Source organism: Talpa europaea (assembly GCF_964194135.1).
Source record: "Talpa europaea genome assembly, chromosome: 10".
NCBI classification, from domain to species: domain Eukaryota; kingdom Metazoa; phylum Chordata; class Mammalia; order Eulipotyphla; family Talpidae; genus Talpa; species Talpa europaea.
The window spans coordinates 45,055,895-45,294,413 of record NC_140077.1 but is presented as its reverse complement, the minus strand read 5'-3'; the positions used below and the strand labels follow the sequence as shown (position 1 = coordinate 45,294,413).

Sequence of the window (238,519 nt, the reverse complement as noted above, 5' to 3'; positions counted from 1 at the left end):
TCTGCAAATGAAATTACTGGTTTATAAGAGCAGAGTTATTAGTTTGCAAGTACAGAAGGTCACTGTTGCAAGAATGAAAACAACTAGGAGTTTTGTGATGGAAATTGAGAGAAAAATTGGTCAATTCTTACAGCCACTGGCAGTCTTATAGCCATTGTAGGAAGGAGTCTTATCGTTATCCTGAAAGCCGGCCCTGTAGATTTTAAATAATAGAATTTTGGAGTTGGCAAAGTCTTAGAAATATTCAAGGCAATGACAGTTATTTTTGAAATGCTTCTTATATCTAAGGGGAGGGAGGGAAAAGAGACTCACAGAGCCCTTGCTTTGTGAGGGCCTATAGAAGTTTCTATACTTTCAATGGAATGTGTGAGGTATTGTGACGCTGTGAGTTTGCCAAGAGATTAGCTTCATTTGTCCAAGCATATAGAATTACATAATTACAGTCTTGAGAGGTGTTTAACGAATTTTTATTTAAATATTGACTCTTTATTAGGTGCCAAGCCCTCTAGATAAAGGGGATATAAAAATGAAATAAAATGAATATAAAAATGAAAGTTAAGGAAAAAAAAAAGAAAGTTAAGGGCCTCCTTGGTGGCGCAAGGGTTAAAGTCTCAGTGCTATTGTTATAGGACAGGGAGAGCTCTGGCCAGCCACTGTGGCATGAGTTTGATCCCCAGCCAGGGAGCTAACCCACGTATGGCTCAGCATACCCCTCCTGTCTCCCCAGCTGCTTCCCCTTAGCAGTGTATTTCAGTACACGCACCTGTTCTGCTCTCCACTCTGTCTCTGGTGAACCCTCTCACCCCTCAGCCCCTGCACCTCTGGCCTACACCCCAGTTCTTATATGCATAAATAAATAAAATAAATCGTTAAAAAAAAAAAGAAAGTTAAGCCCTGGAGGGGCATACATTTTTGAGGTGCTGGTGGTGCTGCAGAGGCACTGTTGAGAGATATACAACTTCTAAAATCTGCTTGGACGGTGAAAAGGAAGTCTCTGAACTGGATTTTGAGGGATGAGGATGAGTCCTCCAAGTTGACCAGAATGAGGGTAGTATAGGGGAAAGAGAGCACAGAACAGGAGAGGGACATTCCCGGTATACCTATATCTGTCTCAAACTTTTCATTCCCCCTATTTACAAAGCTGGAGAGAATGCATTTGTTAGGAGAGACTTACCAGGCAATTAAGATGGCTTTAAATGAATTTGGGAGTTGAGGGGAAGGGAATATGGACATCTGGACATCACATCAGGCCGCTTCAGCTGGTAGGAGTCAGGTTCGATGTGCAGAGACAGCCTATCAAATATTTCCTTTGTGGGAAGCTACTGTGAATGCAGCCTGTGGCTGCACGTTTAGTGAAGCCCCACTTGCCCTGTGTCTCATCATCACACAGAAGTTGATCATCCTGGTACAGATGCTGCTCATCAGGTGACCGCTGGAGGGTGCCCATTACCTTGGGCTTCAGCTGGAACACTGTGCCTGACTCGCAGTCCTCTGAAGAAGATGGTCTTGTGGTGGCTTATCCATTGTGAGAGCAGCTCCTCCCCTCAGTGGGACTGTTGTAGGGAAAGGATGTCCTGAAGGAACTCCACAAACACAGGTTTCATGGACTCCACCCCCACCCTAGACCCTGATTCTGATTAGAAAGGAGTGAGGAAATGATTTTAGGTCTTCATCTGCTCATAAGTGCTACTTCCTGAAATTCTGCTCAGTGCAAATTCTGTGGTAATTCCCTGGGGTTTTCTTCTTCTTTTTGGACTTCTCATACAATGGACTGCATTAGATCTTTTCTAATGCTAAGCTATGACTGGTTTTATCTTGCCTAGCCACCCCTGCTGACTCCCAGGACTGGGCGGATTGTGCTGTTCCCAGGTCACAAAAGGATAATTAACTCTTTCCTACTTACTGTTATATTATCTTTCAATCAATCTATCTATCTATCATCTGTCCATGATATCTTTTTTTAAAAAGATTTATTTATTTATGATGCAAGAACTGGAGTATAGGCCAGAGGTGTGTGGGGTGAGAGTGTTGTAGAGCAACCCCGATACAAAACGGGGTGCCTGACTGTGGGTCCTCACCCGCGCGCTTAAAAGGACTTATCAATGTTCTACTGCAGGCACACGTGAAAGGTTAATAAAAGGTTTATTTACAAGGGAAGGGGAAATGAGGAAATGTACAGCTCTGGTTGAAAAGTGGGAGACAAAGTTTTAAATGAGTCCTACCCGATCCAACGATCAGGAATCCCAAAATGGCGCTCTCAGAGTTGGCCACCAGCCAGGAGCTGCCAAGCCAGGAGGCGAGCGATCGCGAGCCAGAGAGAGAGACCAAGGCCCATGTGTTTGGTTTTTTATATCCAACCTGGCTGCCCAACTCCACCCTCAGGTCCCAGCCACCCTCCCTTGGTGGTGATGGGATTTGTCTTTCCCAGAGTCTTGATGGCTTTAGTCTGGAGTGGGGGTGGAGTCCACAAAGCCTGTATGGGATTATCTCAGGACATCATTTCCCCCTAACAAGAGGATTCACCAGAGACAGAGTGGGAAACATTAACAGGCAGATTAACTGACATACACTGCTGAGGGGAGCAGCGGGGGAATCGAACTTGTGCTGCAGTGGCTGCTGATAGCTTCATAGGTTGTGTCTTAGCCTCTTGTGCCACCAGAGAGGCCCCACAGTGCTGTCTTAAACCGTTGCTCCACCAGAGAGGCCCCTGTCCGTGATAGCTTCTGGAGAATAATCAATCTGTGTTTTTAAGCTATTGTACCAGTAATGTATATTACCAGGAATGTATGAGTTCCTTATCAATACTTACTATTGCCAAAATTTAAATTTTTTGCAAATAGAGATTATGTTCTTTAGGAAAGAAATTCTCTCTCTCTCTCTCTCTCTCTCTCTCTCTCTCTCTCTCTCTCTCTCTCTCTGAAGTATATATGTAATATTTTCCTAGGGCACTATTTTAAATAGCATCTAGTGCATGTTGATGACTCCCAATTTTGTTTTTTCAAGTTAGACATTTTTTTAAAATTTAATTTATTTATGTATAAAAGAACTGAGATTTAGGCCAAAGGTGGGAATGGTGGGTGAGAGGATTCACCAGAGACAGAATGGGGAGAAGAACAGGCAGATTTTACTGAAATATACTGCTGAAGGGAGGCAGCAGGTGAGACAGGAGAAGTCTGCTGCACCATGTGGGTCAGTTCCCTGGCCAGGGTTCCAACTCCTGCTGCAGTGGCTGGTGATAGCTTGATAGTGCTGAGACTTAACCCCTGCACCACCAGGGAAGTTAGACCTCTTTTCCAAACTCAAAATTGTCCCAGATTTGGCTAGTAAGAATAATCCATCTTTTTAAAGGGTGTTTAGACAGTTTCCAATTTTTCATTGTTAAATAGTTGTTTTGCTGCAAACATGATCTCACATTCAAGGCTTTTGCTGTTGCTCTTTTCATAGGCATAAAACTTTCTCCAACTTCCTACCTCATCTCTTTCAGATCAAATCAGTAAGTTCTTTTTAGATTGTTCTATTTAAATTTTCAGCTCTCTCATGGCACTATATATAGTCTGCTTACTTGTCTTACTTGCTTATCTTTTTTTTTTTCACTCTCCTCCCATCCTTGATCAAATCCAAGTTCCACAGGGCAGAGGTTTTTTGTATTGCCCATGGCCACTCCACAGCTTAGACCTGTGCCTGGCACTTAGTACAGACTCAACTAACATTTATAAGAGAATATTTACCATGGATGTTCTAGGTCTGTGATTTTCCTATTTCAATGCTTTAAAAAATTAATCATTGTGATTAATTAACAAAAACCAGGATATTGCAGTTTTATGACAGTCTTTTTCTTTTTGCTCTTTATGAAAATCAAGACAAAATCCCCAATCTTTTCATAGAGGTCCTAGAAGATTGTTTCTGAAGGCTTTAATAGTTTGACTTTTGAAAATATTGACTAAGAAGAGTAAGATTTATTTGCAGTGCCACATTTCTGACTTCCTCCTACCACAGTACTTATCTAACTGTAGCACTGAAAAAACTGCAGTGCAGTCATTAAATGTTTGTGCTTACCAACCTAGACTCTGTGTTCCTGCAGGGAAAAAGGCAAAATTTATTCATCTCTGTATGCCTGAACTCTACCTCAAGAACAAATTTGTTTTTGTTGAAGAATAAATTTGAATGAATCAATCTGTGAGAAAGGCTGAAAGTTTAGACATCTTTCTCAAAGGAACAATCTGATTATGCTCATTAAAGCAAGTATATGACAAAGAATAAAAAAATATGTTCGAATGGGGGTAGAATGGCATGGAAGGCAACGATAGAATGAATCTTTCCCTTCAGTTGAAGTTTGACCTGGGAGGAACTATAGTTCCATGAACAGCATTTTCCTGAATACCTGTGACCTCATTAAAAAATCTCTATTCCCTGTATGTGTAATCACTGACTGCTGCAACAACTACCACATGTTTAAGGGAGAAATTCAGATGCCCAGTCACTCTTAATTTTTGGCTAAATGCCACTAGTTATTTCTCCTACAGTGAAAACTGACTTTTTCCTGAGCTTTTAGTTCTTCATCCATAAAATGAAAACCATCATTGGTGAGATCCAGGGTCAAGTTTTAACTAAAAAAACCCCAGAAAACAAAACGTTGTGATGACCTTTGCAGACATGGAGGGCTGAGTCAAGGAAATCCCACCTTCATCTGGCTCTGTCTTTGGGGTTGAGGGCGATTTTCCATCGCTCCAGACCCAGATACTACTCATGGAATCACCTCTGACCTGGCACCCCATTTATGTATCTATGAACATTCAATTTAGAGACCCCCCCAAACTATCTTGGTCTGAAAACCCGTTGGAAAAAATAGATCATGGCCAGAAAATATTGACACCTCTCTCCCTCTTTGACACCCTTTGACCTCAAAAAAAAAAAAAAAAAAGTTGGGAGTGAGGAGGGTGAAGTGGTGGGGAGGGGGGTCGAGAGGGGGAGTCCAGCTCCAGTTTGGGGAAATCCAGCTCGCGTTTTGCCTGTCGCTCAGCGGTGCAGGGTCCAGAAAAGGCAAAACCCCAGCTTCTCTCCCTGAGGTCTGTCCCAGGGACACTGCTGCTCCGGGGGGCTGACCTGGCGGGGAGTGGCAGCGCAGTTCATTCCGGCGCCGCTTTGTGCGCGCAGCCTCGCGTCCTCCTGCTCTTGGGTCTGCCCCCCGGGACGCGCCCCTGCCGGCCCCAGTCATGCAACTCTACCTGCCTCTCCTCTGCGGACCTTTGGGAAGCAGCCGCCCACCCCGGGGGCTCGGGCCCTGACCGTGCCGGGAGCCGGTAGGTGTCCTCCCCGGGCCAGCCCTCTCCCCGCGTGCCTGCCTTGGCCCCGGGCTCAGAAGTTGTGGGGACTCGCGCGAGTTGCAAAGTTTGCTCGAGGGCTGGTGCAGGCTTGGAGCGGGAGGCGGAGGGAGAAGGGGTTGGGGGACGGGAGCTGCCCTCGCAGCCTGAACCGGCCAGAGGTGAGTTGGGGCGCTGGCAAGGGGCAGGGGTGAGGGATTCCGCCCGCCGAGGCCGCGCTGGGGTGCGAGGGGCGGCGCTGCGCTCCGGCTGGACTTGGGCCGGGGCTCGCAGTCCGCGGGTCCTCCCGGGGCCGCAGGGGTGCGCCCGCTTGCAGCGGCGACCCTCCACCCTGGGTCGCCCCCGGCGCTTTTGTTTTGTGATAAACAATGACCCGGCCCCCGGCTGGAAGAACCGGCCGTCTCCCCCTCGGGCTCCGGCTGCTACATTAGGTTGGGGGAGCCAGGTCGCCTCAGGCTCGGACCCCGGATTTCGTTGCAACCCGACTGGGGGAGGGCCAGTGCGGCCTGGGGACAAGCCCGGCGTCGGCGTTCCACGCGCCTCGTAGGTGAGTCCGAGGTCGGGAGCCCTCTGGGCGAGGGGAGCGAAGAGTTAGGGCGAGCTGCTGGTGGGGAGCCTGGCTAGCCCGTGGCCAAGCGTTCCCACAAACTTTTTTTCTCCCCTCTCCCAGGTTTAGATAGACGACACGTTGGGAAAACATTTTGGCGCCTGTCTCCTTTAGCGTTTTGGGGAACGGATTTCGGGGACCATAACTTTAGGAGTGGAGGTCGTGGGGGAGGCTTGCCAGGGCCTGACCTGGAGCTGCACGGATCCGGGAAGAAGGGTCTGGAGCACAAAATTAGTGTTGTGTCAAATGGCTTTTATTTATTTTTTTTTAAGGTTTATTTATTTATGCATACAAGAACTGGGGTACAGGCCAGAGGTGTGGGGGGTGGTGAGAGGATTCACCAGAGACAGAGTGGGGAACAGAACAGGCAGATTGTGAAATACACTGCCGAGGGGAGCTGCGGGCGAGGCAGGAGAGGTCTGCTGCGCCATGTGGGTAGCTCCCTGGCCGGGGGATCGAACTGGTGCTGCAGTGGCTGCGGATGACTTCATAGATTGTGTCTTAACCCCTTGCGCCATCAGGGAGGCTCTCAGATGGCTTTTAAAACAAGTCTTTTGTGAGGGCCATCCGCCCTCCGAACAGGCGTTGCGGCCACATCAGTCCCGCTCGGGCGGGATCCCGGAGCCGGCGGGCGGAGGCGGGGCGCGGAGCTGGGTGCCGGGGACCCGCCGAGCCGCGCGTGAGGGACCGCTCCCGGCCAGAGCCGGTGGCAGGGTCGCCGCCCCTTCACGTGTCGGGGGAGACACAGGGCTCGATCGCTCTGCCTGCCTTTCCCTCTTCCTCTTTCCGCCTGTCTTCCTCTCTCCCTCTCCTCTCCCGCCCCCCCCCCCGCCCTCCCTTGCACTCCCAGACCCAGCTTCTCCCAGGGCTGCGCGCAGTCCGTCTACAAAAAGTGGCCAGGAACTTACTGGCCGGTCCCAGCAACCTTCCACATAACGGGGAGCCCAAATCGGGCATTTCCGAACCAATAAAAAAATCAATGTGTCATCAAGAGGACAGATAATGCTTTAACTGGGAGCCTTTCCCTGCCCCCAACTCGCCCTCCTCCCCATTAACCATCTTGCCTCTTCCTCGCCCCCCCACCCCCAAATGTTCCATCGTCCGGCACAATATGAGCTGCATAATACATTATAGTAATGATCAGTTTATGAGGAAGGGTTTGAAAAGTGCTTCAAGACCTCAAGCAAGAAGATTAAGTGCCAAACCCAGCGTCGGCGGGTGCGCTGCGCGGGGTGCCGGGGGTTGGGTTGCAGGGCGGCGCTAAAGGGCAGCAGCCTCCAGCGGGACCTGAACCAAAATGTGCTTAGCCAGCCTCTCCCCCTCCCAAGAGATAAAGTACAATAAAATGAAAACCTTGCCTTCCTTCTACCTGAGAATGCCTATATATATATTTCCACTATATGGAAAAGTCGCTTGTTAACCATTTAGGGCAAGAGTTATTTAGGGCATTTTAGGAATTTATAACTACAATTCAACACGGAGGGTCACGTAGATAGGTAGGTAAATAGGCATTGTTTGGAGATTAGTCCCTGTTATTTCTAAAAGGCTTAGGTAAGGTTTTGGGTGGTTTTCCAGATTTTATCTGTAAAAACCAGATTTTATCGGTATTGATTACACAGGTTAAAAACAAGTCCCTGCCCTCCCCAGTTAAGGGATCTCCATTAGGTCCGTTGTCAGCCCCCAACAGTCTTGAAAGTCTTGTGAAGATTTCAATGAAATTTCACAATCATGATAGACGGGAGTTAGTGGTGTTCCATTTTTCGCAAAGATCAGTAGTTTATCACTGGGATCACCACTTACCATTTTAATTAGAGTGACTATAGCTCTCAACGCGGGTCTTCCAGAATTGGTAGCAGAGGTTCGGATCACCTCTGTGCCTGCCCTTTGTCTCTCCTCCCCTCCAATCTTCTTTATCTGGTTTGTCTCTCCCCTCCCCCATTCTTTTCTTAGTGTTTGTATCTTCTTTTTTCCCTGCACAATCAAGTTCCCCCCTCCCCCCCTTCTCTCTACCTTTAGTCTTCAGAGTTTTGATCCCAGTTGCCTTTTTATATTCTACCTTTACTACTGTAAATTTCTTTCCCTTCATCTGTCTTTTGGCTTTTTTTTTTTTCTTTTTAGATTTTTTTTTTTTCCCCTTCTTGTGCTTCTTCCTCTTCCCAGGGCGTTTTATGCTTTTCTCGTTCTGGAAGGGTCTATCTCCATTTTAACTTCTCCCTTCCCTTTTCTGTGGTCGCTTTGGGCTGTTTTTTCTTACTCTCTGCAGGGCAGCAGGAGTGTTTTACATATGGAAGGAGGCTTTGATTAAGTCTGCTGGCATTCTACAGAGTTTCCCTGAACAGCCTTTCCATGTGCCGAAGGCTCTTAAACTTCCTGTGGTAGAAAACTATCTAGGAACAGCAAGCAAACCGCCCACCTCCTCTTCCTCTTAGATGTAGAACTTAGCTGCTGGTGGAAACGGAGACTGGTGGTGCCTTTTAAAAAGAAATGTTTTAAGTCTTATATTTCTCAGTCAAGGGCAATTGCCTTTAAATTCTAAGGAGCTGAATGGAATGACTGAAATTGCAGTTAGTTTTGCAGTTAGCTCTAGTATGCAGATACCACTTTTTGGACATTGCTGGTAGTGGGAAGGATTGCAATATAATTTTAAATTGATATGCGGGCTGGATGGTTGCTTCAATTCAGCCACTTCCTGCCCATGGGACTTTGAGAGACACTGGAGGAGGGAACTAGGTGGGAAAAGTTTTCCTGACTTGGTTCTGTCACTATTGTCCTTTACAGACAACTGATAGACTTTAGGGAGTTGGCTTTTCGTTTTCTAAAAAGGTGGTTCGATAATGTAAAAAAATGAACACCCCCAAAAGTTCTCTTTAGGAAAGACTCAGTAAGCTCACACAATATTGAGGCAACAATTCTGATTTTGTTGACCAATTTTGTTCGTTTAAATTATATGTGAATAATTAGCTGATTTTTACGCAAGCCCTACCTAGTTATCACATTCACCCTGGGGCCTTTTCTTTGCCACTTTTCTACTCTGTCCTTAACCTCATGTTCTCTACTTCTGGGGTGGTGTTGTGTCTTTTTGTGTTTCAGATTATGAGTTGGTCTCTTAGCTCCTGTGTTTGAATCTCACACACTCCAGTCCCCTATGTCACAAGAACATTTTCGGGGTGGGGTATATTAATGGTTCAGAACATTTTCGGGGTATATTAATGGTTAAGACTCTTGATGCCCATTGGTGAAAAACTTATTACCAAAGAAGTGTTTCATATCCCATCGTTGTTGGTTTTATGTTTTTTTTTGGTTTTTTTTTTCATTTTGTTTTCTAGGGAAAGGAGAACTTATGGCATAGTGTCAATTAATTGCATAATGTTTTCCTCCTGGGACTGTTTAATAATAGGGACACTAGTCTCTTCATTTCTGATCATATAATCCCATTTCTGTGGCATTAGACTCTTGAAAAAATTCTAAAGTGGAATAAAACCAATTTTGAGAAATGTTGAAATGTCAGTTTAATCAGAAAGGAAAAATGGAAGTGGAATTGGTGTTAGTTATAAATATGCCTTTTTGTATGACTTAGATAATCAATAATAACTGAAAGATGAAAAAAGGAAATTGAGCATTTAAAATTAATATGGCAAATAAAAGTTCTATAGGTCTTTGAGGATAATTACATATTAAATTAGACCTATTTAACAGAATGCATTACATTATCTTTCTTCCCCCCCCCCCCATTGAAAAAAAAAAAAAAGCTTGCTGCTTGTCTCCCAACAATTCAGCCCTGGGGACAACTTAGTTTATAACAAAAGATTACATTTCATCAGTGGAGCCCAGGGTGATAAAATTAGAATCTTGTGAGAGCCCCTATTTTGTTTCTGATTATCTCTCCTTCTTTGGCTGGGTGGTACCCAGCGGTTTCTCCCCTGCAGTTGGGTTCTTCAGGGGTCATTTGCCTTTTTCACAATCTCATAAAAAAGCTGTTACCATTTAAAGAGGCCACATCTTCCCAATCCATGTTGCTCATACCTTTTCCATTTCCTTGGCAGTCTCTTTCCTAGGAGATAAGGTTTGAATAGTAAACATTATCTTAATTACAAGTCTTGAATTTCTAAAGCACTTCAATTTAAAAATATAAAAGAATATAGAAGAGACAGAGATCAATTTAAAAATTACTTTCAAAAGCAGATCCCATGACACTGTCTGGTATATCCAGATTACTTGCCTACATACATGAATTTTAATTTTTATAGTCGATTGCAATACCCAGATTGCATATACTTAATAATTTTTTAAAGCAACATAAGCTTGATACAATAGATAAAGCATATTTATATTGATATTGCTGAATTTCTAGAGAAAGGAATGGATTGTTTTTTGACATCTGGAAAAAAAATTCTTATAAAGATTGCTGATTTTCTGGAGATTAGAATTAGAATTTTTTTTGTTTTCTAAAAAACGCCGGTACAAAAAGTGGTGGTCTTTGGAGAAAACATTCTACAGTTTTTAATAGCCAAAGAGTTACTAAACCAAAACATTTTTTTAAGAAAAGGAAGAGAGCAGTATACTTGTATGCCAAGAACTGGAAGTATTCTCTGACTTAGTGTTTGTATTTAGCACAGATTTATCAAAATGTTATTTTTCTTGTGGTTAATGTTATCACTAATGTCTATTTTAAAAGCCTTAGAGGGACAGTGTTCTGACCCTAAATGTGCTCTGCAATCTTTTATTACAATGTGTTATGAACAGTATGTTAGGTGTGAACAGATATTAACTAGATATTGCTTTTGCAGGATGTGGCAGACTATGGGTTAAGCTGGTTATATAGTAATAATAAATACCATTTAGATATTCTCTTCTTTTTGAAGTTATAAAAAGTTTTTTTTAAGCTCCCAGTTTTCCTTTTATATTATTTTTTAAAGGGAACTGGAGTGATTTTTTTTTTGTTTTGTTATGATTTTATCTAATTTATCTATTTATTTATTTAAAATTTTATTAATTTATTTTAAGATTTATTTATTTATGCATACAAGAATTGGGGTACAGACCAGAGATGCCGGGGGTGAGAGGATTCCCCAGAGACAGAGTGGGGAACAGAACAGGCAGACTGACTGAAACACACTGCTGAGGGGAGCAACGGGCGAGACAGGAGAGGTCTGCCAAGCCATGTGGGTTGCTCCCTGGCTGGCCTGGGGTAAACCTCATACTGCAGAGGCTTGGAATATCTTCATAGTGCGGTGCTTAACCCCTTGTGCCACCAGGGAGACCCAGCCTGTTGATAACATTTTGTATGGTGACCATCATTCTTGCTCAGAGCTTAGTCTTTTTTTTTTTTTTAATAAAGATTTATTTATTTATGCATACAAGAACCGGGGTATAGGCCAGAGGTGCGGGGTGTGTGTGTGTGTGTGTGAGAGAGAGAGAGAGAGAGAGAGAGAGAGAGAGAGAGAGAGAGAGAGAGAATTCACCAGAGACAGAGTGGGGAACATAACAGGCAGATTGACTGAAAAACACTACTGAGGGGAGCAGTGGGCGAGACAGGAGAGGTCTGCTGCGCCATGTGCGTAGCAAACTGGCCAGGGATCCAACTGGTGCTGCAGTGGCTGCGGATAACTTCATAGGTTGTATCTTACCCCCTTGTGCCACCAGGGAGGTCCAGAGCTTGGTCTTATTTTTGGTTCAGGACAAGCAGTCTAAGGAGATAAAAAGGCAAAACTGATGGTGGTTCTTGGTCGGTCCTTTTCATTTTCTCCTCTTCTCTGCTTTCAAACAGTAGTTGCTTATTTAGTATGCTTTACTGTTCTAATTATCTTTTCTCTTTATTCCCACTTTCCTTGCCTAGGAATTCATCATGAGACTTTTGGGACCCTTGGTAGGAGGGATTTTAGAACCAGCAGTCTTTGGATTAAGTCGGGTGAAAGAAAAGAGGGACATCATTTCTGGGTGTGGGCAAGGCCCACCACAATGCCTTCCTTACACATAGTAGGTACTCAGCAAATACTTGTCGGACCCCTGAATCTTATTTGCACTTTAATCTGTCAATACTAACTCAAGATTTTATGCTATTTTTTGTGTGCATGTGAAAAGCTCAAATTTTGTGGATTGTTATTTGGAATGTGATATTAATATTATTGGATCACTAAGAAATAGAGCTTCTTGGATTCCATAAACTCTTCTTCCTCTGACTTGCTCAGCTTTACTCTCAGAGAGATGATAACTCTGCCTGCTCATTGATATGCTGAGGAAAGAGTTTAGGAGATAATATTTTAATTATTCAAATTTGTAAAGTTTGGGACTTGAGTTTTAAACTACAAGTAACTACAATAATTTTGTAAAAGAAATCATACTTATTCAAAGAATTTCATCAGCTTAATCAGTTGTCACAATAATTAAAAGAACTTTATTGTGAATGTAGGCTTTAAACTATACTTGAGCAGTGTTTGTTGTCTGTTATATCTTTCTTTGCTAGTAAACATTCTCAGTTCCCTGATTTTAATTAATAATTGCTCTATCTTAAATGGTACAATGCATAGGAAAAAAAGGCTCACTCACAGTTTTTTTTGTTATTGTTATTTCAGAACAAAACCTTGTGTGACTAAGTGCAACCATGGTACATCCAGATTCTCCTCAACAGTGAGACCTTCCAAAGGACCAATGACTCTGTTCCCTGTGCCCTTTCATTTTTTCCTACTCTGTAGCTATGTCTCGATCCCGCCATGCAAGGCCTTCCAGATTAGTCAGGAGGGAAGATCTAAGCAAAAAGAAAACCAGCCAACTGAAGAAGACATCCAAACCAGCCAACAAAAATGTTGCATCAGTAAAGACTGTGAACCCTGGAAAATTAAAACAAGTAATTCAAGAAAGAGATGTTAAGAAAAAAACAGAACCCAAACCACCTATGCCAGTGAGAAGCCTTCTGACACGTGCTGGAGCAGCACGGATGAATTTGGATAGGACTGAGGTTCTTTTTCAGAACCCAGAGTCCTTAACTTGCAATGGGTTTACAATGGCTCTCCGAAGTACCTCCCTTAGCAGGCGACTCTCCCAACCCCCAGTGGTCATAGCCAAACCTAAAAAAGTTCCACCTCCTAAGAATTTAGAAAAGCAACATGAATGTAAACATAAGGTACTTAGTGACATGGGAGTAAAGCATTCAGAAAATGATTCGGTGTCAGTGCAAGACCCTCTAAACCCTCCTAACATAGATAATCTAATCAGTGTACAAAATGCATCTTCAATTAAAGGTGAGAGCCAAGAAACAATCCAATCTTGGTCCCAAAGGGTCGAGGATTCCAAAGCAAATACCCCCAATCACTGTGGCCCTGAGACAGAGATTCTTTCTGGGTCTTTGGAAGGGACACATGGTGGTGAAGAATCATTATCTAAGGAGACATTGAATAACAGCGATTCCCCTCAAATATTTGCTCAGGACACCCTATGTGCTCCTTTGCTCCAAAGAGCAGCCCTCAATGTTACCTCTGAAGGAAATCCCAACATTCAATTAGAAGATTTAGGTTCACGAGTAGAATCTCTTAAGCTATCTGATTCTTACCTGGATCCTATCAAAAATGAACAAAGATGCTGTCCCACTTCCAGCTTTAATAAGGTTATTTCTGAATTGGACCTTAGAAACTGTTTGTCTATTGGTGGGTCAATATATCCTACCTCATTAATAAAACTCCTCTTGGCAGGCTCAGAACAAGAAACCCTGGGTGCTAAACCAGATCATCAAGAGGTACTTAAAGCTACCCCAGATCAACAGGAAGTTACTGATGCCGCCCCTGTCCTAGGACAGGCCTTTAGTGCTATCCCACATCAATGGGAAGTTCCTGGTGCTAATATAGTTCATAAAGAGGCTCTCGGTGAGACAACAGACCCACCAGAGGTTCCTGGTGCTATTTCAATCCAAGGAGAAGTCTTTGGTGCTATCCTAAATCAACAAATCCTTGGTGTGGCCAGTGGTACTGCCTCAGACTCACCTCTTTTTCTTCCTGCCCCTCTAAACCCAATTGCTACCTTTAATGCTCTCCCAGAGTGGCCTGAATCCCAGAGCACTTTTTCGTATGGGCTTGATGTCCAGGGTGCTATGCAGATGTTGCCTTTGGGCTCAGGCCACACCCCTCAGCCATCATCAGACTCAGAGATAAGCTCGGTACCTCCAATGATGGCTCTGAGCAATAAAGAAAATGAAGTTCATAAAAGCTTTCTGCCGCTGAATACTCAGGGGTTCACATTAGCCTCTGAGAGAGGACACTATCAGGCTTCACAGGGCATTGCCCAACTCTGCCAGGCTGGTCCAAGCAAATCGGAAGGGGTGAGCTTCCAGCCCAGCATGACCAGCACGATCAACACCACTGTTGTGTCTATCCCAGTGTCAGTTGCCAGCACCTCCTCTTCTTCCTATAAAACTTTGCAACCTACTTTGGAAAAGAAGAAAAGAAAGCGATGCGGGGTCTGTGCACCCTGCCAGCAGAAGACCAACTGTGGTGAATGTACTTACTGCAAGAACAGAAAAAATAGCCATCAGATTTGTAAGAAGAGGAAATGTGAGGAACTGAAAAAGAAACCACCTGCCACTGTGCCTTTGGAGGTAAGGACTGGGAGACCCCTGTGAGATTTGGGAGAGTGATCCGGGTGGCTGCATAAGTTACTTCTAAGAATTTGTGGACCTACCTCAAGTATGACTTGTGCAGCGATGCATTAGTTTATTTTTATTTGTATTTATTTATTTATTTTTAAAGATTTATTTATGCATACAAGAACTGGGGTACAAGCCAGAGGTGGGAGTGGTGGTGAGAGGATTCACCAGAGACAGAGTGGGGAACAGAACAGGCAGATTGACTGAAGTACACTGCTGAGGGGAGCGGCGGGTGAGCCAGAAGAGGTCCACTGCGCCATGTGGGTTGCTCCCTGGCCGGCCAGGGATCAAACTTGTGCTGCAGAGGCTGTGAACAGCTTCATAGATTGTGTCTTAACCCCTTGTGCCACCAGGGAGGCCCTCAGTTAACCTTTTCTATTTCTTTTTTTTTTTTTTTAAGGTTTATTTATATATGTGTACAAGAACTGGGGTACAGGCCAGAGGTATGAGGGTTGAGAGGATTCACCAGAGACAGAGTGGGGAACAGAACAGGCAGACTGACTGAAATACACTGCTGAGGGGAGCAGTGGGCTAGACAGAAGAGGTCTGCTGCACCATGTGGGTTGCTCCCCCCGGGATCAAAGGGAATCAAACTCTTGCTGCAGAGTCTGTGGATAGCTTCACAGTGCTGTGCTTAAACCCTTGTGCCACCAGGGAGGCCCCCTTTTCTATTTCTTGACTTCAATTATCTTTCAAAAAATGCTGACCTCCTATTTGATTGAGCCATTACAAACAAGAAATCAGACATTTGACCAATCATATATTGATATGCATTTTAGGGGTTTCTAAAAAATTTTGTTATTATAAACCTTATTGCTATGAATAATCTCCCTTCATCAAATAATTTCACACATGTAGGAGGAGGTCAAAATCCAATGGCTAGTAATTTAGTGGTTTACAAATATATATCCAAAAACACCTAGCCATATTTTTAGTGAAGAGTCTTCCTTGCAAGTTTCTGATTTGTAACTGCCAAGAGATATCACTGGTACATTTCTCTGTCTCTAAAGGGTATTAGTAAATATGTTCTTTCTTAATCCTGCTCCTCCTCTGCGTTACATATTTTGTTCAATCGCTTACATGTGTCTTGATGGTTACCCAAATTGGAAAATTCAGTCATCTTTTTATTTCAAATTTTTTTTAAAGATTTATTTGTGCATACAAGAGCTGGGGAACAGGTCAAAGGTGTGCGGGGTGAGAGGATTCACCAGAGACAGAGTGGGGAACAGAACAGGCAGATTGACCGAAGTACACTGCTGAGGGGAGCAGCGGGCAAGTCAGGAGAGGTCTGCTGCGCCATTTGGGTTGCTCCCTGGCTGGCCGGGAGAGGCTGTGGACAGCTTCATAGGTTGTGTCTTAACCCTTGTGCCACCAGGGAGGCCCAATTCAGTCATCTTTGATGCTTTCCTCTCACTCTTGTGAGTCTCTCTTTTTCTAAAAGATCTAACCTCTCCCACCTCTCCATTTTCTTAGTTACTTCTATAGTTGAGACCTTTATCTCTTGATGGGACAATTTCAGTGTTTTTATTATCAGTAAGTATTTATTTTACTTCTACTGGGCTGTGTACTGCGGACATAGTCACAAGCGTCCCAGCCAGCAGAGAAGTCAGGATGTTGACTTAGGGCAGTTCAAGTTTTCTTTCCAAAGTCCCGATTGTCCTACTTAAACATATTTAGTGCTCTTCTGTGTGATCTATCTCAAAACAATCAACAACAAAAATTAGAGCAAAACTTCCAGTGACTTCTAATTACAAATGAAACCTAGATTCATTAATGTGGAATAGCAGACCTTTAAGATCCTCATACAAGTGAACTCTTCTGTCTTGTTTCCCATCATTTCTCACATTATGCCGGCAGTCTCAGCAGTGTTTGGATACTTATACTTCCCCAAACTCTCCAAACATGCTACTGACTGCCTGTGTCCTTGTCTCAGTCGCTGGTCTGCCACCCACACCCAGATCCACACCCACCACACTTCCCCCTCAATGTGGTTATGTTGTTCATTTGGAATAGTTTAACTTGTTTATGTTTGTATTCTATTACAGTATTCCCCTATACTTGATGATAATCATTTTTTTCTTGATCTCGTTTTCTCCATTCCCCAAAAGATCACCTCATTGACAAAGCTGATTCTGAAGAGTGTGTTCGTTTGTTCTTTTACTGAACTGCAGCGATAGATAGCTTTATCCACCCAACAGTGCAAGGAGGAGGCAGAGGGGAGCGCAGGCTGTCTGTGGGGACTTCGTCTGAGAGAGCAAGGAGAGTTTTCTACTCTTGCTTCCTGTTTCTCTTGTTTATATCATGTTTTTGAGTTTATACATAATCACAATATATCCATTCTGTTTTTAAGGAACAGTGATGTTGCATGACCATTATCATATATGTCTTTTGGCAAATAGCATGTGCATTCTATTGACTACATTCCTAGGAGGTGAATTGCTGGCTCATACAATTTGCTTACGTTTAGCTTTCATGTAGATTACCAAACAGCTAGTGTTTGAGTTCTACTAGCTCTACATCCTTGCCAACACTTGAAATTTTCTTTCCTGTTTTATTTTTATTATTTTGTTAGGTACATAGTGCTAGCCATGCCTTGCATCTTTGATGACTAATAAAATTGAGCTAAGGATATGCTTGTTAGCCATGAAGTGCCAGTTAAGTCTTTTGTCCATACTTAAATTGTTTTATTCTGCCTTTTCATTATTGATTTATCTGCCATTATGTTTTATTCATATCAATCCTTTTTTTTTTTTTTAAGATTTATTTATGCATATAAGAGCTGGGGTACAGGCCAGAGGTGTGTGGGGTAGGGGGTTGGTGGTGAGAGGATTCACTAGAGACAGAGTAGGGAACAGAACAGGCAGATTGACTGAAATACACTGCTGAAGGGAACAGTAGGCGAGACAGGAGAGGAGAGGTCTGCTGCACCGTGTAGTTTAGCTCCCTTGCTGGGGATTGAACTTGTGCTGCAGTGGCTGCTGATAGCTTCAAAGTGCTGATGCTTAACCCCTTGTGCCACCAGGGAGGTTCCCATATCAATCCTTTGTTTAATTATATGATTGCAGATATCTGCCAATGCTATGCCTCAACTTTTCATGCTTTTGTTTTATTTTGTTTTAAAGATTTATTTATTTATGCATACAAGAACCGGGGTATAGGTCAGAGGTATGGGGGAGGTGAGAGGATTCACCAGAGACAGATTGGGGAACAGAACAGGCAGACTGACTGAAATTATTGCTGAGGAGAGCAGCGGGGAGAGTCAGGAGAGGTCTGCTGCTCGATTGGGTAGTTCCCTGGCTGAGAGGTGAATTCGTGCTGCAGTAGCTGTGGACAGCCCCATAGGCAGCATCCCAACTCCCTGCTCCACCAGGGAGGCCCTTCATGCTTTTCTTTTAAAATAATTATTCCTTGGGCCTCCCCAGGTGGCGCAGCCTTTGAGTGCTGGGCTGCAAGGCTGCCTGCGGCCTCTGCAGCATCGGTTCATACCCCGGCCGCCGGCGAGGGTCCCACGAAAAAAAAAAAATTCCTTTATTGTAAGATTTTTATTTTATTTTATTTATTTTTGCATAGTAAAACTGGGGCATAGGCCAGAGGTATGGGGGGGGGGTGAGAGGATTTACCAGAGGCAGAGTGGGGAGCAGAATAGGCAGACTGAATGAAATACACTTCTGAGGGGAGCAGCGGGCAAGACAGGAGAGGTCTGCTGTGCCATGGGGGTTAGCTCCCTGGAACTCAGGCTGCTCAGCCACAAAGGGCCATGGAGGTGAGAGTGCTGAGACTTACCGCCAGGGAGGCCCTAATCATGCTTTTTAATGAATAGTTTTTTTTATATATTTATTTTATTTATTGATGCATATAAGAACTGGGATATAGGCCAGAGGTGTTGGCGGGAGGAGGGGTGGGGCTAGAGGATTCACCAGAGACAAAGTGGGGAGCAGAGCAGGTGATCTACTGAAATACACTGCTGAGGGGAGCAGCGGGTGAGACAGGAGAGGTCTGCTGCGACATGTGGGTCAGCTCCTTGACCAGGGATAGAGCTCACTGCAGTGACTGGCAATAGCTTGATAGTGCTGAGACTTTAACCCCTGAACCACCAGGGAGGCCCAAGAATAGAAATTCTTGATACTAGTGTAGTCTAGCCTACCAATCCTCTCCTTTATGATAGCTCTTTATGTTCTGTTCAAGAAAATCTTGTCTTTTTTTTCTTTTCTTTTTTTCCCAATTGACAGGGTTCTCTTTTGCTTTCCTCTTAAAAATATCCTTTTTAAAACTGCTCACGTTTATATGTACAGTATATCTGGAATTTTGTGTATAGAGTCAAGATTCATTCCTTTTCATATGGATGTCTACTTGACCAGCAGAATTACCAAAATAACCACCCTTTCCCCTTATCATTTTGTCATAAATTCAGGTTATTGATTAGTTCTGGATCTGTTCTAGACATTTTTTGGCCTTGTGGTCTATTCTTTTGCCTAAATTGTCATAATGACCAAGCTCCATCACTACTTGATAACTGATAGTATAAGTCCTTCAGTTTTACTCTCCAGTATTAATTTGGGCTATTTATTGTTGTTCATGGATGCTTTATTTATAATAACCTCGAGCAGGAAACAATACCCTAAAACAGGTGAACATTTAACACATGGGTACATATTGCTGCTCTGTAATAAAAATGAGGAGTTTATATAGGCTGTATTTTATTTTTTTTTTACTACTTTTTTATTTGGGCTATTTTTGGTTATTTGCATCTTCAATCAGTCTTTAAATTTTCACCAAAAATTTTTACTGGAATTTCTATTTTGTTTATGTTGGATCTGTACTTCAATTTGGAGAGAATAACATTTTTACAGTACTGAATGTGCCCTTTCATGACCATGGTGTATCTTTATGTAAGTCTTATTTAATTTCTTTCACTAGTGTTTTATAGTTGTCAACAGAGTTGTTTCATTACTTTCATTGTCAGGTATATGATTTTTTTGACTTTTTAAATATTTATTTGATATATCAAAGATTGAAGAACATTTATTAACTTTGACATCTAAATATTGGTAAGCAAATCTATTTTATGCATTTATTAGCTGCTTTTTAAAAAAAAATTTATTTATTTATTTTACACAAGAACACAAGTACAGGCCAGACTTGCAGGAGGGTGAGAGGATTCACCAGAGACAGAGTGGGGAACAGAACAGGCAGACTGACAAAATACACTGCTGAGGGGATCAGCGGGCGCAACAGGAGAGGCCTGCTGCGCCATGTGGGATCCTCACCTGTGGGCCAGGATCAAACCGGTGCTGTGGAGGCTGCGGACAGCTTCACAGCACGGCACTCAACCACCTGTGCCACCAGGGGAAGCCCTATTAGCTGCTTTTACTTATTATTCTTGTTTTACTTTTTGAGAGTTGCAGTGAGAAACAGAAAATACATTTCCACTTTACAATGTCAATATTTGGTAGTTTTTGTTCATGCTTATATAAAACCAAATTACATTTTAAAAACAGAATTCTTAGAATTTTTTTCTCTAAGATATACTTAGCCCGCCAAAGCATATGCCATTTCTCAAAATGCTAACTACTATCTGGGTGAAGTAAAAACAATTATTGACTTACCATTTTTGGTCATAGATTACATTTTTGTCTCCACAATATGATAGAATTTCTTTAATTGTATAGCAAAGTAGTCTTCCCAGAGATATCTTTTAGATCAAATGTTTTTATGCCAAGCTTAGTTCAGCATATTGTTCTACATATTCAGAGGTACATATAATTAAAAACACTAATTTTATAACTCATCGCTATCTAAGAATTTTCTCCTTTTTTAAAAAAGATCTATTTATGCATACAAGACCTGGGGTACAGGACAGAGGTGGGGGGTGTGTGTGTGAGAGGATTCACCAGAGGCAGAGTGGGGAGCAGAGCAGGCAGATTTACTGAAATACATTGCTGAGGGGAGCAGCAGGCAAGTCAGGAGAGGATTAGCTTGCTGGCTGGGCATCAGACTCAGGACTTTGAGGTGATAGAGCTGAGCTTAACCCAAGGCCACCAGGCAGACCCCCTTTATATGTTTTAGATTAAATAGCAGTGTACTAGTTAATACTTTAAAAAGTGGTTTTTATTTTTGTGCTCTCTTCTAAGCAATGCAAATTCTACCTGAAAAAATAGTAATACCTACATAGTTCTTTAAAAACAAAAAGTGAGGTAGTAGTATATGAACCATGGACTCTTGTATAAATAGTATAATAATAGTCTAATACCACAGATGTCATTTCTGCATTCATTAACATACTTGCTTTGTTTTATCCATTTTAGTAGGATTGGGGATAGAACAACCTCTTCTGGTCACTGATTTTCGTTGTGTTTTTAAAACAACTAGATCTCATTTGGGCATATATTGTGTATGGCATATGGAACAAATTTTTTCTTGCCAATTCCTTCAATTGAGGGCAGATGTTATATGTCCTTAAATATGCCTCGAAGGAATCTTGAGTCATTACCAAGATTCTAGTAGTATACCTCACCATAGAGCTGTTCATAGAAAAATAAAAGGACTTGCATGTGTTAACCCCACGTGTGTCAAGAAAATCTTACCACTATTAATTGATTCTGACGTGTGGGTGTTAATTTCTGGATCTTGTCACTGTAGTTGAAACCTTATCTTACCATTTTGTCTATGTTATCATATCCAGGAAAAACTGGCTAACACCTTCATCGAGTTATACTTTTATCCAAGCTATACTATTACGGAATAATAGTATATTAGACCATAATATGACACTTACTTGTTACAGAGCTTAACTCCCCATCTCTGTTTGGTCAGAAAAACCTCTTGGTTTTTTATTCCAGAGTAGGATTTAAAGAGCCCACGGTTTAAAAGAACAAAGTTGATGGTTTGAAAGCTGCAAAATGTCATTTACTTATAAGATAGGCTGTTCTTGTGGCACTTTGGTGGGTGTGGCTCATGTTATCAGGAAGAAAAGGCCAGATCTTATCTCTTATTTGCATACTTGTACAATAAAATGCAACTAAATAAATGAATTGAATGAATCTAAGCAATTCAGGTCATTACCCAGATAATGAGACTCAGTGCTTTAGTCAAGAGTATCCACAAAATTTTAGTTAATTTTCATCAATTCTTAGTGTCTGCTAGAGGAACTACAAAAAAGAAATCTTGCTCTTTTTCAATTTAATTATGTTCCATTAATACTGAGTCACTGTTTTTAAATGAAGAGCATGATGTTCTCTTGCCAACAGAGCGGTGGTTAAAAGTAAGATGTTTAAATTCTAAAGCCACACGTCTTTAAGATTGAGGGTGCTAGCACATAATAGGTGATCAACAAATGATACAATAAATGAATGAATGAAATCTTGTCAAAGAATAAAAGATACAGATTATTTCTCATGCCAATGTCTCTTGAAAATAAGTGTGCTGAAAACCATTTATTATATTCCATATCTTAGCAGCTAGTTTCCTTAAACATCTTGGAGTTTATTTCTATACATACTATCTTCAAGTACAAAGATATTAGGATCCTAGGAGGTCTATAATACAAAGTCGAGGAGATTTGAGAAAAACATTTCTATGAAAGTAGAGTGCTTTAAAATATTTGATGGCAAAGTTGCTGCCTACATTGGTTAAAATTACTGCCATATGCATTTCTGATTGTGGGTTATACCAAGATGCAACTCAAAGTTTTAAATGGAAAAGGAGCATGAAAACTCAAAATGTATTTTTCTAATTATAAATGGAATTTAGAGAAACAATTCTAGAAGGATACCTACCAAACCAAACTGTTGGAAGTGTTTTTACCTCTGAGGACAGGAGTTTTTTGGATGCAGAAGAGTGAATTAGAAAATATATGACTTTACATTTTTGCTTAAGTGTTTCTACATGACTTGAATTTTTACATAATGAGCTGTGTGTGACTTTAAAAAACAATAAAACATGATAAATGGAAGTAATGTAATTTACATTTAGAAAATTTAGAAGCAGGAGAAAAATAAACCATAGTCTTAACTAAAGGAAACCACAAAAAATATATTGGCATGTTTGCTCCCAATATTTCTTCTGTATTTATAAAATAACATAGTTGAGGTCAGATGGGATAAATTTTCTCTTTTTTTTCCCTCTCAGTGTATCATCAGCATTTTCTCTTATAATTAAAATTTATAAGGGTTTTTAAAATGTGTGTTCAGTATTCCTTTAGGTAAGTGGACATAACCTAGTAAATTATATTTCATTGCTGGGCACTTACAGTTTCTTAAAAATTTTCATATAATAGTAAACTTTTTTCATATAAATCTGGGTTCTCATTTCAAATAATTTCCTTGACATTGGAATCATTAGTCCTTTATTTCAAGCTAAAAGTGGTAGCACACACAAAAAGATAAAACTAAAAAAGAAACACTAGAAAAAGAAAACAAAATACAATTAAAAAACAAAAAAAATGAAAATGAAACCAAAGATGGAGGGGAAAAAAACAAAGAAAAGCAGCAACTAAATTAATAATTTGCTAATGAATTTATGCTAATGATTTCTAAATCTTTACCACTTTTGGAATCCTGAAGTTTGTGGTATAAGTATTTATTTGAAAGTCAGGTTCATTTCCTTCTCCTAAAATGAGAAACTGAAGTTTCTACTACACTCTTTTTTAGTAACACATCTTAATGCTCCCTCAGAGATAGTGATTGCACCAGGATTTCATCATCTATTTCTCTGTTTTTCATAATACAGAGGTCTTTTATTGTTTTTCACACCTATCATGCCATGAATTCATAGGGAATGGGTTCCAGCAGCTCAGTCTTCTTTCCACGGGTTCTCAAAAAGCATGCTTCCCTGGGTGGAACAGGCTGGCACTTCAGCTGAACCCAAGTACCTTTCTCTTTGGCTTCCTTTTTTTTCTTATTTTTTTTTCACTTGCTTCAGGAAGCTCTCTCTGCTCTTAGAGTGCTTAATATGCTTAATATGAACATGGTTTTCTTGGCAAGAATCTTGTCCTTGACTTGTTTATTGACAATGCCAGCTGCATGCTGGGTAGCATTATAGACGCTTCCAGTTTTGCCATGGCAACGTTTGTGGGGCATTCCTGTTTGAACAGTGCCCACTGATGTCTGCAGCAGCACCTTTCTTGTAGATTCTCATATTCATGGCCAAAGGAACATGAATGAACATGTAAATCTCTTCAAGGTTAAGCTCCCTCTATATAGCAGGTACTTTCCCTGACCCTTTACAGCTATCACTTCTGCCCTTCAAAAGTGATAAAAGGCTTAGAGAACATAGTGGGTGCCTCTCCTCTTTTCCCTTTGTGGTAGTCATTTTCTTTTCATAATATCTCTTACCGTATGATTGGATACTAGCAGGATCAGGATTAGGTACTTGGTATATTTTTAGCTACCATGGCAAAAGCAGAATTTAAAAATAATTATTATATTAGAGCTTTAGTTCTACTAAACTATCCATATGTTTTTTTGGTTGCTACAGAAGAATTCCTAAGACCAATTTCATCCTAGTTTATATAATCCCAACACTCATCTTTCATATGTTGTTTCAGAAATCTTAAAAATAGAGCTTCCACATCAGAGATGTTTTAACTGGATGGACTTCAGTGTTCTGTGGTTCCATCCTCACAAAATCATTTGAAATATAATATGCATTTTTCTGAAGAGATAATCCATAGCTTTAATTAGATTTCACAGAAATGAAAATCATATCTACTACTCCCCAAAAGAAAAATAAGAGAATCATACTGCTCTTATAAGACTTTGAAGAATGAAATTGACAACTGTTCCTATGGTTCAGAGAAAATTACTTATACTAATAGTTTTGATATTCTCCCATGTGTGAGAATGGATCTATGTGTAACGAGATAATCAGTGTGAAGTAGGGATGAAATGAAGGGCAGAAGTGATGGCTGCAAAGGGTCCTGCAGAGTACCTTTATATAGAGGGTGAATTACATGTTCACCTTGAGCAGAATTACATGTTCATTCATTACTTTTACCCCGTTCCATGTTGCCACTTGATTCATGTTATTCAAATGAAAGTAACTGAAGTCCTCAGAAGTACCCAGTACACACCATTTCACAGTATCTGCAAGGGCATTTTTCCTGTTGGAGGGTTAAGATGTGTTATGAATGAATTATTTTCACTGTGCCCATGTGATACCAAACTATAGTTGTGGTTCTCAGTGAGACAACAATGCCACAGTTAAATTTTCTTGTCTTTCTATGAAAGGGTTTTGGTGTTTCTGTTGTAGTCTAGGTATTTATGCTATATGGTATCTTTTCATAATTCATGTGCACCACCATTTTGTGGTGAGTTTTCTGTTAAAGAGCAAAAGTAGAATCAAGGCAGGAAGAGGTGGAAAGATAGGAAATGGGAACCCACAGTTGATCCAAATCATACACTTTCGAATGGAATTGATAAAGTCTGGGTGTGGATAGAAAGTGTATGTGTGTTTGTGTATTCATCTACACTTGAAGGAGTGAGTAACTTATTTAGGATTTGATATAGAATTATATCATAGATACATATGGGCACCTTAAAAATTCAACTGCCTTCCTTGTTCACCTAATTATATATTTTAGGTATCTTTCTAGCGCACTCTGAGATATTACACAAAAATCAACAAAACAAGAAAAACAAAATAAAATAATAGTGTTTAAGTTTTCTCTTTTGTCTTAAAAAAACAACAATCAGAAACTATGTCTTCATTGCTATTTAGGAATACAAAATTTTAACAGAATTTAAATTTCTTTGATTTAAAACACAGAAAGCTGACAAAGGAAAAGAAGGAAAAAAGAAACATTTATTGAGAGTCTACTAAGAGCCAGATACTTTAGTAAAAGATACAATGTTATCATATTTGAACCTGACTGTGACCCATACTTATCAAGGCTTTCATTTTTGCATACTAAAAAATAGAAGCAGGGCCTCTCTGGTGGTGCAAGGGGTTAAGACAGCAACCTGTGAAGCTATCTGCAGCCACTGTAGCATGAGTTCGATCCCCAGACAGGGAGCTACCCACAGGGCACAGCAGACCTCTCCTCTATCACCCACTGCTCCCCCCAACAGTGTACTTCAGTCAGTCTGCCTGTTCTATTCTCTGGTGAATCCTCTTACACTTCTGGCCTATACCCCAGTTCTTGTATGCATGAATAAATCTTTTAAAAAAATAAAAAATAGAAACACACTTAAAAAAATGTATTTAATTCCCCATGGCTAACAAGTAGTAGAGGTCCCCTTTCTACTATGATAAAGGAGTTTTAACAGTCCTTTTGTTTTTTGAGATACAGCTTACACATCAGGAAAGTGTACAATTCACTGGTTGTGCAACCGTGCCTGCTAATCTAATTCTAGATAATTTTTATTATCCCCAAAGAAACCCAGTGCCATTAAGCAGTCACTCTCCATACTCCCCTCCCCCAGCCCCTGGCAACCACTAATCTGCTTTTTGTCTCTGGATTAGTCTTTTTTGGACATTTCACATAAATGGAATCATACAATATTGGGGTTTTGTGTCTGACTTCTTTCATTCAAAATAGTGTTTTCAAGTTTCATCATGTTTTAGCGTGTGTCAGCACTTCATTTCCTTTTATGACTGAATAATATTTCATGGCATGAATAAACCACATTTTGTATAATAAGTATTCATCACTTGATAGATAATTTCCACTTTTTTGGTTATTATGAATAATGCTGTTATGGCCATTTGTGTACAGGATTTTCTGTAGGCACTTGTTTTCAATTATTTTGGGTATGCTCTTAGGAGTGGAATTGCTGGTATGTGGTAGGTCTTGGTCCAATTTTAAGGAATTGCCAAGCTGTTTCCAAAGCATCTTTTCCAATTTGATACCAACTAGGGTTCTAATTTCTCTATATCCTCCCCAATACTTGCTATTATCTGACTTTTTGTTGTTTTCTAAGATTTATTTATGCATATAATAACTGAGGTACAGGCCGGGGGGGGGTGAGAGGATTCACCATAAACAGAGTGGGGAACAGAACAGGTGGATTGACTGAAATACACTGCTGAGGGGAGCAGCAGGAGAGTCAGGAGAGGTCTGCTGCACCATGTGGGTTGCTCCCTGGCCTGCCGGGGATCGAACTCGTGCTGCAGAGGCTGTGGACAGCCTCACAGGCTGTGTCTTAACCCCTTGTGCTACCAGGGAGGCCCCTCGTGGTGGTTTTGACTTGTATTACCTTAATGATTAATAATGTCAAGCATCTTTTTAGGTAATTAGTGACCATTTGTACATCTTTTTTGGGAAAAGTTTCTATTCTATTCAAGTCGGTCAGTCTGTTTGGTCTGCTGTAACAATATACTACAGACTAGGGCTCTTAAATAACAGAAATTCATTGCTAACATTTCTGGAGATTGGGAAATGCATGGTCACACTCTGGTTAACGCCCTCTTCCACGTTCTTTGCTAGTGCATTTTCACTGAGTCCTCATGTATCTCCCATAACCCCACCCCAGGAACTTCCTGAAGGCCCCTATCATCACATTGGGCATTAGGATTTCAACATCAAATTTGGGGGGTGAGACACAAACATTCAGACAATAGCAAAGTCCTTTGTCCATTTTTAAATTGGATTTTCTTTTTGAGTTGTTAGTGTTATTTAATATGTTTTGGAAACTAGACCCTGGTCAGATACAAAATTTATAATTTTTTTCTCTCTGACATTATGTTTTCATTCTTTTAATAATGCCCTTTGAAACAAAAAAGCTTTCCATTTTTATAAATTCTATTTCATGCATTTTTTCCCTTTGATTCTTTTATTTTGTTACACTGTGTTACAAGTGAATTTTACTTTTTGCTTTATGGAAACTTCCTTGGCTTATTGAAATGGCTTGTAACCTTTTTTTTTTTTTTTTTTTTTTGCATTTCTTATCTTTCCCTTTTTAGTGCCTGGCATTTGGTACCCAACAAAGAAATGTTGGTTGAACTGAGTTATATTTACCTCAGATAGGGAATTGGTATGTAGTAAACGCTGATATCTGAAGGCGTTAATAACTACTATCATATATTGAGTATTTACTAAGTACCCAGTACTGCATTAAGCAGTGACACGCTCATTATCTCATTTAATTTTACACCAATCCTATGAAATATACATTCTTCCCCCAATGTACAAATAAAGCAAGACACTCCTGAGACTTAAGAGGCCAAATAATTTGCCTAAGACCACCGTGAGCTGTTTGGTATTTGCTCATTTTAGCACCATTTTCCTGAGCTAGAGCAACAAGCAAAATATGAAGAAACCTGGAGTGTGGAAAGGAGTAAGACTGAGAGGTAGACCGAAGATGGTTCATGCTAAGGTGCTACCATTCAGATTTGTCAAACTTGGAAAGAGATGTGTTAGACTCTTAAGTTGAGGGCCTCCCTGATGGCTCAAGGGGTTAAGAAGCAACCTCTGAAGTTATAGCCAGCCACTGCAGCATGAGTTTGATCCCCGGCCAGCCAGGGAGCAACCCACATGGCACAGCAGACCTCTCCTGACTTGCCCATTGCTCCCCTCAGCAGTGTATTTCAGTAGATCTGCCTGTTCTGCTTCTCACTCTGTCTCTAGTGAATCCTCTCACTCACCACACCTCTAACCTATACCCTCCAGTTCTTGTATGGATAAATAGATATTTAAAAAAAAAGAATCTTAAGTTTATTTTGTAAAAATAAACAGGCTCTTCTGTGTTTTAATTTCAAGGTTACATTTGTCTTTACCATCTATTTAACTTTTTCTTTTTTTCCCTATTTTTAATTTTCACCTGGACCTCATTCCCCAACTCCACTCCCCAATCCTGAGTACACTGTCATGTAATTTTTCATTTTCCTGTGCCTCCAATCATGCTTTAAATTTTTTTTTAAGATTTATTTATTTCTGCATACAAGAGCTGGGGTACAGGCCAGAGATGTGGAGGCTGAGAGGATTCACCAGAGAGAGTGGGGAACAGAACAGGCAGACTGACTGAAATACACTGCTGAAGGGAGCAGTGGGCAAGACAGGAGAGGTCTGCTGCTCCATATGATTTGCTCCCTGGCTGGCAGGGGATCGAACTTGTGCTGCTGAGGCTGTGGATTGCTTCATAGTGCATTACTAACCCCTTTGTGCCACCAGGGAGGCCCCCAGGCTTTGATATTTTGTGTTATCTTCTGGTTGTCTTCATCGAGGGTTGTTCCAAATTATCAATTCTATTATCACTGGAAGCAAAGGTTTCATATTTTTAAAACTTAATACACATGATATTATGTTGTGGCGGTATTGTGGAATTAGAATGCACAACTTGAGCAGTAATTGTGTTAATACCAGATTTATCTAGGAGCAGTTCCAATGCCTCAAAATATTATGTGCTTAAATATATCTAAATTTTTATTCATAGATTTCTTCAAAAAAAATTGATTTACTTATGCATATAAGAACTGGGGTGTAAGCCAGAGGTGTGGGGGGTGAGATGATTCACCAGAGAGAGTGGGGAGCAGAACAGGCAGGTCTACTGAAATACACTGCTGAGGGGAGCAGTGGGCAAGAGAAGAGAGGTCTTCCATGCCATGTGGGTTAGCTCCCTGGCCGGGCCAGCAATCGAACTCACGCTGCGGTGACTGGGTATCGCTTGACAATGCTATATGTCTTTAGCCCCTGTGCCAACAGGGAGGCCCTGTTCATAGATTTCTTAATGAGTCTGTCATGGTTCTCTTGTGGCAATGGAACCACTTGGAAGTCAGGTGTCATACCACATGCTGTTCCTTTTCTTTTTCTTTTTCTTTTTTTTACGTAGTCCCCCAACAAGCCCAATGAAGTAGACACAATGATTATATGTTACAAATGAGGATACTGAAATTGAAAGCAAAGAACTTTCCCAGGGTCATACTATTAAGGTACCCAGCCTGGTCACAGTGACAGGTGTTGTGTTTACAAGCTGTGCTTATAAAAATATAAAGAGGGCCTCCCCGGTGGCGCAGTGGTTGAGCGCTGGGCTGCGAAGCTGCCCCCAGCCTCTACAGTGTGGGTTGGATCCCCGGCCACCAGTGAGGGTCCCACATGGCGCGCAGACCTCTCCTGCCGCGCCCGCTGCTCCCCTCAGCAGTGTATTTCGTCAGTCTGTCTGTTCTGCTCCCTGCTCTGGCTCTGGTGAATTCTCTCACCCTCCCACGCTTCTGACTGTACCCAGTGCTCATATAAATAAATAAATAAATAAATAAATAAATAAATAAATAAATAAATCTTTAAAAAAAATAAAAGTATAAAGATCTGAACTATGCTATGTGTACAAGGGATTCAGAATAAAGATGTGCTCAGAGTTCGATGTAAATTGTGGAAAATTTTTTTTTAAAGATTTATTTATTTATGCAAACAAGAACTGGGGTATAGGCCAGAGGTGCAGGGGGTGAGAGGATTCACCAGAGAAAGAGTGGGGAGCAGGACAGGCAGACTGACTGAAACACACTGCTGAGGGGAGCACCGGGCGAGACAGGAGAGGTCTGCTGCGCCATGTGGGTTGCTTCTTGGCAGGCCGGGATCGAACCCTTGCTGCAGAGGCTGTAGATAGCTTCACAGTGCCAGTGCTGTGCTTAACCCCTTGTGCCACCAGGGAGGCCCTGTGGAAGATTTTTTAAATATAGTCATTAGAGTGTAAAAAATCATAAACAATGTTGTGGGGTTTTTTAAAAGATTTTATTTTATTTATTTTTTTCAAAACTCTTAATTTTATTATTTTAATTTTTATGCATACAGTAACTGAGATCCATTCCAGGGGGTGGTTGGAGGGCATAAGAGGGTTCACCAGAGACAGAGTGGGGAAGCAGTACAGGCAGATCCACTGAAATATACTGCTGAGAGGAGCAGGAGGGGGAGACAGGAAAGGTTGCTGTGCCTTTTGGGTCAGCTCCCTGGCCCAGGGTTGAACTCATGCTGTAGTGGCTGGCAATAGCTTGATAATGCTGAGACTTTAACCCTTGCACCACCAGGGAGGCCTGAAAACAAATGTTTTTGTCTGTTATGTTCATAACTGTATTCTTATTTTTGTTTTCTTGAAGATTTATTTATGTATACAAGAGCTGGGCCAGATGTGCAGGGGATGAGATGATTCACCAGAAACGGGGTGAGGTGGCGCCTCCCTGGTGGCACAGTGGTTGAACACTGCACTGTGAAGCTGTCTGCAGCCTCTGCAGTGCTGGGTCGATTCCCGGCTGGCTAGAGAGAAACCCACATGGCGCGGTGGACCTCTCCTACCTTACCCGCTGCTCCCCTCATCAGTGTCTTTGGTGCATCTGCCTGTTCTGCTCCCCGCTCTATCTCTGGTGAATTCTCTCACCCTCCTGTGTTTCTGACCTGTACCCCAGTTCTTGTATAAATAAAACAATTTTTAAAAAAAGGAAAGAAAGAAACAGAGTGGGGAACAGAACAGGCAGACTGACCGAAATACATTGCTGAGGAGAGCAGCAGGAGAGACAGGAGGAGGTCTGCTGCACCATGTGGGCTGCTCCCTGGCCAGCCAGGGATCGAATTTGTACTGCAGAGGCTGCGGATTGCTTCATAGTGCTGTGCTTAACCCCTTGCGCCACCAGGGAGGCCCACATTACTGTATTCTTGGTGCCTAAAACATAATAGGAACCCAATTAATACTTATGGATTGAATGAATGATGAAAAATATAAAGGTGGCAGCACATTATCTGTTACTTTGTAAATAAAATTTACTTTTATGATTTTTTTATACTTAAAAAAACAATAATAGGGTAGTGCTTTTGATTAAATTAAAAATAATCCAGAAGAATAGTAAATGTAGTGAACATTCTTTTTCTTCCTATATTTTTTATACCCTTCACCAAACCAACTGTGCCTATATCCTATTTGTCTCCTACTTCTATCTCTTCTCACTCTCCCTGGCCCCTCTGGTAATCATTACATTCTTTTTTTGCTGAGTTAAGGATTTATTCCTACTATTATTTGTGTATGAATATTTTTGTATTTATGTACCACGTATGAATGAAACCATCTAATAATCCATCTTTCACTTTTTTTTATATTCTTTTTTTTTTTTAATAGAGGCATGCTTTATTTGTTTGTTTGTTTGTTTGTTTGTTTGTTTTATACATGCACTGGGTACAGTCAGAAGCACGGGAGGGTGAGAGAATTCACCAGAGCCAGAGCGGGGAGCAGAGCAGGCAGAAGGACCTAAGTACACTGCTGAGGGGAGCAGCGGGCGGCAGGAGAGGTCTGCGCGCCATGTGGGACCCTCCTCCGGTGGCCGGGGAGCAGCCGGGGATCGAACCAGCTCCTCGGGCGCGGGCAGCTTCGCAACCCAGCGCTCAACCGCTGCGCCACCGGGGAGGCCCCATCTTTCACTTTTTGACTTTTCTTTTCATTATAGCATTCAACTTTAATGTCAACAGTGTCCTCTCTGAGTCTATGGCGGCTGATTTGCTCAGGGTTCCATAGTCAATAGCATCTTTTGTATTTGGATCCTATCAGGGACAAAATGATGTTGGATAAAATAATATTTTCATTTTATATAATACAATATTTTAAGATGGACAGGTCAGGAGGAAATACTCTCTTTTCAAAACAGCTAAAGGAAAGGAATTTTCTTTTATCACATGCATAATAAATGATGAGAATTGTTGGAAGGAGTGATCCTGCATCTCCCCAAAACCCACTTACCGTTTTTATGATCATGAGTAAATACAGCCTTAAAATTATGGATATGTGTTCATAAACTTAGAAACCAAATGTCTGGGTCAGTGAATGCAGGTTGACTTTTTCCAATGATGTGTTAAAAACAGCTGATGTTATAGGTAAAGAAAATTCGAAGTTACTATTTATAAATATCTAGTAAGACCATCAAGAACCATTTATTTAAACTACAGGAGCTAATTTACCCACTGAAGAAGTATTTGGAAGTCAGGTAAATAAAATAGATTGGGGGGGAGGGGTGATAATTGCATGTTCTTAGCTAATCATTAAGCTTGAGTATCTATGGAAACACCATTATAATTGCTTATGCTAAACCATTCCTAATGAAGATAGGCATTTTTTTTCCATTTAAATTTGTACAGTTAACACAATTATAAGCTTGAGTTCTTGTTTTTTCTAAGGTGAATTTAAGGTTCTCTTATTATACCAAGCATATCTATCTCTTCCCGACTCCAGAGGTATCCCCTAAAGCTTTCTAGTGCAAAAGCTCTGACACAGAAATGGCAAGCAAGTTAGATGAAATGTCTCTAGTTACAACATCAAGGACCATTGTTCTATTTCATTTTAAACAAGAGTTAATATGCTCATTGAATAGTATTTGTTTATAAGGAAAATCAGACAGACAGAATAAAAAGTTTAAGTATAGGGCTTCCCCGGTGGCGCTGCGGTTGAGCGCTGGGTTGCGAAGCTGCCCGCAGCCTCTGCGGCGGCGGTTCAATCCCCGGCTGCTCCCCGGGCCACAGAAGGAGGGTCCCACATGGCGCGCAGACCTCTCCTGCCGCCCGCTGCTCCCCTCAGCAGTGTACTTCGGTCTTCTGCCTGTTCTGCTCCCCGCTCTGGCTCTGGTGAATTGTCTCACCCTCCCGTGCTTCTGACTGTACCCAGTGCTTGTATAAATAAATAAATAAATCTTAAAAAAAAAAAAAAAAAAAAACATTGCATTAAAAGTTTAAGTATCTGTCCTACTATAAATTGTGGGTTCAATGGCAAGTTTTTGTTTTTTGGAGGTTTTTTTTTCTTTCCTCTGGAAAAAAACTATAATTTCTCTCTTTTCTCTACATAGGCTATGTTCCATGGAAAATAATTATTCATTAAATAATTGTACTTATATTCATTAAATAATAATAAATTTCCTAAAGATTAACTGTAGGAGTTAATCAGTGCCTTAAGATAGTTGGTGTTCTCTATTCTACTTCTAAAATGAATGAAGTATATTTCTTACTCCACACCTCAAAAAAAAAAATCCTGCACTTAACCAACTGAAAGAGTAACTTATTTCTAGGCAGGCAGACAAATTTACTTCTCCATGGATGGTGTGACACTCTAGTAAAGGATTTTTAAAACTAAGGGAGGCAATTAACCCATCTTGAATAATTTATCTCATCTCAACAAAGCATCTGACATGCATTTTCTTCCCAAATATCCAGCTTCTCTGATTAGGAATGTTAGCTATACGTATCATGGTGTTTTCTAGCTTAAAAACAAGAGTTTTCAGATATAGGACAGTCACCTCTCCTTAGTTCTTCCCTTGGAAAGGTATCTACTATGTGTGATGTCAACTTATCAGGATCATCATTATTGACTTTTGAAAAGACTAATCATATAAAATTAAAAGATGGGTGACAAAGTAACATTTTAAATTGGAATGGTAGAGAATTAAAGCCTGGTTACTTCTGTTCATATACATGCTCCATGACCCAGTCTTATCACCCAGGTGATAGAATATATGTATTTATATGCCTGTCTTCCTCATTACTGGAGTATTACTTTAGTAGCCATAATGCTCCCAATGTTCTTGCACTTGTTACCTCCATCTGGGACACAGACCTTTTCTCTCCCCCTTTATATCTCACCAAATTCTACTTACTTATCTAGGTGATAGAAATGTCACTTCCCCTAGAATACCTTCTCTGTCCTGCATAGCTTTCTGGACTTATTCCCGTTCTATACTGCCTCATGATTGTCTGTTTTATGTTTCATAAAATGGTAGTTTTGAGGGAAAGAAATTGTATCATCTTTTATTGTCAGTGCCATGTCTGCATATTGTATATTTATTAAGTTATTTTGAGTTTTTGTTATTAAATAGAGAAGATCACTGTGAAAAAAAATGAATTTTACAGAAAACATTTTTAGATATGAGGGCCCGTTAGGGTTTTTCAATAATTTTGCTTATTTTAAAATTAAGGAGATCCCTAGACTTTCCTCAGAAAGGAGTGTGTGTGTGTGTGTGTGTGTGTGTGTATGTGTTTAAAATGTTTCTTTTAACATTTTTGAGCTTAGTGAAACAAAAAAACTTTGTGATTTTTGCTATCGTATTTGAGGAGACAATTAGTTTATCCAAAACTGAAGGTACAGTGTTATCGAGAGTCAACTCTAGCATGAATAACATAGAGAAGGTGCCCATAGGTACAGAACTTCCTTTAAAAAATAATGCTGATTGATTGGCCTTCCTTGTGGCGCAAGGGGTTAAGATGAAACCTATGAATCTATCTGCAGCCACTGCAGCACAAGTTCGATCCCCAGCCAGGGAGCAACCCACATGGCACGGCAGACCTCTCCTGACTCGCCAGCTGCTCCCCTCAGCAGTGTGTTTCACTCAGTCTGCCTGTTCTGCTCCCCACTCTGCTTCTGGTGAATCCTCTCACCCCCCCACACCTCTGGCCTTTACCCCAGTTCTTGTATGAATAAATAAATCTTTTTAAAAAATAATGTTGATTGATTATAAAATACACACAACAGAAGAAACAAACTTCAGTATATTATTCATAAAAAGGGCATTTTTCTTCCTCAGTGATTTCTTTGCACTTGACAAAAATCCAAAGCTCCTGTTATTATGTCTACCTTAGGGATGTAGATACTAATAGAGGGAGTAGGCATGTGGATTTTAAATGCTATAATTCTTTTTTTTTTCTTTTGAGAAAAGTAAAGGCAGATTTAGTGAAATAATCTGTAAGGGAGCAGGGGTCGAGATGGAAGTCCATTGCCAGTGCTATAATTCTTGACAAATTGGGGAAGAGATAATATTTCAGCTCCATTAGTCTCTGAATTATCTATGGCTCACCTCATTGTCTACTAGTTCTCACTTGGCAACCTCTCTCTCACTTGGCAACTGTTGAAGATCATTGCTCACGTGTTCCCTAATTCTTGCGATTAAAAAGCAGTTATTTTCTACCAACAATAAGCAGGACAGAGAGAGGGGGGAATGGGTTGGATTCTGACTTAGAGGGGAAAAAAAGGACAACTGAAGATAAGCCTCAAGGCAGGAAGTGGGGGAGGGAAGCCAGGGAAAGATTGTGTGAGTGATTCAGCCAACCTAAATCCAGACCACATCAGCTAGGAAAGATTCAGTCTTTTGGGTTCCTATATCTGACTTTAAAATCTTCTTTAGAATTGTGAAAAGTATGAGCCTTTCTTTTCTCATTTTATTGATTAGAGATTTATAAAAGATTATTTGGAATGTCTTTATCAGGTATCACTACAAAAGCTATGACCTGCAACAGTATATAAAAGGAGAAAAATAGAAGGATATCATGGAAGAGAAGAGTGTGGCTAATATTGTAAGGATTTCATGCAGCTGAGTGTCAATTTGAGGAACAGTGAATTACTCCTGAGATTAATTTAGAAGACTTCGCTTCTTCTGTGTTTGCATGCCTAGTTTCTTGTGGGTGCAGAATTGCTTATGCATAGAGAGACGAGCAGAATTTTGAAATTATCAATTTATCTCTGAAGGTACAAAATGTTTTTTAAAAGGGCACACCTAATATAATGCTGACTTAAAATACCAATCTGAGTTGCTACTTCTTTATCCTAAAAACTGTTGTTTTGAAAATGTTCCTTTTAAGGTTATTTTGGTATATTTGCAAATGTCTCTTGTTGAATATTGAAAATGAAGAGTTGCAGAGAGAGCAGTGTAGATGGTGAGATCTAGGTTCAAGTCAAGTTCTAACTGTGTAGTCTGAGTTTTAGTAGCTTTACCTCTTAGGGTCTTAGTTTGTCAATGAAATTAAGGAGCTTAGTCTAAATTTTCTCTTTGGTTCTACGATCCTATGATTTATAAGAGAAAAGAGATATTTTGCAATATATGAAAAAACCTATAGTACACTTGAGTTATCACAAAACACCAACTCTTGCAAATTATTTTTTTAAGATTTATTTATTTATGCATACAAGAGCTGGGGTTTAGGCCAGAGGTGAGGGGAAGGGGGTATGTGTGAGAGGATTCACTGGAGACAGAGTGGGGAACAGAACAGGCAGACTGACTGAAATACACTGTTGAGGGAAGCAGCGGGTGAAGCAGGAGAGGTCTGCTATGCCATGTGGGTTAGCTCTCTGGCTGGGTATCGAACTCGTTCTACAGTGGCTGCCAATAGCTTCATAGTACTGAGACCTAACCCCTGTGCTACCAAGGAGACCCAACTCTTGCAATTTAATAATCATGATTTTTTTATTGAAAAAGTAATAGATTTAAGTGATAAGATAAGTTATGAGTAAGTAGGACTATTACTACAATATTTCTTAGTTTCTGATCTTTCACTCAACAGAATCTAGTTATATGCACTTTGCCCTAAATGATAAAAGAGAATCGACTGGCTCTCTTGACTTCCTATTTCTCTCCTAGTAGTTTCTGATTATTTTCTCTATCAAAATTCACCATCATCTAAGCTTTGAACTGAGCCCATGAAATGGCTGAGGTATAGGATTTAGAACAGATGGTGTCCACCAATAGTGGTTACCAATCTATTCTGTGTTCAAACAAGGACAGATCTTCATGGTGCGGTATCAGTTGGATATTTGGAGTTATGTTAGCTCTGGTCTCTTTCATTAACCCTCATATCTAGCTGAGATGAGCTTTGGCTTTATTTATTAACTCATTTTACAGAACACTGCACACAGACCTTCAGTGTTTGCTTAGGTTGCCAAGTGCAATGTTGTGTGGCTTCATGAGTATTACATGCAGTGAAAATGCTTGTCCACAGAGTTTTAAAAGGTATATTTCTCACTGATGTGCATATTCAGTGTACCTAATACTCTGAGCTTTATTTTATTGAGGCAAACATATGTATCATACAAGCATTAGATTAGTTTTAAAATATATAATTATTTACTAATATATCATGGCCATTTTACTAAATATTGAGTAATCAGCCTGGGAAATTTTTTTTTTTTAAGATTTATTTATTCATTTATACAAGCACTGGGTACAGTCAGAAGCGCGGGAGGGTGAGAGAACTCACCAGAGTCAGAGCAGGATGCAGAGCAGGCAGAAGGACCGAAGTACACTGCTGAGGGGAACAGCGGAGGGCAGGAGAGGTCTAGGGCCATGTGGGACCCTCCTCTGGTGGCCGGGGAGCAGCCCGGGATCGAACCGGCACCGCAAAGGCTGCGGGCAGCTTCGCAACCCAGCGCTCAACCGCTGTGCCACCGGGGAGGCCCAGCCTGGGAAAATTTGGATGCTTTTTAAGTTATATTCAAGTGTACTCAAGGTAAGGTGGGGGTGGAGGTGTAGGTGTTTAATACTGAAATGCAGTTTAATTGAAATGCAAGGCATTTTAAGAAATGTAGGACTGCCCAGTGTACATTGCTGATGGGACTGTAAAATGATGGAACTGCTATAAAAGAAAATGCATTGGTGAGTCCTCAGAAAATTAAACACAATAGTCGAACAATTCTACTCCTGGGTATATGAATTGAAAGCTCAAAATTAATTGAATGAATTGAAAGCTCAAATGAATTGAAAGCAGGGACTCAGCTATGTACTTATATGCCCATGTTCATTGCAGAGTTATTCACAGTAGCCAAAAGGTGGAAATAATTCAAATGTCCATCAACAAAAGGATAAATAAATGTAGTATATACATGCAGTGGAATATTACTTAGCCTTAAAAAGGAATGAAATTCTGCTACGTCCTCTAATGTGGAAGAACCTTGAAAATACGCTGAGTGAAGTAAGCCAGACACAGAAGGAAAAATATGCCATACCACTTACCTGAGATACTTAGAGTAGGCATATTTACAGAGACAGAAAATAGAAGTAAGCAAGGGCTGGATGAATTCAAATGGGGAGTTATTGTTTCATGGACCCAGAATTTGTGTTTGGGATGAAGAAAGGTTCTGGAGTCTGCCATAATAAGACAATTCTACAAAGGAAAAAAAAATGTAGGGTTAAGAAGTCTTTACACCCATTTTCAAATTTTGTCTTTTCGTCCTATTTTTTTTTCTTTTTTTTAACCATTGCTTAATTCCCTACAGAAAACGTCTTAGTGGGCTCAGTGTACTTGAAATGTTGCTGGTGGAAGCAGTTAGAACAGAATCTACTGGTTTTGCCATAAGTAGCCTTGCTTCTTATATTTGTTAGGCATTTTGAGGATGGGTGGAGAGGGAGAGATAGTTTTAAGTGAGAAAACAATGAGTGTTAGACCTCCGGTTCCAACAAGGAAAGCATGATTTTGTGGCAAACCCAAAGGCTAGGAATCAAGGGTGATGAAATCCAGGCCTTCCAGTCCTCACTCTGTTCTTGATTTCTGGTTGTGGGAATCTGTTCTGAATCCAACTGCAAGTGGAAAACCCATTTTTGGCTGAGCAGTCAGGAAGGCTCTGCTGCCAATCCCCCAAATGTGCTGCCGAAACGTTGGCCCTGTGAGGATGGAGCTGGGGCTGTCTTCCCAAGATCTGTGCAGCTGTCAAGGTGGCTGTTCATGGGGCTGTGACTGGCCCGTGCACTGCATTTTGTCTGTGACCTTGAGACCTGCCAGCTTGGAGCAGCTGCTATGGTCCTCACTGCTGCTGCGGCTGTTGTATTGCCAGGGGGTTAAAGGGAGGGAACTTTTCAGCTTCTGGCTTTCTCAGGGTCTGGCAAATTCCAGTGATGGTGTCTGGCTCTCCCAAAGTACACACACTGGGAATGGGGGCAGTACAGGTTTGTGAGTGTGGGTGGCTGCTTGTTCCACCCATGGCTCAAGTCCCAGTCCCTGGGTAGTAGGTGACAGGCTCTGCTTTGGGACCTGATTGGAAGCTCAGCGGAGAGATGCTCAGTGACAGCTGATGATCTTGGGAGATAGAAACCAATGGTGTACCTTTTGTCTCAAAGGTGTGAGTCTACTTTCTGGAGAGAAGGGATTTCTTTGGGAAATAAAGGTCATCATAAATGTCCAGAGCAAGAGAGAGAAATCTTTTCAGCTGTTCAGAATGGCAAGTGTATTTTGACCCCTCCCTTCCCCCACATTGTCCTCCTCCTGTCCTTTTCCTTGTAAGTGGCTTTATTATTTTTTTTAATCCGCCTTTGTCATTGGACATTTATTGACAGAAATCAAATTGCTGTGTTTCTGGGCAAACCGCCTGCTGCAAAGAGGTGTGGTTCCCAGGAATGAGACACGCAGCCCAACAGCTGAGCCTACACTGTCCTCACATAACCTCCCTGCCTTAAATATCGCCAATATTTAGCCTTGCCTTATAAAGTAAAAATGCACAATACCTTCCAGAGTTTCAGCAAGCCCAAATGCCCCCCTCGGCTCAGTTATATCTCCTGTACGTTGGAGGCAGGGACGCGCACCCCTCCCCCGCGCAAACCTGCCCTCGGAACAACCAAGAGGTTACTAATCAGGGAGACACCGCCATCGATCCGATGGTGGAGACCTGGGGGATTTGTGTGCATTGTTTTTGCTGAAGCCTCCTGTGATTTCGGCGCGACCAGATCCTCTACAGCGAACTCCATGTCGCAGCTTGTGGCTGCCTGTGTCCTGTGGTGAGAGCTGAGCCGCACAGGAGATCCTTTGTCTAGGAAGGCTAGGCAGAGAAGATCACTTTGGAGTTGCTAAGCTCTGCATTGCCATTGGCTGCACTCTTTGTGGGGCTGTTTTTGCAAAAGGCATGCCCAGCACGTCTACAGTGCTGGCAGGCCAGGGCTGCCTTTAAACACCATGATAATAATACCAAAAAGCAGTTTGCAGAACTGTTCCACTGTAGAGGCTTCCTCTGCAGAAGCAAGCAAGATGGCTACCTCGTGGGTTTCGCTGTGAAGAATGCAGAGGCTAATTAAGACAGACTTTAAGGGGAAAAAAGGGTATTTCCCTACTTCATCTCTTTGCAAGACTTTTTTTTTTTCAGTGACTTTTAAAGTATACATTTTACATAAGCTCTTCAGGTTCTGCCTGGCAAACATGTTGATAATTTTAAATGGCATAAGTAGTTTTACAGAGAAATAACCAAAAAATTGGGGGGGGGGGTAAGAGCTATTTTTTTTTCCTTAAACGAAGGCTCATTTTGCAATTTGATTTTTTTTTTTAGGTTATAAAAGAAAACAAGAGGCCCCAGAGGGAAAAGAAGCCCAAAGTTTTAAAGGTAATCAGCTATTGATTAAATAATATTTAATTTTTTCCATTTCATATAGTATTTTTCTGTCACTTAGAGGTAAATTTGGAGTACAGTGGATGTGGGTTCTCCCGGATTTTTAGTAGATAAATGAATTTTCACTCAACTAAAGTGTTTTCTCTCTCTTTTTTTTTCGATGTGCTGCATAATATTCATATTAGCATCCTTTATTTTCAACTCCACACAAGTCTGCAGAAGGAAAAGTTTATATGCAAAGTGTTGTGAATAAAATTTGTTTTTCTTTGTAGCTCCCTTTGTAGCATCTGCATTTATGGTGTTGCACCAGTGTGTAAACTTAAGCTCTTAAGGAGAAAGGCACTATTTGAAGTTGACAGCTATGATCCATTGTGATTTTAATAGACCTTCCATTAGATACTATTTTCAAATGTGTGATTTTTCTTTCCAAAGAAATAGGTCCTTAGAGGTTTAACTCCACTTAAAATGTTTAAACCATTGAGATTTCACAGACAAATTATAATTGTTTAATCTCAAATTTGCATTATATCATCTTTAATTTTGACATTTCTAGAACTGTAGGAATATGCCTGTTTCCTTTATTTTTTAATAGTTTGCTGAATGAGTATTTAGTAGTCCCCAATTTGGTTATAAATAAACAATCTGTGTAATGAGCTTTGTACAGTATTTAGAAGGGTTAATTTAAAAGCATATGGCATTACTAAAAGTTCAAGGCTAGCTTTAGTCCAGCAAATAGGTGTTTATGTGTTAAAGGTTTCTAGTTATAGATTGCTATTACAAATATAAGTAAGCTAAACAGGTAATGTTTTAAATTCAAGAATACATATCAAGCAATAAATATATTGGTCTTTACAATTCTATTGTTTGTATTTAAAGTATTTTAATCATAGTTTTTCTTTTGCAAATAAAGTTTTAGCACTCAAAGAGGAACAACATGTTGAACTATGAATGTGGCAAATTTTAAATTTTATTTGTTTCTCCAGTTGTCAAGCTAAAAAATATTACTGACATGGAGATCCAAACTTTGCATTTTTTTCTAATTTGTCTAACCACCCCAAGTTTCTGTTTCCTGTGTGTACCCAACATTGCCGTGTACATTTTTCACCACCCAACAAGTATTTATTTAATATTTACAACATGGTCATCAGTATGCAAGACACTGTGAAATGAATGAAATTGCTTGGCACAAATTCTCACTGGGCCTGGACAAATAGAATACTGGTTATTTTCAAGGTAAATTAAACCCTCTTCTGTTTTTCTTCTGCACACTGATCCACCCACGCCCTTTACTCCCCTCCCCTCCCCCAATGATAGTATTATCATTAAAAACCCTGTTCATATTTTCTAATCTCCCTTTACATGATTTATATTTTCTGTGTTCCAAGTATGCATCTCAAGATATTTTGTCTTAAAATCTTTCAAGTGAGAAATAATTTTAGTCCTGCTGATAAATGACTCTCAAATTTGTAGATGTGAGGTCATCCCCTCCATCCTTTCACATAGAAGAAAGGGGTAGACTATTTGCACAAACTAATACAGATTAAGCTTGGGAGCTAAATCATCCACTTTTGCTAGGAAGTAGAATTGAGGTTTGGGGAATACTGTGTAATTCTGTGTTTATTTTGTTAGTCTGAGGGTTTCCGATCACCTGAAATAAATTTCAGAAGTAAATATGTGGTGTGGTGCTTTTTTGAATCATGGTAGTAGATGGATTTGTTTTTTAAGTAGGGGTGTGTGTGTGTGTGTGTGCGCACGCGCGCGCACGTGTGTGTGCATGCACACACACTCTTAAATTTCATGTGCCACAGCAAGCAGAACAAAATCATTGCTCATTTCACTCTTATCAGATTGTTGTGCAAGAATAGGGAAATGCTCTAAAAGGGAAAAAAATTTTCTGATGTTGGCATTTTAAAATGTTTTCTTTAATTTTTCTATTGGGTATAGTGTTTTTTGTTCTTATCCAAAGCAAGCTTTGTTTCTCTGTTCCACAGTATTAGTGTTAAAGTACTTTCAGATTTTAGCTTGACATGTATAAAATACAGCAAGAGCAAATGTTGAACATTATATAACCCTAAAGGAGACATTAAGGAAGCTAAATCCATACCTTGGGAGAGAAGGTGGAAAGAATACAACTTTCAGTTTAAGGTTTTCTGGTGGAGAACTTCACACTTCAGCTGGTGCTACAGGGATCAGTGATGGGGGTCCCTAGGTTACAACTTGATCTCCTTTCTTAATTCTCCATCTTTGCTTTTGACTTTGTGCCAGAGATGTGGTTAACTTCCTTTCATCTCTGGCTTCTTAGGTTTTCTGATTTCTTGGGTCCTTGCTCTTTGTCAGGGTAGATGCTCAGGACTCGATTGATTTTCATCATCATGAGAGGATGTAGTTGGATAGATAAGAAGGTTATTTAAGGAAAGTTGGTTGTAGAATGAAAACTTATCCCATTCTACTCTGTACCTGCTAACTAAATACTAAATTCCCTGTGGGACTGAAATTTCCTGGTGTGTCTCACACCTCTCGTCTTTAAACAATCTATTACCAATTTTGAGACCAATATTCATTCTCTTTGAATTCAAAACCTTAAATTATAAATTGATATCTCAAGTGTCTAATTACAGAAAACATCTTCTGGCTAAAATCACATTTTCTGTCCAAAGCACTTTCATGACCAGAATGGGTGTTAAGTGAAGAGGGTTGGGGATGGCTCACCACAAACTCCCACCACTGGTGCTAAAGACCAGGTCTCTGCACAGACTTGTGATGACCAGTAGCTATTTCGTATGGAGATAGTGGCTTATTCACCTTGCAATAATTGTTTCTTTGATTCTTGGGTAAGTAATGGTCCCGAAAAAACTTCAGACCCTTTGTCATGAATTTTGACTTGTGAGTGACATGGTTTGGAATTCCTCTTGGTAGAAACATTTACACAAATAATCTCTACTTTTTTGTGTTTAGGATGTAAGAATAGATTCCCTTAGATAGTTAATTTTAGAGGAATATCATTTTGGTTAGGTTGTCAGTTATTGTCCTCAGAGAAAATCATGTTAGAGGTATTGAGGGAAATTTTAGTGAAGATGTTATTTTAACATGAATATTTTTTTAATAGAGGCATGTTTATTTATTTGTTTGTTTGTTTGTTTTGTTTATACATGCACTGGGTACAGTCAGAAGCGCGGGAGGGTGAGATAATCCACCAGAGCCAGAGCGGGGAGCAGAGCAGGCAGAAGGACCGAAGTACACTGCTGAGGGGAGCAGCGGGTGGCAGGAGAGGTCTGCATGCCATGTGGGACCTCCTCTGGTGGCCGGGGAGCAGCCAGGGATTGAACCGGCGCCGCAGAGGCCACGGGCGGCTTCGCAGCCCAGTGCTCAACTGCTGCGCCACCGGGGAGGCCAGAAGAGGTTATTTTAAAGGGTGGGCAGAGTTAAGGAAAAAACTAGGGATGGTGAGGGTTATTATCTCTTTTGGGCCTAGAGGAACAAGGAACTGGGAACAGAAACCCAAGTAGAATAGTTGTAGTTGAAAAGGGAACAGGGACTTTGATTGTATCTTTTGGTAATGGGATGTTTTGTAAGAAGGAAGTCAATAGTCCTCTAAATAAATGCCCTGCTTTCCAGTCTCCTGCTGCTTTCATTGGTTGATCCCAATCAGAAGGAAAAGGTGCCCACAGATGAACTCCATCCTGGTCAGCCTCCTGGGGCATGTAAGAGGAGGTAGAAAATGAAATTGTGAACCTGAAGAGGCAAGCAGAACATAATTCAACATCATTAATGAACACAGGGGCAGTGTGGTAGGCTCAAAAATAGTACCAGATCCATCACTATGTAAGACAGAGGTAACAGGTGAGTCTTAGTGAAATGTATATAAAAACTCTATATATTAATTTCACAACTTATCTATAAATCTAAAATCATCTCAAATGATCCCCTGAAAGGAGACCATATTTATACATTCTGCAATTAGATAGTCTGTCTTTACTGGTAAAGGACACATTCAAATAATTTGGTTATAAAATATCATCAGAGTAGCATTTGAAAGTGCTGGGCGAGCAAATATAGAGAAATGTCACTGGATATTAAACCAGAAAACTGTCTACAGATGATTTAGGAAAAAGTAAAGGTTTTTAAAAGTAAAGTTTTTTACTTTTTCCTGCTAGTTTCTGATCTGGCAGCCCTGTTCTTCATTGTTTCCTTCCTTCCTTGATGCTGATAAAGGAGAACAAGTGGTGGTAAGGGGCTGGGGCTGATGGTGAAGGTGACAGGGATGGGGCCAGCAGAGAAGACACTGTAGCTATATTTACATACTTTTTGAAGAATTTTTTTTAAAGATTTATTTATGCCTACAAGAGCTAGGGTACAGGCCAGAGGTGTGCGGGGTGAGAGGATTCATCGGGGACAGAGTGGGGAACAGAACAGACAGAATGACTGAAATACACTGCTGAAGGAAGCAGTGGGTGAGACAGGAGAGGTCTGCTATGCCATGTGGGTAGCTCCCTGGCCAGGGATTGAACTCATGCTGCAGAGTCTACAGACAGCTTCACAGGTTGAGTCTTAACCCCTTGTGCCACCAGGGAGAGGCCCTCTCTTTGAAGGATATTTAAAAAAGAATCTAATCAGAAAAGAATCATCCATACATGTTCTTGATCATTCATAGATAGCATGACAGTGACATTCAAAATATTTAGTGCCATGATTGCTTGGCAAACAGTCAGTGCTCATCAAATGTTCTTTCCTGAAAAACATTATTATTAACATTCAATAAATATATTTTTAGCATGTACTCAATGCTGTGACTATTGCAGTACACCATGTCAAAAATGGTCTTTGCCCTCAAGAAAATATTTCTGAGGGAATACAGGCAGAAAAGAAAAGAAAGACAAATGAGTAAATTACAAATTGTGTCATAGAAGAAATAAAAAAAAATGCCAATGGGAAAAAACACCGTCTAGGGAGATTAACTTGCTGTTGTTTTTTTTAAAAGATTTATTTATTTATGCATACAAGAACTGGGATGTAAGCCAGAGGTGCAGTGGGTGAGAGGATTCACTAGAGAGTGGGGAGCAAAACAGGCAGATCTACTGAAAGATACTGCTGAGGGGAGCAGCAGGCAAGATAGGAGAGGTCTGCTGTGCCATGTGGGTTTCTCCTTGCCCTCTGGGGGTACTCCTGCTATAATAGCTGGTGATAGAGCTTTCTTTAACCCCTGGGCCAGCAGGGAGGCCCCTAACTTGCTATTTTTGAGAACTACTCCCTTCATTTGTAAATTGTTACATATACTAGTATGATTTTAAAGTACCAAATTAGATACAGTTGAGTTATCTTGTTTAAAACCTAAGCTATAAGAAATGGAAGATAACAAAGTTACTAAAGACTTTTGTCTGCATACTTTCCTACAACTTTGTTTCAGTTAGTAAAAAAAAATCATTGGTAAAAGGATAAACTTTTCTTCACTCTGATTATAATGTAACATTCCATGACTTATAGCAACATGTTGCAAATTTAAGTGAGGATCAAACACTGAACTTGGCCATTGTTCAGGAAAAATGTATGCCATTTTGATAGTCCTTCACAGCCCCAGGCAGTGAATCCCAGATTTCTGTGTGTAATGAATGCACCAGTGGGAAAAAATCGAAGTAATGGTGAGAATATCCACAAAAGGATATCAGATAACATATATATATATAAAATGGAAGAATACAATCTCAGAATTCAGACTTCATGTAAATTTAATAATTTAGTTTTACGATTCAACACATGGTCCTTATTTTCCGCATTATGTCATAAGCTGGCAAAAACTATCAAAAACGTGTGCTTATCCATCAGTGTTTATTCACACAAGCAAAGGCGCACATGGAGCTTCTGCTTTTGCATATCCAGCAATTAAAATATAACATTTTGCCGGGGATGATCAGAGTGATTTCAGGGCTGGGTTCTTATTAAGCCAGTTCACACACAGTCATCATTAATCATTGGAACACATACATTTCCAGTGATTCAAGACTCAGGTCCATTCTGTAATTTCTAGGAATGATCCCAGAAAATCAGTGAATAAAAAAGCCAAGTGGGGTGAATGAGCTTGAGGAAAATTTTATGCAGGCTACAAAAAAAGTCTGTTGAATTCTTCCTAGCTCAGAAAAGAGCATATGCCTTGTGTCTTGAATCCTTATGCTTGTCTGGTGCTGTGTGTGTGTTTTGATAGTGTTTCATTCATACTGTTATCTGAGGTGTACCTCCCTTTCTGCAAAAGCTCTCTATATACTATGTTCTCGAGCTCAGTGCATAGAGGCAAATAAGAACTGTTAATTAAAATTTTTGTTAAAACCTTATTAATGTCTGGGCCTCCCTGGTGGCGCAGCGGTTGAGCGCTGGCTTGCGAAGCTGCCCACAGCCTGTGCAGCAACAGTTCGATCCCCGGCTGCTCCCCTGCCACCAGAGGAGGGTCCCACATGGCGCGCAGACCTCTCCGGCCACCCGCTGCTCCCCTCAGCAGTGTATTTCGTCAGTCTGTCTGTTCTGCTCCCTGCTCTGGCTCTGGTGAATTCTCTCACCCTCCCGCGCTTCTGACTGTACCCAGTGCTTGTATGCATAAATAAATAACTAAATAAATAAATAATTAATTAAATAATTAAAAAAACCTTATTAATATCTTAGTTCATTTGCAAGTTATAATAATGAAATGCCTTTAAATGTCCCAAAATATGGCACAAAAATCGTGTTTTTGATGAGTTGACAGCAAGACTTACCACTGCAGTGACCTCTGTAAGAGAATGATTATGGTATTTTTTTAACCTGTTCTGATGTTTTGAGTTTTAAATACTAACTCTCTTAGTTCATTTTAAACTAAAATGGGACTTTTTTTTTGCATGTGGGAATTTTAAGAGAAGAAATGTTACAGTTTTATTATCTGTGTTTAAAATTAGTGATATCTTGGGGCCTCCTCGGGGGCGCAGCAGTTGAGCGCTGGGTTGCGAAGCTGCCCGCAGCCTCTGCAGTGCCGGTTCGATCCCCGGCTGCTCCCCGGCCACCGGAGGAGGGTCCCACATGGTGACCCTCCTGCCGCCCCACTGCTCCCCTCAGCAGTGTCCTTCGGTCCTTCTGCCTGCTCTGCTCCCCGCTCTGGCTCTGGTGAATTCTCTCACCCTCCCGCGCTTCTGACTGTACCCAGTGCATGTATAAACAAACAAACAAACAAATAAATAAATAATACATGCCTCTTTAAAAAAAAAATAAAATTAGTGATATCTTACAAATTTGATTAAAACATAGCTTCTTTGGGGCCTCCCCCGTGGCACAGCGGTTGAGCGCTGGGTTGTGAAGCTGCCCACAGCCTCTGTGGTGCTGGTTTGATCCCCGGCCTCTGGGCGAGGGTCCCACATGGCGTGCAGACCTCTCCTGCCGCCTGCTGCTCCCCTCAGCCGTGTATTTCATCGGTCTGCCTGTTCTGTTCCCCGCTCTGGCTCTGGTGAATTCTCTCACCTTCCCGCGCTTCTGACTGTACTTGTATAAATAAATAAATAAATCTTTAAAAAAAAAAACATAGCTTCTTTTCATGGTTCTAAGGAAACCAGCAATTTTTATCAATAAATTATTTAAACAATAAGCTTATTTTAGGAACTTAATTATTTGAAATAACTAATTTCTTAAAATATTATATTGTTTGTGTTTAACTTTGAATATAGTATATACATACCAATACCCACACAAGACCACAGGACGGTTGCAGAGTTAAATGAGTTATTTAATTCATGTTAAGTGCTTTGTACAACTTGCATATGGTAATTTCTCAATAATTACTCCTACTATTATTATATGTAAAAATATAATATATGCTGCTAAAATATTTGAATCTTCTAAAAAATGTTTCTTCATAGTTTATTCATTTAATTGCCTTATTTGATAAATACAATCCTATATTGAATTGAATATTTTAGATATTAATTTAATATTAAAATAAGTTAAAGACATTTACTTCCTTTTAAAGTTATTTCTGCATTTTACAATAAGGAATGTATGATACAAAAGCATTAGAACATACTCTTTTATAAAGTATATCTTTATATAGAATTAAAAACTAATAAATTTTTGAATGGATAATCATCAGCATGAAAAATAATCTCACAGTTGATGATCAGTTTGACTTACAGAACTCAGTTGCAAGATGAAGGTAGACAGGAATGAAAACTTTTTTGTTTTTTAAATTTATTTTTATTTATTTATATATGTTTTTTATACCATTGCTCATTTTTGTACAGTGGTTTGCTTTCTTTTTTTTTTAAAGATTTGTTTTTATTTATGCATACAAGAGCTGGGATACAGGCCAGAGGTGGGGGGGGTGGTGGTGAGAGGATTCACCAGAGACAGAGTGGGGAACAGAATAAGCAGATTGACCAAAGTACACTGCTGAGGGGCGCAGCGGGCGAGTCAGGAGAGGCCTGCTGTACCATGTGGGTTGCTCCCTGGCCAGGGATCGAACTCATGCTGCAGTGGCTGTGGACAGCTTCATAGGTGGCGTCTTAACCCCTTGTGCCACCAGGGAGGCCTGGTTTGCTTTCTTCTCTCAGGTGTAGCCCAACAGAATTCCCACCACCAATTCACCCATGCACCATCACCATAGTATCTTGTGCTCTTCCTGCCCTCATTTTGATCCCTCGTAGTCCCCTTTCCCTCCAGAATGTCTCTGATTTATAGTTGCCGGTTTATTTTTGTTTTGTTGTGTTGTGTTTTTTAATTATTTCCCCCCCTGATCCCTTATTTAGTTCCCCTATATTCCTTCTTTTAGTGAAACCACCTGATATTTTTCTTTTTCCTTCTGATTTATTTCACTGAGCATAATCCTTTCTATCTCCATCCATGTTGCTGTGAATGGCATTAGTTTATCTTTTTTATTGCTGAATAGTATTCCATGGTGTATATATACTACATCTTTTTCATCTAGTCATCTATTTTGGGGCATTTGGGTTGTTTCCAAGTCTTACCTATTATAAATAGTGCTGCAATAAGCAGAGGGATGCAGGTATCCTTTTGAATTAATGTTATTAACGTGTCCTTTGGGTAGATCCCTAGGAATGGAATTGCCAGGTAATATGGTAGCTCCATTTTTAGTAGACTGAGGAACCTCCACACAGCTTTCCATAGTGGTTGGACCAGTTTGCACTCCCACCAGTAATGTAGGAGAGTTCCTTTTTTCACCACATCCTTGTCAACATTTGTTATTGCTAGTTTTTTTTTATTATGTGCCATTGTCACTGGTGTAAGGTGGTATCTCATTGTTGTTTTGATTTGCATTTCCCTGATTATGAGTGATGTTGAACATTTTTTTCATATGCCTGTTGGCCATTTGCCTTTCCTCTTTGGAGAAGTATCATTTAAGTTCTTCTGCCTTTTTTTTTTTTTTAAGATAGATTTATTTATTTATTTATTTACTTATTTATTTATTTATTTATTTATTTATTTATTTATTTATTTATACAAGCACTGGGTACAGTCAGAAGCTCGGGAGGGTGAGAGAATTCACCAAGCCAGCGCGGGGAGCAGAGCAGGCAGAATGAAGTACACTGCTGAGGGGAGCAGTGGGTGGCAGAAGAGGTCTGCGCACCATGTGGGACCCTCGCACGTTGGCCGGGGAGCAGCCGGGGATCGAACCGGCGCTGCAGAGGCTGTGGGCAGCTTCGCAAGCCAGCGTTCAACCGCTGCGCCACCAGGGAGGCCCATTCTTCTGCCCATTTTTTGACTGGACTGTTTGCTTTGTTTTTGGTAAGTCATGTGAGTTCTTTGTATATTTTTGTGATCAATCCCTTATCATTTAATGGAGTGCAAAAATTTTCTCCCAATCAGTTTTGGTTAATGTCTCTTTTGCTGTACAAAGGTTTTTAATTGGCGTAATCCTGGCTGTTTATCTTTTCCTTCACTTTCCTTGCTTTGATGGAGGAGTCTTTAAAGATGATACTGAGATGTATGTCATGTAGTGTTTTACCTCTATTTTCTTTTATATATTTTATGATTTTGGCAGTTATATTCTTTTATCCATTTTCAGTTGATTTTGTGCATGGTGTGAGGTAGTGGTCTAGTTTCATTCTTTCGCTTATGGTGATCCAGTTTTCCCAGCACCATTTATTGAACAAAATTCTTTGTTCCATTGCATAGTCTTTGCTCCTTAGTCAAAGATTAGTTATCTGTATATGTGTGGCTTTATTTCTGGGCTTTCTATTTGGTTCCATTGATCTGTGTGTCTTTTTGTTTCAGTACCATAGAGATTTAATTATTGTGACTTTGTAGTATAGTTTGAAGTCTGGGAGTGTAATACCTTTGTTCTCCTTTATTTTAGTCAGGAGAGCTTTGGCTATTAGAGGTTTTTTGTGGTTCCATATGAATTTCATCAATATTCTATTTCTTTGAAGAATGTCATTGATATTTTTATTGGAATAGCATTGAATCTGTATATTGCTTTTGGGAAAATGGCCATTTTGATAATGTTAATTCTTCCAGTCCATGTGCAGGGGATGTTTTTCCATTTCTTTGTGTCTTCTTCTATTCCTTTTAACAATGTTTTATAATTTTCTTTGTATGGATTCTTCACCTCCTTTGTTAGGTTTATTCCCAAGTATTTTATTTTATTTTTGTTTCAGTTATAAAAGGGATGGTTTTCTTGATTTCTTCTTCTTCAGGTTGATTGTATATAGAAAGGCCACTGATTTTTGTGCGTTGATTTTGTATCCTCCTGCTACTTTACTTAACTGGTTTCTTATTTTGATTAGTTTTTCTGTGGCATTTTTATGATTCACAATGTATATTATATCATCTGCAAATAGCGATAGTTTTACTTCTTTCCCTATTTGGATTCCTTGTATATCTTTCTCTTGTCTTACTGCTCTGGCTAAGACTTCCAGTATTATATTGAAAAGCACTGGCAAGAGTAGACTTCCTTATCTTGTTCCTGATCTTAAAGGAAAGGCTTTCAGCTTTTCACCATTAAGAATAATATTGGGGGCCTCCCTGGTGGTGCAAAGGGTTAAGCAAAGCACTGCGAGGAGTTCAATTCCTGGCAGCCAAGGAGCTGCCCACATGGTGCAGCAGACCTTTCCTGTCTTGCCTACTGCTCCCTCAGCAGTGTATTTCAATCATCTGCCTGTTCTGTTCCCGACTCTGTCTCTGGTGAATGCTCTCAGCCCCCGCACCTCTGGCCTACACCCCAGTTCTTATATACATAAATAAATCTTAAAAAAAAAAAGAATCACATAGGAAATCTCTAGCTAAATTATCACAACACTGATCTAAAATACCTGAAGGTGTTTTTTTCTATCTTAGAGATTTTTCACTTAATATTTTATGTATTCTACTTCACAGCAGAAAAAAAAAACTTCACCTGATGTTTAATCCAATTGTTTAAGTTTATTTTAGGCATCACTTCCCTAAATAGATAGGAAAAGTAAATACCAGATTTTCTGAGCTTTTGATTTTGACATTGTAGGTTTTTAGTGCTTTTAATTCCTTTAATCTTTAAAAGAAATTTTTTTTAAGTTGACATAAGTGGAGTCATTTTAAGATTTATTCTTATCTATTCATGCACACAAGAACTGGGGTATAGGCCAGAGGTGCAGGGGGTGAGAAGATCCACCAGAGACATTGGGTAGCAAAGCAGAGAGATCCACCTAAACAAACCGCCGAGGGGAGCAGTGGGCGAGACAGAAGAGGTCTACTATGCCATGTGGGGTAGCTCCCTGGTCGTGGATCAAATTCATGCCGATAGCTTGCTAGCGCTGAGATTTTGACCCCTGTGCCACCAGGGAGCTCTTAATCTTTTAAAAAAAAAATTTTTTTTAAGAGGCATGTATATTTATTTATTTATTTGTTTGTTTGTTTGTACATGCACTGGGTACAGTCAGAAGCGCAGGAGGGTGAGAGAATTCACCAGAGCGGGGAGCAGAGCAGGCAGAAGGACCGAAGTACACTGCTGAGGGGAGCAGCGGGCGGCAGGAGAGGTCTGCGCGCCATGTGGGACCCTCTTCCGGTGGCCGGGGAGCAGCCGGGGATCCAACCAGCGCTGCAGAGCCTGCGGGCAGCTTCGCAACCCAGTGCTCAACCGCTGCGCCACTGGGGAGGCCCTCTTTTAAAATTTTTAACAGTGTATCTCTTTGTATCAGCAGTATGCAAAAGAATATACATGATCTTTTATGTCTCATAGTCCTGGGGTTAAGCTCTGCTTCTTCTCTTTATAACTGTGTGAACTTGGGAAATTCAGCTGACCTCCCTGAGAGCTAGTTTCATTATCAGTAAAATGGGAACAATAATTAGCTCTAATAATCAGTAAGCTAAAAGTTTCATTGGCGGATCCCAATTAGAAAGAAAGGGAGTTCACAGATTAAATGCATCCTGGTCATACGTAATAGATGTTTAATAAATGGTAGTTGTCAGCATGATTATTGATTTCACTATGAATATTAATATAAAATAAAATGCTTTGTAGAATATTAATGTGTTTGGACTTTGAATTACTTCCATTCTTCTTTAAACTAGATTATAAATCTCTTCAATTGTTTTCCTTTCCCAAAACACCTATTTTGGGGGAAGCCCATTTCTTTCTCCTAGCATCCAATCTTAAACCATGCCTTGCATTTGGTTGTCATGTCTCTTTGGTCCTCTCTTTTCTGATTTTCCCACAATTGTTTGTGTGTCTTTCTTGATTGTGATTTTAAAAACTTTTGAAATCTTTTATTATACATTTATAAATTTTTCTGATTTGAAGAGATGTAGCTAACTAACAACTTTCATGTTTCAGTTATGTTGTATATTTAGTTGTTGTGGTTTCTTTGTTGGAGACTGTCCAGTATTTCCTGGATAAATTCCTAATTGGGGAAGATTAAATGTAGTTGGGTAAATGCAGACTTAACAGATCTGCTCAATCTATATTGGGTAGTAGTAGGAAATAGAAGAGAAAGGCCTTAATTTATGGCTAGTTGGGCCTCCTTGATGGCATAAGGGTTAAAGTCTCAGCACTATCAAGCTATAGCCAGACACTGCAGCATGAGTTCGATGGACAGCCTAGGAGATAACCCACATGATGCAGAAGACTTGTCTCACCCACTGCTCCCCTCTGCAGTGTATTTCAGTAGATCCACCTGTTCTGCTCCCTATTCTGTCTCTGGTGAAACCTCTCACCCCTCCCCCGCCCACACCTCTGGCCTGTACCCTAGCTTTTCTACACAAAATAAAATAAACCTTTAAAAAGAATTATGGCTAATTGAAATAAAGAAATTTTTTTAATGAAGAAATGGTATTTATGGGACTGTGAGGCAGCATTTATAAAAGTATTAGAGAATCATGGTAAGGGTTTTGGTGAACCTTATAAAAATCTGAACTTTTTTTTGCTGATTACGATAAATGGAAGCTATTTCAAAATATTAATTTTGTCACTCCACCCATGAAATCTAGTTTATGCCTCACTTAATGGATGGTGTAAGAGAGCTGCACTACAGGTCAGAACATTTCATCAGAAATTTAATCCAGCTGTCCAGAGTTTATTTAAAGCCTCTGATATTTGATCAGTTCACTAAAACAAGTTAAGTCCATAGAAACCTGAGTTACCTTAGCCACTTTTGCTAAGATATTATGCATTGTGACACATGATATATTTGTATAAGGCCCAATAGGTTAATTTCTGCTCAATTTAATTTTAATGAAAAATTATCTGTGAAGATTAATTTATGTGCAGCCCATGGTGAAGAAAAAAAAAGACAATAGAGATGTGCTATTTTAAATTTTCAGTCAGAAAGCAGTTAAAATAATTGGACAAGAAGTATAATCTGCTCAACTCCAAAATAAAGCATCTTATCTTCCTTTCACTTCCTTCTTGTGGACTTCATTAAAAGAAAAAAAATTGGGGGCATAGTTTCAAACAACAGAAAATCTATGAGGATAGTGCAAGTATCTCTCATCCAGTTTATTCAAATGCTAATATTTTGTTTTGTTTGCTTTCTCTTTCTCCACATATATAAGTTTGAGGGTGAGGGAAGTGAAAGATGTTAAGTAGTTATTTTAATACAAAAGATAAAGGCAAAACCAATATGCTTACACTGATTTAGTGTACCCCTTCCTGGCTACGGGAAGCCAGCCTAAGGCTTACTCTCCTTATCATTGTGTCCCAGGGCGTGTTTGTCAAAGAGACTCTCTCACCAGATTTAGGGGCTCCTATCCACATATCTAGACATCCCCCCTATATTTTCACAGAATAAGTTTCAGACATACCTCTTTACCACCAAATGATATGGTGTGTATTTCTTCCAAACAAGGATCTCTTCCTATCTAACTATAGTATAATGATCAATATCAAGAAATTAACATTAATATAATACTATTACTATCTGATCCACTGGCCAGATTTCACCAGTTGTTCTTTTTTTTTAATAATAAATTTTATTTTTATATTCCCCATACAATTGCAACCCCCCCATTCTGACCACAATCTCTCCCCTCCCGCCCCCCACCCCCCAAAGAGTGTCTCTGGTTCATAGTTTTTTTGTTGATTTTGATTTTTACTTTCTTATAGTTATTCATTTTCTTGGTCCCTTATTTAAGTTTTCTAGATTCCTGCTATGAGTGAGACCATCCGGTATTTTTCTTTTTCTTTCTGGCTTATTTCGCTGAGCATGATCCCTTCCAGCGCCATCCATGTTGCTGCAAATTGTATGTGTTTATCTTTTTTGAATGCTGAGTAATATTCCATGGTGTATATGTACCACATCTTCTTGATCCAGTCATCTATTTTGGGGCATTTGGGCTGTTTCCAAAGCTTAGCTATTGTAAATAGTGCTGCTATAAACATAGGGGTGCAGGTGCTCTTTGGAATTGATGTTTCTGTGTCCTTTGGGTAAATACCTAGGAGTGGAATTGCTGGATCATATGGAAGCTCTATGTTTAGTAGGTCCAGAAATCTCCACACAGCTCTCCATAGTGGTTGGACCAGTTTGCACTCCCACCAATAGTGCAGAAGAGTTCCTTTTTCTCCACACCCTCGCCAACATTTGTTGTTGCTAGTTTTTTTAATATGTGCCATTCTCACTGGTGTAAGATGGTATCTCATGGTAGTTTTGATTTGCATTTCCCTGATTACAAGTGATGTTGAACATTTTTTCATATGCCTGTTGTCCATTTGCATTTCCTCTTCAGAGAAGTTTCTTTTTAGCGCCTCTGCCCATTTTTTTTTTAAATAGAGGCATGTTTATTTATTTGTTTTGTTTATACATGCACTGGGTACAGTCAGAAGCGCGGGAGGGTGAGAGAATTCACCAGAGCCAGAGCGGGGAGCAGAGCAGGCAGAAGGACTGAAGTACACTGCTGAGGGGAGCAGCGGGCGGCAGGAGAGGTCTGCGCGCCATGTGGGACCCTCCTCCAGTGGCCGGGGAGCAGCCGGGGATTGAACCGGCGCTGCAGAGGCCGCAGGCAGCTTTGCAACCCAGCGCTCAACCGCTGCGCCACCAGGGAGGCCCACTTCTGCCCATTTTTTGACTGGATTATTTTCTTTGTTGTTGTTGAGTCTCATCAGCTCTGCAGATTTTTGTGATCAGTCCTTTATCATTAGTATTGTGTGCAAAAATGTTCTCCCAGTTGGTGGGGTTTCTCTTTGTTTTTGTTATTGTCTCTTTTGCTGTGCAGAAGCTCTTTAATTTGATGTAGTCCCAGCTGTTTATCTTTGCCTTCACTATCCCTGCTTTGGGTGATGTGTCTGTAAAGATGTCTTTGATGTGACTTATCACGTAGTGTTTCACCTATATTTCCTTCTATGTATTTTATGGTTTCAGGTCTTATGTCTAGTTCTTTAATGCATTTTGAGTTGATTTTTGTGTATGGCGTGAGGTAGTGGTCAAACTTCATCTTTTGCATGTAGCCACCCAGTTTTCCCAGCACCATTTATTGAACAAACTTTCTTTGCTCCAATACATAGTCTTTGCTCCTTTGTCAAAGATTAGTTGACCATAAATCTGTGGGTTTATTTCTGGATTTTCTATTTGATTCCATTGGTCTGTATGTCTGTTCTTGTTCCAATACCATGCAGTTTTGATGATTATGGCTTTGTAGTATAGTTTGAAGTCTGGGAGTGTGATACCTCCATTCCCTTCTTTTTTTTTTCAGGAGAGCTTTGGCTATTCAGGGTTTTTGGTGATTCCATATGAATTTCATAATAATTGTTCTATTTCTTTGAAGAATGACATTGAAATTTTGATTGGAATAGCATTGAATCTGTATATTGCTTTTGGTAGGATGGCCATTTTAATAATGTTTATTCTTCCAATCCATGAGCAGGGGATGTCTTTCTGTTTCTTTGTGTCTTCTTCTATTTCTTTTAACAGTGTTTTATAGTTTTCTTTGTATAGGTCCTTTACCTCTTTTGTTAGATTTATTCCCAAATATTTGATTTTTTTTTGTTTCGATAATAAAAGGGATTCACCAGTTGTTCTTAATAGCATTTTGTATATCAAATAGCATTTTGTATATCAAAAAATAACCTCAGATTGTGCACTGCATCAGCTGTTCTGTCCCTTTAGTCTTACAATCTGATGTTTTCAAGAAGTACAGACCAGGTTTTTTGAGAAGAATATCGTTCAATTTGGATTTATTTAGTGTTCTTAATTATATTCATCTTATTAATTTTTAAGAAGAATGCTACATGATGAGTTTGTGTGTTCTTCTCAAAACTATATCTGAAGGCATGTGGTGTCAGTTTCTTCCATTGCCATGTCCTTGATCTCTTGGTGATATCTACCAGATTTCTGCAGTACAAGTTACCATTTTTCCTTTTGTAAATTAATAAACTATTTTTTGCAATACTTCAAGAATATTTAAGTATTGTTACTTTTCATTGTTTTTAACATTCATTCCTGATTCTTTTTTAATCTTTTAAAAATTTTTAAAGATTTATTTATTTATGCATATAAGAGCTGGGGTACAGGCCAGTGATGTGAGGTTTAAGAGGATTCACCTGAGACAGAGTAGGGAACAGAACAGGCAGACTGACTGAAACACACTGCTGAGGGGAGCAGCAGGCGAGACAGGAGAGGTCTGCTGTGCCATGTGGTTTGCACCCTGGCTGGCCGAGGATTGAAATTGTGCTGCAGAGGCTGTGGATTACTTCATAGTGCATTTCTTAACCCCTTTCGCCACCAGGGAGGCCCCCTGATTATTTTTTTGCTCCAAAGATTTATTTTATTTATTTAAGCATATAAGAACTGGGGTGTAGGTAGGAGGTGTTGGGGAAGGGGTGTGTGAGAGGATTCACCAGAGACAGAGTGGGGAGCAAAACAGACAGATCTACTGAAATACACTACTAAGGTGAGCATTGTGCGAGACAGGAGAGATCTGCTGTGCCATATGTGGGTTAGTTTCCCTGGCTGGGATCGAACTCATGTCACAGTGGCTGACGATAGCTTAATAGTGCTGAGACTTAACCCCTGAGCCATCAGGGAGGCCCATATTCCTGATTCTTTTCTGAATGAAATATGATGTACTCCTCTTTAATCTAACATTTTATTTTGTATTTTGTTATCTTTAAGGCACCATGACTTCTTTGAGACATAGAAATGGCACGTCTTAATTTTGGAAAGATAAATAAATAAAACTTTAAAGGAATGAAAAAAATACTGTGACTCTATTTAATGTCCTACTGAACAGTGTAGCCGAAGATTAATTTTGGTTGAGAAAGTGAAAGGATTCACCAGAGACACAGTGATTTCTATGAATTAGGATTCTTAGAAAAAGTAAAATGTAGGCACGATATCTGAGATATTGATGTAGAATGGGGAAGAAAGCAGGCATTAGAATGAAGCAAACAAGATATAGAATTCCATGGGAATGTACTTATAGATTTCATTTTTTATCTTGCCCTTTCTTTTTTTAAACAAGATTTATTTATTTATGCACACAAGAGTGAGGGGTGAGAGGATTCATCAGAGACAGTGGGGAACAGAACAGGCAGATTGACCAAAGTACACTGCTGAGGGGAGCAGCAGGCAAGACAGGAGAAGTCTGCTGTGCCATGTGGGCTGCTCCCTGGCCGGCTGGGGATCGAACTTGCGCTGCAGAGGCTACAGACTGCTTCATAGTGCAGTGCTTAACCCCTTGTGCCACCAGGAAGGCCCATCTTGCCCTTTCTTATCATCTACCTATCTTGCCAAAAACTTGAGACAAAATAAAGATCCCCAATTTAATGATCACTGTCAACCTACTTCTTTAATCTAGGATCACAAAGCTTTGAATAAAAAAAGAGAGATTTGGGGGCCTCCCTGGTGGCACTAGGGGTTAAGACACAACCTATGAAGCTAACCGCAGCCTCTGCAGCACAAGTTTGATCCCTACCCAGGGAGCTACCCACATGGTGCAGCTGACCTCTCCTGACTCACCCGTTGCTCCCCTCAGCAGTGTGTTTCAGTCAATCTGCCTGTTCTGTTCCTCACTCTGTCTCTAATGAATCATCTCTCTCTCTCTCTAACACACACAGACACCCCCCCCCCCCCCGCACCTCTGGCCGATACCCCAGCTCTTTTGTGCATAAAAATAAAATAAATCTTAAAAAAAGAGACTAGTTAATGAGTCAGACAGGGAACACATTACTGAGTAATATTCCATTGTATCTATATGCCACATTTTTATTTAGCCAATCATCAGGTGATGAACATTGGATTATTTCTCGTTTTGGCCATTATAAATAAAGCTATGAACATTCTTGCACAAGGATTTTCTTTGTGGACTTATGTCTTCATTTCTTTAGTCTAATAGTGGTTGACTTGCTGAGTCAGAGATTAGTTCTGTGTTTAATATTTAAAGATTCTGCCAAATTTCTAAAAGTATTGTACCATCCATTCATTTTTATACTTACACTGCTGTTACGGTAATTTCAGTTACTATACATATTTAACATTTTGTTTGGCAATTTTTTTCCCATTTAGTCATTGCAGTGTTCCTGTTAGTTGTTACTCATATGGCTTTATAATAACTGCTTTAATTTTTTTTGGTAATTTTCTATATATAGTAACTAAAAATAGTAGCATTAAGTTACAATAACATTATGTAAAAACACTATTACCCAGACTTAATTGATTTCAAGTTTTTCATCAATATAATCATTAAAGTAAACATAATTTACTGAACAGATTTTTAAAGGTACTATGCAATCTATGCAAGAAGCACATAATATTGAGCTTTTAATAACATTATGAAGAATAATGTTAAAAGTGATTTTTTTTTTAATTTTATGGATTGGTTAATTTTGGTAAATATATAAAAAAAACAAAACTTGTGTTGCAGTTTTGCTATTTGCCTTTACTATTTGCCTTAAAGATAAAGAACACATAAAGAAGAGGAATTGAAATTTGGGATGTTTAATGATAATGTATAAAAGCTTATGGTTGGCTTAAAAATAGTTCAAATTTCTAAATAAAATGGATGACATTCCATCATGTTGGCAGGATTTTGGAAATAAGAGCACCTAAATGCCATTGGTGATGTTTGTGATATCATGGAGAATGAAAAGAGATGCCTGAAAATTTAAAATAAAGAAAAAAACTTACTAAGTGTATTTTTTAAAAATTTATTTATTTATGCATACAAGATCTGGGGTACAGCCCAGAAGTGTAGGGGGGTGAGAGGATTCATCAGAGACAGAGTGGGGGACAAAACAGGCAGATTGACCAAAGTACACTGCTGAGGGGGGAGCAGCAGGTGAGTCAGGAGAGGTCTGCTGTGCCATGTGGGTAGCTCCCTGGCTGGCTGGGGATTGAACTCGTGCTGCATAGGCTGTGGTTAGCTTCATAGGTTGGATCTTAACCCCTTGTGCCACCAGGGAGGCCCCTCTAATAGGTTTTTTTTTTTGTTTGTTTGTTTGTTTTTTGGTGGGACCCTTGCCAGTGGCCAGGGATCGAACTGGTGCTGCAGAGGCTGCAGGCAACCTCGCAACCCAGCGCTCAACCACTGGGCCACCAGGGGAGGCCCTAATAGGTATATTTTTAAAGGCTTAATTTTAATATCACCTCTAATTTTTAAAAAAAACAATGCAAAAATAGTACAAAGAATTTCCCTAAACCCTTTGCCCAGTATCCTCCAGTGTTAACATCTTCCATAAACATGGTGCCATAATAAAAATTGGGAAATTAAATATTAACTAGTCAAAAGACCTAGGTCAAATTTGATCACTTTTCCCACTAATGCAATCTATAATACATAATCACCTTTTTTTTTTTTTAAGATTTATTTATTTATGCATACAAGAACTGGGGTACAGGCCAGAGGTGTGTGAGGTGAGAGGATTCACCAGGGACAGAATGGGGAACAGAATAGGTGGATTGACTGAAATACACTGCTGAGGGGATCAGTGGGTAAGTCAAGAGAGGTCTGCTGCATCATGTGGGTAGCTTCCTGGTTGGGGATTGAACTCATGCTGCCATGGCTGTGACTAGCTTCATAGGCTGCGTCTTAACCCCTTGCACCACCAGGGAGGCCATTAATCACCTTTTATTGTCATGTCTCCTTAGTCTCCAAACTACAATAGTTTCTTGGTGGTTTGAGGTCTTTTTTTTTTTTTTTAAGATTTATTTATTTATGCATACAAGAACTGGGGGGTAAGCCAGAGGTGTGGGGGTGGGAGGGATGAGAAGATTCACCTGGGAGAGTGGGGAGCAGAACAGGCAGATTGATTGAAATACATTGCTAAGGGGAGCAGTAGGCGAGTCAGGAGAGGTCTTTTGTGCCATGTGGGTAGCTCCCTGGCTGGGGATCGAATTCGTGCTGCAGTGGCTGCGATAGCTTCATAGGTTGTGTCTTAACCCCTTGTGCCACAGTACGTCCTCCAACAATCATTAATGGTGTATATACCAAATAGTCTTTTTTTATTTCTACCATTCCTCTCCATTTTTTAACATGAATTCCACTATAAAAAAGCGCTATCTTCCCACTGACTCATTTATTCAACGATGTGTTATACCAGATATATATTTTATTCTGTTGACTATATATAACCCATTATAAATAGATAATTGAAGAGCTCAGGGAAGTTTATCAGGTCAGGTTTCAAGGATAAAAGACAGATGGGGTAAAGGGCAGGAAGAAACAGCATATGGGCTGGTAAGAGGTAGTTAATTTCTTGTTGCTCTTGGTACTTAAGCCAAAGTTGTAAAAAGTAAGTAAGCATCACTTACTTTCTAGAGCTAATGTAGAGATAGTCTATGCCTGCTATCAGAATTTGTACTCCATGCCCTTGAAGATGTCTTCTAACCTTGAATCCTCTCAGCAGCTTAAGCAGAAAATACAGATGGCCACTTCATAACTTAACTACTAAGCTTGCATTAGGGTTTTGTATCTAAGAATGTTTAGTCTCAAGTGTGTCCATCACATAATTAACAAAACTCAGTCAGCCACGCTGGCAAAGGGTTAGGTGTATAAAACTAAAATGTAAGACCTGACAGAATCTGCTTCTTTCATGCAGCTGGATTTTCACTTCTTAAAACTATATACATAATGATGTATAAGTTTAGCTCAAGGTGACTTTTTCTTGTGATATATAAAGGAGATTACTGCATTTGCTGGTATAGTGTGTTGTTTTATAGCACCAGTACATTACTTTGTAATTTGTTGCCTGCTGTCACTTCAAATCCTGCCTCAGAATTTCAGCTTTGATCTCCCCCTCCAGATATTTCCATGTTTACATGAATTTTAACTTCTCTTAACTTCCCTGATTTCTGAAATAGTTCCATGAAGCAATGTATTAATTTTACCCAAGTTATTTTATGTCCTATTTATTTTTTTTTAAGATTGATTTATTTATGAATACAAGAACTGGGATATAGGCCAGAGTGTGAGGGATGGTGTGTGAGGGGATTCACCAGTGACAGAGTGGGGAGCAGAACAGGCAGATTGACTGAATTATACTGCTGAAGGGAGCAGCAGGTAAGACAGGAGAGGTCTGCTGCGCCATGTAGGTTAGCTCCCTGGCTGGGGATTGAACTCATGCCACAGTGACTGGTAATAGTTTGATAGCAATGTGTCTTTAACTCCTGGGCAACCAGGGAGGCCCTCTTCTATTTATTTTAATATACAAAAATATCAACTCTTTATTTGCAAACTTTTAAAAGATTCTTTTTCCTAGCTTGGCATATAACACTATGCCAATTTAAGGTGGACAATATGATTATTTGATAATCATAAATGTTGTGAAATGATTTCCAAATGTTTAGGGTTTCTTAGAGTATCACACATTTTCTTCTGTTTTAGTAGCTTGTAGCATTGGCCTCATTTATTACTCACCTAACATTTTGTCTGTGCTGTGTTTTACAATTGATTCTCAGAGTCAGATCTTAAATGTTATTTGAATCTGTTCACCCCTGGCAAGGGTCCTTTGTTTAACATATTTAATCCAGCTTTTAGTTCCTCTGATTGCTTTCTCCCAAGCTGATTTGTTTGACTCTGTTTTGCAAGTAAAATACCAAGAGGCCTTGTAGGAATTGCTTCATTATTAATGTCCAAATGTATAACATCTGCTAAAGCTTCTTGCCTGGAGCCTTGTGTTCTCAAAACTCCTGTTAGTTTCCACGGCTTCCATCTCATTGCTTAGTAAGCATCAGAAATGGTTTAAGAACAGGCCATAAAAGTCTACCTGGAAGCTTTCCAGAAAGTTGAAGAATAGAGATACTTTAGGGTCAGGCTGTCATTTTGTAATTCATAAAAGAGAGGTGAGAAAAATTTAGCCGTTACACAAAGCCCTCAGTGTTCACAGACTAGAACCATTTTCTGGTGTTATTTTTGTTAAAAGACTTACACTCAGCTAGTCTTACAACTGCCCTCAGTGGTGTCATATTAAAATTTGATAATTTACTAGTTTATTATGTAACACTAGTCCTTTGGAAACTGGAATTCAGTATCTTGCCCCTTCTTTCTGATTAATGCTTTTATTGTCTTTTTTTCTTCATTGTATTTATAGTCCATGATGCTTGAAATGGTTATGAGCAATTAAAAAGTAATACAATTTCAAGTTTGAATTTGTTTATTACTGTCAAAGAAATGGGGGGAAATGGAGTGCCCTCTTCTGTCTGGTTGTAGTGACTTATAACTTTAAGATATTTTTTGTAGTGCCTTCATTTTTATCTGTGGCACTTTGTACTATGAAGCATGAAACAATGATGACAGCACATGTGCTGTTCTTCCATCTGAAACAATATGAATCTAAGTAGATGCCATTCTAGACACGTATCTAGACAAGTGCCTTTTTTTCATTTGTTATAAATTTATTTGTTGCAGATAATTTTCCTCCTGTGAATCATCCAGTTGCACCTAGTATTAATGTTGTCTTTTACTTCAGAACTGTTTTGGTGCATATATAAGTACATACACAAGATGGAATAATACTACAACACTGTTTTTGCCATATGCTTTTAAATATATTTTTTTAAGTTCTGAAAAAACATACAATAATGTTTATGAGACATTTGTATGGTTAAGAAATATTATCTAGGGGGCCTCAGTGGTGCAGCAGGTTGAGTGCAGCACAGTGAAGCTGTCTGCAGCCTCTGCAGCACAGCTTCTATTCCCGGCCTGCCTGGGAGATACCCACATGGCACGGCAGACCTCTCCTGTCTAGCCTGCTGCTCCCCTCAGAAGTGTTTTTCAGTCAGTCTGCCTGTTCTTTTCCACTCTCTGTCTCTGGTGAATTCTCTCAACCTCCCACACATCTGGCCTTTACCCCAGCTCTTGTATAAATAAATAAAATCTTAAAAAAAAAAATAGTATCTAGGGCTTCCCTAGTGGCACAAGGGGTTAAGCACTGCACTATGAAGCATTCCACAGCCTCTGTAGCACAAGTTCGATCCCCTGTTCGGCCAGGGAGCAGCCCCCGTGGCACAGCGGACCTCCCTTGTCTCGCCCCCTGCTTTCCTCGGCAGTGTACTTGGGTAAATGTGCCTGTTCTGTTCCCCACTCTGTCTCTGGTGAATCCTCTCACCCCCCACACCTCTGGCCTGTACCCCAGCTCTTGTGTGCATAAATTAATAAATCTTTTTTAAAAAAGAAATATTACCTAAAAACCATTCTTAACCACAAGTCACATGATTAAGAAATAGAATGTGACTAAGACTATAAAAAAGTCTGTGTAGATTCCTCTATCATCTCATTTTCTTCTGAACTCCTGATAGTAAATTTCTTTCCTGATTTTAGGATGATGATTTCCTCTTCCTTTTATATTATGTATGCATTCTTGATAATGTCATTCTAAAGGATACATTTCTACAGGATAAGTCCCTAGAAGAGAGTTCCAGTGATGGTCATGTAGTTCAAATAATTTTTTAAATTAAAAACTTTTTTTCTGATTACCAAGATAATCTTGTTTATTATAAAATTAGACTATTGTACAAATTAATTAAATATTACATATGGGTAACTAACCCATACCAAATAACATTTGGTTTCTGTTTCTACTATAATACTACCACATATTATTTTGCAATAATTAGATCATGCTCTATTTGCATCTTGGTTCTTTTCATATTACTTTTTTTTTTTTTTTTTAATAGAGGCATGTTTATTTATTTATTTATTACATTTGTTTGTTTGTTTTGTTTATACATGCACTGGGTACAGTCAGAAGCGCGGGAGGGTGAGAGAATTCACCAGAGCCAGAGTGGGGAGCAGAGCAGGCAGAAGGACCGAAGTACACTGCTGAGGGCAGCAGCGGGCGGCAGGAGAGGTCTGCGCACCATGTGGGATCCTCCTCCGGTGGCCGGGGATCGAACTGGCGCCGCAGAGGCCGCGGGCAGCTTCGCAACCCAGCGCTCAACCGCTGCGCCACCGGGGAGGCCCTCTTTTCATATTACTTTAGCAGGCACTTCTTTGGGGTCAGATAAGTAGATCTTCATTGTGATTTTGATAAAATAAGAAATTGGTTTAAGATTAGTTTTTGAAGATATAAGGGGAAACTAATAAATTTAGAATGTGCACTTCAAATTTAGAGGAAAAGATAATGAAAAAGAAAAACAACACATTTAGCAAAAATACCTGCCAGTACCTGCCAGCATATGTCTGTGAAATACTCCTCATCTAAAAAAATGCCTCAGACTGTATAAATGACACAAAATCTAATGTCAATGACATATTGTCCAAAAGAGACACTCCCAAATCAAAGAGAGTTAAAATTCAAAGAATGGGCAAAAATATTCCAGAGAAATGTAAACAAAAACAGAATGTACTTTTAGGTGTTTCATTTAAAATTTTGAGGGTTATTGACTTCTGTAAATTTAAACTTGGCCCTAGAATGAGTTTATCACCTTTATAAATAATGATAACATTGTTTAATGGTAATTAATGACATCATTCATTCTCTGTAGAGCTGATAATTGAAAATGATTTTATTATTTTAATTTTAAATCATACTGAGCTTTTCGGTCCTATTGAAATACAACTGTTGAATAAAATGGTAAGTTATTTAAAGTGTATGACTTGATGATTTAATACATATATGCATTATGAAATGATTTCTCCCATCCAGTTGATTAACACATTCATCACTTCACATATTTACCTCTCCTTTTTTTAAGTGGGAACATTTAAGTTCTAGTCTCAGGCAAATATCAATTATACAGTAGTGTTGACAACTGTAGTCACCATTTTACTATGTTAAATCCTCAGACCTTATTCATCTTATAACTGAAAATTGCCTTACACATCTCTCCCTATTTCCCTTATCACCCAACCTCTGAAAATCATTTTTCTACTGTCTGTTTTGATGAATTTGATTTTTTTTAGATTCCACATGTAAGTGATAACATGTAGGATTTATCTTTCTATCTGATATATTTTATGTCATTTAATGTCTATCAGTATTATCCATGTTATTGCAAAAGACAGTTTCCTTTTTGAAGATTGGATAATACTTTGTTGGTGTGTGTGAGAGAGACATTTGTTTACCCATTCACCTGTTGATGGACACTTAGGTGGTTTCCATACCTTGGCTGTTGTGAATAATGCTGCTATGAACATGGTAGTACAAAAATCGCCTTGAGGCCTCCCTGGTGGTACACGGGGTTAAGGCGCAACCTATGAAGCTCACTTCGGCCACTGCAGCACAAGTTTGATCCCCGGCCAGGGAGGTGACCCACATGGTGCAGCAGACTTCTCCTGGCTCGCCCACTGCTCTTCTCAGCAGTGTGTTTCAGTTAATCTGCCTGTTTTGTTCCCTACTCTGTCTCTGGTGAATCCTCTCACCCCCCAAAACTCTGGCCTATACCCCAGTTCTTGTGTATATAAATAAACATATCTTTAAAAAAAAAAAATCCTCTTGAGATAGATTACACTCAATGAAATAAGCCAGAAGAAAAAAGAAAAATATCAATGGTTTCACTTATAGGAAGAATATAGGGGAACCAAATAAGAGACCAGGAAAAAAAGTAATAATAAATAAAAAACCAAAATTAACAGGCAGCTCTCGCTCCTTCCCGCCGCCATCGCGCTGTGTGCGCTTACCTCTTCCTCGCCATGTCTTCTCACAAGACTTTCAGGATCAAGCGATTCCTAGCCAAGAAACAAAAACAGAACCGTCCCATTCCCCAGTGGATTCGGATGAAAACTGGTAATAAAATCAGGTACAATTCCAAGAGGAGACACTGGAGAAGAACCAAGCTGGGTCTGTAAGGAATCGCACGGAGATGGCGCGCATATTTATGCTGTATTGAGATCAGTAGCATCTACCATGTCACTAAAAACATCACTGCTTTGTGGACTTGTGTTCTCTTGGTACACCTCTGTACCTGGCTCTGTAATAAATATGTGAGCTGTTAAAAAAAAAAAATTAACAGGCAGCTATAAATCAAAGACATTCTGCAGGGGAGGAGGAGAGGGATTAAAACAGGGGAGAGAAGAGCACAAGGGACTGTGGCGATGGTGCACGGGTGAATTGGTGGTGGGAATTTTATAGGGACTCCACCTGAGAGGGGAAAGCATTCATTGTACAAAAATGAACAATGATGTAAAATATTAAAAAAAAAAATCCCCAAGAGATAGTGATTTCATTTCTGTGGAATACCTGGATCAGATGGTAGTTTCTAGGTTTTTTTTGTTGTTGTTTTGTTTTTATTTTTTATTTTTTTTAACAAGACAGATTAGGAAAATGAGAAAGGGAAAGAGAGATACCTGCACAGATGCAGGCAAGCAGAGCACTCCATTGCTGATTTGTAAAGGGAAAGGTGAGAAGAAACACCTGCATAGTTATAGCCAGGCAGGAGAGTAGTTTCATTTAGCTGTTGGTAGTTTCATTTTTAATTTCTTGAAACATCCTTTTTTTTTTTTTTTTTTTTTTTTTTTTGGCATAGTGGCTGTAGCATCATTACACAGGGTTTACTTTTTCCATGTCTTCACCAATTCTTATTATCTCTCATTCCTTTTAACAATAAGCATTCTAACACATGTGAAGATAATGGCTTTGTTTTGCATTTTCTTGGTGAATAGTGATGTTGAACATCTTTCCATGTGCCTGTGACCATTTTGTATTTTCTTTGGAAAAATGTCTACTGGTTTCTTATTTTTTATTGCTTAGTATTAATGATATTAATGGGGTTAAACATCTTTATAGGTTTATTAATACTACAATTTGATGGATGCTGTTTTCAGAATTTAATTTCATTTGTTTTGCATTTAGAATTTAAAAATCTTTATTATAAAGGGGGTAAAGCAGATATGAGCTGAAAAAAATAGTAAGATACCAAAGTGTTGTAAGTTAAAAATCCATTTTTCTTTTCCCTCTCATCCTCATATCTTTCTTTGCAGTAGTCTCCTAGTGACCAGTTATTATGTATCTTCAGATTTTTTTTAAAGATGTATTTATTTATGCATACAAGAACTGGGGTACAGGCCAGAGACAGAGTGGGGAGCAGAACAGGTGGATTGACTGAAATACACTAGTGAGGGAAGCAGTAGGTGAGACAGGAGAGATCTGCTGTGCCATGTGGGTCACCTCCCTGGCCTGGTATCAAACTAGTGCTGCAGTGGCTGGGGGTAGCTCACAGTGCTGTATCTTAACCCCTTGCCCCACCTATCTTCAGATTTTTTTTTTTTTTTTTTAAGATTTATTTAATTATGCATACAAGAGCTGAGGTACAGGCGAGAGGTGGGGGGGGGTGGGGAGTGGTGAGAGGATTCACCAGAGGTAGAGTAGAGAGCAGAACAGGCAGACTGACGGAAATACACTGCTGAGGGGAGCAGTGGGCAAATCAGGAGAGGTCTGCTGTGCCATGTGGGTTGCTTCCTGGCTGGCTTGGGAATCGAACTCGTGCTGCAGAGGCTACAGAGAGCTTCATAGGTTTCGCCTTAACCCCTGCGCCACCAGGGAGGCCCTCTTCAGATGTTTTAAATCCACATTTAGATACATATTGTAACTTTTTTTAAATATTTATTTATGTATGTATGTATGTATGTATGTATGTATGTATGTATTTATTTATTTACACAAGCACTGGGTACAGTCAGAAGCACGGGAGGGTGAGAGAATTCACCAGAGCCAGAGCGGGGAGCAGAGCAGGCAGAAGGACCGAAGTACACTGCTGAGGGGAGCAGCGGGCGGCAGGAGAGGTCTGCGCTCCATGTGGGACCCTCCTTCGGTGGCCGGGGAGCAGACCGGGATTGAACCGGCGCTGCAGAGGCTGCAGAGGCTGCGGGCAGCTTCACAACCCGATGCTCAACCGCTGTGCCACGGGGGAGGCCCTACATATTGTAACTTTGAATAAAAATGGAAAGATAAGGAGAAATTTCCATCATTGTAGTCATCTGTGAAAATAAAAGGAGGAAAAGTGGACTGCAACTTAGCGCATGCTTTGAATTTGGATCAGTAAGTAGTACATCTTAACTTCATGACTCTGCCTGCAAGCAAGTGCTTATTTCAGTTTCTCTTCCAGCCTTGCAAAGATTGAGTCATGCCTTAGAGAGGAGTTAGAAAAAGACCAGAGCTTGGGTCAAGGGGAAGAGTGTTGTAATCAACTGAGTGGTTGTGGGTGACAAAGGAGTCAGTCTAAGAAGGCTAAATCCTGGAGGTTGTTTTGCAGGGGGCAAGAAAAGACTTCAACAATGAGTACTGACAAAATAACTTTTCCTAATAGTCCTGCCATTGAAAGTGTCCGGTTCTAGAAAAGCCACCTTTTGAAAATAAGTATTAGAAAAATTGACAGAAAGAAGACACTATAATACAGATATAATAAAGGTAGTCTAAAATAGTTTATACAAACAAATACAAGCAGAATTGGAAAAATCTCTCCAGATTAATCCACCATGGAAGAACTGTGCTTCATATTTGTTTTAAATTCACTTGTGACTTATTAATTTTTTTATCCTTATGTCCATCTTTGAAGGAAAAATATCAAGCATAAAATGAGTTGAGAAAATAATGGAATGAAAACCACTGTTACCTCAATTCAATCATTACCTTTTTGTGAACCAACGGAAAGTTTTAGATATCATTCTTAAGGTTAAGTTTCTTACTTAAGAAGAGCATTCTACACTGTAATTCCATTCTCGAAATTCCCTGATATTATGTAATATTGAGTCTATATTTAAATTTCCCCATTTGTCCTCAGAAAAAAACACATTTTTGTATTTGGAGAACAATCACCAAGACCTGCCCCTGATGACTAATATCCTGAATGAGGAGACAGCATTGCAAATAAATGAGCACACTCAATCAATATGGAAAATGTCTATGCAGAGATAGTAAAGGAAGGAGTGATCTGTTTTATCTGAGTATGGCTAGGGATGAGAAATCATTTGATTCTGTAGATCTCCTCTCTTCCATTTCAGGAGAGATGAACAGATGATTTGGGGGAATATTGGATTGGGTAGGAATTAATGACCAAAGGGTCAAGTTGAAGTTGCCAGTTGAGGAAAGACTTGAGGCTGCTTAAAATAGCCTACGGGATACATCTGGTTAGACTGGGGGTGGGGCTGGTATGAGGATGCAGTGGTTGCCAGAGACCATCTATAAATTTAGACTAAATCTAGGAGCTGGAGAGTTTGTTTGCTGTACTCTTGAAAGATATGAATTTTGCTTTGTGAATTAATGGTTCCCAGGCTCTCTTGCCAAGCTGCTCTTTGAATCTTTATAGGGTTTATACTTTCAGACCTAAGGGAACCATGTAGGGGCTAGTTTAGAATCTGTGGTTTTCTAAAACCCCCTGGGGTGATGTTGATGTTTAGCCAGGTGCACATGCAATACAGCCTAAAGAAATGAGATTTGCATTTAAAATTAACTCCTTAAATATCTGCATTGTCTAATACTTGAAACTTGTATAGTGCATCCAAGAAACTGTCTTTGTGATTTTATTTCATTTTAATTAAATTTTAAAATTAAAATAAAGCAAAATATTTTCCCATTAAATACAACTTTATCTTGGTACCACCATATTTTACTTCAACCATTAAAAATTTAGCATTGAATTAAGGTACACTGAGTATAAAATATAGCCTGAATTTTATATAAAAAATAAACATGCCTGATAATAATTTTTATATTAATTATATGTTGACGTAATGGAATATTTTTGATAGGTTGGTTTAAATAGAAATATATTGCTAAAATTTATTTCACCTGTTCCTTTTTAAAAAGTATACCTCCTATAAAACTTAAAATTGTATCTGTAGTTCACATTATATTTCCATTGGACAGGACATCTTTAGAGCTTTATGGAAGAGGAGAGTGCTACACAGTGAAAGTCAATCCGCATCTGAAATTAATCCAATAAGGCTATAAAGACAATTTATAAAAAAAGAAAATTTTTGTTGCCTACTATCCACTGGAATGTGAAATCCATAGGAATTGTTGTGCCTTTTCTCTACTGTTAACCATGACCAGAGCATGGTAATCTATAGATATTTGTTGAGAGAATGCACTGAGGCAGAAGCAGTAGGAATGGAGATCCCAGTGTGAATAGAGGGGGTTTTAAGTAGATAAATGCTTTTGAACTTCTGTTAACTGAATTTGGGTTTTGAATGGAGGGAACATCTGGAAGAGTCATGTGTTATGAGGTGGGACTGGAAGTTAAAGCAGGCTGGGGGTGGATAAGTAACTCTATTAACTTTTAGACCTGGTTCAGTTTTAGTTTCCTAACCATGATGTCCAGTTGGAAAATGACTGAAATTCTAGAGAGATCTTAACTTGATGTGTGGGAGTCATCGGCAAATAGTCTAAGCTGCTGGGGTCACATATATGGAAAAATAAGGAGATTGGAGAGAATTCAAAGTGGGACACCATGATTTAGAAGTGGGAAAAGAAGTTAGCAAAGATTACTGAAATGATGAGCAGAGAATTGAAGAAATGTTCTTAGAGAAGTGAGCAATAGTAGCAAATGATGTTCTGGAAGTTTATTACATTTGACAATTGGGACCAGGTTGGTGAATCTTGGGTAGTTTCAAGGAGGTGGTGGAAGCACAAGGCTCATAATAGACTGAAGAGTACATGATGGATGAAGTGATTGCAGGTAAATATTTAGAGTATGTCTGTGAAGTAATGCACTGGTATAAGATGGGAGCAAAGGAAATACTTCTGGAAGATTTTCTTAAGATAGAAAAGACTAGTTTGTTATAACCTGTGGGGAAGGAGCCAGAAGGGCAAGATTTACAGATCTTGCAACATTGGCTCCAGTATGTGCTCTGATTTTTCTGTTAGGAATGTGTAAATACCTCTGTGCATTTCATCACCAGTTGAGTGTTGAATAAATACTCAGTATTTTTGGTGCTTATGTTATTAAAAAGTTCACAGAAAAAATTTTTTTTCTTTAAGGGGAAATATTAAAGGGATAGATTAGAGACCCAAGGCCACATGGGCAACATGGAAAGAACTAAAAGTTGAAACCTGTTTGGGTATTTTGTAGGATAGTGAGTTAACTAGTTACCTGATGGCCTTCTGGTTAGAGTTACATGAGGCAAGAACACTGAATATTATCTCTGATCTGGAGAGAGCATTCCAGGCAGGATGACTTGATAGAGACAGAGGAGAAACCCTGGTAGAAAACATCATTTGTCATAGGAAAAATCTCTTTGAAATCTTGAGGAGCATTGAAGGGCTTTTGTTTTAATGAGGTCTTTCCAGCCTGCCTTCTATCCGTGAACCTTGACAGCATGAGTGCATATAAATTGCATTTGTAAAACTAGTGTGATTGAAGTTTAAGCTTGCCTGATTGAAATCAATAATCTGTTATTTGTATATTTTATGTATTTTAATTTAATATAAGCAATTCACATTGGAGCCTTATTTAATAAACATTTTCACTGACTCTAAGTCCCCCTAATTTTATGAAATTGAAAAACTTGAAGAAAAAGTAAAGCAAAATGGTGAAACTTATCAGGCTCATCTGAAAATAAGGAGGAATATGGTCAAGGAACACTTGGAGGGGAAAATAGACAGTATCTGACCACATCGTCAAGAACTGATTTTGAAATTTGCTTCTGATTTCACCTAAATTCCTTAATAACTTGGTATGAACCTGGTGTTACATACTGAATTTGGACTTAAATTGATAGTACTTTGAATAACTGATGTTGTTTTTGGAGTCAGTGGGTTTAAAGTGAAGTGTCCTTAGGCTCACTCTGGGAAAGGTTTCACCAGAGCTCCCCTTTCAGCGGCCATGGGGCTGAGTTTCCCAGGCAAGTTTCTCCACGAGACAGAGACATTAATTATATTTGAAAGAGAAGGTTATTAGAAAAGGGACAGAAGAGTAAAGTACACTTGCATAGACACAAGCAGGCAGAAAGAGCTGCCCTGAAAGGAACAGATTTGCTGAGAGGCCTGCAGGGTTGCAGGCGGGCAGCCTGGAGGAGAGGTGCCTCTGCAGAGGGAGGTCAGTGAAGAGAAGCCCCAGTATGGTGCTGGTCGCGGGCAGGCAGGGAGGCTGCTGCCCTGCAGAGGGAGAGAGTTGGTAAAAGGAAGCATCTGCTTAGGCACAGGTGGGCAGAAATAGTGCTACCCTGTTGTGGGGGCAGTTTTAGGATTTATCTTCGGGGAGGGGCTCATCTTTGTGGGGGGATGGTTTGTGCTCCTGACACTCCCTGTAGCAATCTGATAGTTTGGGTGCTGCGCCTCCTGGACGTTGATGCCTAAGGGCTTGGTTTCTGTAACTGAGTTAATGGCTTATACTTATCCCACTTCCCCTACCTCCTTGTGAGTTAGGTTTTTGACCTTGTATCTCCTTTCCAGTTTTTCTATTCTTATCCTCCATCAATAACAATGCCTATACTTCTACAATTCACCAATAAATGAATAGGCAGTGGATTTAGAAAGGTAACTCCCATAATCTAAGAAACCGCCATAGGAATCATATTTTTTTAAAATTCTGCACCTCTACTGTAATCTTCATTTAATAAACATTAGTAAATATTAGTTAACTAATAGAATTTGTTATAAATGTTAATATTTTATTTCTTTTTTTAAAGATTTATTTATTTATGCATACAAGAACTGGGGTATAGGCCAGAGGTGTGGGGGATGTGAGAGGATTAACCAGAGACAGTGGGAAACAGAACAGGCAGATTGACTGAAATACACTGCTGAGGGGAGCAGCGGGAGAGTCAGGAGAGCCATGTGGGTTGCTCCCTGGCCGGGAATCGAACTCGTGCTGCAGTTGCTGTGTATAGCTTCATAGGTTGTGTCTTAATCCCTTGCTCCACCAAGGAGGCCCCTATTTCTTTCTTTATTTAGTGTATTTTATTGATGGTACATGACAAGGCAGGATTTCCTAAGCCCCTCCCCTTCTCCAGGGTGTTTGGGATGGAACTGTGACAGTCAGGAGACACTGGATGAGTGGAGGAAGGACCCCCTGGAAGTATATCCAGGACATGCCCTCTGGGGGGCCCTGTGATACCTGCTTCACCTCCTTCTTGTGTCATCTCCAGGTGACATGTCAAGTTCACAAGTGATACCCTGGGGGAGGGGGCATAGGGGCATGTAAGGTTGTGCCTGTGACCCTCCTTTTCTTGCCTATGGCCTTGACAGCACTAGTAGAAGTGGAGATGATGTTCTGGGCAGCTCCTTGGCCGTCACTTTACTGCTTTCCAGAAGGGTTGCCCATGGTCTTCTGGGTGACAGTGATGGCATGAACCATGATCATGAATCCCTCTATGGTGCCAAAGTTGTCATGGGTGACTGGCCAGGGTGACCAAACAGTTGGTGCAGGGAGCATTGCTGACAATCTTGAGGGAGTTGTCGTAATTCTGATCATTCACAAGTACCGCAAACGTGGGTAAATCAACGGAAGAGGTGATGCCCTTTTAGTCCTCACCCTTCAAGTGAGCCCCAGCCTTGTCCAAGGTAGGGAAGATGCCAGTGGACTCTGCAACATATTAAGCACCCATATCACCCAATTTGATGTTGGTGGGATCTTGCTCCTGTATGATGGAGATGGACTTTCCATTGATAGTAGGTTTCCTGTTCTCAGACTTGACTGTGCCACTGAAATTGCCCTGGGTGGGGTCATACTGAACATGTAGGCCATGCAGTTGTGGTTAATGAAGGGATCTGTGGCAGCAGCAATGTACACTTTGCCAGAGTTAAAAGCAGCCCTGGTGACCAGTCCCCCAATATTGCCAAAACATTCACTCTGACTTTCCCTGGTGTCTCAGGGATGTGCTAACACTCTGTGAGAAGACAAGGCTGGCTGTCATATTGGGAGGAGCAGAGAGCCTTTAATTGCTACTTAAATTTTTTCTTGCAGAACATAGCCTTGGGAGCCTCCCTGGTGGCATAGGGGTTAAGTCATAGAGCTATCAAGGTATTGCCAAATGGGTTGGATCCCCAGCCAGGGAGCTAACCCACCTGGCGCAGCAGAGCTAACTCTCCTGTCTCACCCACTGCTCCCCTTAGCAGTGTATGTCAGTAGATCTGTCTGTTTTGCTCCCCACTCTGTCTCTGGTGAATCCTCTCACCCCCTCACCTCTGGCTTATACCCCAGTTCTTGTGTGCATAAATAAATAAATAATTTTAAAAAAAAACCCACCACAGACCACTGCCTTGGGTTTAAAAACAGGCTTTTTAAGGGAGACTTGGGGCATCTGAGTACTGGCTATACAATTATTGATCTGACTTTGGAAAGTTACTTGATCTTTCTAAACCTTGTCATCTTGGGGGAGAATCCGATGTAGGCAGGGCAGACCGGTCGGCTGCACTGACTGGTTAGGGTGACTAGTCTTGGGTGTGTCCTGAATGATAATCTGAATTAGCATAAAGGATCATCTGGCTCTTCAGTTCATCAGTTTAATGTCCAGGTTCCCATGGCACTTCCATCTACTCCCTTTATCCATTCAAGCCTCCCAAACTTTCCTGCTGGGGAAGGAATGGGGGATTTTTTTTTTTTTTTTTTAATTTAGCAATGATAACTCAACACTTATGGGAAACTTACCTATCACAAAAATGGAGATATTAATATAACTTACCTCAGTAGGAAAAGCAAATGAGGTAATTCCTATAAAATACTCATAATGATGTCTGGCAGATATTTATGTACTGGCTCAGTACATAAAAGAATTGCTATTAATATTCTCTCTTTTTAAAACATTCTTAATTGTGGTTTTGAGACTGGAACTAGTAGGTTTTTGTTATGTTGAAGAATACTTAGAAAATAAATATGTAATATACATTTGTCATTTAAATAATTTCCCCACATATTAAGGTTCAAAAATATATATAAATACATTGTTTCACTTACTCCTTAAAATAAACCTGTTGGGTCACTGCTTTTACTAGTCCTGATTTATCTTAAGGAACCTGTGTCTCAAAGAGCCTCTGGAGAGCAAGGACTTGGTCTAGATCACTTGGTTGATAAACGATGTCACTGGGAAAGTAGCCAAAGTTTGTCTGACTCCAGTAAAACATTTTTAAATATATGTGAAACAATTAAGATACACAAAATACGTAAATAAGAGTAAACTAGACATGTTAGAGTTGGTTATTTTATCTTTAAGCATGGATATTGTTCATGAAAAATGTGAAGAATGATAAGGCAGTGCGTTTTCATTTAGAATCCTCTAAGGATTAAATTTAGAGTGAAACTCCAGGAGAAGCAGATTTTAGAGTTTCAGTTAAAAATCTCCTTGAGGGCTTACGAAAGAGCTGGTAAAGTCTATGGTATTTTAGGTATGATTGGCTTTGCCAATTGAGGACTCATTTCTAACCTTGGGGATTGTCTTTTAAGATGTTAAATGAGCAGGGAATTTGATGAGATGATAGTTTGAAACTGATAGTGGGGCCTTGAAAGGTTTTTTGTCTTTTTGACCAGAAATAAGTTGTACTTGCTTATAGTTTGAGTGGAAAATGTTGGGGAAAAGGACCCTGTGATTAGAAAGGTTTAGCTCTTAGGTGTTTTGTGTACATTTGTGGAACCGGTCTTCAGCTTACTTATTCTTTTTTAATTAAATAGTAGTTGTCTCTCCTTGATTGTTTCTCCCTCCTTCCCCTCCTCCTTTGCCTCACCTCCATATTAAAGGATTTATTTGGGGTTCTAAAACCCTTTAGTCAATTGAGGGTGGGGTTTGAGGTGAGTATATGAGCTAAAAAGGTAAAAAAGATGTCTGGATCTGGTGAAGAGAATCGGGAAACTTCTGAGTTCTTTGTGATGGCTCCTATTCAGCCAAGGCATGGAAGCACCATAAGCCCTTATGGCCCCAAAATAGGTCACATGGCAGGGTAAGGTAGGGACAAGTGCAAATCCAGTCCTTTAGCATTGTTCCCCCCAACTCTCCTAGTCACCCTTCCCTGCCTTTCTGTGGCCTTTGGGACCCTCACCTGGTTGGTTGTAGGCAAACTGGAGAACTAGATCAGAGGCAAAGCTGAAAGAATATTGGTGTTGCGAAACTTGGTAGCACAGGAATCCTTTTTTTTAATGCCTTAAAAAAAGAAAAAGATAAATTCATGGCTGGAATTCTAAAACAGCCATTTTCATTGCTCTGGAAAATAATAGTTGCTTTGCAGTTCCCCTTAGAAGGAGGATTTTTTTTTTTTTTTAAGATTTATTTATTTATTTATTTATACAAGCATTGGGTACAGTCAGAAGCGCAGGAGGGTGAGATAATTCACCAGAGCCGGAGTGGGGAACAGAACAGGCAGACTGACGAAATACACTGCTGAGGGCATGGCAGGAGAGGTCTGCGCCGCCATGTGGGACCCTCGCCGGCTGCCGGGCATCAAACCGCTGCTGCAGAGGCTGCAGGCAGCCTCGCAGTCCAGCGCTCAATGGCTGCACCACCAGGGGAGGCCCTAGAAGGAAGATTTTTTAATTAAATGTGTGTTAAGTACTTATTTTAGAATCTCTTTAGGTGGATATTTGTTGAGTAGCTGCTCATCTTTTCATTTAAATTTAGTTTTTAAAATTTTTTAAAAATTTATTTATTTACATATATTTCACATCATTGTTCATTTTTGTACAATGTTTGCTTTCTCCTCTCAGGTGTAGTCCCCATGAAATTCCCAACACCAATTCACCTGTGAACCATCACCATAGTCCCTTGTGCTCTTCTCTCCCCTGTTTTGATCCCTCCCTCCCTCTCCCCTGCAGAGTGTCTCTAATTTATAGTTGCGTGTTAATTTTGCTTATTTATTTGTTTTCCTGACCCCTCATTTGGTGTTCCCTAAATTAGTTTTGTTATCAAGCTGTTGTGAGAATTATACTGCTGTTAGTTACAGAATCGATGCTGACCTCTGTTCTGTTTGGGAGTGAAATCCTCTATGAAGCATGGTTACATTATCTTAAAGTCAACATTAATGGAGGCACTGATGATAGTCCCTGAGCATTTCCTGGAAACATTCACTTTTCAGTTGAGAGCATAGATCCTAAAAGTGTCACTTCTGATCAGACAAACTATTTTGTTGACTATTTTTTTTATATCTATTTTTTACATCATTTTTCATTTTTGCACAATGTATGCTTTTTCATCTTGGTTATAGTCCTCATACAATTCCCACCCCCCTTATTTTGACCGTAATGCCTCCTCCACCCCCACCCCATTTGTTGACTATTCTTTGTGGTCTACATGTTAGTTTTTCAAATTGCTTTTTCTTGACAGGGAGTCAAAAATTTGGGGGTGGAGTGTTAAAAATCATAGACATTAAAATGAGACAATAGTGCATAAACACTGTCTTTGATTTTAAAATTTCTTGGGGAAGGCTATTGGGAAAATAAATGTTCTAAAAGACTTTTGGGGTGGACAGGTGGGGGGAAAAAAGAAAAGAAACAGGTTGAGAAACTTACCAGTAGCAAAGGTCATAGTCTTGTAGGACCATGTCTCTTAATCTGCACTTTGAAAGTCTTTAACACATAATCTTTGTGTTTTCTTGATACAGAAAACACAGCATGTATGGAATGTGAGTGTGTTAGGAGGGACTACTATCAGATCTGTCCAAAGGGCATTGTCAAATACCTCTTTGCTCAATGCTATTTGAGTTCCTTCAAGAGTGGCTGTAAGAGTATCACAATGGTAGGAATGTGGAGAAGTGAGAAAATGGTGGGATTTGGGAACTCTGGGGCCCACACCTGATGTAAGGAGTTCAGCATTTCTGTTGTGTCAGAGCAGAAAGGAGGAACCCAGAGGAAATGATATTTTTGGAATGGATATAGAGTGGAAGGCAGAGAATGCTGGGACTTAAAAACAATTACTGCTTTTTTTTTTTAAGATTTATTTATGCATACAAGAACGGGGGTACAGGCCAGAGGTGGGGGTGGTGGTGAGAGGATTCACTGGAGACAGAGTGGGGAGCAGGACAGGGAGACTGAGTGAAATACACTGCTGAGGGGAGCAGTGGGCGAGACCAGAGAAGTCTGCCGCACCATGTGTGTGGGTATGTCCTTGGCCAGCTGGGAATCGAACCTGCGTTGCAGAGGCTGCGGACAGCTTCACAGCGCGGCACCACTGGGGAGGCCCTAACCTTTTCCTTTTCACCACTTTTTTTTTTTTTTTTTTTTAGATTTATTTATTTATTTATACAAGCACTGGGTACAGTCAGAAGCGTAGGAGGGTGAGAGAATTCACCAGAGCCAGAGGGGAGAGCAGAACAGGCAGACTGACGAAATACACTGCTGAAAGGAGCAGAGGGCGGCAGGAGAGGTTTGCATGCCTTGTGGGACCCTTGCCCTGCGGCCAAGGATCTAACCGGCGCCACAGAGGCTGCGGGCAGCTTTGCAACCCAGTGCTCAACCGCTGCGCCACCGGGGAGGCCCTCCTTTTCACCACTTTTATTAGATTTTTTTGTATCCTACCAGGGTTTCTTTATGTAAGTATGAATATATATAATTTGCCCATACTTTTTCTCTTTTAGTCCATATTTTTAACACTTTTTCCATGCATATACAGACTATATAGATCCTCCTTTTATTTTTTCAAAGATTTATTTATTTATACATACAAGAACTGGGGTACAGGCCAGAGGTTCGGGGGTGAGAGGATTCACCAGAGACAGAGTAGGGAACAGAACAGGCAGATACACTGCTGAAGGGAGCAGCGGGCGAGTCAGGACAGGACTACTGCGCCATGTGGGTCAACTCTCCGTAGCTGGGTTTTGAACTCCTGCTACAGTGGCTGTGGATAGCTTCATAGTGCTGTCTTAATCCCTTGTGCCACCAGGGAGGCCCAGATCCTCTTTTTTTTTTTTTTAATAGAGGCATGTTTTATTTATTTATTTGTTTGTTTGTTTGTTTTGTTTATACAAGCACTGGGTAGAGTCAGAAGCGCGGGAGGGTGAGAGAATTCACCAGAGCCAGAGCGGGGAGCAGAGCAGGCAGAAGGACCCAAGCACACTGCTGAGGGGAGCAGCGGGCAGCAGGAGAGGTCTGCGCGCCATGTGGGACCCTCCTCCGGTGGCCGGGGAGCAGCCGGGGATCGAACCGGCGCTGCAGAGGCCGCGGGCAGCTTCGCAACCCAGCGCTCAACCGCTGCGCCACCGGGGAGGCCCCCAGATCCTCTTTTTAAATATATCCTCTTTTAAAATTTATTTATTTATTTATTAGATTTATTTATTTATATAAGAATCAGGGTACAGGCCAGATGCGTGGGAGAGTGAGAGGATTCACCAGAGCCAGAGCAGGGAACAGAACAGGCCAATGACGAAATACACTGCTGAGGAGACCAGCAGGGGAGACAGGAGAGGTCTGCCGTGTGGGATTCTTGCCGGTCGGCCTGGACCAAACCCGTACTGCAGAGGCTGTGGACAGCTTCACAATGTGATACTCAACCGCCTGGGCCAACAGGGAGGCCCCTAAATATATATTTTTTAATATATATACTGGACATCTCTACCTAATAGGGACAGAAAATTTTTCTTTCTTTCTTTTTTTTTTTTTTTTTTAAATTTATTTATTTATACATACACAGCTGGGATATATAGGCCAGAGATTCAGGGGGTAAGAAGATTCAACAGAGACAGAGTGGGGAACAAACAGGCAGACTGACTGAAATACACTGCTGAGGAGAGCAGCAGGTGAGACAGGAGAGGTCTGCTGCGCCATTTCGGTTGCTCCCTGGCCTGCCGGGGATCAAACTCGCGCTGCAAAGGCTGCGGATCCCTTCATAGTGCGGTGCTTAACCCCTTGTGCCACCAGGGAGGCCTGACAATTTTTCTTTTTTTACAGCTGTTTTCTATTATGTGGATATATAATTGAATTAGTCTCTTATAGATGAACATGTGGTATTTTTCAGTTAATTGTTAAATCATTCAGGGTCCAGGCCTCCCTGGTGGCGCAATGGGTTAAGACGCAGCACTATGAAGCAATCACAGCCACTGCGGCATGAGTTCAATCCCTGACCAGGGAGGTGACCCACATGGCACAGCAGACCTCTCCTGCCACCACTGTTCCCCTCACCAGTGTATTTCAGTATATCTACCTGTTTTGTTCCCCACTCTGTCTCTGGTGAATCCTTTCACCCCCACACCTCTGGCCTGTACCCCAGCTCTTGTATGCATAAATAAATCTTTTATAAAAAAAAAAAAGATTGAGGGTTCTCAAACCATGTAATTATGTACAAGTATCGTAGGATAAATTCCCAACAGTGAAATTGCCATATTAAAGGATAAATTGTATTTATGATTTTGATATTTGCTCCCAAAATTGCCCTTTGTACATGTTCCACTTTTGATGATTGCTATTCTGATCAGTGAAATATTTCAGTCAAAGTGCAATGACTTTATTTAAAGAGCAATTTGACAAGCTTTTAAACACACAATAATATTATTTATTTATTTTCTTATTATTGTTCATTTTTGTAATTGGTTTTTTCCCACAGGTGTAGTCCCTATTATTCTCCCACAACCACAACACCCATGACCCATCACTATAGGTCCTGTGCTCTTTCCCACCCTGTTTTGCCCCCCTCCTCCTACCCCTCCCCTACTGTAAGCCTCACTCATAGCTATGGTTAGCTTGCAAGTTTTGTCTTTTTCCTGACCCGTTGTTCAGTTTCTCTATATTCTGCATGTAAATGAAATCATCCAATATTTATCATTTTCCTTCTAACATACTTCACTTAGCATAATCCCTTCGAGCTCCATCTGTGTTGCTGCAAATGGCATGAGTTTGTCTTTTTTGATCACTGAGTAATATTCCATTGTGTGTATACACCAAAACTTTTTGATCCATTCCTCTGTTTTGAGGCATTTGGGTTGTTTCATTATTTTGGCTATTGTAAACAGTGCTGCAATAAACAGAAGAGTACAGGTTTCCAAAAGGGAAAGAAATTTTATAGGCTCACTTGTGGCCAGATGCCTTTGTCCTGCCCCAGACAGCATCTGCTGAGCAGAGCTATGCAGTCACTAGACTGGTACATAGAATAGTGACTGCGCATTATGAATGTATCACTTATTTTATACTTTACTATAAATGCTGTTTTGCATTTTAATTTGATTACATACACTTCTGCTTTCTTAAGTTTTTTCTATTTGCATGCTGTAAGTTGTGTATGTTTTTATTTTCTTGTTCTGTAGCAAAGCCAAATAATTTTTGATCCTTTGGAATTTCCACTTATATGAATTTCATATTCCTACCCTTTCTTCAGTATTCTGTTGAGTCACTTTCCTTTTCTTGATTTGTGGGAGCTCTTTCACACTAAAAATAGCAACTCAGGCCTCCCTGGTGGCGCAAGGGGTTAAGACGCAACCTATGAAGCTCTCCACAGCCACTGCAGCACAAGTTCAATCCCTGGCCAGGGAGCTACTCACATGGCACAGCAGACCTCTCCTGACTAGCCTGCTGCTCCCTTCAGCAGTGTATTTCAGTCATTCTGCCTGTTCTGCTTCCCACTCTGTCTCTGGTAAATCCTCTCACCCTCCACACCTCTGGCCTGTATCCCAGTTCTTATATGCATAAATAAATAAATCTTTAAAAAAATAGCAACTCTTTGCATGATTATGAATATTTTCCCAATCGATTTGATTTTCAAATTTACTTAAAATAATATTTCACTAATTTTGACAGTACTGTATATCAAGAAATAACTATATTTTGCATTATTATTCTTTACACAAAAATGCAAACAAAAGATTAATATGACAATACTTAGCTTTACTAAATGTAATACATTAGTATTTTTTCTTTACTATTTCATTAGAAAAACCACTTCTCATGAAACATTTCTTTGGTATTGGGACTTGTTGATTGCGGTCACAATTTAAAAGGAATTGTATTATGGGGTCTTTACTGTTTAAATTGTTAATGTTATATGTAGTAAAATAAGTGTCTTTTTTGTGGCTTCTCACATTTTACTGCTAGTTTGAATTGCTTCCCCCATTTTCTAAATTTTCTTATTCTTACATCTTTTTTATGTTTAAATTAATATATGTGGAATTTTTGTAGACATTAAATGATAAAGTATCAAACTTCTCTCTTGTGTCATTGTTAAGAAATTGATATTTCTCCACTATGACAGCATTTTAATAATAAATTACTAAATATTCTTGTGTTTAGTCTGTTAATTTGTGTATCTATTATGTCTGTTTAAAATGTTATTAAAAAATTATTTTAGGGCCTCCCTGGTGGCACAGCGGTTGAGCACTGGGTTGCAAAGCTGCCCGCTGGCTCTGCAGCATTGATTTGATTCCCTGCTGCTCCCCGGCCACCGGAGGAGGGTCCCACATGACGCGCAGACCTCTCCTGCCGCCCGCTGCTCCCCTCAGCAGTGTACTTCTGTCCTTCTGCCTGTTCTGCTCCCTGCTCTGGCTCTGATGAATTCTCTCACCCTCCCGCGCTTCTGACTGTGCCCAGTGCTTGTATAAGTAAATAAATAATCATTTTACACTACTGCTGACTTTTAAAAATATGCCACTTCGTATAACATTTTAAAATGTTATTGAAATGTAATGTACATAAAGTGAACTGTATGTGTGATGATTATGTGTGATTTTGGTGAATTTTGACAGATGAAAACAACCAGTGTACCTTGTACTCTGATCAAGAAATTAGGTATACTTTATTTCTGCTATTTTTTTAAATGTTTATATGATTGGATAATGCCTACATAACGTATTTTGAATGTAACTGTTGCTCTTCATTTTTGAAGTTTACACTCTGTTATGTCACCTTCATTCAACAAGTTTCCTAATTTTTAATGATTATATATTTTTTCTTCTTGAAGCATTGATAAAAACATTCAGTCATGGTAAACATTAGCAATCTAGAAGTTACCTTTCTCTTTGCTCCTGACGTCAGTGGAAATCCTTCTACTGTCTTAATTCTTGTGATATATTTTCAGATGAGCTGTTTAAAAAAATAAGTATTAGAAAAGGAGTTTTGGGCCTCCCCAGTGGCGCAGCGGTTGAGCGCTGGGTTGCGAAGCTGCCCGCGGCCTCTGCGGTGCCGGTTCGATCCCCTGCTGCTCCCCGGCCACCGGAGGAGAGTCCCACATGGTGCGCAGACCTCTCCTGCCGCCCGCTGCTCCCCTCAGCAGTGTACTTCGGTCCTTCTGCCTGCTCTGCTCCCCGCTCTGGCTCTGGTGAATTCTCTCACCCTCCCACGCTTCTGACTGTGCCCAGTGCATGTATAAACCAAACAAACAAACAAATAATAAATAAATAAATAAGACATGCCTCTAGAAAATTAAAAAAAAAGAAAAAAGAAAAGGAGTTTTAAAGAGTGATTTGTTCAGTGGGTAAAAGGTTTCTCTTAGGGTTTGGAAATACAATGGAATTAGATGGGGTTGACTAATGTGCAACATTGTATATACACAAAAACCTCCGAATTATAATTTTAAATGGTAAAATGAGAAATTTTATGTTAATTTCATTTCAAAAGGAATAGGGGATAAATATATCACTCACTATCCACTCCCCAGACTGGCTAATGTGAACAGACAGAAAATATTGTTAATGAGAATATGGAACAACTGTAACTCAGTCACTGGTGAAAATGTATATTAACTATTTTAGAAACTACTTTGGCTTATCTTCTAAGGGTGAAAATATATACACATATAAACACATTCTATGACCCAGTATTTCTCCTCCAAATGTCTTCGTTAAAGGATAGTAGTATGTTTTAGCAGTATTCTTGTCATAGCCAGAAATTAAAATTAACTCAAATGTCCATCTATTGTGAAATAGGTAAATATATTGTAGCATATTTAATAAGTGAATTGCTATACAGCAATCACAATCAGTGATTACAAGTATACTTAATAACATGGATGAATCAAGTATAATTTTAAGTGTAAGGAATCAGTTATATACAGTTTGAAAATGAGCAGAAGATTTTATATGATGATCTATATATGTAGGCAGTGGTTACTTTTTGCAGGTGAGTGACATCTCACAGGATAGTTTCTTGGTTGAGATCTGAGAACATGAGTGTTTGTTTTGTAAAAGTTCAACAAGCTATATGCATAATTTGTACATTTCGCTCTATGTATATTCTACCATAATACAGTTTGCATTTAAATAATAGGTATTGCCAATTAGATGGTACTGATGTAAAATTATTTTAAAAGTTGATTTGGAAAAACAAATTAATGTACCAAATTATTAATAAGATTATTAGAGCATTGTAATAGTTATTCCTCCTCTTTATTTACTTTCTCTTTACACACTCTTAATTGGGAAAGAGTGAAAAAAATTTTAGGGGATTCACATTTAGCTGCTATTAAATTATAAAGCTCATCTGTATGCTCTAGCTCATCTTCAAAATAATTCAAATTATTAATATGTGTAATTCCTATGTTTATTTTATAGGCACATTTTCACAACAAACCAGTAAATGGCCCCAAGTCAGAATCCATGGAATACAGTAGATGTGGTCATGGGGAAGAACAAAGATTGGAATTGAACCCACGCCCCCTTGAAAATGTAGCTAAAAATGAAGACAGTAAGACAGGTAATGAGGTGGAGAAGTGGCCACAAAACAAGAAATCACATTTAACCAATTATGTCAAAGGAGAGTTTAGGACAGCTGTGACAGAAACAGAAAGGTTGAAAAGCTCTGAAGATGAAAGCAAGAAAGTCCTACTTACTGACCTCCTTGAACCTGAGAAGTTAGTTGTACAAACTGTAAGAAATGGCATTAAAAATGTACACTCTTTACCAACTGAAACAAATGTGTCAATTAAAAAATGCAATTTTGAAGAATTTGATAAGGCAATTGAAAATAATTCCTGTAAGTTCCTGAAAGACACTGCAAATCATAACAATGCCATGAGCTCCATTGCTACTAGTGCGAGCTGTGATCATCTCAAGGGGAGAAATAATGTTTTGGTCTTCCAGAAGCCTGGCTTTAACTGTAAGTCTTTTCCAGATCCTGCAAACTTTAACATAAATAGTCATACCAGTACCCACAGTGAAAATGATCAAACTCCAGAGACTGTCCCAAGTAAAGACCCAAAAGATGGATCTCCAGTTCAACCAAGTCTTCTATCCCTCATGAAAGATAGGAGGTTAACACTGGAGCAAGTGGTGGCCATAGAGGCTCTGACACAGCTTTCAGAAGCTACATCTGAGAATTCCTCACCATCAAAGTCAGAGAAGGATGAAGAAACAGAGCACAGAACAGCTAGTTTGCTTAATAGCTGCAAAGCTATCCTCTATTCTGTAAGAAAAGACCTCCAAGACCCAAATTTACGAGGGAAGCCACAAAGCTTTCATCATTCTCCATCTCTCGCAAAGCAAAGTTCACGAAACATGGTGGTGTTCAATGGCCAAAATACCATATCCAAGTCACACAGTAACTCAGCTACTAACCAAGCCTCCTCAAAGACACAGGAATATTCAAAGGCCACAAATTCTTTTTTAACACCAAATTCATCTAAACTTGACAATAAAAATGTTGTTCAAAGCAGATTTACTCTAGACAGTTCTTCCAAGAATTCGATGCCTTTGCTACCTAGAATTAATAAATTGGAGCATTGCCACCAGTCACTGGACAGCAGTAAAAAATTGGACTCAAAGAATGATCCATCATGCCAAGATACAGCTCATAGTAAAGTAGAGGAAGACGTTGCAACACAGTTAACACAACTTGCATCAACAATTACATTCAACTCCATAAAATTAGAGGACAAAAATGTTGAAAGAACACCAACAAGCCATGTTGCATACACTGTACAGCAAAAATATAGTCAGGAGAAGGGCACAGTACAACTGAAACCACCAAGTATACTGAATAATCATGGCTCATTATTAACAAAGCAAAAGAACACAACTCAGAAAAAGACAAAATCTACCCCATCAAGAGATCGGCGGAAAAAGAAGCCCACAGTCATAAGTTGTCAAGAAAATGACCAGAAAAAGCAGGAACAGTTGTCATATGAGTATAGAATGTTGTATGATATTTGGATGGGATCTAAATTTCAAAAATTTGGTCAATTTGGTCCACATCATTTTCCTATCTTGTTAGGAAAAATTTCTCCAGCCAAAGAATGGGAACCAGTGACTCAAATGAGGTCAGCATCAGAACCCAAAAAATTATTTCACCCAGTTGCTCAGATAGAATTCAAGCGAAGTTATCCTGAAGTAGTGGCACAGGAGAAAATGATAAAGGTTGAACCATTGAATATTCTGTCCACATCCCATTTAAAAATAGAATCCAATGGGCAGGAGTTTACAGAAAAAATTTATAATTCTCAGGTACAGCCAATAGTGAATGTCAATCAGAAAATTCATCCTTTACCCCAGCTCTCCTCTCCAACTAACCAGTGTGCTAATGTGATGGCTGGCAATGACCAAACACAGTTCCAGCAGGATGTTAAAGACCAACTCACACATCAGAGAATACCAGCATTACCTGGCATCTCTCATGAGACTCCATTACTGGATCCAGCACAAATACTCAGGAATGTAAATGTAGTGTGTTCAGGTGGAATTACAGTGGTTTCTACCAAAAGTGATGAGGAAGTCTGTTCATCTAGTGTTGGAGTATCAGAATATTCCCTAGTAGACAGTGCACAGAAAAGTTTCAATGATTATGCCATGAACTACTTTACTAAACCTACAAAAAACCTGGTGTCTACAACAAAAGATTCTGAATTACCAACCTGCAACTGTCTTGGTAAGTGCAAGCATTTGTGGACTTGTATATATTGTGTGAGTTTCTTTGTTATGCTACATAAATTACCTCATTGTGACTGAGTCAAGTTTTGGCTTATCTTTTATGTATGGCATCATGTCCCATTTGTATTCTAGCTAAAATAAGTAATTCTATGCCCATTTTTCTGTGGGACCTTTATTGATTCTGCTCATGTGAATGGCAAATTCAACTCAAAATGGGAAAACTTTCAAGTGAAAAAATTTGCTGGTTTTTCTCAGGGCTAAATGTCTACCAAGTTATTTATTGTGTATTCATAAGAATGGATTCCCTTTAATACTTAATTATAATTTGTTCGTATATTCAATGGAAGCCTTTTGCTTAAAAATAGATTTTTATGGTAAGCTATACCATGTATACAGAGAACATAAAACATGTGTACAACAGAATGAATCACCATAAAAAGTAGCTGTGTAAGTGAACTGAAACTGGTTTAATTTTTTGCATTGCTTTTATGCTTTGCAATATACAAAGGATGCTCAATATATAAAAAATTCCATAATCTTGGCCAGTTGAAAAATTTCCACACTTCAGGGGTTTTAAAATATTCAATTGTCTAATACTCATTTCATATTTAAAAAAAAAAAGATAGGTTTGTGTTGACAGCTGAATCATGGGCCATTTTCTAACTAACGTATTTTTATATATTTTGTATCTTAAGACTCATTGAAAAAAAGCGTTCAGAAACTAACAGAACTTTTAGCAGTGTGTTAAAAGCCCTGAGAAAATCTTGTTAGAGTAGGATTCTCAGGCAGACTCTGTGAGAAATTCACTCAATATTTGAAACATGGAAGTTTAATTTGAATTCTGTGTTGATTTGTCACTGTCTAAGGTCATGTGCTGTGTAGGTGCTCAAATATAAAAAGGAATTTGTTTAGTATAATTATTTAAAAAATGGGGAGATTAAATAGATTGCGTTATTAAAGTTTGTTATCCTATTTAAAGCCCCATTATTATTTCAGCTTTTATACAAATTTATGATAGGACAGAATTTGTATAATAACTTGTTTTTATTATAACCTATTCAATTTTATTATAACCTATTTAATAACATGAATAGGTTTATTTATAACAGTCTTATTTGAGATATGGCCCCAAATCACAAAGGCTTCAAGGTTTGCCTTGAACAGAGGCAATTTTTTCTTAGATTAGAAGCAGGTGTTTTATTAGTATATTCCATACTGGGTAGTTCAGGGATTGCTTAGAATATGGTATACTGTGTTTTGTTTTGTTTTGTTTTGTTTTGTTTTGTTTTAAACCATAGTAGAGGGCCTCCTTGGTGGCAAAGGGGTTAAAGTCTCAGTGCTATCAAGTCATTACCAGCCACAGCGCCAGCCACTGCAACATGAGTTCGATCCCCCCGACCCCAATATTGCTAACCCACATGGCACAGCAGACTTCTCCTATCTTGCCCGATGCTCCACTCAGCAGTGCATTTCAGTACATCTGCCTGTTCTGCTCCTCACTCTATGGCGAATCCTCTCACCTCCCACATCTCTGGCCTACACCCCAAGTCTTATATACATAAAAATAAAAATAAATCTTTAAAAAAAAAAAAACATAGTAGAATAGAGTGAGATAAAACAATGACTCAGTTTTGATTATCCAAACTACATTTGATGTTCTGAAATAAATCCTTCCATTTTCTCACTTATCACATAACACAGTTTTGACAGCCTACCACATGCAAGCACCAAGGATAGGTTCTGCTGAGAAAGATCTCACCATGAAAAGGGTGACAGTGCTGCCTGAGTGGGATTGAATTGGGATAATGAGCTTTGTGGACTAAGGATAGAAGCGTGTAATAATAATCTGGCTCTTATTCTAAACTTTTTACTACAAGTCTGATACTTGGTCACGCCTTTGACTTACTATATTCATAAAAGCCATACAAAGGGAAGGCTTATTAATTAATTGATTGATTGATTAATTAATTAATTAATTTTTGTGGGACCCTCGCCGGTGGCCAGGGATCAAACCGGTGCTGCAGAGGCCACCAGGGGAGGCCCAGGGAAGGCTTATTAATCCCGTTTTACAAATGAGAAGACTGAAGCACAGACAAGTTCAGAGCTAGTAAATGACTGAACTGGGATTCAAAGACAGGCCGATTTCAATGCCAGTCTATGTTTGTATCCTCCATCCTGTTGTTTTGAAAATATGAACAAAAAAAGGGATAGCACTTTTCTGATTATCATTACAAATGGGAAAAAGATGTTTAATTTTTAAAATGCCATTAAGATGTATATATCTGAGTTAATCTAGATTTACTATGTACATAGTTTCAATGGGATGATTGTCCAGTTTCAGAATGCCTCTCCTTTTATATATGGAAATTGGGGTCAGAGGGAGCCAGTCATTCCAAGGTTATTGTGTATCTTCAGTAGACCTGTAACTGTGTACACATGTGTCTTCCTATAGTCATTACATGTGGAGTTGTTGTGCTCATTGTGTAGGAATGGGAACTTAAAAGGGAGAAACACAAAAACACACTCATCCAGAATCAATCCCAATGGGAACAGAATATGTAAGGGTAAAAAATTCCCATGGATATACTATATCCTAGCTAAATAGGAATAATTAACCTTTAGATCTGTGTGTCTCAAATTAGCACTATTGACAATTTAGGTGGGATAATTCTTTGTTGTAGTAGGGGGACTGTCTCTGCTTTGTAGGCTGTTAAGTAGCATCTCTGGCCTCTACACACTAGATAACAGTAAAACACACCACACATACATCTGCCCAGGTGTCAAAAGCAAAAATATTGCCAAATGTCTCCCCCAAGGGAAAAAACAGCTGTTGAAGAATAACTGCTCTAGATCAACAATAATAAGTTAAAATCTATTCATTATCTCTAGCTTTAGAAGCCATGGAAATAATCCTATATTGTATTTGATGTACTGTCAAAATGTTTAAATAGTGACCTCTGGTGTAGATACGCTATGGCCAGAAAGGTATCCTCCAGTGATTTTATATAGACTTGATTCTAAGAATTTAAGTTAAAAATAGTATTTTCTAAAAAATATATAATTCACACTCACAAAAATTGCAGCAGTATAGAAATAGGATGCAAATATCTTACGATCCCATTCTCTGAAGATAAAACATCTTAAGTTTTTCTATAAAAATTAACATTATTACTGATTTTGATTTTGTCTCCAATTTTACCAAATTTAGGTTTGCTTTTTAAATACTTAGTAAGTGTGACCCACATCCTGTATCTTTTTCCTCCTCTAACTCTCAGAGGAAGAATGAATTAGTTAGGAACAGAATGAAAGGATCAAGTTAAATTCCAGGACCTTTTGTCCTACACTTTACTTATTAAAGCTCACCAAAACCTTGTCAAAATTCATTGTTCTGAACTGTAAAAAAAAAAAAAAAAAAAGAGTATAAATAGCTCCTCCTTGCCCCTATGCAATGCTGTGAAGCTTTGGGTCTAATAATCTTATTCCTTCCACAGATCGAGTTATACAAAAAGACAAAGGCCCATATTATACACACCTTGGGGCAGGACCAAGTGTTGCTGCTGTCAGGGAAATCATGGAGAATAGGTGAGGAAATATGCTTCCCTGTTAAAATCATTCATTACTGTGGACCTAACTCAACGCAGAGAAATTATCGGTGGGAACAATTGTGAGGTGAACAGAAAACCTTCAGGAGTATGAGCTGACTGTTTCTTGGGACACAAGGATACTGTCTTGGTGTCTCTGCTGTCATTCATCACATGAGCTTTGAGCACTGAACAAGACTCTCACAAAGCAAGACTTTCTTCGTTAAATTCAGAAATACCTATTTTTATGTTATTGTGAAATGGTAGAATTAGTTCAAATTACTGCCATCAACACTGCATTCACATTCATGTTGCTTATCTTGGAGCCAGGTGCTTTTTAAAGACTGATCTTTAAGGATAAGTATATAGAGCTGGATAGCATAAAAAAATAGAGGCCACACAAAAGTAAATGTTTAACAAAAGTAACTACAGGAATGGGTTGTTTTTTTTTTTCATTTCTATGTATGTATGTCTTATGCACATTAAGATATTAAAAGGTGAGCGGTTCAAGTTCATATTGCAGTTATTTTTCCTTCACTGTGTTTTTTTACTCAGGTATGGTCAAAAAGGAAATGCAATAAGGATAGAAATAGTAGTTTATACTGGAAAAGAAGGGAAAAGCTCTCACGGATGTCCAATAGCTAAATGGGTAAGTATTTAGTATTTTTACATTTTTTAAAATGAATTTATTTTGCAGCATTCATAAAATAAATTGTTTTTCTATGAATTTGTGAGCAATAAAAATACCCCATATCCATTATTCCCAGGGAAATAACAAAGAAGCTGTCTTAACCTGGGCTTTGGATCAGGGTGGTGGGGATATACCTTTAGAATATTTAAACAAATGTAGTATTTATGTTAAATGGACAAAAGGGCATATTGCTTTTCCCAATTTTTACCTACTAAACTTTTTTTTCTGTTTGTCTCTGTTTTGTGTGACCCTCTCTTATGTCAGTTTCTTGTGTACTTTTAGAGATTATTCATTCATTTATTAGATAACATAGCCAAATGGCACCAGACTACACATATGTATCTTTTATTATTACTGTATTTGAAATTCTTTCCAATTCAATTCCACCTTAATAAGGATCATGCAATACTGAAGGCAAAACCAAATTTTTTGTAATATATTCTCAAAATTGTTTCCATGACTACATTTAGTTTTCCAAAAACACATAGCTGTTAGAATTAAGAACCCCAGTGTCTATTCTTTAGGACATTCTCGACTGAAAAACAGGCTGATAGCAAATGTATTTTTTTCAGTAGTACATTCACATCCATAAGATATTAACCAGTTTATTTGGAATTTTTGACCATACAATCATTTATGTTCCTGTGTAATCATTTGTTAATAATGATGATGATTATTTATATGATTAAAAAATAACTACTACCTTTATCAGACACTTTATTAGGTACTTGACATATATTGCCTTGTCAGTCCTCACAGCAAGACTCTTAGGAATACTTTGTATATTTGTATAGACCCCTTTATTTGTATATCCTTTTCAGGAAATTAAAAACATTAAATACAAAATGGAGATGCGGGCCTTCCCTGGTGGCGCAGGTGGTTGAGCACGGCGCTGTGAAGCTGTCCGCAGCCTCTGCAGCGCCAGTTCGATCCCGGCCAGCCTGCGAGGGTCCCACTTGGCGTGGTAGACCTCTCCTGTCTCGTCCGCTGCTCCCCTCAGCAGTGTATTTCATCGGTTTGCCTGTTCTGTTCCCCGCTCTGTCTCTGGTGAATCCTCTCACCCTCCCGCGCATCTGGTCTGTACCCCGGTTCTTGTATAAATAAATAAATAAATCTTTAAAAAAATTTGAAAAAAAAATGTAGATAGGTATTCTGAAAGCAGGCAATTGCCCACATCCTTACCTACACTATTACAGTGGATGTCTTTGTTACATTTCACCCTGTATGGTGACAGTGGTGATGAGTACAAGAATTAGACACTGAATACTAAATGCTTTAGAATATTTTAACTTTATCCAGTCTATTTGGAGCACATAGTCTTGTCAAAATACAGATAATCTCAAAGATCTGGGATGTACCTTGCTAACAAGTGATCTTACAGTAAAATGCACAGATCTTCTGTGTATGTGAGTACTTCTTATATATAACACTACTGAAATAATGTTATAGCCCTCCATAGGGCTCCCTGATGTCCCCTCCTAGTCAATATCTCTGCATAAAGATACCGACTATTTTCATCTTTATCACCATAAAGGTCTTTTTGAAGAACTTCGTGTTATTACAATCATATGGTATAGACTCTGAATCTCCTTCACTCAGTTTTTATAGAGCATGGGTTTAATGGCTAGAGCTCAACAACCATTTTGAACTATGGAGTGACTTGATAGTGGAAGACATGTACCAACAGGGTGCGAATAAATATAGGAACCCGAGTCCCTGATGAGATGGATGGAGATGCCATACCAACCCCAAGTCTTCTTAAATCTGGATTTCTTTAGTATGAGAAATACCTTTTTCATGCTTAAACCCTGTTATTTGAGAGGGGATGTTTATTATATGTAGTAGTAGCAAGTGCCAACTAAAGTAACTGCCTTCACTTTGTTAAATGTGGGTGAGTTTTGGAAGGGAAAAAAAAATTTCAAGATTAGAGAGATAGGTGAGTGACCTCTTTGTTACTGAGTACTTCTTACAGTCACACACTGGTCTGGGGACACAAACATGAATTAACATCTACTAGTCATATCATTTTATGGTCCTGAGTCACATCAGTCATCACAAATACATTTTGAGTCTAGGTTTGATAACTAAAGTTCACTTTATCATTTGCTAACACAAACATTACCTGGGATTACTTGGTCTCTTAAGAACAAAATAAAATTTCCCCAAATTCTCCACTAGAAGTCTAAAACTTTCCCTAAAATTTCTATGTAATGGTTGGAGTAAGGCCGGGGCTGGTGGTTGTGAAGAGTATCAGTTCTTAAATCAACTTCTTGTCCTGGTATGCACTATTCCCACATCTGGTCCACTTAGTTACAGAAATTTAGTAATTTCCAGTAAATACTCACTCATAGAATTTCCAGTAAATAGTAACTCATAGAATTCAGTCTCCATGATTGAGAGTTTTTTGGTTTAGATGTAATTAAACAGTTCCCAGAGAGGTCTTTTTATTTTTCTCTTTTATTCCTCTTTTAAAAAATAATACTGTTGATTCAGAGCATTTTAAATTAGGAAATAATGTATGGACTGCCTATTTTTCTATTGAATTGTTAGTCTATAATTTTATAGGAATTCCTTTATAAAGTTGACCGTTTGTGATAAAATTTGCAACTGTATTTTCTCAGTTCTCATTGTTTCCACCATTCTGATTTTTAAATGAAATTGAGTTTTTTTATTTTTTTTTTTAAGATTTATTATTATTTATTTATACAAGCACTGGGTACAGTCAGAAGTGTGGGAGGATGAGAGAAGTCACCAGAGCCAGAGGGGAGAGCAGAGCAGGCAGAATGACGAAGTTATCTGCTGAGGGGAGCAGCGGGCGTGGCAGGAGAGGTCTGTTGCGCCATGTGTGACCCTTGCCGGTAGCCGCGGATCGAGCCGGCACTGCAGAGGCTGCGGGCAGCTTCACAACCCAGTGCTCAACCGCTGAGCCACCGGGTAGGCCCGAAATTGAGTTTTTTAAACAACATAAAAGGTGAAAACTTTTCTTCCTTTCTTTTATAATTTCAGCATGTTATATCTTTTTTTAAAAGATTTATTTATTTATACATGCAAGAACTGGGGTACAAGCCAAAGGTACGGGGTGTGAGAGGATTCACCAGAGACAATGGGGAGCAGAACAGGCAGATCTACTGAAATACACTGCTGAGAGGGAGTAGCTGGTGAGACAGGTGAGGTCTGCTGTGCCATGTGGGTTGCTCCCTGGCCGGCAGGAATCCAACTTGTGCTGCAGAGGCTGCAAATAGCTTCACAATGCTGTGCTCAGCCCCTGTGCCACCAGGGAGGACCACATTCTTTAATTTATCTAACAGGAGTTCACTGAAGTTGAGGAGGTAGAGAATGGAATCAAGTAGGCAGGTAGGCAGAAGCCTCACTTTAAATAGTTTTAGAGGCCATAATGAGGAACTTGGGCTTTTAGTCCATGGGTAACAAGAAGGCTTTGAAATATTTTTAGTATGAATGTGTTATTTGGTTTGTTTTATAAAACCATTCTAAGAAATTAATTGGTAAAAATCATGTATATTATCTTTAGCTTTTTCGGTCTTAAACAACAGAAATTTGTTTTCTCACAGTTGTGGAGTTACAAAGTCCAAGATTAAGTGACTGTCAAGTTGGTTTTCTGCGAAGCCTCTCCTTGGCTTGCAGACTCCTGTATCTTCACATGACCTTTGGGCATACACACGCTGATGTTTACTTGTGTGGATACCAATCGTATTGGATTAGGGCTCCACCCTTAGAACATCATTTAAACTTAATTACCTACTTCAAGGTTCTTTTCCAAACATAATCACATTGAAGGTTAGAGTTACAATGTATGAATATGGGGGGTAAGGGGATATAATTCCATCCATAATACACCCCCATGCTGAAAGAAGTAGGAAAGAATGTGTGAATCAGTATAGCAGGTGTTTTAAGTCTTCCTGCCTGTCAGATTGACTGAGTTTTGGTTGTGGTCTGGCCCACCCTCCCACTAAATCAGTTCACTTATTTAAGAAATCTGGGTGTCTGGTGTATACCCCAAGCTACGCTAAATAGCAGACACATTTTACATTCCATTTACCCAAAAACTCCTCTTCAGTGCTCCCTGCACTTTCTGTAGAGGCTCTCATGTCCATGATGCCTCTTCCAGGCTATGTCATATTCTATCCTGTGAGTAGTATCCTCACTACTTTAAATTATAGTGATACATTTTTCTCATTCTGTGGTTCCTGCCAGATGATTTGTCTAACTTGAAAAATTATTAATGTAAGATATTTCTACCAAAAATAGATGACTGGATCAAGAAGATGTGGTATATATACACAATGGAATATTATTCAGCAATCAAAAAAGATAAACTAATGCCATTCGCAGCAACATGGATGGAGCTAGAAGGAATTATGCTCAGTAAATTAAGCCAGAAGGAAAAAGAAAAATATCGGATGGTTTCACTTATAACAGGAATATAGGGGAACCAAATAAGACATCTGTTAAAAAAAACAAAAACAGTACAAAACACAACAAAGCAAAAACAGACAATTATAAATCAGCGACATACTGCAGGGGAGAAGAAGGGAGAGGGATCAGAGGGAAGGAGAGAGGAGAACAGGAGACTGTGGTGATGGTGCACGGGTTCCTTGGGGAAGGAAATTCTATGGGGACTCAATCTAAGGAGGTGGTGGGGAAGCAAATATTGTTTAAAAATTTAAAAAAAATTAAAAATAAATTAAAGAAAGATATTTCTAGCTGATTTCTGGAAAAGCTCAGCATTGCATTATATACAATACAAAGGAGTTTTCTAATGCTAGGAGTAGAACGTTGGTTATTGGTTGGAGGTGAAGTTAGAACCCTGTTCTGTTCATTTAGTCTTCTTTCATTAAACACAAAAATTTTAGAAGCTTTGAATAATCCCTACCTCATGCAGCTTTTGTGGGTCAGGAATACGGGCATGGCTTAGCAGGGACTTTTGGCAGATGGACTTATGAAGTTTTCATCATCTGAAAACTCAGAGTGTGGTGAGGGACTGGAGGTTCCTCTTCCCAGGGTCCTGGAAGGAAATTTTTAGTTCCTTCAGGGTTGTTAGCTGAAGGTCTCACTTCTGTATCATAGGATTTTTTAAGTGTGTTCTCATGTCATTCATGGCAGCTTGGTTCCCTCAGAGTCAATCAAAGATAATAAGGGAAAAGCCACCATAGCTTGTTTTCTTTTTGTTGTTTGTTTCTTTATGACATCAGCTTTGAAAGTTGCTCCACAAGTGAGCTCTATTCATTATAGGAGAGGACACATCAGGGTGTGAATACCAGGTGGTGGTGTTCACTGGGACCACATTGAAAATTGGCTATCATAGAATTCAATATCCGTTCTTTTTTTTTTTTTTTTAAGATTTATTTATTTATGCATGCAAGAGCTGGAGTATAGGCCAGACATGCGGGGGGTGAAAGGATTCACCAGAGACAGAGTGGGAAGCAGAACAGGTAGACTGACCAAAGTACACTGCTGAGGGGAGCAGCGGGCGAGTCAGGAGAGGTCTACCTCACTGTGTGGGTTTCTCCCTGGCCGGCCAGGGATCGAACTCGTGCTGCAGAGGCTGCAGATTGCTTCCAAGTATGTTGCTTAAACCCCTCACACCACCAGGGAGGCCCTCAATATACATTCTTTATTTAAAATTTTGGTAGGGCCTCTCCTGGTGGCGCAACGGTTGAGCGCTGGGCTGCGAAGCTGCCTGCAGCCTCTGCAGTGCCGATTCCATCCCTGGCCGCCAGCAAGGGCCCCACATGGTACACAGACCTCTCCTGCCATGCCCACTGCTCCCCTCAGCGGTGTATTTCGTCGGTCTGCATGTTCTGCTCCCCGCTCTGGCTCTGGTGAATTCCCTCACCCTCCCGTGCTTCTAACTGTACCCAGTGCTTGTATGAATAAATAAATAAATCTTTTTAAATAAATAAATAAATAATAAAATAAAAATTTGGTAAATGAAGGGATACTGCATTGGCATAAGTAAAGTACATCTATCTTAGCCCTAAGCAACATGTCCAATATCTAACACATCAAATATATCTACTTTAACTATCTTCACTAAAGAAGAGATCTGTTAATTTGTGGATGTTCACAAAGGTAGTGCATTAATAAATGCATAATAAATAAACATCACTGTTTATTGTGGAATGAATAAACAGAAAAGTTTACAAAATAGAAATGTACAATTTACTTATAATTATAAAGTGAACTCTCATGAAACAACTACCCAGGTCAATGATAGAACTTGACTAGATCCTCAAACCCCAATCATAAACCTCAGGTTTTGACTTTCATGGTAATCATTTTCTTTCTAGTATGTATTTCTCAACAGTATAGTTTTGTTTTGCTTTGTGCTTTTTTAATCTTGTCCCCACAAAATACCTTGCACTCTGCTGAAATAAATGGCAGGGATTGTTTCTCAATTTCTGGCACTAAGAGTTGACAAAGGTTTGTTAATCTGCATCTATTAATTATTTATGAATCCTTGGCTATTTGTCTTAACAAGTGGCAAAGAGCAAAATAGCACTGGAGTCCCTAGAGTATGTGATCCAAAAGAGATCAAGGTAATTGCATTAACAAATGGCCAACAGGCATATGAAAAAATGTTTAACATCCTTTATAATCAGGGAAATGCAAATCAAAACCACAACGAATTACCACCTTACACCGATAAGAATGGTGCATACCAAAAAAACTAGCAACAACATGATGGGGAGGATGTGGTAAAAAAGGAACTCTCCTACATTGCTGGTGGGAGTGCAAACTGGTCCAACTACTATGGAAAGCTCTCTGGAGGTTCCTCAGTCTACTAAAAATGGAGCTACCATGTGACCCAATAATTTCTTTCCTACGGATCTACCCAAAGCACATAAAAACATTGATTCAAAAGAATACCTGTATCCCTATGTTTATTGCAGCAATATTTAAAAAATTGGGAAGACTTGGAAACAACCCAAATGCCCAAAAATAGATGATTGGATGAAGAAGATGTGGTATATATACACAATGGAATATTATTCAGCAATCAAAAAAGATAAAAGTTTATCTAGCAACATGTATGGAGCTAGAAGGAATTATGCCCAGTGAAATAACTCAGAAGGAAAAAGAAAAATATCAGATGGTTTCACTTACAGCAGGACTATAGGGGAACCAAATAAGACATCAGGGGAAAAAAATAATAACAGTACAAAACAAAACAAAAACAAACAGACAATTATAAACTAGAGACACCCTGCAGGGGAGGAGGAGGGAGAAGAGAGAGATGGAAGGAGGAGCACAGGGGAATGAGGTGATGGTGCACGGGTGCATTGGTGAAGGAATTTCTATGCGAACTGCACCTGAGGGGCATGTGGGAAGCAAACATTGTTTAAAAATGAACAATGGGGCCTCCCCAGTGGTGCAGCGGTTGAATGCTGGGTTGCGAAGCTGCCCGCGGCCTCTGCGGCGCCGGTTCGATCCCCGGCTGCTCCCCTGCCTCTGGAAGAGGGTCCCACATGGCGCGCAGACCTCTCCTGCTGCCCGCTGATCCCCTCAGCAGTGTACTTCAGTCCTTCTGCCTGCTCTGCTCCTCGCTCTGGCTCTGGTGAATTCTCTCACCCTCCCACGCTTCTGACTGTACCCAGTGCATGTATAAACAAAACAAACAAACAAGGAAATAAATAAATAAATAAATAACATGCCTCTATTAAAAAAAAAATGAATGAATGAATAAATAAATAAATAAAAATGAGCAATGATGTAAAATATATATAAATTTAAAGAAAGGTAACTGCAATAAATGATAGGATTTTGGGCCTCCCTCCCTGATGGCACAAGAGGTTAAGACACAACCTATGATGCTATCCACAGCCACTGCAGCATGAGTTAGATACCTGCTCAGGGAGCTACCCACATGGCACAGCAGACCTCTCCTGTCTGGCCCGCTGCTCCCCTCAGCAGTGTACTTTGGTCAATCTGCCTGTTCTGTTCCCCACTCTATCTCTGGTGAATCCTCTCACCACCCAAACCTCTGGCTTGTACCCCAGTTATTGTATGCATAAATAAATAAATCTTAAAAAAAATAAAATAGGATTTTGAGTGACCTTACTAGCAAAATAAAGTCTTATTTATGGACGCTGTTTGCAGGAATGAAGTAAAGGGGAGCAAGGAAATAAAGAAAAATGATTTTAAATGAAAGAAACTAAATAGACATTCACCTAGTGAATTGCATTGTCCTAAATTTACTTTTCATGTCGTATAGTATGTTTGAGGTTAAACTTGAACCTAGTGTTCACTTGGTAGCACTTATAATAAAATTGAAAATACACAGAAAAGGTTCGCATGGCCCCCGCAAGGAATGGTATGAAAATTTGTAAAGCATTTTGTAGTTTTTTCTTTAACTTTGCCATGTAAGGAGAAAAATGAATAGGAAAGAAAATAAAACAATCATCAGCTATTTATTGAGTTTCCTATAGTCACAGAATCATTAAATTCATAGCACCCTAAAATACGTTGTTTATTTTACAAAAAGGAAAATTGAAATTCTGACAGGAAAGTTCTCCTAAATCACACACTTAGTGACAGACTTCGGCTAAATCTACCTCATAACTCCCACCCAATGCTCCTGTCACAATACTGCATTGATTAACACCAAAGAATTATTGTGGGAAGGGGGAGACCCCCAAAAGGGTATAAGCTATAATCCTCACTCTTAAGGAGCTTATAATTTAGTAGGATCAGGAGAGGCAAGATGTGTGTTGTTTATTCAGAAGACAGATATATCTGGCAGGCTTAATAAATCTGGGAGAGCCTTTTAAGGTTGGTAGAAAATATTAAGTTATAGTTATTATACAGTCACTGTTTTTTGAATTTTGAAATAAATCATTTCCCAAAATGTTTTTTAAAATATTAAGTCAAAAATCTAATTAAGTGGTATTATGTACATTTGTTCATATCTGTGTGTTTGCTTATTAATAGTGATTGGTAATAGTGATTTTTTTTTTTAATAGAGGCATGTTTTATTTATTTATTTGGTTGGTTGGTTTATACAAGCACTGGGTACAGTCAGAAGCGCGGGAGGGTGAGAGAATTCACCAGAGCCAGAGCAGGGAACAGAACAGGCAGAAGGACCCAAGTACACTGCTGAGGGGAGCAGCGGGCGGCAGGAGAGGTCTGCACGCCATGTGGGACCCTCCGGTGGCCGGGGAGCAGCCAGGGATCGAACCGGTGCCGCAGAGGTCGCGGGCAGCTTCGCAACCCAGCGCTCAACCGCTGCGCCACCGGGGAGGCCCAATAGTGATTGGTTTTTATCCTACATTTGTTGCTATGCACTTGCCTCATTTTTCTGAATGTGAGACTTATTGCTTTTCTTTTTTTATTGTTACATAAAAAAAACTCACATCAGGTATAACTGGGCAGCACAACTTTCTGAGCCATTCTCACATTGTTTTGCCTTTGGTCTTAGCACTGTTTTATTCTTTTCTCAAAATATTTCTTTGCCAAGTGGTCATTAACACTCCCCCATGATAATGAACTTTTGGCAGGCATTTCTGACTTTGTTCTGCAGTCACATGTCAGGAACTAGTTTTCTTATGATGTGCTAGATTTTGTGTACAGGGTGATTTAGTTTCTAGAATGCACTAGATAGTATTAACTCCCTGTTCTACTACCCCTTCCACCTCCTACAATTGAGTCTTTGAGGTGATGGCAGCAAAGGGGAGAATTCAAATAGCAGCAGGTGTGGACAGCTCCAATGTCTGAGTAATTTGCACTAGGTCCAGTTGGTGTGTTCCCTTTCATAGGATTGTTAGTACTATCGGTGAGGCAGTGAGTAGGTGGAAGCAAATGCTTATGTTCTACTTTGATCTGCTTCACCACAGTCTAAGGTTGAGGTGTAAACCAAGCTGAAGTATCCAGATGTTTTCAAGCCATGTTGCCTGGATTTACGCATTTATATTATATACATCATTGTCTGAGACTTTACTGGTTTTGTTCCATTGTTTCAAGTGTCTGCTCGATATTTCCCTTGGTGTCTTTAGGCTGTACTCTGGTGCTGCTTCTCTCTGTGCCCAAATCAGGTACCCCTTTTCTTTATTACCATAAAAGCATATTAAAGGGAGTAGTTGGTGTCCTGGTTACATGTTTGGCACCTTGCTAATGTGAGAAAACCATTATGTGATTCAGTGACAAAAATAAGATAAAGACCAAAAAGTTCATGCTCTCAGTTGCTGTTCAATAACTTCTATTTTTTCACTGACTGCCTTTTTTGTAATATGTGTATGTCTTTCTTTGCTTAAGCCTATTGTCTACTAACATCATTATGCCTACTTTTATGTTAGACTACTCACAGAATTCATGTTTGTTTGTTTTTTCAATATTTAAAGAACAGGTTTAGGGCCTCCCTGGTGAAGCAAGGGGTTAAGCACCACACTATGAAGCTGTCTGCAGCCACTGCAGTATTAGTTCAATCCCTGGCCAGCCAGGGAGCAGCCCACATGGCGCAGCAGACCTCTCCTGTCCCACCCGCTGCTCCCCTCAGCAGTGTATTTCAGTCAATCCGCCTGTTCTGTTCCCCACTCTGTCTCTGGTGAATCCTCTCACCCCTTGCACCTCTGGCCTGCACCCTAGCTCTTGTGTGCATAAATAAGTCTTTAAAAAAAAAGTCACTTATTTAGGGCCTCCCCTGGTGGCGCAGCAGTCGAGCGCTGGGTTGCGAGGCTGCCCGCAGCCTCTGCAGTGCCAGTTCGATCCCTGGCCACCAGCGAGGGTCCCACAAAAATAAAATAAAATAAAATAAAATAAATATATTTTTTATTATTTTATTATTTTTAAGTATTTTTTTAAAGATTTATTTATTTATTTATACAAGCATTGGGTACAGTCAGAAGTGTGGGAGGGTGAGAGGATTCACCACAGCCAGAGCGGGGAACAGAACAGCCAGACTGATGAAGTACACTGCTGCGGGGAGCAGTGGGCGGCAGGAGAGGTCTGCGCACCATGTGAGACCCTCGCCGGCAGCCGGGGATCAAACCGGCGCTGCAGAGGCTGCGAGCAGCTTCGCAGCCCAGCGCTCAACCACTGCGCCACCAGGGGAGGCCCTTTTTTAAGTATTTTAAAAAAAATAAAAAGCAAGTTTATTAAGGAGAGGGATGAGATTAAAACATAATTTTAATGAGGTGCACCATCACCTCATTACCCTGTGCATAGACACCAGCGGGCAGGAAGAGCTGCCCAAAAAGGGACAGGTTTGCTGAGCGAGACCTCCATGTTTGCAGGTGGGCAGCCTGGAGGAGAGCTGCCTCTTCTGAGGGAGGTCAGTGAGGAGAAGTCCTGGCATGGCACAGGTCATAGGCAGGCAGGAAGCTACGGCCCTGTGGAGGGAGAGAGAGAGTTGGTGAAAAGAAGCACCTGCATAGGCTCAGGTGGGCAGAAGGAGACTGCTGCCAGAATTCATTTTTTTAGGAAATTTTTTATTCAACTATAATATACATAAAGTATACAAGTCATAAATGCACAGTGCAATAAATTTTCACAAAATCCTCACTGAATGTGCCCAGTCATAAACTACAACCCAGAGAATGAAATTCATTTTATTATACATAGGTAACTTTAAAAAATCTTAGCCAATGGGTGGATGTTTTTGGAAGGAGCTATTATAGGTTGAAATGTAATTGAACTTTGTTTCTCACGTGATTATTGATAAATTCAAAAATGATGTCTCTGCAGTATACCACACATTTATTGTAGATTGCTCCTAGCTGTGATGCTAACCTTGTCCTTCTGTGGGGCCATGGCCCAGAACTACCATGGAGCTGATGGTAGTACTACAACTAAGATTGCACCATGAGGACTATTTGGTTTGCTTTTGGTATTTTTTTTTTTTTAAAGTAATACAGTTCTACAGTATTTGTAAAATTTACTAAATTTTAAAAATTTAATTTAACTAAAAATCAAAATTAAATCAAGCTGGCCTATCCTAAGAATTAAGTTCTTAATTTAATTAAAATTAATTTTTAGAAATCTATATCAAATCTAAAAATCCATCTTTATTTTACCCTTTGAAGTAACAATATTTAACAATTTAGGGTACACTCAAGCTAAGCATTTGGATATTAGAATTTCAACTAAGAAATAATACAGAACTATTTCAGCATGTTAAACATGAGTGACAAGGTTAGTGTTACTTGTAAAGACTGATTATTTTATGGCTTCTTAAATTTTAAGAAAGCTTAATTAAATAAGCATGGAATTGTTTTGGAGCAGAATTTGCTCAAGAACCTTTTGCTCTTCCTTGCATACAGAAATGAATACATAACTTCATTATTTATGGGTGGGTTGGATCCAGTACTAGGAATTGTAAGTAAGGCGTCCAAAAATTTGATTAATATAACAAAAACTAAATGAAGACAGATTTTTACAAATTCCTCATTTGTAATACTTGGAATAACAATAAATCTTTCATTTTTCATTTTTTATTTTTTTTAAAGCTTTATTTATTTATGCAAGAGCTGGGGTACAAGCCAGAGGCGCGTGGGAGGGTGAGAAAATTCACTAGAGAGAGTGGGGAGCAGAACAGGCAGACGGAACGAAGACACTGCTGAGGGGAGCAGCGGGAGAGGAAGGAGAGGTCTTCCACGCCATGTGGGTTTCTCCCTGGCCAGGAATCAAATCTGCGCTGCAGAGGCTACAGACAGCTTCACAGAGCAGCGCTCAACCCGCTGTGCCACTGGGGAGGTCCCCATTTTTAATTTTTTAAAAAAGTATATTAAACTGGGCCTCCCCGGTGGTGCAGCGGTTGAGCGCTGGGTTGCGAGGTTGCCCACAGCCTCTGTAGCACCGGTTCCATCCCCGGCCACCGGGTGAGGGTCCCAAGTGAGGCGTAGACCTCTCCTGCCACCCGCTGCTCCCCTCAGCAGTGTATTTCATCAGTCTGTCTGTTCTGTTCCCCACTCTGGCTCCGGTGAATTCTCTCACTCTCCCGCTCTTCTGACTGCACCCAGTACTTGTATAAATAATAAATAAAAAAATAAAATAGTATATTAGTATATATTTTATTATAAATAAAATAGTATATTAAACTAATGGTGACATTTATTTTATCATTATAGCTCTAGTAGTAAAAATCAGTGTCTTACTGAATTTGTATTTGAAATATTGATAGTAGCATTGGATTTCTATATCTTTAATCATCATTATATTTCATTCATGAATTTATCCTTCATAACTACTTTTTGTTCAGATTATCCTTTTTTTAAAAAAAAGATTTATTTACTTATGCTCACAAGAGCTGGGTGCAGGCCAGAGGTGCGTGGGGTGAGAGGATTCACCAGAGACAGAGTGGGGAGCAGAACAGGCAGATCTCCTGAAATACACTGCTGAGGAAGCAGTGGGTCAGTCAGGAAATGTCTGTGCCATGTGGGTCACCTCCCTGGCCTGGAATCAAACTCTATGCTGCAGTGGCTGCAGATAGCTTCATAGTGCTGTGTCTTAACCCCTTGTTCCATCAGGGAGACCCCTCATTCCTTTTTTATTATTTTTAAATCATGTTGTCTGTTGGATCTAGATTCTCACTTTTAACAATTAGTGTTCAGTGCAATAGTTTTATTATCTTTCAAAGATGTATTATTATCCAGCAACCAAAATAATTTGTTTTAAAAATTACAAAGTCTATATACCAAGTAAAGAAAATCAATTATTATTCTGTAAAAATAATTAATGCCAATATGCTATTTATCAACATTATAAATAGATTCTGTTTTTGTGTATTCCAGACAATAATGCATATATACCTAGTGTTCTCTGGGCTTTGGAAGGGAATTAGAAAGGTTGTTAAATATTTTGTTTTTCTGGTGCCTATATAAATACACTATGAGTAGAAGCTAAATTAGTCTGACCCTACTTTGTACCCTATTCATAAAAATCCCTTACAAATGTCTTACAGTCCTCTCACAGTATTATAACAGAAAAATGCATTGCTAATATTTTTCCCCATTAGTGAAAACTACTGTAAATTTAATTTTCATTTGTATTATTTCCCTGATAGTATTATTTAGTCAGCTTCCCAGGTGATAGTAATTTGCAGCCTATCATAATTGGACAAAATGGCATCTTGCTAACTTGATAGTATTCTGGGCTTGGTTATTCATTTGTTTATCTAAATTCACATACTTAGTAATTTGTTTAGGATGTCAGCTAAACCTTAATATATATTGAGTATTCATTGTCTGACTGCTTGAGTTTAAATGAAAAAAAAAAGTGATTTTGGGGCTCCCTGGTGGCGCAAGGGGTTAAGATGCAACCTACGAAGAAGCTATACTGTGCTACCCACATGGCGCAGCAGACCTCCCCTTACTGGCCTGCTGCTCCCCTCAGCAGTGTATTTCAGGAGATCTGCCCGTTCTGTTCCCCACTTTGTCTCTAGTGAATCCTCTCAACCCCCCCACACATACCTCTGGCCTGCACCCCAGCTCTTGTATGCATAAATAAATGAATCTTTAAAAAATATTTAAAAAGAAAAGAAAAGAGATGTTTTTCTTTACTAAAAGAATTCCTGAGCCTCCTTGGTGACACAAGGGGTTAAGTCTTAGCACGATAAACCTTTGAGGAATTAAAAACCCAGGGCTATCAAGCTATCAGCAGCCACTGCAGCACAAGTTCAATCCCTGGCCAAGAAGCTAACCCACATGGCTTAGCAGACCTCTTCTGTCTAGCCCGCTGCTCCCCACGCTGTCCCTGATGAAACCTCTCACACACAATCTTCACCCCTGCACCTCTGGTCTAAACCCCAGTTATTGTATGCATAAATAAGTCTTAAAAAAAAAAAAGAATTCCTCCCATGGCTCATTCCTCAGTTTATGCAAGGGTTTACCCTTTGCTCTTACATTTTTTTCTGGCCTATTCTTTAAATCACTGGAGTTTGTACCTTTCAATCAAAGGTCTGCCTGTAATTTCTCCCTTGAGTTAATCACCCCACTGATGCAGTGGCTCTGTCCTGGAGTTTATCTTTCTTTACTAAGAACCCTAAGCAATTTGATTCCAAGCTTGTATACAATAAAGTATACAAGTATACTTTGGCCAGCACCTAGAAATAATTTTTTAACTTACCGTTTTGAAATTTCAGTATTCAGAAGCTGCAATAATACTGCAAAGAATTCCTGTATACTCTCCACTGACACTTATCAAATGTAACTGCTTAGTACATTTGCTTTGCTTTGTCCTTCTCTTTTTTGCCCTTCTTCTTTTTTTCTGAAAACTTTAATATTTATTTGTAAACATCATGCCCTTCACCCCAAACACATTTATTTGTGTATTTCATAAAAACAAGGGCATTGTGTTACATAGCCATAATATAATTATGAAAATGTCGCATAACCTGAGTACTAGTTCATTGTTAATATAATATTATTTAATCTTCAGATTTTATATACAGTAATATCCTGCAAGGAAAAAGAAAGCAAATATTGTTCTGATTAGAAACCTATCCAGGATCATTTGTTTTCATCTAGTTATAACTTGTCACAGAATTTTGTAACTCAAACTTTATAATCAAATAGACTTTGAATGTGTGCAAGATTTTGTAAAGAGTTCTCTTCTGCACAGGAGACTTTTCTACAAAAGTCTTTTCAATTTGGGGTTCAAAGTAGGTTCCTCTAGAACTTTTTGTTCATTAATTATCAGCTACTTTTCAAAATTGAGAACATAAGATCTTCAGTTCTCTGTTTAGAATTTGGTTGCATTTATTTTCTTACTACTTGCCTCTGTTAATCATCTTTTTAGAAATCATAGACAGGAGATAGGATCATACATCGCTTATTTACCTAGAGCTCTTTGTTCAAGTAACTTTAAAAATTGACTGGAAATTGCACAGTACAGTATTTAAAGGAAGTAGTAAAATGCATAAATATTAAGTAATAACAATAGAATTTTTAAGTAGGGATTTTAATCAGAAAAGGTATGTTTTAATATATTATGAGTGACATTTTTTGTGTCAAAATCCTGACTCATTTTCTCTCTGATAACATAGAATTTGAACGTGTCCTTTTATCAATTAACAGTACAGTATGTCAGAATAGCCAAAATAATCTTGAGATAGTGAAGAAAATTTGGAGGACTCAAATTTCCAAATTTCATAACTTATTATGAACTTAACAGTAATCAAAAACATCTGGTAGCAGCAGAAAGCTAGGCATATAGATCAGTGGAATAGAATTGAGTACTGGAAAATGAGTTGTCACATTTGTGGTCTGTTTTCAATAAGAATTCCATAGACTTTTCTATAAAAGGTGCTGGCACATATTAAATAATGAGATTGGGGCCTTCTCCCTGCCCCCCATAACACAGCACATGCAAAAATTAACTCAACTATAGGCTAAGGAACTTGTATGTGATACATAAAAAGAACTGACATCTCAATAATAAAATAATAGTCTAGACTGAAAATGGGCAATGTACTTGTATAAATCTTTCAACATTATTAGTCTTCAGGGAAATGCAAATAGAAATCACAATAAGATACCACTGTAGGGCCTCTCTGGTGGTGCACGGGGTTAAGACACAACCTATGAAGGGCCTCCCCGGTGGCACAGCGATTGAGCGCTGGGTTGCCAAGCTGCCCGCAGCCTCTGCAGCACCGGTTCGATCCCCGGCTGCTCCCTGGCCACTGGAGAAGGGTCCCACATGGCGCGTAGACCTCTCCTACCGCCCGCTGCTCCCCTCACCAGTGTACTTCGGTCCTTCTGCCTGCTCTGCTCCCCTCTCTGGCTCTGGTGAATTCTCTCGCCCTCCTGCGCTTCTGACTGTACCCAGTGCATGTATAAACAAACAAACAAACAAATAAATAAATAAATAACATGCCTCTATTAAAAAAAAAAAAGACACAACCTATGAAGCTATACGCAGCCACTGCAGCATGAGTTCGATCCCCAGCCAGGGAGATACCCACAAGGCGCAGCAGACCTCTCCTGCTGTGCCCGCTGCTCCCCTCAGCAGTGTATTTCAGTCATCTGCCTGTTCTGTTCCCCACTCTGACTCTGGCGAATCCTCTCACCTCCACACCTCTGGCCTGTACCCCAGTTCTTTTATGCATAAATAAATAAATCTTTGGAGAAAAAAAAAGATACCACTGTACACTAGGATGGCTATAAACAAAGGACATAATAGCAAGTGTTAGGGAGGATGTGGAGAAATTGGAAACCTTGTCAATTTCTAAAGGGAATGTAGGGCCGCCCCGGTGGCGCAGCGGTTGAGCGCTGGGTTGCGAAGCTGCCCGCAGCCTCTGCAGCATCGGTTCGATCCCCGGCTGCTCCCTGGCCACTGGAGGAGGGTCCCACATGGCGCGTAGACCTCTCCTTCCACCCTCTGCTCCCCTCAGCAGTGTGCTTCGGTCCTTCTGCCTGCTCTGCTCCCCGCTCTGGCTCTGGTGAATTCTCTCACCCTCCCGCGCTTCTGACTGTACCCAGTGCTTGTATAAATAAATAAATAAAATCTTTAAAAAAAAAAAATAAAGGGAATGTAAAATGGTTCTACCACTTTGAAAAATAATCTGGGCCTCCCCGGTGGCGCAGCGGTTGAGCGCTGGGTTGCGAAGCTGCCAGCAGCCTCTGCAGCGCCGGTTCGATCCCCGGCTGCTCCCCGGCCACCGGAGGGGGGTCCCACATGGCGCGCAGACCTCTCCTGCCGCCCGCTGCTCCCCTCAGCAGTGTACTTCAGTCCTTCTGCCTGCTCTGCTCCCCGCTCTAGCTCTGGTGAATCCTCTCACCCTCCTGTGCTTCTGACTGTACCCAGTGCATGTATAAACAAAACAAACAGATGAATAAATAAATAAATAAAACATGCCTCTATTAAAAAAAAAATTAAAAAAAAAAAGAAAAAGAATCTGATCATTCCTCAAGACTAAATATATTAATTAATTAATTAAAAATTTTAAAAGAATAAATATAGTTCCCATATATACAAGCAAGTGAGTAAAACAAGTGAGACACTAAAGATCACATTTTAGAATTTTTTTTTTTTTAAGATTTATTTATTTATGCATACAAGAACCAGGCCAGAGGTGTGGAGGTGTGAGAGGATCCACCAGAGGCAGAGTAGGGAACAGAACAGGAGGATCAACTGAAACACACTGCTTAGGGGAGTAGCAGGCAAGTCAGGAGAGGTCTGCTGTGCCATGTGGGTTGCTCCCTGGCCGGAGATCAAACTCATGCTGCAGTGGCTGCAGACAGCCTCATAGGTTGTGTCTTAACCCCTTGCTCCACCAAGGAGGCCCAGGATTATATATAACATTCACAATATAACATTCAAAATAGGGAAAATCCATAGAAAGAAAGTAGATGAGTGGGGTAAAAGGGTTGAGAAAGGGAGCTATGTGGAACGGCTGCTAATGGGCTTTCCTTTGGGAATAAAATGTTCCAAAATGATATAGTGGTGTTGGTTGAATAACTCTGAGTATACTAATAACCCTGAATTGCATACTTTGAAAAGGATGAATTTTACATTTAAATTATTTTTCAGTAGAACTGATATTATGACAAGTAAATTCTATTAATGAAGGTCATTCATTTTAAACATCTTTCATCCAGTTGCATTCAGTTTTGGATTTGTCTTTTTTTAGCACAAGCACTAAAAGAATTTCTACAGGATATAATAATTTCATAATATATATAGTATATACATACTTGTATAAAATATAATAAATATTTCTAAATGACAGCACAGTTGTCATATAAACATTACTCACAGGGCCTCCCCGGTGGTGCAGCGGTTGAGCGTTGGGTTGCCAAGCTACCCGCAGCCTCTGCAGTGCTGGTTCCATCCCTGGCCACTGGGTGAAGGTCCCACATGGCGCGCAGACCTCTCCTGCCACCCGCTGCTCCCCTCAGCAGTGTACTTCATCAGTCTGCCTACTCTGCTCTCCGCTCTGACTCTGGTGAATTCTCTCACCCTTCCGCGCTTCTGACTGTACCCAGTGCTTGTATAAGTAAATAAATCTTTAAAAAAAAAAATAAAAATAAGCATTACTCACAGATGTCTGGATACACCATTTTCTATCTAAAGTTGACTCTGCCCTGTGGCCTCAGCCACAAATTCATATTATACTTCCACTTATAAAATAATGTGATTCCTAACAATTTTTTTTTTTTTTATAGAGGCATGCTTTATTTATTTGTTTGCTGGTTTATTTGTTTGTTTGTTTTTGTTTATACATGCACTGGGTACAGTCAGAAGCGCGGGTGGGTGAGAGAATTCACCAGAGCCAGAGCGGGGAGCAGAGCAGGCAGAAGGACCGAAGTACACTGGTGAGGGGAGCAGCGGGCGGCAGGAGAGGTCTGCGCGCCATGTGGGACCCTCCTCCAGTGGCCGGGGAGCAGCCGGGGATCGAACCGGCGCCGCAGAGGCCGCGGGCAGCTTCGCAACCCAGCGCTCAACCGCTGCGCCACCGGGGAGGCCCCCTAACAATTTTTTTTAATCTGGAATATACATATCATTTTAAATGTTTCTGAAATGAGATTTTCCATCTTATTAATAGTGGAACATGTATTTTTTTGAAATTTTTATAAGATTCAACCCCATTGGAATTTTGTGGCTTTTAACTATTCATTCAACAAATATTTGAGAGCCTCCCATGAACTGAGTTCTGTGCTCAGGAGCCAAGTATTCAGTAATAAAGCAAACATAAGATAGTGTTTGATCCTAATAGTTGTTTGATCCTACTTCTGTGCTATTATAGAAAGGTTAAGAAACTTGCTAAAATGTCCTGAGCCAGTAAATGACTAAGCAGCATCATTTTGTTATTAATTTTGGTTGAAGTAAACTTGCTATTTAACTATAACATATGTGCAGACAATTGCAGAAATCCTAAAGTTGCAAAATTTTTCTAAAGTGAACACATTCTTGGAACAGCAGCTAATATTACTAGCACCTCAGAAGTACTCTTCTTGCCTCCTCCCAGTCACTAGCTACCCCTAAAAGTAACTGCTCTCCTGCCTTCTAACATTAATGATTAATATTGACAGATTTGAACTTTACACAAATATAGAATCACCAGTAAGTGTTGCTTTATTTCTGTCTTCTGTCGTGCAGCATTATAATGGTGAGATAAATCCATGTTGTTTGCAACTATAGGGCATTCTTACTGTGGTTACAAGTAAATCAAATTTATTGAAGCATTCTTCCAGTCTTTGACATTTGGGTTGTTTCCAGTTAGGGATAGTTATGAATTGTGATGCTATCTTTAGGAAATGTTAGAGTACATTTCTATTCTATACCAACAAAAGGAATTACTGGTTTGTGTGGGACTGCATCTGTGCAGCTTTGGTTGATAGTAACATAGCTTTCCCACATTGTTATACTTCATATTTTTTATCTTTTTCATTTTATACCCTCTTTTTCATTTTAACGATTTATTTATTTATGTATACAAGAACTGGGGTACAGACTGGAGGTGTGAGGGATGAGAGGATTCACCAGAGACAGAGTGGGGAACAGAACAGGCAGAATGACTGAAATACACTGCTGAGGGGAGCAGCGGGCGAATCAGGAGAGGTATATTGTGCCATGTGGAAACTCCCTGGCAGGGGATCGAACTCATGCTGTGGTGGCTATGGATAGCTTCACGGGTTGCATCTTAACCCCTTGCGCCACCAGGGAGGCCCTGATGTGAAGTACTTTTTAAAAATGTCTTTTGGGTGTGTTGGTGGTGGGTGTGGCATTTTAAACACCTAAAGAGTGAGATTCTGGATCTTTAAAATACAAAGTTGTAAACCAGTATTAGCTTAATTTAAAATAAAAGTAAAACCTGTTTTGTCTTTATTGTGACAAAAACATAATATAAAATTAAACATTTCACCATTTTTAAGTGAACAGTTCAGTGGTGTGGGTACATTTGCATTATTGTGAAGCATATCTCCAGAACATTTTGTCTTGCAAATCTAAAACTCTATGAATTAAATCACTATTTCCTCAGTTTCTGGTACCCACCAGTCTTTGTTTTTGCAAATTTGACTACTTTTGATACAGCATGTAAGTGGAAATATACTGTATTAGTCTTTTTTGTGACAAGCTTATTTCACTTAGCATTGTGTCCTTGGGGTCTTTTTTTTTTAAGTCTGACTAATATTCCATTGTGTATATACCACATTTTGTCTATTCATCTGTCAATGAACCTTGGCTTGCTTCCACCTCTGGACTGTGTGAGTTACGCTGCAGTGAACACGGGTATGCAGATAGCTGCTCAGGACCCTGCTTTTGGTTATTTAAGGTACATATACTCAGAAGTAGAATTGCTGGATCAATCACATGGTAATTCTAGTTTTAATTTTATAGGGAACATCCATACCGGTTATCCTAGCTAGATGACTAATAATGTTGAACACATTATCATCATCTATTAGGGGTATTATCTTTTGTATTTTCTTTTATTGAGTCCATTCAGTACTTTTGGTTGGTTTCCTCTTGTGCTTTTCTTTTTACTCATTTGGAGAATTTTTTTTATACATTAGAAAAGAAAATTTTGCTAATTATATGTATTACAAATATTTTTCCATTGCATTGCTTGCCTTTTCACTTTCTTATTCTGCTGGATAATGTTTTGAACTTTAATATTATCCAACTTCTTATTCCTTTATGATAAGTAAATTTGGTAAATGTATTTTTTGTTTTTCTTGCTCTAAGGTCATGAAGATAGTTTCTTCTAAAAATTTATTCTCTTTCATATTTAGATCTATATTATAACTCAAGTTACTCTGATAAAATAGGGATCCAGATTCATTTTTTTGACTCATACAGATATTTATGTAGTGCTGTTTATTATAAGCCCATATTTTTTTAAAGATTATTTATGCATACAAGAATTGGGGTACAGGGCCTCCCCAGTGGCGCAGCGGTTGAGCGCTGGGTTGCGAAGCTGCCCGCAGCCTCTGCAGCGCGGGTTCAATCCCTGGCTGCTCCCCGGCCACCGGAGGAGGGTCCCACATGGCGCGCAGAACTCTCCTGCCGCCCGCTGCTCCCCTCAGCAGTGTACTTCGGTCCTTCTGCCTGCTCTGCTCCCCGCTCTGGCTCTGGTGAATTCTCTCACCCTCCCGCACTTCTGACTGTACCCAGTGTGTGTATAAACAAAAACAAACAAACAAATAAATGAATATATAAATAAAACATGCCTCTATTAAAAAAATAAAAAAAAGAATTGGGGTACAGGCCAGAGGTGTGGGGGGCTTTTGGGAAGATTCACCAGAGACAGAGTAGGGAACAGAACAGGCAGATCGACCGAAATACACTGCTGAGGGGAGTAGCAGGCAAGTCAGGAGAAATCTGCTGCACCATGTGGGTAGCCCTCTGGCCAGGCATCAAACGTGTGCTGCAGTGGCTGCAAATAGCTTCATAGGTTGTGTCTTAACCCCTTGCACCACCAGGGAGGCCCTTTATACTAAATCTTGGTATGTGGCAAGTTAATTTTTCTTTGTTCATTTTTCTTGGCTCTTTTTTGTCCTTTGCATTTCAATATAAACTTTGAAACCAGTCTGTCAGTTGCCTCCCCAAACAAAACAAACTCAGACAGGATTTTTTTTTTTTTTTTAATAGAGGCATGCTTTATTTATTTGTTTGCTGGTTTGTTTGTTTTGTTTATACATGCACTGGGTACAGTCAGAAGCGCAGGAGGGTGAGAGAATTCACCAGAGCCAGAGCGGGGAGCAGAGCAGGCAGAAGGACCGAAGCACACTGCTGAGGGGAGCAGCGGGCGGCAGGAGAGGTCTGCACGCCATGTGGGACCCTCCTCTGGTGGCCGGGGAGCAGCGGAGGATCGAACCGGCGCCGCAGAGGCTGTGCGCAGCTTCGCAACCCAGCGCTCAACCGCTGCGCCACCGGGGAGGCCCTCAGACAGGATTTTTATTGGGATTATATCAAATCTAGAAATCTGGGGGAAATGGACATCATTATAATAATGGTTATTCTAGTTCATGAATATGCTCATTACCTAATCTCCCAAGGAGCCACTTCCTAACACCATCATATCAGACCTTAGGATTTAATAGGTTAATTTTTGGTGGACACAAATATTCGTACCATGGCAATATATCTAGGTCCAACTTATTGGACCTAGATCTGAATTTAGAAATTCAGCTACTGGCCATTATGCTTTAATTTTCTATTGTTCACTGAAGTAAATCTGGGAAAAGCACAATAAACAATGAAAAAATTGCACTTTAGAATTTCCAATACAAAGACTGGCTCGATACAACTTTATTGTTTGACAATTTGAAAATCACCTGGTATAGTTTTGTGTGATATGATTTCTGTCATTGTATGAGCTGATTTCTAAGCATTGTGTTCTTATATGAGTGTAAAAGTACATACAAATATAGGGGGGAAATTAATATAACTAATTGTGTTTAGGGGAATGTCTTAAAGTTCTCTACTCAAGGGATGCCTTGGTAGCAATGATTGTTAACCACCTAAAGTACAAAAGAAGTGATATTGGGCAACTAACATCGTAAGAAGTTTAATCGTGTTTATATGTTATAGCAATAACAGAAAAGAAATAATACATATGCTATTTGTTGCTCCATTTTGGTCACACAGATGAGCAATTTTATCATTTTTTAATCATATTACTGATTTGTACTGATTAATTGTAGTCAATCTCTCTGCTCTTTTAACTTGTTATATATGGAGAGAGTTTTAAACACTTGGATGGTTTTATGAGATGTTAACATTTCTATGTGATTTATTTTTAAAATAAACCCTAAAACCACTAAGAAATATGTTAAATATTTCTGAAGTCTTTTTGGTACCCTATGAGTGTGATTTAATATAAGATAAATGGATAAATATTAAAATGTAATTTTTTTTTTTAGAATGTAGGGTTTTTTTTTTTTTTATAGAGGCATGCTTTATTTATTTGTTTGCTGGTTTGTTTGTTTGTTTTTTTTTATACATGCACTGGGTACAGTCAGAAGCGCGGGAGGGTGAGAGAATTTACCAGAGCCAGAGTGGGGAGCAGAGCAGGCAGAAGGACCGAAGTACACTGCTGAGGGGAGCAGCGGGCGGCAGGAGAGGTCTGCACACCATGTGGGACCCTCCTCAGGTGGCCGGGGAGCAGCCGGGGATCGAACCGGCCGCGGGCAGCTTCGCAACCCAGCGCTCAACCGCTGCGCCACCGGGGAGGCCCGTAATTTTTTTTTTTTTTTTTAAGATTTATTTATTTATTTATATAAGCACTGGGTACAGTCAGAAAAGCAGGAGGGTGAAAGAATTCACCAGAGCCAGAGCAGGGAGCAGAGCAGGCAGAAGGACCGAAGTACACTGCTGAGGGGAGCAGCGGGCAGCAGGAGAGGTCTGCGCGCCATGTGGGACCCTCCTCCGGTGGCCGGGGAGCAGCCGGGGATCGAACCGGCGCTGCAGAGGCTGCGGGCAGCTTCGCAACCCAGTGCTCAACCGCTGCACCACCAGGGAGGCCCTAAAATGTAATTTTTTTAAGATTTATTTATTTATATGTACAAGAGCTGGGGTATAGGCCAGAGGTGCAGGAACTGAGAGGATTCACCAGAGACAAAGTGGGGAACAGAACAGGAAAATCGACTGAAGTACACTTCTGAGGAGAGCAGCGGGCGAGACAGGAGAGGTCTGCTGCACCATGTAGATTGCTCCCTGGCCAACCAGGGATTGAACTTGTGCTGCAGAGGCTGCGGATTGCTTCATAGTGCTGTGCTTAACCCCTTGTGCCACCAAGGAGGCCCTAATTTATTTTTTTTTAATTTATTTTTTTTTTGCATTCCCCTAGGCAGATGGGCCACATTCATCTTATAAATAAAATGGGTATAATAAGTCTTCTGATAGCATGAAAAATCATAGGAATTTCAGCAACATTGCTTTATATTTTAATTATTTCTCAGAGTAAAACCAGTCCCGCAGGGAAAACATCTGTATCTTTCTTCAGATGCTAAGTTTTGGTGCTCAACTTAATTTTTAATGTTGGGAGCAGTCCATGCTTATTTCCATATGGGTAGATTTGTCCTGGTGTGTAATAAGGGAAAGAGCAGAGGTCTTCCTCCAGATCCCCTGTTACCTGTTTTGCAATTCTGTGTCAACAGTAAAGTGAAACACAGACTGCTTTGTTTTACTTTATAATAACAACCACATACTGAAGATTTCTGTTCTACCTGTTTGTTATTCCGGTAACCTGGCATATGGTTTGTTGAGTTCTGTGGAACTGGCTAGTCTGACAGCTAAAGGTAATATAACCTTCAGCTTTCTGAAAAATAGTAATTATTGTATACATGTGTGTACATATATACACACACATATACACAAAATATACACAGCTTTCAAAGGAATACCCATTGAATTTGCCTGTAGGATTTTTGTTTTACATAAATGATTGCACTGTGGTTTTTTAGGTTTTAAGAAGAAGCAGCGATGAAGAGAAAGTCCTTTGTTTGGTCCGGCAGCGCACAGGCCACCACTGTCCAACAGCTGTGATGGTGGTGCTCATCATGGTGTGGGATGGCATCCCGCTCCCGATGGCTGACAGGTTGTACACGGAGCTCACGGAAAACCTCAAGTCTTACAATGGCCACCCCACCGACCGCAGATGCACTCTAAATGAAAAGTAATCAAATGAGTTTTTTGAACTGCTTTCAGACCTCTCTATATAATGTCCATTTATTAATTAACCACAAACTAGGTATATTGCATAAGAGAACAGGATTTTAGCGTGGCACTAAAATGAACATTTCTTTAAAGAAAGCCTAACAATAAATTAGGCAGTCTTAGGATATTCTTTTGAATTTTTTTTTTCCCTCTTAGATACCTGATGCCACTCACCCCTACAATCTGGAGGGAGAGGGATTTTTCATAAAGGCAAAAAAGCTCCTCCTTTAGCAGTGTCCAAGAAAATCAGTTTCCCTACAGCTTTGCTATTCTTTGTTGTCAGACTGAGTCTCTGCCCTTTTGATAGGTGGTAAATGATAGGTTAATTTTGGTTTGCATTTTTCACATTATAAGAATATTTTCATTTTGGTTAAGAACCATTTACTACTTCTAGAGATTTTTTCTTTTTATTCTTTTGTTGTTCAGCCATCAGTTCCATTCTAGCCCATTCACAAATAGGATTACTGTGACATAGTGGGACTATTAACCCTTTGTCTATGATATAATTTGTGTATACTTTTACTAATTTCACTATATTTTTAGTTTTGCTATGTCATCCTTGGCAAAAGTTTTCTTTTTTTAATATAATTAATGTAATTAATATACATTTCTCCTTAAATTTTTTGAGTATTGTTATTTAGAATATTTTTTTTCTTGTGACTTTTAGAGTAATTCACTCATGTTTTTGTTTAATTTCAACTGTAAATTTTTTAAAAACATGAATCCCTGACATATTTAAATTGGAATGCTCATCAATAGTACTAAAGTAGATCCATTTTCATCCTTATTTCCCCACATGTCCCGACATTAATTATTAAAATGTCTTTCTTTTCCCTTTGATTGAAATGCTGCCTCTAGGGCCTCCCCTGGTGGCGCAGGTGGTTAGCGCCACGCTATGAAGCTGTCCACAGCCTCAGCAGCGTTGGTTCGATCCTGGCCAACCGGCGAGGATCCCTCATGGCGCAGCAGACCACTCCTGTCACGCCCACTGCTCCCCTCAGCAGTGTATTTCGGTCAGTCTGCCTGTTCTGTTCTCCGCTCTGTCTCTGGTGAATCCTCTCACCCTCCCACACATCTGGCCTGTACCCTGGTTCTTGTATAAATAAATAAAAAATAAATCTCCAAAAAAAAAAAAATGCTGCCTTTGTAAAACTGACATCTTTATGATATTTAGTCTTCCTATTCCATAACATTACTTTTCTTTTCATTTGTTCAAGTTTATTTTTGTACTCATCAAGAATGTTTTGTCGATGTAGGTCTTTCATTGTACAAGATATAAATAAAAATATAGATTATTTTCTCTAATCCCCACACAAGATTAATTTGTATACCACCTAAAGCATTCCTTATGCTTATTATATCATAATTTCATTACATTTTTCCTATGCTAACAAATATGTATGTATACATTATTTTTAATGTCTGCTAATTAGTTTGTCTTCTTGATGCACTATAACATACCTCTCATGAAGACACTTGCTCTATAGAATATACATACATATTTATTTAATCTACCCATGAATTCAGTAACAATTAAGAATAACTTTAACTACATGTGCATCTTACATCCTCTCTTCAAATGTTTGTATTTACATAAAGGATGCAGACATACTTTAATTTACTCTTATAGTCCCCTCATCTATGTTCAATAATTGTTAACTTTTCTTTACATTTCCATTTATACATATCATCACACATACACACATTATTGCTTTTTTTTTTCTGGATTATTTGTGAGCTAGTTGCAGACTTTATTCCTTCCCCCCAAATATCAATTAAATAGGCATTTTTTGAGAATGAAAATACCGTTTTTAAATTTATTTATTTATTTATTTATTTGTTCATACAAGAACTCTGGGGTACAGGCCAGAGGCACACGAGGGTGAGACGATTCACCAGAGACAGAGTGGGGAACGTAACAGGCAGAGTGACTGAAATACACTGCTGAGGGGAGCAGCGGGCGAGGCAGGAGAGGTCTGCTGGCCATGTGGGTAGCTCACTGGCCGGCTGGGGATCCAAGTCGTGCTGCAAAGGCTACAGAGAGCTGCACAGGACTGTGTTTAACCTCTTGAGCCACCAGGGAGGCCCAAGAATACTTTTTTATATATCCCAACTACAACTGTCAAAATCAGAATATACTGTTATCTACTCTACAGTTCATATTCAAATTTCCTCCATCCAAGATTTGATTAATTAGGTTATTTTATCTTTTTGGCCTTAGGCCCTAAATATCAGGTTTTTTCTGTCCTTTTTTTCTCTTTCTGTCTTTCATGATATTGATTTTTTAAAGGGAACTTCTGTTCAATTTTGGATTGTTGTTTCTTCCTGATTCAATTAAATCATACAAATGTTTAGCTGGACTACTCCACTCAGTCAACACTATAAGGAGTTATTTCAAGTCAACTTGTCCCATTGTTGTGATGTTGACTTTAGTATATGTGCTGCCGAAGCGAGCACTGTGATGTTGACTTTAATTTGTTCTGCAGAAGTTCTGCAAGTTCTCACAATTTTTCACATTTCCTGTGTGTTTGATTTTTTAAATAATTAACAACAGTTAACTATGTTTTTCTCTCCATGTATTAGTTCAACAGTAATAGTTATTTTTTCATTTAAAAGCTTTAAATTCCTTCTGCCATCTCAGTTTTACACCTTTGATCCCATTTGCATCTCATTATTCTTTCTCATGAAAAGTTATTGTAATTTTTGCTATTTTAAAATACATTTTCATCTTTGTGACACGATTTGGGGGAAGTTAGAAAGTTTAAACTATTCTTTATCACCTTCTTTTCCTCATAATATCTTAAATGATCCTTTCTGCATTGCTCCAAGTCATTATATGCACAAGAACTATGTTATTAGAAGTTTTAAGCATTATGTGAATAAGAACAACAAGAGTGTATGTTACCTGCTGGATTTCATATCTTTCTATCGATAATTCCTGCAATTACCAAGTTCCTGAGTGAACTCAATTTTTTCTCTTGTGGAATTCATGAAGGCTTTCTTTAAAATTGACAAAGCTATTTCACATATAATATCAACTATTCTTTATCAACCCTTAGAGGATTATATTAATGTCATTTTACCATTGAAGGCCCTAACAAGCTCCTTTATTTCCCTCCCTTGAACTTTTAATCAAAAAAAAAAGTTGTAAATATTTCAGGTATTTATAATTCATTGCTATTTATTTATATTTATAAGCTTGAACGTTTTAGTTAAAAGTTCAGTTGTATTCAATTACACTTACCTTTGTGTTAACTTAACAATACTTTAAATAAAATAGTGAATAAAAAGATGTTAAAATCAACTTTTTTGCCATCTGTACTTCTAAAGCTACATGAATCTGAAATGTTGTGTGTGAGATATTGTCCTGCTTTATCATTTCATTCCTTTGCTGTTGCTATCTGACAGTCGTACCTGCACATGTCAAGGGATTGATCCAGAAACTTGTGGTGCTTCATTCTCTTTTGGCTGTTCATGGAGTATGTATTTCAATGGCTGCAAATTTGGTAGAAGTCCAAGCCCTAGAAGATTTAGAATTGATCCGAGCTCCCCCTTACATGTAAGTGGCCTTTTTATTTTCTGATTACACTATGAATATGTAAGTTCATTCCTTTAGATTTTTTAAATAATAAGAAATTTAAATATGAAACAGTGATAAGAGAGGGAAAAAATACATATGTGTAAGTAAATAGTTTCAAATTCTAAATAAGTTAGGTAAAGTCTTCAGCTATCAACCCAAATTTCAATTGTCCCTGGCTCCCTTCTCCTCCCCTTCCCTGGAGAGAATCTTTATTAAAAGAACCTCGAATTTTATACCCAGTCAAAGTAGGAAGAATAAATAAATCCATTTGCCAACATTTCAAAGACTCAGAAAGTTTACTACCCACAGAGCTACTATGAGAGAATTACTAAAGGACGTATTCCAGAAAGAAGATATATGAAACCGGAACGAGTCTGTCCGGGACAAGAGGCCATGGTGAGCAAAGAAATTAGTCAACCTTACTGTTAAGTTTAAATAAGTTGAGTACTTACATTTTTAATTAAAATAACACCTATAGTTCCATACTCTTAACAATTTAGGGGTGGGTAGGTAGTGGGAGGGGGTGGGGCACCTATAGGAACTAAGTGTGGTGGTGGTTTTATGCTTTGTTTGGAATGGGGAGGTGTAGAAACTGATTAACTCTAAGATCAGTGTTTTTCAAACTTTGAGCTGTGACAAAAAGTAAAAAAACATTTCATGTTATCAGTTACTACATGAATACATTTATATAAGTAAATAATTAAAATAAACCCTTTGAAAAACAGTACTTAGCCTTATATATGTAATAAGATGTTATTTTAAAAAGTGAATTAATATTCAATATAGTTATTGTCAAGGATCTTTGTGATACACTATATATTTTATACAATTTTATTTCTTTAAAATGCTGATAGTGATCTACATAGTCAATTGATTTCATGGCCCACTAATGAGTCGTGACTCACAGCTTGGAAAACACTCTTCTAGTATTGTCAGTAAACATATTTAATTAAGAGTATGTTTGAAAATTCTTTTAGGTTAACAAAAATAAAAACTTTTGAATTAGGTGCGGGGGGGAATTTTTTAAAGACAGCAACCCTTGCATAAATTCACAAACGAAGTTTAAAAAGTCATTAGGATCAATCATAAATAGAAATAAAAAAATAAAGCAACCATAGTTAATTAACTTTATCTGTAACTCAATGGATATAATATCTGGGGAAAAGCTCAGAATTAATAATGATCCTTTAAAGGAGATCAACATAATTATTTAGTATTTTCTAGAGTTCCCAGCTACTGTAATAAAACACAGAAATGATTAAAGAAGCTATCATTTGCAGATAAAGTACTATAGATATAGGCTAACAAGAAATATAGTAGACCTTTAGAAAAACATCTATAAAACTTAGTAAAGGGCATATGAAATACCTGATAATGAAAAGGTTCATGTCAAAAGATTAGAACACGTAATAATGTGATGTCAGTTCTTTCTTAAAGTAACCAGTTAAGTTTTCTTTCTAAATATTATCTGATGAAGCTGTCTGTTGATAATAAATATATTTTTAATATTTACATGATTATTAAAATCTTATTCTGTAACAGTAATACTGTTAATATAAATAATAAATGTGACAACAATTTTTGCTTAAGGTTATTATTAATAATGAATAACATTTATATAGTGCTTATAATACAGGAAGAAGCAGTGCTCATTCCAGGAATGGACAGTATGGACAGTATGAAGCTCAGCAGGCAAGGGAAAGTAAGGTGCAGACAGCAACCTTATGAGCCCTGTCATGAATTTTGGAAAATCATGGAAGGATTTTAAGAATGAGAGTGACATAATTACACTTGTTTCTTAAGGAAATCTCTCTGGCTGCTCTTTGAATATTGAATTGGAGTTGGCCAAGAGTGCATTTAACAAAGTGAGCTGGCTACGAGAATAATCTGTGGTAGGGATAATGATGTCTTGGAATATGATTGTGACAGAGGAAATGGTGAGCAATGTTAGGTCTGGAAAGATTTGTAAAATTAGATGATAATGATGTTATTCCTTGACATAAGGTACACTGTAGGACCAGGACTTTGGAGAACAGATTAGGCATTTAGTTTGGACACATTGGTTTGGAGATTCCTAAGGGAAATCCAAGAGGTTTCAGGGTAATAATAATTAGAATCTGAAACTCAAGGGGTGTTATATGATGCAGAATGGAGATAGAAAAGACTGGGGAATGGAGGCTTGAGCCCATAGTTAGGGAGCTTAGAAGAAGAAATTTCTTTCTGTATCTGACACATACATTCATTCATGCTAATGAAACAACTGGAAATATGAATTACAAAATTGTAGTTCATGAAATGATACCTATAGTCAACTATAAAAACTTAGTTTCCTTTGCTTGCTTCATTTCAACATTTTATTACAGTTCATGAGATGACAAATTACTGTCTAACTTGTGAACCTTGGTGGTTCATGATATTCTACTTATTCTACTAACAGTAAAACATAATATATGTTCCAATTAGTTGGAACTCTTTTTTTTTTTTAAGGTTTTTGTGTCCCCTTTTTTTTCTTTTTTTTTTTTAAGATTTATTTATTTATTTATAGCACTGGGTACAGTCAGAAGCAAGGGAGGGTGAGAGAATTCACCAGAGCGGGGAGCAGAACAGGCAGAAGGACCAAAGCACACTGCTGAGGGGCGCAGCGGGCGGCAGGAGAGGTCTGCGCGCCATGTGGGACCCTCCTCTAGTGGCCGGGAGCAGCCTGGGATCGAACCGGCGCTGCAGAGGCTGCGGGCAGCTTCGCAACCCAGGGCTCAACTGCTGCACCCACCGAGAAGGCCCTTTCAATTAAGTGTTAGAAAACATCAAAATCTTTTAAGTAGGTATTTAAATCATAATTCTAAAGATTTATCCAAATAAGTGGAATACTTAATATGTGAGTATAGCCAGGAAATGTTTTTGAAGTAGGTTTCTGGCTTTCCTGGCTATAGTTACAGAGCTACATTATGTCACACTTGTTGTCGGACAGATGAATGGAACACAGTAATCTGGATATAGACCCAGTACACAGTATACATGAATTGCTTGCCCAATAAAAGCATCAGTATAAACCAGCAAGCAACCAAAAAATGCCATCTTTGATGCTTTACAGTTGTCACAATTAAAACTTGTTAAAAACACTCAATATTAACTTACAGTGCCTACATTGCTGTGAGGTTTCAGCTTTTATAATAAATAATCTGGTGCAAAACAGAGATGAACTGACCCACATGAACACTTTCTTTCTGTGTTCATAGCATCTCCAACCACCACATCTCAAATGATGCAGAAGTCTTGACCCTTCTTAAATCCTTCCTTTTAACTTTGCTCTCAATTCCCCTTCAGTTGTCTTCCTTAGCAAGGTAGGAAGTGACTGAAGTGACTGATCATTTATCAAGTCTCTAACTTGATTTAGGATATAATCACCTCTAAAAAACTATCACAGTGGTTTTCAGCTATGATTTCCAAAGTCTTCCTTCTCTGCTTCCTACTGCATACTGTCATCTGTAGTGTGTTTTATTAACTATTGTCATGACAATTTTTCTTTGAGAAAGTCTTGTGTGTTTCTACTATCTATGGCAGTCTTGATTCTTGATATGATGTTAATGCTCCTCACCGTCCTACCACATCTTTAATTGTATTTGCTATGGCATAGGAAAGAAAACACTGGTTTTAGGCAACCAATTGTCCACTATACATTTGAAACTGTTAGCATAGGATCTGATACATAACTGTTGTCTGTTGTCTGATACATATATCTCTGTTATAGAAACTTTTCATTCTATGTCAGAATTGTTTATTTTGATGTATGTGTCTATGCTTTTGAATAAATGTAAAACAAGGTTCTTACTTTTAACAACAAGAGCAGTTTTGCAAGTTACCTCTAATACCACTTATAGTTAGAATACAGCAAAATTTTCATTTCAAAAGACTGAATTAAAACATGACAACGACAAATAGTTTAGATTCTTAAAATAACAATCCATGTTGTTTTCAATGGAAGTTCTTTTTATCACAGTAAGTATAACTTGTGTATTAACCACATGTCAGCAATGATTTAATTCAATATCATGCCTTAAACTCATCCTGCATGTCATTATGAGACAACTTTTATGGACTGTCTTTTCCTTAGGAAAAAAACCTTGAAGATAATTTACAGAGTTTGGCTACACAATTGGCTCCAATTTATAAGCAGTATGCCCCAGTTGCTTACCAAAACCAGGTATGTTTAAAAATATCCAGATAGTTTTGTTTTATTTTTTTAAGAGATTTATTTATTTATGCATACAAGAGCTGGGGTACAGGCCAGAGATGCAGGGGGTGAGAAGATTCACCAGAGAGAGTGGGGAGCAGAACAGGCAGACTGAGTGAAATACACCGCTGAGAGGAGCAGAGGGGGAGACAGGAGAGATCTGCTGCACCATGTGTGATGCTCCCTGGCCTGCTGGGGATTGAATCCAAAGCCTCTGCTACTATGAAGATTCATAGTGTGGTGCTTAACCCCTTGCGCCACCAGGGAGGCCCTTTTTTTTTTTTTTTAAGATTTATTTTACTTATTTATGCATACAAGAGCTGGGATGTCAGCCAGAGGTGTAGGGGTTGGGGGTAGGGGTTGAAAGGATTCACCAGAGACAGAGTGGGGAGCAGAACAGGCAGACTGACTAAAATACATGGCTGAGGGGAGTAACTTGTAGAAGTTACTTGGAGAAGTCTGCTGCACCATGTGAGTTAGTTACGTGGCCACGGACCAAACATGTGCTGCAGTGGCTGCCAATAGTTCATAGTGCTAAGACTTAATCCCTTGTGCCACCAGGGAGGCCCCTATCCAGAAAATTTTAAAGATAATCTTTTTTTAAAATATCTTTTTTTGGTGCTCGCTTCGGCAGCACATATACTAAAATATCTTTTTTTGGGGGGGGGGAAATTTATTTATTTTTATATAAGAATCAGGGTACAGGCCAGATGTGCCAGGAGGGTGAGAAGATTCACCCGAGACAGAGTGAGGAACAGAACAGGCAGACTGACGAAATACACTGCTGAGGGGAGCAGCGGGCATGACAGGAGAGGTCTGCCGCTCCATGTGGGATTCTTGCCGGCCGGCTGGGATCGAACCAACACTGCAGAGGCTGCGGACAGCTTCACAGTGCGGCACTCAACCACCTGCACCACCAGGGAGGCCCAAAGATAACCTTTTTTAAAAAGGGCTTCCCATTATAGCAATTGAAACTCCAGAGTGACAGAATTATGGTTGTTTCTAGAATGAAAATTTATAAAAGCAGGAACGTATGACTGGTTGAACATATGAATATTAACATAATGCACTATGTTAATAGAACAAAGGGGCAAAATCACATAATAGCTCTATAGATGCCAAATAGGCATTAACAAAATACAACACTTTATTTCATCTTAACATCACTCAACAAACTACCCATATAAGGGAGCTACCTCATCCTGATAAAGGATTTCTATGAGAAACCCATAGTTAACATAAATAATGATAAAGACTGGAAGCTTTTTGCCTAATACCTGGAACCAGATAAGAAAGTCTACTCTTGCAATTTCTATTAAATATTTTTATTTAAATATTTATTTATTTGTTTGTTTGTTTGTTTATTTATACAAGAACCGGGGTACAGGCCAGATGTGAGGGAAGGTGAGAGGATTCACCAGAGACAGAGTGGGGAACAGAACAGGCAGACTGACGAAATACACTGCTGTGGGGAGCAGTGGGCGTGACAGGAGAGGTCTGCTCACTATGTGGGTTGCTCCAAGGCCAATGGGAATCAAATTGGTGCTAAGGAGGCTGCGGACAGCTTCCCAGCGCAGTGCTCAACCGCCTGCACCACCAGGGGAAGCCCTCTATTAAATATTTTGCTGGAGCTGTTAGTCAGAACAACGATGGTGAGTTAAGGAAATCTGCAAGGAAAAAATAAGAGATAAAACTTATCTCTGCTAGTCAATCATATAATCCCATGTTAGAAAATACCAAGAAAAACACTGTTTAGAGCGAAAAAGTTCAGGATATGATATGAATATGCAAAAATCATTGACTTTCAAACACTAGCAATAGACCATCCAAAAATAAAATTAAGAAAAAATACATCATTGAAAATTTTTAATTTGTGCTTTAAAAACATCATCAAGAAAATAAATATGGATATAGTAAATGGAGAGGTGTTGGACAAATTCCCAGCTATAAGATAAGTAAGTTCTGAAGGTGTAATAAACAGTGTGGTAACATAATTAACATTATGGTAATCATTTTGCAATACATACATCTATCTAGCCATCACTTTGCATATCTTAAACTTAGATGTATCACATTTCAATGAAGCTGGGGTTTTTTTTAATTTATTTATTTATTTACGCATATAAGAACTGGGGTACAGGCCAGAGGTGTTGGGGGGTGAGAGGATTCACCAGACATAGAATGGGGAACAGGTAAATTGACTGAAATACACTGCTGAGGGGAGCAGCAGGCAAGACAGGAGAGGTCTTAAAGGCTTGTTTGTTTGTTTATGCAAGAACCAGGGTACAGGCCAGATGTGCAGGAAGGTGAGAGGATTCACCAGAGACAGAGCAGGGAACAGAACAGGCAGAATGATGAAATACACTGCTGAGGGGAGCAGCCGGTGGACAGAAGAGGTCTGCCGCGCCATGTGGTACCCCTGCCGGCTGACTGGGATTGAGCCGGTTCTGCAGAGGCTGCGGACAGCTTCACAGCACTGTACTCAACCGCCTGCGCCACCGGGGAGGCCTCCACTGGGATTTTTTTTTTTTTTTAAGATTTATTTATTTATTTATATAAGCACTGGGTACAGTCAGAAGCGTGGGAGGGTGAGCGAATTCACCAGAGCCAGAGCGGGGAGCAGAGCAGGCAGACTGAAGTACACTGCTGAGGGGAGCAGCGGGCGGCAGGAGAGGTCTTCGCGCCATGTGGGACCCTCCTCCGGGGGCCAGGGAGCAGCCAGGGATTGAACCAGCGCTGCATAGGCTGCAGGCAGCTTCGCAACCCAGTGCTCAACCGCTGCGCCACCGGGGAGGCCCTGGGAATTTTTTAAAGAAAGCAAAAGTATTTGTTTTATGAACAACACACTGTTAAATCCAAAAATTTCCTTTTAAAAGAGTTGTAAATTGATTTTGTATACTGCATCATGGATATATACCTTTTATAGAAATTCTAATTGCATATGTCATTTATATACTATGTCTTTCCTTATGATGGAATCATTTAGGGTACCCTACTTATTAATCCACCCAGCATGAATTAGTGTTTTCATCCTCTCTTTGGTTGTAGCCACTGATTATCATTTTGCTCTATGTATTCTTATCAGTGTCTGACTAAGGGGCACCCAGGGACCCCAAACTGTTAAGGGATATATTTTGGGTTTTTTTTTCAAGATTTATTTATTTATGCATACTAGAACTGGGGTACAGGCCAGAGGTGCAGGGGGGGTGAAAGGATTCACCAGAGACAGGGTGGGGAGCAGAAGAGGCAGATGGACTGAAATAAACTGCTGAGGGGAGCAGCAGGCGAGTCAGGAGAGGTTTGCTGTGCCAAGTGGGTAGCTCCCTGGCCGAGGATCGAACTCACGCTGCAGTGGCTACGGATATCTTCAGAGGTTGCGTCTTAACCCCTTGCGCCACCAGGGAGGCCCAAGGGATATATGCTTTAAGGGGGGCCTACCTTCTGCTGCGCAAAGGCAAAAGAAGCAGACTCTTAATGTGAAAGATCTTTTATAGAATTAATCTGTATAGAGAGAAAAGAAAGAATATTCATAATTGTTTCCCAATAAAATCCCAAATTATCCATCCCCTCCAAGGGCAAATGCCCAGCCAAGCAAGCCCAGCCTGAAGAGGGGCTGCTGAAGCCTGAAAGCTTACCACAAGTCTAAGCTACCTTCTAGCAGGGAATCACAAGAAAGGCATTAAGCAGATCCTGCAGTTGGGGCAGAAAGGGATGCTACGTCATGATAACAGCTGCCATTGTCTCTGCCCCTATTGACAGAGACTCCAAGTGTCTGTGACCCTGTATCTCTCCCAAGTGTCTCTACATGTCTCCTCCAGGTCTCCTTCCCAGCAGTATTCAGTTGCAAGTAGAGTTGCAACAGCAGGAGTGATGTACTATATTATGCTCAGCTTTGCCATTAGTTACCAACAGCTTCCTCCCACCTCAAAAAGTCAGGTTCATGGTTTATTGGGATTTATAATCCAAGCAGCTAGATGTAGGTCGGGGTAGGAAATACGGTGTATTTGCAACATTCACAACTATTTATTCTCAATGTTTCTAAACTCCACAGGGGCTACACTAATACATTGTAGCTTGAGAAATACTAAAAATTACAGTCTCATTGCTTTAAGGACTTTGTCAGGAAGTGATTTTTCACTGTTTCTTCAAATCGTGTATCTACTTTCCTTTTTAGGTGGAATATGAACATGTTGCCCGAGAATGTCGGCTTGGTAGCAAAGAAGGTCGTCCTTTCTCTGGGGTAACAGCTTGTCTAGACTTCTGTGCCCATCCTCACAGGGACATTCACAACATGAATAATGGAAGCACTGTGGTATGTACCTATGTGAATTTCAATACTGCACACTCCATCACTGTTGCATAGGCTGAGGTCCTTATTTGTGATTGTTGTAGCAAATTTATCTTTTTTTCCACATAAATGTATATATTGGTGGTATTTAATTAGGTTTATTGTCAAAGTATTTGCAAAAATTTATAGAACCACCCTTAAACTAATATTGTTTTGAAAGTCTTGAATTACATATTTAACTGTGTTTTTGTTACATTTGCTGGGGGGTAAGAAAGAGTATATGATTATTGAAAGCAATAATTCTGTGCTATCAACTTGTAGGTGGTAAGTTAAGCAAATTCCTTAATGTTTCTTTTTTTAATGATTTATTTTATTTATTTATTTTTATTTATATAAGGGTGGGTGCTAACATTTTTTTAAAGATTTATTTATTTATGCATACAAGAGCTGGGGTACAGGCCAGAGTTGTGGGGGGTGAGAGGATTCACCAGAGACAGAGTGGGGAATAGAACAGGCAGATCTACTGAAATACACTGCTGAGACTGGAGAGGTCTGCTCTGCCATGTGCGTAGCTCCCTGGCCAGCTCGGAGATCAAACTTGTGCTATAGAGGCTGCGGATAGCTTTACAGTGCTGTGCTTAGCCCCTTGCGCCACCAGGGAGGCCCTAATTTATTTTATTTATTTATGCATACAAGAACTGGGGTGTAGGCCGGAGGTGCAAGGTGTGAGAGGATTCACCAGAGATAGAGTGGGGAGCAGAACAGATAGCTCTACTGAAATACACTGCTGAGGGGAGCAGCAGGCATACAGGAGAGGTCTGCTGTGCCATGTGGGTTAGCTCCTTGGCTAGGGATTGAACTCATGCTACAATGGCTGGTGATAGCTTGATAGTGCTGAGACTGAACCCCTGCACCACCAAGGAGACCCCCTTAATGTTCCTGTTTTACATCCTTTCCCCAGGATTTTTGTGAGGGAACTGTGCCAAATATATCTTGTGTGTGTGTATTAGCTTTAAGGACAGTTTGTGTAAAGTTATAGTGTTAGAAATATTTGCATTAGCCATATTATGCTAGCTTCCATTAAAAGAATCGTATCTCTCAGCCTGAGATCATCAGTCAAGAATACTTAAAGTAGGAGCCTCCCTGGTGGCCTAGGGGTTAAGTCTCACACTATCACCACTATGGCCTGAGTTCCATACTGGGCCAGGTAGCTAACCCAAATATAGCACAGCAGTCCTCTCCTGGCTTGCCCACTGCTTCCCTTACAAGTGTATTTCAGTAAATCCACCTGTTCTACTCCCCACTTTGTCACTAGTGAATCCTCTCACCCTCCACATCTCTGGCTTACACCCCAGTTCTTCTATGCAAAAAATAAATAAAACAAAATGAAATAAGTAGTATATTCATATAAAAGTACTTAAATTACATGAAAGACCCTGGGGGAACTCATGCAACAGTCCTTTTGTAAGGGATATGAGTTTGCTTCAAATAATTGTATTCTTCTTACCTAGGAAAACAGATTAATAGAAGTAATTTCTTTCTACACTGCACCAGTTTGTTTGGTTTGCCACATAATTTGAGATCTTCATTAAGACAAAGCTACATCCTCTTACAGTGTGATTGGAAATTCATAATCTGATCCGTCAAAAGGCGACCTTCCTTTCCATTTGCTCAATGAAGTCTCTCTGTGATAGATTAAGGAACCAAAATAACTTTGTAGCATAGCACTCCTCTCCACTGATGTTAAGTGTAGTCTTTGAGACCAATGTTGAAATTTTATAAATCCATCCTGACAAATCTTAGCCAAAGAACAGTTCATCAATACTTGGCTGATACATTTTCCCTGAATTGCCTCACAATGTATCTGTGATCAGGCTGGATTAAGTTCAGAGTTAATCTAAGTTTTGACTCCTCTCATATATTATTCATTCCTGGTTCTTCTTCCACTACTCTAATTATTCATTCAATGAGGCAATTCCTTGTATTTGTCATAATGCCAAATGTCCCCATCTCTGAAAAGTTGAACTCTTGAAATTCTGCTGCCAACTCTTCTTTCCCCCTGTTACCCTAGTCTTTCAAATTATGCTCCTCATATCTATTATTTGTACTCTTCTTAATGTGCTTGTGGAAAATAATTTAAATAGAGAGTTATTGGTGAAGATCCTAATTTTTTTTTAAGATTTATTTATTTATGCATACAAGAACTGGGGCACTCGAGAGGTGTGGGGGGGCATCGAGTGTGTCCACCAGAGGCAGAGTAGGGAACAGAACGGGAAGATTGACTGAATCATACTGCTGAGCAGCAGCGGGCAAGTCAGGAGAGGTCTGCTGTGCCATGTTGACATCTCCCTAGCTGGGGCTCAAACCCGCGCCACAGTGGCTGTGGACAGCTTCATAGGCTGCGTCCTAACCCCTTGCACCACCAGGGAGGCCCAGATCCTAATTTTTTTTTAAAGATTTATTTTTTTATGCATGCAAGAACTGGGATACAGGCAATGGTATGGGAGGTGAGAGGATTCACCAGAGACAGAGTGGGGAGCAGAACAGGCAGATTGACTGAAAACACTTCTGAGGGGAGCAGCTGGCAAGTCAGGAGAGGTCTGCTGCACCATGTGGGTAGCTTCCTGGTTGGGGATCGAACTCATGATGCAGAGGCTATGGATAGCTTCGTAGGTTGCATCTTACCCCTTGTGCCACCAGGAGGCCCCCAGATCCTAATTTTTAACATGACTATTTTAAAATTATTAATAGATTGCACCTAAAAGACTTCAGTCAGTATTTCAAACCTTGCTGGTAAATGGCTACAGATATTGAGAAAATTGTGTGGTTTTACTTTAGCATCTCTATCCATCAAGTTACATCTTGAATATTAAGTTCAAAAATTTCATGAATTTCCAGTCTAATAATGTCTCTGCTATCTTAGAATGAGCTCTTCACTTTGGAAGAAATGTTTTTAGTGAAATACAAATAAAACTAATATACATATTTTTTTTTAATAGAGGCATGGTTTTTTTTTTTTAATTTTATTTATTTATTTGTTTGTTTTTGTTTATACATGCACTGGGTACAGTCAGAAATGCGGGAGGGTGAGAGAATTCACCAGAGCCAGAGCGGGGAACAGAGCAGGCAGAAGGACCGAAGTTCACTGCTGAGGGGAGCAACGGGCGGCAGGAGAGGTCTGCGCGCCATGTGGGACCCTCCTCTGGTGGCCGGGGAGCAGCCGGGGATCGAACCGGCGCTGCAGAGGCCATGGGCAGCTTCGCAACCCAGCGCTCAACCGCTGCGCCACTGCGGAGGCCCAAAACTAATATACATATTTTTGATGGACTTTTAATGACATTTGAAATTTTATGAAGGAAAATATATTCATTTAGAAAGACATATATTCATACTAGATATCAAAGGTCAGAGATATCCTGTGTCTTCATTTCACCACAATGAATATGAATAACATTTAAATTAGGGAGGAGAACTCAGATAGGTTATATTTTTAAGACATTACTTTCTTTTTGATTTTTTTCTCAATGTATCATTGCTTTATGAAACTACAAAAGTTTCAGGAGTGTATCTTCACACCTCTATAAATGAATCTATCACACCACATCCACCACAAAGTTCCAGCTGATCCCCTCCAACCATTCCTTCACTCCCCAGCAACTTCCCCTCCGGTAACCATCATTTTGTTGTCAGAGACTCAGAGTTTGCTATTGTTTTGTTTTATATTCCACTTATGAGTGAAATCATGTAGTGTTTTCCTTATTCTGACTTAATTTTGTTTAAAATAAACATCTCAAGTACCATTCCTCTTTCCATAAATAGCAACGTTTCATCGTACATTGTAGCTGAGTAGAGAAAGAATTTTCTTTTTCTTTTTTATTTGTATTTGTATTTATTTTTTACATCTTTTCCTCTCAGGTTCCTTCCCACCACCAAGTCACCTGTGAACAGTCACCATAGACCCTTGTGCTCTTCTCTCCCCTGTTTAATCCCTATCCTTCCCCCATCCCTCTCCCTTCCCCGCTGAATGTCTCCGATTTATCTTTTGGCTGCTAGTTTTGTTTTTGTTTTGTTTTTTCCTGATCCCTTGTTTGGTTCCCCTATATTCTTCCTATAAGTGAAACCAGGGATGTTTTTCTTTTTCCTTCTGACTTATTTTACTGACCATAATCCTTCCACCTCCATCCATGTTGTTTAGAATGGCATGAGTTCTCCTGCCGTGCCTACTGCTCCCCTCATCAGTGTGTTTTGGTCCTTCTGCCTGTTCTGCTCCCCGCTCTGGTTCTGGTGAATTCTCTCACCCTCCCACACTTCTGACTGTATCCAGTGCTTGTATAAATAAATAAATAAATAAATCTTAAAAAAAAAAAAGAATGGCATGAGTTTAATCTTTTTTGATTGCTGAATAGCATTCTATTGTGTATATACCACATCTTTTTACCCAGTCCTCTGTTTTGGGGCATTTAGGTTGCCTCCACACCTTAGATATTATAAATAATGCTGCAGTAAATACAGGAGTGCAGGTTTCCTTTCAAATCAATGTTTTTGTGTCCTTTGGGTAGACTCCCATTAGTGCAATTGCTGGGTCATGTGGAAGCTCCATTTTCAGTAGTTTGAGGAACCCCTACACAGCTTTCCATAGTGGTTGGGCCATTTTGCATTCTCACCAACAGTGCAGGAGAGTTCCTTTTTCTCCACATCCTTACCAACATTTGTTGTTGCCAGATTTTTTTTTTTAATTTATTTTTTTATTTTTTTTTTATTTTTATTTATTTATTTATTTTTATAGAGGCATGTTTTATTTATTTATTTATTTACTTGTTTGTTTTGTTTATACATGCACTGGGTACAGTCAGAAGCGCGGGAGGGTGAGAGGATTCACCAGAGCCAGAGCGGGGAGCAGAGCAGACAGAAGAACCGAAGTACACTGCTGAGGGGAGCAGCCGGTGGCAGGAGAGGTCTGCGCGCCATGTGGGACCCTCCTCCGGTGGCCGGGGAACAGCCGGGGATCGAACCGGCACCACAGAGGCTGCGGGCAGCTTCGCAACCCAGCGCTCAACCGCTGCGCCACCGGGGAGGCCCGTTGCCAGATTTTTTTTAATATGGGTCATTCTCACTGGTGTTAGGAAGATCTCATTGTGGTTTTGACTTGGGTTTTCCTGATTAGAGGTGATGTTGAACATTTTTTCATATACTTGTTGGCCATTTGTATTTCCTCCTTGAAAAAGTGTCTTAATAGCTTCTCTGCCCATTTTTTGACCGAATTGTTTGTTTTGTTTTTGTTGAATTGTCTGAGCTCTTTGTAAGTCTTTGTAATCAATCTCTTAGCAGCTGTATGGAGTGCAAATATTTTCTCCCACTCATTAGGGTGTCTCTTTGTTTTGGTTGTTGTCTCTTGTAACGACAGAATTTTCTTAAGATGTCTTACTTCAAATTCAAAACAAAGACAGACAAACTTATTGATAAGGCACCTAACTAGAATAGAAGCAAAACAGAGCAGAAAAAGAATATTTATTGGAATAAAATATTTTAGGTTTTGTAATGATTAGAATGATAGCACTGTTAGAAAGAGAAATTTTGTGTGCTTCATTTTTATCTTTGTTCTTTCGCTTTGTTTATATTTGTCAAATTATTTGGAGAAGAAAATAATCACCCTGATAAGGAGGGCAGGAAAACAGCTATAGATAAATCCCCTTGCAGGCAGATCTGAATGTGCCTTAGATGCAAGCACAGCAAATTAAGAAAACACATAACTAATTTCCCCTCTTCCTAAGAAATATTATACAATATATGGTATTTATCCAAATTTAACAATACCATAGTAACCAATTGAAAATAAAATAACAAATACAGTGCATTTTCACAATGGCAACAAGAAGACAGGAATAACTATAGAGGGTATGGTATGCAGGACCTATATTTTGCATTTCTTGTCTTGTTCCTATCAGGTTTGTACTTTAACACGAGAAGATAACCGTGCACTGGGTGTTATTCCTCAAGATGAGCAGCTGCATGTGCTACCCCTTTACAAACTTTCAGAAACAGATGAGTTTGGTTCAAGGGAAGGAATGGAAGCCAAGATAAAATCTGGGGCCATTGAAGTCCTTGCACCCCGCCGCAAAAAAAGAAAACGCTTTACTCAGCCAGTTCCTCGTTCTGGGAAGAAGCGAGCAGCAATGATGACAGAGGTTCTTGCGCACAAGATAAGGGCTGTGGAAAAGAAATTCATTCCTCGAATCAAGCGGAAGAATAACTCCACCACAAACAACAGTAAGACTTCTTTGCTACCACTTTTAGGTGAGTCCTTTGAATCCTACTAGTTTTATATGCACAACTTGCATTGGCAGAAGGAATTGGACTTTTGTACCTTATTTTTCCTCTTCTTTATCTTTGCTATTGATTTACACACTTTGGGATTCTTTCTAAGTAACCAAGGGACACCAAATAAGTGGGTGGTGCTAACTCTAAAATAGGATCCTGGCATCCACTGCATAAAGACAAAGAAAGACTACCCTTAGTGTGATAGATCTTAGATAGAATTAGTGTGCATAGAAAGGAAAGAGAAGAGGGAATAATTTCCCCAATAAATCATCCAAAATTATCCATCTACCCTGTGGGCAAACAGTATTGGCCTGAAGTGGGACCACTGAGACCCAAAACTTGCCACAAGTCTAAGGCAGCTTCTGGTAGGAGAAACCCAAGATAGAGACGAAAGGGACCAGGCAAGTCTGGACCAAAAGGAGCAAAATCAAATACAAATTAAGATAGTGGCTGCCATTATCCTCTTCCTCAAGTGTCTTATCCATGTGTCTGTTTCAACTCCTTCTCCATGTCTGTTCCATGTGTCTCCTTCCATGTCTCCCCAAGACGCTGCAACAAGTCAAAGCCAGTAAAGCAAATGCCTGCCCTACCACCATTTTTTTAGAGCACGCCTGCCTTCAGTGTTATACAGCTTCACCTGGCCACTTTGCTCTGTCCCTCATTTCCTACAGGACACGGATACCTGTAGCCCAAGGTGACTGCTTTCAGTGGGGTGGAGAACATGGCACCAACACTGACAAGATGAGCCATTTGAAAAGGAAAACTTCAGTTGAGATATCAGTTAGCTAATGTTCTTAAACTATTGTTGTTTTTAATATAGTTTGTTTAGAGTTAAAATAAAGACACTGAATATATTTCTACATATTTGCCCAAACAAATTGTCAACAAAAAAAGTGACTCATAAGTATTCTTTGGTATATTTTTTTCAATTTATATTTTTTTAAAGATTTTTTTTTGAATGCCACCCTTTTTTTTTTTTTAAGATTTATTCATTCATGCTGGGGTACAGCATACACAAGAGCTGGGGTACAGGCCAGAATGCAGGGGCGGGCGGTGAGAGGATTCAGGAGAGACAGAGTTGGGAACAGAACAGGCAGACTGACTGAAATACACTGCTGAGGGGAGCAGTGGGCGAGCCAGGAGAGGTCTGCTTCACCATGTGGGTTTCTCTCTGACTGGCTGGGGATTGAACTCATGCTGCGGAGGCTGCGGACCACTTCACAGTGCGGTGCTCAACCCCCTGCGCCAACAGGGAGGCCCTCAATTTATATTTTTTTAAAACCATGTTCTTATTAGTTATTCCCCATCTTCTTTGAAGTCACTCTTTCTTTCTGGCAGGTATGAAATATCAGTTCCTTGAAGTCTTTATTCATTTTAGTATCAATTTAAGTAATCCCATCAACAAATAATACAGGACACCACTTTGAACTGTTCTAGGTATTGGAAATGGAGTGAAAAAGAGGGGCAATACTACCATGAAAGTAAGATTCATTGAGAATAATAAGCATTTGTGTAAAGTCCTAAGAGAAATGAGAGTCAACAATGATTTTTTTTTTTTTAGTTTTTTTTTTTATAGAGGCATGTTTTTATTTATTATATTTGTTTGTTTGTTTTGTTTATACATGCACTGGGTACAGTCAGAAGCGCGGGTGGGTGAGAGAATTCACCAGAGCCAGAGTGGGGAGCAGAGCAGGCAGAAGGACTGAAGTACACTGCTGAGGGGAGCAGCGGGTGGCAGGAGAGGTCTGCGCACCATGTGGGATCCTCCTCCGGTGGAGGGGGAGCAGCCGAGGATCGAACTGGCGCCGCAGAGGCCGCAGGCAGCTTCGCAACCCAGCGCTCAACCGCTGCGCCACCGGGGAGGCCCAACAACGATTTTTGTTTGGAGAAATAGTGTGCCAGGCAGAGGAAATGATAAGTGCAGAGGTCAACAGGCAGGAATTTACCTCGAATACTTGATAGGAGCAGTGATGGCAGTGTGGCTCAGCAAAGTGTGAAATGAGAACTGTAAGAGATAAAACCAGAGAGGTAGGAGGCGTGTGTGAGCGATTCATCTCTGGCATTGTAAATTGCTATAAAGATTTTGGCCTCTATTGTGAGAAGGATATTGCAGATTTCAGACCAGAGGATAATGTCCTGACTCAAAGCTATTCTCGTTACTAGGTTAAAAACTAAAATGGGGCAGAGAATAGAAAAGTAGAATGATCAGAAAGAGGCTACCCTAACAATTCAGAAGAGAGGTGGTGGAGCTTAGACCAGATTGGCTAATAAGGACATGAGAAATGTCTGATTCTGGTTTTGTTTTGAAGATCAACAAGATTTCTAATAAATCAAATCTGAAATGTAAGATAACAAGAAGTGTCAAGGTTTACCCTGATAATTGGTCTGAAGAAAAAAACAGTAGTTACAGCAGTGAGAGTGAATAATCAGATCACAGAGAAACATTTGATGGGGATAAGAAAAGAAATTTTAACAAGGATAAATCCTGGAATTTGCAATTTGTAGAGGCTTCAGAGATGACGAAGAACATGCAAGAGAGACTTAAAGGTCTGGTGAGGAGGGAGTGAAACCACAGAGTATAGTATTTGAAGGAGGGGGGGTGATCAACCTTGTCAAATGCTGCTCCTTTGAGTGAGATGAAAACTGAGATTTCACCACTAGATGTGAAGGCAATTGGACGTTCTGTTAGAGCACATTCCATAGAGTGGTGCTGAGAATGAATGTGATTGTTTTATAGAGAGATGAGAGAAATTCCTGTGTTTGGCTATAAAGGAGATGAACAGATTGCAGTGAAAGTTGAGAGATTGTTGGGTTTTTTGTTTTAAGGAAATTTTTTAAAATGTACAGTGATTTATATAATGGACCCAAATTTTCCTTGTATGTTCTCACTGTTAAAAAATTGCAATACGTAGTTCTTACTTCATCTATAATCTTACGCAGACCTGCCCCTTCAATGATTTTGAAACAAGTTATATCGTCTGTTGATTCATCCATGTGTCACCAAGACTCTTTATAACCACAATGCAAAAAACCAAAAATCAAAGAATGCCTTAATGCCAATAAGTGTTCAGATTTCTCAATTTCTTTTTTTATAAATCCTTTTTTAAAAAAAAAAAGATTTATTTATTTATGCATATAAGAACTGGGGTTGAAGCCAGAGATGCGGGGAGGGGGGTGGTGAGAGGATTCACTAGAGACAGTGGGGAACAGAACAGGCAGATTGACTGTAGTGCACTGCTGATGGGAGCAGCGGGCGAGTCAGGAGAGGTCTGCTGCACCATGGGGGTTGCTTCCTGGCCGGCTGGGAATCGAACCTGTACTGCAGAGGCTGTAGATTGCTTCATAGTGCGGTGCTTAACCCCTTGCGCCACCAGGGAGGCCCAGATTTCTCAGTTTCTAACGTTTGGTTTGTTTAAATCAATTTCCAAACAAGGACTGTATTTACATGCACTGTATTGACTTGATATGTCTCCTATATCTTTTCTTATTTTCAAGCCTGTATTTTCTTCCTTCCTTTTTGTCTCATTATAGCAAAAACTGCTGTCCTATATACTGTCTTATTGATACATTCAGTATCAATTTCTTTTTTAATTTCCATGACAAGAGCACTGTCTAATTCTTACAATCCTATTTTTTCAGGAAATAAATAGTGTATGATCCTGCCTCTTGCAATGTTGAGACTATCAGGTGATCAGGTGTTGTCAATTTGTTAAACTGATAACCTTTCCTATCAATTTTTTACTTATGATCATCCTCTACATTTATTTCATTAGGAATAACAGTCTATCATTCTTCCATTTGTTAGTACTTTTATTTTTTTTTTAAACATCTTTTTTTTTTTTTTAAGATTTATTTATTTATTTATTTATTCATACAAACACTGGGTACAGTCAGAAGCACGGGAGGGTGAGAGAATTCACCAGAGCCAGAGCGGGGAGCAGAACAGACAGAAGGACCGAAGTACACTGGTGAGGGGAGCAGCGGGCGACAGGAGAGTTCTGCGCGCCATGCGGGTCCCTCCTTCAGTGACGGGGGAGCAGCCGGGGATCGAACCAGCGCCGCGGAGGCTACGGGCAGCTTCGCAACCCAGCGCTCAACCGCAGCGCCACCGGGGAGGCCCTGTTAGTTCTTTTAAAAAGAAATCTTGTCCTGGGCCTCCCTGGTAGTCTAGGAGTTAACTTTCCATGCTATCACAACTTCAGCCTGGGTTCAATCCCAGCCAGGGAGCTAACCCACATAAGACTCAGCCGGCCCCTCCTGTTTCATCCGCTGCTCCCTGTAGCAGTGTAGTGTATTTATTACACCTGCCTGTTCTGCTCCCCAGTCTGTCTCTGGTAAATCCTCTCACCCTGGCCCCCTACCTCTGACCTGCATCCCAGTTCTTCTACCAGGAAAAAAAAAAAATCTTGTCCTTAGCAATAGCTTGCTAGTTCTCAGATATGGTTCACTCAGGGAAATTAGAATAAATGCTTAATGATTTACCTTTATTCACCAGTTTTCAGAATACAAGTGAAGTTATACCCCTCAAGCTTTCTCTGAATTCATTTTTTTTTAAGATTTATTCATTTATGCATACAAGAACTGGGGTACAGGCCAGAGTTGCAGGGGGTGAGAGGATTCACCAGAGACAGAGTGGGGAGCAGAACAGACAGACTGACAGAAATAACACTGCTGAGGGGAGTAGCGGGCAAGTCAAGAGAGGTCTGCTGTGCCATGTGGGTAGCTCCCTGGCCGGGGATCGAACACATGCTGCAGAGTCTATGGATAGCTTCAGAGTGCTATGCGCGACACCTTGCGCCACCAGGGAGGCCCCTCTCTGAATTCTTTTATCATGACCCCACTGTCATTGATAGCTTCTTCTCTGGGTTTTTGCAAGACATTCCAGGTTCATATTACATAATCCTGTTCTGTATCTAAAATCAGACATTTCTCTAAGGAGTCTAAAGAAAAAAATCCACCATGAATTTATACTATGATTCAAATTGCAGGTTATTCCTGTATCATCTTCTATTCTTGTATTTGTTAATGAGATTGTTTTTGTCAGGTGAGAGAAATGACAGTACAGACAAGATAGGTTTTTTTTTTTTTTAAAGATACAGTAAAGGATAATGAATAAGCTAGGTGGGGAGAATATCTTTTTTCTGACTGTAGCTCCATTTTACAGGTGTATTAAGGTCTATATTTAGGTTCACTTCTCTAATTTCATGCTATTTGTAAACAGCAATCATGTAATTTGCATCTTTATGTCATTTCCCAATCATCTTTGCATGCTTTTTATTTTATTTTTTAAAAGATTTTATTTAGGCATACAAGATCTGGGATACAGGCCAGAGGTGGGGGTGAGAGGATTCACCAGAGACACAGTGGGGAACAGAACAGGCAGACTGACTGAAATACACTGCTGAGGGGAACAGCGGGCAAGACAGGAGAGGTCTGCTGCACCATGTGGGTAGCTCCCTGACCGGCCAGAGATCGAACTCATGATGCAGAGGCTGCGGATTATTTCATAGTGCAGTGCTTACCCCTTTGCGCCACCAGGGAGGCCCATGCGTGCTTTTTATAAATCAGTGTATAGCCCATAACCTCCTTTTATAATCTGACTCCTGAAAAACTTGTATGGGCTCATTCAACTCAATAAGACTCATGGCTCTTTTAATAGTCTCTTCCCAATATTCTGTTGACAGCTTTCTTGATGTGCCCCTTGTTTTCTCCTCTAAGTTCTCTTGAAAAATGAAAACTATTGGCCTCCCTGGTGGCTTAGGAATTAGGTCTCAGCGCTATCACCTCTACAGCCTGAGTTCCATCCCAAGTTTCATCCCAACCAGATCCACCTGTTCTGCTCCTCACTCTGTCTCTGGTGAATCCTCTTACCCCTTCATCTCCGGTCTGCACCCCGGCTCTTGTATGCATAAATAAATAAATCTTTAAAAACAGTGAAAACTGGGCCTCCCCCGTGGCACAGCGGTTGAGCGCAGGGTTGCGAAGCTGCCCGCGGCCTCTGCGGCGCCGGTTCGATCCCCGGCTGCTCCCCGGCCACCGGAGGAGGGTCCCACATGGCGCGCAGACCTCTCCTGCCGCCCGCTGCTCCCCTCAGCAGTGTACTTCGGTCCTTCTGCCTGCTCTGCTCCCCGCTCTGGCTCTGGTGAATTCTCTCACCCTCCTGTGCTTCTGACTGTACCCAGTGCATGTATAAACAAAACAAACAAACTAACTAACTAACTAACAAATAAATAAATAAATAAAACCATGCCTCTTAAAAATAAATAAAATAAATAAATAAATTTAAAAAAAATAAAAACAGTGAAAACTATCATGTCCTCCAGGTTGTATTGTCTGAGGGGAAAATTGCAGATATTATGAATTCGATCAATGGTTACTATTCTATCTTTGACTATCTTAAAGCATGGTCTTTTCACCTTTTCTCTTTCTGGTACTTCAATTTGCTGGATTTGCTGTTCCAAAAAATCTCAGAACAAGAAAAATGTCTCCAATAAAAATGTTTCCCTTTGATGTGAAGTTTGTGTGCGTATATGAGAGCAGATAACTCACACTGGCCAATGTGATAACTTTTTAGTAACTTTACCAGTTATGATATAAACTATTACTTATATTTACTTCTTTAAAAAATGAGAGTATGCAATGCCTAAAGTGTATTTAAATCTCTCTTTGGATAGTTAAATATTGCTCTCTGTCATTGTATTATCATCTGCATTGTATTCCAGCAGTTTTGATATTTACTTTTAAGTAAAATTTTTACTAAGGAAAATTTTAAGGAAAAAGCATACCAAACTACTAATTTTTAAAGCATGTTTGTGTGTTTGACTTCAATAAGACAGAATTGACCAACATTGCCACCACCAATGCTTTATTTTTCTCTGTGTTGCTTTAAAAAATTTTAAGTCAAAATTATTTTCAACTTACCTTCACATGCGGTGTCCTTTTCTCTGTTTAGGGAATAAAACTGAGACCTTGCAACCTGAAATAAAAAGTGAAATTGAACCCCATTTTATCTTCAAAGGCTCGGACATCAATAAAACCTGCCCACTGGCCCCATCCATTCCTCACCCCGTGAAAGAGACAAACTTATCGCCAGTCTTCTCCTGGTCCCCTAAGAATACTTCAGCCTCAACAATTCCTTTTAAGAACGATGCAACAGTTTCCCATGGGTTTTCAGAAAGAAGTAGCAATCCCCACTGCACAATGCCTTCTGCAAGACACAGTGGTGCTAATGCAGCTGCTGGGGAGTACACTAGAATCGCACAGACTGGTGAAGTGGCTCCTCTCTCCACCTTGTCTACTCCCATAACAGATTCTATGGTTTATTCTGAGCCTCTCACAGGTCCATCTGAGCAGCTAACTTCTAATCAGCCTCTTCAGCCGTCCCCATTCATCAGCTCTCCTCATGAAGTCGCCTCCTCGCTGGTGGAAGAAGATGAGCAGCATTCTGAAGCAGAGGATCCTCTATCAGATGACCCCCTATCAGACGACCCCCTCTCACCTGCTGAGGACAAATTGCCCCACATCGATGAGTATTGGTCAGACAGTGAGCACATCTTCTTAGATGCCAATATTGGTGGGGTGGCAATAGCACCTGCCCATGGCTCCATTTTGATAGAGTGTGCCCGGCGAGAGCTTCACGCTACAACCCCTGTCGAGCACCCAAATCGGAATCATCCCACACGCCTCTCCCTTGTCTTCTACCAGCACAAAAACCTGAACAAGCCCCAACATGGTTTTGAACTAAACAAGATTAAGTTCGAGGCTAAAGAAGCTAAGAATAGGAAAACTAAGGCCTCAGAGCAGAAAGACCAGGCAGCTAGCGAGGGTCCTGAGCTACCCCCTGAAATTAATGAATTGAACCAAATTCCTTCTCATAAAGCATTAACATTAACCCACGACAATGTTGTCACCGTGTCCCCTTATGCTCTCACACATGTTGCAGGGCCCTACAACCACTGGGTCTAAAGGCTTTTCTCCCCTTCTTAATGCCTTTGCTAGTGCAGTGTATTTTTTCAAGGTGCTGTTAAAAGAAAGTCATGTTGTCGTTTACTCTTATCTTCATCTCACCCATTTGAAGGCTGAGGTAAAACACAAAAATGGGGTGGGTATTTCTTAACTGTGACTATATTTTGACAATTGGTAGAAGGTGCACATTTTAAGCAAAAATAAAGCTTTTCTAGTTTTAAATACCTAAAGAAATGTTTTGGTTAGGTGTTAACCTTGATAGAATCACTCAGTTTGGTGCTTTAAATTAAGTCTGTTTACTATGAAACAAAAGAGTCATTTTTAGAGGATTTTAACAGGTTCATGATCTATGATGTAAAATCAAGATACACAGTGTTAACTCTACACAGCTCCTGGTGCTTAACCACATCAACACAGTTAAAAATAAGCTTAATTATTATTATTTCATGGTGCCATTGTTCCAACATCTTCCAATCATTGCTAGAAAATCAACATATTCCTTTGAAATAAACCAATGAAATGTTTTCTCTGAAAATATCACTCCTACATAAAATAATTCATTATTGTTAGTAATGGTTGGAGGCTGTTCATAACTTGTAAATATATATTTTAAAAGCACTTTCTATTTTTAAAAATAACTTGAAATAGTATAGTATATGAATCCTATTGTCTATTGTTTGTGCATATTTGCATCAAGAGAAATCATTTATTCTTGCTGTGTAGAGTTCCATCTTAACTGCAGTATGTATTCTAATCATGTATATGGTTTGGGTTTTTTTTTTTTTAATGTGTCCTTTTACATTCAAATATTAGCTACTTATATAAAATACATCATGCAAAAATTATTAATTATCTCTAAAATTCAAATTAGGAAGCTTGTCACCAGTATTGATTAACATTCTCTTTGGAATTGAGTGAGCGTGGTCTCTTCTGAGCAACATTGGCCCCAGTTTACTTTCATCCTAGCTTTCTCAGTATAATCCATGAAAGGCGTTTCCAAAAGGAGATGGACATAATAGGATTCAGAAGAGTCAAATGCTTCTAATGTTTCAAGGTGGTAAATTACAAAAATTAAGCAGCAAGAAACCAACTCATCCCTAATTGCCTTATTTGTTCTGAAAGTCATTCTGATACAAAATAAGAATATGTAATTCCTGTCAACTTTTTGAAAATAACTTCCTTATTATCACATACCCCTACACCCCAAAGAAATAGTAGGAATGATATTATTCTAAGTATGGTTCATCCATTGAGAAATAATCTGAAGCAGTTTAACTATCTATACTCTAGGTAACAGGGAAGTAAGCATTCTATTAATTTTCACCCTCCCATTTTTTTTCCCTATTACTGTATTGGCTCACTTTGCAGCAAAACAAAAGGGATTACCCAAACAAAACATTTAGAACAAGAAAAACTTCCAATGAAATACTTGATTTTGTAAAAATGTAGAGGTGCTATAATATCATTTAAAGTGTCAGATTCCTTGGGAGCATGGAAAACCTAATGGTGCTTCTCCCTTGGAAATGCCATCGGAAGCCCACAACCGCTAACACTCACAATTTTGGTGCAAAAGCAAACAGTTCCAGTAAGCTCTCTAAAAAAAAAACTCACAATTTATATTAAAATAATATATGGTGCAAAGTATCAGTTTCAAGCTTTTGACTAATGCAAGTAAAGGAATATGAAGGGATTGTAAATAACAAAATGTCCATTGATAAACCTTCACCTTATACAAGTATATTTCCGTTTCTTGAATATGTAAAATAGTTTAACTCATTGTTTTAGTAATTTTGTGTGCCTTAGATTTCCGTTTTAAAACATGTATATTTTTGTGAGCCTAAGGTTTCTTATACATACAAGTATATAAATAAGTGATTATTGTTTCAGCTGCTTCAACATTACTAGTATTAGACTATCAGGAATACACCATTGTGATATTTGGTTTTAGATTTTAGACCTTATGTCCCATTAGAAATTATTTCTTGCGCCAGTTTTAATGGATAAAGTTTCAAGACCTTTTCATCTATCCACCCAGCAATCCATTCTTCCATTTCCATTTTGCTCTTATTGAATGTTTGCAAATTTTAAGTATAGCTTTTTTTTTTCTTTGAATTGTTATCCATGACATAGCAAAGTTGACTAATTAAAATCCTAAAAGATACTCTTATACATATTTTTCAAAGAAATAACAGATTGCCTTCAAATTATTGTGATGTGCTTGCAGTAATTCAGTCTGTCACTAACTTTCATTAAGTTCCTTAACTATTTAAATTTGCAGCACCAATGTTGATTTAGGGGAATACTGGAATTTGTGAAGTTAGTTTCAATTTACCAAAATAAGTACATGAAAATATCTGGTCTTAACTAAAATGCTTCCGTTCCTTTGTTGTAATTAATAATATGAATGGCCTTCCTCAACATGGGAGTCACATTGGGTTCCTATTTTGTTGAACTCTATTTCATAAGTTCAGTAGTTTACCAGCCCATTGTTGCCCTGTGATTTTTATTTTAAGCTCATTCTGATGCAATGTTCTGCAGCATTGTGATTTTATGCTGGTTGCACTGCTGTTAGAATGTTCTTTCTCATGAACCAAGAAAATAAATTTGTTTGAAATGTTATTTTCACTCAGAAAACTGGTCATTAACATTATTTCTATACCTCTATTGTTTTACTGAAAGGATCGCCTTTTGTCTTACCCTTTAGAGCACTCAAATTGGTTTTAAGTTTTCTCTTCTTTTGTTCATGGTATGATAATTGAATTAATTAATACATGACCCGCAAGTTAGCCCAACCTGTTCATAATATGTTACTAACTTACCGACAGTAATACAAATAATTCCTACCTATTGCAGAATCCATAAAATACTATGTTGTCCTTCAAAATCCAACTTCTAATGGCCATTAATGAAAATTTTTTTCTTGTGCTTATCAGCCTCACCTACATCTTTCCAATTTATCCACAAAGTATCAACTACATATGTCACAGATCTAATTGAAATATAATATTGGAAAGTGAGGCTAGCTGAAAATGTATAGCTATAGGTAAATATTTGCAACATGTTAGCAAAATATTTGCATTTTAAATAAACTTCCAACATCTTTATTATGCAGACTGCATGTGGATGAAATAATTTCGTTAAATATAGAATTTCAACTAGATGAGCTCCACGAGCAATTTACTTAAGACATAACCCCAATGCATACTTAATTGAATGCCTACCCTTGTGTAAATGAGATACCGGCCATTCATATGAAGCAACCTACTTTCTAATGTCATTACATAAGTGGACTCCTATGGACTATCATTTATTTCACAATAGCATGCAGCAAAATAACCTCAAACTATTTAAGTTTCGTCTTTAAACAAATTATATTAACACCTCTTTATCTGGGTCAAAGCTTTGACATTATTGCATGACAGCTTCAACCAATAGTGGGCACAGCCAGCCTTTCCTTTGACTATGCCAAGTAAATCAGTAGCTGTATGTGGTGTTTAAAAATATATAGCTACCTTCTATTTCACAACTTCTTGATGCATGGAAATCTTTTTTTGTCTAGATTTAGCCCAACTGTGAGTTTTGATGTTTTGTAGAAATTTATGACGAGAATTGTGAAATAAGATAACGTGATAGTGGCTGCTCACAGCACTGGAAGCCACCTTAGAAGTCATAGAGTTCAATCACTGGGGCCCAGAGAGTAGATGTCGATGTCAGTGTGTAATTATGTTTGTAATTAGAACTTAAATAGTCAAATGAAGGCCACTTTGTGGTTAGGAGGACTGTACAAAAACAAACTTGGTTTGCTCACCCAGAGGGTCTTTTATCACTGGGAAATAACCTTAGTTTAGTATGAGTAAAAGTGGCATTGGGGTTTTTTCTGAGAAGTTCAGGGAAAGCAGGTAAAATTAGATAAAGATTCCACTGCCTGCAGACTTTCATGGGCCTTGTGTGGGAAATAGGACTTATCCCTGTGAAACTGCCTTTGTAACTTATTCTACAAAATGTGGCAATAGTCTTATTGCTACTTGAATAAACAAATACCAAGTACTTCTATGGTATAGAATTTTTTATTTCCCCTGAAACGAGTGTCAGGCATAAATAAGGAGTAATCAAGATTGAATGGATGACATAATTGAGGAAATTCTATTTCCACTGTATATACTACCTAACCATCCTTGTACAGTCTATTCATGCCTCTTGCCTAGTTGGCCTCACAATTAAGTGCCAGTATAGTTTACTTTGATGTGACTGTCTACATATATTAGAACATTGTTTTATTGTGCACAGCTCCTTAACTTGCCTATAAGTGTATTGAACTTGTAACTTCGACGTCAGTAGTACGGCGCATTTAGTCAAGTGATATAATCAGCACCCTGATTCTTGAAGGCATCTGGATTTATCCAAATCAAGTTGTGCTCCATGTTGAGTTTTCTGACAGTTTTAGAAGTTGATGCCATTCATGGTTCTGGAATGCAATTCGGAAAAGATTACTATGTCCTTTGTCGGAAGCTGAATTTGTGTATTTTCTTACACTGTACTGATTTTACTTTTCTCTTTTACATAAAAAAAGACTAAGTTCCTCTGTTAATAACAGATGATGGAATTGCCTTTTCTGTAGGCATCACCCTTTTTGTCCACGTTGAACTCTAGTCTTTAATTCCCTGCATTCCAGTATCTGGATGACTTTGTTTCATTTCCCATTTGTTTTAGACACCCAGTCAAATGCTGTTGTTTGTTTCAAAAGGCATTACTTTATTCCTTCAAGTAATCCAAAGGCTGAAGACATTCCTTATTTTGTCTTCTACTTTTTCTGCTCCTTCAAGGGCCCCACAATGTGTTTCTCTTTTGGTAGTTTGTCATTTTTACTATTTCTTGCTTCAGAAATCCAACATTAATCTTTCCTCTGTTGACTGTGCTCCTTTGCAAACCCTGCTGTGATAGCCTTGATCCTACCTTGGTTGGAAGTTTTCTTCTCGTTTTTAGCCAAGGATGTCTTCTAAATTAAAGCCAAACTTGATATGAGGTAGAAATGTTATTCAGACATTAAATATATTAGCTGGTTTAACTCATTGGAGTGCAACTCTGGAAACCCTGGTTAAAGTATAAACCTGGTTTCCCTAAAAATAGAAGTTTAGTCCCTAGCAGCTGTTAGGAAAAGCATTCTCTCTTGTCTTATTCATCAGAAAAAAATCTTGCAGCTGTCAGAGACATTTTCATCTGAGGAGAAACAATATTGGAAAGTAACGGTTTCTTCTCCATTTTGCATGGGGTAACAACATCTTTCACCAGAAACCCCGCTTGTTGTTATTTTTCTGTTTTCGTTTTACTGATGGTGCAATGTCACTAGTGTAGTATTTTCATTCCTTTTGAGGGTTTTTATCCTTTACTCTGATTTTCTTTAAAAATTTTTTTGTCCCTTCCCCTCTGTTCTGTCTCCATTCCCCACAACCTCTACACAAATACATGGTTCACTTTAAGAATAGCAGTGGTCTTGGTCAAGTTGTTGTTTCCTATCTTTTGAAAAAATCACATTTTGCAAATCCTTTTAGGAATCACACCAAAAAGAATCGAGTTTTTTTTCGGCCACTTAGTGAAGGGCAAATTAAGCTTAGAAATAGTGATCATAAGACCTCAACTCATCCATTTGTGCTTGAGTATTTTACAAAAAGTTGTATAAGAAGTTAAATATTCTAGCACTATTTCTGTATGGCTTTGCTATTTCTGTATTATGCATCATACTAATTATAAATTGACCAGTGACTTTGAATTAGTAACAGGTCTGATCAGTAGAATAGACGGTATATTTTTTGCATGTTCTCCACCCAATTTTGTGAATGGTAGCTACTTTCTAATGTAAATTCACCCCTTTGGAATTTGGTTGTTGGCAATAATGGGAACGTTTCTGTAATCTGAGTGAGAAATGTCTAAAATGGACTGGAAATAATTGGAAGAATTCTTAAAGATGGGCTATGTCAGAACCTTTTTTGAGCACAATGGGGGGAAGTTAATGGGCAGGAAGGTGGGAGAATTGTGTTCCAATCCAATCAGTTCACTCTATCAGTTCAACAACAAGAAATATTTTTAATATTTCTCCCCACTTCATATCAATTTACCTAGAAAATGGCTCAAAATGAGGAACCATTTTGAAAGCATGTATGGTAGTAAAAATTTTAATCCTTGTACTTTATAATGTTTTAGATTTTTGAACTGCCTTACTATATGCCACTATTTTCTTCCCAACACCGAGGGTTGAACTGAAAGTGATATTCCCATTTTACTGGTAAGGAACCTGCAGATTGGCAAAAATAAATGTCTTATTACAAGTCAATCCATGTGACACCATAACATTTAATATCTGCAGATTGCTAAAAGCATTTCTGCACCATAAACTATGACTTACAGAGTGTTATCAAGTAGAAATTTTGTCAGGCCTAATGTAAGAGTAATATAAAATCTATTTAGTGTATGCAAAAGATGCTTCTGAAGTGTTTTGTTTTGTTTTGTTTCACTATTTATTTGGCCAGCTACTTCCTGATGCATACTTCAGAAGATCTCTCCCAGATTCCCCAGACTTGTACATCAAGGCTTAAATGAACAAATTTTATTTTCCTCCATAAAGATCTTTTTTTTAATAAAGAATGTCCCCATCATGTCTCAGCCTTTTGGCTAAGATCAAATGTATAAAGAATGTCCCTGTACTACTAATGTGGGGAAACCTAAATAATTGGGTTTTTTTAATTATTTTTAAAAAGACTAAGATCAGCAGCTCATAAAGTCCAATGTGCTTGTTACATTGAAGTACAGGTTTCTTGAAGAGAAATTGCTGGGTAAACTGATAATTTCAGTTGCCTGGCACTCATAATGAAAAGAAAAATTGTTGGCATCTCTAAGAGATAGCACTGTCTCCCTCTTATTTGAATTTTTGTTGTTGTTGGTTCCACTTTGTTTCCAGCCACAAAAAAAAAAAATCTCTAGGTCAAAGCTTAAACATACCTTTGCCCAGGGAGTTAAGAAAAATGAGATGTGCTTGTAAAGTTTTTAGTAAGCTCTTTATAAAGAGGCAGGTATTGACTATTCCATCAGATTATAGGGTTTACTACAGAAAAACCAAGGCCAAACAACCCTAAATTATCAAATAAACTACTTGCCTAACCTCAGTAATGCCTGTTTGTAATATTGTAAGATGACTGATAACATAGGACTTTACAAAAACAGCTCTTTAAAAAAAAAAGCAAAGATTAAATATTTTTTATCGCTATGTATGGTCATATTTTTTTTTAACTTTTATGAGATAACATTGTTATAGGTGCTTTAAGAGAAATATTTTTTCAGAAATGGTTTTATAGTAAAAATGAAGGGCAGCTTTTGCATTGTAATGTATGGGTGGATGTTCATCTTTAGTAAGAAATCCTAAAGTATTCCCTAAAGAAAAACTCGCAGAACTACTTGGAAGAAAGAAAAGCATTAATTTCTAGTTTCTTCATTCTCTCTTATGTTGTATGGTGACCTACCAAGTAGACTCACACACATATCTATACTTTGGCTCAAAGATGACGGAGTGCTTACCACTAGTGAAAGTAAAATATGTAAATTCTTCAGCATGGTGAAATAGTGGTACTGAATTCCTAATAGAGTATCAATTACACAAGCTAATATTCTTATCCCAAACTACTAGCTTCTCTCTTTGGGGTGTATTTCCTATTTATTTTATACTTTTTTTTTTGCTTTGGGCAATTTATTTTTACCTATCACTGTCCTGCTGTACTAAATATCCCATACAATGAAATAAGTTAGTAAGTAAAAGGTTTTTAAATTTCATGAATATCTGTTTTTGGTTCTTAACATATGGAGGAAACAGTTTCAAGAAAAAGCACTTCACCATGTAGAAGGGAAAAACAACCTTAATTATGATGAGTTCAATCAACATGTAGTGCTCTGCGGACTAGGGAACACTTACTAGCAGTACTTGAAGACTTGTGAGTTGGAATTGCATGTTACTTGAAAGACCTAATTAAGCTAAATTTTGGTGCACAGCAGTTGTACATGATTTCATGTTTATGTAGCAAAATGCATTGAAATGTACTAGTATTGAAACATACATGTGAAGATAGTTGTGGAATTTGTCTATTATGTTTTCCTTGTGTGTCTCATTTGTTTAGAGCATAAAGTTTTCTTTTTTTAAATTGTTCTAACTGAATAAGGCTAAATGAATACTGTAATTGAAATTATATTTTAAATCTTTGTCATGAGTTTTTAAAAAAACTATTGCAAATTGTATCATTCCTGATTACACAGAACTTTGTGGGTGGTTTTAAATAAATTTTATACTTCTATTTTGCACTTGGTAGTTTAATTTTTCTTTCCTTTTCAAAATCATATTTTGAAAAAAGCAATATGCCATAAAGTACACATTTTAAACTACAGAGAACTATTAGATTTAATATTTGGATATGACCAAATGTATGAATTATGTTCAACACAAATTCAAGATGGCCACATTTATGGAGTCCTTAATATGTGCCAATAAAAACCTTGCATTTCATGCAAATTATTTGATGCTCACATTGACGCTAGTAAAGACGCTTATCAACCTTATTTTACAAATCAATTTTGGAGTTTAAAGTGGTTAAATCACAACTCTAGTAATTGGCAGAGCTGTTATTTAACTTACATCTCTCATCCCTGCCTTTGGGTATATCTTTATTCATTATTGATTGTAGTCAGTAAATGTATTCATGAACACCATATGCCAACAGTTTTTAAAAGTTGACTTCCTGGTGCATTGTTTTTAATTTGTAATGAAAAAACTACATTGACGATCAGGTTATAGTAGTATAGCAAATATTACAGAAAAATAAATAACTTTAAGTTCATTCACTTTGAAATTAGCACCATGTAATCCTTCTTCCTTCTAGTGATTGAACAATTCCATCCCCCAGTACCATCTCCTCCCAGGTTTACCTGTGTAACTAGAGACTACACTTTCCATTCCTTGACTGACTAAAACGAAGACATGTGAACTAGACTGACCTTACAGACATAGAGAACACCTTATGGGCTAGCAGACAGCAAAGTTGGAGAAATTTGGACTCCTGATGATCCATGCTCCTGAACCCCCTAACAACCTGGTCTTTCCCATGAGAGAAAAATAAGTATTCTTGGGCCTCCCCAGTGGCGCAGCGGTTGAGCACTGGGTTGCGAGGCTGCCCGCGGCCTCTGCGGGGCCGGTTCGATCCCCGGCTGCTCCTCGGCCACCGGAGGAGGGTCCCCAATAGCGCGCAGACCTCTCCTGCCACTCGCTGCAACCCTCAGCAATGTACTTCGGTCCTTCTGCCTGCTCAGCTCCCCGCTCTGGCTCTGGTGAATTCTCTCACCCTCCAGCATTTCTGACTGTGCCCAGTGCTTGTATAAATAAATAAATAAATAAATAAAATCTTTTAAAAATAAGTATTCTTTTTCATTATTTGGTTCTCTGTTACATAGTTCAATCAACATTCTAACTAAACATCCACCTCACAAGACAACTGTGCTTTTTAAACCTCCAGGCCATCCCTGGTGGTGCAGGGGTTAAAGACAGTGCTATCAAGCTATTGCCAGCCACTGCAGCTCGAGTTAGATGCCTGGCCAGCGAGCAACCCACAAGGCGCAGCAGACCTCTCCTGCCTCATCTGCTGCTCCCCTCAACAGTGTATTTCAGTCAATCTGCTCGTTCTGTTCCCCTCTCTGTCTGTAGCCAATCCTCTCACCCTCCACACCTCTGGCCTGTGCCCTGGTTCTTGTATGCGTAAATAAATAAACCTTTTAAAAAAAAATTTTAAAAATAAATCTTCAAAAATAAATCTTTAAAAAAAAAGATTTATTTATTTATGCATATAACAGCTGAAATGTGGGGGCCAGAAATGTGGGGGCCAGGGAGAGGATTCACCAGAGACAGTTGGGGAGTAGAACAGGCAGACTTTCTGAAATACACTGCTGAGGAGAGCAGCGAGTGAGGCAGGAGAGGTCTGCTGTACCATATGGGTAACTCCCTGGCCGGGGATCGAACTCATGCTGTAGTGGCTGCGGACAGCTTCATAGGTTGTGTCTTAACCCCTTGCACCACCAGGGAGGCCCTGGTGTAGTCTTTTTTTTTTTTTTTTTCCCCAGGAAAACGAACTTTTTTTAAAGATTTATTTATGCATACAAGAGCTGGGGTGCAGGCCAGAGATGCAGGGCATGAGAGGATTCACCAGAGAGAGAGCAGGGAACAGAACAGGCAGACTGACTGAAATACACTGTTGAGGGGAGCAGTGGGAGACAGGAGAGGTCTGCTGCACCATGTGGGTTGCTCCGTGGCCAGCCAGGAATTGAACTCATGCTGCAGAGACTTCAGATTGCTTTGTAGTGCAGTGCTTAACCCCTTGTGCCACCAGGGAGGCCCTCAGGAAAACAAATTTAATTGAACTTAAGGTATAATTCTCTTTCATGGACAAACGTATGAATTTGGGTTTTGATGTGCAGGCCTAGAGTTCAAGGACCCTGGGTAGGCTCTTTCTCGGTTCATCTTTGGTGAGGAAAGAATTAAACATTGAGGCCAAAGTTTCAGAAAAGCAAGTGGTTTTTTGATAGGTAGGTAGGAACAAGAACAGGAAAGCACTGAATGGAGAGGGGTCCCAAGTGGGTGGCCCCTGAGGTGGGGAGAAGTAGGTGCTTATATGGGTATAACAGGCCAGGAGTGAGGTTAGGTTGTTGGGTATCTCCACATTATGTCTCTTGCTGATTGGCTGGGTCTGTGGGATTCTCCTACAATACTCAGACCCACTGACTTTGCCCACTTAACCTGGCCTACCTCCCCGAAACTAGCCTTAGTCTGTTGCTTTAACATTGTGTTGGTATTCTGAACAGTCTAATCAGATTGATAAATGGATCCAGGGCTTTAGGGTCTGTATGTGGTGGGGAAGGGCGCCCTCCCTGGGGCACCCTGTTCCTAACTGATACCTATTTCCTAGCTTCCTCCTTCACGTAACATTTTTAACTAGCACCTTGTTGACGGAAAATTAAGTTTGTCAGTCTTTTAAATGTATTTTTTAAATGTTTGTAATAAATATTGCCAAATTGTCCTCTGGGAGAACAAAATTACTTTTAACATTTTGTTAAAAATCAGCAGTGTAGGGGCCTCCCTGGTGATGCAAGGGGTTAAGCACAGCACGATGAAGCTATCAGCAACCTCTGCAGCAACCTCTGCCAACCAGGGAGCTGACCCACATGGCCGCTGCTCCTCTTAGCAGTGTATTTCAGTTGATCTGCGTGTTCTGCTCCCTACTCCGTCTCTGGTGAATCCTCTCACTTCCCACAACTCTGGCCTGTACCCCAGTTCTTGTACGCATAAATAAATAAATCTTTTTAAAAAAATAGTAGTGTAATGATGTAATTTTTTATAATATGGTAAATGGTATGTAGTCCCATGAAACACAAACCATATGTACATTTTCTTTTTCTTCTTTTTTTTTTTTAAAGATTTATTTATTTATTTATACAAGCACTGGGTACAGTCAGAAGCACAGGAGGGCGAGAGATTTCACCAGAGCCAGAGCAGAGAAGAGAACAGGCAGACTGACAAAGTACACTACTGAGGGGAGCAGCAGGCGGCAGGAAAGGTCTGTGTGCCATGTGGGACCCTCGCCCAGTGGCCAGGGATTGAACTGGCTCTGCAGAGGCTGCGGGCAGCTTTGCAGCCCAGCGCTCAACCACTGTGCCACCAGGGGAGGCCCAACCATATGTACATTTTTGTCTAGATACCCCAATCAGTGCCAGAAAGAAAAGCAAGATTGTCTCATTCCATGGCAGCTACCAACACTGCAGCTGCTTTCCCTGCAGCTATCAATACCAGGCAATGGATCATAGGAAACCGGATTCTACCTGCTGAGCCTCACTTCCAACCATAGTTTACTCTGTATTGCCAGAGGCCAACTCTCCCACAAGTACCTCTCAGAAAAAAAAAACACAACATACAGGGCCTCCCCGGTGTTGCTATGGGTTGAGAGCAGCGCTGTGAAGCTTTCTGCAGCCTCTGCAGCGTGGGTTCGATTCCTGGCTGGCCACGGTGAGTCCCACATGGAGCAGCAGACCTCTCCTGTCTCACTAGCTGCTCCCCTCAGCAGTGTATTTCGGTCATCTGCCTGTTCTGCTCCCCACTCTGCCTCTGGTGAATCTTCTCACCCTCCTGCACCTCTGGCCTGTACCCCAGTTCTTGTATAAATAAAAAATAAATTAAAAAAAAACACAACATACATCAGTTTCTGCTTTGTCTTGGTGATTACTCTTCACTCGAAGTATAAGTCCCTCAACAATCACCTGAATGGCCAAACATATTGCTCTGCACTATTATTACTCACCCCAATCATTTACTCTGCCTTCTTTGCCATCTTTCCAAGGTGTCCCCTTAAATTCCAGGTAGTGATCAGCTATCTTCCTGTAACTTTGATTTGACCCTTTCTTTAAAATGCACACTCTGAGATCTCCCTGGTGGCACAGGGGTTAAAATTTCAGCTATCAAGCTATGGCCAGCCATTTGCAGCATGACTTTGATCCCTGGCCAGGGAGCTGACTCACATGGCTCAGCAGACCTCTCCTGACTTGTGGGCTGTTCTCCTCAGCAGTGTATCTCAGTAGATCTGCTGTTCTGCTCCCCACTCTGTCTCTGGTAAATCCTCTCACCCTGGCACCTCTGGCCTACACCCCAGTTCTTGTACACATAAATCAATAAAAATTGATCTTTAAAAAAAATAAAATGCATACATTATTACCTTGTATAAAATGAAATCTGACTTATTCCTCAGGGCACTAAGTCCTAGGGCAAGTTTGGGATAATTAGGCAGCTTCAGGGCAGTGCAGGGACTTCAAGAGAGTTAAGGAAGGCTCCAGAGATTAGGGCAACAAATTCCGAAGGGAGCTAGTCAAACACCCCAGGACTAGGAGCAATAAGGGCAACATCCTGGATCAAGGATGATAAAAGATAAGGGATGTGATGCAGAAAGATCCCAAGTACAGGAGCAGATTAAGTGAGCCCACCAAGAGTTAACCAATCACAAAGAGACTGGTGGAGCTTTAGAATTATTAGGGAAAGAAGGTCTATATTCCCTGGGACACGGCTCCACTTCTGCTTCCTTGCCCTTCCCTGGCCTGGTTACACAGGCCTGGGAGTCCCACTTTATTTCTACTCCTTGTCTTTCTCTTCAATAAGCTTTTTTCTTTCCCTAAACAAATCTGCCTCTTGGCTTACTTGCTTGCCTGAGCGTCAGTGAAGTTGGCTGCTGTGGCTTCATGAGACACCAACCCATGGTGGTCTAGTGGATGGGACTCAGCACTGGCCCTGCAGCCTGGGATCCATTCCTGGATGGAGACTAGGCCTGAAAACCTGAAATTACAGTATCAGCACCATTACCTGTGTAACCTCACCGATGAGAAGGCTTATCACCTTCTTCCTCATCATACCAACCTCTGCATGGCAGTGAAAATAAAGGATGTTCTCCTTGTTCCCAAGGGTTCTCACACTGAAACCATCCAGCTAGATTTACTAGACCTGCTCTTTTTTTTTTTAAGATTAATTTATTTATTTATACAAGAATTGGAGTTCAGGCCTGATGCATGGGAAGGTGAGAGGATTCACCAGAGCCAGAGCGGGGAACAGAACAGGCAGAATGACGAAATACACTGCTGAGGGGAGCAGCGGGTGCAACAGGAGAGGTCTGTCGAGCCATGTGGGATCCTCGCTGGCCGGGGATCGAACCAGTGCTGCAGAGGATGCAGGCAGCTTCACAGCGCGGCGCTCAACCACCTGCGTCACCAGGGGAGGCCCTAGACCTGCTTTTGTCTATCACCTTCTAAAACTTCTCATTCACTGATGACTTTATCTTGACATAACTTAGTACTCCACACTATGATTCTTGTTTTCATTCTGGGTAATTTGTAGTAGATATTTCAACCAATGTCTTCATTCTTAGCTCCTTAATCTTATCTGGTCACTTCTCTCCCACTTCTCTCCCAGTCACAGGATGGAATATGTCAACAACTTACAAATGATTAATTCAAAAACCTCTCACATCATTACCTGAGCCTCGTAGCTGTCCTGTCAGCTATTTCCACCATGATGCTCATTTTGTCTCATGGAAATCCCCTTTAATCCTTCTGCTTCTTCCAATGTAATCTTTTTAGTCTGACTCAGTTCCTCATTTCAAGCATTCTCTTCTGCACACTTCACATTATCTTTTTAAGTAATTTTCTCTGACAAAGAAAAATAGTTGATGAAAAATCAATGAAAACCTCCTTTCCTTGCTAAGCATCAAACTAATTAGCATGCTACCTAAGAAAGCCATTAGTGAGACCCTCAGAACTTTAAGAGACAGACATCATTCAGAAATATTTCAACAAATACCTTTTATTTTCTTTTAAAATTTTTTTAAGGTTTATTTATGCATATAAGAACTCAAGTACAGGACAGAGATGCAGGGGGATGAGAAGATTTACCAGAGACAGAGTGGGGAGCAGAACAGGCAAATCTGCTGAAATACACCGTAGAGGGGAACAGAGGGTGAGACAGGAGAGGTCTGCTGCACCATGTGGGTAACTCCTTGGCCGGCCAGGGATCAAACTCGGCCAGAGGCTGCGGATTGCTTCATACTGTGCTCAACCCCTTCATTGCTGTGCTCAACCCCTTGCGCCACCAGGGAGGCCCCTAAAATATTATCATTTTAATATGTAACAGATATTTTTCTTCTTCCTTGTTGTCTTTGAAATTTCATGTGTATTTCATATTTACAGTACATCTCAACTCAGATATTAAATTTTCATCTAAAACATTTGATCTGTATTTAGGTTTCCTCAAATTTTTTTTAAAAAATTTATTTATTTATACAATCACTGGGTACAGTCAGAAGTACGGGAGGGTGAGAGAATTCACCAGAGCCAGAGCGGGGAGCAGAGCAGGCAGAAGGACCGAAGTACACTGCTGAGGGGAGCAGTGGGTGGCAGGAGAGGTCTGCATGCCATTTGGGACCCTCCCCTGGTGGCCGGGGAGCAGCTGGGGATCGAACCTGCGCTGCAGAGGCTGCGGGCAGCTTCACAACCCAGTGCTCAACCGCTGCGCCACCGGGGAGCCCCTAGGTTTCCTCAAATTTACATTTGTAGAAGTAAGTACACATGCTCCAGTCATTCCAAACACACAAGTTTTCCAATAACTGAATCAACGATTAGTTTCTACTTTAAATTTTGACTAATCATAATAAAATTAAAATTTCAGATCCTTGTTGTACTGGATAGTTTCAAGTGCTCAGTAGGCATCTGTGGCTAGTGCCTACTGCATTGGATAGTGCAGATTACAGCCTATTTCAATCAGCCCCCCACTTCAAATACCCTACTGTCTTTTCTAGTCAATTGTTTCTCTACATGGTTGCCTATGATGGTGACTGATCTGATTGATCTGATTTCTTTTGTACTTTTTGTCTTTCTCAGAATATTGTGAAAATAGAATGGCTAACTTACATCATTTAGTATAATGCTTTTCAGATTCATCCATGTTAAGAGTCTTTATTTTCTGCTAAAGATAACCTTAAACGTTATCCATACTAGTTTCCCAGCCCTCTAGTGGCGAGGTTGTTTTCCTTGAACTATTTCGTGTACCTAAGCAGAAACAGAATAAGGTTACAAAAATTCACAGTTTGCCAACACTGTTCCAAGTGCTTCCCTGTAAAGCATTACATATTTAACAATCATATAATTCTCAATCAGGAAATAGGCCCAGAAAAGTTAAGCAGCAAGCCCAGGAATATCACAGCTATTGAGTAGGAACCAGGATTTCAACCTAGGTAGTATGACTCACTCCATGCTCTTTCTTTTTTTTTTTAAAGATTTATTTATTTATGCATACAAGAGCTGGGGTACAGGCCAGAGGTGCGGGGGGTGAGAGGATTCAACAGAGACAAAGTGGGGAACAGAATAGGCAGATCAATTGAAGTACACTGCTGAGGAGAAAAGCAGGTGAGACAGGAGAGGTCTGCTGCACCATGTGGGTAGCCCCCAACCGGCCGGGTATCGAACTTGTGTTGCAGAGGCTGAGTACAGCCTCATAGGTTGTGTCTTAACCCCTTGCGCCACCAGGGATGCCCACTCATTCCATACTCTTAAGCTCTATTTCCCTCTACCTGCCCTGCCTCATTCCAGGGGATACAGAGCAAAGGAGATAAGCTGTGAGATTATTTGGTCACTATCTCTCCACTTTGTGATGGCCTCCCTTTTATGCCCAATACTGAAAATGGTATACAACTTTTCTTTCTTACTTGGACCACTGGAAAGTGAGGTTTATTCACTTAACAAAGTAATACTATTAGTGCACAACTATGGAATACCCATAGAACCCCATATTTGCATGCTCTAAAGGGTTCTGACCACCCATGTGCACAAAGGCAAAGCAGATTCTTAGTGTATAGGATCTTTAATAGAATCATTGTGCATTGAAAGAGAAGGAAGGATATATTTACTAATAATAGTTTAACAAAGCACCCCTCGTTACTCATCTCCTCATGGGAAAATGCCCAGTCAAAAAGTGTTGGCCCAAGCCCTCCCTGGTAGTGCAAGGAGTTAAATCTCAGAATTATGATGCTATCCACAGTAACTGCAGCATGAGTTCCATCACCAGCCAGGGACTACCCACATGGTGTAGCAGACCTCTCCTGTCTCACCTGCTGCTCCCCTTAGCAGTGTATCTCAGTCAACTTGCCTGTTCTGTTCCCCCACTCTGTCTCTGGTGAATCCTCTCACACACACCCCCGCCCATATAAGACCCCAATTCTTGTATGCATAAAATAAATAAATTTAAAAATAAATAAAAATGAAAATATTAACTCAACCTGAAACAGAACAAGAACTATAAAAATCAATACTCATTATTAATTCTAAGCAAAATGAGAAGTCATATCAATGATTAAGTCATATTAATGATTCTTCATTAAATGTCTAATTTTCTATTAATAAAAATTCCACTACATTGACAACAAGCCATAGGCTGGGTTTATCTTTCTTTCTTTCAAAGATTTTTTTTTAAAGATTTATTTATTTATATTTTATTTATTTATTTATTTATTTATTTATTTATACAAGTACTTTGTACAGTCAGAAGCACGGGAGGGTGAGAGAATTCACCAGAGCCAGAGCGGGGAGCAGAGCAGGCAGAAGGACGGAAGTACACCGCTGAGGGGAGCAGCGGGCGGCAGGAGAGGTCTGCGCTCCATGTGGGACCCTCCTCCTGTGGCCGGGGAGCAGCCGGGGATCGAACCGGCGCTGCAGAGGCTGCGGGCAGCCTCACAACCCAGCGCTCAACCGCTGCGCCACCAGGGGAGGCCCTCTTTAAAAGATTTTTTAAAAAGATTTATTTATTTATACATACAAGAGCTGGGGTATAGGGCAGAGGTGGGAGGATGAGAGGATTCACCAGAGTGGCAGTGGGGAGCGGAACAGACAGATCTACTGAAATATACTACTGAGGGGAGCAGTGGGCGAGACAGGAGAGATCTGTTGCACCATGTAGGTTAGCTCCCTTGCTGGGGAATGGAATCAGGCCATGAAGGTGAGCCATGGAGATGGTAGCACTGAGCCTTAACCCTAGGCCACAAGGGAGGCCCTTTTCCTTGTTTCTTGATAATTCCCACATATGCATAAATATTGAAGAGAAAAGTTAGTCGACTGTAAATTATGTTACTTGTGGCAAAATAATTTCGAAAGCAATGGACATAAATATGTATGTATAGCTGTTATAGCACAGCCCCGATATTGAATGGGTTGCCTGGCTGTGGGTCCTCACCCGCGTGCTTAAAAGGGACTTATTAATACTCCACTACAGGCACACACAAAAGGTTAATAAAAGGTTTATTTACAAGGGAAAAGGAAATAAGGAAAATGTACAACTCAGAGAGAAAATAGGGAAATAAAGTCTGTAATGCGTCCTACTCGATCCGCCGATCTGGAAACCCAAAGTCACTCTCAGAGCTGGCTGGATGCTGCTAGCTGGTGGAGAGCCAAAATGGGGGACCCCCCCCCAAAGCCCACGTGTCTGTCTTTATACTCACTTGGCTACTTAACCCCACCCTCAGGTCCCAGCCACCTTCCCCTTGGTGGTGATGGAATTTGGAGTTCCCAGTGTCTTTGGCTTTGGCCTGGGGTGGGAGTGGAGTCCACAAAGCCTGTATGGAATTAATGGAATTAACTTTAGGACATCCTTTTCCCTCTAACATATATATATATATATATATATGTATGTATGTATGTATACACATACACACACACTTACACACAGTGGGATTTTTAGTGCATATCCAAAACTACATTAAAAGATGTCATCATCTTGTTATAGGACAGGGAGAGGAGCAGCCCAAACCCCGCAAATCTGCCTATTCTAAATGGGTTCTGCCATCCACTGCATCAACACAAAACATATGAGACTTTAATGGGAAGGAACTTTAATAAAAACTAGGAAACAATACAGGAAAGGCAAAGAGTCTAGTTTCTAAATGAAGCACCCAAAGTTACCTGTCCCCTCGTGGGTAAAAGTCCATCCATATGGGAATGGCCCAGAGCAAGGCCCCAAAGTCTGCCACAAGTCTAAAGCATCTTCCAGTGGGGACCCACAGAAAAGGGTCAGAAACAACCAGACAAGCCCAGAAGGAAAAGAGCAAAATCAACATCAAGATAAAAGCTGCCATTGTCACCTCCCCATGGGTCTCACCCACATCTGTGTCACCCAGTCCAAGACCAAAAGACAAGCGCAGTTTCTTCACATGTCTCTAGGCTCCACGTTCCTCCGCCAGGTCTCCTGGCTCCATCCTGCTTCCTTCCTCAGTCTCTTCTGCAGCTTCTCCTCTCCCTGCTCAGCTCCACCCTCCCTTGGGTGGGGCAGGGAACCTCCCCCTTTCCTGGGGACCACCCTGTTACAATCTCTTTTCCTCCCCATTTGTGCAGGGCATTTTCCCATTTACAGGTGACAACTATTCTTTCACCTCCTTCAATCTGAATTGATAGCATCCTTTTCTTCACTTTGGAGTCCTGGGCTGTTAGGAAAGGAGGACAAGCTGCTTCACTGGAGGTACTAAAAATAAAGGACCTCTGAAATGCCAGATTTGTGAGTCAAGTAATTACCTTGGACTTGATGGAATCAGATGACTCCAGCCTCTGCTGACATCTGAAGGCCAGCAAATTAGAGACCTTAAGCAATAACCATCCAGCTATACTCAGTAATCCCAGGGACCCAGGATATTAAGTTATTTTGAGTCAGTACATTTTGTGATGCTTTGCTACATAGTAACTGATTACAGAAATGACATTTTTCCTCTATTAGTAGCCTTAAAGAATACAAAAACGCTAACATGAAGGGATATACGCATTCCTAGTTTCATTGCAGCACTATTTAGAATAGTCAAGCTATGGAAACAACATAAATGCGCCAAATCCTAAACTCTAACTGCAAAACTGAGGTTACCAGAGCAGGAGGAAAGAGAGCAAAGGAAGTGGTGGTCCAAAGGACTATGGTGGAGGGCCAATGAGTGTTTTGGTGATGGGTGTGGTGTGGTAACAGCACCTAGAAGGGGGAGATCCTAAATCTCTAAATCAAACAATGCTGCAAACCAGTTATCTCAATTAAGAAAAAGGAAGTTGTTCAAACCACTACATTTTGTGATGATTTGCTACACAGTAATAGAGCACAGATCATTGCACAACACTATAAATGTACTTAGTATCACCTCCCTGGTGGCACAAGGGGTTAAGAGGCAGCACTATGAAGCTACCCGCTGGCCAGGGAGGTGACCCACATAGTGCAGTAGACCTCTCCTGACTCACCTGCTGCTGCCCTCAGCTGTGTATTTCAGTCAGTCTGCCTGTTCTGTTCCCCACTCTGTCTCTGGTGGATCCTGTGGTGTAGCTACCTTGAATACAGGTTGGGAGTGCCTCAAAAAGTTAAATAGATAATTACTATGTGACCCAAAATTTCATTCCTATGTACCTAAGAGAATTGAAAACTTTTACATGATGGGTCATAGTATTGTGTGCAATAGCTAAAATAAGGAGAGTACCTAAATGGTCAACAACAGGACAAAGAGTGGACGAAATGTGTTTTCCATATAAATAGTTTTAGCTACTAAAAGTGTTAGGGGGAAAAGGATGTCCCAAAGCAAATTCCATATAGGCTTTGTGGACTCCACCCCCACCCCAGGTCAAAGCCAGACACTGGGAACTCCAAATCCCATTACCACCAAAGGGAAGGTGGCTGGGACCTGAGGGTGGGGTTAAGCAGCCAGGTGGATACAAAAGGCAGACACGTGGGCTTTGGGGATCCCCCATTTTTGGCTCTCGGCCAGCTCTGAGAGTGACTTTGGGTTTCCAGGTCGTCGGATCGGGTAGGACGCATTAAAGACTTTATTTCCCTATTTTCTCCCTGAGTTGTACATTTTCCTTATTTCCTTTTCTCTTGTAAATAAACCTTTTATTAACCCTTTTGTGTGTGTCTGTAGTAGAGTATTCATAAGTCCCTTTAAAGCGCGCGGGTGAGTGTTATAGGACAGGGAGAGGGGCAGCCCAAATCCCGCAAACCTGCCTATTCTAAATGGGTTCTGCCATCCACCGCATCAACACAAAACCCATGAGAATTTAATGGGAAGGAACTTTAATAAAACTAGGAAACAATACAGGTAAGGCCAAGAGTCTAGTTTCTAAATGAAGCACCCAAAGTTACCCGTCCCCTCGTGGGTAAAAGTCCATCCATATGGGATTGGCCCAGAGCAAGGCCCCAAGGCCTGCCACAAGTCTAAAGCATCTTCCAGTGGGGACCCACAGAAAAGGATCACAAACAACCAAACAAGCCCGGAAGGAAAAGAGCAAAATCAACATCAAGATAAAAGCTGCCATGGTCACCTCTCCACGGGACTCATCCACATCTGTGTCACCCAGTCCACGACCAAAGACAAGCACAGTTTCTTCACGTGTCTCTAGGCTCCATGAGCCTCCTCCAGGTCTCCTGGCTCCATCCTGCTTCCTTCCTCAGTCTCTTCTGCCGCTTCTTCTCTTCCTGCTCAGCTCCACCCTCCCTTGGGTGGGGCAGGGCACCTCCCCCTTTCCTGGGGACCACCCTGTTACAATCCCCCCTTTTAATTTTTATTCCACCATATCTATGGTGGCACAGATCTCAGAGTGTAATCTTAGGAGACAGTCTTTTTTTCAGGGTTACAATGTGTGTAAGAGAAGCAACAATTAGTCAGCAGCATTGTCCATGAATGTCCAGTATGACAGTTTCATTACTTAAAAATAGTCCATTATCCAAGCCAAAAGAAAAAAATTTGGAGCATTGGCTAAAACAAGATAGCAAATATATCAAAATCACAGGGAAAAAATGTTAAAATGGTTCAACTTATGCAAAAACGAATTGTCTCAACCTTGATCCCAAACTTTAACAGCATAGCAAAAGTTTGCAAACTAAATGTACTTTTAAACCATTTTTCCTATTTTTGCATAAAATCACAGGGCAGAAATAACTAACAGCAATTTTTAGCTGGCTTTGTTGAAATACTCCATACAGGATCAGAGCGAACCGGTGGCATCCAGTCGATGCAGGCTTCAGGTATAAAGTTGGTCTCATCAGACTCCACCTGGGCTTTCCTCTTCTCGAGGGTACCAGGGCATTTTCGTTGGCCGGGTTGTCCAGTCCTGCCAATGGAGGCAAGCTTCCTCACCTTCTTTGGAGGTCTCTGGAACCCTACGAACAAGGCAAACAGGTTCTCCTCTTCTTGGTTCAGCTCTTTTTCAACTTTCTGGAAGAACTCCACACAAAGCCACACAATCAAACTCACGTCCAATTTTTGTTAAAACAGACAAAATCCCTATGGAAGTTATGCAAAAACAGACTAAGATAAGTAGCAAAATTACTACCACTATTTGTATGCCGTGTTGGTATCAAGGGGAGAGAAAATGTGACAAGTTAGCTTTGCTGGAAAAAAAATTGCAACCTTTCTGCAGATCCTGGTTACTCAAAACAAAACAAAACAAAACAAAAACTACACGGATTCAGGACAGAATGCATAAAAAAATTTCCAGTATTATGTCAAAGAAAACTTAGTAAATGTCAGGTGTATTTCCAGGTCTATTGAGTCCTTTGTAGGAAAGTTTTTTTTTTTACTCTCAACAGTTCCATCAATAGGAATCTGTTGAGACCTTTTCTCCCTATATTTTCAGAAACAATTCCTGTAGATATTAAACAATTGAAGTATACAATATTACAAGGTGACAATCATCATTGACAATTTACATCCATATCAGGTCAAGGTGTTATTACCCGATTTCCCAAAGTGACAATGCTTCCCTTCTAGTTTTACTCTACTAGGTGAGCCAAATAGAACAAATTCATCTAATGCCTTTCCCAGGAGGAAAGGGAGAAACTTTGTGGAGTGTCTCAGGAGCTCTACTGAGGTTCCACAAAATTTCCTTGCATCAGTCAAATGACAGGCCACCAAATTTGTACTTGAATTTAGATTTCTGGGAAGCTTTGCCATAAATATCAGAAAATTAACAGAAACAACAATATTCAATCTCTATGAAGGCACAGGCTTAGTTCAGTAGCACAATGTTGACAATCAAACCATAACTTTTTGTTTTTCTCATAACTGGAGACTTTTTTTTTTTTTTTCAACATCTATGGGCACCATGTATACCAATTTGTCGATCACTGGAGGTCAAGACGGTTAGACACAAGGACATACAGACATACAACATATAGACAAAGACAGTTTTTTTTTTTATGCCACGTAGAATATGTTATGTAACTGTAGTTTTACTCCATAGGCTCAGGAAAAAAAATGTCAAAGTCCAAAAAAAAATGTGGAGTGTTGCTGGCAGAAAAATTTCCAGTTGTCATCCTACAAACCTAAGACTTTGGAAATAGGAAGGAAAAATTTTATTAATCACAAGGGTTACACGACCTTGTTTATCACCTTAGGGTTTTCAGTGTTGAAGACTTTTTATTAGAAGTCAATCCTGGGGTATTCTGTACAGCAACTGAAAGAATAAAAGTAACAGTTAACTTTTAAGCAAAAGGAGTCATCTCTTGTTAGCCACCAAGCAGGCATTCCTTGGGTTTCCTGGAATAGAACCTGAAAAAGCAAAATCAAAATATCAGTAATTAACTTTCAATTAAAAGGAGTCATCTCCTTACTTCTGTTAGCCACTCTGGGACAGAAGCTGAAAGAGCAGATTAAACATCTAAGCACAGATTACACCTCCCCCACACTAGGGAGGGACAACAACAACACAGGTATGAAAACCTGGTACAGTTACATGATGCACCCTAAAGAGTGCTTTCCATAACAGACCTTTCTCAGTAGGAAGCAGAAACTTAGAATCTTGTCTTACACCAGCAATTGAACAAATCCAGTATTCAAAATGGCAAACATGCCCAAAACAAATTGTGTAGACAAAATTCACAGTAGCAAATCCTTTCAGACTCAGTGGTAGTAATTTTTGCTACTTATTTCAGAGTCTGTTTTTGCATAACTTCCATAGGGATTTTGTCTGTTTTAACAAAAATTGGACGTGAGTTTGATTGTGTGGCTTTGTGTAGAGTTCTTCCAGAAAGTTGAAAAAGAGCTGAACCAAGAAGAGGAGAACCTGTTTGCCTTGTTCGTAGGGTTCCAGAGACCTCCAAAGAAGGTGAGGAAGCTTGCCTCCATTGGCAGGACTGGACAACCCGGCCAACGAAAATGCCCTGGTACCCTCGAGAAGAGGAAAGCCCGGGTGGAGTCTGATGAGACCAACTTTATACCTGAAGCCTGCATCGACTGGATGCCACCGGTTCGCTCTGATCCTGTATGGAATATTTCAACAAAGCCAGCTAAAAAATTGCTGTTAGTTATTTCTACCCTGTGATTTTATGCAAAAATAGGAAAAATAGTTTAAAAGTACATTTAATTTGCAAACTTTTGCTATGCTGTAAAAAAGTTTGGGATCAAGGTTGAGAGAATTCGTTTTTGCATAAGTTGAACCATTTTAACATTTTTTTCCCTGTGATTTTGATATATTTGCTATCTTGTTTTAGCCAATGCTCCAAATTTTTTTCTTTTGGCTTGGATAATGGACTATTTTTAAGTAATGAAACTGTCATACTGGACATTCATGGACAATGCTGCTGACTAATTGTTGCTTCTCTTACACACATTGTAACCCTGAAAAAAAGACTGTCTCCTAAGATTACACCCTGAGATCTGTGCCACCATAGATATGGTGGAATAAAAATTAAAAGGGGGGATTGTAACAGGGTGGTCCCCAGGAAAGGGGGAGGTGCCCTGCCCCACCCAAGGGAGGGTGGAGCTGAGCAGGAAGAGAAGAAGCTGCAGAAGAGACTGAGGAAGGAAGCAGGATGGAGCCAGAAGGAGACCTGGAGGAGGCTCATGGAGCCTAGAGACACGTGAAGAAACTGTGCTTGTCTTTTGGTCGTGGACTGGGTGACACAGATGTGGGTGAGACCCGTGGGGAGGTGACCATGGCAGCTTTTATCTTGATGTTGATTTTGCTCTTTTCCTTCCGGAAAAGATTTTGCTCCTTTCCTTGTCCGGTTGTTTGTGACCCTTTTCTGTGGGTCCCCACTGGAAGATGCTTTAGACTTGTTGCAGGCTTTGGGGCCTTGTTCTGGGCCGATCCCATTTGGATGGAGTTTTACCCACGAGGGGATGGGTAACTTTGGGTGCTTCATTTAGAAACTAGACTCTTTGCCTTACCTGTATTGTTTCCTAGTTTTATTAAAGTTCCTTCCCATTAAAGTCTCCTATGTTGTGTGTTGATGCGGCGGATGGCAGAACCCATTTAGAATAGGCAGGGTTGCGGGGTTTTGGGCTGCCCCTCTCCCTGTCCTATAACATGAGGACCCACAGCCAGGAACCCGTTTAATATCGGGGTTGCTCTGTAACAAAAGGAATTAAGTGCTGATACATGCTACAGCATGCCCCTTAGTGTCATAGAAGCCAGACACAAAAACCTATATAAGATTTTATTAATATGAAATATCTAGTAGGCAATTCCATAGAGACAGAAAGCCGGTTAATGGTCTGCCAGGAGATGGAAGGAGCAGTGATTAACTGTTTAATGGGAGGCCGTTTCTTTTGGGTTGGGTGCGGGTCCTTGCACACTTTATGCATGTACTACTAAAAGTCACTAAATTGTACAAAACAAAATATTTTAAACAGTGAATTACATGCTGTGAAATTTATCTCAATTTTTAAAAAGATGCCACAGGATTCGCATTCTTCCAAGTACACGAATTAGGAGGGGAGGAAAAAGGCAAAAACACAAAATGGCTGCGTCCTCGTCGAATCACGTGACTGCCGATTCCGCGCACCCTAATGAAAGTCTTTCCTTCGGAGTTTGCGCAAAGACACAGTGGGGCTCATTGTTAGGCGAAGCCAAGGAAACGCTCTCTTGCGCACTCCAGTTCTAGGCGCGCTCGGAAAGACGTATAGAATGGCGAGCTGGGGAGCGCGCACGTAGAACGTGAGCCCGTAAGCGCCTTTCCTCCAAGAGATGGGGAGGAGGGGAGAGGCGAGGAGGAAGAGGGGAAGTTGGCGCATGCGCCTAAGCCTGACGGGTTTGAAATGGCTTCGGTGCTAGCTGGGATCCGACTCAGGTGAAGGTCTGGTCCTCGCGATTGGAGCTCCGGGCGGCCGAACAGGGGTCTTAACGTCCTGTCGAGTCCACGGAGAGGGCCCGGAACAACTATTTTGGTAGCGCGGCGTCCGTAGGCTAGAGACGGTGGGGCTCTCGTGGGACTGGGGCGGGAGGGACACGGCCCCTTTTGTGCGGGTCGGAGCAGGCCCCGCGCGGCCGGCCCCTCCCCCACCGCCTGGCTCCTTTACCGCGGGCCTCAGGTGGCCCTGGCGCCCCTCGGCCTGGGCCCGGCGGGGCGGGAGGGGCGACCGATCGCCCTCCCGCGCTCATCGCCGCTGCGGCTTCAGCCTCCTGGCCTCTGGCCCGGGGCGTCCGGGCTGCTGGCGGCGGCGTGGGTTTTTGGAGATAGGTGCCTTCCCCCCATCTCCCAAATGGGGAGTTTAGGGGCCAGGCTTCTCACATACCCCTCCAGGCACTCTGCCCAGTCTCGGGGGACGGAGGACCCCTCCTTCCCTGCGCGCAGTCTGCGCGGAGCTGGGACTGCAGGAAGATGGTTGGCAGAACTCTGGCCCCTCCGAGTCGTGGGGGATGGGGGGGTGCGCCGACCGCGGGCTTTTGCCTATTCAGACTCGATTTTGGGGGGGAGGGGTCTGCGCCGTGGTTCTCGAAGGGGCATCCGTTATTTCAACTGTCTTTACCCACGAGAAAGGGGAGGGAAAAGGAGCCCCTCTCCCCTCCCCCCAGTTCTTTGCCTGTCCTAGAAAGTAAGGAGATGTTCGTTATTTCTGTGATATTCTTTAATATTTTTAATTCCTTAACAATATTTGGTGTTTGTCCGGATTTCCGTTATTGGTTTCTTTAAAGTCCCAACTCATTGCCAAAAGAAATACGCAGGGTGTGTTTCTTTTGAACGTAAAGCTGTGAACTTTTTGAGAAAGGGAAGGGTCTTCTGATTAATTTCTGACAGTTTGTAGTCAAAAGTACAGTCTGTAGCGTCTACCCAGTGTCTTGAAATTGCGCACTTTGGTGAACTTCTTCATGTAAAGTGTTTTTGCTGCGCATCAGGCGATCCTATGCCGCATGTTACTTAATAAATAGCTCTTCGAAGGTGTCCTAGACAAATTAAACCTGCCTTTAAAGTATCCTTTTGTGATATTTACAATTTGATTGAATTTTAAAGTGTGGATCCTTTCTTAATAGATCGCTGCTATAGAAGACAAACGAACGAAAGTTTTTTTCCCCTTTCGTCATGGCCCAGTTTGGAGGACAGAAGAATCCGCCATGGGCTACTCAGTTTACAGCCACTGCGGTATCTCAGCCAGGTCAGGCTCTCTTAGTGTAAAGGGGGGGCTGGGTGGCATCTTCAAGCTGTGTGAATTAGACTATGCATAATGTTACAAAATGTTTGCAAATGATACGCCATTTCTGTTTATCTATGAAACTCCTTTTAAAAAAAATTATATGTCAGCAAGCAAAAAATCTGCTTTATACAGCAGTTTGGACTTTGTTATAGTCTTTCCAAACCTTAAAGTAACTTTTTTTTTTTTTTTTACAGATTTATTTATTTGTGCATACAAGAGCTTGGGTACAGGGCAGAGGTGTGGGGGTGGTGAGAGGATTCACCAGAGACAGTGGGGAATAGAACAGGCAGACTGCCCGAAGTACACTGCTGAGGGGAGCAGTGGGTGAGACAGGAGAGGTCTGCTGCACCAGGTGGGTTGCTCCCTGGTAGGCTGGGGATCGAACTCCTGCTGCTTAACCCCTTGCACCACCAGGGAGGCCCATAAAGTTACTTTTAATTGACTTAATTATGTTAGAGGTTAGCACCCATTCATTCATTAGAATTTACCTCCTTTGGGTGTTAAGGTAATCAGTATTCACAACTTATGTTTAAAAGTAAATGTATTAAAACATCCATACTTTATGAAAAAGTATATATGACTGCTTTTCACTTGTTTGAATTTAGAAAAGCCAACTTTAAAGAATTTTCAAATAAAGGAAAAAGGTATAAAAGGAGCAAATGGTAAATTAGATTTTCAAAATAAAGTTAACAAAAAATGTCAATGAAACGGTTTTAATAAATTTCTTTCTACTGCTCTAATGAGGAATTTTTTGCCTTTTCTCGACTTATGGTTTGGATCTTGAATGTTTTCTAAGCATTCTTAGGATAAAAATTTGAATTTGAGTACCCGAAAATTTGCAGCTTTTTCTATTAATATGAATATATTTCTATTTATATTTGATACTAGTTTTTTGCTGGTACTAGTTTTTTGCTAATTTACTTAAAATATCTATTTATTTTTAAAGATAGGGTTTTTTTTAAATTTTTATTTATTTATACAAGCACTGGGTACAGTCAGAAGCGCCCGAGGGTGAGATAACTCACCGGGGCGGGGAGCAGAGCAGGCAGAAGGACCGAAGTACACTGCTGAGGGGAGCAGGGGGTGGCAGGAGAGGCCTGCGCGCCATGTGGGACCCTCCTCCAGTGGCCAGGGAGCAGCCGGGGATCGAACCGGCGCTACAGAGGCTGCGGGCAGCTTCGCAATCCAGTGCTCAACCGCTGAGCCACCGGGGAGGCCCTAAAATATCTATTTATAATTTGAGGTCAGGTGCAGAGACACCATGATCCACTAAAATGAATCTTCTAAAATTTAGTTGACATGATTATTTTGTTAAGTAGGTGACCCTAAATGGATATTTTAGGTTTTTAATTTTAATTACTCTTGATTTTGAGGGTATAAATTATGTATAGTTCTTCAGGAAAATGAAAATAATATGAAATAAAAGTTACGGATTATTCAGATCCAAGTTTTTCTTGTGTTAAATATTGCGGAATCTGGTTTTGATTTATTCTTGATGAAACAGGAATTCTTAGCAACAGCACTGTCCGGAAGCAAGTGCTATATTACTGATATTTCAGTAAACTAGGGATGTTTTCCGTACTTTTATCTGCATATAATTTGTTTTCAATTCTTGTGCTGTATTGGTCTAGTAAAATAGCTGTGATAGTGGAATTATCTGTAACTCTTAACATTTATGTTGTAATTACTTAAATGTACATTATTCTGTTTGGTTTTTTATTTTTTTTTTATTTTTATTTTTTTTATTTTTTTTTTTAATAGAGGCATGTTTTATTTATTTATTTGTTTGTTTGTTCGTTTGTTTTGTTTATACATGCACTGGGTCAGAAGTGCGGGAGGGTGAGAGAATTCACCAGAGCCAGAGCGGGGAGCAGAGCAGGCAGAAGGACCGAAGTACACTGCTGAGGGGAGCAGCGGGCGGCAGGAGAGGTCTGCGCACCATGTGGGACCCTCCTCCGGTGGCCGGGGAGCAGCCGGGGATCGAACCTGCGCCGCTGAGGCCACAGGCGGCTTCGCAACCCAGCGCTCAACCGCTGCGCCACCGGGGAGGCCCCTGTTTGGTTTTTTAGACTGAGCGCAGGAGACACAAGTTTATAAAACTTGGCAAAGACAAAATCAATAGTGAATATAGGTCTCCCTTTTCATATTTAGTAATAATGATTCAAATATGGGATTTATATAAACAGAGTTTGTATTTGTCCTGTATGACACTACTTAGGGATTTTCTTGGAATTGTCATTAATCAGAACTTTCCAAATTTAAATTTGATTGCTCTGTCATGACTTCAGTAAATAGAAATGGTTTTGTTAGTGTCTATACGTTGCTATAAAAGTGAAAAATGATGTAAAAAAATATATAAAATAAAATTTAAAAAATTACAAAAAAATCCTGCTGTAGGTTCTAAATAGAACTGTGAAGTGACATTCTTTTTATTAAAATATTTAATTTTTAGGGCCTCCCCGGTGGCGCAGCGGTTGAGCGCTGGGTTGCGAAGCTGCCCGCAGCCTCTGCGGCGCCGGTTCGATCCCCGGCTGCTCCCCGGCCACCGGAAGAGGGTCCCGCATGGCGCGCAGACCTCTCCTGCCGCCCGCTGCTCCCCTCAGCAGTGTACTTCGGTCCTTCTGCCTGCTCTGCTCCCCGCTCTGGCTCTGGTGAATTCTCTCACCCTCCCGCGCTTCTGACTGTACCCAGTGCATGTATAAACAAAACAAACAAACAACCAGCAAACAAATAAATAAAGCATGCCTCTATAAAAAAAAAAAAAAAATATTTAATTTTTAGGTGTTGTGTTTTGGGCTGCTTCCTGAATGCTTAATATTTTCTTGTCCTACTTTAAAGCCCTTTTCAGATCTTTTAGAGCTAGTCTAGCAAATTTCTGTCAAATTTTTTTTAGTCCCACAACAATAAAAAACCTTATTTATCCCTAGTCTTAATGAAGAACATTTTAACCTATGTATAAGCTTTTTCTCCTGGGATCTTCAAATGTAATTTGAGAAAAAATCCAATGGAGGACATGAAAAGGACAATCAGGGTAAAAGTATAAGTATCAGTTATTCTTTTTTTTTTTTTTTTAAAGATTTATTTTTATTTATTTATACAAGCACTGGGTACAGTCAGAAGTGCGGGAGGGTGAGAGAATTCACCAGACCCAGAGCAGGGAGCAGAGCAGGCAGACTGAAGTACACTGCTGAGGGGAGCAGTGGGCGGCAGGAGAGGTCTGTGTGCCATGTGGGACCCTCCCTCCGGTGGCTGGGGAGCAGCTGGGGATCGAACCGGTGCTGTAGAGGCTGTAGGCAGCTTCGCAACCCAGCGCTCAACTGCTGCGCCACTGGGGAGGCCCGGTATCAGTTATTCTGTATTTACAAATATATACCCATAGAAATATGCCAGATATATTATATAAGAGGTTACTGTCAGTTCAAGTGATAGTGCAACAGAAAAGGGCTATGTGTATAATTCAGCTCAAATATTTTGATCAATGTTTCTGACTTATTTTCTCTTGAGACCAATATAAAAATTACCACTATTACCTTTTTAAAATATAACTTAGTATAGTTTTGCTCAGTTAATGGCTTTATTTTCCATTTTCTAGCAAGATTACTCATTTGTATGAGTTAAATTCTCAGCTAACGGTTATTTGAAAATTATTGTACCCTCACAGATGAACATTTTTTTATGAACATTTTAAATATTAAAAACATCAGTGAGGACTGCCCTGTTGGTGCAAGGGGTTAAGATGCAACCTATGAAGCTATCCGCAGCCACTGCAGCAGTTCAGTCCCTAGCCAGGGAGCTACCCACATGGCGCAGCAGACCTCTCCTGTCTCTCCTGCTGCTCCCCTCAGCAGTGTATTTCAGTCAGTCTGCCTGTTCTGTTCCCCACTGTCTCTGGTGAATCCTCTCACCCCCCACACTTCTGGCCTTGTATGCATAAATAAATAAATCTTTTTTTAAAAAATAAAAACTTCAGTGAAAGCCTGTACATTGGTTATTTACTCTTGAAATTTGTTACAAAATTGAAACTACTATTTGAATTGTTCTGATTAATTTTAATACTGAGCTTATTCAATTAGGGCGAATGAGTAATTCCTAGATGTCATGATCTGTCATCTTTAATATTTTTCCTTTTACTCCCATATTTAGTCATTTGTCAAACCTTGACCGTTGTTCTCCTTTGAAAACACAAATTTATTCCTTGCTTTTTCATTTAATGTAATGTAAAGTGTAGGCATTCTGTACTTAACATTTGGATAATCTTATCAGTAGCAGCTTTTCCTTACAACTGCCATGCCAAAGTCTCAACTTTCAGGCCCACTCATGTCTTTCCCAAAACTTTTTTTTTTCCAAAGATTTATTTTTATTTATTTATGCATGAAAGAACTGGAGTTTAGGCCAGAGGTGCAGGGGTGGAGGGTTGAGAGGATTCACCAGAGACAGAGTAGGGAGCAAAATAGGCCAACCTACTGAAGTATACTGCTGAGGGGGGTACTGGGCAAGACAGGAGGGACTGCTGTGGCATGTGTGGGCTAGCTCGCTGGCTGGGTATCTCAGGCCTTCGCGGTGATAGCTCTAAGACTTTAACCTCATGCTACCAGGGAGGACTCCAAGATTTTATTTTCTAACCCATAGTTCTTGCCATAAGTTCTTTGCTTAAGTCAGGAATCTCCTTCATTGTTCACTTGGTGGTGATGCTCAAACTTTATTATACTTTATTTAATTCTAACTCCTTTTTTTTTGCTTTCCTTTCTTCCTTGATATGTTAGTTCTTGGTTTTGCTTCTTTCCAACACATCTGTTAGATGTGCTAAAGCATAATTTCAATCAAAATCACATTTTTTTCCAAAGCAGAATTCGACCTGAGCTAATCTATCTCAACTTCGTTCTCTAACAGATGAAACACTGATGTCCAGAAAGGTTTAGAAATTTAGACTTCACAGAAAGTCATAGCAGAGCCAGTATTAGGATCTCTGAATTGTGATTTATTATATCTTCCACTATTCTCTTGTTTTATTCACAAAAAATATCTTCAAGGACTTTTATAGTTCAGGGTCTTCTGTCATCTTTCCGTTAATTTCCCCCCCCCCTTTTTTTAAGATATATTTATTATTTATACAAGAATAGGGGTATAGGCCAGATGTGTGGGAGGGTGAGAGGATTCATCAGAGACAGAGCCAGAAACAGAACAGGCAGACTTGACAAAATACACTGCTGAGGGGAGCAACGGGCGAGACAGGAGAGGTCTGTAGCGCCATGTGGGACCCTTCTGGCTGGCCGGGATCAAACAGGTGCTGCAGAGGCTGCGGACAGCTTCACAGCACTGCACTCAACCACCTGAGCCACCAGGGAGACCCTCCAGTCTTATATCTCAAGACGGAAATACTTGTTTTTAATATTGACCCTATTTCTCTGTCCTCGCTGAAGCTGTAGTTTGTCTTCAGTGACAGTTATATTTGGATCAGAGATTTTAGGTTTGAAAATGTAGTTTTTCATTGTAAAAAGAAACATTGAGAGTTCAGCAAATCAATGACATGATCTTTTTTTTTTATAATTTATTTTTTTTAAGATTTATTTATTTATGCATATAAGAGCTGGGGTACAGGCCAGAGGTGTGGGGAGGTGAGAGGATTTACCAGGGACAGAGTGAGAAACAGAACAGGTAGATTGAGATACACTGCTGAGGAGAGCAGCAGGTGAGTCAGGAGAGGTCTGCTGTGCCATGTGTGTAGCTCCCTGGTCAGGATTGAACTCATGCTGTAGAGGCTGCGAATATCTTCATAGGTTGTGTCTTAACCCCTTGCCCCACCAGGGAGGCCTGGCATGATCTTTAAATAGCCCTTAGATCAACTGTATCTTGTTGGGGAACCTTCCATATATCTAACTCAAAATCTTATGTGTATATTTGTAGTAATATTAATGTGTGGATTTAGCAGATTCAGACCTATTTTGTCACCCAATCTTTTGACTGTTTCTATTTATAAGGAGATTATATCCTGTTGAGAAAAATGAATTAGTTCAGGAATTAGACATAGTCATTTATGTGATATGTGGTGCTTTAACACTTGAGTGACATTAATAACCAATACAAGTGTTTCAAGTATAACTCCATTTTCTGCCTTTTTATTCTGATGTCTTTTTTTTTTAATAGAGGCATGTTTTATTTATTTATTTATTGGTTTTTTGTTGTTGTTGTTGTTGTTTATATATGCACTGGGTAGTCAGAAGCGCGGGAGGGTGAGAGAATTCACCAGAGCCAGAGCGGGGAGCAGAGCAGGCAGAAGGAGCGAAGTACACTGCTGAGGGGAGCAGCGGGCGGCAGGAGAGGTCTGCGTGCCATGTGGGACCCTCCTCTGGTGGCCGGGGAGCAGTTGGGGATCAAACCGGCGCCGCAGAGGCCGCGGGCAGCTTCGCAACCCAGTGCTCAACCGCTGCGCCACCGGGGAGGCCCTATTCTGAAGTCTTTTAATCCCCCCCATCTTTTAAAACTCCAGTCTCTTGAATCAGTAGCTCAGATTATTCAATACCTGATATATTATGTTAACGTCACTTAGATTAGTTAATCCTTAATAGAGTTGGATTTTTGCAACCTACTTGGTAAAAAGGATTGCTGCTTATGTAGGTTTACCTTGTTTAAACAATACTGATGCTATGTAGTAACACATTGTTGCTAAAACATTTTTCTGCTCTTCTGAACGTGTCTTCCTTGTGCTCTTATACATTGAGAACTGCATTAACATACAAAACTGCAAACTCGTGAGTTACCTGTCTATTCTGAGTTTACTGTGCAGCTCATGTTTATGTAGCTATGACTTCTCTCACACTGTGTATTTTGTGACCTGGGAGCTAATTTTGATTTTTATAACTGAAAATATATTGGAAGTAGCATTGAAAATTAGAATTAACTTTGGGTGATGCAGACTCCTTGCAAGAATTGGGGGTCTCAAAGTATGTAAATACCAGATTATAAATGATTATCACATAAATGATTTCAACTGCCTAGAAGGTTGACTGAAATTTGAATAATAGGTAAAAGAGACAACAGTCAAGATCACTAAGTCACCATTACATGGAGCTTTGAGAATGGAAGAACAATGGTCTACTAGGATATTACCTTTTTTGTTTTTTTAAAGATTTACTTTATTATTTATGCATACAAGAACTGGGGTACAGACCAGAAGTGCAGGGGGTGAGAGACTTCACCAGACAGAGTGGGGAACAGAACAGGCAGATTGAGAGCGGTCGCATCAGGAGAGGTCTTCTGTGCCATGTGGGTAGCTCCCTGGATGGCCGGGGATCGAACTTGTGCTGCAGAGGCTACTTATTGCTTTATAGGTTGCGTCTTAACCCCTTGCACCACCAGGGAGGCCCTACCAGGATATTATCTTTATAGAGACTAGCAACATCCCAATATAATAGTGATTAGTTAAGCTTCATTTACCCCTTCCTCATAGAACAGCATTCTTCACCAAGAAGAATTTTCTGTGATGGCAGATACATTCTGTATCTTGGTTGTCTAATATAGTAGTCACTAGTGGCATATGGCTATTGAACACTTTAAATGTTGTTAATGTGACCGAGGAACTGAATTTCTTATTTATTTTTTTTAATTTTAACTGATTTATATTGAAATAGCCACTCATCTGGTGGCCAGTATATTGGAGAGTAAAGTTATACAAGATTATAACACTTGAGGGCCTTCCCGGTGGCTCAGCAGGTTGAGCGCAGCGCTGTGAAGCTGTCCGCAGCCTCTGCAGCACGGGTTCGATTCCTGGCCGGCCAGGGAGCAACCCACATGGCGCGGGAGACTTCTCCTGTCTCTCCTGCTGTTCCCCTCAACAGTGTATTTCGGTCAGTCTACTTGTTCTGTTCCCCACTCTGTCTCTGGTGAATCCTCTCACCCTTGCCTCTGGCCTGTACCCGTTTTTGTATAAATAAAATAAATCTTTTTTTAAAAAAAGATTATAACACTTGAAATATTCGATATATAAAAATTCTATTTTGGGGCCTCCCCGGTGGCGCAGTGGCTGAGCGCTGGGTTGCGAAGCTGCCCGCAGCCTCTGCAGTGCCGGTTCGATCCCCGGCTGCTCCCCGGCCACCAGAGGAGGGTCCCACATGGCGTGCAGACCTTTCCTGCCGCCCGCTGCTCCCCTCAGCAGTGTACTTCGCTCCTTCTGCCTACTCTGCTCCCCGCTCTGGCTCTGGTGAATTCTCTCACCCTCCCGCGCTTCTGACTGTACCCAGTGCTTGTATAAATAAATAAAGATAAATCTTTAAAAAAAAAAATTCTATCTTGTACCTTGATTTCTTATTCTTAAAAGGTAGTGAATATTGGGCCTCCCCGGTGGCGCAGCAGTTGAGCGCTGGGTTGCAAGGCTGCCCGCAGCCTCTGTGGCGCCGGTTCGATCCCCGGCTGCTCCCCGGCCACCAGAGGAGGGTCCCGCATGGAGTGCAGACCTCTCCTGCCGCCCGCTGCTCCCCTCAGCAGTGTACTTCGGTCCTTCTGCCTGCTCTGCTCCCCACTCTGGCTCTGGTGGATTCTCTCACCCTCCCGCGCTTCTGACTGTACCCAGTGCATGTACTAACAAAATAAACAAATAAATAAATAAATAAAATATGCCTCTATTTAAAAAAAAAAAAAGGTAGTGAATATTTTCAGTCATTGGGTGCATTATGGGCTTAGAATAGAATCTCAAAAACTAATTTCAGAAGGTTGATAGGACCCACTAGTTAGAACTTATGCCCTAGATTTTGCTATCTTTTCCTCTATTCTCATTGCAGTTAACCTCATTTTGAACCTCCATTGGTGTTGATATTTCCTTTCTATTTAAAGCCATTTCATTAATGTGGTTCACTTCTCTGCCTATCTATGATATGACTTACCTTAAAAATAAAAGATGATACAGGGGGCCTCTCTGGTCGCGCAAGGGGTTAAGCATAGCACTATGAAGCTGTCCGCAGCCTCTGCAGCATGAGTTCAATCCCCAGCCAGCAAGCAACCCACATGGCACAGCAAACCTCTCCTGTCTTGCCTGCTGCTCCCCTCAGCTGTGTTTTCAGTCTGCCTGTTTTGTTCCCCACTCTTTCTCTGGTGAATCCTCTCACCGACACCTCAGGCCTTACCCCGGTTCTTGTATGCATAAATAAATCTTTAAAAAAAGATAATGTGGTATGCACTTAGTTACCGTGTATTTATCCCATTTGGGATGTTTATTCCCACCTCAGAGTCTCCTTCCCCTTTTTAAATAAAGATCTCATTTTTTAAAATTTTGTTTTTATTTTTTAAATTTTTATTTTTATTTATACATACAAGAACTAGGGTGTAGGCCAGAGGTGCAGGGGGTGAGAGGATTCACCAGAGAGTGGGGAACAAAACAGGCAGATCTCCTGAAATATAGTGCAGAGGGGAGCAGCAGGCAAGGCAGGAGAGGTCTGCTATGCCATGTGGGTTAACTCCCTGGCCAGGGATTGAACTCAGGCGGTGGGATGGTGGTAGCACTGAAGCTAACCACTGAGCCACTCGGGAAGGCCCTAATTTTTTTTTAATTTATTTTTGTGTAGAAGAACTGGGGTGTAGGCCAGAGGTAATAGGGGATGAAAGGATTCAGCAGACATATTGGAGAGAAGAGCAGGCACATTTACTGAAATACACCCTTAAGAGGACCAGTGAGTGAGACAGGAGAGGTCTGCTGCACCATGTGGCTTAAGTCCTGGCCAGGGATTAAACTCAGGTCCCCCAACGTGGGCCATCGTGGTTATACCTCTGAAACTTAACCCCTAGACCACCCTGAGGCCCCAGAGTCTCCTTTAATTTTTGAAATTCATTGGTTTTGCAAAGAATAAGGGAATTTATAAGAACTCTAAACATGATTTCTGGCATGTGTTTGCCTTGCTTTGTCGTTGTTGGTTTTTTTAAAACTTTTTTGTAGAAGAACTGTGGTGTAGACAGATGTGCAGGGAATGAGAGGCTTCACCAGAGACAGAGTGGTGAGCAGACAGGTGGATTTACTGAAATACACTGCTAAGGGGAGCAGCGGGTGAGACAGGAGAGGTCAGCTGCTTCATATGTGGGTTCGCTCCTTTGTCAGGCATCAAACTGAGGCTGTAGAGGTGATAGCGCTGAGATTAACCCTTCGTCCATCAGGGGGTGCCTAAATTTTTTATACCTTGGACCCCTTTTCCCCCCAAACTGTAATGTTCCAGGGAACTAGTCTGTTTTCCAGGAGACACAATTTTGGGAAGTGTAATGCTAGAATGGAATTTTGAATTGGTTGCTTTTTTGCATTTAATGGAATTACATAAAAGCATCGAGTAAAATCTTTTTCATGTTCTCTTGTTCTCTTCAACTTTTAACTGTCTAAACATACATTAGCCATTAAGTACCTAAATCTGTTATTCTGAATCTACCCCTCAATATTTGGCTTAAGCAGGTGATCATTTTAAATCACTAAATGGTTAAATATTTTATCTTTTTTTTTTCCCCCTAAAGATTTATTTATTTATCTATACAAGCACTGGGTACAGTCAGAAGCGCGGGAGGGTGAGAGAATTCATCAGAGCAGAGCGGGGAACAGAACAGGCAGACTGATGAAGTACACTGCTGAGGGGAGCAGTGGGCGTGGCAGGAGAGGTCTGCACACCATGTGTGACCCTGGCCAGCGGCCAGGGATCCAACCGGCGCTGCAGAGGCTGCGGGCAGCCTCGCAGACCAGCACTCGACCGCTGCGCCACCAGGGGAGGCCCAATATTTTATCTCTTAATTCTCAGTATTGTAGTGTACTAAAATTGAAAACTTACTGTGCTTTTTAGGTGTTTTTGTTTGTTTCCTGGTTTTATAATTATTATTTTTTTAAATTTCCCATCTGTTTAATACCATTATATTTCTCCAGGTACAGTGTGAGTAAAATTCAATAAGCCTCAAATTGATTCTTTAATGCAAAGTAGAAGTGCATGAAAATTCTGTTTAGTAGGACGTTTTCAGTGTGGCTTCTTTTTTTTTTTTTTTTAATTTTATTTATTTATTTTATTTATTTATACAAGCACTGGGTACAGTCAGAAGCGCAGGAGGGTGAGAGATTTCACCAGACCGGGGAGCAGAGCAGGCAGAAAGACTGAAGTGCACTGCTGAGGGGAGCAACGGGCGGCAGGAGAGGTCTGCACGCCATGTGGGACCCTCCTCCGGTGGCCAGGGAGCAAGCAGCTGGGGATCGAACTAGCGCTGCAGAGGCTGCGGGCAGCTTCGCAACCCAGCGCTCAACTGCTGCGCCACTGGGGAGGCCCCAGTGTGGCTTCTTATGTAATACAACCTTGCTATATGATTCTTACTATAATGGGTAACTAAGCACTCATGGAAAAATCTTGGAATGGATCCAAATAACCTTGATTTCTACTCCCCCCCACCCCTCTTTTTTTTAAATCTCATTTTAGCTGCATTGGGTGTTCAGCAACCATCACTCCTTGGAGCATCTCCTACCATTTATACACAGCAAACTGCATTGGCAGCAGCAGGCCTTACCACACAAACCCCAGCAAACTATCAGTTAACTCAAAGTGCAGCATTACAACAACAAGCCGTAGCTGCAGCAGCTGCATTGCAACAGGTGAATGAATCTTCAGTAGGTTTTAATATGTGACATAGAAAACTTATCAAATCTGTACCTTCATTGTTTAAAGAATTGAGTGGTTGTGGAATTTTATTATGTTTATAGTTTTTTCTGATGATAAAAATTATATATACTCAGGATGTACAGAGAAATAGTTACATAGACAAAATTCTTAAACTGGGTAGTTCTTAGACCTTAAATATTTGAACAAAATTCAGTTTTTGGTGGATCCCAGATTTAAGTCCTCACCATTTTGTTTAGTTTAGATGAAGGTTTATTCTAGAAAATGTCTTTTAGTGTAATTTTGCTTATGTATTTATATGTATGTATCTCACTTTTTGAGAATGAATAGAACTATTATTCATATGTTTCTTTTAAAAATTTTCTTTTCCAGCAATATTCACAACCTCAGCAGGCCCTCTATAGTGTGCAACAACAGGTCAGTTTATATTTTCCGTGTTGAAATTGATTTAGAAATAGCGACTTACTCAAATTTAATTGCATACATTCTGTTTCCTTTTAGTTACCTTTACCTTAATGTGTGATTTGAATTTGGGGGGTGTGGGAGAAATGAGATGCATAAGGGATAGGCCAATAGGAGAGAGATCCTTAAAACCCAGATTTTCACCTGGCTGCCAGTCTTTGTCACATGTCAAGAAAGCATACAGAGGATAATCTCAAAAGACTTATTCTGTTACTGAATCTTTGGCCCAATATACCTGCTTGAAATCTCTGGCCTTATTGTATGAAAATAAGGAGAGCTTTTTTTTCTATTTGAAGAAAAAACCCTAGAGAGACTGTACTTTAGCCTTTTTTTTTTTTTTTTTTTTTTTGTAAGACAGCAATACCTTCCTTCCCCCCTGCCACTTCCATTCAAATGACATATAGAAACCCAATATATAGAATATTAAAATAGAAATTTTGAAAATGGGAGGAAGCCTCCCCTTATCTATTTTCTACTCCCAAGGCACATTTGAACAATTTTGAAAATTTCTAACTTAGTCTATAAAAGGAAAGTTTCTTTCACCCCTTTTCCCTCGCCTTACACTCTAATCATATTCTTCAAGTAATGATAGGAATAGGAAAGACAAACTGAATCTAAGGAGATGCATGTCAAGGAAAAAAATTTACCTTGCTGAAATTAGATAGGTTCTAGCCTAATCACCTGCCTTATACTTAGAGACTAAGTCTTCTTTTCTTCTCAGTGTCATTAAGAACCTTTAGGAAAGTGTGGCATTTAGGAGTGGGGAAGGGTATATAAAAGAGGAGCAAAAACTATATCCAAAGGCACCATGGAGACACATGAGGCTCCTCAAAACATAAAGTGTTATCCCTAGTTCCATGACCCATTTTTATTCTTGGCTTAAGTCCTTAGAGGTTTTAGGATCATTGCATTTTTCCTGAGAATTACAATATCCCACTAATAATTGCTTTAAACTTCTAAAAAAAAGGAAAAGTGATTGATGCCAAATTGGCTATCTTTTTATTTATTTATTTATTTAAAAGATTTATTTATTTATGCATACAAGAGCTGGGGTACAGGCCAGAGAGTGGGTGTGTGTGTGAGAGAGCATTCACCAGAGACCGAGTGGGGAACAGAACAGGCAGATTGACTGAACTACACTGCTGAGGGGAGCAGCAGGCGACTCAGGAGAGGTCTGGTATGCCATGTTGTTGCTCCCTGGCCGGCTGGGGATCAAACTCATGCTGCAGAGGCTGCAGATTGCTTCATAGTGCTGTGCTTAACCCCTTGCGCCACCAGGGAAGCTCCTGTCTTTTTTTTTTAAAGTAATCTTCAACTTATTTAGTGCTGTTATGAAATACATTAAAACTGTTATGTTGAACCACTTGAAAATGGCAGTACTAAAATGTTCTTGCCTTTAAAAATGCCATAACTCATCCATCCTTGAATTAGAGAAAAATCGTACTTTGGTAGATTTAACTTATATCATGGTGAGCTTGGGTATAATAGAGATAAATAACCTCCATTAATGGTGACCCTGAGCAAACTGTTTGAATTAGAACCTCATATGGGTTATTTTATCATAACTAAAATCAAGTTTCTTATCCAAAGTTTTAAAATTTCCTCCCTCACATCAATACCTTTTACTTTTCTATTGCCAGAAAAACATTTGTCAGCAAGAGGATATATTCCGTTATAGTCCCTATGCCCATGGTAACTGAGCCATCAGGAATGCTTCTCATTTTAGGGATAGATATGAACTACATAGCTGCTGATAATTTTTGTTACAAGTAGCATATTGATGAGGCTGAATCTTAGCAAGTGGCAGAATGAGAACTCTTTCCCTCAAGGAACCTGACTTTTTTTATGGGTGTTATTCCTATGAAATAACAAAAAAGATAAAGTCCTTTATTGCTACCAAATGACTTAGTTGTATAGCACATCTACAGTTAGAATTATTTTAGGAAATCTGATGACTTCTGTTACTTAACATATTACTTATTTTTGGTGTTTTGTTTTTGTTTTTTACATTTTAAAAGACAGATTTATAAGGAAAAGAAGAGAGAAAGAAAAAGACATCCGCATAGTTCCAGGCAGGCAGGGGAGCTCCTATGTATTTTTTAATTAGAAGTAAAGTACCCACTTAATTGGAATTTTTCCTTCTTTAAAGCTTCTATAAAACAATAAATCTGATCAATCATTTTCTTTTTCTTTCCTTTTTTTGTTTGTTTTTCTATTTTCAGTTACAGCAACCTCAGCAGACTCTTTTAACACAGGTTAGTTTGGTATTACTTTATTTTTTTGGCTGAGTGAAGAGTAGAGCAAAGTTTTACTCCTATTCTGGTTTTTCTTTCAGAGTGTAGAGAAGAATGTTTGTTGGAGTTCCATAATAGTTTAGCAATAAAATGTTAAGATGGAAAGTATGTTGTTCATGTTTTTTCTTATGTGGTTTTGATGACAGATCAAAGCTGGTTTGAATAAATATAAGATCTTAATACCGATTTTAGATTTTATACTTTCTTTAGCTAATATTTTTAGGAAGTTTTTTGTAGATGTTAGATTTTTTTTTAGCTTGATCTTAGTAGGTGCTAATTGTATTCCATCATCGGCTTAATTTTCAACAACATTAAAATGATATGAAGTGCTACTTTAGACTTTGTGAACCAGTCATGGACTCTTGCATATATATTTTTTCTTCTTTACAACCTTTTAAAAGTTTAAAATACATTGTTGGTTTATAAGCTATTCAAATCCTTAAGTTTTGGTCTGGATTTGGCCCATGAGCCATGGAACAGTGATCTCTGGTATGTGCTAAAGTGAAATGCTATGCAATTGTTAAAAAGGAAGTGGAACCTCTAATAACTAGTGATCAGAAGTGGTTCATGGTTAGGGAACTGGATAAGCTGAGGATCAAGAGTAGGAGAGAAACTTCTCACTGTGTAATTTTGAGAAATTTCTTACTGTGTAATCTGTTGTACCTGTTAGCCTTGAACCTGTTGTCTTTTTTTTTTTTTTTTAATAAAGCACAGTTCGTTGAGAAATCAACCCCATTTGTCTTTACTAAAGAGCTGAAATTAACTAAAATTTATGTTTTTAATCTCTAATAGAATTTCCAAATTAATTAGAAAAGCTATGAAAGGTTGTCTTTCCTAAGAATAGTATTTCCTAAAGTGTGTCCAGAAAGCATTAGTTTCTTAGGATATTAAATTTCATAAGAAAATAATTTTGTGGTTATTGTTTTAAGAAATGCTTAGTTTGTTTGTTTGTTTGTTTGTTTGTTTGTTTGTTTGTTTGTTTGTTTTTTGTGGGACCCTCGCTGGTGGCCGGGGATGGAACTGGCGCTGCAGAGGCTGCCTCGCAACCCAGCGCTCAACCACTGCGCCACCAGGGGAGGCCCAATGCTTAGTTCTTTTATTATTTATAGTATCTTGCTTTTTTAGTTATAGAACTGAGAGAGTGGCTTTATCTCACAGCAGGTATAGAACAAATCCCATGATTTGAATTGAAGAATCAGATGATAGTTTTCTTCTTTTTAATGATTTTATTTCTTTTATATACAGAAGTTTTAATGTTACTGTCCATGCTTGATTGTGCCAGAAAAAAGACCAATAAAAGTAATGTTTTCCCTCCAGTTTTATTGAGATGTAATTGATACAATATTTATTTAAGGAATACAAAAAAATGATTTGATACATGTTTATGTTGTGAAATTATCACCACAATAAGTTTAGGTAACATATATCATGTGACAGTTAAATTTTTTTCTTCTGATGAGAACTATGAAGATCTCTGAGCAATTTCAAATATATAATACAGATATTATCTATAGTAACTTATTTATATTACATCCCCAAAATTTATTTGTCTTATAACTAGAAGTATGTACTTTTTGACCATCTTTACCCATTTCTCCACCCTCTCCTTTGGCAACCATCAATCTGTTCTCTTTTTCTATGGGTACTTTGATTTTTGTTTTTGTTTTTTTTAGATTCCACATATATATGAGATCATACAAAAGCTGTTTTATCTGATTTATTTCACTTAATATAGGATTTTTTGAGTCTTTATTATATTTTATACTGTTAATGCATTTTGAATTTTTAAGAGTCAACTAAATATGCTGTGTTTTTTAAAAATCCATTGCAATATTGTATCTTTTTCCCTTTGGAACAACCTGTGAAGACATTCATCTAAGGGGACTTCATGATGATATAGATCAACAATAATTCAAAAATTCTCAGACTTGGGAGTTAGAAAATGTGTCTTATAACTTCAAATAAATTATTTTTATCATTGGAGTTAGTTTTAAATAGTGATTTTTAATTCTAGGTTGTTTTAAATCCTAGAATTAAATTACCTTAATTTGGTGTTGATTTTGTTTTATAGCCAGCTGTTGCACTGCCTACAAGCCTTAGCCTGTCTACTCCTCAGCCTGCAGCACAGATAACTGTATCATATCCAACACCAAGGTCCAGTCAACAACAAACCCAACCTCAGAAACAGCGTGTTTTTACAGGGGTGGTTACCAAACTACACGATACTTTTGGATTTGTGGATGAAGATGTATTTTTTCAGCTTAGGTAAACCTCATTGGTGTTGGCAAATGCCTCCTTGTATTTAAGCATTAAATACTTAGCATTAAGGCATCTGTTTCAACCATGGCATAGAATTGTGGTTTAGCTCTAATTTTCTGTTTCAGTTACCGGTTTGTATTATATTTATACCTCTGACTTTTTTTAATGGGGAATGTGTCTGAAGTTAGCATTTGATCTTGGGACATACTGATTATGGTGAATACTTTATAAATGTTTTGTAGGAGTGAGTTGATATTTCTAGCAATATTCATAAACAGACTGGGATTAAAATAGTCAGGGCTTTTAAAATTTAATCTTCTGTGTGACATCTGATGACAGTATATACTAAATTTTTATTGACAATGCATGGGATTGAATCACGATCTGTAGTGGTTACAGGAAGTAGGAATTTCTTTAGCTATTTAATATTTTTTGAAGATTTATTTATTATTTTTATTTATTTATTGCATAGAATAATTGGGGTATAGGCCAGAGGTGCGGAGGTGAGAGGATTCACCAGAGACAGAGTGGGGAGCAGAACAGGCAGACTGATTGAAACACACTGCTGAGGGGAGCAGCGGGCAAGACAGGAGAGGTCTGCTGTGCCATGTGGGTAGCTCCCTGGCCGGCCAGGGATCAAACTTAAGCTGCAAAGATTGCAGATAGCTGCAGAGTACTGTGCTTAACCCCTTGCACCACCAGGGAGGCCCCCAAAACAAATCTTAATTCTTTTTTTTTTTTTAAATTTATTTATTTATATAAGCACTGGGTACAGTCAGAAGCGCGGGAGGGTAAGAGAATTCACCAGAGCCAGAGGGGAGAGCAGAGCAGGCAGACTGACGAAGAAATCCCCTGCTGAGGGGAGCAACGGGCGACAGGAGAGGTCTGCGTGCCATGTGAGACCCTCACTGGCGGCCAGGGATCGAACCGGCACTGCAGAGGCTGTGGGCAGCTTCGCAGCCCAGTGCTCAACCACTGCGCCACCAGGGGAGGCCCTGTATCTACTTTTTAAAGGGGCTACTTAGACTTCTGTTTTGGATATATTTAACTTTAAAATACTAAATATTTAAATCTTTTTTAGAGGCATCTTTTATTCATATTTGTCTTTTATTTATTTTGCAGTGCTGTAAAAGGGAAAACCCCTCAAGTGGGAGACAGAGTATTGGTTGAAGCTACATATAATCCCAATATGCCTTTTAAATGGAATGCACAAAGAATCCAAACGCTGCCAAATCAGGTATATAAATTACCGAATTTTGTAATACAGAAGCTTGGTTATTGAGTCTTCCAATTCACAAAGACTTTTTTCTTTATTCTCTTACTATTAAGAATCAGTCCCAAACCCAACCCTTACTGAAGACTCCTCCTGCAGTACTTCAGCCTATTGCACCGCAGACAACATTTGGTGTTCAGGCTCAACCCCAGCCACAGTCCCTGCTGCAGGCACAGATTTCAGCAGCTTCTATAACACCATTATTGCAGACTCAACCACAACCTTTATTACAGCAGCCACAGCAGAAAGGTATACGCATTAGAGCTTTGCTTTTTATGGTTCAGACTAATACCTAATTGTCTAGTTGTTAAAATAATGAAAGTGCACTTTTAATTACAAAGGTGTAGGGGCTTCCCGAGAACATGACAGCAAGCTTAAGTACCTTGCATAGACTGCTTCTAGTTCTATAGCTATATGGAAGTATGAAGCTATATGGAAGTGTGTGTGTTTTTTTAATGGCCTGTTGTGATAAAATAAATCCAGGAACTGGGAAATTCAGATATATGTTCTTTGTGAGCTTAAAATAAATACCAGAACTATTAATCCCCTGACTCATTACTAGTGTTTTATCTGTAATACTGGAAAGTGTTTATAAGACTTCTGTAGCCATACCAACATTTTATGTACATGTGAAATCTGGTAGTAGCACTTTAGATTACACTTGGAGCCCTCATGTATCAGATAAATGAGCCCTCTTAAATTTTTCTTTGCAAATTGATAGTTTGGAATGCTAGACATTTTCTTATTCAAACAGTGTCAGAAATAATAACCTGGACTTACGGAAGCCTTCTTAATGGTATTTTCAAAAGTATAATTGTGGCATTTTTACTTACAAATTATGATTTACTTATGACAAAATAATAAAACATTACAATGTAACAAGGTATTTCATAAGCGTCTCTATAATTACTACTTGGGTGATACAATGTTGCTAACATAACTTTTTCTTTCTTTTTTTTGTTATGTTTTGTTTTGTTTTGTTTTGTTTTGTTTTAATAGAGGCATGCTTTATTTATTTGTTTGCTGGTTTGTTTGTTTGTTTTGTTTATACATGCACTGGGTACAGTCAGAAGTGCGGGAGGGCGAGAGAATTCACCAGAGCCAGAGCGGGGAGCAGAGCAGGCAGAAGGACCGAAGTACACTGCTGAGGGGAGCAGCGGGTGGCAGGAGAGGTCTGCACGCCATGTGGGACCCTCCTCCGGTGGGCGGGGAGCAGCCTGGGATCGAACCGGCGCCGCAGAGGCCGCACGCAGTTTTGCAACCCAGCGCTCAACCGCTGCGCCACCGGGGAGGCCCACTTTTTCTTTTTTAAGTAGTTTTTTCCTTAATATAGGCATCCTAGTAATGCAGTTTGGCTCTGATTTTGAAATTTACATGATGTGTGATTCTTTTTTTTTTTCTTTTTTTTTTTTTTAAAGATTTATTTATTTATTTATACAAGCACTGGGTACAGTCAGAAGCACGGGAGGGTGAGAGAATTCACCAGAGCCAGAGCAGGGAGCAGAGCAGGCAGAAGGACCGAAGTACACTGCTGAGGGGAGTAGCGGGCGGCTGGAGAGGTCTGTGCGCCACGCAGGACCCTCCTCCGGTGGCTAGGGAGCAGCCAGGGATCGAACCTGCACTACAGAGGCTACAGGCAGCTTCGCAACCCAGCGCTCAACTGCTACGCCACCGGGGAGGCCCGATGTGTGATTCTTTTTATGTGATCTTTTATAATAGAATTTTTTCTGATGTTTTAAAATTTTTCATACTAATTATTCCATGCAACTATTTTTTTCATTTTCATAATTATATAAGATTCTATTGTTTGGATATTACATAATTTATCTGTTCTTTAGTAAATGTTTGAATTATTTCTTTTTTTTTTTAATGAGATTTATTTATTTATGCATACAAGAGCTGGGGTACAGGCCAGAGGTGTGGGGGGTGGTGAGAGGATTCACCAGAGACAGAGCAGGGAACAGAACAGGCAGATTAACTGAAATACACTGCAGGTCTTGAGTGTCAGGAGTGACTGAATACACTCCTGTCTTGCAGTGGGCAAGACAGGAGAGGCCTGCTGCACCATGTGGGTTGCTCCCTAGTCGGCTGGGGATCGAACTCCTGCTGCAGAGGCTGTGGATTGCTTCATAGTGTGGTGCTTAACCCTTTGCACCACCAGGGAGGCCCTGTTTGTATTATTTCTTGGCTGTGTTTTCTGAAATGCTATGAATGTTCTCATATACATGTCCAGGGGCAATGTGCACAAATTACTGTGAGAGTTTATCCTAAACTTTTTTTTTTTTTTTAAGATTTATTTATTTATATAAGCACTGGGTACAGTCAGAAGTGTGGGAGGGTGAGAGAATTCACCAGAGCCAGAGCAGGGAGCAGAACAGGCAGAGTGACAAAGTATACTGCTGAGGGGAGCAGAGGGCAGTAGGAGAGGTCTGCCTGCCATGTGGGACTCTTGCCCGGCGGCCTGGGATCGAACCAGCGCTGCAGAGGCTGCGGGCAGCTTTATAACCCAGCGCTCAACCCGCAGTGCCACCGGGGAGGCCCAGAGTTTGTCCTAAACTTAACTTACCTCGTTAATGCAAACTGTTTCCATACTACTTGGTTCTTCCATATAGATGATCTTTAGTTTTAAGATTTTTGATTATTTTCCTTAGAGATTTTATTTTCCATTTGTAAATTGGTACTTAAATAATCATTTTTCCCCTTACCTGCCTCAAGAGATACTGCTTCTGTTGAAGGACTCAGGAAAGTAGTTGTGTTTTGGGGTGGTGATGTGTTCCATGGGGGTGATTGACAGAAATAATGAAGGTATGGTAGAAAAGAAATGTTGTGGAATGAGGTTGATGTTAGTGGTGTTGGGTGTTAGCTAAGGTTCAGTTGCTAGAAAGGTAGGGAAATTTCCATGGGCCATTAATATTCTGTCAGTAATCAGTATCTATTCGTCTTAGTTGGAATAGTGTTATTTAACATAAGAAACATTGGTGAATTGGCTGGGTTTTTCTCCCTTCCCCAAGTTTATACTATGGAAAATTTCAACTGTATAAAAACATTTAAAGACTAGTGTAGCGATTATTTGTATACTCACAACCTTGAATAATTGTTAACATTTTACCATGTTTTTATCTGCATACATGTGTACAAATCTATACTTTATGCTTCATCATTTGAAGTAATTAGTAGACTTTGTGGCATTTCACTAAACTAATCTAATCACATCAAAGAAAAAGCAAGTAAACATCCTATTTATATTCAAATATCTCCCAACTATCTTACAAAGTCTTTTTTATCTTTTTTCTAATTGGTAAACCAATCAAGTTTCTTACACTATATGTTTCTTTATCCTAGAATAGTTTATCCTTTCTTTCTTTGATACTTTTTGAAGAAACTAGGCTAGTTGACTTGTTGGTTCTTTTGTCTTGATTCCTTGTTTTTTTACCTTTGGCAAGAACATTCTATACCTGTGCTTTTTGTAATTCATAATTATTTTATTTTTTTAAAGATTTATTTATTTATGCATACAAGAACTGGGGTACAGGCCAGATGTGTGGGGCAGGTGAGAGTATTCACGAGCGACAGAGTGGGGAACAGAACAGGCAGACTGACTGAAATACACTGCTGAGGGGAGCAACAGGCAAGACAGGGGAGGTCTGCCGCACCATGTGGGTAGCTCCCTGGCTGGGGATTGAACTCGTGCTGCAGTGGCTGGGGATCGCTTCATAGGTTTGTATCTTAACCTCTTGCGCCACCAGGGAGGCCCTGTAATTTGTAATGTATAATACTAGAAGGCACATGTTGTCAAGTTCTTCCTATATTATATTGTTCATGCTGAGTTTGATTACTTGGTCAAAGTAGTGGCCATAAATCTGTCCATAATAAGGGGTTCCTTTTTCTCTGTGCAAGTAATCTCTGGATTATTCTTACATCTTCTGAATATCTTGTAAAGCAGTTTAGTTTAATGTCTATAGACTAAAGGATTGGCAAACTGTAACTCTTGGATTTGGTTTATGGTCTGGTTTTGTATGGTACCCGAGCTAATAAAAACAAATTTTACATTTTTAAAGGGCTGCAGGGGAAAAAAAGTCTCTGCCTTTTCTGGGCCACAAAACTTTTAAAAAGTCAACTTTTCTATCTATAAAATTTAATTAGATAATACATTTGATTTAGTTTAAAACCTTATTTCTTTATCTTTTAAAGCTGGTTTATTGCAGCCTCCTGTCCGTATAGTTTCACAGCCACAACCAGCACGAAGGTTAGATCCACCATCCAGATTTTCAGGAAGGAATGACAGAGGGGATCAAGTGCCTAACAGAAAAGATGACCGAAGGTATGTTTTTAAAAGCAAGTTTTTGATGATGGTGATGACTGCACAATGTGAATATACTTAATTTACTAAACTGTATACCTAAAAATTATTAAAATGATAATTTTATGTCATGTATATTTTACCACAATTTTAAGTTATTTTTTTAAATGCATACTGTAGAATCTTGCTAGTATTAGTTATTATATTTATTTTATTAAAGAACTGGGAAAAACTGAATAGTAAAGACTATAAAATAACTTGTTTTGAGAGGTGGCTATATAGGGTAAACTAGGTCAGTTGTGTGGTAACGGATGGAATTAGACTTTGATGGTAAGCTTAATATGGTATATACAGATGTAGATTTATAATGATGCACATCAAAAACTAACAATGCAGTGCTACATCAATAAAATGTACAAAAAAACAGAACTTTGATAGAGACAGAAGTATTGGTAATTTCAGAAAATTTTGTTTTAAGTCGTGAAAGGGAGAGAGAAAGACGTAGATCCAGGGAAAGATCTCCTCAGAGAAAACGTTCCCGGGAGAGATCTCCTCGAAGAGAGAGAGAGCGATCACCTCGAAGAGTTCGAAGAGTTGTTCCACGTTACACAGTTCAGTTTTCAAAGTTTTCTTTAGATTGGTAAGTTCTTCCCCTCCCCCACCATTTTTTTTGATTACTAATTTTGTATTATTTGGTAGGATGTGTTAAATAGCGATATTTTTCTTGAAACTTGCATTTCCTAACAATTTAGTACTCATATAAGAGGGCAGAAATGCAATTTGAAGTAGCAGTTTAGCTCTTTGCAATGATGCTTTACTTTTGTAAAGTATATTGGCTACTGACAAAGTCAGCTCCTCTGTGATAAAGTTGTTCCTTAAAGTTAAAATCTTTCGAGATGTAGATTTATTTATATTTATTACATCATCCTTTATTTTTGTATATTGTATGATTTCCCATGAAATTCCCATCACCAATTCACCCATGCACCGTCACCATAATCCCTTGTGCTCTTCCCACCCCTGTCCTGATCCTTCTCCCTCCTCCTCCCCTACAGAATGTCTCAGGTCTATGGTTGCCTATTGATCTTGATTTTTACTTTATTATAGTTATTTTTTTCCTCTGATCCCTTATTTGGTTCCTTTCCATTTCTCCTGTAAGTGTAACCATCTGGTATTTTTCTTTTTCTTTCTGGCTTATTTTACTGAGCATAATCCCTTGCAGCTCTATCCATGTTTCTGTGAATTACATGAGTTTATCTTTTTCATTGCTGAGTAATATTCCATTTTATATATAAACCACATCTTCTTGATTCAGTCATCTGTTTTTGGGCATTTGGGTTGTTTCCTTAGCTTACCTATTGTAAATAGTGCTGCAATAACCAGGTGTCCTTTTGAATTAATGTTTTTGTGTCCTTTGGGTAGATACCTAGGAGTGGAATTGCTGGATCATATGGAAGCTCCATTTTTAGTAGTTTGTGGAACCTCTACACAGCTTTCCATAGTGGTTGGACCAGTTTGCATTCCCTCCAGTAGTGTAGGAGAGTTGTTTCTTTTTCTCCACATCAAGATGTAAATTTATTAAGTTCATGTATATTCTTTTGTATATGATGGAATAATAATAAAGCAGTGAACTGATTATTTAAAGTTAACTGGTAATGTAGTATAGAAATGTGACCTACATACACACAGACATATGATGTATGTGCTGTGTATATACATACAGAGTTTTCAGCCTTGGAATCAGAAGTTGGGCAAATTACCAAGAATTTCTGAGCTTTAACTGCCAAATGGAAATAATATATCAATTAGCAAAAATTTTGTGAGGTTAAATTAAATTCATTTATCTAAAGCACTTAAACCAGTGTGTGGCAGTTCAGTAATTAGTGGTGGTAGTGTGGGTTGTGATGGCCAGCTAGGCAAAGTTGCTAAGTAGTAGTTCATAAAAAGGTATATTGATAGATCAGTAATTTACTCTAAGAAAAAGGTGGCACTGGGATTGACAATTGTGTATTTGATACACTGTAGAAAAACAAACTTAGAGTAAAATAAGAGATCTAAACAATTAAAAGAGGTGTATAAAGTTGTTTACTATAGGAACAAATAACTGTACACAAATAACTGTAACAAATAACTGTCATTGTCCTTCGAGGGTAATGCTACGTTTCAACGAAGTATAATTAATATTCAGGGGCCTCCCTGGTGGCCTAGGAGTTAAGTCTCAGTGCTATCACCACTAAGGCCTGAGTTTGAGCCCCTACCAAGGAGCAGACCCATATATGGTGCAGCAGACCTCTGCTGTCTCACCTGCTCCCCTCAGCAGTGTAGTTCAGTAGATTCATCTGTTAGATTTCCCCACTCTGACTCTGGTGAATCCTCTCACTCCCTGCACCTCTGATCTATACCCCAGTTCTTCTACACAAAAATAAATAAAATAAAAAGCATTTAAAAAATAACATTCATAATATTGGCCTTTTAAGAGATAAAGTTTCTATATATTCAGTTCTAGATTTTATTAAATCTATTGAATGTTCCAAAAATCTAGCTTGGTGACTTTACTTAATTGTTCTGTAGTTGGTATTCATTTACTCTCACGGGGAAATCAGCAAGTACTCTTTATACTAGCTTTCTTGTTAACCCTTTTTATTTTGGTATTAAATAGTTAGTTTACACATTTCAGATAAATTGATTGGAACCAAAACTATTCCTGCCCCACATACGTTAAATAGAGCAGTTCTCCTTTTAACTCATCTGTTTCCGATGTAGAAAGCTATTCTAGGAAGAGTTGACGCATAGGATATAAATTGAACAGCTGTCTTTCTCCTTCAAAGTAAAATCTTCAGTTTCACTGCACCATTTTGAACTGAATTCCCAGAACATCAAATGATCCTTATTACAAATAAAAATTATTTTAAATGTCCATACCTCTTCTGTGGTTGTGGAAATCAAGATTTTCTGATGGTAATAAGTGTGATAGACTCTATGTCAAGAAATGATTTACTTATACTTCTTTTGCCTTATAGATTTCATTCCTCCTATGCAGTGTAAAATATATGACAAAAAAAATTCTGGTGATGGGGCACTAGAGAGCTATAACAAATATATCCTGTTTGCAGCACTTCTTTTAAAAACAAAAACAACTCAAATACCTCTTTCCTATTTTGACAGCAGAATCTTAGCAAATATAATTATATCAGCAACCATAACTGACAGGTTTTATCACCCTATTGTCTTAATTTTAGACATCAAATGAAAAGACATTCCTACAAATACATTAGTCCACATTTCGTACCTTTGTTTTTAGTTGTCTTTTACAGACAGTGTAGTTATCTTTCCATCTTATGGGTTGTTTTTTTCCCACTTTTCATTTTGTTTTCAACAGAAATATTTTGACTTTTTACCAGATTGACTTACCTTTAAATTCCTCTCCTTTAAAAGCTCTGCTTTTTTCTTAGGAAAAAGGAAATCGTCCTTTAAAAAATTCAGTATGCCAGACTTAAAAGGCAAGAAAGTTTTCCCCTCTTTACATAGTAAACAATCAGGTATGGATCTTAAACATTAACTTAGAGAGGTATGGATATAATATATGGATAATCAAAAAAAATTTGGATTTTGCTTTCACATGGATTTGTATATTCAATTCTGAATATAAATATGCTTGCTATCTTCCTGTTGAATAAAAGTTGTATTTTTTCCTACACTGAATAAACCTGATTGAGGCACACTCATACTTGTTTACTACCACTCTTATCTATGTCTATGTTTATTCTATATGAATCATAATTTTCTCAAAAATGCACAGTCTCAACTGAGCAGAGCTGCTTTTGTTTACATCTTCTCTGAAGCTTGGGTTGAAGTTATTTCAAAGGGCCTTCTCTAATGAATTGTAAGCTACACACAAAAAAGAAATAAAGGTAACACTTAAATACCAGTTATTCATTCAGATCTCTTAGTAAACAAACTTAAAAATATTTTCACATACCTCTGTAAAACTGTAGCTCAATTTTAGTACCTTTTCAGCTGACTTTTAACTCTGTCAGATTATATAGCTTCAGAATTGAGTGAATCTTTGCATAATCTTTGGTGTTAAGGCTGCTTATTCACTACTTATGTCTGTTTTTCAGTCCTAGTTGTGACATGATGGAACTAAGGCGTCGTTATCAGAATTTATATATACCTAGTGACTTTTTTGATGCTCAGTTTACGTGGGTGGATGCTTTCCCTTTGTCAAGACCATTTCAGCTGGGAAATTACTGCAATTTCTATGTAATGCACAGAGAAGTAGAGTCCTTAGAAAAAAATATGGCCATTCTTGATCCACCAGATGCTGACCACTTATACAGTGCAAAGGTTTGTATTCCATTGTGATATACAGCTAAAATTCCTGAACGTTTATTCCTATTTAGAGTGTATATGGAGTCAATCTTTAGAACGTGGTTATTATGTTTAAGACCAGAATACCCATGTCTTCCTCTTGTTTGTCTAATTCTGTTTTGGTTATTTAAGTAATTTAATTTAATCTTCTTTTGCTTTATCCTCTTAAAATATAGATTTATGGCTAATGTTTTAGCATTTTAATTTCATAAAAATGTGAAGACAAAGTTTATTTTATTGAGCATTTTGGAATGTTCTATGACCTCCAGTGGTCCCAGATAAAATGTAATGTGAGTGAATGCACTATATGTTGGGTTTTAGGGTAACAGTCAGTATATTTCTCATGATCAGTAGTTTTCTGTTATTTCAAAACATTGATTTAAAGAAAGCATCCCTTGAAAAGATAAAACTATATAATTATAATGTATCTAATACCATTTCTGCTGTAACATTTTACTTTCCATTTTTTTAAAAAATTATTGGTTATCTAATATATGTAAGGATAATTAGTAGTGCTTCTCATTTTTTTACATTACTTTAGACTTTTGACAGGATTGAATTATTTGACTATAATAGGTAATGCTGATGGCTAGCCCTAGTATGGAAGATTTGTATCATAAGTCATGTGCTCTTGCTGAAGACCCACAAGAACTTCGAGATGGATTTCAACATCCTGCTAGACTTGTAAAGGTAAAATTAAACATTTATTTTAACTTCAGGTATATATTTACTTAGTTCTAACTGTATATAGTAGATGTAATTAAAAATGGCACCCCTTTAGTCTAGTTGAGTAGTAATTTTAGTATTAAAGTACTCAAAATTTAATGATGTAGATGTTTTCTCATTGCAGATTTTACCTGTAATGTCTTATTTGTATATTACTAGTTCAACTTCATTTTGATGTTTTATATTTGCAGCATAGTAAAATCTTAATGGTAATGGATTTTGTGTATCTTTGGATGATGTTAAAGTTTGAATTATAGCTTATTTCTTTAAAAGAACTCTTTATCTGAAGAAATATTTTAGAAGGATGAGTTATGATGTGTAAATCCTATTCCATTGCTGAAATGCAGTGTGGAACACGATGAACTGAACTCTTCCTTGACTGTGACAGATACAAGAGGTAGTAAAAACTGATAATTGGAAAGGTTTGTACCTTTCCTTTTCAAGTACTTTATTTGTAATTTGACATGCTGCATAATATATGTAAATGATTCTTGGTTTTGAATTAGTTTTTAGTGGGCATGAAAGGCAAAGATGAAGCCATGGCCATTGGAGGCCACTGGTCTCCTTCGCTGGATGGACCAAACCCAGAAAAAGACCCTTCTGTGTTGATTAAGACTGCTATTCGTTGTTGTAAGGCTCTGACAGGCATTGATCTAAGTGTATGCACACAATGGTAAGTACCAATTCATTTCTTGATTGGAAATGTTTTTCTAATAGTTTATGTAGATACTCCTGTTGTTCAGTTTCCCCTTGCTCTGCCTTCCCTCTCCAACCCTCCTTATTTTAGCGACCATGATTATGTAAGTAATCTCAAAGGAAAATCCCCATTTGTAGCGAAAGTCTATTGGTGCCAAAGTTGTTTGGGGGGGAAAGGATTAAGAACTAATCAAAATAAATTGAATATTTAAATGTTTCATTATGCTGTACTTTGGAAGTTGGATGTATGTTGAAAATACTTTTCATTTCATGCATAGCTGGAGAAGATCGTCAAGAGAGAACTTCATTTCATTATAATTCTTTTGTTGTAATATGATGTAGCTGCTGATTATTTTTGTTCAGCCATATTTTCTCTTGAGGCTTATTTGTCTTGTGTATTTTAGCATATTTCTTGTGACTTAATTGAGAATATTCTTTTTTAGCGCATGAAATCTGAACAGCTATCCAGCTTCTTCAGGTATTCTCTAAAATATGGGTAGCTCTGTAATCGAACTTGAAAATGCCTTGGGAAACTATTCTTCTTTTAACCATAAAATATTGTACAAATGTACCAAAAGAGGAACTATGGCTTCGATAATTTTTTTTTCTTTAGACCAACCTCAAGTTCTTGCAGCAAAATTTCTTTACTTGATGTGCTACAAGTGAACTAGGGTCTTTAAAATGTATTTTAGAATTTTTTTTCCAACATGCTTCTTCCCTTGCAACAGGTACCGTTTTGCAGAGATTCGCTACCATCGCCCTGAGGAGACCCACAAGGGGCGTACAGTTCCAGCTCATGTGGAGACAGTGGTTTTATTTTTCCCGGATGTTTGGCATTGCCTTCCCACCCGCTCAGAGTGGGAAACCCTCTCCCGAGGATACAAGCAGCAGCTGGTCGAGAAGCTTCAGGGTGAACGCAAGGAGGCTGATGGAGAACAGGCACTGAACGCTAATCCCTTTTTCTATTTCCGCTTCTCACAGGCACAGGAACACAGGCACAAATGCACACCACACACTACATAATAAACACACATGGAGGAACATAACTGGTAACAGCGACTGGTAATCCAGCTTTCAGCAGTATAGTTGTATGTCTTTTCTCTTAAAAAAAAATAAACTGTCTTATTATGCTAACTTTAAGAGCGCTGAGACCTCAAAGGAAAATAAGTTGTGCTTAAATTGCACAGAATTTTGTTTTTATCATAGGTCTAGTTGCTGGAATCTGGGACCAGTTGTTGAGCAAGATTCAGTATTAAGCCATTTTGAACATTTTGCCATTTTCTAAAATTTAAAAAAATTTTCTCTTTCACGGTCATCAGTTCTAGTCATGGATATTTGAAATTGGACAACCACAAGTCTGAGAGATTTGAAATTTCAGGCTATGTGGCATCGTCTTTGGTACATTTGAAAGGTCTGACTAAATCAGTCTTAACTTTGGGTGGCTTGAAAATTGGGGCAAGATCACACACTGTGTGGTTAGTGGAGACCGGCAGTGTTTGTGCATCCCTGATATCCTTTGTGTTATAATTTATCACCCTTTTGTGTTTCACAGATCTGGCTTTGATTGGCTGATGAGTGTCTTTGTGATCAGTTAAAAGTGGTAGAATGTATGTACGTGGACTTACCTAAATAATAACTTTAGGAGAAGACAATCTGAAACATTTGTGACCTTGCACAGATCAGCAACAGACTTTTAAAAATAAATGACTTTTATATTAAAGTTTCATAATACTAATTATGTTCTTTGTATATCAGGATGAAGAAGAGAAGGATGATGGTGAAGCTAAAGAAATTTCCACTCCTACCCATTGGTCTAAACTTGATCCAAAGACAATGAAGGTAATTTTAAAAGTGGTTGTATTTCATTTGAAACCTCTGATTAGGAATAGTGAGTATGACTTTTCAGATAAAAATCATTAAAAATTATTTTTATATAATTTATATAAATATTATGAATTGTATTTCTTTGTCTATAAACACTATGCAAAAGGTAAATTTATAAATCAGTTCAGTTTGTTGAATGCATTGTGTGTGAGCCCCACAGTATCCTGCTTTATGAATTAACCAAGAAGGCAGAATTTAAGTAACTTAAAAAAGGGGAAGAAATACAGGATAAGATTTTAAAGTAAAAGATACATTGCTGTATCTCTGAACTGGGGAAGAAACATAATTTAAGAAGCTCTTGAAAATCTCTGTCTAACCTATACTAATTTATTTTTTTCCCTGAGATCTCTGGACCTATTTTTCTTTCTGCAGTTTTGCTTTTCTGAACTTATCATATGAGTATAGATCTATAAATTCAACATATAGTCTATAGATCAGATTGGGATCTGATGGTTACTCATACACATAAAGACCAATCTCTTGGTTAACATTTTTTTTTTTAAGATTCATTTATTTATGCATATAAGAACTGGGGTACATACAGGCCACAGGTGTAGAGGGTGAGAGAATTCACCAGGGCAGAGTAGGGAACAGAACAGGCAGATTGACTGAAATACACTGCTGAGGGGAGCAGCGGGCGAGTCAGGAGCGGTCTGCTGTGCCATGTGGGTCTTTCCCTGGCTGGGAATCGAACTTGTGCTGCAGAGGCTGCGGATAGCTTCATAGGTTGTGTCTTAACCCTTTGCACCACCAGGGAGACCCTAGTTAACTTCTGTTCTAAGCCAAAGTGTTTATTTTTGTGTAGCTAGTTTGTTGCTTTTTTTAACCTATTGCTTTTTTAATAGGCAAAGAGAGCATAATATATCATAAGACTAGTTATTTCACTATTTTCAAGTTGTCATCATTATCAGGTTTCATATAAGGTACTGCAGATTTCAGAAAATGCAGGTAGTTAGATTAAGCTCTTGGTCCAGGACTTTTCGTCAAACTGATTACTTTGCTATTAAGTTTTGTTTTAAAATTTCTGTTTCTTTTGATTATAAGTATAATGACTACTTATTTTAATTAGGACATTAGAAAATGGGGGGGGGAATTATTCAGTCATACCAAACACACTCTTAAAATTTGGGAGCATTTTTTCCCATGATTTTTTTCTGAATATAAGCTTTGTAATTGATGCTTCGTTGTTTCTAATGTTGTATACAGATGTTGCTATCACATCCTTTTCAAGTAATATTAAAGTTTCCCATAGTTATTTCTAAATATTCTATAGTATCCTATCTAGTAAACATAGTGTTTTTTGCTTTATTGGATATTTAGAATTTTCATATTTGGGGAAGAAGACCTTTTATAAAGAATTTTTTTTAAAGATTTATTTATTTATGCATACAAGCACTGGGGTACAGGCCAGAGGTGTGGGAGGTGAGAGGATTCACCAGAGATAGAGTGGGGAACACAACAGGCAGACTGACTGAAATACACTGCTGAGAGGAACAGTGGGCGAGTCAGGAGAGGTCTGCTGCACCATGTGGGTAGCTCCCTGGCCAGGGATCGAACTCATGCTGCAATGGCCGTGAATAGCTTCATAGGTTGCTTCTTAATCCCTTGCGCCACCAGGGAGGCCCAAAGAATATATAATTTTTTTTAAAAAGATTTATTTATGCATACAAGAACCGGGGCGCAGGCCAGAGGTGTGCAGGGTGAAAGGACTGAAATACACTGCTGAGGGGAGCAGCAGGCAAGTAAGGAGAGGTCTGCTGTGCCATTTGGGTAGCTCCCTGGCCAGGGACCGGACTCGTGCTTCAGTGGCTTTGGATGGCTTCGTAGATTGCGTATTAACCTTTTGTGCTTCCAGGGAGGCCCAAGAATGTATAATTTTTTTCTGTTTAAGATAATTGTTAATAAATTCCTAAATTTTTAGTAAATCCCACAAATTAGAATTACTGGGTCACAGAACATAAACTTTTTTAAAGGCATCTTAAAATAGGTTGCAGTTTATTTCCAAAATAATTTGGATTTTCACAAACATTTTGTGAGCTGTATAAGTGTCCCTTTATAAAAAAATTGGACAAAAAGTAATTGCACCATTTGTTCACTACTTAAGTACTCTTTTTTTCTTTTTCTGTGTTGTTGTATTCTGTGTACTTAGGTAAATGATCTCCGAAAAGAATTAGAAAGTCGAGCTCTTAGTTCTAAAGGATTAAAATCCCAGTTAATAGCCCGATTGACAAAACAGCTTAAAGTAGAAGAACAAAAAGAAGAACAAAAGGAGCTAGAGAAATCTGAAAAAGAAGAGGAGGAGGAGGATGATAGAAAATCTGAAGATGACAAAGAGGTATGTAGTAAAACATTTAAATATATTATACTAACATTACATATAATATTGGCTTATGGGGCGCTCTTGGAAAACATGTTTGTATACTTTTGCTAAGGTATAATTTACATAAAATTAAGAATACATACTTTTTAGTCAAAAGTTTATGCATGTTTTGCAATTTGCATGTAGTCATGTAACCACCAGAGTCAAAATATGAAACAGGTCTATCAACCCCTAAAATTCCCCATGTTCCTCTGTAAGCATTTTCTTTTGCCTTAACCTTTGAGAGCCACTGATCCATTTTCCTGTAATTTTGCTTTTTCTAGTATATCATGTACATAGACTCACACAAATTTTTGAGCCTGTCCTCTCTTAACAGTGCATTAGAGGTTCCTTCATTTTGTTGTGTGTATCAGTAATTAGTTCCCTCTTATTGCTTAGTAGTATTCCCTAGTGTCAGTATATCATAGTTCATTAATTCTCCACTTGAAAGACATTGGAGTTATTTCAAATTTGTATTTTTTTGATTTTCCCTCCCTCTTAAAAATGAATAATAAATTATTTCATATGGTTAAGATGCAGAAAATGAGAAAATCTGGTTGATAGCCTTTAAGTTTAGAGAATGAAATCTAACGAAGTGCTTATCACAATTTTGCTACCTCTAAAAATAAGTGTTAGATTGCATTTTCATCCTTTATTCAGAGATTATTTATTTGAGCTGTTTTATGCTTCACTCTTCTGCCCAGTACAATAACTCCTGGATGCATAAACCTTCCATTTGTTTTTAAATTTGAAAGGCAAGGATATTGGAATCATGTTAAAAGACCAGTAATTGTACAAAACAACATTATGCGTTTTCTAATTTGATGTAGTCTGAGGTATACCTCATAATGTATGAAGTATTCCTGCCAAAAATGATTTACCTTAATCTCATTGTGAGACAACAGATAAATTTAGAGTATGAAAAATTCTACAGTGCAACTTGTCTGAACATTTTTAAAATGTCCATGTTATAAAAGATGAAGAAAAATGGTGGTTCAGTGAGATATGACAACTGCTGAATCAAACTTAGAGTCATTTTGGTGTAATTGGAGAAATCTAGTTAAGGGTATACAGTTGACATTAGCTAGTGAAGCCATGTTAGCCTTTGATGTGATAATGGTTTATGAAAATGGCTTGTTCTTAAGTGATGTATAGACTCATGATTTCTTATTTTATAATGTTATAAGTATTTATTTTGATAATGAAATTGTCTCTGAATAGGCCAGTGGGAGCCCTATGTTGATTTCTCTGATATTTTGACTTGTCCTTGACATGTTTTGAGGACTTCCTTATTTTCTAATACAATATAATACCTCATTCTCATTTTATTATCTCTGCCTTAACTCTCACCCTGGTGGGGATGTAAGTTAGTACAACTTCTATAGAAAACTGTAGGGTGATGTCTTAAAAAATAACAGTGCAAATAACATATGATCCAGCAATACTGTTGTTAAGTATCCAAAGAATATGAAAACTCAAATACCAAAATATTTATGCACCCCTGTGTTCATAGCAGCATTGTCCACAGTAGCCAAGCCATGTAACCAACCTAAGTGCCCAGCAACAGGTGACTGGATAAGAAAACTATGGAATATATACTCAATAGAATACTACTCACCTGTTTAAAAAGGTGAAGTAGTACCTTTTGGGACAAAATAGGTGGATCTTGTTGTAAGTCAGAAATTGAAAGACATACTAATAAGTTGGATTCACCTATTTGTGGAGTATAAGTAACCAGAGAATACATGGGAAAAGCACAGCAAAAATACTTATTAGACTTTTGAAAAATAAACTAGTTACAAGAACTTCATTTTTTCAAAGACTGAACACTACTCCATTTTATTTATACACTGCATTTTATTTATACATTTATTGATGGACATTTGGTTTGTTTTCACTTTGTGACTACAGTGAAAAATACTTCTGTGAAAAAGCAAGTTTTCTTAGTGTTTTGAGTTTGTTCTGTCCATCTGATAATTCTGTTCCTCTTGTTTTGTGTTGTTTAAGGAAACTGTTATTATATATTGAACTTTTTTTTGTTTTCTCTATCTTGGTCACTTTTACACTTGATCTTAGCCAAAAAGCTGAGAAGCTATATCTTGGTCATTTTTTCTTGAATCTATCATTTTTATTTTTAAATTTTCCTTATCATTTCCTTATCAGTTCTTTTAAGATGTTCTCTCTTGTATTTATTGGCTGTTTTCTTTCTAGTTTATTCTTAAAATTTCTGGAGCTATTTTTTTCTCCTTGCCTTCTAAATTCAATCACATCATTTGTCCCTTTAAAATTCTTATTTATGTCATTCTTTTGTATCTTAAAATATTTTCTTGATGTCTTTTAGCACACTTTAAAAATAGGAAGTTAAAACTTTTTTATCTGTCTTGTTGCCATGTCTTTCTGGCCCAGTTTCACTGTCTACAGGGATGCAATGCTGCTGCCTATTGTTCTCTTTCTAAAATAGTAGCTTTGTATGGGATTTGACCTCAGTATTTTTCTATTGTTCATTTTTATGTGAATTTAGTTTGTATAAATTTTTATTAAGAGAGAGCTTCATAAAACTTTTTCTAACTTTACAGTGCTTTGTGTTCTGATATTTTCTTGTTCTATCAAAAAAAAAGGTGGCTTAATTTTCTCTATCTTCTATCCTCTATCATTTTTTTTAAAGATTTATTTATTTATACAAGCACTGGGTACAGTGAGAAGCACCGGAGGGTGAGAGAATTCACCATAGCCAGAGAGGGGAGCAGAACAGGCAGACTGACGAATTACACTGCTGAGGGGAGCAGCGGGCGGCATGAGAGATCTGCACGCCATGTGGGACCCTCACCAGCGGCCGTGGATCGAACCGGTGCTGCAGAGGCTGCGGGCAGCTTCACAGTCCGGCGCTCAACTGCTGCGCCACTGGGGAGGCCCTGTCCTTTATCATTTTTTATCTGGACTTTTCTGATGTTTCTGTTGACTCTGTTCACTGTTGATTCTATGCCCACATGTGTCTTCTCACTGCGGGACCCTGTGCTCTGCAGGAGGCCTTGGTTAATCAGCTCTGCCAAGTTCATAGAGCTAGAACGTTCTAGGCTCTTTCAGATCTTTACTTGGATCCCTTGTACTCACTCACTGTTTTTAGGTATAAAACTGTACCTAGTTTCAGCATCTGTTCTTAAAGTAACTCAGTGAACACCTATTGGTTGTTTTCAGTTTTCCTATTCTCAGATCCGTCAGATAACCCCATTGCTTACTTCTCCTTTTCCCCATAGGTGCCAATAACACATGAATCTTTTGGTTTTTGTCTTTTTCTCATCTACTTGAGATGGGATTTTTGGGGATACCTTGTTGCTTCATTTTGTTCAGAATGTATATGGAATTTGGTTTTTGGTGTTTAGATTGTTCTCTCTTTTTAGTGTGGACATTTAGAAAAATGCAAAAAACTATGCTGCCACTTTTTCCCCTGAATTCTCTGTGATGTTAATAGAAAATTAATTTCCCTATAATATCAATATAGGTGCTTTTCCTCCTTCTTTAAAAGGCTTTTTTAAAAAAAAATTTTTCTTCACTAAGGTAACAGAAGGGACGATTTATTGTACACATACTACATTCAGCCAACTGAGAACAGGACTAGTCCAGAATGTCACAGATCCAGGGCAAAGGACCAAAAGGGACTGGTTTTTTTGCTTTTTTTTTTTTATTTTTTTTTTTTTTATTTTTTTTAATTTTTTTTTTTTTTTTTTTTTATAGAGGCATGCTTTATTTATTTGTTTGCTGGTTTGTTTGTTTGTTTTGTTTATACATGCACTGGGCACAGTCAGAAGCGCGGGAGGGTGAGAGAATTCACCAGAGCCAGAGCGGGGAGCAGAGCAGGCAGAAGGACCGAAGTACACTGCTGAGGGGAGCAGCGGGCGGCAGGAGAGGTCTGCACGCCATGTGGGACCCCCCTCCGGTGGCCGGGGAGCAGCCGGGGATCGAACCGGCGCCGCAGAGGCCGCGCGCAGCTTCGCAACCCAGCGCTCAACCGCTGCGCCACCGGGGAGGCCCAAAAGGGACTGGTTTTGATAGGAGCAAGGTGGTTGCAGCCATCAGATGGTGATGGGATATTCTAGATACACTTAGACAGAGTTCTAGACAGTAGCATACAGTCCAACAATTTGTACCAGCATCCCTGACATCTGGCTTTCCTTATTTCTGCTTTTGTGCCTTCCGTGCGTGTTATTAGTTTAGTTGGACCTTTGCCTCATTTTTCTTCTTTTGCGCTTCTGCTTACACATTTGCTTTTCCCTCCATTTGGGTCTCATGGCATAGAAGCTTCAAGGAAGATGGCTCTAAGGCTGAGAGAGAAGGCTCTTTATTATGCTGGGAAATCCTAAAAGCTACTATTTTATTTATTAAAATTGAGTTTTGCTTTTTTCAGCCTTTATGATTGGTCATGACCATAAGAAATCATGTACTTTTGATACATGCATATTGTACAGGGAGGTTTAACCATTACCTTAAAATTTCAAATATATGTAGGAAGAAGAAAGAAAACGTCAAGAGGAAATGGAACGCCAACGTCGGGAAAGAAGATATATTTTGCCTGATGAACCAGCCATCATTGTACATCCAAATTGGGCTGCAAAAAGTGGCAAGTTTGATTGCAGTATCATGTCTTTAAGTGTGCTTTTGGACTACAGATTAGAGGATAATAAAGAACATTCATTTGAGGTAATATTTTCAGTTTGAATTGTGATCATAATAAGTTTCCATATTTGGATTGGCCAATATATCTCTGGCCTGCACCCCAGCTCTTGTATGCATAAATAAATCTTTATTTTTTGAATTTTTTTTAAAGGTTTATTTCTACAACAGCTGGTACAGGCCAGAGGTGTGGGAGGGTGAGAAGATTCATCAGAGACAGAGCGGGGAGCAGAACAGGCAGACGGGCCGAAAACACTGCTGAGGGGAGCAGCATGCAAGACAGGAGAGGTCTGCCATGCCATGTGGGTATTCCCCTGGCCAGCTGGGAATCGAACCCACGCTGCAGAGGCTGCGGACAGCTTCACAGCGCTGCGCTCAACCCACTGCGCCACCAGGGAGGCCCCAATAAATAAATCTTTTTTTAAAAAAAAATGGAGATAGTGGAGTTTTCAGCATCTTAGTAGTCGTTTTACTGGTAATCCTTTTTTTTTTTTAAGATTTATTTATTTTTATACAAGAACTGTGGTACAGGCCAGAGGCATGGGAGGGTGAGAGTATTCACCAGAGGCAGAGCGGGGAACAGCACAAGCAGACGGACTGAAAGCACTGCTGAGGGGAACAGCGGGTAAGACAGGAGAGGTCTGTCACACCATGTGGGAATCTCCCCGCCCAGCTGGGAATCAAACCCATGCTGCAGACAGCTCCACAGTGCAGCACTCAAACCGCTGCGCCACTGGGGAGGCCCCAGTACTTTATTTTAAAAAGATTTATTTATTTACACATACAAGAAATGGGGTGTAGGCCAGAGGTGTGGGGGGGGTAAGAGGATTCACCAGAGACAGAGTGGGGAGCAGAATAGGTGGATGTAATGAAACACACTGCCGAGGGGAGCAGCAGGTGGGAGAGATAGGAGGGGTCTGCTGTGCCATGTAGGTTAGCTCCTGGCCAGGGATCAAACTTATGCTGCGGTAGATGGCAATAGCTTGATAGTACTGTGTCTTTAACCCACCAGGGTTTAAGTGCCACCATGAGGCCCTGGTAATAGATTTTTGATATGTAAAAGATGTGCATGAATTGAAGATTATAATCAGTTATAATTTTGATACATTGTATTAAATTTTTGTGGTCAGGGAAATATTCTGATTAAAATGTTTTATCCAAATACACTGTTTTATCAAATACACTTTTTAAAATCAAATTTAAAGATTTATTTATTTATGAATACAAGAGCTGGAGTACGGGCCAGAGTTGCAGGGGAGGTGAGACGATTCACGAGAGACAGAGTGGGGGACAGAACAGGCAGATTGACTGAAATACATTGCTGAGGGTAGTGGCAGGCAAGTTACCCACCATGTGGGTAACAACTCCTTTGCCGGGGATCGAACTCATGCTGCAGTGGCTGTAGATAGCTTCATAGGTTGCATCTTAACCCCTTGCGCCACCAGGGAGGCCCCCTAGAATATGGTTTTTTAAGTAATTGACCAGAAGCATATTAAGCATAGTATTTATAGCTTCAGGACAGTTTTTGACTCCCCTCACTGTCACTCAGGTAAAGTATTATAACTATTGTTATTGCACATTAATTGTTAGATATGGCAAGTTATTTGATAAGTTATTGACTGCTGGATTTGTCAATATTGCTATTAAAATTATTGTTGGCATCTTTTTATAGGTTTCATTGTTTGCAGAACTTTTCAATGAAATGCTTCAAAGAGATTTTGGTGTCAGAATATACAAATCATTATTATCTCTTCCTGAGAAAGAGGACAAAAAAGAAAAGGAAAAGAAAAGCAAAAAAGATGAGAGAAAAGATAAAAAAGAAGAGAGAGATGATGAAACTGATGAGCCAAAACCCAAGCGGAGAAAATCAGGCGATGATAAAGATAAAAAGGAAGATAGAGATGAAAGAAAGGTCTGTAATTATTTCCATGACCAGTAGACTGATTTCAAGGTTTTCAAATACAGTCTTCTAGGTTGTAATAAATGATGAAGCTTTCCATCAGAATAGTGAAACAGAAAGACCAAATTGAAAGATTTTAGTGTATTATTAGGAATTTAGATCTTTGAATTAAGCCTATGTAAACATCTACAATGAGTTTTCTGGTAGTTAATAAAGTGTATTATTGTTCTGAAAAACATAATGTAAAACTACTTCAAGTGAATTTAATGAAATTAATATTTGGTGAGATGTCTTGCTTAATTTTAAGGCATTTTGAATTACAGAAAGAGGATAAAAGAAAAGATGATTCTAAAGATGATGATGAAACTGAAGAAGATAATAATCAAGATGAATACGATCCAATGGAAGCAGAAGAAGCAGAGGATGAAGAAGATGGTATGATTCAAATTTATTCTCCTTAGAATGAGAAAAATACGTTTTTGCTAAGTAACTTTTATCAGTTAAACCTTTTTTTTTTAATTTTTTAAAAAAAATTTTTAAACATTTATTTATTTTTATACAAGAATTGGGGTACAGGCCAGAGATGTGGAGGGTGAGAGGATTCACCAGAGACAGAGTGGAGAACAGAACAGGCAGATGGACCAAAGTACACTGCTGAAGAGAGAAGCGGGCGAGACTGGAGAGGTCCGTCCCGCCATGTGGGTTTCTCCCTGGCCGGCCGGGAATCGAACCCGTGCTGCAGTGGCTGCGAATTGCTTTGTAGTTTGTGTCTTACCCCTGCGCCACCAGAGATGCCCTCGGTTAAACCTGTTTTGATGATTTTTATTTTATTTTATTTAGAATAGAAACAGTAAAATTTTACTTTAAGTGAGAAGATTGTTTTAAGATGTTTATTTTTCATTATATATTTCCCATACATAAATAATACTTTTTCAGCATGAGCAAAGTATTTCTCTGAACTTGATGCTTAAACTGTGTTGTGAAAAGCTGTAGTAATCCCCATTGTTTAATAGAATATATTCCTCATTAGAAAATTAATTTTAGCACTTCATTTTTTCCTTTTAGCACTTTTTAATGAAGATTATTACCATGTAAAAGTATACATAGAATATATAGGTAGAGTTTAAAGACTAATAATAGTAAACACCTGTTTTACCTATCACCATAGTTTTAAAGAACAAACTTTTACCAATAGGAATGATACTCAAAATATTTTATAATTGATGTCCTTGACTAGTCATAACATACCTGTAAAGTACCACTATGTATCTGTCAATCTTATTGTGTGCTTGTAACTTTTTTTAAAAATATTTTTCTGAGATGAGAAAATCATAAGAGTTTATTTACTTACGGTATTTATGGTTTGCCTGTATATTTTCTATCTTACACCATAGTATTTTTTCCCACATCAATGAAAATATTCAAACATAAAGGGAAGCTGAGAGACTGATGCAGTGAATATTCTCTATGTATCTATTTTGATTTAATAATTCTTATTTTATTTTGTGGTATCCATGTGTGTCTTTGTATTTCTGAAAGTAGAATTCTCCAGCTTGCTTAGGATAAGATATATTTTAAATAATCATAATTTTGTAATCACACCCAAGAAAACTAATCATGCCATCAACTAATCATGTCTTAATTGTCTAGTAAACTGAATAGCAATGATATGCATATATTAATGTTTCTTCATTTATCTTCATTATTTGTTTATCCAGTAAACATTAGCCTTTTTGTTTTTTTGGTTTTTAAAAAAAGATTTATTTATTTATGCATAGAACAAGAGCTGGGGTACAGGCCAGAGGCATGGAGGAGTGAGAGGATTCACCAGAGACAGAGTGGGGAATAGAACAAGCAGATTGACCAAAGTATACTGCAGCGGGCGAGTCAGGAGAGGTCTGCTTTGCTATGTGGGTTTCTCCCTGGCCGGCTTCATAGGTTGCGTCTTAACCCTTGCGCCACCAGGGAGGCCCCAAACATTAGCCTTTTTGAAGAGTCCCATATTTTCTCCACCACCCTCATATTCTTTTTTTTTTTTTATAATAGAGGCATGTTTTTCTTTATTATTTGTTTGCTGGTTTGTTTGTTTTGTTTATACATGCACTGGGTACAGTCAGAAGCGCAGGAGGGTGAGAGAATTCACCAGAGCCAGAGCGGGGAGCAGAGCAGGCAGAAGGACCGAAGTACACTGCTGAGGGGAGCAGCGGGCGGCAGGAGAGGTCTGCGCGCCATGTGGGATCCTCCTCCGGTGGCCGGGGAGCAGCCGGGGATTGAATCGGCGCCGCAGAGACCGCGGGCAGCTTCGCAACCCAGCGCTCTACCACTGCGCCACCGGGGAGGCCCACCCTCATATTCTTTTATCACTACATTAGTTAAATCACTAAACAGTGTTCTCATTATTTTATCTAAGAATATCATACTATTTCCTATCCTTTAGTTGTCTTCTTTATCCTTTTCCACATATAACTCCCTTGGTGGTGTTATCATCCATTCTGTCTTTCTTTTTTTCTTTTTTGCTTTTTTTTTTAAATAAGGAGGGGGCTTTATTTTTTATTTATTTATTTTTAAAGATTTATTTATTTATTTATGCAAGCACTGGGTACAGTCAGAATCGTGGGAGGGTGAGAGAATTCACCAGAGCCAGAGCGGGGAGCAGAGTAGGCAGAAGGACCGAAGTACACTGCTGAGGGGAGCAGCGGGCAGCAGGAGAGGTCTTCGCACCATGTGGTACCCTCCTCCAGTGGCTGGGGAGCAGCCGGGGATCGAACAGGCGCTGTAGAGGCTGCAGGCAGCTTCGCAACCCAACACTCAACCGCTGCGCCACCAGGGAGGCCCCCATTCTGTCTTTCAATACAGTTTTTAAATTTGTGCATCAAATCAGACCTCCCTCCCACTTTGTCCTGTCAGCTGTCTACTTGACACCTCCACTTAAGTTATGTGACATTTCAAAATAAATATATCTAAAACTGAACAACTGCCTTCCTCCACCAAAAAGAAAACGAACAGAATACCCCGCACTTAACTTTTCCAGTCTCATTTGATGCAACTTCATCCTTCTATTGCTCAAGCTAAAATCTAGAGGTCATCCTTTTTCCAATTTGTCAGGAAGTTATATTGGCTCTATCTTTAAAACATAACCACAATCAGACCATTTCTCCCAGCTCATCTAATCCTAATCTGTGCTATTTCACTCTTGCCTACAATATTTTAATAGCCTTATAACTGGTTTCCTTTCTCAACTCCTTCTCTGAAGTGTCTTTTCAACACCATTGCCAGAATAACCTTTATAAAATTTAAGTCATTTTATTTTTTCAAATTCTTCCAGTTCTCCATTTCATGATATAAAAAAAGCCAGTGTTTACAATGACTTGTTTTTTTTTTTAATTTTATTTTTTTTTAATTTTTTTTCTTTTTTTATTTAATAGAGGCATGTTTTTATTTATTTGTTTGTTTGTTTGTTTTGTTTATACATGCACTGGGTACAGTCAGAAGCGCGGGAGGGTGAGAGAATTCACCAGAGCCAGAGCGGGGAGCAGAGCAGGCAGAAGGACCGAAGTACACTGCTGAGGGGAGCAGCGGGTGGCAGGAGAGGTCTGCGCGCCATGTGGGACCCTCCTCCGGTGGCCGGGGAGCAGCCGGGGATCGAACCGGCGCCCCAGAAGCCGCGGGCAGCTTCGCAACCGAGCGCTCAACCGCTGCGCCACCGAGGAGGCCCTACAATGACTTGTTAAAACCATACCACATTAAGTCTCTCAATTTCATCTCTTACCTCATTTTTTCACTTGCTTATTATTCCCCAGGCACCTGTCCTCTGTAAATTCATTACGTATTATCTTATGTTAGAACCGTTTTTGCACTGGCAGTTTCTTCTGACTGCATGCTCTTTTCTGAAGATCCACCCTCATTACTCCATCAGCTTGAGGTCTTTGTTCAACTGTAATTATTCCAGTGAGGCCTACCTTGCACACTACCCTTTTTAATACTACATTCCTCTCATACATATTCCTGATTGCTCTATATCCTGCTCTGCTTTGAGAATTTATAACCTATTTCAGTGTACAGTTCGCTTCTTTTACTTATTGTCGATCTTCCTCCCACTTAACCCTTTGCACTCCGAACCGTTCTGGACATTGGCTACCAATGTCCCCTGAGAGGGGACAGCGGAGTGCAAAGGGTTAAATACAAGCACAATAAGAAAAAGAAGGGCTTTTTTTTTTTTTTTTTTCAATCAGTGATGCATACATATTGCAGGTTTCTGGAACAGTCTAAATATGCATGTGGGCTCTGAATATTGATTTGTTCAACATATGTAAACTTCATAGAATGGGTTATAGTCCTTTTTGGTTTCCCTGATATTTCCAGTTGTGCTTGCTTAGGTTATCTTAGCTGCTTTTTTTTCCCCCATAAATTTTATCTTGTTATCCTCTCAGGTTTTTGCAAGTCCACACTTTTTTTAATGGAAAATGTAATTGGTAGTTTTAAATATGCCAATTAATGTCTGAAAGGGTATTGGATCTTTTAAGTAATCATAAGAGTAAATGAGTAATTTTTTTACTTATTAAATTTATAAAAATTAAGTGGTGTGGGGTGTGTGAGAAGATTCACCAGAGACAGTGAGGAGCAGAAAAGGTGGATCTACTGAAATACACTGCTCAGGGGAGCAGGGGGCGAAACAGGAGAGGTTTGCTGCACCTTGTGGATTTGCTTCCTGGCTTGTGATGTATCTCATGCTGCAGTGACTGGCAATAGCTTGATAGTGCTGACACTTTAACCCCTGCTCCACCATGGAGACCCTATGTATTATTTTTCAAGGCCAGCTTATTACCTAAAGCAGTCTTTCCCATTTTTCCGAGGTATTAACAGGTATTAAGCTTAATAAAGTATACTGGGGCCAATTTGGGGAACCTTACTAAAACAAAGATATTTTATTACAGAATTTCTTAGCTGTTTATGTAGTGAATGTCCAGGAAGGGAATGTAATTTGAAATAGTTCTGAAATAATATAGTCTAGTTTTTCAGTGACTGTTTAACTCCTAATGTCTTGTAACTTACTTTACTAACAAACCATTTGTTACTCTTGACTTCTGATGGGAATCCATTTGTGAGAATTAGGAAACTGATAAAACTAAAATTTGTCTTTAAAATTATTAACAGATCATTAAAAAAAAAAGGCTTAAAAGCATGAAAGAACAGGGCCTCCCTGCTAGTACAAGGGGTTGAATCTCAGCGCTATGAAGCTATTTCCAGTCATTGCAGCACGAGTTCAATTCACTGGCCAGGGAGGTGACCCACATGGCACAGCAGACCTCTCCTGTCTTGCCTGCTGCTCCCTTCAGCAGTGTATTTCAGTAGATCTGCCTGTTCTAGTCCCCACTCTGTCTCTGGTGAATCCTCTCACCCAGCCTTCTCTGCCCCTGCACCTCTGACCTACGCCCTAGCTCTTGTATGCATAAATAAATAAATCTTTAAAGAAAAAGGGGGCATGAAAGAGCGGTGTATTAGTTCACTAGGGCAACTATAGAAAGCATCTCAGATAGGGTGGCTTAAACAATAGAAATTTAATGTCTAACAGTTCAAGAGCTAAAAGTCTATGATTAAGGAATTGGGAGTATTAGTTCCTTAAAAGGCCTGAGAAGAAAGGATTATATCCCAGGCATGGCTTATACCTAGCCATCTCTCCCTTTACCTTCATTTCATTTTCTATCTGTGAGAATCTGTGTTCAAATTTCACCTTTCAACACAGACACTGGTCATTGGATTAGAGCTCACTCTATTGAGTGAATTATAACCTAATTACCTCCTTTATACTGTTGTTTTCCAAAAAAGATTATTTTCTAAGGTGTACTGAAGATTAGGATTTAAGCATAGGCCTCCTTGGCACAGATGGTTGAGCGCCCTGCTGTCAGGCTGTCCGCAGCCTCTGCAGCACGGGTTCAATCCCAGCTGGCCGGTGAGAATCCCACATGGTGCAGCAGACCTCTCCTGTCTCACCCGCTGCTCCCCTCAGCATTGTATTTCGTCAGTCTGCCTGTTCTGTTCCCCACTCTGTCTCTGGTGACTCCTCTCACCCTCTCGCACATCTGGCCTGTACCCCAGTTCTTGTATAAATAAATAAATCTTTAAAAAAAAGGATTTAAGCATATGAATTCTAGTGGATATATTTTAACCCCTAGCAGATTAATTCTTAAGTATTCTTTAACAAGATAATAATGGTCTTTGACCTGAGGGTGATGTGTGAGGTCTTAAAGAAATGTACAGTCTCGGGATAGACAAGGCAAAGTTTACTTTTTACTCTTTATGTATTTTGAGTTTTTCATAAGGTGCATTATGTTTCAAAAACACAATACCACAAAAGATTCAATCTTGAAAATAAAATTAACATCCTGACATATAAATTATGTAAGTATTTTAATTATTTGACTTGTAAAGTTTTCGAGTTATCTTCAACAGTTACAGGTTTATCTTTATACCAGTTTTTGGTTTTTTTTTTCAGGAATAATTTTTCCAAGTTCCCATCTTTTTAATCATGGGCATACATTTTAGTTTTGACAAGTCTGGAAATATATTGGTTTGTTGAAAAAGTCATGATGTATTTTTTCTTTGAAAAACATAGGAAAAATTATGTGTCATGACTTTCTGACAATCCAATAGTACTGTTGTATCTTCTTAATTATCTTTTTATTTTTTAAGATTTATTTTATTTGTTTATGCATACAAGAGCTCTAGGCCAGAGGTGGCGGGGTGGGGGGGTTGGGGGGGGGAGGTAAGGTAATTCACCAGAGACAGAGTGAGGAGCAGAACACGCAGATTGACTGAAATACACTCTTGAGGGGAACAGCGGGACAAGACAGGAGAGGTCTGCTGAGGGTCTGACAGGAGAGGGTCAGCTCCCTGGCCAGCCAGGATCGAACTTGTGCTGCAATGACTGCGTATAGCTTCATAGTGCTTCGACTTAACCCCTTGTGCCACCAGGGAGGCCCTTCTTAATTATCTTAAAAGCATTTCAGTTTCCCAAATAGAGTTTTGTTAATTATCTATGATTAGTTTTACTATGTTAGTTTTTTTCCCATTTAGGTTTTAGAAAATATACTGTTTTTACACTTGTTTTAATTTTCAATTTTATGTACAACATTCATTCTTATTTTTTGAACTGTTCTCCACGTATTTATAGTATACTTTTTAATTCAATAAATCAGTTACTTTCCTTCCTCTAGTTTCTTTATGAATTCTTTATCTTCTTATTCTTTATAATTATAACATCCATACTATTTTTATTCATATAATATTTCTTTGCTATTATGTCTTTTGAAAACTGATCAGTATTAGAAAAGTATTTTTGTTCTCTGTAATAGCTGAAAATATCTTTACTAATGAGGGTTTTTGGGTTTTTTTTTGCTGCTGTTGTATTTATCTTATAGATCGGGATGAGGAAGAAATAAACAAAAGAGATGACAAAAGAGATATCAACAGATACTGCAAGGAGAGGCCCTCTAAAGATAAGGTACTTGCTGAATTCTGTATTTTTATAATGTGTTCATTTTTATATCTTATATATATATATATATATTTTTTTTTTTTTTTGTGGGACCCTCCCCATCAGCCAGGGAACAAACCAGCGCTGCAGAGGCTGCAGGCAGCCTCGCAGCCCAGCACTCAACCGCTGAGCCACCAGGGGAGGCCCTTTTATATCCAAACTTATAATTTTCAACAGCACAGTCCTGAAATATTTTACCCCTAGTATATTTACCTATTAGCTTTAAGAACAAATCTCAGGTGTTTTGTTTTTTTTTTTTTTTTGTATTTGTGATTATGTCACATAAAACCAATATGTCTTATTCCTTTCTCCCATACATGTAAACCCTACCAATTCATTTTAGCTAAAATGAGGCAGAAGCCTTTTCATATTTTTGCTCTTTTTTTTTCTAAAGATTTATTTTTTTATGCATACAAGAGCTGGGGTTTAGGCCAAAGGTGTGGGGAGCGGGGTGAGAGGATTCACCAGAGACAGAGTGGAGAACAGAACAGGCAGACTGACTGAAATACACTGCTGAGGGGAGCAGTGGGCGAGTCAGGAGAGGTCTGCTGCGCCGCGTGGGCAACTGCTCCCTGGCCCGCCAGGGATCGAAGTCATGCTGCAGTGGCTGCAGACAGCTTCATAGGTTGTGTCTTAACCCCTTGCCCCACCAGGGAGGCCCTCATATTTTTGCTCTTATAGAGTCTCAGTTTCAGGAGTAAGAATTATATATTTTATCTTCAACTTCCATTGCATTTTTTTCAGGAAAAAGAAAAGACTCAGATGATCACAATTAACAGAGATCTGTTAATGGCATTTGTTTATTTTGATCAAAGCCATTGTGGTTACCTTCTTGAAAAGGATTTGGAAGAAATACTTTATACTCTTGGACTACATCTTTCTCGGGCTCAGGTAATTTTCTTGTGAATATTTCAAATGATAGGAGTGGGGAACAAACGGGGGTACAGTGGCCTAGTGGATTATGGATGCTTTGGTGGTGGGTGTTGTGTGGTAACACATCTAAAGAGTTGTGAACCTTTGCCCCTCACTGATGTTATGGTTTTATAAGCCAACATTACCTAATAAAAACAATATAATTTTTCAAAATAAAGCGAAAGGCATTTTAGTCATTTTTTAAAAAGTTATCCTTTAGGTAACAGAATAATGTATTTAATTATATAGATTTGTACTTAATTTACTTTTTATCAGTTAACTTTTTGAAGTATAAAAGCAAAAGGTGCTAATAGTAATAATGTAGTCAGACAGTAATGAAATGTATAGAGCAAAAAATGTTAGATTCCTTCTCCCTCTGTTTCTACTCCTCTGACCTAATATATAACACTTTCAGATCTTTTTGTAAACAACTTGTGTGTGTGTCCCATTATTTAAATAATATAGCAAATATACATATTGATTGACAGCTTTTTTCTTTCAACAATATAGCATAGACATCCGCCATGAAAATAGAAACCTATTTCATTCTTTTTGTTACTGTATATTATTCTGTGGTGTAGGCATACTATAATTATCTTACCTAGTCCCAGTTGCTGGATGGTTTCCTTTTTTGAACTTATGCTACAATTAACATCTTAGTATATAAACTTTAATGTATGTGTTAGTATTCCTCTGTCTTAGAGTTTTATTTAAGACTTTTTTTTTAAGGTTTTTTTTGTTTGTTTGTTTTAATATTTTTTTTAAGATTTATTTATTTATTTATACAAGCACTGGGTACAGTCAGAAGCACGGGAGGGTGAGAGAATTCAGCAGAGCCAGAGCAGGAAACAGAACAGGCAGACTGACGAAGTACACTGCTGAGGGGAGCAGCGGGCAGCAGGAGAGGTCTGCGCGCCAGGTGGGACCCTCCTCCAGTGGCCGGGGAGCAGCCGGGAATCGAACCGTCACTGCAGTGCCTGCGGGCAGCTTCGCAACCCAGCGCTCAACAGCTGCGCCACCGGGGAGGCCCTTATTTAAGACTTTTATGTCTTAAACTTTTTTCAAATGGTAATTTGGGTTTTAGGCTTATTCAGAAGAGAGTTAAGAGTGTAAGTACTCGAATTGAGTGAAAGTGGATACTTGAGAAAAGAGATGCCATTGAAGTTTATCATGTGAAAATTAGAATACAGTTGTTCAAGGGGAATCAAAAACTTATTTTCATCTTTTTAATTTGTTCCTTGCTTGCATAACAGGTAAAGAAACTTCTTAATAAAGTAGTACTCCGTGAATCTTGCTTCTACCGGAAATTAACAGACACCTCAAAAGATGAAGAAAACCATGAAGAGTCTGAAGCATTGCAGGAAGATATGCTAGGTTTGAATGTATTATTTAAGATTGTGCTCTTTTACAACTATGTTATTTGTTAAAGAAGAAAAAAAATAACTAAAATATGGGGTCTTTTGTAGGAAACAGGTTATTGCTTCCAACACCAACAGTAAAGGAATTAAAGGATGTAGAAGAGAATGTTGGCCTTATTGTGTACAATGGTGCAATGGTAGATGTAGGAAGCCTCTTGCAAAAATTGGAAAAGAGTGAAAAAGTGAGGGCTGAAGTAGAACAGAAACTACAGTTACTCGAAGAAAAAACAGGTGAGGAATGTCACTGGATAAGACCATACTTTCGTCACACACATATGTATGTGTTCATACACATATGCATGCTTAATGCACACTTGTGTATCCAAGCCTTGTGTTTTAGTCTACACAAATAATAGAACTTTTGACCTTTCTGTTAAATATTATAAATTTCTTTAGCACTATAAGAAATTTATTTAAATTTATTTAAATAAATTTATTTAGCATTATAAGAAATTTCTTAGATCTTCATGTGCATTCTGAAATTTATTTGTTCTGTGGTATCCTTTTAGTCCTCCCCTAGTTCCACTTAGTTTTCACTGGTTTATGCTACTTTCTTTAGTCTGCAGTCATCTCAAAATGTAACTTGGTTTTAGAAGTATTATTTAGGTACAAATTTAAATGAAATGATTATTAATGAGTATTGGAGTATGCTTTTATAGCTATAGAAATTGACATTTGTGGCCATTTTAAGGAATTCTATCCGCAGGGTTTTTTAGATTAAGTATTAACTTGAAAAGTTAAACTGGAAATTTTGAGGGTGTAAAATGATGACTTTTGAGTTTTATTTTAACAGATGAAGATGAAAAAACCATATTAAATTTGGAGAATTCCAACAAAAACCTCTCTGGTGAACTCAGAGAAGTTAAAAAGGACCTTAGTCAGTTGCAAGAAAACTTAAAAGTTTCGGAAAACATGAATTTGCAATTTGAAAACCAGTTGAATAAGACAATCAGAAACTTATCCACAGTAATGGATGAAATCCACACTGTTCTTAAGAAGGTTAGCTGTTTTCATAATTTCAATTTTTAAGTATTTCTGTGAGTTTTATTGTTACTGAGTTCTTAGAGGTGGTTATTTTATTTTAAAGATTTATTTATTTATGCATACAAGAACTGGTGTATGTGCCAGAGGTGTTGGGTGGTTAGAGGATTCACCAGAGACAGAGTGGGGAAAAGAATAGGCAGAATTACTAAAATACTCTGCTAAGGGGAAGCAGCTGGTGAGATAGGAGAAGTCCGCTGCACCTTATGTGGGCTAGCTCCCTGGCCAGGGATCAAACTCAGGCCTTGGCGGTGATAACCTCTAGGCAATCAGGGAGGACTCCTAGTGGTTTTTTAAGACAGAAGTAATGGTAGCTCCCTGTCCTTTCTCAAATGAGTTAAAAGTGTTTCCCAAAAGATTGTATTTTCCTAGAACTTAGTTGAGAAGTCAGTATGGTTTAGATCTTAAAAGCAAGTTTTACTTTTTTTCCTTTCATATCCAGAGTGAGTTTGAACTTGAGGAAGATAAAACCATTTACTTCTTTTGTAAACCCATTTATTGTATCAGGGTTGAGAAATCCTCTTTAGCATTATCAAAATTAATTTATTATTTTTTGTCACTAAAAATAGTCTATCATAGTTTCTCATTGCCATTGTAAGGAAATCAAGGAAGAGCTCCACATTTTGTGTATCACTTAGAGAATAATAAAATCCTACAGTGATAAATTTAAAATATAAAAAAAATTCTACAGTGCAAGGATTATACTACTGTTATTCCTAAGAACCACTAATTTGTCAGTGCTGAATTGTTTTTCTCAAATACTAGAAGTCATTGTGCATGTGCTTGAGGGTTTTCTTTCATAGTTGCTCGCGGGGCCAGTTTTCATAGATGATAAAAAAGGCCTATATGGATTATTTCTGTTTACCAATGTATGTTGTTTTTAAAGTTACATGAGAGTCTTAAAAAAATCCTTTTCCATGTCTATTATTTTATAGGATAATGTGAAGAATGAAGATAAAGATCAGAAATCCAAGGAGAATGGAGCAAATCTATGATAAAAGACATGTGTTGATCAAAAATGATGTTAAATAATGTAATATATAAAAATCATGACACAAGAATGTTTGGAAGTGATGCATGTTTGATTCTAGTACTATAAATATCTGTTAGTTAAAATGATGTATAAAGTTTTATGAATGTGCGTCTTTGCTTTTGAAAATTGCTTGTAATTCCTGGCATTCAGATTATTAAACACTCCTTGAGTGAAATAATTTTGCATTGCAAAATGTTTTAGGATGAACTTTGTTATAGTTTTAACCCCAATAAAGTTCATCAATCTAATTGACAGTAGTATTTAATTATACCAAATGTCTTATTAAGATACCTAGAAAATTATAATTTTATTTATAGAAGTATTAGGTTTTTATTTTAATTTTTAGTCTTTAAATTTCATTATAAATCATAAAACAGCATGTTGCTTAATTTTTGCGAGTCTTTTCAACTAGAATTTCTTGTTAAAAAAATCCCCTCTAATTATCATTTCTAAAAGCATTCTTTAAAAATTTATCCAAAAGAAAAATAAGAAAGTAGTGGACAGCTGCTATTCTTCTTTACATATGTTAGGTTTTACATAAAACTAGTAGTCTGATGTTAATATTACTGTTTTTAATTAATTGTTCTCCTTTCCAGAATAGCACCTATATGACTTCTAATTTTGAGGGGTTTAAAAAAAATTCAGTATGTCAAATGTACAGTTTAGTTACAAACCAGTAGATGTCAGTATGATACCTTAAGTTAAGCTTTGTTTAATTAAAAAAAAAATATTTTTTTAAAGTCTGTGTACTTCCTTCAGAATTTTAGTGGACACATAAGTTGATTATGTGTTGAATTAAAAAAAAAGTAGGAAATGTGATATACTCAAAAGCATTGGCTCTCAACAATCAGTCATTTTGCCCCCAGTGGATTCTTGGTAATGTTTAGCAACAGGGAAGTGCTACTGGCATCTAGTGGGTAGAGGTCAAGGATGTTGCTAAACGGCCCAAGACAAAAAAATATAAATTAGCAGTGGTGCCCAGGTTGGGGAATTGGTCAGTTGGGCTAAAGAATGTAAGCTTAATATAAATTAAGCTTTTAAAAAATGAGTAATATTAATCTTAATGTTTTTTTAGGCAGCACTGCATCTTTAACAGATAGTGTTCTTACGTTCAAAATAACTTTTTTTTTCTTAGCACCGAGACATTTATTTTCTGAATTTACATTTCAAAAGACTATATGATGAGGAAATCATTTGCTATTGCCATTGCCAGATACATTCAAAATAACTCTTAAGGAATATTTCACTGTCATAGAAATAGATGCTATCTTATAGTTTATTTTATTTCATTTTGCTAGAATAATAGCTCAGTATTCCACATAGGTGAATATGAGAATGTAAGGGCCATGTTAGAGATTATTGTAAGCTATATGGAATCCGCATAGCCCTTACTATGAAATAGATTAAAATACCTGAAATTCTTTCAAACCAATTTTTGTCTTAAGTTGCAGTTGCTGATCTAGTTTGTTGAACATTTTGAAGTCCGATTACTGATTGGTCTATAATTGTACATTATGGTGTGTTTCTCCATCTTTATTTAAGGTGAAACATTATAGGGTAACTGGAAAGTTTTTTTTTGTTGTTTTTTGTTTTTTTACTTTTTTTAAAGATTGAATTATTTATGCATATAAGAACTGGGGCACAGGCCAGAGAGGCGGGGAGTGAGAGGATTCACCAGAGACAGAGTGGGGAACAGAACAGGCAGATTGACTGAAGTATACCGCTGAGGTGAGCAGCAGGTGAGTCAGGAGAGGTCTGCTGCGCCATGTGGGCTGCTCCCTGGGCTGCTTCTCTGGCCTGCTGGGGATCGAACTCTGTGCTGCAGAGGCTGCGGATTACTTCATAGTGCAGTGCCTAACCCCTTGCGCCACCAGAGAGGCCCTGGAAAGTGTTTTTCGCAAGGCAAAGTCATTTTGTTTTTGTTTTTTACTGAAGAAATTGTACTTCTTTTTCTGCTTAGCATTGCTATTGAACCCTCTATTTCCTAAAATCGTTTTTCTTCTTGTTTGACTAGGTTTTTTTTGGTTGCTTTTTAGGTTTTTTTTTTTTTTTTAAGATTTATTTTATTTATTTATGCATACAAGAGCTGGGGTGTAGGCCAGAAGTGGGGGTGTGTGGGGGTGAGAGGATTCCCCAGAGAGTGGGGTGCAGAACAGGCAGATCGACTGAAATACACTGCTAAGGGGAGCAGCACACCGGACAGGAGAGGTCTGCTGGATCAAACTCATGCCACAGTGGCTGGTGATAGCTTGATAGTCCTGAGACTTAAACTCCATGTGCCACCACAGAGGCCCCAGTTTTTTGTTTATTTGTTGAGAAAAAGAAACAAAACCATGGGTAAAGGGCTCTTTCCTTTCCATCTGAAGGCAGCTATCAAGTCAGCCAAAATGGGTGCTTACAGGTATATCCAGGAGCTATAAAGGAAGCAGCCCAATGTGATATGTTTTCTTTTCAGGGTGTACTGCTGTCAGTACTGCCCCCATCAGCTCCACAGGGCTCCCCTGCCCCACCCAGCTGGACAAAGCACACAGATTGGAATATAAGGGCAAACAAGGTTCTATCATATATTGGGTTTGTGTTCCCTTGGTGGCCACAGCATCCGGTTCCTAAGGGAAGCTTTCCTAGGGAAATCTTGCCCATCATGGTGTTAAGGCAGCTGAAGTTTGCTAAAAGGCTTTAGTCTGTTGCTGCGGAGCTAGCTAAACCCCAGTGGAGCTCTAAGAGTCCTGAATTCTTACTGGGTTGGTGACGAGTTCACATACAAATTCTCTGAGGTTACCCTCATCAATCCATAAAGTTACCATCCAGTCCATCACTAGACCAGTCCAGCATCACATGGAGACTTAAGGGCTGACATCTGTAGCGTTGTGGACTTGGAAAGGGCCACAAGTTCTACCCCATTGTGCAGCCTGGAGAAGGTGCAATACTCTCTAACTCCACCATTACTGCTAATTAGTAATATTTGTACCATTTTTAACCTAATAAACAATTTAGGACAGTCAAAAAAAATAGGGCCTTCCTATTGGCACAGGGGTAAAGTCTCAGGCTATCGAGTTATTGCCAGCCACTGACATGAGTTTGATCCCCTGCCAGGGAGCTAATCCACATGGCACAGCAGACTTCTCTTGTCTTGCCAGTTCTGCTCCCCTCTCTGTCACTGGTGAATCCTCACACCACCCCCCGCACCTCTGCCCTACACCCCAGTTCTTGTATGCATAAATTTTTTTTAAATCTTTTAAAAAATGAAAATGCCCACCACTGTTCTTTATTACCCCTTAACTGTTCCCTCTCTGAACCCTTTTCAGTTCTGGTGACCCCAGTTAGGTTACTAATGTCCACTAGTTTATTTTGCTTTGTCAGTTTTTCCTTTTTGTTTCCTTATATTCCCCGTATGTGTGAAATCATACTTGTTTTTATTTTTCTTATACTCTTCACAATACCCTCAAGGTCCTTCCATTTTGCTGCAAATGACAGAATTTCATCTTTCTTTATGACAGATCATCATTCCGTTGTCCAGATATACCTCATCTTTATCCAGTCATCCGTCAGTAGGTTGCTTCCATATACCTTAGCTATTGTAAGTAATGCCAAAATAAACATTGTAGAGTATATATATTTTTTGAGGTGACAGTTTTGTATTCTTCAGATGGATATCCAGAAGGGGCGATTGTGTATGGTATTCCCATTTTTAGTTTTTTAAGAAAAGTCCAGGCCACTTTCCAAAATGGCTACAATAATTTACATTCCCACCAACAGTATATAATGATTCCTTTCTCCACATTTAAGATAAAAATCTGCAAGATAAACTTTTAACTAAAATACAGGATGTAGTTCCCGAATAGAGTGTATTTCTAAGTAAGAAAAAGGCCACCTGCCAAGACTTATTTTTCCCAAATAAATCAGAATAATAAAGAATGGAGAAAAAGTACCACTAATTTTTTTTTTTTTAAAGATTTTATTCATACAAGGACTGGGGTACAGGCCAGATGTGCGCGAGGGTGAGAGGATTCACCAGAGACAGAGTGGGGAGCAGAACAGGCAGATGGACTGAAGACTGCTGAGGGGAGCAGCGGGCCAGGCAGGAGAGGTCTGCTGTGCCATGTGGGCATCTCCCTGGCCGGCCAGGAATCGAACCCACGCTGCGGAGGCTGCGAACAGCTTCATAGCACTGCGCTCACTGGAGAGGCCCCACCAGTAATTTCTTAGAGGTCAATTTCTCCATTAAGTAAATAAGTTGTTTATTTGTTAACTTCCCATTATCAAGTAATTTCATTGAAAGTGGTGAAATGATTAAGCTACACAAAAAGCAAGCTACATACAGAAAAGCTGGTTTTTTTTAAGACTTATTTATGCATACAAGAACTGGGGTACAGGCCAGAGATGCGGGGGGGGTGTGTGTGTGAGAGGATTCATCAGAGACAGATTGGGGAACAGAACAGGCAGGCTGACTGAAATACACTACTGAGGGGAGCAGTGGGCGAGTCAGGCAAGGTCTGCTCCCTGGCTGGCAGGGGATTTAACTCATGCTGCAGAGGCTGCAGATTGCTTCATAGTGTGGTACCACCAGGGAGGCCCCCCAGAAAGGCTGGTTTTAAAGGAAAAAGCATGGATATTTACTCAGGTGTCAAATTGCATTGTCCGGCCTCCCTGGTGGCGCAGTGGTTGAGCGCTGGGCTGTGAAGCTGCCCGCAGCCTCTGCAGCACTGGTTCAATCCCTGGCCACAGGTGAGGGTCCCACATGGGGCGGCAGACCTCTCCTGTCTCACCCACTGCTCCCCTCAGCAGTGTATTTCGTCAGTCTGTCTGTTCTGTTCCCCGCTCTGGCTCCGGTGAATTCTCTCACCCTCCCGCGCTTCAGACTGTACCCAGTGCTTGTATAAATAAATTAATTAATTTAAAAAAAATTGCATTCTGTCACTGGACGTTGATCAAATAAAAAATTTAATCAGGTAACAAATCATAATACTTAATTTTAGTTTTCTACTGTTACGGATGCCTCTTTTTTTTTTTTTTTTTTTTCATTTCTCATACTTGATTCAATCATTGTAGAACTGTTGAAATTTTAAGAATTGTGTTGTAATTAAGCCTACATACTAGTTGTAGTGGCTGGCAATAGCTTGATAAAGTCAACAAGAGACTTTATCCCTTGAGCCACCAGGGAGGCCCTGTACTGTTATAACTTTGTATCCACATTGTTTTGAAATTAGTTAAAAACTTAAGAGTATCTTTACAAATTGTTAAGCTTACTGGTATCACGAACATTTTTCAGAATTCTTTAACATATTTCATTGCCTTATGTTTTATTGATAGAGTAATACTTGAACTAATTTATTCTCTCTTTTTAAAAAATATGTATTTGTTTATTCATACAAAAGCTGGGGTGTAGGCCAGAGGTGCAGAGGATTAGAGGATTCACCAGAAACAGACTGGGGAGCAGAAAAGGAGGATTGACTGAAATACACTGCCAAGGAGAGCAGCGGGCAAGACAGAAGAGTTCCGCTGCGCCTTGTGGGCTAGCTCCCTGCCTGGAGATCAAACTCATGCTGCACTGACTGCCAACAGTTTTATAGGATAGTGCTGAGACTTACTTAACCCCCTGCGCCACCAGGGAGGCCCTAAGTTGGGGACCTTTTGAGGTAAGAGGGAGGTGTCAAGAATTATAAGTCTCCATGTATAAGCCAGGACAATCTAAGGCAAACTGATTATTATAGGCAAACCAGTTATTCACCTTCTGGGTAATAGTGACCTACTTCACTAGTTTGTTATTTTTTAAACTTTTTAAAGCTTTATAGTCTTAAATGTACATTTTTTAAATTACAATTTTGGGGTTATAATTTTACTCCATATGTGCACATGTTCCACTCATCTTCCATGGTGTTCATTAGTTAAAAGCAAGCCTCAGGCTTATACAGGAATGAAGATTAAGTCCCAAAGTGCTTTTCACCATAAACTATATTTAATTTTTCTTGTATAGAGGGCATATTATGTCAAATAGGGTACTACTTAAATCACTGAGTCAGCTCCTTATTTCAGTCCCATTAATGATGGTGTCTGCATGTGATCACTAAGGTAGTAGTTATCAAACTAATATGCCTCAAAACCACCTGGGAGACCTGTTCATTAAGTCACAGATTGTTGGGCCCCTTCCCAGAATTTCTCGATCAGATTCTCCAAATTCTCCATTTCTATGAAGTTCCCAGGTATTACTGCTACCATTCTAAGGGAACACAGAGAATCTCCTAAGGTATTCGCAGAGACAAGTTTCCCTACTTACCATTTTATTTAAAAACTAAGAAAAGTAGTAGCTGTCTTGGAGATACTACCTCTGAGAAATCTGGACTTTTTGGTAGAAATGAATACTTCCATATCAAATAAGCTATAGTAAACAGGGCCTCCCTGGTGACACAAAAGATTAAGCCTCAGCACTATGAAGCTATCAGCAGCCATGGATCCCGGGCCAGGAAGCTGATCCACATAGTGCATTAGACCTCTGCTGTCTTGCCCGCTGCTCACCTTGACAGTGAATTTTAGTAGGTCCGCCTGTTCTGCTCCCCACTCTGTCTCTGGTGAATCCTTTTACCCCCCACACCTCTGGCCTGTACTGCAGCTCCTGTATGCATAAATAAATCTTTAAAAAAAAAAAGCTATAGTCAACAAATACGTGTTAACTAAATGAGTGCAAATCTAATGAAGTTACTTTGAGATAGTTTCTTTATAAAAAAGTCATAGGTGCTTAAGCAGCTGAATTAAATTAACTGCAAACAATCAGTACAGTTTTTTCAGCTTCACTCAAGCTGATAATATTACATAATTTCTTTATGAGGTATCACATTCTGAACACCATCTAATGTAGAGTATGTATATGGTCAGTCTGGTCCTCACCATCTGTGTGAGTGACGTATAGGATGCACACACATAAATCATTTGTCAAAAGTAGTAAGTACTTGCTTGGGAGAAGGTAGGTGATGAGGGGGCTCATTAAATTGGCGTGGGCAGCTGGAGTAGATTGCTGGACTAAGGGAAAAATAAAAGAAGATGGTCAGCAGAGAGAGGGAGAAATAATAAGCAAACAAGCATTTCTGACAATGGAGAGGTCAAGAAATTGGCAAAGCCAAGATTAGACAGCTATCAGAAGCAATAGGGGAAGATTTGGAAAGATGTGCATTATAAGTAAATTTTCAATTCCAGGTTCTCTGTGCCCCTCCAGCCAGAGATTAGTCATCTCCCTATACAAAAGGCAGAAATCTTCAGGTCAGCAACTTCATTCTCTATGAAACCTCAACTAAGCAAAAGGGGAACTTCTGTGACTATTTTGTCTTTCATATGGAAGTAGCTTTGCACTGGCAAGACACACGGTGAGCAAATCTTAGTTCGGTTAAATTAGGTATATTCCTAAAATGTAGCTCCATTGAGTACTTAAGGACCTAGAATATGTTGGTAATCAATGGGACAGGTGATTTGTGTGGGCCATCCTAACCCTGCTCCCCCAGGCCTTACCCCTGGATAGCAAATAATCCAAATTCTGTGTATAGGCTGGCTTCAGTACAAAGGCCTAATGTGGGTGGAGAGAGTAAAGGTGGTTGGTGAGGCAATGATAATCCCCTAAATAGCCTCAGTATTACTGAAACCAGGTAGATTATAACCTTAATTCCAGGTAAATAATTAATTTGAATTAGACCTCAGTCAGTGGCAAGGCCATGAGGACAGATTTCAGCCCCAACTAAAAAGGATTTTGCAGACTCAAGATCCCAACCACAGGCAGGATCCAGGACTGGGGCTCCAAGTTCAGCAAACAATGTAGGTCGAGGCTAGGAGCCAATGTAGAGGAGGGTCATCTATACAGATTTTGATTGAAGAGTCAGACCTTGGTAGGGTAACAGGCATTTAGGATCACATCACACTTAGGACAATAAAAGGAATAAACCCTATCCACTGATGTGAGGAATTCTTCCTAACATGTTGTTGGGCAATTTGGATTAGCTCAGAAAACTGCTGAGCCTATGCTTACAGTTTGATCTAAAACTTAATACTGAGGCAGTATTTAAAGAAAGGCTCTTACACCTGGGTTGTTTTATAGATATTTATTAATCAAAAATATCTAAGCATTTTAATAAATACATTTTATGAAGTGTGAGTCAACCCAATTTCAAACCCAATGAAATAAAATCCAGAGTAAGCCTACATTTGGAATAAAGAACCCTGTCATTGTAAAGCTAAGCCTTTAGCTCCATAGTTAATTTTTCTGTTGTTGAACTTGGTTATGTTTAACTCGTGGTTGCCTGCAAATCTGTTGATAAATATCACTTAAGAAAACTGAAGCCCAGAGGGAAAAGCTATGATCCACGGCAGCTTTTCTCCCCTGGATTTAGCATTGCCCCAGCTCTTGCTTATAAATGAATCCAAGACCAGCAAGCAAAAGCAATGCTTAAAGAGTCCTTGTGTTCTTGATGAGAGATCTGTTAAGCAATTTTATTCTGGAAAGTGCTATGAATCTGGCAGGAGAGATTCCTGAAATCTTATTGTGGGCATAACTATAGTTCCTGGATTATCTCATTGGAATTTTTTCCCTCATATTTTCTAAGTCAAAATATTTTTTTTTAAGTGTGTGCTTTTTTTTTTTTTTTTTTTAAAAAGATTTATTTATTTATTTATTTATACAAGCACTGGGTACAGTCAGACGTGCGGGAGGGTGAGAGAATTCACCAGAGCCAGAGCTGGGAGCAGAGGAGGCAGAAGGACCAAAGTACACTGCTGAGGGGAGCAGCGGGCGGCAGGAGAGGTCTGCGCGCCATGTGGGACCCTCCTCCGGTGGCCAGGGAGCAGCCGGGATCGAACCGGCGCTACAGAGGCTGCAGGCAGCTTCGCAACCCAGTGCTCAACCGCTGTGCCACCGGGGAGGCCCTAAGTCAATACTTTAAAACATCTATTCTTTACTAAGGTATTTGAACTTTAAAAATATTTTGAAGTCGGGCCTCTCCTGGTGGCACAGCAGTTGAGCGCTGGGCTGCAAAGCTGCCTGCATCCTCTGCAGCGCCGGTTCGATCCCCACCCACCGGGTGAGGGTCCCACATGGCGCGCAGACCCCTCCTGCCGCCCGCTGCTCCCCTTAGCAGTGTATTTCGTCAGTCTGCCTGTTCTGCTCCCCGCTCCAGCTCTGGTGAATTCTCTCACCCTCCCGCGCTTCTGACTGTACCCAGTGCTTGTATAAATAAATAAATAAATCTTTAAAAAATACATTTTGAAGTCTAGTTTTAGATATCTTAATCACCTTATAAATACTTGGCTCTTGGCATTATTTTACCAGTGTCTTGAGAGCAGATGGCTTTTCAAGTCACCAGTTTTAGAACCCATGTGCCCTGGCCCTAACATCAAAGAATGCCATATAATCACTTCAGTTTTTCTCCTTTATTGCACTTCTGCAGTCTCATTATTTTTATTTATTTATTTATTAATTCATTATTGTTAATGTGCTTAAGAGGGTGTCCGTTTAGTTGTTGTTTGTTTTTTACAGTGCATGTCCTTTATACAGAGCAGTTCTAACTGTACAAGCTACAAAGGCCAGGTATTCACATTTTCACACCCCCTTGACAGCTGAGAGAATGTGATTTAGGATTTACCATTATATGTGTGTGTATGAATCTATCCTTAGGTTCAGTGATTCACTAGAAGTCACAAAACTCAGAAAAAGTATTATGCTCACAGAGATGGTTCACTACAGTGAAAAGATACTCATTTAAATCAGCAATGTTAAAAGGCACATAGGGCAGAGACCAGGCATGACTTCCAGTTGTCCGCTCGGTGGAGTTGCATGGCCTGTGCTTAATTCTCCCAGAAAGGTAAGTGAAAATTAGGGATGTCCACCAGAGCCTTGGTGTTGGGGCTTTTATGGGACAGAGGGTGAGGGGGATGCAAGTCTGTAGAGTAGGTATAGAGCCACCTTCATGACTGACCTGACTCAATCTTCCATCTGTGTTGCAAGCAGTCAACCTCACACACAAGATCCAAGACCCCACAAGGTCCAAGGCCCCCATGTGTATCACATTGCTAACTGTAAACTAGTGTGACCCAAAGCCCAACTGAAAAATGACAAAGTCTTAGAAATTTTCTTCCAGGAGCTTGTCAAGAGCCAGACCTTTCTCTAGAATGTGAAACCTTTTAAAAAAAAATTTTTTTTTAAATGCACAGGGTTTGAATACCCCAAAGCTGCTGATTCAACTCATTGCACAGCCACAACTCCAACCTAACACTTGGTCTGAAAATGGTGGTGGGAGTTGCAGTCAGCACTGGTGGCAGGGCTATCAGCACCCTGTATCCATGTGCGTGGTGGCAGTTATGGTACACAACCAACTAATTCTACTGCCTAAAATGTTTTCAATTTTTTATTTTGAAATAATTATAGATAACACAAAATTGCAAAAATAGTACAGGGTTCTATGAACCTATCAGCTGTTTCCTCAACAGTATGTATAACTATAATACAATACCAATATGAGGAATGGATATTGGTATGGCATGTGTATGTAATTCTGTCACTTTATCACATGTGGAGGTTTCTGTAGCAACCAAGCCTGTGACCAAGCTACACTGTTATCCATTACAAAGGTTACAAGGTCCTCCCTTATACTATCACTCTATAGTCTCACTCACTCTCCTTCCCTATCATGACCCTTGGCAACTGTTAACGTGTTCGCCATCTCTATGATTTTTTTTATTTTTTTAAATGATTCATTTTATTTATGTATGCATACAAGAATTGTATGCCCCTCAGTGGCACAAGGGGTTAAACACAGCACAGTGAAGCTATCCACAGCCTCTGCAGTACGAGTTCGATCCCTGGCAGGCCAGGGAGCTATCCACATGGCATAGCAGACCTCTCCTGTCTTGCCCGCTGTTCCCCTCAGCAGTGTATTTTAGTCAGCCTGCCTGTTCTGTTCCCCACTCTGTATCTGGTGAATACTCTCACTCCCCGCATGTCTGGCCTGTACCCCAGTTCTTTTATGCATAAATAAATATTAAAAATAAGAATTGGGGTGTAGCCAGAAGTGCAGTGGGTGAGGGAGAGGGGATTCACTGAGACAAGGTGGGGAGCAGAACAGGCAAAGCTACTGAAACACACTGCTGAAGGGAGCAGCATGCAAGACAGGATAGGTCTGCTGTGCCATGTGTATTAGCTCCCCTGCCGGGGATCGAACTCATGCCACAGTGGCTAGCATAGCTTGATAGCACTGAGACTTAACCCCTGTGCCACCAGGAAGGCCCATTTCTATAATTTTAACATTTCAGGAATGATATAAAAGTGGAATCATAGTTTGAATAACTTTCTTTTTCTCAGTCGGCATAATACCTGTGAGATACATCTAAGATGTATGTACCAATGGCTTGTTGCTTTTTATTCCTGAGTTACTATTCTGTGGGATAGTTGGATTCCATCTGAATGGGCTATTTATGAACGACACTGCTATAAATATGTGTGTACAATTTTTTTTCTGTGAAAGGAAGTTATCACTTCCCTGGGGTAAATGCCAGGAGTGCAATCGCTGAACTGTAAGATCATGTTAGATTTATAAGAAACTGTCAGAGTTTCCCGGAGTGGTTGTATCATTTTACATGCCCACCAGCCATGTGTGAATGATCCATTTTCTCCAAATGCTTGCCAGCATCAACTGTCGGTATTTTTTAGCCTTTATGGAAAATTTGAAATAACAACTCATTGAGGTTCTATTTTGCATTTCCCTGATTGTGCTTATTTGTGCTTATTTATTTATGCTTATTTGCCATCCTCTTTAGTGAAATTTTTTTTATTTAGTGTGCAATTGTGGGTTTTTTTAATAGTTTATATATGATTACTTTGTCAGTTATTTGGTAGGCAAATATTTTCCCCTAATTTGTTTTTTTTTTTAAGATTTATTTATTTATGCATATAAGAGCTGGCATGTAGGCCAGAGATGTGGGGATGAGAGGATTCACCAGAGTCAGAGTGGGGAGCAGAACAGGCAGATGGACTGAAATACACTGCTGAGGGGAGCAGCAGATGAGTTAGGAGAGGTCTGCTGTGCTATGTGGGCAGCTCCCTGGCCGGGGATAGAACTCGTGCTGCAGTGGCTGCTGATAGCTTCATAGGCTGCATCTTAACCCCTTGTGCCACCAGAGAGTCCCCTATTTTCTCCTAATTTGTACCTTATCTTTTCATCAAAAGGGCTCTCCTTTGTGCAAAGTTTGTTCTATATTCTCAAATTTTGGGAATTAATTTAACTTCAAAATTGAACTTTTTCCAAACACTTTTTAAATTAGCATTTATTTGTAGTTTCATGGCCTTTGCCCTAAAAGTTCTCTGAGCTACTAAATAGGTACAAATTTCACCTTTGATTACGTACACATGCGGTCCAACAATAATTGATATTGTAGTGTTGCTCTAGCAGTTCAGGCAAATGAAACTTCATAAAGGATAGGGGGCAACTTAAACATGAAACAACTTCAAATGTGATCTACAGGAAGCTATTAAAGATTTTTGAAACACTGATCTTGGAGTTCAAAACTTTAAAAACCTTTCTCACACCTAAAGAGGCAAAAATATGGGCCTCCCTGGTGGCGCAAGGGTTAAGCACAGCACTATGAAGCAATCCGTAGCCTCTGCAGCACGAGTTCGATTCCTGGCCGGCCAGGAAGCAACCCACATGGTGCAGCAGACCTCTCCTGTCTGGCCCGCTGCTCCCCTCAGCAGTGTATTTTGTTCAGTCCGCCTGTTCTGTTCCCCACGCTGTCTCTGGTGAATCATCTCACCCCCTGCACCTCTGGCTTGTACCCCAGCTCTTTTATGCATAAATAAATCTTTAAAAAAAAATAAAGGGGCAAAAATTTGAGGAATTTGCATGTTTGTGGTTCATGATTATTCAAATTTTCAGATTCCAGATAAACCCAAATCAAGTTAGTGTTGACATCGGTTTGCTATGAGAAAGTCTCTGCAAAGCTTGTATATGAGAGCTTGGAAACTTGATATAACAACAGTCTATGTTTCAGCAAAAATATTATCTTCCCCATTCTAAAAGTGAGAAAATGCAACCCAAAAAAATCAAAAAGTTATTACTTTTAGGTACCAGATAAATGATGGAGTTGAATATTTCTCATCATCCGGCCTCAGTAAAACCTCAAATCCCCTTCTTAATTGAACCTGACTTCCCAATCTTTTTATAAATTGCACTTCCAAATGCAGCTCACTGGCTATCTCTAGCTATCCTTTTCCTCTTCCTTCAGGGAGGGAAAGAACAGAATCTACTTCTAACATATAAAGAATTAATATTTAATGTCCATTTTTTTTTCTCTTAGATAGACCCATTGAAAGCCAGGCCCTTGTCACACAAAGACTGCCTGCTGTTTCTGGCTACAACATAAATATTTAATTATAGGAAAAACTACTTTGAACCATTCTTCCTTAAGGTATATACTAGCCTTGGGATACACTTTCACCTTTTCCAAATCCATCTGTTATTTATCCCAGGGTTTTACCAGCTTGGGAGGCATTCATCTATTGGAAATGTTTCCAGGTGCATGTTTAACCTTTGAGCTGCCATTTCCAGTAAAGAAAGAGTTATCCATCATTCACAATAACAATTAGAATTTGGAATAAAATGAGAATTCTGCTATTGTAAAGCTAATCCTTTAGCTCTATAGTTAATTTGTTTCTTTTCTAAGGTTTGGTCTTGTTTGACTCTTGGTTGGGACCTCCAGCCGTCTGCACATAAAGGTCACCTTAAGAAACTGAAGCCCAGAGGTTAAATCTGTGATCCGTAAACATTGCTTTCCTGGGCATTCAACATTGCTCAAACTGTATTCTTGTTTTAAATTAAGGATTTGTTGTACACAGAGATTCTTCTTTCAGAACAATAGATCAGTTCTTCTTTCATGAACAACAGCTATATCTGCTTGGATAAAACAAAGAGTTTTGAAGTCTCAAAGAAGTGAAAATATTTGGATATTTTGTTAGTTCTCATGATAGGTACCAAATAAAAATAAGATGTCTTGGATTATTTTCATCATGAATTAAGGTTCAGGGAATTTTCCTAAATACTCTTCTCTGAGAGGCCCTACAATTTTGGGAAAACAATTGGTGATAGGTGGATGTAGGTAGCCACGTTGAACTGATCAGAACTAACATCACACCTTTAGCAATAATATCCCCCATCTCCATTTGTCGCTCACGTGTATCCTCAGAGCCTAACATGGTTCCTATCATGAACTACTGTTGGGGCAATGTACGCTGCTGTTTCACAACCAGTTAGGCACTTTGATATTGGAAAGCCCTTTGTGTTTTCCCCATTTCACTTGAAAATGTTGGCCTTAGGGGTTCAAGAATGGAGATATTATCAACCACAATGAACAGGATCAAATGTGTATAAAAATATGAAGGTAAAGAGCAAATGAATGAAAGCTGAGAGGACTGACATCACTCCAGATGCCTCACAAAGGGCTTTCCTGAATATTTGGGTTGGGAGAATGGTGTATTAAGTTTAAAATGGTGAAATAAAGCCATATTTATTATCCTCTATTCAAATCCACTAAAAATACTGAAATAGAGGGAAAATGCCCACCTCCAAAGAAAGAACAGTCACAACTTTTGTGAAGTGTGGGTGTATGCTAAGAGCTAACACTTCCTTCATTACACATACAAAATTAGCGATCTGTACCGCAAGTCCAGAGTCTTTATAAGAATGTTTTCAGGTTAGAATATTTCCACAAAACAGCAAAGATAACCACTGGAGAAACAGAGAATAATTTTGTAGAGATTCAGTTTCTGTCCAGGAGGTAGAATTAGGGATAAACCAAGCTGTCCTCGGCATTTGTAAGATCTCTACCCTAGCTTCTTAATAAGGAGACTTAGAGGTGAAATAGGGTGAAGAAGGGGGCCTCCCTGGTGGCGCAAGGGGTTAACACGCAACCTATGAAGCTGTCCGCAGCCTCTGCAGCATGAGTTCAGTCCCCCAGCCAGCCAGGAAGCAACCCACATAGCACAGCAGACCTCTCCTGACTTGCCCGCTGCTCCCCTCAGCAGTTTATTTCAGTCAATCTGCCTGTTCTGTTCCCCACTTTGTCTCTGGTGAATTCTCTCACCCCCCACCCCACACCTCTGGCCTGTACCCCAGCTCTTGTATGCATAAATAAATAAATCTTTAAAAAACAAACAAAAAATAATAACATACTGGGAGGTTTTCTAAGGAACAGAGGATCTAAGTATAAAAAAGTCCTCTCTCCAAAGAAGCATTAGCAAATGAAGGCCACAAAAGAAATTTTCCCCAAACATGGGTTCAAAAATTCTCTGATTTTTAATAATTATCCCTTTTTATAAAGGTTGAAGAATTACAAAAGTCCACAGAAGAGATAGATAGCAAAAGAAGAGAAATACGAAGTGGTAGAACTCATGAAAGGAATAGAAGTCAAAACTTAAAACTATACAAAAAGTCAATTTAGGGCCTCCCTGGTGGCTCACGTGTTAAGACGCAAATTGTGAAGCTAGTCGCAGCCACTGCAGCACCAGTTCGATACCCGGCCAGCCAGGGACAAACCCACATGGCACAGCAGACCTCTTCTGGCTCGCCTGCTGCTCCCTTCAGCAGTGTATTTCAGTCAGTCTGCCTATTCTGTTCTCCACTCTGTCTCTGGTGAATCCTTTCACCTCCCCACATCTCTGGCCTGTACCCCAGCTCTTGTATGCAGAAATAAATAAATCTTTAAAAAAAAAAGTCTTTAAAAAAATAAATCATTTTAAAGAATAGTTCTAGGGCCTCCCCTGTGGCGCAGCGGTTGAGCACTGGGCTGTGAAGCTGCCTGCAGCCTCGGCAGTGCCAGTTCGATACCCAGCTGCCGGCAAGGGTCCCACATGGCGCGCAGATCTCTCCTGCCATGCCCACTGCTCCCCTCAGAGGTGTACTTAGTCAGTCTGCCTGTTCTGCTCCCTGCTCTGGCTCTGGTGAATTCTCTTACCCTCCCACGCTTCTGAATGTACCCAGTACTTGTATAAATAAATCTTAAAAAAAATAAAAATTAAAATAAAAAATAGTTTTAAGGAAAATCTGAAGTTCAACAATTCATTTACATTTATCTAAAGGAAAATTTGAGCTAAATACTTTACAAAAACTTTGTACTTGGAAATCATTACAGATTTATAGGTAACTGCAAAAACAGTATAAAAAGGTTCCATTATACCTCCCTCACTTTCCCCAGTGCCTATAGTTCACATAAATATAGCACAATATCAAAACCAGGAATATTACATAATACATGTGTGACCCAAAGTTCTATGCCTTTTTTTCCAAAGATTTATTTATTTACGTATACAAGAACTGGGGTACAGGCCAGAGGTGTGGGGGGTTAGAGGATTCACCAGAGACAGAGTGGGAAA

At 39.4% G+C, this 238,519-nt stretch overlaps 3 protein-coding genes across 6 annotated transcripts; all 3 read left to right on the top strand.

The window, feature by feature from the left end:
* Positions 1 to 12,622: 12,622 nt before the first annotated feature.
* TET1 (tet methylcytosine dioxygenase 1) lies at positions 12,623 to 144,402 on the top strand (the record flags this gene model as incomplete). 4 transcript variants are annotated; one of them, XM_084244625.1, is made up of 12 exons in its annotated part: positions 12,623 to 14,512; positions 40,525 to 40,578; positions 85,775 to 88,082; positions 91,576 to 91,666; positions 92,221 to 92,314; positions 117,718 to 117,929; positions 121,379 to 121,529; positions 121,860 to 121,946; positions 125,662 to 125,751; positions 129,956 to 130,093; positions 136,015 to 136,363; positions 143,340 to 144,402. In XM_084244625.1, the coding sequence occupies 12 exons, from the start codon at positions 12,623 to 12,625 to the stop codon at positions 144,350 to 144,352; spliced, it is 6,477 nt and encodes a 2,158-aa protein (XP_084100751.1). In that variant the 3' UTR covers positions 144,353 to 144,402. The 4 variants fall into 4 exon arrangements, with proteins under 4 accessions (XP_084100751.1, XP_084100752.1, XP_084100753.1 ...); XM_084244626.1 differs by lacking the exon at positions 121,860 to 121,946; XM_084244627.1 differs by lacking the exons at positions 85,775 to 88,082; positions 91,576 to 91,666; positions 92,221 to 92,314.
* On the top strand, positions 66,633 to 68,157 carry LOC311178983 (large ribosomal subunit protein eL39). The gene has a single exon (XM_084245805.1). The coding sequence runs from the start codon at positions 67,081 to 67,083 to the stop codon at positions 67,234 to 67,236; it is 156 nt and encodes a 51-aa protein (XP_084101931.1). The 5' UTR covers positions 66,633 to 67,080; the 3' UTR covers positions 67,237 to 68,157.
* Positions 144,403 to 171,266: 26,864 nt separating the features above from the next.
* Positions 171,267 to 222,088, top strand: CCAR1 (cell division cycle and apoptosis regulator 1; the record flags this gene model as incomplete). The annotated part of the gene is made up of 24 exons (XM_084245454.1): positions 171,267 to 171,339; positions 182,799 to 182,971; positions 183,369 to 183,413; positions 185,681 to 185,713; positions 187,824 to 188,017; positions 189,134 to 189,248; positions 189,341 to 189,533; positions 193,476 to 193,605; positions 194,063 to 194,224; positions 197,706 to 197,931; positions 198,532 to 198,645; positions 199,188 to 199,354; positions 200,106 to 200,316; positions 201,133 to 201,216; positions 203,411 to 203,596; positions 208,124 to 208,315; positions 209,961 to 210,200; positions 210,512 to 210,623; positions 217,607 to 217,689; positions 218,467 to 218,613; positions 219,888 to 220,008; positions 220,101 to 220,283; positions 220,846 to 221,051; positions 222,029 to 222,088. 24 exons carry the CDS (start codon positions 171,267 to 171,269, stop codon positions 222,086 to 222,088), a joined length of 3,450 nt encoding a protein of 1,149 aa, XP_084101580.1.
* Positions 222,089 to 238,519: the final 16,431 nt, after the last annotated feature.

Bases quoted from the DNA above. Each gene is read 5' to 3' on its own strand.
- LOC311178983 (XM_084245805.1), top strand. From the start codon at position 67,081: ATGTCTTCTCACAAGACTTTCAGGATCAAGCGATTCCTAGCCAAGAAA.